Source organism: Artemia franciscana, chromosome 6 (assembly GCF_032884065.1).
Source record: "Artemia franciscana chromosome 6, ASM3288406v1, whole genome shotgun sequence".
In the NCBI taxonomy this organism is placed as follows: domain Eukaryota; kingdom Metazoa; phylum Arthropoda; class Branchiopoda; order Anostraca; family Artemiidae; genus Artemia; species Artemia franciscana.
In genome coordinates this window covers 38423697-38667489 of record NC_088868.1, presented here as the reverse complement: position 1 = coordinate 38667489, position 243793 = coordinate 38423697, and the positions used below count along the sequence as shown (strand labels likewise).

At 35.2% G+C, this 243793-nt stretch overlaps 4 protein-coding genes across 9 annotated transcripts; 1 reads left to right on the top strand and 3 right to left on the bottom strand.

The window, feature by feature from the left end:
* Positions 1–667: 667 nt before the first annotated feature.
* Positions 668–32548, top strand: LOC136028401 (uncharacterized). Its single transcript, XM_065706222.1, has 5 exons — positions 668–821; positions 7097–7241; positions 19622–19822; positions 21221–21340; positions 27758–32548. Exons 2-5 carry the CDS (start codon positions 7122–7124, stop codon positions 27830–27832), a joined length of 516 nt encoding a protein of 171 aa, XP_065562294.1. The 5' UTR covers positions 668–821; positions 7097–7121; the 3' UTR covers positions 27833–32548.
* A 4717-nt stretch (positions 32549–37265) lies between these two features.
* On the bottom strand, positions 37266–98803 carry LOC136028399 (Y+L amino acid transporter 2-like). 2 transcript variants are annotated; one of them, XM_065706217.1, is made up of 9 exons: positions 98651–98803; positions 83790–84108; positions 74845–74970; positions 71884–72025; positions 59120–59243; positions 53809–54009; positions 50421–50655; positions 42302–42394; positions 37266–37419 (listed from the first exon to the last, which is right to left on the bottom strand). In XM_065706217.1, exons 1-9 carry the CDS (start codon positions 98789–98791, stop codon positions 37337–37339), a joined length of 1464 nt encoding a protein of 487 aa, XP_065562289.1. In that variant the 5' UTR covers positions 98792–98803; the 3' UTR covers positions 37266–37336. The 2 variants fall into 2 exon arrangements, with proteins under 2 accessions (XP_065562289.1, XP_065562288.1); XM_065706216.1 differs by lacking the exon at positions 98651–98803 and adding an exon at positions 92660–92910.
* A 12883-nt stretch (positions 98804–111686) lies between these two features.
* LOC136028400 (zinc finger protein 271-like) lies at positions 111687–131087 on the bottom strand. Of its 3 annotated transcripts, none has more exons than XM_065706220.1 (3): positions 130805–130919; positions 118754–118833; positions 111687–113385 (listed from the first exon to the last, which is right to left on the bottom strand). In XM_065706220.1, exons 2-3 carry the CDS (start codon positions 118797–118799, stop codon positions 112091–112093), a joined length of 1341 nt encoding a protein of 446 aa, XP_065562292.1. In that variant the 5' UTR covers positions 118800–118833; positions 130805–130919; the 3' UTR covers positions 111687–112090. The 3 variants fall into 3 exon arrangements, with proteins under 3 accessions (XP_065562292.1, XP_065562293.1, XP_065562291.1); XM_065706221.1 differs by lacking the exon at positions 130805–130919 and adding an exon at positions 130122–130142; XM_065706219.1 differs by lacking the exon at positions 118754–118833 and having other exon boundaries at positions 130805–131087.
* A 19302-nt stretch (positions 131088–150389) lies between these two features.
* LOC136028397 (zinc finger protein 583-like) lies at positions 150390–202855 on the bottom strand. 3 transcript variants are annotated; one of them, XM_065706215.1, is made up of 6 exons: positions 202775–202853; positions 198228–198394; positions 190065–190226; positions 169495–169656; positions 166058–166593; positions 150390–150761 (listed from the first exon to the last, which is right to left on the bottom strand). In XM_065706215.1, the coding sequence occupies exons 2-6, from the start codon at positions 198379–198381 to the stop codon at positions 150522–150524; spliced, it is 1254 nt and encodes a 417-aa protein (XP_065562287.1). In that variant the 5' UTR covers positions 198382–198394; positions 202775–202853; the 3' UTR covers positions 150390–150521. The 3 variants fall into 3 exon arrangements, with proteins under 3 accessions (XP_065562287.1, XP_065562285.1, XP_065562286.1); XM_065706213.1 differs by lacking the exon at positions 150390–150761 and having other exon boundaries at positions 161862–166593; positions 202775–202855; XM_065706214.1 differs by lacking the exon at positions 150390–150761 and having other exon boundaries at positions 161862–166593; positions 202698–202791.
* Between the last annotated feature and the right edge of the window lie 40938 nt (positions 202856–243793).

Genomic DNA, 243793 nt, shown 5'->3' with positions numbered 1-243793 from the left:
GCCGGTATTTGTTAAATATTTGAAATATAGGGTTGGTTAGGTTAGGCTTTTAATACAATGCGTTCTGGGCGACCTGCTTTCCATAATCATCTGTTGTAGTCTTCATAATTTTGATACTGAAGTACTATATTTTCATCAGATGCTGGTATATTTTATTATAATTAACCTAAATTCAATTCTTGAATGTGGTCGGTAAATCACCCAAGGACCTTTTTACAACAGAAATGGGCAGAAAGTAGTAATGACCGTCAATATTCTAGGCACTCTACTAATTATTGGAAGTTCTACCTACTATTTGTTTTGATTGAATAAAAACAAACCAATGAATAATGATAATAATAAGTTCAATAAATAAAAACAGATTTTGCAATTAACACAAAAAACGCTAATTATTGCCAAAATTCTAGGTCATTTGTTCACTATTGAATATCCTAGCTGTTAGTTTTTCCTTGACAAAGTGAGAATATTTACAAATAATATTATAACAGAAAAAAGTTCACGTTTAAAACCTTTGCCAAATTTAATATCAACAGGTTTTTGGCAATACAATACAAACAAAATGTTAATTATTGTTCGTCACTATATCGCCTACACATAGCCAAAAACCAGTTTAAAAAAATTAGCCAGAGTTGCCAATGTCAAGGATTTTTTTCTTGTGCGCACAGGCGCACGTCCAATTCTCATATCTCATTGCAGTTGAATCGAAATCTGATGGTTTCCAAAATAAAGTTAGTTGTTTTTGTAGGCGTGGAGCGTGGCTGAATTTGGTGTATCATAAAATCATTTTTTATAACTAAAAAAGAAAAATACTGGTAGCACAAGTAAGTAAAACTTAAGTTTTGGTTAATTTATGATAATATGGATGCTAAAAATAAATGTGGATTTAAGGGTTGCGCAATAGGTGTTGTAGGTGTACTAGCAGGGTAAAAAAAAGTATGGAAAGTGGATAAAAAGAGGGGGGAAGTACCCCTGAGATGTTTTGAAAAAGTACCCTTTTTTATTTTCATTATAAATAATCGTTAAATAAATACAAGTAAACTCTTCCTTGCTTTGAAAAATATGTTTTTGTGTATCTTTGTTGTAAAAGCAATATAGGTAGAGATATGTATAGACTAGTCAAGTAGGCAAATTTCTAAGACTTAGAAATCAGAAGAGGGTTAAAATACGTCTAGTAGATTGGCAATATCTTCCCGGGGTATCTTTTTGGCCCTGTTTTCATTATTGAAAGTGTCATTTTCCTAACATAACCTCTTTCCAAAATAGCAAAAAGAAACGTGTCTACAATTTTGCCAAGCATAATCCTCACCCCTTTGGTGAATATTTGTGAATTTTTTGATAATAATATAATTGCTAAAAATTAATATGAATGAAAGGGTTGCACATTATTTGTCGTAGGTGTACCGTAGGGATAAAAAGTATAAATGATGGGTAGAAATGAGCTTCAATTGTGGAGGAATGAGAGATTACCGCTAGTCATCGATTAACCAGTACACACTCGAGAATTCGGATCTACAAGTATGGGGTTTAAACAACTGAGACGCTTGGGATATAGATTGGGTATAAATAATTTCGGCTGCATTTTTGCGTATTAAGGGAGTTGGGGTGGGGGGTTTAGTATAGAGGGGTTATATGCAAAATTTAAACTAAACTAAAATGTAGCTAACTAAACATTAGTTAAAACATAGCTGCAATGTAGTTTTCCAGTGAGCCGAAGCTAATTGTCTGCGTATACAGACAACAATAAACCTTTTATTGTCTGATTTTATAGATCCAAATTCTCGAGAGTGTACTGGCTAATATATAAGTAACCAATTGCCTATATATTGTTAAAAATGGCCTTTTGTATTTCCATTCAGGATGACATTAAAAAAAAAAACACGCAAATGCCACCCTCCCTATATCGGAAAATACGGGTATAAGTCTACACTAAGGCCTGATCAAATAGAAACACGATACAATTCAGAAATTAACTTAATCCTTTAATACTTGTTTACATCTTTCGGTAAATTTGAGACTGTTTGTATTACTGACCTACTGAAAAGGTGAACTTACCACTCGCCTTTTCCGAATATAATAATCACTTTACTCGGATATTCAATTTTAAGTCTATTAAGGACCCTCAAAGATGATACCTTTTTCTCTAATTTTAGATATATCTTATATACTGCTGTTTTATGACTTCAATTTAAATTGGTTTACCCTTAAATTGAATCAACTATGACGAAAAAGCGAACCAGAAAACATATAAAATATATTATTCTATCTGTCTTGGCTTTTTCTACAATTAGCCATGACTTGATGCCCACAACTATTCCATTTTAATTCTGTACTCCAGACAGTTGGTCTGAAAATTAGAATATTAATGAGGGTTTATTGACTCTTTACTCTAGAGATATTTATTCCGTCCTTAGCACCATTAAAAAATTGCGAAGAAAAAATTTTAATAATGATTGTTATACTATGATGGTATACTATTATATGATACTATACTACGATAAATACTATTAACTATGACGAAAAAGCGAAACAGAAAACAAAAAAAATAAAAAATATATAATTCGTACTATATATTCGCACATGAGGCAGAGGATGGTAGTGGAAAAGTATGGCTGAGCTACAGTGAAAATGTTTTTACTTTCATCAATATGCTTATAAAGAAGTAAGAATTGTTGTTTTTAGTCCTTTTATATAGGCCGAATAAGGGAAAAAGGTATCATCTTTGAGGGTAAGTAATGGGCTTAAAATTGAATTTCCGAGTAAAGTGATTATTATATTATCACATACGGCTGGTATGTTTACCCAATTCGTAGGTCAATAAATATAAACTGCCCTAATTTACCTATTTATCCTAAGAGTACTACACTTCATTTACTCCCCCTCCCTAATGTGCAAATAATGTCCCGAATTATATACATTTAATGCATTTCGCCATCGTTCCTTTTTTTTCAAACAGATTTAACGGTAAGGAAGCAACGTGAGCAAAATCAAGAAACAGAAAAATCCATGGAAAATATTTAATTTGTACTAGGTGTTTTTACATTAGAGGGAGGAGGGGGGGGGGAGTAAAGTGAAGCGCTTTGGTAATGTTATAAGTAATCATTTTTGATTTTTTTAAAATTTTCTATCAGAACACTCTAGTGTTTCCTTTTGCTTGGCTTAATTGCGGACTAATACCAAAATATATTTTTGTGTATCTTTATTCGAAAAAATTCCTTTCCCCCTCCCTCAAGTTTTATGGATTTGTGTCACTGTGAATAAAGGCAATTTTTGTCCTTTTGAGCGTTTTTAATTTATTTTGGTATTACTAATGAAGAAAAATACTGCTGGCGTAATTTAATAAAGTTTAATTTTTAGTTAATTCGCGGTAATGCTATGATTATTAAAAATTAATATGAATAAAGGGTTTCATAATATTTCTTGTAGTTGTACCGCTGGGCTGAAAAAAGAAAGGGGCGTCAATTGCGGGGGGTGGGTTGGTATTGCCTCCCACATATCAAGAAATACCCTTGCTGCATTTCCATTGAGGATAATAATAAAAAGAAAACACAAATACCCCCTCACTACTTTTAACAAAATCCGTGCCACTATCAATATAGGCTGTATTTTGGCTTTGTTTCACTTATAGTTCGTCTTGATAAAACTGAAGGAAAGAAAAGATACCCCCACCCAAGATTTTAGAAAAAAAACTTTCTTTCTATTATCATTAAAAAACACTAGATTTTGAAAAGAACATTTTTCCGTATCTCCATTTTAAAACTGAAAAAATTCCCCCTTCCCTCTCCCTTAGGTTTCTTATAGATTGTTGTGGCTGCGGATAGTGATTGGTTTTCGGGTTTGATAGCCTAATTGTTTATCGTAATATAAATATAGAACAAAACTGATATCACATCTGGTGAAACTTCATTTTTAGTTAACTTACAATAATATCATGTTTGCTAAAAATAAATAAAAATGTAGCGTTGACTATTGACAAAATGTAGGGTGGGGTAGTCGGTGGGACAATTGAAGGTTTTTCCGTATTATATGGTACACAATCGAGAATATGGATCGCAAAGATGAGGCAATAACCGGTTTTCACGGGCTTTATACGAAGTGAATCTAAGTGAGACAAATACAAATCTAGGGGAAGGTAATAGTGAATTGTCAGGGTAACGACCCCCGACTAATGTATTGATTTTGAAAAGGAGTATAAAATAAGGAATCTGATTGTGCTACTTTATTTTGTTTATATGCTTCCTTTTAGAGAGCTGTTGCTCTGCACCTTTATCGAAAACGCTTTTAAGAACGAGATAAGAAAGTGTTTGTGATGATTTTAAGGTAGTTTTCAGAATTTCAGTGTGGTAGGGGGCCAGGGGGGTCAGTAACGCCTCCCTTTATTTCAAAAAGTGCGACTGAATGTCCGAAACGTAGCCCTTTCCTTGATTTTAAGATTCCTGGATTTGATTGCTAAAGCTAATTTCATGTTTGGCACTGTTAAGGTGATTAATCTAATTAAGTTCATTTAAATTACTCAAGCTAGTTACAGCTGTATTCTGAGCATTGTGAATTATCCTGTAGTTTGAACTTCAAAATATTTTAGTTACTGTTCAAAAAATAAAAACAACAACAAAAAACGTGATAGTATCGGTGATTAGGATTAACGTATTTGATGACCATGATTCGTCCCCTCGAGTAAAGTACTGATACACCAAGCATATACATATATATGTTACTATGTTACATATATATGTTACATATATATGTTACTATGTTACATATATATGTTACATATATATGTTACTATGAATGTCTGAAATCTGGTTAATGTCGACATTCACCGGTGAATGTCCCTTTTCTCTTCTTAAATCCAATTAGCTTTACAAATCAGCTTTTTCAATCTAATGCAAGCTTTGAGGGGAAAAGTTAAAGTTAGGTTAGATAAGTTGGGTTAGGTTAAATTAGGTTATAAATCTCTGCAATGGGCTAGAAACCTAACCTGAGCTAGTCCAACCTAACCTAGACTGTGGCCATCAAACTTTGCATAAAACTGAAAAAGTTAACTGGCAACGATGACTGGTTTCTTGTTTTTATGAGAATGAGACGAAAGGAAATGAGATGGCCAGGCCACGTTCTGCGGAGGAAGGATGACAGATTGCCGATGGTCGTCCTTTTGGCCAACCGTCCAGGGCTAAACGGAAAGCAGGTCGTCCTCGGTTGGGGTAGAATGATGTCATAAAAAGATTTAAGGAAAACGGGAACTTCCTGGGAGGGTTTAAAGAGGGATGGTTTGAATATATTGGGATGGATGACGAGCTTGCGTAGCTGTATTGGTCTCAGGTGGCTTGGGTGCTGCGGTGAGTTGTTAGTAGTAGAAAAGAAGTTTTTTGGAGGGTCACAAGAATTCCCGTTGAGTAGAACAGAGGTTTTTAGTCTTCCTCCCTTAGAAAACTAATCTTGAACAAAATGATATAGGCAAGTTTTACAAAATAAAGAAATAATATGAGAATATTCTAAGAAACTAACTTTGTTGAAACCATTGTTCCCTCTCTCTGAAACAATTGAAGGCTTATCTGTCTTGAAAAACTTCCGCAATCGTCCTTGAGGAGGCCGTTTTTAGGAAGGATTGGTGAGAGAGCAAGGCCAATTGCTTATATAACTTTCGAATTTTGTGAAAATTGCGAAGTTTGTAGCTACATAGACTTAAAAAAAGTGTTTTAAGCAAGCATAATTTATAGCTAGAAGGTAAAGTATAAAACAATGGAAGTATAGTTAGTCCAAAAGAATATTTTAAGCGCTACTTAAAATGTCACAAATCAGTGGGCTACAATAAGACCAAAAACCTTTTCGACTCTTTTCTCAATTTTTTTTTCTGTTTTCTCAATGTTTTCCTTTCTGCGAACCAGTCACTAAACAAGCCTTAAACGTTACCCCACATATTAAGCAAAGTAAAGAATGTAACAGTTAGACACAAAATAGAATATTAAATTTTTGACAAACTACCGCTGATTTATGAGCTATGAGTGGGTACCTTCCTGGAGAATTTTTGTTATTTTGGTCATTCAGTGGTGTTGTCAAGGTTCTCAAACCGCAAAGGAAGCACCCATTAGGGCCGAAAGCCGAAAAATTTAAATTATTAGAAAGCCCAATCCAGCATGAAAAAATAATAATAAATAGTGGGGTGGCCAAGCTTGAAACATCATAAAGTTATTCAGTGTTTGAAGAAATGGAAAATAGATGCTTATATATTTTCTATATATAATATAATATAATTATATATTATATAATATAGATATATAATATATTATATAATATATATTATATAATATAATTATATATTCCTGGAGTTGGAGGCAAAAAATTAGTTACTCTTTGGTGTTTTTTATGAAGCGTCGAAAACAAGAAGCTTTAATCACGAACTACGGTATTTTTGATAAACAAAAATGTTTGAAGTTTGGAGGGCTTAAGGATATATATATATATATATATATATATATATATATATATATATATATATATATATATATATATATATATATATATATATATATATATATATATATATATATATATATATATATATATATATATATATATATATAAATATATATATAATATATATATATATATATATATATATATATATATATATATATATATATATATATATATATATATATATATATATATATATATATATATATATATATATATATTAGGTCGTCCTAGCCGAGTGGATTGGTGCGCGGGATTTAGGATCCTTTGTTCCAGAGAGCGAGGGTTTGAATCCTAGTTTACCCAATTATTTGGTTGGGGACGGGGGTAAGGGGCTTGACTCTGTAAGCTCAGCCAGAATCGACCCAACTCTAAATGGGTACCTGGAGTTATCTGGGGAAGGTAAACAGGAAGGGTGTGTGAAAGCACGGGATGGTTGGCCCCCAACTCCTCATTGCACTTGCTGGCTGAAGGGCCAAGAAACGGAGATCAGCACCGCCAGCAGGGACTGTAAAGTCCAATGCCGTATTATTTTTTTCTATATATATATATATATATATATATATATATATATATATATATATACTAGGAAAAGAACTGCCACTATTTTATTTTATTGTTATAGGAAAAGATTCAATAGATTTTCGAGGATGTCAGCGCATCAGGTGACCGTCACAAGAACCACAACTAGCGTTCACACTACATCAGCCATTCTTCTAAATATTGGATATTTTAAAACCATCCCTGGAATTCTTAAAGTCCTCCAGCTTGTAAGTAAAATCTAGAGCCTTTTTTCTAGACTAAAGTTATTTTTGTTAAATTTGGCTTCCCAAATCTCAAATTTTACAGTTCTGTTTGTGTAATTCTTCTGAATATCGTACATTTTTAATGTACTGACGTTTCAGAGCCCTTTCAGCCTTAAAATAAACATAGAGCTGGTTTTTTTTTTCATATTTTGATTTTTGGCGTTTTTCGGTTATTGCTGTTTTTGCTTTTGCTATTTTTGGCCTTCCCAATGCTTGAATTTAGACATTTTTCTTTTGTAATTCTCGTTAATATTGAAGTATTAAAAGCATACCTAAAATCATCAAACTGTACTAGCTTGAAAGCGAAACCTACAGTTTTTTTTTTATATTCTTGTGCATTGCAATTATTTTTTTTCCCAGCGTCCCAAAAACTTGAACTTTGGAATTTTGCTTTCTTAAGAGCTTATTGTAAAAATGATTATCATTTTTGTTGCATTTTTGTGCTTAATAGGAAAACATTACATTCATGAAATCAAAAACGACCGTTTTTAAATGGTCGAAAACGACCGTTTTTAAATAATGTTGGTATATCTGTCACCACATTTATGAAAAATTGTCTTCCCCTAAGAAAAATTCCTCTATGGAGAGACCCACCCACGCATCCTGCTTCCCGAGCCCCCCCCCCACACACAAAAAAATTTCCAATGAAAATGTATGTATACTTCCCAATAACGAATGCCATATGTAAACAATGGGCAAAGTTCCTAACTTACAGCCCTTGTGACAGTGGGTGACTGTGGGGGATTAAATCGTCCTCAAAAACATTAGATAATAGATTTTTTGACTATTCTGGACAAATTGGCTATCTCAAAATTTTGATCCGGAGACTTTGGGAAATATGAGCTTGGGAGGAGGTTTGCAGATAGGAGGGTGAAACCTCTACAACAGGGTTCTCTGATAGGCTGAATCTGATGATGTGATTTTCATTAAGATTCTATGACTTTTAGAGGATGTTTCTTCCTTTTTTCGAAAATCAGGCAAATTTCCTCAGGCTCGTAGCTTTTGATGGGTAAGACTAAAACTGATGAATCTTATGTATTTAAAATCAGCATAAGAATCCGATTCTTTTGATTTACCAATTGGTATCAAAGTTCTGTTTTTTAGAGTTTCGGTTACTATTGAGCCGGGTCGCTACTTGCTTACAGTTCGTTACCACCAACTGTTTAACTAAAAAAAATAAAAAAAAAATAAAATACGCATGAAAAAAAAACCTATCTTCCACCTCAAAAATCCCCCAAATCACATACTAAGCAATGGAGTAGCGTAACCATGAAACTAAAGTTACTGAAAAGAAAAAAAAGTTATAAAAAAACCCCCCCCTAGAAAACGTCCAAAACCATTCCAGAGGCACGGAATCCATGACATCCGAAACGAACGGAGGTAACTCCGAGTAAATTCTGGAAGCTTGTCCCACATCATAATACAAGCACTCGGGGGGTTACAGTCGAACAACAATGGGGAAGTATGAGGAACCTCTAAATTTTTGGAACTGTGGAATATTGTGAATATGATTTTTGAAAAAGGTGAATACCTAACGATGTAAGGAAAACTCTAATTAAACCCCTTCATAAAGAAAATGATAAGAATGAGTGTGGTAATGATAGAGGTGTTGGCCTGGTTTCTCTTGGAAACAAATTACTTAGTATGATGATACTTTTTAGACTTAGAGATGCTATAGATAAACTAAAAAGAGAAGAAAATTGTGGTTTTAGGATAGGTAGAAGATACGTCGACCAAATTTTCACCCTTAGATTAATAATTGAGAAGTGCCAGAGTCACCAAACACCTCTTCAGTTCTATAGATTATGAACAAGCGTTTGATTTAGCTGATAGAAGAGCTTTAGCGAAGGTCCTATCCTTGGATGATATACCAAATAAGCACATTAAAGTGATTAGTGCTACGTACGGGAACAGCAATGCTGCGGTTAAGGTAGAAAATGAGGTTACTAGCTGGTCAAACAGTTCGTGGCGACGAATTGTAGTAAGGAGTGACCCGGCTCAATAGTGAACGAAAGTATTAAAAAAAGGATTTTGACACTAATAGATACATCAAAATAATCGGATTTTTATGCTGATTTTAAATATATCAAATTTAGTCTTACCCATCAAAAAATACGAGCCTGAGAAAATTTGCCTTATTTTGGAAAACAGGGGGAAACACCCCTCAAAAGTCATGAAATCTTAACGAAAATTACACTATCGCATTCAGCGTATCAAAGAACCCCACTGTAGAAGTTTCAAACTCCTATCTACAAAAATGTGGAACTTTTTTTGTCAGAAGACCGATCACTGGTATGTGTTAATTTGTTGTTTTTTTCTTTTCCCAAGGGGTGATCGTACCGACCCACTGGTCCTAGAATGCCGTTAGAGGGCTCATACTAACGGAAATTAAAAGTTCTAGTACCCTTTTTAAGTGACCAAAGAAATTGGAGGGGAACTCATTTTTTCCCAAAGTCAACGGATCAAAATTTTGAGATAGCCATTTTGTTCAGCATAGTCGAAAAACATAAAAACTATGTCTTTGGGGACGACTTAGTCCCCCAAGGTGGGAGTGAAGTGGAAAGATCTTTCCTTGAAAGAATTTGTCATGGGGAAAGAGAAATTCCATAAAAGGGGCGCAGGATTTTCTAGCATTATTAAAAAAAAACAATGAGAAAATAAATAATAGAAAAAGGTTTTTCAACTGGAAGTAAGGAGCGGTATTAAAATCTGAAACGAACAGAAATTATTACGTATATAAGTGGGTTTGTCTCCTCCACAATACCTCGCTCTTTACGCTAAAGTATTTTTTAGTAATTTTAACTATTTATTCTGCGACCTTTGTGATTCAGGGGTCATCAAACAGTCCGTGGTAACGAATTGTAGTAAGGAGCGACCCGGGTCAATAGTAACCGAAACTATAAAAAACGGAATTATAATACTAATAGTTGCATCAAAGGAATCGCATTTTATGCTGATTTTAAATATATAAGTTTCATCAAGTATAGTCTTACCCATCAAAAGTTAGGAGCCTGAGAAAATTTGTCTTATTTTAGAAAATAGGGAGGTACACCCTGTAAAAGTCATTGAATCTTAACGAAAATCACACCATAAAATTCAATTTGTCAGAGAACCCTGCTATAGAAGTTTCAATCTCCTATCTACAAAAATGTGGAATTTAGCATTTTTTGCCAGAAGACAGATCACGGATGCGTGTTTATTTATTTATTTTTTCCAGGGGTGATCGTATCGACCCAGTGGTCCTACAATGTCGCGAGAGGGCTAATTCTAACGGAAATTAAAAGTTCTAGTTCTCTTTTTAAGTGACAAAAAATTAGAGGGCACCTAGGCCCCCTCCCAAGCTCATTTTTTCCCAAAGTCACCAGCTCAAAATTCTGAGATAGCCAGTTTGTTCAGCATAATCGAAAAACCTAATAATTATGTCTTTTGGAACGACTTGATCCCCCAAAGTCCCCGGGGGAGGGGCTGCAACTTACATACTTTGACCATTATTTACAAAAGTAAGGGTTAATGGGAAGTGTACAGACGTTTTCAGGGGGACTTCTTCGTGTTGAAGGGGGGATGTGGGTCGGGGGAGGACGTTATGTGGGAGGATCTTTCCATGCCGGAATTTATCACGAGGGAAAAGAATTTCCATGAAGGGGCTTTAGGATTTTCTAGCATTATTTAAAAGCAAAAACAATGAGAAAAAAAAAATCAGCTGGAAGTAAGGAGCAGCAGTAAAACCTAAAAAGAACATAAATTATTACGTAAATAAGGGGTTTCATCTCCTCCAAAATACTTCACTCTTTACCCTAAAGTATTTTTAGTAATTTCAACTATTTATTCTACAGCCTTTGTGATTCAGGAGTCATTCTTAAAGAATTGGGACACAATTCAAGATTTAGTGTAAAGAGCAAGGTATTGAAGAGGGTTATTTTGGTAGACTTTGTCCTAAGGAGCCCAGCAAAGGCATTGGGAAAACACGGAATCAAATGGGGAGCAAAAGTCACATAGACTGTGATGATACTGACGATTGAAGCATCCTAGTTGGAATTGTTAGCAAAATCAATGAACTTTTAGAGGTTTTGTGAATTCAGGGTGAAAGAATAGGTTTTAAAATTAATGTCAAGGAAACTAAGCCGTTAAGACTACGAATAAGTGATGGTAAAGAGGTGATGCTGGGCAACAAGGAGGACTATCAAGTACACAGCTTCACTTACCTAGGTAGTATTATTAGTAAGGACGGTTAGGGCAGTGAAGATGTTAAAGTAGAATAGCCAAGGCCCAGGGTGGGTTTTTACAGTTGAAAAGTTTGGAAGAATAGGAAGATAAGTTGAACATTTGGGAGCGAACTCATTCTAACGGAAATTAAAAGTTCTACTGCCCTTTTTAAATGACCAAATTAATTAGAGGGCACCTAGGCCCCCTCCCACGCCACATTTTCCCCAAAATCGTACGATCAAAATTCTTATATAGTTATTTTGTTCAGCATAGTTGAGAGGCCCAATAACTATGTCTTTGGAGATAACATGACCCCTCACAGCCACTGGGGAAAGTTTTTTAAGTTATAAATTTTCCCATTGTTTACGTATGGTATTTGTTATTGGGAAGTGTGCATACATTTTTTGGGGCGGGGACGGAAGGACGAATTTTCTGCTCAAGGGATTTTACCTGGGGAGAATTTTCCATGGAGAAAGAAGTTTCCAGGGGGTGAATTTTTCAGAGAAAATTTAATACTGGGGGAATTTGTCAAAATTCATAATCGACATTTCTTTAAATGTCTTGCTTTCACTTTACCAACTCAATTTTATGTGTGGGGGTATTAAGGGTAATTTTCCGACGTAAACTTTCACCAGGTTTAGACTGTCCAAACGATATTCATTGAACATTCTCCGTGGGGAGGGGGACTTTTCCTTGGAGATGGAGCCTGATTTCCTGGCGTTATTTAAAAAACGATGAGAGATTAAATAAAAAGACAAGTTTTTTCAACTAAATGTAAGAAGCAATATTAAAACTGGCTAAAAATCTGGCTAATGAGGAAAAGATGAGATGGCTAGGACACGCTCTGCGGATGATGAATGATAGATTGTCAAAGATTGTCCTTGTCCTTGTCAAAGATCGTCTAGCACCAGACAAAAAGCAGGTCGACCCGAATGGAGTGGCAATATGTGGCAAGAAACGATTTAAGGGAAAGGGTAACTTCTTAGGAGAGTGTAAAGAGGGAGGTCTTGAATAGGTTGGGGCGGAGGAGGAGCGTGCGTAGCTGTGTTGGTCTCAGGCGGCTTAGCGATGCAGTGAGTTATTAGTAAAAGTAGTAGGAATAGAGCAAACGGTATCAGACCACAATCAAGACCGGAGCGTAAATAATTCACGAAACTTACTCATACTTGATCAGTTGATTGCTTTACCCTAAAACCAAACAAAAAATCACAAAAAAAGGAATATAATTGAGAAAATGTAGAAGTTGACAACTCGCGGACTTTTTATAATTTTTACTAAACATAGATAAAAGAGAAATGGGACGACAACTTGCAGGATCATTCCGTGATCCACCTTTAAAACCAATTATGCAATGAACACACTTTAAAGCGAGTAGGAATCCACCATTTTCAAGAGAAATATTGATAAGTCTCGTCGGGTCAGGAACAAGGTCAAGAAGTTTGAACTTGAAGGCCCTTGTAGGTCCTTGTGGGTCCAAGGTAAGACAGACCTAAAATCAGGTAGAGAAGAAGAAGGACTTACAGCTGAATTGTATTTTTATCAATATCTGTAAAACAGGAAACAAAAACATTTTAAATGTTTTGCTTACCCTCTACAATTCACTCGTCAATCAAACATGTGAAGGGACAGAAGAAGGAAGAGAATGTGGTTTGATGACAAAATTGATTACTTTGCCATGCTTTTCTATGGTCGTTACTGCCCTCAGAGAATTTTTTCAGATGAAATGGGGATTTAGTCTTTCAGCAAAGTGAATCGTAAACTCTCCTATAAGCTTTGAAAAGCTGAAGTTGGAATTTATGCCAATATGGCTTAGAGAACCTTTAAGCCTTCTAAAGTTTATTTTAGCTCTTCCGGCTGTTAAGGAGTCTAAGAGTCATTAAAGGATTTGTTGGGGATGTTCTAGTTTATGCTAGATTTGACTGGGACGTGTCACTCTTCTTTAAGATAATCAACGAACCATGAACGAATTAAAACGTAGCTAAATCATATTCAGTTTCACAGAACTTCCGTGAATGCTTCGCCAACGCAGAGATTGGCCCCTTTATTAAAAAAAAAATTACTGGTATATTTTTCCTTTTTTTATTATATTATTCAGTGGTACACTGGGCATTTAACCAGGTGTTACCCTTAGCCTCTCACTCTTTACACTATCATTTGATCTTTTTGTGGGACGCATAAAAATTGATTTGCTAGAATGAATCGTCAGTATGTGCCCCCCCCCGTGTCCCCTTTTTCATCTACTTGCTGAAGATTTTGTGAGTGATTAGATAGGTGCTAAATATTGCCGGAAATTAGGGGTTTAAAACTTTAAAAGGCACATTTTAAATATAGGCTTATTTTGACTTCAACGGTCTTTTTTTTTCGGGTTGACACTTTTGCATAAATGTAAGTGAAAACTTAACGAATTTATTCTGTCCCACAACAGAAGCGGGACTTAACCCTGAATCGAGTATTGTCTAAAGGGCACTGGAGAATATTGAAGAAGTTGGGTATAAAAAAGTGCTTTTCCGAGTCTTTAAGCATCTCCACTTACATAAAAAAGAATTCACTACTACTACTAGTAACAACTTATTGCAGTAAGCCTCCTGAGGCCTACACAATTACGCACGCTCCACCTCTATTCCAATCTATTCAAAGCTGTTAACACTCCCTTCGTAAAAAAAATTACCTTCTTCTTAATAGTTGGCATTTATGTACGGAAAACTTTACATATAAAAGTGAGGCCTAAAATGAATAAACTAATTCAAATGACAATGATTGTTGGTAATTACGGAATCATATTACGTATCATAATTACGAAAATCATATATTTTAACCGTTCATTAAGGAGCGGAGTTGTCTAAAGAACTTTGGTGGTGAGCTGGGTTGTGACTCACCTGTGCTGGGTTGTGACTCGCCATGTGTTTTGTTTCGGGAATGCTGAAAAAGTGTTGAACTTAATTTGCAATGAAAGACGGTAATTTTCTTAAATTTTTACATGCAGTAACATATTGATCATTATTTTGAATATTTCATATTAACTGTTATTGTTGTAACATCAGCTCAGATTTTTGGGACATAACTGTACGTGGAGGAAGAGGGGAAGGATCCTACCAAGGGATCTTCAGTTTCACCAGTACAATTCCTAGTTTTACATCACAAATCAAGTCTGTGAGTGATAAGGGGCAGCCTAACCACACAGAAGGTGATAAATTTATGAGCGACGCCTATGAAATATAGAAGTCGTTTTCAAGACACCATCCCTCGTATTCTAGTAATCCCTCCCCCCAAGAATCCAGACGATTAGGTTTTCAAGGGAAATTTTGGCTCAGGCTATTTTGGCTTAGTAGTTATGTGCTATGCCAGTGACGGAGCTTTGTTTCCCGAAAACTTTGTTTTCTCTGTGAAAATAATAGCTCCTGCTGTCCATTCCCGAAAATTTAAAAATATTACTTATCTTTCCTTGGTATACTTGCCAAAAATAAGGGATAGATCTTGGCTAGTACAAGAACACACATTTGAAGGAGCACCCATTTGTAAAAGAATGCAGAAAATTTTAAAAAGTAAACTAAAAAACAAAAGTAAAAATAAAATGAATTAAGAACAAAAAAGTGAAGTACTAAAATGTCAAGTAATATTTCAGAAAGAATGAAATATATTGTTCCCTATAATAATTCCCCTTTTTTTTCCTTTAAAAATTTTCTGCTTCTTTCAAAGGGAAATCTATAATGCAGCAAAATAATAGTTAACACGCCCGTTGAGAATAATTGCTGAAACATTCCTAGCCTTTTCTATGGCTTTGTGAATTTATTGAACTTATTCTAACTTACTGAATATGAAAAAAGGGAAAAAAAATGCAATTGGACAACCAACATCTCTGAAATAACGGGTAACTTCCCTCTGGACCAACGCTTCTTAAAAGGAATCAACCGAAATCTAAAAAGTTTGGTTCCAAAAATATTCAAGCTTCTTCACCAACCTGTAAATCATACCTCCTCTTTAATAGTTGGTTCGTATCTATGGGAGACTTTACATACAAAAACGGGGCCTTTTACAAATGAACTTGTTCAAACCACAATAATTGTCCATAATAACCGTTCATTTTGCATAGACTATATATATATATATTTTGCGATAATTACGCTTCCGAAGGAACATCTAGATAAACTGCTTGAAATTTTTGCGCTCACTTAGCTCAGACTCATTGAGCTCACTTACCTCATTCAGACTCAATGCAATTTTGAGTAACAGTAATAACAATTTTTACTTATTAAAGTTTAACAAGAAAAGATAATTGCTTTAAACAACTATATAAGAAACATTTTTCTATGACTCACTGGGCTCTTTGAACTCACTTCGACTCCTTGCGACTTGGAGTAGGCCTAACTGAAAAACATCTTTTTGACCCACTGAACTTCATAATAAGATATTATTTTAAAAATCAACAGGAGAAACACCTTCATTTTTTTATGACTCACTGATCCCGTGCTGACTCGCTGAACTCATTCAGACTCCATACAATTATAAGTCATAGGAAACCAATGTTTTGAATCACTAAAACTTGGCAAAAAAGTTTTAAACATCTAACAAGAATCATTTCTGAATTTACCCACGGCTCACTGAAGTTATATTTAGAATTGATGCAATTCAGACCGACTTGTAGTTTTAATTTTGACTAATTGATTTTACGTAATAGAAGTACCGTAAATTATCTAAATAAAAATGTTTTGAAGTTTTTGATAGCCTGATGCGTGCCTGTTTATTCACTCATTCTGTTTATCAACTCAACACAAGTCAGACTCAGCGAAAATTATAGGCTAATTCTTAATCACTCAAAATAATGAATTATTTTGATAGTGTATTATCAAATAACGAAATTATTTGAGCGTCTGATGAAAAAGTTGGAAAATTTCTGTAGCTCGCCTGACTCCCTTTTGAATCACATAACACATTCAGTCTGAGTTTGCTTATGATCCACTGGAACCAGTAATTTTTTCTTACTGAACTTCAAAATAAGAAATTGTTCATAGCATATTATAAAATAATAAGTAAATCTCAATTTTTCGGCAACTCACTGTGCTCATTGAACGTGATTCAGACTCAATGCAAGGATGTGTTACTCAAAACTCAGACACGTAGAAAACTCAACACTAGTCATGACACGTAGAAAATAAATTGTGTTTAACATTAAAAAATCCCGAATTTTAAGAAATTGCAAAAAAATTTATAGATTTCATAAAGCTTATAATGCATTAATTTAATTGCGTATAATTTACCTTTTAATTTCCCGACTAATTCATGTCGTAATTTCATTTCTAAAAACTGCACCCTTTTATGTAATTAGTTCACATGTTGTGTTTCTTTTTCTGACTTTTAAGTACAATTTTTAAACAAAGCAGAAGACACTTCGTAAAAAATCAGGAATTTTTTTGATAGTAAACAAAAAGATATCTGATAATTTTGACAATCTTTATACAATCCTGTCGTCAGCAGATCTGTTTTCCAAAATTACTTCTTCAAAGAATAGTTGTCAAGAGTAGAACAGTATATTCTAAAATATGTTGTAAGAGTTAGTGGTTATATTAATAAGGTCTTAAATGATATTGGTTGTATAAAACTGAAATGAAAATATGCAAGTCAAATGTAAAGGTTTTAATTTAAGACAATGAAAAATTATACAGCAACAAAGCCCAATTATTTTGGCTCAATGTCCTGAAACCCTTATCAGCCGGAAATAGACGTGACCAAACTGATAAACACACAAAGATTAGAAACGCTGCAGACTACAACTAAAGGAGAAGTAACAAAAATAAATAAGGCTCACATCCGAAGAACTATAGCTAAAAATTCAAAACAAAATCTAGTATAGGTTAATATAGACTAACACTCAGGCTAACATAACTGCATACACTCTTCCTCAATTCCGATATATTCAAAGCAAAAGCTTTGTGCCTCACCTGAAGTAAAAATCAAATAAACGAAATGCAATATTATTTTTAAGCTAAAACCCCTATAGAATTCCATAAAAATAACGGGAATGTTTTGTAGTGGAAAAGAATTTCCGGAGGAATTTAGTCCCAAGATATAAGGAACTTGAGACTTTTCCAAGATGTCCAAGGATAAAAAATTATTTCAGGGATTAAGCCAGGCTAGAAGACGCTATGACTGGGGAATATCATGCACTACGCTCCATGTAAAATAGAAAATAAACAAGTTTTTTTCTACTGAAATCAAGGAGGAATATTCAAACTTAAAACGAACAGAAATTTTTCCGCGTATGAAGGGGTGCTGTCTTTTCCTCGGACCCTCGCTCGTAAGGCTAATATTTTTTTTAGCTATTTTAAAATTTTCTCATTCTAATTCTGTTTCCGCTGTTGTTTTTAAACTATTGAGACACAAATTTGAACTTTCACGTAAAGAGTGAGGGATTGAAGAGGAGTTAGTCCCCATTGTACACGGAGTAATCTCCTTTTATTTAATATCTGAGCGTTTTAAAATCATTCTCAGGCTTAACCAAGATGCAATGCGAGGTATTGGCCCTGTAAACCCCCCTTTTCATGCTGAGAAACTGTAAAGGTAAAGGTAAAGGATACGGCATTAGACATTACAGTCCCTACCGGCGGTGCTGATCTCCGTTTCTTGGCCCTTCAGCCAGGAAGTGCAATGGGGGGTTGGGGGCCAACCATCCTGCGCTTTCGCACACCCTTCCTGTTTACCTTCTACAGATTTCTCCAGGTACCCATTTAAAGCTGGGTCGACGGTACTGGACCTTCAAGGTCCAAACCGGCAGGGCTGATCTTCGTTTCGTGGTCCTACTGCCAGGAAGTGCAATGGGGATTGGAGGCCAGCCATTGGCCACTCGCACACCATTGACTGATTGCCTTCCCCAGATTTCTCCAGACACCCATTTAGAGCTGGGGCGACTCTGGCTGAGCTTATAGAGTCACAGCACTGGCCCCCGTTCCAAACCAAATAACCGGCCACGCAAAGAATCGAACCTATGCCCCTTGGGTAAAAGATTCCAAACCCACCGCGGCAACCACTTAACTAGGACGGCTCGTTCTGGCAGCCTCTCGTTGGTTAAGTTTTTCGGCCTATGAATTAAAATGTTGGATTGCAATTAAAATTTTGGACAAAATATTAATATTTAGTTCAGTCGTTAAAAGTATTTTATTATGGAATTCTCGGGCGAATTTTCAGGTTATTATTGTCTGGCCGACGAAGTGGGATATACCCCAGAAACTGGTATTGTGCATAAATTCCGATCTCTATAATGTGATTCTTCTATAATTAAATACATTGAAACTGGCATACCCTAAGAATAATGTAATTGATTGACTAAAAAAGTCCATCATAGAATTATTTCTAAAGAACTGTCAACAATGATTTAAAATGCGTGCTGCTGATTCCAATGAGGTAATAATAATAAAAAAAAATATTCCTGTAGTTTGAACCATCCTCGAAATGGCTCAAATCCTACCCAAAATCAAAATTGTTTATCTTTCCTCCTCAGCGAGCTGAAAACTATTTTATGATCAAACCTTACCTTAAACCTTAGTTCCTCCAGTGCCTCAGGAGGCACACAGGGTGTCGGTGAGAATCCTCCAATCTTCCCTCAAATGAGTCGCTGCGTATATGTCTTCCCACTAAGGAACGTGTTCTTTAGTCTTCCTAGGCTACGGGTGATTTTCGGTTGCCAGTGGAGGAGTATTTTTGGAATTCGGTGATCTTGCATGCGGAGGATATGTCCAAGATATTGCCATCTACGTTGTCGTACAACGGTTGCAATATCTGGCCTGTTTGGGTACGGATCTTGTCGTTGCTGACACGAGACCTAAGTAAGAAAAGTCGCCTAACTCGAATTGAAATTAAAGCGATAACACATTGTTTCTAATTTAGCTGGTTTTCGAAACTTATCATACCTTCTCGCTGTTACCATTGCCTTGATTGATATTTTTTTTTGGCAAAACAAGTTTTGGCCGAAAATTTTGGCAAAGGAAACATTGAAAAATTACTAGAGGCCTGCATTTATTATAAATATCAAAACGCTGGCCTGCGGCCTGTCCGTTACAGATGTCCGAAATAAAAAATAATAACTTCCAAGATTTTTTTTCAAACTCATGTCTCTAAGCCGCTTTTCATACTCAAATATTATATTTCAGGCAATATCCATCATTGTTGTTGGAATTCTGGGTAACTACATATGGACCACAGCCAGTTCAAGATATACTGCCTACCAAGTTTTTGTCACTGAATTATATCTCCTTCTCATTGCCACAACTGCCTTGATAGCGACTTTCTGTCTAACACTATCCTGTCTCGTATCCATAGCAACTGGGACAATAATTGCCAAGACTATTTTTGTGAGTATTCCATTTAGTCATTAGTTCCCTTCAATGTTTCCAGATGGATTGCATTTGCCTGATTCGACTGCTTTTGAATCGAATACGTATCGAATTTTTACATCATCTTTAAATCCCTAAAATGTTTCACGTTATGCGCATTTTTGCTATAAGAAAATTGTGATTTTTTTTTTCTTTTTTTATTTTAAGCCTGCATCATATTTATTAGAAAAGATTTTATTATGACAAAAAAAAACAAAAAAAAACAACATCAACATCAAACATCAAATACAAGGCTCTGGCTCGGGAATGCAGGAATGAGATTAAATTACGCATGTATTCCCTTAGTATCTGGTAATAATGGTTGCCTTTGGAGATTATTACTGTTGTGGCTGAATAGGTTGTGTCCTCATGGAGGATTTTGTGTTAATAGAGGCTGAGTTTGGCCAAAAGAAGAGAAGGCTGAGTTTGGCCAAAATGGTAATATTCCGTTAATAATAGACATAAAAATTTTGAAATTCCAATAAACATACCAGAGGAAAAAGAAGAATACAGACATTTAATTTTTAATTTAAAGTTGAATTACTTAATTTTAATTGATTAATTAATTTTATTATTCACTAATTTAATTTATTTATGCAATTGATGTTTTTAATTTATGAATTTATTATACTGATTAATTCTTAATTAATTATTTAATTGATTAATTTAAAATTAATTTTGAATTAGATTTTAAATATATAAGCTGTATATCTGGGATGAATTCAACTTTTCTTTCTTGCCAAAATGAAAGAGGAAATAGTTATGTCTAATTGTAAGTTTTTGATACAGTCCCTTGATTCAGATAATATTGTCTAATTATCAGGCATATACACAGAAGAGGTACTACTTTCAAGTTCATTTAATAATTTGTATTGATTTATACTCGCAGTTAGGGCCGCCAATAGAAAATTAGCAATAGCCCAAAATTCATTGGTGAAAAATGCCAAGCTTTGAATAAAAAAGTTTAAGATGTTGAATAACAATAATGTATGTTCGAAATATACTTTTAAGAATAATTTTTCGCTTGATTTCGAACTCAAGACTGAATTGTCGTGATCACGAGAAAATCCCCATTTATAGAAGTCCTACTCCCAGCGGATAAAAGGCTAAGACGAACACATATACAAGATTTTAATCTGGATTGCGTGGGCACGACTTCAAAAAAATCACTCAAATTGCCAAAATATATTGAAACCGCAGTTCGAGTTGCATTGAAACTGCAATGGAATTCGGGCTGCGTGGGTACGACTTCAAAAGCAACACTCAAAATTGGTAAATTGCATTGAAACACATAATAGGACCAAATATACTGTGTAGTGTTTCTTTAAGTTACAAGTCATTATGGTCCCACAGCTGACAGGGAATTTTAATTTCTAGGAGGTCATTTATCACTTCACCATCACCCTTTTATACACTGCTGGTGGGCTCGCCTACATAGTTCTTATTAACGATAACAAAGGGACAGTTTATAACAAAGACACGAAGATGGCAGCAGCTGTAAGTAAAATGATTTAGTTGTCTTTTTTAGTCTCAAAACCTATTTACCACGAATTTTCGTTAATTATTTGCTATTATTTATTTATTAGTAAGTGTTAGCTGATATTTATTTGTTAGTTATTTTTTCTTAAATATACGTTTATCATTTGTTATCTTAAAAAGAAATAACAAAAACAAATTAAAGCATTTTATATCCTAAGAAAAAGGACGTATCTGTCTCTTTTTTCCCTGCCTCTTGTAAAAATAAAACTTTTTCGGCTTTTTGACGTTCTTGGTGATGTTTTAGAAAAAAACTTTGGAAAGTACAACACAAATTTGCTTCTGATAAGGGCAGCCCCTAGCCCCCACCCTGTATACGGCAGAAGTGAGCCTATTTGTATATTTACACAAAATTTGTATTTGTAATACGTATTTGTATGGTGAACCTAGCACTAAAAGTTTTTTAGAAATAAACAGAAATCTAAATTTAAGTCTTAACAAACAATTTTTTGAACTAAGAAAATGAAGATGCGTTTAAATTAAATGCATGCCATTAATTAGTAGTAATCACGAAGTGCAATAAAACCTTTCCGTGTTCTTTTAATATAAAAAAAACAGTTAGTTTTTGCAGAATTAAATGTTTTAGCGTAATTAAACCTGTTGGACATGTAGCAACTGTTGCCCCTAAAGGTCATATCTGACAGCTTCTTCATATTTTTGAGTTAAGCGCCAAAAGGCGTTTCCTAACTTGTCCTCAAAGAGAGATTAGCTTGGCATCTAAGAGGGATGAATTTGTGATTGAACACGTGTTATCCTGATGATGCTTCTACTGAGGATAGCTATCAAATTGGCAATTATTTTAGAAGCGTTAACTCGATATACAAGACCTTTAGGATTAACACTGATGGTATGGTGAAAATGGTATCAAGCTCGTATCCTATTGTCACAATGACTGAAATCAAATCTCACTAGGAATAGCTCTGAGAATCCCAAAGAAAGTTCGAAGCCTCGAAAATCCGAAAGAATTTTTTCGAAGATTCGTCTGTTACATAAATGTTACAAGAAAGATTTGCTTTGTAAAAAAAATAGATAGGGAGAAAAGTAATAAGAGTATAATTATATATTGAGCAGAATAAACATTTTAATAACTTTAGTACATTATGCCTTACGCCGGTCAAAAAAATATATAAAATTATCTGAGCTGGAATAAAAATGTTAGTATATAAATTTGTATTATTTCAAATATCAAATAAATCGATGATTTATTTTCTAAATAACAGATGTGATTACTTTGAACTGATTTTCTCCCACCCAATCTTTTTTACTAGGAAATTTTGTATCATATCTGATGAGCCTAGTAACTTTCAAATGCTTCTCAGAACTTGCTCTGAATTTTGATTTCGGGCGGCCAAAACCAAACTCCTCAAAAGTCAAAATTGAATCTTGGTTAGAAATATTTTTCCTTCTGCTGAAACATAAGTTATTTTTGTTTGTGGGTGATAAGAAACCTCGGCAAAGTATTTAGATTTTATTATTACCGAAGAAAATACATTATTTTTTTTTAATTAGTTAAAAATTTGTTGCATTAAACCACGTTTTTCTTATGATTTTTGTTTCAATGTTTTGTTTCAATACCCGAAATATCCTGGTTGCAGCAGCAGCTGCAACCTAGTTAAGACTGAACCACAGCCTATAGTAACCAAGAGTTAAAAAACCTTCGAAAATGGTGTCATATCAAAATGAGAAGTATGCCATTCAGCATAGTCAAAAACTTTTTACAGGCAAATTACAATCCCCCACCTTGAACATCAAGGAAAATTACTTTTTTGCATGGGTAGCACTGCAAAATGGGTAGCACTGCTAAATGGGTAGCACGGATCTGTCTCCCGTTGTTGTTTCTCAGAGCTAGCGGGCTACCAGAACGTCATAGAGCAACATTTAATGGCTTATTCAAAAGCTACTTGCCATATGTACGTTTTATAAGTTCCGTCATCTGCAATTGCCATATGGCACTACAAATGGCACTTTTTGGGGCCACTTCTCAAGGGGTGGAACTAGCGGGCTACCAGAACGTCATAGAGCGATATTTAATGGCTTATTCAAAAGCTACTTGCCATATGTACGTGCTTTTTTATAAATTCCGTCATCTGCAATTGCCAAATGGCACTTTTTGGGCCACTACTCAAGGGGTGGAACTAGCGGGCTACCAGAACATCGTATACCATTTTTAATAGCTCTCATGTACGTTCTTTCTATAAATTCTACCCTCTGGATGTTCCAAATATCACTAGAAACGACACTTTTGGTGTCATGTCTGAAAGGAAAATAGTTATTTTACTTTAAAAAATAGTTACTTCAAGGACGCCAAGGAAATCGATGAACGATGAAAATCGTAGTAATTATTTCTTAATAACTATTTCTTAATTATTTCTAAAATTATTTCTTATATTATTTATAAAATAAATATTTATAAAATAATTATTTATAAAATAAAATTATTTCTTAGTGCGCAATTGATTATTAGAAGAGTGCATATTCTCTAGCCTGCTCTGCATGGCATTAAACTTATTTAAAACGTTAAACCATAACCAATGTTGGTTCCAATGTTGGGATAATAAGCAACCCTTATGATATCAGTAACTTTCAGTGTTATTAACATTATCTTAAAAGCTTATTATAGCTGGTTTGACCAGTTATAATACCGATATAGAGTAATATACAAATTTAAACTATAAGAAAAATGCGCTTATTACTCAAAATGCGTATTACTACGCGTATTAAAACCAGTAATTGAACGCGTAAGAAACATTAAAAACGCGTATTACTCAAAACAAAGAACGTGTAAATCATAATATAAACTCTGGAAATCCGGTTATTCTCTCTATACCACAAAGAATTTCAGTCTATAGCACAAATTCTAAAGCAAGCCTATAGTGCCAATACTTTCAACATGGTTTCACTGTAAAATTGTCTACAAAATTATCTTGAAATGTTCCTAAAATGCTTTATTCTAATAGCGTAAAAAGTTCCTTAAATCGTTTACTTTTACTGTATTAAAACTCCCATATTGTTTTGTGTTTTCAGTAAAGCGCTAGTTTTTTTTTATAATCTTACAAACATAGGGAAATATCACCAGTTGGTTTATCTGTTAAGTTTTATTTATATATGTTAGATAGACCGTGAAGTAACAATTTTTGTTCGTTTTAAATTCAAATTTCACTCTTTATTTCATTAAAAAAAACTTTTTTTTAAAATAGATTTGTAACAAACACTGAAGATTAAACAGAAAATTTCACAGACCAAACCTGGCAAAACATAAAGAAATAAGTTGATAAGTAATGGTGAATTTAACTTCTTTTTTTTTAACAGAAAATTTAGCATCATTCGCCATGCAGCCTAGTAACTTTGAGATGTGGCTGCTCAAGACTAGTTTCTGATTTTGATTTTAGGTGCCGAAAATCATACCAAAACAGAGTAAAAATTAAATCCAGTTTGAACTTTTTTTCTGCTGTTTCGTAGTTCGTTTCTTCTGGAGAATGACCCCTCCCCCAAAGTATTTGGTTATTGCGCTATTATTACCCCCAAGTTATTACGCTTCTTGCTTTTTCTTTTTTTCTTTTTCCTCTACCTGGACTGTATTTACGGATCAAACACGGCAAAATACACAAATAAGTGAAATAATAATTAAAATTCTTACTATGTTTCAGAAATTTGTATTCTTTATGCCATGAGCATATTCTTTACCGTATATGTCAATGATATCATCTACCTAAGACTGACTTCTGGGTATATTTCAAAAATCTTTTTCTTTTTCTGATGATCACATAATCTTGGCCTAGAATTCAATCCAAAATCTTGAGAAATTGTTGTTTTAGATTGCCCAGATGAATAATCGTCAAAGGTTTCATCCCTTTGTACCTTCGTGGTTAAGACCATTGATGATATATCGTGCTTAGACCTCTGTATCAGCACCTCTGCTCGCCACAGTCAGAGTCTTCTGTTCGCTCACATTTCTTAGCGTGTACTTACCTCCTATGCTTCAATTGTTTCCAAGAAACATTGTTTCAGCTGCCTTTACCCCACCAGTCTTTGCGACGCGCTACAATATATTTTTTATGTTATGCTTTTCTGGAAAATTAAGCGTCGGATGATTGCCACCAACTACGCCTTGGATTTCCGACCGAAAGTATCCAATCAAAGATGCCTACGCAACGTATATCATTGGTCAGCAAGCGAAATAATATTTTTTTTTTTTTGGAAGATTTCCACTAAAGCTGATAAGGCAAAAGTCCTTTCAATCTTCTTTCGTCTCCCATAATATTTGCTCCACATACCTCAATGGACACGCAACCAAAGATTGATTAAGAAATTAAGTATAAACAATCCAGAAATCACAGTTTTAAAACTAATTGAAAAACATAAAGGTAAAATTGTGAATCGTTCATCATTTAAAAATTGTATTCATTTATTTCTAAATATTCAAAATACTTTAGTTTTATTGTCTCGTGTTAGATTTTTATTAATTAATAATGTTGTTTTTTTGCTATTGTAAATGTTTTTTGTGTACATTATATTTTTTATGTTACGCCTTTCTGGAAAATTAAGCGTCGGATGACTGCCACCAACTATGCATTGGATTCCCGGCCGAAGGCATCGAATTAAAGATGCCTGTGCAACGTAGAACATTTAATGATCGGCGCAACCCATACCATTGGTCCGCATGCGCAATAATGTTGCTTTTTTCTAGAAAATTTCCAGTAAAACTGATAAAGCAAAAGTCCTTTCAATCTTCTTCCGTCTCCCATAATATCTGCTCCACACACCTCCATGGACACGCAACCCAAGATTGATTAACAAATTTAGTATAAACAATCCAGAAATAACAGTTTCAAAACTAGTTGAAAAACACAAGGGAAAAATTGTGGATCGTCCGTCATTTAAAATTTGCATTTGATTTATTTCTAAATATTCAAAATACTTTAGTTTTATTGTCTCGTGTTAGATTTTTATTAATTAATAATGTTGTTTTTTGCTATTGTAAATGTTTTTTGTGTACATTATATTTTTTTTGTTACGCCTTTCTGGAAAATTAAGCGTCGGATGACTGCCACCAACTATGCATTGGATTCCCGGCCGAAGGCATCGAATTAAAGATGCCTGTGCAACGTAGAACATTTAATGATCGGCGCAACCCATACCATTGGTCCGCATGCGCAATAATGTTGCTTTTTTCTAGAAGATTTCCAGTAAAACTGATAAAGCAAAAGTCCTTTCAATCTTCTTCCGTCTCCCATAATATCTGCTCCACACACCTCCATAGACACGCAACCCAAAATTGATTAACAAATTTAGTATAAACAATCCAGAAATAACAGTTTCAAAACTAGTTGAAGAACACAAGGGAAAAATTGTGGATCGTCCGTCATTTAAAATTTGCATTTGATTTATTTCTAAATATTGAAAATACTCTTGTTTTATTGTCTCGTGTTAGGCTTTCATTTGTTAATATTGTCGTTTTTTTTAAACTGTTTTTTTTTGCACTCCGTCCTTTCCTCTGTAAACTTTGTTTCCTTTTCATTGTTATTTATCAATTAATTTAGATAAATTAGATAATCTGCCACCAGAATCAGACAGGGAGTATTCTAGCAAAAGGTGCCGTGACTAAAAATTCTGTTCTTTAAACTGAATCAATATCTATTACTATAATTAACAGATCAATTTAATATGTGTTAATTAATTATCTAAGTAATATAATAATAACTCAATATTAACCTTAATTATATTTTAAATTTAACTTTAAATTTAAGTTCAACAAAATTAAAGTCTAATTAAGCTTAACATTAAATATTAATTTATATTTATTAAGTAGTAAAAATTGTGGATATTAATCTAAATAGGTTCGAGTTACTTGACGGAATTATTTTTCTCTTCTGAAATAGCATCTTCTAGTCCGTCTAGATTTTTCACCCAGCATTAATGAACCCGAATAGCTCAGTTAACTTGGTTGCAAAATTAGAGGTAGCGTTGTTTTCATAAATAAAGATATTTATATTTGTATAAATGTCGAAATAAATATTTGATATTTTTTTTGTTATTAGTTTCTTGTTAGTAGCACACCCTCCTAGCAACAATTTTGGTATCCTGCAATTTGTGCTCCGATGTACTCAAACTACTGATTACGTTTGTGATTGTTTTTTTTTTGTAATAAATTATTCCTGCTACTGCTAAAGGATAACTAGATTGGCTTGGGAAAAGAAGTCACAAAAATAAACCATTTGAGCTAAAGCACACTTCCTCAAACAGAAGTCACAAAATAGTCACAAAATTTACCACGTAACAAAAATAAACCTCACTTCTTCAAACAAAAGTATAGAGCACTGACCTTCCTTTTCTCTTTGCTTGTAACTTGCAACTTTACTAATATTGTAAATTTTTTAGGTTTTGGCACTTATCAATGGCCTACTCTATGCTTTAAGCACATTCTACGCCTGGAGGGCCTATAAGCGAGGTTAACCTCAAACAATGCCATCTAACAGAACAATTCTGCCATTTAAAGAATATCTAAGGAAGTCTAAACACTTACTTTCAAGTTTGAGATACTCTCTAAGAATAAATTATATTTTCTATTATCTTACTTTAGTGTGATTTGATACTATATTGTGAATTGTAGGAGTGATTTTCTTAGATCGCCTGCGCTAACTAGATATGATGACGGTGGAAATAGTCTAAATATCAAGTTTTTACGATCTTAGGGTCATATACTTCGTATAAGATCACCAAGATTATGATATTAGGGTCTATAAGAAGAACGAGAATATATTTGCTGTACATTTAAATATTTTTTATCTCAAAAGTGCTTAAACCGCTACCATGCAGTTACCTTTTTTTCTATATCTCATATTTTTTTGTCTATTCTATATTCTCTATTCTGTGTATTTTCCTTTTCTTATTATTTATTTTCTTTCTTCCTTTTCTTTACTATATCGTTGAAACTTTCTCATCTTTAAAGGGCACAAACGTAACCTTGACTTTCTTCAGTTATAAATTAACAATGTGGTTAAAAAAAATCCCCCCAAAATATGTGTTCTCAAACAAGTACAACTATATATATATATATATATATATATATATATATATATATATATATATATATATATATATATATATATATATATATATATATATATATATATATATATATATATATATATATATATATATATATTTTGTTAAAACTAGATTGTAAATTGTGGCATTGAAAATGAAATAGAAAATACAGGTGTTTTTAATAGTGTCTAGAGTCAACCAAATTCTGTAGCTAAGATCAGTTGAGGTGGCCCAAAAATCTTAGCTCGAAAGTTTCTAAAAAAAGATAATTGTCTTTAAATGTTGAACATCTAAAGTTAAATTGGAAAAAGAGGTAAAGAAAAATTAAGACATAGAGAAAGGTTTTAATAGATATGGGGACTTTAGATGGTACCTTGATATAGATTTAGAAGAGTTTGGTGAAAATACGAAATAATTCTTTAACATTTCAAGAGATGAGCGAGCACGTTAAGTTGTTTCTTTAAAATTGTTTTTCTTTATTGGCAAATCATATCGGAAAAATAGATAAAGTATAATCAAATTTTCAGATAATTTAATGAAACAGTAAATCCCATCAATAAATGATATTTTAAATATTAATTGAACTATGCTTCGATTAAAAATTTTGAATTTGCATAGAAATTTGTAATGTAGTGCCAGTAAATTGAAATACCAAACGCATTGCAAAATTGATTTCCTTTTGATTGGAAGTGAATCCCATTAGTAAATACTATTTAAATATAAATTGAACTATGATTTAATTGAAAATTTTGATTTATATAGAAATTTCAAATGTAGTAGCAGTAGATTGAAATACTAAACGCATTGCAAATAGATTTGTTTTGATTGGAAGTGAATCCCATCAATAAATGATATTTTAAATATAAATTGAACCATTCTTTGAGTAACACCTTTGATTTGCATAGAAATTCCAAATGTAGTACCAGTAGATTGAAATACCAAAGACAATTCAAAATAGATCTGTTTTGGGTTGGAAGTGAATATGTCTAATATGTGCTTTAATTATCTTTCAGGTTGTTTAAGTTTATAGTGACTTTGATATTTTGGAAAATTGTTGCTACTTTATTAGCGTAAAATAATACGAGATACTTCACAAAAACGTGTTATAATTAAATATTATGAATTAATAGGCTCCTGCTGTAAGCCTAACTGATTAGGAAATCTGAGGGATAATTTGACCAATAAAAATTTTCCCCCTTGTCCAAGTGGAGTCTTTCGAGGGGGATAACCTCCTAGAATTGTTGCCCTGTCTAGATTTTGATAGATACCCTATTTTTGGTATTTTCATTGAAAAATTTTTTTTTTGGCAATTCATTAAAAAACTTAAAAAAATATCCCCGTCCCCTAAATTTTGAATAAAACCTTTTCCTATCCTAATTTCGTGAATCATCAACATTACCTTTCCCTAGATTTTGAGAAATATCTTATTTAGCTATTTTCATTGAAAAAAAAAATAAATAAAAAATAAAATCACCAACTAGGTTTAAAAAATAAATCCCTGCTCCTAGGTTTAAAAAATAAACTCCCTCCACATTTTCTTGAACTGGTGCCCACGGTCGATTGTAAGTGATCATATGCATGGGCGTTCTCTCACGTAGGTTCAAAGTGTAAGTTGCATATTTTAATTGGCCTATTAGAGGCCATACACCTTATAAGCAACCTCAGCATATAGCATATATAACCTCATAAGCCTCATACAAGAATTGCAGAGATAGGATTTTGTCTAATTACCTCATCTAAAAGACACTGAAAACAGAATTTTCTCCCCTTTATTAGCCCCCTTATTTATCCATACCAATATCCATCCTATGAACGGGTATCTCTTTAATACTAAGACGAATAAGACACAAAATGATGTTCTACAAATTACTAACTGTATTCGCCTAACTCATGCTACTGCACTGAAATATGGTGTCCTTATTGCTAGACCAATTATGATAGGGCTGATGGTATATTTCGACCAATAATATTTGACACATGAAGGTCACTCAAAATATTGTTTCTTGTTGTGTATAGTATTTTAAGATTTTTTGTATAATTGGTGCATGCTTGATTTATATTCTTTTTTAAAGACTGAGCTTTTTTCTTTTGCTATTGTATATTTATGAGATTTTTAATTTGGTTAAGATATACTTACTGTCGTATAATGACCGTTTGTGGTAAATACCTAAGCAAGATGTGACAAACATTGAGTCAGGCAAGAACTGAACGTTTACGGAACGTATAGTTGCATACTATCATATAAATTTCGTCATATATTAATCCTTTAGGAGTAAAAAAAAACCCGAAGTGTGACAGAAAAGTAATTACACAATTTTTTAATGTAAAAACATCGATGTTATCTCCTTCGAACTAGGTCCCTTTGGGCAGCTACACACGAATGAAGATATCATTCCCACTATTCGTAGCAGCAATAGAAATCTTCAACCACTATTGTCTTCAGCATGTCTCTTACAGTTTTTTGGACGATTTCCAAAGTCCCGAAATGACTGCCAATCATTTTGGTCACTTCAAAAGGGAACTAGAATTTTAATTTCTGTTCGAATGACCACTCTCTCGATACTCTAAGATTAGTTTGATTACACTACCCCCGGGAAAAACAAACTAAAACAAATAAGCACAATCCGTGATCTTTCTTCTGGTAAAAAATACAAAATTCCACATTTGTGAAGAAGGGAGCTTGAACCCTTCAGGGCAGAGTTCTCTGATATGCTGAATCTGATGATGCAATTTTCATTCAAAATCCTCGACTTTTTGGTGTTATTTCCCCACTTTTTCAAAAATCAGGTAATTTTTATCAGGGTTGTAACTTTTGATGGTTAATACTAAACTTAATTAATCTTCTTGATTTGGAATCACAATAAGAAACCATTTCTTTTGATATATCTATTGATATAAAAATTCTGTTTTTTCTTAGAGTTCTGGTTACTATTGACCTATTCCGTAACGTACAACGGAAACAAAACTTCATTAATCCCAGTGTCACAAATCACATAGCTAACAGACGGAGTACAAACTCGAACTAAACTATGGAAGGGTACATGTGCTGTCTCACGAAAACAACACAGGGTTGACAGGTCGCTTGCATTATTCCGAATCTGATTACTTTTTTGTCACATCTCGTATAAGATGACTCTGATTATCATACAAATATTTATAAAATGCACATAAGCGATACTGAAACAACTTTTCTCTCCTTTGCGATGTGAATAATAAAATATTAACTACCCATTGAAGCACCCATCTATCTGAGGCCAACAAAGGGGTAAACATTTCGCATGAAGTTACGATTTCATTGAAACCCTTCCTTATAATACTACTGATTATTCGTTATAATCCTATTACCTAATAGACAAATTCCCATGCTTTAAAAGCCTTAAGCATAACTTTGTTTGACAAACAAATGTTTTTTAATAACAAAAAATATAATAAAAAACCAAATTTTAGGTTTTATATTTTCTGGAAAGAATTTGCATTGTGTAAGAACAACGTTTCAGCTACGGCAGCCAAATTGTGGTTATACTGCAGGATACGAAACCAGAGGCGCCATTTGGGGGGGGGAGGGGTCAGGGGTGGGCAAATGCCCACCCCAGATTTTCCAGGGGGGCCCAAGCTTCCACCACAAAGGGCCCTTTGCCGGCCATAAAAATCTACTATGTCCAACATAATCCATTCTGTCCAATTGATTTGAAATTACTGCACGCCTATTAACCAAAGAGCGTAATTACTTGACGACCCTTGGGGTAATTACCTATTTGCTATTAATTATTGTAAACTTTGAAAGTAGGTAAGATACATAATAAAAATCTCGAGTTCTGTCAAATGCCCATTTCCTAGATGATTACGCGACACGAAGTGAGTTGGGGGGGGGGGCAAGATGGAGTTTATGCCCACCCCAAGATTTCGTCCAAATGGCGCCTCTGTAGGAAACATCACATCTTTACTAGGTAGATGCCATCTTTGATTTTATGTCTTTGAAATTGTTCTGTGTGATTTGTGTTATTTAAAGTTCATTGTTTCGTGTTAACTTATTACTTTGCAAATTTGTGCCTTTATTCAAGCTTATGCTGATATGAGTCTCCTTTTCATTATCGTACAATCAATAAATAATTGTTTTTCTGACTTAGTCCAGTTTATTTAGCCAGTTATTGTGGTTAAGCTTTTGTGTGGAAAAGAGCTGAAGCTACTAGAGTGTATAAAATTTTTTTATTCTTTATTTACATTATTTTAGTCCTGATTATTACCATGCTAATTACTTTGAAGGGGCTTATTACACCTTCCCTTGAACGCATCAAGAGAAGGATTTTATGGCATTACCCCTAGTAGGAGACCATTTCATATGGCGACGGATCGCTGCGTGAAACTTGTTTCTAAGTATTCTTTTCGGCGTGTGCCCTGTTCAAAGCAGTCCTGTCGAGCTGTGCATTGGTGAATCGATCGCAAAGGCTTTTTTTTTATCTGGAACAAGTCTGGATGTCTTCTGGTGGTGAAAATTGATGTCTTCTGGATGTCTTCTTAGATCAAGGGAGATGCACGAGTTTGTAGAGCACCAGCATTGAACCTGTGTCAAAACAATCCTTGGATCAACCTCACTGTATTGTTGTATCGGATTAACGACGCTTCTTGACTACTAAGGTCCCTGCGTCGGCCCTGCAGTGCATTCCTGCAGCATGATTCGATCTCTGGGTCCCGTATTACCAAGCTAAGGTGAAACCCACTGCGCCACCACAGGACGGGATCAACTTCATTGGTTTGTCATCAGAGCTGCTTGAAATTGCTGCGCCAACTGCTCGGTTTTGGACACGATGAAGTAGAGCGATGGGGCTAGATGGAGCACCAGAAAAAAGAAGACATGTATATTCCATGACTGGTGTCATACATGACGTGAAAAGTGTCGAAACGAACCAGTCAGATGAAGAGGCTTCTGCATCTTAAGATGACTCCTAATTTCTGGGAGTGGGATAATATCACTTTGCTGAGTAATATAAAAGAATGTTTTAAAATATTTAAGACGTATATTTAATTTGCTTAACAACTCAATATATTAAAACATATTTTATAAGGAATATCATAACTCCAGGAAATTAGGGAATACGCCAGAACAAAACTTTTTTGTTGGGGGGGGGGGGGGGGTGGAGCAAGAGATATTTTTGTACGCCAGCCATTAGTATTTTTATTAGTATTAGCCATTAGTATTAGTCGGGAATGAAGCTTTGAATACATGGGGGCAGAGGAAGAGCGTCCGCAGCTGTATTGATATTAAGTCTTTTCAAAAATATCTACGAGGAAGAAAGCTCCCCTTTGCATTGATAGTTCCGACCATTGTAACTAATTTTCCTCTTTCCTGTGACTTCGATGGTCCCTTTATTGGCCTCCTATCGATGCTGCCTGATTGGCCCCTTTAGAGCTCACTATCTTAAGAGATTTCTGTTGAACATTGATAAGTCCTTCTGATCTATTTATATTCGTGATTAGCAGGGAAAAGATACTCTGAGTAGAGCTGTTACAGCTTCTCATAGAATGTGGCAACTGCATCACGGATGATATCAATGTTGCTATAAAGGCTAGCTCTTTCCAGAGTGCAATTTACAATAAATTACAAAAAAAGGAAATTGAAATAGATCAAGCTAAAAAGGGGTTATGTTATGCAAACATTTTTTCAAAATCGTGTAAAAACAGAAAAATGTATATCAGGGTTTTTGACTGTTATTATCCGAAAGCTTTCTGCTTCTCAAGGACGATTCCAAGGACATCCTATACTCGGCGAGATAGAATTGGTATTAACTACAGTTCATTTTCGAAATTTTTGTTTGGAAGACAAGGAGTTATTACAAATCACAAATTATTATCTTAAAAAGAAGGAAATTTTGAACAAAAGACTTCCAAGTGTGGGTAGAATAAGCTGTGTTGGCATAATGCAAACACAGCTACGCACGTTCCTCCTCCACTCCTATCCCTTCAAAACCGCACCCTTTACTCTCTCCCACGAGCAATATAATTTTTTTGGAATCGTAAGTTCTATTCTAGCAAAAATCAAGTAGAGAGCCAGGTAGTGATTTTAGTGATTACTATAATTTTGTGGTACAATCTCCTTGGCCCTGTTTTCCCCCAAAAAATTACCAATACTACTACTACTATAAACAACTGACTGCAACACTAGGTCACCTAAAGCCAACACATCGGTTCATGCTCCTTATCTACTCCAATCTATTTAAAGCATTATTCCCGATCCCCACCACTAACATCCAATTTCCTTTAAATCCTGCGTTATGACCTCTTCTCTCCATATTTGGGAACGACTTACTTTTCACTTGGCTGCCGATTGATAGGCTATAATGATGATAGGCTATAGAATAATAAAGAAATATAAATTATAATCTTTGGCAATCTTTCATCTTTATTCGAGAATCATGGCTTAGCCATCTTCAAATTTCCTTGTTTATAGCCCTAGAAAGCGGGATCAAATCACATTTTTCGTACAATTTATTGTTTGATACACGGTAACTAACTAAATAGAAGTTGAATTTAAATGTAATTAAACTATTTAATTAAAACTAGTTATTTAATTAATGTCTATTTATAAAAGGTAGGTTCAAACGTCACCTAAGGCCCGAGACACACTTTGCGATTTTCATCTAGCGTTTTCCTGCCATTGCTACTCTAGCGCGTATACACTGGGCGGTAAACATTTTGAAAAATAGGAAGATAAGTCTGCAAACCAAGATTAGAATACTGGAAGCTATAGTGATGAGAGTGGTCAAATATGGCTCTGAAGCATGGGCGCTCCAAAAAGCGGATGAAGATTTACTAGATGTTTTCCAGAGAACTTGCCTATGGATTGTTCTGGGTACCCTGCTGACTGAGTGTATTTCAAACAGTAGGTTGTACGAAAAATGTGGTTCAATCCCGCTTTCTAGGGCTATAATGAAAGAAAGGATGAGATTGCTAGGCCACGTTCTGCGGATGAAGAATGACAGACTGCCGAAGATTGTACTTTTCGGCTCACCGTCTAGGGCTAAACGGAAAGCAGGCTGTCCTCGCCTGATATAGGAGGATGTCATAAATAAATATTTAAAGGAAATGGGAACTTCCTGGGAGGGTGTAAAGAGGGAACCTTTGAATAGATTACGATGGAGGAGCGTGCGCAGCAGTGTTGGCCTCAGGCGGCTTGGTGCTGCAGAGAGTCATTAGTAGTAGTATTAGTTGCAAACATTCTACCGTTGTAACATCAGTTGATCTTAAAAATAGATCTTATAGATCATAAATAGATCTAAAACCATGTATCAAGAGTTTATTTCATTCATAGTACAATATATAACATGAATAGATAGCAACTTCTTGCATTAACGTCACTTCGTCGTTAATTGAAGAGGAAGCAAAGAAATATACTAATTTCGGTTCCTCCAATTAGTAACAGGAGAGAGTAAGTTGGAGCTTTATGTAGGCCTACTTTGTTTTCTGATTTAACAAACGGCGAAGAAAAGTATTTCAGGATATCAATCTCGGTATTTGACAAACTACACTACCTGCTGAAAAATCATACTCAATGAAAAATACTAAACTAGTTTCTTGATTGCCTTTTTGTATATCTATTGGGAATAATTGAAGAACCGACAAATTTACCCCCTCCCCTTACACATTGGAAAATAAATTGTGTACTCCTTCTCTGTGTTCGTATGAATTTAACAACACGTAGAGGCATGGGGGGTAGTTAAATTAAAAGCTATTCCGAAAACTAATAGGTACCATTTTTTTTAACGTAAATGAATTCAAATTGTTAAAATAATGTTTAGTTTAGGAAACATAAACAGGTTTAAAAATAATTTTTTATATTTATGATAAAAAGCCTTTGATTTTCTTAATCGAAGTCAGGGGCTAATTTGGGCCCACCAGATATATCAGATAAATCTAATGAACCGGAACCGGAAAGGTCAAGGAGATTTGCTTCCACTGTTGCATTGAAAAAAATAAGGTCAATAAATTATATGTAATTAGTTTATTGGGTATAAATTTTGTTGATTTTATTGATGTCTTTTAGTTTTACTGCTGATGATGGACACTGTATATGTGTCCGAAATATTCAGTTAAAATTCTACATTTGTTTCACTGTCGATTAAAGGCTTCATCCCTAGTTTGAACTGTTATATTTTCATAATTATCTATATTTTTTTTAAAACACCCTCTCCCTTTGCAAGAAAAGAAATTCATTTATGACTCCCAATTTAGTTTTTTATGGTGTACACTTTGAAAACACATTCTCTTCAGCAGTCGTTAGCGATAAAACACTAAATGTGTACATACCCATCAAGTTCCATAGGCCACCATCTCGGCATAGGCGTTAAAATAAAAGATAGTTTATTTTGCTGGTCGTCTATTGTAACGACAATGCACGGTTATATCGCTGCTTTTGACGTTTGTTTTACCAAACATTTTTTTTTTACCGTCCAACGTGTGCGTTGCAATGTTATTATATACACATTTAAGAAAAACTCGGAAAAAAAGCATGCTCTGTAAAACAAACGCTCGGTAATAAAAACCGCTGTATCTCTCGGGCCTAGCACTTTGAGTTAGCACAACTAAAATTGAGCTTGGGAAGATTTACCTTGTCCTTGATTTTGAGCTTTTGCATTAATTTTTTACATCTAGTTTAGTATAATTTAATTAAATATTTATTGTATTAGACATTAGGTATTCAGATAATTTAGGTGTTTAGATGATCAAATATTTAAATAAAATTAGATATTTGGACTATAAAATATAAAATTAATTATATTTTTACTTTGCTGTTATGACTAGATTGTTAGTTTCCCAATTCCAAACAAGAAGACTTCGCAATCAATATTGTATGAACTGTTTATATAAATCGTGATTACAAATAAATTAAGACTTGTTAGAATTTCAGCTCGTATATCAGCTTTGAGGAAGGAGTGGATCTTCTTTAGCTTGTACCGGCAATACTGCTAAACTGCATTGCGACCATTCAACAAACTTTCCTAAAAATAAAAATACAGTGAATATCCCCAAATAAAGGCAGTAAGATTATATTTAAAGTTTAGCTACATCAAAATTTATTTTTTACTTAGAAATTCTAAATTTTGACTTAAAAGGAGTTTACTATCAATTTATTATAATCTTAATTTTTCTTTAAAATAAAAGTTAGTTTGTTTTTGGGTTTTAAGGTTTAAGCTAGTAAAAGAGGACAAAGCAAAACTTAATGTTGATGATAGCGTCCGTTCTGGAACAGAATGGATAGATAATTGAGCGCTTATAAAGTGATCACTTGCACTTTATTTTACGAAACATATGAAACAAGTTGTATGCACGTGCTTAGTATTGTGGATGGGCTTTGAGCCCCCCTTGACATCTCGAGGATTTTACAATTTTCCCTAATACTTTTTTTATATTTCAGAGGCAATGTTATAGCGTTGTCTTATTAAGAGCCATATGCCATCAACGTATTCCCCCCATAACTTCATATAAGAAGGATGATTGTAGACATTTTGAAGGGGGGAGGGGTTCATTCCACTGGAAATACAAGTTTCTATTGCGCTTTTAATGGTGAAAATGGATCGTTAACCAGCAGCTATTTTCCAGGCGCTGATTGCTACTCGGCCCCCTCATCCCCCATAATCTCGAATCCAAATTTGAATATGTTTTTTTAATCGTCAAAGGGTTCAAATAGAATTGCACGAAGGAGGACTTGACGCACCCCAAAGCCCTGAGAAAATCAGGGTTGCCATTTTCTGACGCCTTAAAACAGTGCAAATGAACGCCAAAAAAGAGTAATTTTTGCTCAAAACGAGTGCAAGTAAAAAAAAACTTGCAAACTTCCCCTTTGAGGTTAAAAAAGTGCATTTTACACAAAAGTTTAAAAGTTATCAACTCTGTTACCTTCGATAAAATACACTTCTGACGAAGTTGCCGACTACCATGAAAACTGACACCCAAAAAGAGAGAAAGATAGATAAATAGATAGATAGATAGATAGATAGATAGAGGTTTATTTAAACAACAATCGTAGCTCAAATGGTTAACTTGATGTTGAAATACAAAACATTTTCTTATGCACTATTATATAATCACGTAAAAAAAAGAGACGAAAGAGTTCTGATAGCAATTTAACCGAGCACGCACAGGCACAAGTTTCACTCTGCCGCATCCCCTGTGAGGTAAAAAACAGCGCATTTCACACGAAAAGGGTACAAGTTGGTAACCCTGGGGACAATAGCAGGAAATGTGCTAATCACCCATTGCTTTGAGGATAGGCTTTATAGAGTGAAAAGGGATGATCTTAGGTGTCCGATAAGCTCAAAAATTGCAGAGATCATTCCCTGGGACAAAGAACGCTAATAACTTGCCAGGGAAACGATCTTAGGAGGCACACAAATTTGAAATTTTGTTTATCCCTGATCAGTTTGAAACTTGAAGTCCTAAGTCCTTGGCCAAAAAGAACCTAATGTATAAATAATTTGTTCAGGGCATGTCCTCACAAGAAGGGTGTGTATCAGCATAGGATGGCTGATATTCCTCTTCCTGTTGCAATTCCTGCCTAATGGGCCATGAAATGGAAATTTAGACCCGCTAGTTTTAGTTCCACCAAGAACGGACCCGACTTAGGGTCAGGAATTTTCGAAACGGATTAAAACTTAGACTGTAAGTCCTTGGGCTGAGATCACTCTAATATAACAACAATTTTACTTTTTGGGCGTGACCATAAAGATAATTTATTGGGCTTAGATTATTCTTCTCAATACAGAAGAAAAATTGAAGGGGTTCTCCCTTTAGGTTTGAAATTCCCCATTGCTAGAAAAATAACATGAAGTTTATGAAGTTCTTATATCAATTGCTAAACATTACAGAGACTTCAAAAAGCTTGCTAATGTTTATCAGTAAGTCTTATGTAAGTAAGTAAGTAATGTAATGTAAGTAATGTAAATGTAATGTAAGTAATGTAATGTAATGTAAGTAATGTACAGTAAGTAATGTAAGTAAGTAAGTAATTATGTAAGTAAGTTTCTTATTAAGCAAGTTTCTTGCTCTTCCTAGTCTCAAGAATTTCGTAATATGGTTTGACATATGTACCATTAAAAATGTCGCAAACTGCAATTTTTGCGATTTAATTCGATTTTAATGTGTTTGTTTGTGTGATTTTTTTTTGTGATTTAGACTTCCGTAATATGGTTTGGCATATGCACCATTAAAAATGTTGAAACTGCGATTTTTTGCGATTTAATCGTTTGCATAAGCCCAACGTTGTAAAATGACAAAATAATTGAGGAGGAACAAAATTACGAGACAATCATTTCAGTTGGCATTTGGATTTACAAAAAAAACTTTTGCTGAAATATTGCTGTTTTATCGAGGGGGGGGGGGGTAGTAAGCTTGCTAATCAAGTCACAGGCTTCAAGCTGTGAAAGTTAGATTTTGAGTTCTATGGTGAAAATAGCTGAAAAAGAAAGAGGCTTGAAAAGGGTTATTTACGCTTAGCACGATATATAGCTCCTCGTGAGAGCCTATTTCAGTCTGATGTTTAAATTAAAGTTAGATGTAGTTAATTCTGGATTTAGATTACATTTGTGCACAGCCAAGAGAACCTTAATAATGGTAACCAATTTTGAACAAAATAGCTCGTATGAATTCAGGCGTCAGAAACTATACTTATATCTTTCTCTGATAATCTACCACCAATAATCTCTCCAATAATCTACCACCAAGCTCAGTATATTGTGTGTATGGTCAGATGTTACTTGTTCTTGAAATATGATTTACATTAACTATGCTTAGACGCTAGAAAATTTTCCATGAGGAAAAAAAATGAAAAAGATCAAGCTAAGATAGTTTGAATTCGTTAACAACACTAAGCCTATTTCTGACTCCTAGCCCTAACATAGAATTCATACCTTTAACTGAGGTTAACATCAATTGGAATCAGAATAAGTCACATGTCTTTCATGAAATAATATAACACTATTATGCTAGTAAAATTGAATGGATTTTTTTGTTTGTTAATTTACTGGTACAGAAATGATTGTATTAAACGATTTTTGACCTGATCTGATCTTATTTAATTTAACCAAGTTAATACATAAAATTTTTAAATAAAAATATCGTTTCATTTTGTGAAAACCTCGAATCAGAAGAAAACATAATGTAGACATGCACAACTTAACTCAGTAGTTTCCTTTACTTCTTCTATTTGATCACCATATCAGAATTGAATAAGAAAGAACAACTGCCATTTATCATGTTTAAACTCCTTCCATTTTTTTTGTGTATCTTTTATGTGTATCTCCTCATTTTATGTTGTTTTAAGTGTATTACTCTATCCTTCATTAAGTAAAAAAGAAATAAATTTTTAGCTGCAAGTAACGAGCAAAATTAAAACTTAAAATGAAGAGAAACTACTACGTCTATGAGGAAGTTGTCCCCTCCTAAACAACTATCTTTTCACGCTAATTGTATAGGATTGTTAAAATATTCAATTTTAGTGTAGAGAGCGAGGTGTTGAGGAGGGGGACAACCGTCTCTCATATACGAAATAATGTTCGTTCGTTTTATGTCTCAATGTTGCTCCTTAGTTTCAGTTAAAAAATCTTCTTTTTTTAAATTTAATTTCGATCGTCTTAAAAGAATACAAAAAAATCTGGATCCATCTCCAAGGAAAAACCCCTCTTCCTCACTAAATATCCTCTAGACAATTCAAGCCATGTAAAAATTTATCCCAAAAAATTACCCTTAACATCTCCACGCGTAAAACTGAATCGGCAAAGAGAAAGCAAGACATAAAATAATTTCGTATAGAATTTTGGAAAATCCCCCAGGCGTAGAACTTCCCCTGAAAAGTGCAAGTCCTGGAAACCTCCCCACGATAAAGTTTTTTCCCAATGAAAAATCACCCCAGCAAAATATCTGCTCCAAACCCGAAAAATGTACGAACTAATACGTAAACAATGAAAAACTTTATAACTTAAAGACCTTTCCCAGGGGCTGTGGAGAGTCTGGTTATCTCCAAAGGCATAGTTACTGGGTCTTTTAACTATGCTGAACAAAATGGCTATCTCAAAATTTTGATCGGACGATTTTGGGAAAAAACGGGGCTTGGGAAGAAGCCTAGTTGCCCTCCAATATTTTTGGTCAGTTTAAAATGGCAGTGGAACTTTTAGTTTCTGTTCAAATGAGCCCTCTCTCAATATTCTAGGACCACTGGGTTGAGCATCCGTGATCTTTTTTTCTTCTAGAAAAAAGAAATTCCACATTTTTGCAGATAGGAGCTTGAAAACCTTAAGGTGGGTTCTCTGATACGCTGAATCTGAAGGTGTGATTTTCATCAAGATTCTTTGAATTTTAGAGGGTGTTTCTCACCCTTTTTCAGGAACCAGGCAAGTTTTCTCAGGCTCGTAGCCTTTGATGGTTGAAACTAAACTTTATGAAAATTATAGATTTCGAATCGGCACAAAGACCGATTCTTCAAATATATTTATTGGCATCAATACTCTGTTTTTTAGAGTTTGGGTTACTCTCTCTCTCTTTCTTTCTCTCTCTCTCTCTCTCTCTCTCTCTCTCTCTCTCTCTCTCTCTCTCTCTCTCTCTCTCCCCTGTTTAAGGCCCTCCAATCACCTAGACTGATAGCCCTGATTCTAGTTGATTTTCAAAGTTTAATATGTCCACTATTTGTGAAATGTTTGCTTAATGTACTTTGAGTTTGGACGGTTACGTTGCATAATTATCCTTTGATTTATGATCTTACTTATACTGATTTCTGTAAGCGTATTGTACGTAAATTCGTATAATAAAATGAAGGCAAGAGATGCTTTGAATTACACCAAAATATGAGAATCTAGCATTCCCTCTTAAAATTTCAGCAAAAAAACTTACTGCAAAAATTTGGCAACCTGCCACCTTGTACGGTTTTTCTTGTCACCAAGAAGTAGAAGGGCAATCCACTCAATGTCAGGAGAAGACTCATTCCTTAAAATAAATTAAATATTAGCTTGATTTATCAATTAAATCTTCAGAAGCGAATGTACAGTTAAATAGGCTATCGACAAGAAATGACAGATTTTCAACCCTAGATGTACCCGCCCAAGGAAATATTACTTTATCAATGTTGCCAGACAAAGATATTTCAATAATTACAACCTTGCTATGAGAATTATTTAAATACAAAATTTCAGACAATAAAGTCATAATTCAGTCATAATTTCACATCAATAAAGGTCAGAATCTTGCTAGTTTTAGCAATCTATTCTATTATTTCAAGGTAAAAATTGGCGCGATTCCGGGTTAACGCTGAAATCTGCCTCAAAAATTGTTCAGCAATATGGAATTTATTCTTTTTTCTATTTCTATGGCTTCAGCAAAACAGAGAAATACAGTAAAAAAAAAAAAAAAAAAAAAAAAAAAATGTTTACAATGCAACTCCGTTCTACTCTGCTATAATAAAGAGGCATAAAATAGAGAGAGGCGTGGAAAGATGGTTGATTTTGAATTAAAAACAACTTCATGGAAGTGATGAGAAACTTGAGAGCCTTGGCTTAGCCAAGCATTCGAACAAAGCCAAGAAAAATAATCTTTAAAAAAATATTTCTTTACATTTTCATAAAAAAATAATAAAATAACAGGAAAGCTTCTTTCCTAGGTTATATAAACTGTCTTTTCTGTATAATTTCTCCTACATTTTTGTGAATTGGCGCCATCGGGTCAAATCTCCTTTGCCGCCATATTACCCACATCCTTTGCAGCCAAAGAATACTAAAGAAATTATTAAGCGAAAAAATTACCAGCTTTGGTTCATTTACACGCTTTCTTTGCGCGGGGCTCATTTCCATCAGTCCCGCGCAAATGAGCGGGGCTCATTCCCATGGGACTCATTTTAGAGTTAATGCTTTCTTCAAGTACATTTTACAAAATTATGTTAATAGAATTAAACTGCCATATGACGCAGAAAAATTTTATTTCTTAGTATTAGTATTATACAGTATTTTTATATGCATCCCCCATCATCTTAAAAAATTGTTTCGTACGCTTTTTTGAGCAAAATCAAAGAGAATGGGATATATTGTCATAAACTGGAACTTTGGTGATTTAACGGGACACTATACAATATTTACAAAGTAACATTACTGAAGATAAACTATTATAAAAAAAAAAAAATCTGGATGGTTACTGGTCAGTGACTACGTAGGGGCTTAAGAGGCCGTCCTTATCTTTCCTCTGCAGAAGATGACTTAGGACTTAATTGCGGGATTTCCATCGGTCACATAAATTTAAACAGACAAACTCATAAATAAGGCAAAATTGGCCGCATATGAAGAGTTATATTCTGCTGTCATTCTTAGCGCTTAGTCATGTGGAAGGAGGAGTAAATTAAATTAAAAAATTAAATTAAAAAAACTAAAAAGCAAAAAATACTCCTAAAAATTTAGCACTGACAAGAAGGCATCCGCTTTACAGTGGACACTGAATAAATTTTAGATTTAATTTAAATAAAGCTTGCAGGCCTGCAGGTTAAGTGATTATATTTTCTTTCACCTACCACGTTTAGAAGTATCTTAAAAGGCAAGTACGCTGCAGTTCAGGATAGACTAAAAAAGGGACAAAATAGCTTGACACTATATTACATTGGTGATTACTTTTTTTCAGCACTAGTCAGTTTCCACCACAAAAGACTTTGGTATTTATGCCTTATAGCTACCACACTCAAGTTCTTGGTCTGAGTAAAACCGGTTTTTTTCTGTATCTACACATTTTATATACTAAGATGGTATTTTATTTAGCTTACTACTACTACTGCTACTACTAACAGCTCACCGCAGCCTCAAAACGTTTGAGGCCAACACAGCTACCCATGCTCCTCCCTCCATCCAAATCTATTCAAAGCCTACATCTTTACACCCTCCCAGAAAGTTTCCATTTTCTTTAGACCTTTCTTTATGACATCCTCACACCCCCAATGAGGACAACTTGCTTTCCGTTTAGCCTTAGGTTGGCCAAAAAGGACAATGTTCGGCAATCTGTCATCATTCATTTGCAGAAAGCGTCCTGGCCATCTCAACCTTTCTTAATTATAGCCCTAGAAAGCGGGATTCAACCACATTTTTCGCACAGCCTACTGTTTGGAATACGGCCAGTCAGCAGGGTACCGAGAACAATCCATAAACAATTTCTCTGAAAAACATCTAGTATATCTTAATCCACTTTTCGGAGCACCCATGCTTCAGAGCCATGTTTGACCACTGTCATCACTGTACCTTCCAACATTCTTATCTTGGTCTGCAGACTTATCTTCTTATTCTTCCAAACTGTTTTTTAACTGCGAAAGGACACCCAGAGCCTTTGCTGCTCTAGTTTTAACATCTTTACTGCTCCCATCGTCTTTACTAATAATACTACAACTGTAAGTGAAGCTGCCCACCTGATCGATCTCTTCGTTACCCAGCGTCATCTTTTCACATTCACTTATTCCTAGCTATAGTGACTTGGACTTCTTAACATTAATTCTACTATTCTACTACTTTTGCTACTATTCTACTAGGCTACTCTACTTTTAGCATCTTCACCGCTCCCACCGTCTTTACTAATAATACTACCAATGTAAGTGAAGCTACCCACCTGGTCACTCTTTTCATTACCCAACGTCACCTTTTCACATTCATTTATTCCTAGCCTTTGTGACTTACTCTTCTTAACATCAATTTTCAAGCCAATTCTAGAACCCTGAACTCGCAAAACTGCCTATAAGTCATTTCATTTTGCTCAAACTTTCATCTAGGATGCTTATATCACCAGTATAAATCGAAGACTTGCTCATAATCCATAAAACTGAGAACCAAAGGTGTTTGACAACTAAGGCACTTCTCAATTATCAACCTAAGAGTGAAAATTCGATCGACACATCTTCGAGCTTTTCTAAAACGAACTGCTCTTCTCTTAAAACTCCGTCTACAGCATTTCTCAGTCTAAGAAGTATCACATTACTAAGTAATTTGCTACCTACAGAGACCAGACTAAGGCCTCGATAGTTACGACACTCACTCTTATCTACTTTCTTATACAGTGGTTTAATTAAGGTTATCCTAAAATCGTTAGGTACTTCCCCTTTTTCAAAAATCAAATTCAAAATCTTCAGTAACTTATTTCTAACCTCAGAGCAAACATATTTAAGAAACTCATTTACCACACTATCAGCACCTAGAGCCTTATTATTTTTTAATTCCTTTAGTGCTGTCGCTAATTCTTCGTCACAAAACAAATCTCCCTTCACATCCAAGGTATCACAAACTTTTTCATTTTTCCTCTATACCTTTTCCTGTAACTGCATCTTGGTTTAGCACATTCTCAAAATGTTCCACCCATCTGTCTTTAACTCTTTCCTTATCACTAATGGTTATCTCGTTCTTATCTTTAACTCGGACAAGTCCAGATTAACAACTCGCTCTCAGTTTATTAACATGCCAGTACAAAATTTTACTATTGTGCCGTGTAGCTGCATCTTCCAGATCCTCGGCAATTTTATTCATGGCTTCCACTTCACACCTCCCTAGTTCATATTTAAACGCTTTCCCCAATTTCTTTACAGTCCTTTCGCTTCCATATGATCTATCATTCAGATACTTGTTCTACAAACCCTTTTTTCTCTCTATTAAACATAAGACTTTCTCACTGATATTCCTAGCTACAGTCTTGACTTTCTTCCCTATAATACCATCAGCAACTTCACAAATTGTTTTTCTAAAATTATTATTACCATCTTCCACATTGTCAAATTTTAAACTCTCAAGTTTAGTATTCAGCTATTCCTGGAAAGTTTCTATCAAATCCTCATCCTGGGGTCTACCGACATCAAAACTTCCCGGCAGGTAATTAAACTTCCAAAATTTTAGCTTTAATTTAACCCTAGACACTACTAGATAGTGATCTTTACTTTTAACATCAATAACAGCACTCCTACATACTCTAGTATCTTGTATTGATCCTATCAGTCTTCGGATTGCTATAACATAATCAATAAGGTTAGCTGTCATACCATCACGTGAATACCATGTCAACTTATGGGCCATTTTATGGAAAAACACCGTATTGGTTATTATTAGATTGTTACGCCTACGAAATTGCAAAAGTCTGTCGTCCTTACTGTTTTCTTTTCCTACACCACATTTGCCTAAGATAGGATACGATCTATCCTATTTCTACCGACCTGGGCGTTCGAATCTCCTAGTAAAACACCATATCTATACCTGGAACCCTGTCTATTTGCTTTTGTAACTGTAAGTAAAACTCATCTGAGTCACAAGTATCTCGGTCAGTCGATTCAACAGGGGCATATACTACTATAACTGATACCCTGAACTTTTTAGTCACAAAACGAGCAATTAGTATTCTATTATTAATACCTTCCCAGCCTAAACAAGACAGGAGCTTACTTATTCATCATGAGCCCAACTCCCTGTCTATGTACACCATCCTTCCCGCCTGAGTAAACAAATTCTATATCACCTAATTTCATGCTTAATGTCCCTGGGATGAGTTTTTGAAACTCCTAATAGGTCCAGTTCGAATCGTCTGAATTCGTCAGTCAAAATGTCAACAAGATAGTCGTTTTTAATGCGTAGTTCCAATCTTCAGGTTCTTTAGTTCATTGAAATAATTTTGGCCGCAGAAAAAGCAATTATCCCGGACACCAGTGCAGGACGGAGATCAGCATATCTTCTTAGTTCTACACGGAAGCGCTTAAGCCAGCTTAGAAGCGGAGAGCAAGAAGTTCCTGGGACCTGCAGCATCAATGGAGGCCTTGTGCAATCCTGGGCCCGTCATGGTCATAGTATGGTTTTCAGCACTTGGAGATGATCTTCTATCAACAAGAGCCGAAATCCTCCGACTCCTCCATACCTCCGATTCATTATATATTCATGTCACAAATAATATGCTACTATGGGGAGGCAACCCATACTAAAAAAAATTAGCTAGGAAATTAGCTCGAAAACGCCCGTCAAAACAGACCAAGATCAGAAGAATTATCCATTAATCAGAATCCCGTGCGAATGTTGTGTCGTTTACTAGGCTATAACTCCCTAGAGGGGTGCCACTCCTCAAGTGGGAATAGAGTTGACCGCAAGGTCCCAAGTCTTTCAGGTACCTCAAAAGGATCGTGACAGCCCATTGCACAGGCCGTTGTCCATAGATTTTGATCTTTCACCCTACCGCAGTTGTCCTCCTATAAAGGATCCTCCGAGGATTGTGTTCTGTTTCACCATGTAATTTAACCCATTACTAGGATAATGTTTGTAACTCATGGGACGTGCGGACACGCCGGTGGGTCATGTTGAGTGTACATTTGAGGGGTCTCTTCCTTCTCCACCTGTATTTATGGCTCCAGGTGAGGGCACCCCAATTTCTCTCATGGACCCCCACGAACAAGGTCCCCCCTTGGTCCGTGCCTCCAATGGAGTTACACTACATATCTATAGGATGTTCCCCTATCACCATCTGGGGACACACTGAGTGGCCGGGGGGAGGGACCTAAAGAGCAGTAGACTCATAAACCATTTTTTTAGGATTAGTTGTAAGAAAAAGATATTACTCACATAATTTTTGGAAGATTTTCTTAAATCACATTGTACTATTTTTGAATTCTTCTCAAATACAAATAAAATATATAACAAGCTTCATTCCAAAAACCTTTCAGATTTTCTAATACTTTCTAATACTTCAGACTTTAATATTTAAAATTTTCTAATACTTTAAACTTTTTAGGAGGAGTGAGTGATTTATTTATCAATGTTTGACAATTTGTGACGATCATAATATTTCATTTTCAAGGCAGTCGTAAAGAAAAAAACTACTTATAATATAATGTATCATATAATATAATACATTAATAACAAAACATTGTTGCTTATGCCACAATTAGTTTAGCCTAATGCAAAGCAATTTTTCAACCTTTTTAAAATGCTATCTTGTCTTTAAATATGTCACCTTAAAAATGGATACGATTTGACTTTATACACAGACCTAGAGTTTTAAATCAAAAATTAAAATCTTAACAATTATTAAACCAATTAAGCACTTATTGAGTGAAAAAATGACAAAAACGAGAATTCAAACAATAAATATTATATATTTTTTCTAAATGATATTTTTATAGTCCCATAAGAAAAAAAATCGCTCGCCTGATGACCCAAGCATTATAAAAGCAGCAGTTTATGGTCTGCCACTTTTTGTCGCCATCTACTCTTTCTCTAGTTATCAAGCTGGCAAGTGACTCATTTCAACATATTATAACCATCCAACAAAGTGGATCGACAAAGAGTAGCTACTCAGACTCTGCAAGGTTTGAAAGAGCTGAAACAACTTGTCATTCCATATTTACAATATTTAAAGTAGCGATCACATATAATTAAAATTTATTTCCACAAAGATTCTAGAGGGAGTTGGAATTTTAAGAAATTGTTAAGATTAGTATGCTCCTACAAAGCTCCGTAATTTTGCCTATATTACTGCGTAAAGACGTTTCATTGACTACGAAAATAGCGTCTAGAATACTACCGGAAGGTATTACAGATAAAAGTATTTAATATTAAATAGCTCAAAATATGCATACCTATAGTAACTGAGTTCCCCATTTTAGAATGCACTACTGATCTCGTGGCAGATCACTAAACTATTTTGCCAATACTACCGCACTAAAATATTTTAAATTACCTAAATAAAACTAAATATATTTTAAATATTTTTATTTAACTAAAATATTTTAAATATTTTAAATATAAATATTTTATATTTATAGCACTAAAATATTTTAAATATTTTAAAAATATTTAAATTTAAAATATTTTAAATATTTTAAATTTAAATAAATTAAAATATTAAGTAATTACCAAAAATAGTGTTTAGAGTATTATAAAAAAATATATATATATATAAACAAAAAGTATTCAGCATCTAATTACTCAGTGAAATATGTATATTACTAAGGGCCTCTTTCCGAAGTTTAAAAAGCCGTTAGTGATCCTTTAGCACATTAGGGAACTATTTTGCGAATCTTCCTACATAAATTCATTTTTAAATTATCGACAAACGTTCAATTGCTCAGAAAAAATGTGTACGAGCATATACTCAAATACTTAATAAAGTTATACCTATTAGAGTTCCAGCAGTGATAAAATAAGCATTTCCATATTTGAAATAAATATTACTAATACTGCTAACAACTCACTGATGCACAAAGCCAACTGAAGCCAAAACAGCTATGCACGCTTTTCCTCCATCCCAATATATTCAAAGCCTTCATTTTACACCCTCTCAAAAATTCCGATTTCCCAACATTTTTCTATACGACATAATGCAGCCCCAACTGGGAAAGACTTGCTTTCTGTTCGTCCCTAAACGGTTGGCCAACAAGGACAATCCTAAGTGATTTGTCATTTTTCATCTATAGAAAATGCCCTAGTCAGCACAATCTTTCAATCATTATAGCTCTAGAAAGTCGGATTGAACCATACTTTATGTAAGCCCAATAGTTGATGACACGGTCAATCAATCTAGATAACTTCGAAGACCACACTATCTTTCCATGAAGAAAATATAACAGTTCAAAATAGGGTTGAAACCTTTTGATTGACAGTGAAACAAATACAAAATTTTTAACTGGATATTTCGGGCACATTTACAGTGTCAATCATCAGCAGTAATACTGTTGAAGATTACTGGACATTGTATATGTGTCCGAAATATCCAGTTAAAAATTTTATATTTGTTTCACTGTCAATTAAAAGGTTTCATCCCTATTCTGAACTGTTATATTTTGGTCAATCCATCGGGTACCCAGAAGAGTCCGTAGGCAGTTTGTCTAGAAAACATCTAACAAATCTTTCTCCTTAAACTATAAAAAAAGCTTTAAAACCATTAAAAGTACATTTCCCATCTAAAAACCATGGCTTTACATCTCATATTCCAGATTTCAGGCGGGGGAAGTAATTAATTTTTTTTGTCTTACCTGTATTTAGTGGCTCTTCAACTGCAGGCAAAACAAGTAAGAATATACAGCAACAGAAGAATAATATTGGTAAGAAAATAGGCACTTTGATAGGCCGATGAATTTCAGGCTTTTTCCATCGAAGAAATAAGAGACTGGCAATGCTGGCGGCAACGGTGAGCCAAAGGGCAAAGCTTAAGTAGTTGATAAGAACAAAAACGTCACTGACTATTAACATTGCAATGGTTATGAGCGCCTGAAAACAGAATAAAACTGTGATGAAAATTTTTGTTTTCGTTTGTCTAAAACCAAAACCAGTTTAGTGCTAAAATGTCTTTGGAAACTCAGAAGGATTCACCAAAAACTATCTCACCTTAATTTTCTAATTTCTTGATAGACCTTTCCTAAATTTGTTTTTATTTTGTTTGGTTTGAGAAGCAACAAGAGTACCTATTTTTGATCACAAACTTCAATTGAATAATGTAATCTTAATTGACTTTTACTATTACTAACACCCCATTGCCTAACCAAGCCACCTGAGGGAAAAATACCTGTACATCCTCCTACTCCATCCCAATCTGCTATAAACTTGACTCTTTATTGCCTCTCATGAATTACAGAATTATTTCATTCTTTTCTTTCATTATTTCATTCTTTCTTTCTTCTTTTAGTTATTTATTCTTTTCTTATGGCCTCTTCTTTTTCTATTTGAGGACGTCTTGGGCATGAAAATCCAGCACATTGCTGTGGTTTTTAATAGGAGGGGTTTCAATTCTCATTCACCACAGCTCACAGCCACGGTTTGTTGTAGAAAATTCGTGAAAAGTTAATCCTATTGCCACTGTAAAGTTTCACGTATAGAGGGTCCCTTCCAAGGACAAGGATAGAGGAATGAGCTTATGGCCAGGGTCATTACTAGCCAAAATGTTTGAGTGGGGGGACGAGGAATATTACCGAATGACTGGTCATTTTTACCGATCATTTTATTTTATCAATTTTTAGCACAGTATTCGTTTTGAATACGATACGTCAAATCACTGCACGAGTCGGTAAACCGCTGCATTTCCCGACCGAGATTGAGATTACCTTAAATATCATGCCAGTATTTCCATGATTTTTATTTAATCAAATAGAAAACAGTGGCACCATCTGTAAAACTACAGCAGGAGTCAGTAAAATTGCTGCGTTTACCGACCAAATTCGAGATTTCTGTAGATTATGTCAGCACTTTTATTGCCTTTATTTAAACGAACAAAAAAACTTATGTGACGTGACGGCCCTGCTTATGGCTGCATAATAGATTTTACAATAATTTGTGCAAAAACAAGCTAATCTTTGCAAGCGAAATGTGAAAGCGCATTTTTGAAATAAGTACAAACAAGACTGAAATAAGTGCAAAATTCATGCACAAGTATCTGCAGAACTTGCCTTTACGAGAAATTTCTGCTTAAACGGTTCTTGAACAGCAAAGTTGAATGAAAGTTCAACAGAAAATAAAGACCCGTCCTTTGTTCTGAAGTGGTATGATTAAAAAATGGAAACTAATTTAAGCGGCGCTTAAATTAATTGAAAATTACTTTAAATACCTTAATTTTTACTTAATTATACTTAAATTTTACTTAATTAGTTTAAATTAGTAAATTAGTAATTAAAGTAAAGTTAAATTACTTCAATTACTAAAAATCTGTCCTGAAGTGTAGACCTTATCCAAAGGTTCAAAAGCTGTGCAGGAATCAAGGTCATATTTGGAATGCACAGAGGTAAAAAAAAAGAAGAAACTGATTAAGAGGTGCTAACCAATCGGAAGAAGCAACATTTCATTAATCTTTTGAATCGTAATTTGCCAACATATAGAGATTAATATCAGTGGAAAGAAACTAAGTCAGCTATATTTAGACACTCTCGTTCACACATATTTAAAGAGTATGAACAGGGAGTTTTAATGCTACTAGTCAATCCCCTTTCTTTCAGTCACATTTAGGCTTTGAAAAATCAACACATTTAAAGCGTGATTGAAAGCAAATTTATATAAAAGAGGAACATGACATATTAAAGATTAATAGAAAACAAATTTATATAAAGGGAAAAAGGACATTTATCTGATAATGAATTGGAAGACATGCTGTGTGCAATAGAACAACATCTTTACACCTAATGCGTGCCTTGACCCTGACTAAAACAAGGAGAGAAAGCTTATTTGAATATCAGTGGCGTAATTCGCTATGGGGAAGGGAGGGGGAAACTGCCCCTGCCAGAGCCCAGTTTGCCACTCAACCCTAGTTTCTCCCCCAGGCCCCAGTTTGCCCCACATACCCTAACACCTAGTTTGCCCCCCCCTCCAGCTGAAATTTAGTTTCTTTAAAAATCCTTTCAAAGCTAAGAGAAGCCTGTATAATTCAAGCATTTGTAAAAACGGGCTAGTTTTCTATAGTAAATTTTTGCCTTTATTGTATTATATGGGCTATGGTTCTTTCTTCAGTTTTCATTGTCGTTTTTGCTTGATTTGGGAAAATTGGATCCAACTTTGACCCCCCCCCCAGGATTTTGACACCATTATGCCACTGCTGGCATTTCTATTTGGATCAAAACTCTTACCCCTTCATCACCCATATTGCATGAAAAAAAGACCAAAAAGACCTTTGTCAAAATATGCTAAAAAAAAGTTCAAAAGGACCTTTGTCTAAATATACCAAAAAAAAGGTCCTATCATAATGAATCACAAAAGGGTATCCATATTTATACACCTTAAAAATGAATGTAAAATCTTAAAAAAAAACTAGCAGAAGTAACAGCAAAGACAAAAAAGAATTAAAATAACATTAAATTTAATGACATACAAATAATTTAAAAGGAAGTTTTTGGTGTTTTAACCTAAAAATGCTATTAAGCCATCTTAAAACCAGCCGTTTATGCTATAAGGATTTTACATATAAGTGGCCCCGTTTCAATATGGTTTTAGCCCCCAGTCCCTTGGTACTGACCCCAGACAGTTTTCAGTTGAAACCTGTTGCTAACCAAGCTTACTTCTACTAAAAGATATAACTCTTACGCGCGGCAAAAGAGATTTAAAAATTTTGATATTCTTTATCAAAACCGAGTTTGATATTTTAGCAAATTTCAATGGAATGAACCATTTATAGTTAAGTTTTAAAATTGGATATTTTTTAGCGAAAAATTCAGCACCCAAGTGGCACAAACAGTGAGTTAGAATACTGCTAATTTAGTTAGATGGGGTGAAGTGGTTTCATATTTGTTCAGGTTTCACATCGGATTTTGCGAAATCCGTAAGAATGTGGCATTGTCTCTAATCAGTGGATTATTTTTAGCTGACCAATCACTAACCGAGGTTATGTGGCTAACGTTACACAAAGGACATGGGAAGTAGCTAATAAAAGTTCAAAAGTCTTACATTTAACAGGAGTGCTGGTATTGGTGTTAGACGCTTCACGTGAATAAACCCAAATAAATTTGGTAAATGACCTTCTTTTGCACCAGCTTCCATTAAACGGGCAGACGTAAAAAGAGTTCCATTTACACCGCCGAAAGTCGAAAATGCAACAAATAGTGGAATGGTCCACTGCAAAGCCCCAAGTGTCTTTGACCCAAAGGTCTGAAAAAATCGAAAAAAAAATGTAACATCATTCCCAACATAGCTTTCTGACCTCGTAAAACTTCAAAATTACAATTATTATTAGTTAAAACCTATAATCCGATATGCCTAAAACTTTGCAAATATAACACCATAACAAAGGAAAACCCAAATAAGATAAAGTGACTCCTATTAGCTGACGCAGGAACTTGGCTGCAAATAAATTAATACGCAGCTTGAAAGTGAAATCAGGTTAATATACCTAAGTCCATTAAATAAAATGCCAGAGGATCCTGAGAGCTCTCAAAGTGAATAGAAAGGGGACAATGATATTAATATATTAGCTTGGGAAATAGGGACATCTACTAAACTCTGACAGAGGCAATCTTTGAAGGTGGACAATGTTTACAAACCGTCCCCCAAATTCTAATCTGTAGTTAAAATTGAAAGCAACATTTAAGAAGAATATTAAAATCTATTTTTAAAAACGGAGTAAAATATAGAGTACTAGAAATTTAAGATTCGTAGGTCAACATTTTTCTGAAGCAGGAGGGTCTCTTATAAAAACTTGAAGGCAGGTTTCAAATCCCCTTCCAGAATTTGGGTATATTTGTTTGAACAAAAACACCTCTAGCGAGGTATTTTCAGGCAGATCCTTTTACATGAATGTAAAACCGACTGGCCTCTTACCCCTTGACTCTCACAGACAGGGCTGCCAAATTTTTTTTTTAAGGAGTGTGTCATATTTTTTCCTAAAATGTGCTTTTTTCATTATCACAGATTCCATAATGTGTCACAAAATTTGTCATATTTTTCTGATACAAGTGGTATCATATTTAATTGTCAAATCTTTATTTAGTGTTTTGAATATATGATCTTTTCCAAATCAGTTCAAAAAGGAGTAAACCTAACCTTATCCTATTATCTTGGGATCATGACCTTTTTATGACGTCATGAAAGAAATAGAAACATTCGATTAAATTAATGTTACACACTATGAATTTGTGTCTGGCCGGCCAACGAGGCAAGTTTACATTTATAAAAGTTTTAGGGACAATCAACTCCGACAGTTAATTGGAAATAGACTTCTTGTATGACGTCGTAATCTTAATCGGCTCTATACATAATCGGCTTTACTGGCTAAGCTTTTTATTTACTCAATATGTAAGCCATTCAACCAGCTTCGATCTAGTATTTCTGTCATATTTGTTGGTGCCTTTCTAAGCCAGATGGATTATTCTGAAGGAAAGACCCTCCTGTGCTCCTAAAAGTGGGAGTTGCTGCTTATGCATACAGCTTCGGAAAACTACATGCTGTTTACTTTTTACTATTAAGTACGTACCAGTTGACTACATCAAATACTGAGTCAAGAAGCTAATGAAGTTCAGATATCCAGCGTGCATTTTGATTTGAAATTTCCGCCTATGGCTGTTTTCTTTGCGTGGTATAAATTTCAAATATGGTGATGGCATCTGTCCTGTATTCCACACTGTTTGCGTACTACCGCCATCGTTAGGTAGCGCTATTCCCTTCCATTAATTTGTAGCTTTTCTGGAGGTAGAAAATTAAAATTTTGCTTTTCTTTTATTACCATTTAAAAAAAAAAGACCTGGATGACAAAAATGTGTAATTTTTGTCGATTGCATCATTTTTAAATGAAAAATGTGTCATTTTCGTCGATTGTGTCATCATTTCGACTAAATGTGTCATTGTGTCAAGCAACATCAAATTGTGTCATTCAGACACAAAATGTGTCAATTTGGCAGCCCAGCTCACAGATGTCGACGAACAAATAGTAATTACTGGTCATGGCATTTTAGTTGGCAATTTTAGGTGCTTTGTAAGGAAATTTGAGTTGAAAAAAATGAAACTTTCATCGGGCAGCTTTTTTTTCTGTGCAACAGCAATATCGATTTAAAAAGCTGTAAAATTTCGTTCTAAGCATCAGTAACAGTCATAAAAGTGCCAGTTCTACATAAGGGAAATTAAAATTACTCAATGATGCAATTCAGAAAAAAAGTCTACTGCAGGTTTTTCTTTTCTTTTTCTTTGTATTAACCTAGAACTAAACATCAAGACAGATTCACGACACTACAGGGAACTCTACATATTTTATTACATTATAATGATATTGTATCATCAAACAATATGATTTAACACAATAAAGACATTCATAGATATGATGTTCAATGATATCATAAGTAACGCTTCCAAAATCAATTTGGGCACTATGTATTTTTCAAACAGTTCGTGGTAACGAACTGAAGTAAGGAGCGACCCGGCTCAATAGTAAACGAAACTCTAAAAACCGGAATTTCGATGCTAAAAGATATATCAAAAGAATCGGATTTTTATGCTGATTTTAAATATATAAGTTTCATCAAATTTAGTCTTTGTCATCAAAAGTTACGAGCCTGAGAAAATTTGCCTGATTTTGGAAAATAGGGGGTAACACCCCCTAAAATTCATAGGATCTTAACGAAAATCGCACCATCGCATTCAGCGTATCAGAGAACCCTATAGAAAAAAAAAATTCAAGGTCCAATCTACAAAAATGTGGAATTTCGTATTTTTTGCCAGAAGTCAAATCACGAGTGCGTGTTTATTTGTTTTATTTCCCAGGGGTCATCGTATATACCAAGTGGTCCTAGAGTGTTGCAAGAGGGCTCATTCTAACAGAAATAAAAAGTTCTAGTGCCCTTTTTAAGTGACCAAAAAAATTGGAGGGCACCTAGGCCCCCTCCCACCTTCATTTTTTCCGAAAGTCAACGGATCAAAATTTTGAGATAGCCATTTTGTTCTGCATAGTCGAAAACTATAATAACTATGTCTTTGGGGATGACTTACCCCCCACAGTCCCTGGGGGAGGGGCTGCAAGTTACAAACTTCGACCAATGTTTACATCCAGTAATAGTTACTGGGAAGTGTAACCGACGTTATCAGGGGAATTTTTTTGGTTTGGGTGTGGGGTTCAGGGGAGGTTCCTTGGAGGAATATTTCATGGGGGAAAAGAAATTCAATGAAAAGGGCGCAGGAATTTCTAGCATTACTATTAAAAAAAACAATGAAAATATAAACATGAAAGAGTTTTTTCAATTGAAAGTAAGGAGAAGCATTAAAACTTAAAACGAACAGAAATTATTACGCATATGAGGGTTCTAAAAATACTTTATCATAAAGAGCGAGGTTTAGGAGGAGATAAATACTTCGCTCTTTATGCTAAAAATTTTTTAAGTAATTTCAACTATTTATTCTACGGCCTTTCTGATTCAGGGGTCATTCTTAAAGAATTGGGACAAAACAAGATTTAGTGTGAAGAGCAAGGTATTAACGAGGGGACCAACCCTCTCATATGTATAATCAAAAATATAAGAATAGAAAAGTTTGTTACGTAAGTTAATTCTTAAGTTATGTATTTTTTTTACTAATAAAAACGTTCGTTAAAAAATTAAAAGATCTAGTTGCCTTTTTAAGTGACCGAAAAATTGGAGGGCAACTAGGCCTCCTTCCCCACCCCTTATTTCTCAAAATCGTCTGATCAAAACTAAGAGAAATCCATTTAGCCAAAAAAAAGAATTAATATGCAAATTTCATTTTAATAATTTATGTAGGCTACGGAGAGCCAAAATCAGACATGCATTAATTCAAAAACTTTCAGAAATTAAATAAAAAAAACAAATTTTTTGAAATGAAAGTAAGGAGCGACATTAAAACTTAAAACGAACAGAAATTACGCAAACTTTAGCGCTCCTTGCGCTAAAGTTTGATTCTTTCTCGCAGCTCTACTTTTTAAAACAATAAAAAACTTTAGCGTAAAGAGCGGGGTGTCGAGGAGGAAAGGCCCCTTTCATGTACAGAGTAATTTCTGTTCGTTTTAAGTTCTAATGTCGCTCCTTACTTTCATTTCAAAAAACTTGTTTTTTTATTTAATTTTTTCATTAAGGCACTTCGTATAGAAGGGATTGTCGTAGAAACTTTGAAAGAAGCTGATTCGATTGGAAATTAAACTTCTATTGCCTTTGTCAAGAGTAAAACTGATTGGAGGACAACCAGTTCCACTCCCAGGCCCATCAATTCTTCAAGCGCATCCAATCAGAATTTTAAGATAGCCATTTTTTTCAACACAGTTAAAAGGTACAGTAACTATGTCTCTGGCAATGTCAATCCCCCACACACCTCAAAGTTAGGGCTGTAATTTATTCAACTTTCCGACTGTTTACGTATAGTATTTGTTATTGAAAAAGATACGCATGTTTGGACTTTATTGTCCAAAAAGACGAGGGGCGAAGAGTCCTCTCTCGATATTCTAGGAAAACTGCATCGATACTAAAATCCCAGAAAAAAAACAACAAAAAAAAATAAAGACGCATCCATGATCGTTCTTCTGGCAAAAAAAAAAATGCAAAATGCCACGTTTTTGAGGATAAGAGCTTGAAATCTACTGTAGAGTTCTCTGATACGCTGAATTTAATAGTGTGATTTTCATCCAGATTATTTCACTTTTAGCGGGTGTTTCTCCTTCTTTTCGAAAATAAGGCATATTTTGTCAGACTCGTAACTTTTGATATATAACATTAAACATTAATACATTAAAAATAATTTGTTTAAGATCAGCCTAAAAATCTGATTCCTTTGATGTATCTATTGATATCAAAATTCCGTATTTCAGATTTTCGGTTACTATTGAGCCGGGTCACTCCTTACTTACAGTTCATTACCAAAAAAGTGTCTATTTCTTTTCATTTCATTTTTATTAGTGCTATAAGAAACAAATACAATAATAAAGAACAAAACTGAAAGAGTAAAAGATAAAAGAAACACAAAAACATCAGATATTGTAGATCCAAAAGCTGAGCTTGTAGCGGGCACATTCAATACAGCAACAACTTCAAATGCAGAAGAAAAGATAATTCATACAATAATTCATAAGAGTTATTACATATTTTTCTTAAGTCAATCATAAACACTGATGTAAAAGATTTACTTAGGGAATAATTAAAAAAAAAATATAAATAATGGAAATTATTATAGGTGACTTCAAGTTGTTATTGTGAAAATTAAAATGCGTATTGTTCCTGCTACGACAGCGCCCAAACCTTTTACACCCAAAAAAATTAAATGACCTAATTACCATTGCAACTGCAGTCGAGGCAATAATCTCATTACCAGGTACCACGACAAAGTAGGCTAAGTTCACAAGAAAGTATATCCCAGTTACAAGTGGCATGCCGATCCATATTGCCAGAGGTAGGTTCCTAAAAAAGAGAGAAAAAAAAAAAACAGTTTTCATGCTGATATTATTCCCAGGCAAGATTGCTGATATTATAAGGGCAAGAATTTTATTTTATGATGAATATACAAAAACAAACATTTTCTGAATCAGAGAACGAGGTCATTTTTTTTCTAGTAACGAGCAATTTGAAAAGTTCCATTTTCATGGAACTATGAAAATGGTGGAAATACTAAACATATGTTATTGCATATTCGTAAATATTAAAGAGATGGTTAGAAGCAACATATATATATATATATATATATATATATATATATATATATATATATATATATATATATATATATATATATATATATATATATATATATATATATATATATATATAAAACAGAAGTTAAAGATGACACGGCTTACATGTACTTGTGGCGGAAGTCAGGCGTTTCCACCTCGCCCTGCATCCGGGATTATTATTGACCTCTTTGGACCAGGTTTAAGGATCTGCTGCCAATTGCTCTGTGAACGGGAGCCAAATGGCCGACCATCTATGTCCAGATTTCTTAAAGCCACCCATGGGATCCACGTAAGAATTGATCAAGGTCCACCAGTTCTCCTTTTGCCCTCCTCCATGCCTCTCCCAAGAATCGTAGGGCTCAACTAGAAGGATTCGATTTCTAGGATTTTCTAGAACTTGTGACGAGTAATGGAGTCGAAGCCCACAGCGCAGTCGATGAATATTAAAGTTAGAGGTAAGTTATACCTTTGGAATTGTTGGATAATAAATCGGGTGCTGAAAATATTATCAATGCAGCCTCTGCCTAGTCTGAAGCCAGCTTGATTTTCGCAGGTACTTTTCTCCTGGGCACTTTTAAAACGATTCAAGAGAATTGTCCCGAATATTTTCACCGCGATATCTATAAGACTTATTCTTTGGTAATTTCTACATTCAGTCCTATCTCCTTACTAATAAAAGGGTAATATAATTGAAGTTCTTCAGCATTTGGGAAGGAATTAGTTTTCTATGGATCTTGAAGGATGCCATGGATCTGTTCAACTGTTACTTCGGGGCATTTCTTGTATAGTTCAGGGGAGAGACCATCTTCAACAGGGGATTTGTGATAATTGAGTGTTTTTATTGTATTGAGGATTTCGGCTCTTGTAGGAGCGCCCAAATCAACATCATAGGGTTTTTTCTGGACAAATGGGGGAGGATCGTCAGAGGGGGATGAATGAGAGGGATTTAGCAATGATTGGAAATTTTAGAAATGACTGGAAATTGAGGAAATTGAGATGACACGGGAGTTTTCAAGGGTTACAAGGTTAAGAGTTACAAGGTTAGAGGTAAAGATGACAAGGGATTAAGCAGGAATTTAAGTTTTTATTGGTAAGACTCCCATAGCAACATTTTCAGGGGGGGGGGGTATCAAAGTGTAAATTTACATTCATTTCTACATCTGCTTCTTTCACTATCATTTATTTAATTTTTTTCCGTGAAACATCTGCCTCGTATGTTTTAGTTGTTTCTGAAAAACTTCGTTCAAACTGTTTTACTTCGCCAGTCCTTACAGAGCTGTCGCAGTCCTTACAAAGCTGTCGCAGTCCTTACAAAGCTGTCGTAGTCCTTACAAAGCTGTCGCAGTCCTTACAAAGCTGTCACAGTCCTTACAAAGCTGTCGCACTCCTTACAAAGCAATTTATATTCTACTTGTCATGGATTTCTGGAACGACAAAGCAAATTGTAAGAATCCAGGTTTCTAGAAGGACTAAGAATAAAAAAGCAAAATCTATCCCCTGTTCTTCTTTTTGGACAATTATCTGCTCTAGGATTATTTGTTCTCTGAATATTGTAGATAAACCATTCTGATAAACTGCCAACACATAGTGTTTTCGATATACTTCATACTTGCCTGTGTGTAGATTTTACCTTCCATAATTTGTTAAAATGTCAAAATATTTGATTGATGAAAAACTGTTTAACCCTTTCCTTTTCCCACAAAACCTTTTATTTCAAGTCCCCTTCCCCCATACCACCCTTCTTTCTTTTTTCTTTTTCCTGAACAGTAACTGAAAGTTTCAACTTCATCCCAAAGCCCCTGCGTATAAGTTACAGACATTCTGTGTTGATGACCTTTCCAGATTATGGACTTATGAAATACCGTCATTATCAGCCAAGCGGAAAATCTTTAGCAAGTTTTGGACTAAAACCTATCTCTGGACGTCGGGTAAACTGCGTAATACATAGCTAATACCCAGGGGGCTATCGAGGTTATTTTGAACCCAGGGGACATATTAGACCTTTCAACTTTCATGGACAAAATGAAAATTTAGAAATTAGGATCCCAAAACGTGGGACTTACAAGAGGAGCAAACAAAGGAGGGGGAAGGATGCTAGTCGACCTCGCATCACTTCCAGCATTTCTAAAGCACATTAATTCCGCTATAAGCGATTTTTTTAGTATTTCACCGAATTTATTCCAAAAAATTATTCAACCAAATTTCTAAGAATTAGCCTTAACGAAAATTCTCAGTTTTTATTCCATGTAAAAAAAAAAAAAAATTAACGGCAAATTCGGGGAAACCCTAAAAATTTGGGTGAAATTGAACTAATGGATGCACCAATCCACCCAATGCTCACCTTGGAGTTATGTAAATATCTGCTGTCAAACTTAAAAACTTGCTGAAATATTATGATAAAAAAACAAAATGAAAGTTTACTAGCAGTTCTTGGAAGGTTGCCACTTTACTGTGGTCAGTCCTAGAATTTCCTTGCGATGCCTAGGACTTACCAATCTTCGGGTTTTTCAGTACTAATTGTTTTAAAAAAGGGGGAGACTTTCTATATATTATTCATCTTTAATTTTTCTCACTCTTATAATTATTTTAATTAGGTCAGTTACAGTCATTTTCACCATTTTACATTTTTCATAGTTAATCTTTCGTCTCTTTACGAGATTGCCATTTTTATATATTTGACCTTTATTTTTTCAATCTAGTGATTTACTCAGTCAAACATTCAGTCAATCTTGGGGAATATATTATTCTTGAGCTCCTAATGTGACAGAGTAAGTCTTAAAAAAATTGTTCGGATCATAAACTAATATTTCAGCAAGCTAATAACATAACATATATGCTTTAATCTTTTGCTATTGACCACAAAAATCTAATTAGCAGCCACATGTCTCTTAACGGAATGGATCATAAGAACAAAAAAAAAAAAAAAAATCAAATTTGTATAATTAAAAAAAAAAAAAAAATCAGACGCTGGTCATGCAGCAAATACAGATGCCTCAAACATGTAAATGAGTAATATCTGGTGTTTAAGGTGATAAAAAATAAGATGTTATTCTAATAAATATTTATCCAATTTATAGAAATTTTACTTAGTTAAATTACAATCATCTCGTTAATTAATTCGCTGGTTAATTCATCTATTATAACATTACCCGATAATACTATCAAGTGACTAATTCATTTGAATTATAAACACATTGCTTGTCTATGAGCTATTACAGAAGTCTTAATTTCACTTTTTAATTGATTCTATTTTTTCGTTTATTGTCACCCTGTTTGGCTAATCTTTCTGTGAAGATGTTTCGTTTGCTTGAGGTAATTCCGTATCTTTAAGTGTTTCTTGTTATTTAATTCTTTTGCATTTTCTTCTTTTAAAGCCAAGATTTATCAGATTTCTCCAATTAGGTCTGTTAATTTATTATAAGATACTAATTCAATTCACATTTTCTTCCAAAAAGTTGTGTTTCACTAATTTGTTTCTTTGAAATTTGATTTTTCTATTTCTTCAAAATCAGAATTTACTAGATTCTTAGGTCAGTTCCATTTTCTTTCAAATAACGCCAGTAAATAGTAACAGTGGCTAAAGCCTGTCACCATATATAAAAAAAAAAAAAATATTGCTGATTTTGATTCATTTCCATTTCAAAAATTACCTTTTTTTTGTTTTTCCTTTTAGATTTTCTACTTCTTTTTAAGTCAGAATATTCCATATTTCTCTGGTTAGGTATCTTAATTTTTGGTCAGATTCTTATTGAATTCACAGTTTCTTCTTCAAAGCTATCTTTTAAGCTTTTTATTATTTTAAATTTTGTTCTTCTTTTTCTTTTCAAGTCTGAATTTGACAAAATTTCGCTAGTTGGGTCTCTTATGGTCAGATTCTTATTTAATTTACAATTTCTTCCAAAAGTTATTTCTAAGCTATTTATTTCTTTTAAATTTTGTTCTTCTATTTCTTCTTAAGTCCGAACTTAACAGATTTATCAGATTACATCCCTCTTCTTTCTAATAACACCAATAGATGGTAATAGTAACTACAGCTTGTCACCTTATTAAAAAATAAAACTTTTATTCATGTTCGATTGAAAATTGGTTTTGATAAATACGTTATTACTTTTTAATGTATTTTTACTGCCACTTGCCGCGTAATTCGCGGTCATACCTTCATTATTATCAAACAGTTCATGGTAATGACCTGTAAGCAAGAAGCAATGCGGCTCAATAGTAACCGAAACCCTAAGAAACAAAGTCTTGATAACAATAGATATATACAAAGAATAGAACTTTGAAGCTTATTCAAAATATGTAAAATTCATTAAATTTAATTGTGCCCATCAAAAGTCAAAAGCCTTGGAAAATTTTTCCAATTTTTGAAAAATGGGGATACCACAAAACCTCAAGTGATCTCAATGAAAATCACACCATCAGATTCAGCATACCAGAGAACCCTAGTTTAGAGGTTTCAAGCACCTATGTACAAAAATTTGGAATTTTGCTTTTTTTTTTCCAGAAGATAGATCACGGATTAGTGTTTTATTTTTACACAAGGATTGTTATTTGTTTTATTTTTTCCCAGGCGGGATCGGATCAAGCCAGTAATCGTAGAAGATCGGGAGAGTACTCAATCGATCGGAAATCAAAAGTTCTAGTTCCCTTTTCAGTGACCAAAAATATTGGAAGACAGCTAGCCTCCTACCACGGTCATTTTTTCCCAGAAGTCACCCAATCAAAATTTTGAGATCCATTTTTCAGCATAGCTGAAAAATTAATGGAGGATAACTTACCCCCCCAGTCCTAGGGGGAAGGGCTGCAAGTTATGAACTTTGCCCATTGTTTAAATATAGTATCGGTTATTGGGAAGAACATAGACGTTTTCAGGGAGGATTTTTCTCGTGAAAAGGGGAGATTGCATGGGAGGATCTTTCCACGGAGGGATTTTTCATGAGGGAAGGGAATTTTCCATGTAGGGGGAGCCAGATTTCCCCGCATTATTTAGAAAAAACAATCAGAAATTAAATAAAGAAAAGTTTTTTCTCAAATGAAAGTAAGGAGCGACATTAAAACTTAAAACGAACAGAAATTATTACGTATATGAGGGGGTCCGCCCCATCCTCAATATATCGCTCTTTACGCTAAAGTTTTTCTTAGTACTTTTAAAAGAGATTTTGGTGATATTTAAACGGCCTTTGTGATTCAGGAGTCATTCTTAAAGAACTTCGGAAAAAATTTGAGCTTTAGCGTAAAGAGCGAGGTATTGAGGAGGGGTGATCCCCTTAATAGACATAGAAGGCTGGATCTATAGCAAAATATTGGTGGAAGCCAAATGTGACAAGGGCACCAATGAGTAAAATCTTGAGGAGCGGGGGGAGGGCATTGTGAAAAAGGTGGTAATAATTGACGAAATTGACAGATTTATTCAAAAAAGAGTAAAAAAGAAACAGGAAAAGAGGACACCAGAAAAATATTTGGGGGTCTCCCCCAGCCCCCTTGGATCCCCAGTGCATACGTAATAATTTCTGCTCGTTCTAAGTTTCATTGCTGCTCCATACATTCAGTTTAAAGACATTTTTTAATCTAATTTATTTATGAATTGAACTGTATGAATATGAATTGTTGGTAATTTAAACTATTTTTAAATTCTTATTTTTATCAAGCTCAGCTGTTTCCTTATGAATTATTTTCAGTTCGTGATATACCATCTTCTTTTATTGTCATTTTAATTTCCTTGCTCGTTGTTTTCAAGTTTTGCATCCCAGACAAGGGAACAAAAGAACAACAAGATTTTCTCCTTGTCCCTCACAAGCTTTGGTATTTTCAGAAAAGCTCTTGTCTATGCCTGTTGCAAGCTTTTTCTTTGATTAGCTTCGTCATGAATACACACGAATAGTCTTTTTACTCCAAGGAAGAGTTTCTTCTCCACAAGAAAAGAGAAAATGTTGTCGATATATTTATAGCACAGATATTATAGCATAGGATTATGTGATAACACATAAGCATGACAGGGGGGGGGGGGATGATATAGTATCAAGTTAACAAGTTTCAACAAGTTAATTACGTACTTATCGGTTACATAATAAAAACTCGGAGAGAGAGAAGAGAGAGAGAAAGATGCACTTATTAATAGAAATAAACAAAACAAGCAAATGGTCCGAAGCAAAGCTTGTTTGGGCTTACAACCCCAGTACATATACAAATGAAAACAATACGAAAAAGGAGAGGGCAATGAAAAAAAAAACGAAAATAAACAAGAGCTAAGAGCTCATATGGCACTTGTGACGAGGCGAGAAGAGCTAAGAGCCAAGAGATCATATGGTATGAGCTCTAACAAAATTCTATGAATTAATAGATTGATTTAAAAAGGAAAATAAGAGGCTTAACGCCGGTCAGGATTTAAAATAAGAGCTCTGAGTCACGATGTCCTTCTAAATGTCAAAATTCAGTAAGATCCGATCACCCACTCGTAAGTTATAAATACCTAATTTTTTCTAATTTTTCCTCTCCCTTTTGCCCCCCAGATGGTCGAATCTGGGAAAACGACTTTATCAAGTCAAATTGTGCAGCTCCCTGACAGACCTACCAATTTTCATCGCCCTAGCACGTCCAGAAGCACCGAACTCGCCAAATCAATTACCCCCCCCCCTCCCCCCAATTGAGCAGATCCGTTCCAATTATGTAAATCACGTATGCAAGACTTCTGCTTATTTTTCCAACCAAGTTTCATCCCAATCCCTCCAATCTAAGCGTTTTCCATCATTTTAGGTTTCCCCACCCCAAACTTCCCCCAATGTCACCAGATCCGGTCAGGATTTAAAATAAGAGCTTTGAGACACAATGTCCTTCTAAATATCTAATTTCATGGAGATCCAATCACCCGTTCGTAAGTTAAAATACCTCATTTTTTTCTAATTTTTCAGAATTAACCCCCCCAACTACCCCAAAGAGAGCGGATCCGTTCTGGCTATGTCGATCATGTATCTAGGACTCGTGTTTTTTTCCCCACCAGGTTTCATCCCGATCCCTCCACTCTAAGTGTTTTCCAAGTTCTATGTTTCCCCCTCCCAACACCTCCCCCCCAATGTCACCAGATCCGGTGGGGTTTAAAATAAGAGCTCTGAGCCACGATATCCTTCTAAATATCAAATTTCATTGAGATCCGATCACCCGTTGGTAAGTTAAAAATACCTCATTTTTTTAATTTTTCAGAAATACCCCTCCCAACTACCCCAAAGAGGGCGGATCCCTTCCGTTTATGTCAATTATCTATCAAGGACTTGTGTTTATTTTTCCCACCATGTTTCATCCCGATCCCTCCACTCTAAGTGTTTTCCAAGTTTTAGGTTTCCCCATCCCAACTCCCCGTCCCCGTCACCAGATCCGGTCGGGATTTAAAATAAGAGCTCTAAGACACGATATCCTTCTAAACATTAAATTTCATTGAGATCCGATCACCCGTTCGTAAGTTGAAAATACCTCATTTTTCTAATTTTTAAGAATTACCCCCCCAACTACCCCAAAGAGCGAATCAGTTCTGATTATATCAATCATGTATCTGGGACTTGTGATTATTTTTCCCATCAAGTTTCATCCCGATCCCTCCACTTTAAGCGTTTTCCAAGATTTTAGGTTTCCCCCCTCCAACTCCCCCCAATGTCATCAGATCTGGTCGGGATTCAAAATAAGAGCTCTGAGACACAATATCATTCCAAACATCAAATTTCATTAAGATCCAATCACATGCTCATAAGTTAAAAATACTTCATTTTTCTATTTTTTCCGAATTATTTCCCCCCCCCACTCCCTCCCAGATGGTCAAATCGGGAAAACAACTATTTCTAATTTAATCTGGTCCGGTCCCTGATACGCTTGCCAAATTTCATCGTCCTAGCTTACCTGAAAGTGCCTAAAGTAGCAAAACCGGGACTTTAGGTTTCCCCCTCCAAATCCTCCCAATGCCATCAGATCCGGTCGGGACTTAAAATAAGAGCTCTGAGACACAATATCATTCCAGACATCAAATTTTATTAAGATCCAATCACCCGCTCATAAGTTAAAAATACTTCATTTTTTCTATTTTTTGCGAATTAACCGGCCCCCCACTCCCCCCAGATGGTCAAATCGGGAAAACGATCGGGAAAAAGTTTCTAATTTAATCTGGTCCGGTCCCTGATACGCTTGCCAAATTTCATCGTCCTAGCTTACCTGGAAGTGCCTAAAGTAGCAAAACCGGGACCGACAGACAGACCGACAGACAGACAGACCGACAGAATTGGTGATTGCTATATGTCACTTGGTTAATACCAAGTGCCATAAAAAACAATAATCAATTACCCTGCATTTCTATCGATACGGGATTTCACTTCAACGAAGATAAAACAAAAAGAAACTAAAACCGCTTGACCAGTATCGCCTAAAACAAAACCAACATCTTGGCTCCACTCAACTATCAAAACCATAAATATTAAGGCAAAATAGCTTTAATTCCCGCCGAAATTCACGAAGATTATCCATGTTTCTTAAAGTCGAAGGTGAACAATCCCACATTAGGGGGGGGGGGGGTAAAGCATAGCATATGTTAAATACGTACTCTAAACTAACCTAACCAAACAAAAATACCAACTAAATACTTAAATAGAGCATAAATATAATTTATTTTCCAACCAAGCTAAAGATAATTTTGTGGTATAAAGAAATTGCTTGGTCAGTTTATTGTGTCATATTTGCAGCATTCGCGATTAATATTTTGTAGTGTTTATTGTATAACCGATAAGTAACGTTAATTTGTATTTTTTTTTTTATTCCACAAGCGCTTTTTGTCTCTATTCTGGGATTTTAAAATATTGTCCTAGAAAATATTTTCTGTAACAGAAATAATTTGTATTGGTTGAATGATCAATTTATGTGTCATCAAAAATAATATGAAGGTTTTAAGGTCTTTAAGGTCAAGATGCTAATACCAAACAAACGAAACAGTGGTTAGGTACAAGTACATGGTGATAATTAAGTGGTGACTCTTAACAATTAGACTATGGTTTTATATTAATTGCACTATTTATATAAATTCGTTTTTTATATTTATCACGTGAATTTTTGTTTTTATTGTATATGTCCATTATAAACTACCGTATTGTAGCCTATTTAAGTTCAAATAAATTAAAAAATAAGTTTTTTTAACTGAAAGTAAGAAGCGACATTAAAACTTAAAACGAACAAAAATTACTCCGTATATGAAAGGGGCTGTTCCCTCTTCAACGCCTCGCTCTTTGCGCTAAAGTTTGGCTCTTTCTCTCAACTCTACTTTTTAAAACAGTAAAAACTTTAGCGTAAAGAGCAGGGCGTTGAAGAGGGAACAGCCCCTTTCATATACGGGTTAATTTTTGTTTGTTTTAAGTTTTAATGTGGCTTCTTGCTTTCAGTTAAAAAAACTTGTTTTTTATTTAATTTCTGAACGTTTTTTTTTAGTTAATCCATGTTTTAATTTCGGCTCTCCACAGATGAATAATTAGTTAATTCGTTTTTTTTTAGTTAATCCATGTTTTAATTTCGGCTCTCCACAGATGAATAATTAAAGCGAAATTTGCATATTTATTTATTTGGCTAAATGGCTTTCCCATAGTTTTGATCGAATAGTTATGAGAAAAAAGGAGGGGAAGGAGGCCCACTTGCCCTCCAATTTTCTGGGTACTTAAAAAGGCAACTAGAACTTTTTAGTTTTTTCATAAACGTTTTCATTAGTAAAAGATATACGTAACTTATGAATTAGCTTGCGTAACAAACTTCTATATTCGTATGTTTTTATTACGTAGATGAGAGGGTTCGCCCACACATCAATACCTCGCTCTTTACGCTAAAGCTTAAATTTTGTCCACTGAATTACAAAGGCCGTAGAATAAATAGTTGAAATTACTAAAAATACTTTAGCGTAAAGAGTGAGGTATTAGGAGGATGTGAACCCCTTATATGCGTAATATTTTCTGTTCGTTTTAAGTTTTAATGCTACTCCTTACTTTCAGTTGAAAACACTTTTTCGTATTTATTTTTTCAATGTTTTTTTTTTTTTAAATAATGCTAGAAAATGCTGCGCCCCTTCATGGAAATCTTCTTCTTTAATGCTACTCCTTACTTTCAGTTTAAAAAACTTTTTCGTATTAATTTTTTCATTGTTTTTTTTTAAATAATGCTAGAAAATGCTGCGCCCCTTCATTGAAATCTTCTTCCCCCATGACAGATACCTCCATGGAAAGTTTCCCCCACATAACCCCTTTTTTCAACCCCGCCTCCCAACCAAAACATCCCCCTGAAAAGGTCTGTACACTTCCCAATAACCATTACTATATACAAACACTGGTCAGAGTTTGTAACTTGCAGCCCCTCCCACAGGGACTGCGGGGGAGTAAATCGTCCCCAAAGACATAGTTATAAGGTTTTTCGACTACACTGAATATTCCACTCAGAATTTTGATCCGACGACTTTTGTAAAAAAATGAGCGTGGGAGGGGGCCTAGGTGCCCTCCAATTTTGTTGGTCACTTAAAAAGGGCACTAGAACTTTTCATTTTCGTTCGAATAAGCCCTCTCGCAAAATTCTAGGACCACTGGGTCGATACGATCACCCCTGAAAAAAAAACAACAAACAAATAAACAGGCATCCGTGATTTGTCTTCTGGCAAAAAATACAAAATTCCACATTTTTGTGGATAGGAGCTTGGAACTTGTACAGTAGGGTTCTCTGATACGCTGAATCTGATGGCGTGATTCGTTAAGATTCTATGACTTTTAGGGGATATTTCCCCTATTTTCTAAAATAGGGCAAATTTTCTCAGGCTCGTAACTTTTTATGGGTAAGACTAAACTTGATGAAACTTATATATATATATATATATATATATATATATAAAATCACCATTAAAATGCGATTCTTTTGATGTAACTATTGGTATCAAAATTGCGTTTTTTAGAGTTTTGGTTACTATTGAGCCGGGTCGCTCCTTACTACAGTTCGTTCCCACAAACTGTTTGAACAGCAAATAATTAATGAAAATCAAGTTAGTTCATGGGGGGGGGACGAGTGGCGGATGGTTTGGGGCTTGTACAAATTATTAATAGATCAAAAGTCCAGTTTTTACGTATTTTGGCTTAATTCCTTCATTTTTTTCTGCTGAAGGAGGGAAAGGGTTGTAAATAAATTGTAGTTTGAACCATCCTCCAGTTTCCTGTAAATGCGAGCATGAGCATTTAGGTATACAGGTAGGCACTATCAAAATAGAGGGGAGGTAGTTACAAGACATTTGTCTGGTTGGAGATGGGGTCATTTCTGAAAATATATAGCTCAGTCATAAATCCGAAAAAAACTTAATTTTTGTCTTTATGTGTCAATCTCAAAATTTTATTGGGGCATTGTGACATTCCTTAAAGGACTTGTCAGCTTGTCACAGGCAAGTTCTTCAAATCAGAATTCTTTTAAAGACTACAAACTGCTCAAAATGATATATTCTTGATGTTTTTCAAAAAGTTATTACCCAGATAGAAAGAAAGATGCCCCTGAATGAGAGCTCCACACGATTTTGTAGCAGCCTTACATAGTCGTCGATCCTCCCCTCCACCTTGAAATGAAACTCTAAAGGTAGCTTGCACTTTAAAGATACTAATGAAATAGTGAGTGGAACGAATAGTCCTAGATCTGATTAGAAAATATAAAAAATATAAAGATTCCGATACTCACTTCAAAACTATCAAACGGGGATGTCTATCTTTAAAGCTCAGAATAAACTGATTTGTCAAAAATAATGAGTTTTAAAACTTTTCCTACTGATGTTCGAGGCTTTCAAACTTCATTGGTCTCTAATTTCAGTCAGCAGACGATTTATAAATCGGGCTGGTAGGGGATGTATAAAATTGAGTAGAGTTTTGATGTTTTAATTTTGCATTTTCAATCGAGGTATGTATACTAATACAACCTAGAAGCTATTGACCAATGGGAAGCGGTCGAAAAACGACTTACAAGCTCCACAAATCTATATGTTAAAAATATAAAAAATATTTAAATGGCAAATTGAGGAAAACGAGTTAAAAATTAAAGAAAGCTACCATATTTAAATGTATGAAATATTCCGTTTCGAATTCTAAGAATTTTATAGCTCATCTACAGCAGAATTTAAGAAATTCTAGCGATCAAAAGCGAATAAGGAAATACCAGTTAAGCTGAAACACGAAGTGAATCTTATAAGAAAACAAAATTCAACTTTAGGAATTTTTCATACCATCTACATAACACTTTAAGCAATTCCAGCTACCAAAGGCAATTAAGCCAAAGCTATTTCACCCAAAGCAAATGGAGCTAAAACATAAAAGGTAACAAGTATAAGATAAACACTTTACCTGTAGGGATTTTGCAGCTCATCCACAACAAAATTTAAGTAATTCCAGCCACCAAATGCGAATAAGCCAGAGTAGAATGACAAAGCCAAGCCAGATATGGAAAATGTGCCATCAAACGGTTTTTCTAGATACTGAGTATTTCCTAAAAAGGGATCAGAGTAATAAAACAGGACCTCTGATTTCAAAGGACATAAGTGGTATTCGACACTTCTACAATCACTAAAAAGGTCGCATATTAAACGAAAAATTTGCACCCCCCCCCAACATCTAATGCTAAATAAAATCTATCAACAGATCCTATCTGTTTTCTCAAGTTTTGCTTGGTTTTCAAGATATTTAAAGGTTTTTGTTTTTCTCAAAATTCTCACACCTCACTGGCACAGAGGGTTTGAAAACGTTACTTTTAAAACAAAAATTACTTCTACCATATCTTAGGTACCATCCCAGGATACCTTGGATACCACATCTTGGATACCATCCTAGACTACCTTGCATACCATATTTTGGATCACAGACGGTTTGAAAACGGTACTTTTGAAACAAAAATTGTTTCTACCATATCTTGGATACCATCCTAGGATAGTTTGGATACCATATCTAGGATCCCATCTTAGGATACCTTGGGTACCATATTTTGGATCACAGATGGTTTGAAAACGGTACTTTTCAAACAAAAATTGCTCCTACCATATCTTGGATGCCATCCTAGGATACATTGGATACCATATCTTGGATAGATTGGAAGTTATTCCTTAGCGGCTGCCCCTTCCCATCATCTGGTATACATCTTAAAGCGCCACTTGTACCTCACAATTATTTGTCACCACATATAGCATAATTCGTGCCAACTGCGGCACACTTCTGGCACACGTGTCATACGCCATCTGGGGTAGTAAATTTTTGGGTGGTCGGTTTTCACTGTCCTGTAACATTTACATTGTATAGCATCAAAAATTTTGAGATTCCGTACAATCTAAATAACACATGCCTATTTATCTATAAAAGACAACAGCCAATCCGTGTTTTTGAAATTTCCTTGGTTTTTCTCCCCTTTTTTGAAATCATTTTAAAATCGTGTCCAGTCAAAATAAAAATCATAACATAGGATGCATCGTGGCCAAAAACAAATCTTGACCAAATATTGAATGTCCCCCATCTCGAAAACCAAGGAAAACCAAATTTAGCATTGGCTGCACTAATTTCCTTTTTACTTAGGTTTGCGCTAGTGGGGTGCAGGAGGCAATAGAGGAAAGGACAAGGTGCTATTTGGGTGCTGATTTTACAGAGCCTAGATCACGATATCAAAGTTTTTTCTTTCTTTTTTTTTGGGGGGGGGGGGGGCTTTGAAAGCCCCCACTTTCAACTTGATATGTTCCAAAACGTTATTGAATAAAAACGAGTTCAAATGGATTAAATATTTTTAGAAAGTTATCAAGTTTTAAAAATATGCAGATGCGTGGTAGGGCATTCGTCACTTTTCCATTCAATAAACCACCGTGTTAGAGCTTAGCACCCCTAGTACAACCAGTATATGACTATGTAAGCGGTGAATAAAACGGATGGTTGTTGCACCTCTTTCTGGTCTCAGTGCCCTTTGCATAGACAGTCATGCAAATCAGTATTGCCAAAAAACGAAAAAGAAAATGAATTAAAACGTAAAAAAAAATTACCTCGACTGTTATCACAAATATTTCTAATTATAATCAGACAATTATAACTTTTATGGTTCAACTAACCACTAATACTACAACTAATAAGAATTCACTGCAGCACCAAGCAGCCTGAGGCCAATACAGCTACGCACGTTCCTCCTAAATCCAATTTTATTGAAAGCCTCCATCTTTGAACCCTCTCTAGAAGTTCCCATTTCCTTTAAATCTTTCCTTACGACATCCGCCAACCTCATTCGGGGACGACCTGCTTTTTGTTTGGCCCTAAACAGTTAACCGACAAGGACGATTTTGGGAAATCTGTCATACTTCATCCATAGAGCATGCCCAAGCCATCTCAACCTTTCTGACGCTATAGCTCAAGAAAGCATGAATGGCTTTCCTGCTCTCAGGCAGGAAAAGCTCAAGAAGGACCGTATCTCAAGCAAGAAATGCTTGAGATACGGTCCGTCAGTCGGGTATACAAAACAATTCGTAGGTAAAGGAATAAACATCGAATAATATCTGAATTTAAATGTATAAACAATATGTTTCAACTCAAAGTAAGAAGCAACACTTTAAGACGAACAGAAATTATTCCATATGTGAGGGGGACTGCCCCTTCCTCAACCCTCGCTCTATACAGTAAAGTTTGACTTTTTGTCAAAATCCTCTAAGAAAGACTGCTTAAACAAAAGGGCCATTGAATTTGAATGAGAAATATTTTAAAGAACTTTAAAGACCATTGCATAATCGATATATCGATTATTTTCCATGTTGTATTTATGCTTTCCTAAAATGCTCTAACGAACTTTACGACTCTTTCAGCCTTTCCAAATCTAACCGTCCCCTAAAAAAAGCATCACTGCGCATAACAGTTTTTTTTAATTTAATGTTCTTCAACGTAAGAAAATAGTACGGGCAACCTCAGAAAGTTTCTTAGAGGAGTACCGACTTTAAAACCAAATTCCAGAAAGCGGATGGAGGGGGGGTAAAGATTAAAGAAGCTAGTTTTGCCAAAGAAGTTTTAGTTTTGCCAAAGAAGTTTCATGTTTCTTACGAATGTCAATCGACTTTGGCCGTTTTTAATTTAAAAATGGTTCTGTTACCAGCGTTGCCAACGCGGTACAGTTTTACTGTTTTTGGTACAATTTAGAGCTCGTGGTGCCTATTAGTTTGGCCATAGAAGTTTCATTTTCTTTACGAATGTCACTCGAGTTTGGCCTTTCTGAATTTATTTGTTCCTCCTAGAAGTAGGTCTGACACATGGTAAAAAGTTTGGCATGTTTTTCTAGTTGAGTTGATAAGTTACCTTGAATTAACTTCCAAATTCCAATGATGATTATGATAACTAAAGCAAATACTTTGGCTACAGTGAATATATCTTGAACGCGCATGGCCCAGCGGACGCTTGCACAATTGATTGCTGTCAATAAACCTAAAAAAAGAAAATCAATTCTGTCATTAATTAGTAAAAAGTGATGATTATATTAATAAAGCAAATGATAATAAGTAAATAGTAAAATAATCAAAAAACAATTTATATCAGTAATTGCATATTTGGCAATTATAAACGACTAGGCTGTTTAAAATAGCATTTTTTAAGATTTATTTTTACACCAAGATTACCAGTGTTTTGCAAATATTTATTTCATGAATGAGGGAGGATGGCTTTTGAATGAAAAAAAAAAATCTTAATTGGCTGAAAACTACAAGAGACTATAAAAAATGTCGCAACAGTCCCTTAAGTAAGTCACCAAGCCTTTTTGGTGACTTGATATGACAAGAATGCTACTATTCTTGACTAAAAAAAAGAAATTAAAATCAAGCTTTTGAGCAGAATTCAGTTCGGGCTGTTTGTGTGATTTGGTAAATCGATGTGACTTCAGTGAATAGCCCACATATACGGTGTCTTATACCCGAAACCAAATAAAATAGAATCACATTTGTGGATAAAATGAAATATACACCTAAATATTGAATCAATAATGTATTCTGTGCTTAATTTGAAAGTTGAGTAATGTTTAACTCCCAAGTGCAACCTTTACGATTAGCCAATCAGAACCAAAAATTCAACATATCGTTTTTACATAAAAACAGAAGGAAACTTGAAACAGCGGTGTCTCTATTTATGTAATGAACCTAGTAAGATAAAATGCATGGTAATATTACCAGCGTTGCCAACGCGGAACAGTCTTACCGTTTTGGGTACAATTCAGAGGTCCTGGTGCAATGCAGTACAATGGGAAATTTGTTGGTGCAATACAAATTTTCCTGTACATTTGCGTTTTACTTGCTCCTTTCTTACTCGGAGACCTGTTAAAGTTTTAGTTTATCGAAAATTTTTATTCCTGTTATGGCAAATTTTCAGCCTCCTGACTAGATGGTGCAAATCAATCTCTCGCAGAACAATTTTAATCGGAAAACTGGTATAGTTTATTTCAAAGCATATGAAACGCCAAGTATTCTATGAGGGGGATTTGCTAGGAATAACATTTTCTAGTAAATTGTCCTCTAAAAATATAAACGCAGCATTACATAAACGTAACGGTGCTCGTCCGGAGTTAGTTTCCATGCATATTGGCACATGAAGAACAACATCCACGTGAGGACCTCGACGTCCACGAACCTCGATGAGGTTCGAGCCGCCCTATACGGCATGTTTAGTTTTAACGGAGGTGGTGAGTCCTCCTACTCAGCGGGACGTGGCTACTTACTGGTCACCAATTCCAAGAGCCATAATGCCAGACTTCAAGAAGCTACTAAACTCAGACCAAATTGACGACTAGATTGCTGCTGCTGACAATGCTCCACCTGCCCTAGATGGCACAGAATTTACAGCAGAAGAAATTAAAGCTGCAGTAAGAAAGCTGAAGAACATCAAAGCACTGGGAGTGTGTGGCCTAACATCAGAACTCCTTAAAAATGGCAATTCATCCATGAGCCTCTGGCTGCAAGGGCTGCTTAATGCTGTGTGTCACTCTGAAATGATTTCATCAGACTGGACGAAAGACCTATTTGTGCCAGTGTAAAAGATGAAAGGAAGTAAAGCAGAATGTAATAACTATTGTGACATGACTGCTCTCACCACCTGGCAAAATCTTCACCTTGCTGCTGTTCAAGCGGGCAACAAGGCACCTCCATCCTCTTCTTTGCCAACAGCAAGCTGGGTTCATGCCGGGTAGGTCCACTACTGAGCGAATCCATACAATTAGACAGCAGATAGAAAAAACTCTAGAATATAAAAGAAAGGCATATATGCCTTCGTCAATTTTCGATCCGCTTTCGACACTGTCGTCAGACAGTCACTGTGGCTGATCGTCCGATCTGCTGGTGTAACTAAGAAAATTGTCAATCTGTTTAAAGAACTATACAATAAGACCAAAAGCGCTGTCATTGCAAATGAACAGCTCTAATCACAGTTTCAAATTAGAAACGGTGTTCAGCAGCCCTGCGCTGTTGTTCCCGAGCTTTTCAAGTGTGTCATGGACCATGTTGTCAACAAAACACTGCTGACGCATCTGTTTGGCATTGATTTTTCTGGAAGAGTTCTGTCATACATTGACTTTGCTGACGATGTTGCATTGTTATGCGAAAATCTCACTGACTTCAAAACTGCTCTGGAAATGCTAGAATCGGCTGTAGAAAACTTGGTTTACAATTAAACTGGACCCAGATCAAAACATTGCCTGTAGATAAGACACCATGCTGCCCCCCTGACAGCTATACAAGTATATAGTCAATATATTGGGATAGTCAAGCAGTTAACCTGCCTTGGTTAAATTGGTTGAGTTATCAGCAAGGGTAAGGAAGACCAACACCGTTTTTTGCCGTCTTTTAAGAGCAATATTTCATAAGCCCCAGATCAGCCGTCTAAAAAAAGCTCTTACCTATTCTGCCTCGGTAGCAAGCGTTGTGTTGTATTCGTCGGAGACTTGGCCTTTGACTCGCAGATTATGAAGCTAGATGCTGTCAAGACAAAACACCTCCACAAAATCAAATAATTTAGGTGGCTCGATAGGGTACGAAATATGGACATCCTCTGGCCATTTAAATTACCACCTTTGTCGAAACAGATGAGTCCCACTCGTTGCATTAGTCATTTACTTTGCCTACCCCACGAAACACCTGTTCGACTTATAATCGACTTTGATCCAACTGCAAACGGCTGGAAACACCCAAGAGGTAGACCTCGAATGAGATGGGCGCATATAATCTGCGATCGACTCAAAGCATGGGGCATTGACCCCAGCGAAGTTCCTACCCTCACCCGAAACACGCCACCCTGGAGACGACTAATGGCATTGATATCTGGTTCCCTCTACGCTGGTGGCACTGCCAAGCATGAGCTTTAAGTCAAGTAATTCAAGTCATACTAAGGCTAAAGATAAGGCAGCAATGTCAGGTGCTGTCAGTAGATCAGCTACCCTAATCAGTTATGTGAAAGTGGGCTTTGGGCTTTCTTAAAAGAGCAGTAACTCTAAATTTTCCCATGATTCACAATCATACATCAAAGAAGGTTGCTTAATAAGATGATGTTATGGCAGTGAGCATTCAGAACACGATGAAAAATGATAACGTGGGTATTTAAGGCACACTTTAAAAAGGTATTAGAAGGACAGTTTTTTCTAAAACTTATCATTGGTGCTTTACCAAAAACTATGTGTGTCTTGAACAGTCTTAAAAAGTACAAATAAAATGAAACTGAACATTTGATAAATAATGCTATTAATTGTTGACAGATCATCAGTTCAAGATTTCATTTTCACTTTCAATGCTGCAATAACTGGAAACAAATATATGTAATATAATTCGTTTTCAGTTAAGCACCAATGACGTAGTAAGCTTTAGACTTTTACAGTTAGGGAAGGCTGCATTATCCAAACACTTGTTGTAGTGAAGCTATATTTGTCCTGAACAGTCTTGGAAAGAACCAATAAAATTAAATTTAATATTTGATATATAATGACTTTAATTGCTGAAAGCTCATCAATTCAAAATGTAATTTTAATGTAAATTTCAATTTTTATTTTCAATGTTGTAATAAGTTCAGAAAAAAATATTTGTAATATAATTCATTTTCAGTAAAGCGCCAATGACGCAGATGGCAAAATATTTTCGTTCGTTTTAAACTTGATTTACATATTAAACTTAAGCTTTACTCGTTTTAAGATTTATTCGATCATTTATAACAGTACCTATTGTATGTCTCTTTAGTATGATTGTTTACTTAATTTCTGTTTGTTTTGGGTTTCACTTATTCTTCATTTCTGGTTGTTTTGAGGTTGAGTTATTGTAGGTTTCAATTTCTTCTGATCTCAAGTTTACTTTGGCCTTTACTTTTCCTTTAAAAAGTTCTTTGTCGGAAAGTTTTTTAAATTAGTTTCTGTTCGTTTTTGACTGCCAAAGTTTTAAATTTGTTAAAATTCCCTATTTCAAAATAATTTTTTTATTCCAAAATAAATTCACAATCTTGGAAAAAACTAAAAACTAGCAAATTAAACTGAATATCTGATATATAATGATATTTATTGCTGAAAGCTCACCAGTTCAAGATTTTGTTTTACTAAGGGCCGGATTTAAAGCTTTAACGCTTCTCGGAGATAAAGCTTTAAAGCTTTAGCGGCAAAAACGCCAAGCGTTTTTGCCTCTCTTTTTTTTCAAGTTCTTGGGAAAAATCTCCAAAACTTCGGGAATAGCGAAAGCCACAGGGCCTAGTGGGCCTATTGGTAAATCGTGGTCAGGTTTCACTGCAATTTTCATTTCATTTTCAGTGATGTAATACAAACAAAAGAAAATATTTGTAATATGATTCTTTTTAGTAAATCGCCAAATACTCAGTAGGCCTTATACTTTTACCATTAGAGAAACGGGCAGTAACCATTAGAATGACACTTTTACCGTCAGAGAAACGGGCAGTAGCCACAATCTTGTTTGTATTGAAGACACCATTCATTTGAGGTACATAACCCCTACTCCCTGAAGACGACCGCGGTCTAAAAACCGATCCTTAGTCCAATTTTCATTTGTCTTTGAACTCTTTTCTCCCAATTATTATAATAAAAAAAATTGTAAACTAATTTTGCAGAACTTTGTGGCCACTTAAGTAAGAGAATGATAACTCTAGGTGAGAGAATTTGTAATTTAAGTAAGAGAATAATACTTTTACCATTTGGGAAACAGGCAGTAGCAAGAGTCTTATTTACAGTGAAGACAACATTTATTAGAGGTGTATAACCCATATTCTATCGGAAAAAATTGGTAAATAACTTTTGGAGAGTCTTTTTAATTATTTTTGTTTTTGTTTTTGGATTAGAAAGGTTTCGGGTTTTAAAAACTCCTAATTTAAAAATAAGATCATTTTCAACATTAAACCTTTATCAAAGTATCAAAACTAGTATCAAAGAAACAATATTGAAGTACCAAAGCATCCAAGTAAAGACAGCATCACAGTAAACAAATTTTCAAAGTAACAACAAGCAACTTCCATAACTTACAGCCCTTGCACCGTAAATCAAAGCCAGGTTGATTTACAGTGCCCTTGCACCGTAAATCAAAGCCACCAAGTCAATCACTGAATACAAGTATCAAAGTAAACGACGTATCAAATCAATAATAATTACGGTGCCCTTGCACCGTAAATCAAAGCCACCAAGTCAATCACTGAATACAAGTATCAAAGTAAACGACGTATCATATCAATAATAATTAAGTTTCGTAGCTCAGAGCCATTTCCCAGGAGTTGGGGGGGGGGGGTTAACCCCGGAAACATAGTTATTTAACCTTTGAACTTTTTGAACAAAATGGCTATCTCAAAATTTTTACCGGATGCCCTTTTGGAAAGTGGGGCGAGGGCTAGATGCCAATTTTATCACTTTGGACTCTTAAAAAGAGCTATAAGTTTCAATTTTGGATCGAATGAGCCCCCTCCAAAGTTAATAAGACCACTGCTCCCGCAAAAACCTTATATTCTAATAATGGGCAACTTACACAAGTTACATCCTTTGCCCTGGGGTCTAGGGAGGATTTTTCGACACCTAAGTTACAGTAATTTGAATTTTGGACTATTTTGAGCAAAATGTCTATCTCAAAATTTTCATCAGATGCATTTTGAGAAAAATGGCGTGGGAGGGGGGTTGATTCGTTCTAATTACCTTTGATGACTCAGTTTGATTGGACACATTTGGGTAAAAGAACGTTGGAGGGGGGCGGGTAGTCACCTTCGGATAACGTTTGAGTCTTTAAAGGTGAATTAGAACTTTTAATTTATAATCATTTAAATCCCTTCCAAAGTTTAAGCGACCGTCTCTTCCATAAGAATCTTATGTACCCCGCAGAATAAGTTACAATCCTTCCCCAGGCTCTGGAGGGGTGGGGGTATACGTCACCAACGAAGTTTTGATATCTGATCGTTAGACTAGTTCAAACAAACTAACTATCTCAAAATGTTCTTTGGATAGAATTTGGAAAAAGAGGGTGTGTGCCTTAGGGGGGGGGGGACCCTCCGTTAACTTTTGACTCACAAAAATGCAACTAGAACTTTCAATTTACAATCAAATTAGCCAACTTAAAAGTTTATACGACAAGCACTTGCGCTTCCGGCGCAGAAGTTACAAATACTTGTCCCCCGGTTCAGAGGGTTGGTGTCGACCACGGAGCTTTTTCATTTGATGTTTGAACTATTTTTATTTTAAAAATGGCTATCTCAAAATTTATATCGGACGGGTTTGGAGAAAAAAGACAGTGGAGGGGGCTAGTTGCCCTCCCATCTCTTTTGACTCTTAAAAAGTTAACTAGAACTTTCAATTTCCATTCAAAAGAGCCCTCTCTGAAATTGATACGAGTATCCCTTTCACAAGAACCATATATGCCCCCAGGGCACAAGTTACAACACCTGGCTCTGGGGCCTCGAGGGTTGTATTGACACTGGAGTTTTTATTGCCTGTGGTTTGAACTATTTTTTACAAAATGGCTATCTCTAAATTTCTATCGGATCAGTTTGAAGAAGAAAGACATGAGGGGGGGACTAGTTGCCCTTAGATATCTTATGACTCTTAAAAACAGAACTAAAACTTTTAATTTCCAATCAAATTAGCCCTCTCTGAAGTTTATACGAGCATTACTTCCACAATTACCATATATACCCCGGTGTATAACTCACAACACCTGCCTCCGGGCCTTGGGGGGGGGGGTTCGACGCTGGAGTTTGTCTTATCTGACCTTTGAATTATTTTTAACAAAATGGGTATCTCGAAATGTGCATCAGATGCATTTCGGGAAAAAAGGGGGAAATGTGCATCCAATGTTTTTTTACTCACAAAAAGTGAACTAAAATTTTGAATTTTTAATTTAATGAGCCCTTTCTAAAGCTTTAACGAGCATCCCTTCCATAAGAACCATATATGACCCTTGGGCTTAACGTACAACTCCTGTCCCCGGGCCCTGGTGGGGTTATCTTGACCGCGGAGTTTTCGTTATATGATCTTTGAACTATTTTAAGAAACAATGGCTATTTAAAAATTTTATAGGATGTATTTGGGGAAAAAAGACGTGGAGGAGGGGAAGGGACTAGTTGCCCTCTGATCTCTTTTGACTCTTAAGAAGTGAACTCAAAATTTCAATTTCCAATCAAATGGGCCCTCTCTGAAGTTTATACGAGCATCCCTTCCAGAACCATACATACCACCAGGAAATAACTTACAATGCATGCTCTGGGCCATGTGCGTTTGTGATGACACCAGAGTTTTTGTTATACGATCTTTGAACTATTTTTAACAAAATGCCTTCCTCAAAATTTTTATCGGATGAGTTTAAGGAAAAAAGGCCGTAGGGGTAATAATTGCCCTCTGATCACTTTTGACTCGTAAAAAGGTCACTAGAACTTCCTATTTCCAATCGAGTGAGCCCCCTCTGAAGTTTATACTATTGGCAACGCTATAGCGTTGCCTCTGATTTTTATCAACGGGTCAACAGATTTAAAGGCAACAGTTCCGATATCCCCGAGGAATACGTTTTGTCTCTGACCAGAAACAAACTTTTTTTCAGAAAACCCTTTTTTTTAATCTTGATTAATGTTCCCATGGAGACAACGCAGAGTTATATCTCAACTTCTTTTGACGAACAATTATTTGCTAGAAAAATAACAGTCGAAAAATTACAAAATACACTGTATTATAATATACTACAATCGATTTACCATATATTACTATATACGGTAATTTTAAAGCCTGAAACAAAAAAATGTTTAGATATTCTATAGGTTTATAATCCCCCTTACCCCTCTATTTTACCGAAACATAAATATTTCTAGAACTAAAGGAATTATTTTTCAGAAAAATCTACCACAGAAAGATTTTACAATTGTAGCTTTTGAGGGCTGCTAGTCTCCTAAAATATGTGGTTTTCTTGGATAAATACCATTTTCAGTGCTAATTATTGTGATTCTCTAGGACTCAATGATAATTTTCTTGGAAACTACTGATTTATTATTGCATTATAGTGCTCTTCTTTGAGATGAAGTAGAATTATACAAACATCCTTTTCGACAGCATGCATTACTCGAAAAACGAATCCTAATAGACGAGCCCCAAACTATGCGACTGTAATTTTCCAGGTTGGAAAGAATATTTTCCAAGGAATTCTTGATTTGTTATCACTTTAAGGTGTTCCCCCTCGAATAGCACTGGGATAATAATCCATTTCTTTAATTGAAGAAACCTAAAATAACATCCAGGAAACTAAGATACGAAATAAAAATATAGATCGAATCAGTCCATTGAATAGGGGAGCGGAATTTTCATTATTTCCCTGATACTAAAAACATTAATCCTAATTTGGGTGTATTTTGCTATTCTGGTGAGTAGCAGAAGGGGTGGCTTCATTTTATTATTAACGTCAGAAGGGATACCCTCGGTGAAGGGGTTTTTCTCCCAATAATTTGGAGGAAAAGTTAATATATATCCTATGCCCCTTGGCTATCTGGATATGGACCGCTCTTGCCCCTCTACCAATAAAAATGTTGGAGATTCGCCCCTGTTTGTAGTATAAAAAAATAGTGCTTTGTTTGTGGTTAAGAAACGGTTAGCTACTGTTCGTTTGTTTGTGGTTAGCTACTGGCTGATAAAATCCTCGTTTTTTCACCTATTTGTTTTTTCTCTTTTCATTTTTTATTCCCTTTCTTTGTTTTCATACGTCATGCACAGCCAGTATGGTCTCAGAACGTATTAAACTGAATATTAAAACCGTGATGATACTTACAAATACATGCTACAGCAAGAAGCTGCAGTGACAAATCAGGGGGAGCACATCCATCCATGAACGACTCTAATAAGTACAATGCAAAAGTGAGAGAAACGACTGCTTGTGATGCTGGACGAATGATCACCATATTCACCCATAGGCTGAGGTATGCTGGAATAGGACCAAAAGCCTCTAAAATATAAGCATAGTCACCACCAGATTTTGCCACAACTGTTCCCAGTTCGGCAAAGCAAAGAGCACCGGCTGTTGAAAAGAGACCTGATATTGCCCACACTATTAAGGCTACTCCCGGAGATCCAGCATGAATGAAGACTCCCTGAAATAAATGTTGGTTAATAAAATATAGAGGATGAGACGTTCTAATTTTATCACTATTATGCTACACAAATATCCTTTGGCATATTATATATACACCATAAGTAACGGTACGGTGCATAGATATTGTGTACACAAGGTGCAGCAGCAATGAGAAGGCGCCTGAAAATGCCAATATAATCAAGGGACTTCCTACGAATACGGCATAAATAGGTATTAGTTAGAACGAATACGGTATTAGTAGTGGTACTACCACTACCAATACTACCAGACAATGTAGCATCATCCTTACTGACATATCTATAAAGGTCTAATAGTATATTTGCTTGTTGTTCTTTCCAATGTTTGATCCGTTGTAAGACCTACTATTTTGTGTTGAATCCAGATGTAGGGCTATGCATACAACAGAAACGATCCCTAAGCCTTTTCCCCAGTTAGGACGGATTTCCCAGTATTCATTTACGATTGAAAGCTTTATATTTTTACAAAAAAGATAATCGTCAAGCTCTTTAAACATCAGAGGCAACGCTATAGCGCTAACTATAGTAAAGGCCATAAAGTTTCAAACTATCTTCGTTTTTTCCCATATTGTAAAAAAAAATTCTCATTACTTCATCTAGAAGGGATGGTCGTATAAACTTCAGAAGAGACTGAATTGACTGAAAATTGGAAGTTCTAGTGCCTTCTTCCCCCCAAATTCTTCAAATCAAATTTTCTAAAATTATCGTTAGTCCAAAGGTCAAATACTTATTTTTTGGGGGTTGACAAAATCCTCCACAGCTCTCAGGGCAAGGGTTATAAGTTATGAAAGTACTAGAGCATTAATAACTCCTGAATATACGCCCTTATTTGAGCCCTAAATATTGCCTATATTTGGAACACTGACCTACACACATAACCATACTACATGAGTATGGATATGTATACCAATCGGCATCTCTTTTTCAAATGCCTGTCTTGGCATGATTAACAAGAAGTCAGATGACAGTTATATTATTTGGGTTGGATGAGACCGGTTTACATTTTTATAGCCTAGAAGTGGGACACTGTTTAATCTTTTCCGAAGAACCAAGAAAGAATACAGTGTGTTGGTTGACAGAGCAAAGATGGAAAATGCTGACCGAGTATCTAAAGAAACGATCAGTAATCCAAATTACATGTAGAAGTGTTTTAAAAAATTGGGTCCAGAAAGTCAACCTGCCTCAAAAATTAGTGAGGAAGAGTGGGTTAAGCATTACAGTGGCGTCTTTAAATCTAAGAATTTAAAGCTGGAAAGTGACAGTGAAACTAGTTTGAAATGTAAATTACAGCCCCTTCTAAAAAAAATAAGCACATTTGTAATTGTTCCTGCAGATATAAAGTGTACTATCCGTCAGTTAAAGCGCCGGAAACCCTCTGGTTTCGATGGTATATCTACAGAACACCTCGAGCACGGGTCTGACTTACTCTACCAGCATCTTACCTTGTTATATCAGATGTGTATTGATTCTGCAACAGTGCTACAGTCTTTTCATACTGGTATAGTCATTAATATACTAAAAAAGGTAAAAAAAAGCAAAAGAGGGCTCCGGTTACCGCCCAATAACAGTTTCTACCAAATTGAGTAAAGTGTTTGAATGTCTTATACTTTCAGAAATAGTATCCAAGTGCTCGCTAGATTACCGTCAGTTTGGTTTCCGTCACATTTGGGTTGTGCTTTTGCTCACAGGGTTCTTAAAAGAGTTATGGTTAAAGCGGAAAGTACGGGCTTGCCCCTATTTATATGAAGCGTAGACATATCATCGGCTTTTGACTCAGCAATTCAAGCGCAAGCATTAACAAAGTTGTTGAAGTACGGAGTTAACACTTACGTTGTAGCAAGTCTTAAATGTTGGTATAATAATTATTTCATTAGAATTAAGTTAAATGGAGAAACTCTGTCACGACCAGTGAAAATTATAAGAGGTTTGAAACAAGGTTCAATACTTAGCCCTGTGCTGTTCAGTATATTTACTTCATCTATAGCTAAAGGTATTAATGGTGGCCTTATAATTGATTTGAGTGATCTTAGTCTATTGTGTCACACATGTGCACTTTCAAAATGTTTTGTACTCTATTTTGCCCAAAGCTCGATGAAAATATGCTTCTTTGAATAAAATGTGTCGTTCAAAATATTTTGTAGTCTGTTCTTCACAAAGCTCAATGAAGATAAACTTCTTTGAATCAAATGTATAATTTTGCACACATTTGCTTTGCACGAGGCTTGATGAAGATAGCCATCTTTGAATCCAAATGTGGGGTAGGCGAGGTTTGTGGAGATACGTCTTCTTGGATCAAATGTGTGGTTCAAAATGTTTTGTACGCGGTATTGCACAAAGTTGGATGAAGACGTTTTCTTTGAATCAAATGTATGATTTTGCACACATTTGCTTTGCACGAGGCTTGATGAAGATAGCCATCTTTGAATCCAAATGTGGGGTAGGCGAGGTTTGTGGAGATACGTCTTCTTGGATCAAATGTGTGGTTCAAAATGTTTTGTACGCGGTATTGCACAAAGTTGGATGAAGACGTTTTCTTTGAATCAAATGTTTGGTTCATAATGTTTTGTACTCTGTTTTCTACAAAGCTCGATCAGCATACGTTTCGTCGAATCAAATGTATGGTTCAAAATATTTTGTACTCTGTTCTGCAAAAAACTCGATGAAGATAAGTTTCTTTGAATCAAATGTCTGGTTTGAAATGTTTTGTACTCTGTTTTTCCCAAAACTCGGTGAAGATACGCTTCTTCGAATAAAATGTGAGGTTTCAAAAAAGATTTACTATGTTTAGCACCAAGCTCGATGAAGATATGTTTCATTGAATCAAATGTGAGAGGAGAAACAAACTGCCGCTCAGGCATATAGGTACAGAGAGAGCCAAAAACACCTACAAACACTCAAGAGTCAGACACACAAACACACAAAATACAGACCCGGGGACTAGCAAAAATTGGCTCATACACGCACGCACAGTGAAAAAGACAAGCAAATAGACAGTCAGAGACACAGAGAGAGAGAGAGAGAGAGAGAGAGAGAGAGAGAGGGAGATAAACACATACAAACACATAACGTCAGACCCAAAAACACACGAAGACATACGAACATCCACTCAGACACACAGGCACAGAGAATGGGAGAGAGAGAGAGAGAGGGAGAGGGAGAGAGAGAGAGAGAGGGAGAGAGAGAGAGAGAGAGAGAGAGGGAGAGAGAGAGAGAGAGAGAGAGAGAGAGAGGGGAGAGAGAGAGAGAGAGAGAGAGAGAGAGAGAGAGAGAGCCTGTTTTCTTGTCTCTCTAACTGTGCCTGTGTGTCTGAGCAGATGATTGACTGTCCCCGTGTCTGTCTTTCTGTGTCTGACTATGTGTTGGTAGATGTTTTTCTCTCTCTGTGTCTGTGTGTCTGAGCAGCGGTTTGCTTGTCTCTCTTTCACACATTTGATTCAATGAAACGTGTATTAATCGAGCTTTGTGCAAATTATAGTACAAAACTATTTTTGAATCACACATTTAATTCAAAGAAGCATATCTTCATCGAGCTCTGTGCAAAACAGAGAACAAAACATTTTGAACCACACATTTGATTCAAAGAAGCGTATCTTCACCGAGCTTTGCGAAAAACAGAGTAAAAAACATTTTGGATCACAAATTTGATTCAAAGAAATGTATCTTCATCGAACTTTCTGCAAAACAGAGGAAAAAATATTTTGAACCCTACATTTCATACAAAGAAATATATGTTAATCAAGCTTTGTGGAAAATAGAGTACAAAACATTTTGAACACAACATTTGATTTAAAGAAACATATCTTCTTCGAGCTTTGTATAAAACAAAGTAACGCAGATATTTCGCCTGTATCCAAACAAGGCGTCCTCAGCACAAGATAAAAAGAAAACTAAACTAAAAACAAATAAAACCACCACCAATAATAATAAATACAATTGTCGCTACTTATCCACGTAGGGATAAGTTACTTCAATGAGAACTTTATTTGTTTTTAGTTTAGTTTTCTTTTTATCTTGTGCTGAGGACGCCTTGTTTGGATACAGGCGAAACATCCGCGTTGTTTTAGTCTTTCCTCTCTACTGGCCGTCGTCTCGTTTGAGGTTTTTTTTTGTAGAGTTTTATCTCTCTTTGTTGTTTATTGTCATGTCTGGCCAGTTCGGCTTAAGAACTTTCAAAACAAAGTACAAAACATTTTGAACCAAAAATTTGATTCAAAGAAGCATACTTTCATTGAGCTTTGTGAAAAACTGTGTTAAAAAATTTTGAACCACGCATTTGATTCAAAGAAGCATATCTTCATCAAGCTTTGGGCAAAACAGAGTACAAAACATTTTGAAAGTGCACATCCAAATATAGTATCACCAGATGATTTTTTCGAGCCAATAGCAAAAGAAATTTACTTGTGATATTTTTGAATACAAAATGAAAGATGTACACATATGTTACTCGTGATTTTTTGTTTTAGAGAAACAACATTTGTAATGACAAAGTTTTATTTAGTATTTTTGTTTTTTTTATTTAGTTTCTATTTTATTATTTCAATGCTACTAAAATTCTATTCTCGGCACCTTTTAACATAATACATTAAAAATACCGCTTGATCCCTTAATGTAGATTCCCATAAAAATATAAACCAGTTTCATTCAGCACAAAAAAAAGAATTATCGATATATTTGACATTGGATTTACCTTGTCAATCATGCCGAGACAATATTTGAAAATGAGATGCTGACTAGATTATGTCAATGATGCATTTCTCTTGTAGTATGGTTATGTAAGTAGGTCAATGACCCAAAATTAGACCATCTTTGGAACCCAAATAAGGGTGTATATTCAGGAGATATTAATCCAATGCTACTTTGAAAGCAGTTCATTCTTAATATTTGTGATTTTTATCGAAGGGGTGGTTGTATAGACTTCGGATCAGGCGATTTCAATTTAAAAACGAAAGTTGTAGCTCCATTTTTAACAGTAAGAAGTAATCGGACAGCAACCAGTCAACACCCCCCCCCCATCACACCCATTTTTATCCAAGTGCTTCCAATCCAAATTTTTATATAGCTATTCTGTTCAAATAGTACAAATGTCAAATAACTAAGGTTCCGGTTTTAATACCCCCCCCACCAAAAAAAAACCTTTGGGGCAAGTGCTATAGGTTATACTAGTTGCTCATCGTTAACAAACAAAGTCTTTTTGGAAGGGGTGGTCTCAAAAACTTTGGAAGAGGATGATTCAATTGCAAATCAAAATTTTTGTGCCGTTTTTAAGAGTCAAAAGTGACAAGACGTTAACTAGTTCTCCCTCGCACCTTTTTTTGGCCAAATATATCCGATCAAACTTTTGAAATATCCATTTTGTTCAAAATAGTCCAAAATTCAAAAACTGAAACTTAGGGGTTGGAAAATCCCCCGTTGACCCTGCGGCAAGGGTTGTTCTTTATGCAAGTTGCCCGTGGTTAACATACAAGGTTTTTTGTGGAAGGGATGGTCGTATTAACTTTATAGGAAAATCCTATAACTTTGGCAATCAAAAACGAAAAAAAAAAAATCCAAAAAGCTTTTCAAAGAAAAGTAAAGGTCATATTAAACTTCGGATCAGCAGAAACAAAAATCCATGATAATTCAAACTGAAAACAACCAGAAATTACTATTAAAGAATAAATGAAACCCAAACGAACAGAAATTAAATAAACAATCATAGCACATAAACATACGACAGGTACTAACATTAATCAATGAATAAATCTTAAAACGAGCAAACTTAAAATTGAATTCATAAATCAAGCTTAAAACGAGAAAAAATTACTACAAACAAGAGTTTGGCTACTGTCCCCTTACCTAACTGTAAGAGTCTAAGGCCTACTAAGTAATACTACAAATATTTCTTTAGTAGCCTACTTATTGAAATGTTGAAGATAAAAATAAAAATTACAGTACAATATAATCTTAAACTGCTGAGCTTCCACCAATTAATATCGCAAATATTCAGTTTAATTTTACTAATTTTTTTCAAGGACTTTTCAAGAAACATAGTTTTCAGTACAACGCAAACGACGCAGTAGTTGAAGTGCAACTATCGTCTAGATATGTTTCAGAAAATTAGAACTGCCCTATCCATAAAATTTGCATATAATTTTCGAGATATTTTTACCTTACTCGTACTCTTTCCTCTAATTTAGTTCTCTTGAAGTATTTTCATTTAGCGAAAAAAAATGCAGCCTCTCTGACATAATCTACTTTATATGTGCGAAGTGAAGAACAGAGGATAAATAAGTACGCATAAGCAATAGGTAAAATCATAAACAGGAAAAATGCGCTGCTGCAATTTTTAGGCAAAGGATTACCAATGACAATCTGGATTTCTTTTATTGTGTTTTCAGTGAAGCATAGATTTTCTAACTTCTAGGGCTTACAAGGTGGAAAACATGACTCTTTATTTGACATCTGACAAAAAACCTTAATTTTGAGTTATCATTTTCTTTTTTTATTGGCTTTAATTTTTGTGAGTACAACTTTTGTTTCAAGAAAATTTTAGGCCATGCAAGAGTTTTTAACTAAATTTTGGAAAAGATTTCTAGATGCTTAAAGCCCTAGAAATTAGGACTGAGCAAAGGTAGGCTAGGAAGCTTGAAACACTTGTCTTGTGCCTCACTTGAACAGAAGATCTATAATGCAAGATTTCGTATTTGTAACACAGATATTGTAAAAAGTCAGTCCTCTTTGGAGGAGAGAGGTTTAGAATTTCGTTTTTCAAAAGGTATAGGTCTAGGTTAGGGTCTATTGAGAAGGAAACATGTAGAGGAGACAATTTACTTCCGAAGCAGGATCTAAAGCAAAATCTTGAGGGGGGGGGGTCCAATGTTTGACCAAATTGACTGGTGTATTTTAAAAAATAGTGAAAAATAGAAACAAAGGCAGAATGAGGCCACCAGAAAAATCGTGGGGATGGCATCCACCCACCTTCTTAGATCTGCTGATGCTTACTTCATAATATACAGAATAATTGTAACTAACACATTTTTAGGTAAACTCCACTAGACTGCATCCCAACTCCCCCCTCCTCTAAAGTTTAAACATATACCCCAAATCGTAGTATCTTTTTACGAATTGTGCCAATAAATGTCTTGTTTCGGGTACCTGTAAATTGAATAAACTGTGACCAAAGAAGAACTGGAAAAAAGAGTGACAGATCGTGAAGCGTATTGAAATTATATAGTTTAGTCGGTAAATATTTCACTGTACATATTATTGACTTACGAATAAAGTGAAGATGCGACTCGATGCGTATTTTATGATCTTCCAAAATATAATAATCACTTTTACCACTAATGAGTTTTACTCCTACCCCTATATATACCATTCAGGTTATATATTGACACATCAGGGGGTGGGAGTGAAATTTGATTTTGGTACAAATGAGAGGTAAATTTAAAATTTACCACCCCCCCCCCCTAATGTGCTACCCTGGATTAATATATATAAGGGTGGGGGTAGAATTCATTTGCACCAAAAATGATTATTATATTTGGAAAGAATATAAAAAAGGCATCGAGTGGAATAATATGAACAGCAAAATATTTACCATCAGAGCTACATATTTGTTGGTAAATTCTTCGCAGTTCATATAATTGACTTAGCAATAAAGTAAAAATACCACTCGACGCCTTTATTTACGCTCTATACCAATATAATAATCGCTTCTATTGCAAATTCAAATTTAAGCACTTTTTGAGCTCTTAAAAATGAATGAAGTTTCAATTAAAGTATGAGTTATTGGTCGTTTTCCGACAAAATAATACTACATTTTCTCAGTGAAAAAATTATCTATAATAAGGTTAATTTAGGTTAGATTAGGTCAAAAAGTGCTTAAATTTGAATTTACAATAGAAGTGATTATTATATTCGTAAAGAGCATAAAAAGAGGCATCGAATGGTAAGTTCGCTTTATTGGCAAGTCAATAATATAAACTTTGATATATTTACCAAATTTGTTTCTGATACAAATGAGAGGTAAATTTAAAATTTGCCTCGTCCTTAATATTCAAATATATAGGCTACCCTGAATTGGTATATATAAGGGTAGGTATAATATTTATTTGCACCAAAAATGATTATTTTATTTGGAAAGAGCCTGAAAAGGCATCAAGTGGTATGTTCACTTTAATAGTAAGTCAATAATATGAACAGCGAAATATTTGCCATTTGGGCTATATATTTGTCTATTAGGGGGGTAAAGTGTAGTGGAGTTGTGGTAAAAACGTATTAGCTGTAATACATATTATGAATTAAGAAATGACTTTTTAACATTTTTCCTTCTCAATAGCCCCTAATCAAAACCTATACCCTTTAAGACATTTACCCGGTGGATCACACAATGTCAGAATCCTTTCTTGGAAGCTTGTTTGCCTAACGTAGCAAAATTTCAAGATCATCAAAACTGCAAATCCATAATTTTACCCAAAATTTTGACGTGACCGGAATAATGTACAGGTGGCAACCATGCAACTGAAACCTGTTTCTAGCAAAACGTCATACCTTTGGAGAGACAAAAATACCAGAACCAATAATAGTTCCAACAATAATTCCAATTCCGTTAATAAGCGTAATCTGTCTTCTTGGATCAATTTCTACTTGTTCCTCTGTTTTTTCATGAATAGTGTTTCTAGGATTTCTCATCACTACAACGAAGCAAGAGAGAGACTGATATCACTGACAATGAGCATAAAAGCCATAAATGGGACGTAGCTCCCTGCGTAGCGCTGCCAAGATTAAGTCACGATGAACTTCTAAAACAAGTGCGGTGTTAATCACCAACAATTGTAAACTACTACATTGCTGTTTAACATGTTAATGACAATAATAATAATATACAATAATATATAATATAATAGAATACTTAAAGCGTAAAATTAATAAATTAATTAGATTAAAGTAAAATTAAAGCTTAAAATTAATATAATATAATACTTTAATATAATATAATAATAATCTATACAAAAATAAAATGGCGAAAAACAATAACTCCTTGCCAAGGTAAGCGCTTGAGGACTGCAACAGGGTTTTCCTGAAGGGGAGACATTCTATGCATCGTTTTCTAATGTTTTTATTAGGAAGGGGGGGGGGGGTCAAAGTAAATCATAAGAAATGGGTCTCTATCCCTTCCTCCTCATCTCCCTAGGTGGAACGATGGGAGAATGCATTTACTCTCCTGTACATCGGTACCCCTAAAATTATATGTAAATAAGACTAAAGGAACATGAAACAAACCAGAGGATTCAGGGGGGATCAAGGATCTAGATCGTTAGTGCCCAAGGCAACTACGTTCTGAAGCCGGGACTTGATTGTGCTGAAAGTGTGTCCCAAGTCAAGACCTATCTCGTCTTTACAGCAAATCAGGACTTTTTTCGTACTAGCACCAAGTCTGGTTTTAGCCAGTTTTTGCACTGAATGTCCTAAATTTTGCACCTTCGACTTGTTCGCACAGACCGTATTTACCCTTGTTTTTGGAAAAATCAGAGCTTAGCTCGTTTTGGCTCTGAATCAGGACTCATTTCATTTTTGCACCAAATTAGGAATGAGGTCATTCTGTGCCGAGTAGGGACTTAACTCACTTATGTACCATGTCACCTGAACTTGGAAATTTTTACTCCGATTTTTTCAGCGAACTTCTAATATAACTCTGGTGTTAATTACCACCATTTTTATTATACTACAATGTTGTTGTTTAATGTTTTAAATCAATTCTAGCAAAAAAAATGCCGAATAATAAAGGCTCAAACCATGGGTAGGGGGGTGAGGTGGTGGTGGTAAGTGAGTTTTCCCTGACGGGAAAGTATTTTATGCAACTTTTTTTTAATACTCTTGAGGAGTGGATAAAGATCTATCTTAAGGGTAGGCTTTCATCCCAACCACCTCCGTAGTATGCATCACCATGCAACCCTAGGCCAACACACCTATGTACGCTCCTCCTTCATCCCAATCTATTCATAGCCTCCCTATTTACACCCTCATAGGAAGTCAAGAGCCTAGATCGCTTGTGCCCTGAGTCATCTACGATCTGAAGTTGAGACGTGCCTATACTGAGAGTGAGTACCAAGTCAAGACTTATCTTGCCTTTACAGCGAAAAGGGCTTCCCTCGTGTTTACTCCAAGTCACGCTTTAGTCAGCTTTTGGACTGAGTCACCTAGATTGTGTATTTTCAATTTGTTTGTACTGAGTGTAGTTACCCCTGTGTTTGGACGAGCCAGGGCTTCGATTGCTTCTGTACCAATCCAAAATTTTACTCACTCTGTAGCAAGTAGGGGCTAATGTGTTTATGCACAGCGTTACCTCAATTCAGGAACTTTGACTCAGATTGTTTTCGCGCTAAGTCAGGACTTGATCCACGTTTGCAGCGAGTTATTTAAATAATACAGCCTAGGCTTAGCTCGTGTTTCCACCAGCTCAGGACTTGTCTCTTGAGCTCACCAAACCAGGGTTCGGTCACCTTTACACTCGTAACATGTATCCCAGTAATCTATCCCTTAGTTACTGGTACCTTAAGTTAAGTAAAACTGGTGATTCAACAGAAAAAAAAAATGCCGCAAAAATTTCAAGCTTCTATCCTGAAACTACTCCTAAGGGAAATCCTTGTTTTTTATTCGAGGGGAGAATTTTTTCAGGGGGACGGGAATTGACAAAGGGAAAAAATTGAAGAAGATATAAAAAATTTCTTTGTTTGCATTTTTCTTATGTTTTTATGAGCCAGGCAGAAATTGTGAGGGATGGAGTCAAATGTAGCGACTCCCCCCTCCGGGTAAGGCATTGCCTATTTCTACTTCTCATTTCGATCAGCATAGAAGTAAAACAGTCATTTTGGTTACAAAATCTTGAAACCCCTCGAAGTTATATTCAATTACGGCCTTTATTCCTTTATATCCAATTACGGCCTTCATTCCTTTATATCCAATTGCGGCCTTAATTCCTTTATATCCAATTACGGGCTTTATTCTTAACGAATAAGTTTAATTCGTGCTCAAAGACAAGGTAACCTTTCAAAAATTTGATGAACTCAGTCTTCTGATTTTATAATAGTTGTCCAGTGGCAAAATCTTGTCGTTTCTGATCACTTTTTAACACGTAACTTTTAAGACAGTTTCAAAAGATTTAAAGAAATTGCTCCCGAAGAAAAGATGCAAAGAAAGTGGCCAATCAGCTTTAAGACAAGTCTGAAACTGTTTAGAATACCATTCATGGAGGGTGGTCACCCTAAAAAAGATTTTTTAAATTCAGAAAAAATTTAGACAAAATTCAGATTAAGACAAAAGTTGGTATTTATTTCTCCCTAGCTAATAGCAAACAAATGCCAGAGCCATCCATAAGGGAGCACCGAGTTGGTTACACTAGGCACTGCAGCTATGGGGAAGGGGTGCAGTAACTGAGGAGGTGGGCGCCGAGGCTGGGGGATTGCCCCTTTGATCAAATTTTTCACCCTGATTCGTTTTTTTTATTATATTTGACTACGGAGACGGCACTGTAATTCATTTTTCCCTGGATACCATCAACACTCCGAACGGTTCTGTGAACTGCAATTTGTTTTTGGTCACTGAGAGCCATTTAACCTATTACCATTCAAAGAAAATGTTTCCATTGGCTGTCCGTGAAAAATACCAATTGCGATCAATTGAAGATTTTTCTTATTTAGCGTAGTATTTTTCACAGAAATATAATTTCAATGATCAATTCTAAAAAAAAATGTTAATGTCTATGAAAAAATACAATGAAAGTATACTTTCTTATGAGTTCAAAGCTCTATGGAGCATTACGACAGACAAATAGCCGAAATTATAAGCAAAATGTTATCTATAAATTGGAAAAAATTTAATCAACCTCAGTTTACAAAAATCTTAATGCATTTCAAAGAGGACAATATTCTTCTTGTATTATTTGTGTTACAAAACTTATATTTTTCTAGGAAATCTTAAAAGACAGGGAAAGCAAAACTTGTATTTAATGCACAAACTCGTATTACTTTCTGATAGAGAAAGATTTTTTAGCAAGATTTATTGTTGTATTGTATTGTATCGAAGATTGTATTGTATCGAAATATGATTGTATTGTAGATACAATAGATACAAGATTGTATTGTATCGAAATATTAGTTGTCATTCCTGAACCAGCTTCAAATGGTCATTATTCCTTACTTGATTTTTTGTCCTCGAAACATGTTTCTAAATTTTTGGTTACTATGGGCTAGTTTCGTTCTTTACGAGGCTACCCCTAAGGGGGAAACTATGATATTTAATAAACCAAAAAGGAGAAAAATGCTAATTAAAAACACAGTAATTTTGATGCAACTAAGAAGTGAAATTAGATCTCAAAGGCAACAATCATTCCTTCTCAGTTGCTGTGCACCACATATATATGTGAAACTAGGTTCAAGAACGGACTTGTGATATTTTCAATGAGTTCAGAGCTCTAATGTGAATAAAAAGTGCCAAAAGACACAAAAAAATTTTGGATTTCAAGGGGAGGACAATCCCACCTGGGACGTCCCTAATTAGATGGTCAGTACTACTATATATAGGTAGTTTCCTTTCAACGCTAGCAAATTAACAAATGCAAAGACTACGTCGTCCTTCGATGGTCAAGCTCAAGTGAATATCAGTATCCGCTGAAAACTATGCTCATACAAGAGGAAAATTTGTGAAAAGGAAAAGAATGCTGCTACAGTTATTCAATTGTTAAACTACTACTACTACTAACAACTCAATGTAACAACAAGCCTCAAGAGACCAATTCAGCTCTTTATATCCTCTCAGGAAGTTCCCATTTTCCTTAATTCTTTCCTTACAGCCTTCCAGCCCAAACAGAGACGACCAGCTTCTCGGTTAGCCCTAAAAGGACAATCTTCGATAATCTGTCACCCTTCATTTGCAGAAAGGGTAAATTTTTCGCAGTTCATGTAATTGACTTACCAATAAAGTGAATATACCACCCGATGCCTTTTTTATGTGCTTTACAAATATAATAATTGCTTCTACCGTAAATTCCAATGTAAGCACTTTTTGACCTAACCTAACCTTATTATAAATAATTTTTTCATTGAGAAAATGTAGTATTATTTTATAGAAAACGACCAAGAAAACGGCTCTGAGAAAACGTAATATTATTTTATTGGAGAACAACCAAAAGTTCATACTTTAATAGAAAATTCGTCATTTTTAAGAGCTCAAAAAGTGCTTAAATTTGAACTTGCAATAGAAGCGATTATTATATTCGTAAAAAACATAAAAAAAGGCTTCGACTGGTATGTTCACTTTATTGGCAAGTCAATTATATGAACTGCGAAAAATTTATCACAGAACGTGCCTTAGCCATCTTAACCTTTCTTTCATTAAAGCCCTAAAAACTGGGATTGAACCACACTTTTCGTACAGCCTTCTGTTTGAAATACAGTAAGTCAGTCGGGTACCCAACCCAATCCGTAGGCAATTCCTCTGGAAAATGTCTAGCAAACCCTTCTCTGTCTATCAAATCTCCTTAGCAAATCCAAATCTTAATCACCGAGTCAAAAATAGAATATTCTATAAATCGATAATAGCGCGTTTACACGGACGAGAATTCCCGTCGCGGACAAAGGAATTCTGGTCCACTTGAAAGGATTCCGTTCGTGAATCCGGGTAGAAAAAAAGTCTAGCGACCAGCAAGGATTCCTTTCACCGAGACCGTTTTTGACCAGATCTGCTTGATGTGTAGGCAAGAAGAACGAGAATATTTACAGTTTTGTTGATTTTGGCCGAAAAACAAATAACATGTCAGTAAAGAATCATCCCAAAATTACTGATTTAATCTGTTTGGTGCAGGACAAGCCTTGTATTTATGACACTGCTCACCAAGACTACAAGAAAACAAAGCTAAAAGACTTGCTTTGGGCTGAGATTTCAGAACAGCTGTTCACAACCTGGTTCATTCAGCTGTTCTGAAATCTCAGCCCAAAGCAAGTCTGGGTATCATCCTGCTGGCCTTGCCTGCAACAGGAGCTGTAGCCTGGCTATAGCAGTCCTGTAGCCTGCCTGCAGTGTAGGTGAGATGGTCAAATGACTGCAAAATCCTAACTTTACCTGAAAAGATGGTCTGACCCAGAATCTCCTCTTTCTTCTCTGTCTCTTTTTTTTTTCTTCGGTGCTTTTAAAAGCAGCAGCAATTAATAATGATGCCGTGGCTGCTATCATAATATTCCTGTTGGTTTCGTCCATGCTTACAAAATTTTCAAATTTTCTGCCAAAAGGACAAGAATCTTTTCCCACTGTGTGTAAACATAAATCCTGTCTCCGAGACAGGATTCCCGTCAAGTTTTCCTCTCCGTGTAAACGAACTATAATATTTGCAAAAACCCCCTCTATACTCTGCAGAAAAAGTAAAATCAAAACAAAATCTCGTTATGAATAAATATTAGTCGGAATAAATTCCGAGCGGCAACCATGCAACCGAAACCCGTTTCAAACTAAACATCTGTCAGCTCTATTAGGGAAAGTTTCGCATACCTTTGGAGAGACAAAAATACCAGAGCCAATGATAGATCCAACAATAATTCCAACTCCATTAATAAGCGTAATTTGTCTTCTTGAATCAACTTCCTCTTTCTCCTCTGTTTTTTTATTTAGTATATTTTTAAGATTTCTCATTGCTACTGCAAAAGCAAGAAAGACACTGATCGCTAAGAAGCCATAGATGAAACGGAGCTTCCTGCGTATTGCTACAAAGATTAAGTTACAACAAACTTCCAATATAACTATGGTGTTAATTACCAACATTTGAACATTTCTTCATTGTTGTTTAATACGAGGGGGTGACCACTTTCCGTCCACCTTATGTACATCTCAGATCACCAATTATGCCATAAGTTCCACCACGTTTTGAACAGTTTGCACCACATCTGGCACACTTGTGGCGCGCGGTATCTTTTGTTACTGATTTCTGAAATTTGGCATCCCCTCCGAAAAGCAGCTTAATGATCAATTCAAAGCAAGAATAAAAAAATTTAAAGGGGTCGTGTTATTAGATAAGACGACATGTCAGGATTCTTCCACATTAGGAGAATTTAGAGGCATTATTTTATAATTTTTTTGCAAGGTTCCTAAAAACTGACCTTAAGCCCCCTCCCCGTCTCACCTTTGTTTACTCTTGCAGATCCTAAGTTTTAATTAGGGGTCAATGGACAAACAACTAGAATGTTATATGAATACCATGAACTTTGACTATTTTTTGAAATCAGGACGGAGATCATTTTCACACTGAATTAGAAGTTAACTTGTTTGTCCGCCAGGTAATACGAATTCTGTAGCTTAGGTTTACCTCTTTCATGTACTGAACCCGAACATAACTCTATTTTACATCTAAAGAGGACAAAAACAAAAGGACAGAAGGTAATTTGCAAAGTCTGAATACTTTTGGATTTATTAATGTTAAGCAAGAGAAAAACTTTTAAAATTTATTTCGTTTCAGTAAAGCGAAAATTATATTCTGGTCTTCAAAAGGCATGGGGGGGCGTCGGACCCACTTTTCATTGTTTATGCTCGTTTTGAGTTTGATTCAGTTATTTGTTGTACTTTCTGTTGGTTTTGGATTTCATGTATTTATTGATGGTGATTTGTGGTAGTTTTACGCTTGGAAAATTATTTGACTATTTCTGCTCATTTTTGTTCAATGAAGCTCTTTACTTTATTTTCATAAACTTACTTTTTTAAAAGAGTGTGTTCAAAGTAATTTCAATTTGTTTTTTATTGAAATAAAATTTTTTATTGGAAAATATATATTTCAAATCTTTTCGGTTTTTTAAATAGTTTGTGGTAACGAACTTTAGGTAGGGACCAAAGCGGCAAAATAGAAAACAAAACTCTAAGAAAAAGGGTCTTGAAAACAACGGACACATAAAAGAAAAAAATTGAATTCTAATGCTTTTTCAAAATTTTTAAAATTCATAAAGTTTAGTGTTACCCATAAAAAGATACGAACCTTAAAAATTTGCAAAATTTGGAAAAAATCTAATATAAAGTGATCTTATTGAAAATTATACCATCGGATTCAGCTTACCAGAGAACCCTATAGAGGTTTTGATCTCTATACACAAAAATGTCAGCCTTTGTTTTTTTTTTTTTTTACCAGAAGTAAGTTCACGGATGCGTATTTGTTTTTCCCAGGGGTGATCGTATCAAACCAGTGATCCTAGAGCATCGAGAGAGGGTTAATTTGATAAGAAATCGAAAGTTCTAGTGCCCTTATTGAGTGACCGAAAACATTGGGGGGGGGCAACAACCCCATCCCAAGCCTCTATTTGCCCAAAGTTGTCTGATTAAAATTTTGCGATGGCCATTTTGTAACTATATCTTTGATGATGACTTAACCGCCCACGGCTCCTGGCGAAAGGACTGCAAGCTATGGATTTTGTCCATTGTTAAATGGGTACCTGGAGAAATCTGGGGAAGGTAAACAGGAAGAGTGTGCGAAAGCACAGGATGGTTCGCCCCCAGCTCCCCATTACACTTCCTGGCTGAGGGGCCAAGAAACGGAGATAAGCACCGCCTGTAGGGACTGTAAAGTCTAATGCCGTATTCTTTAATAATTCAAATTCTTCAAACAGAAATAATTCGATGGGCGGTGGATTTTCGTGGGGCAAGGGAATTTTTCATTGGGAGGGTCACATTTTCCAGCGTTATTTAAAAACGATCAGAGATTACAAAAAAAAAACATTTTTTCGGCTGAAAGTAAGGAGTAACATTAAAATTTAAAACGAACACAACTTATCAGGATATAAGGGGAGTCCTCCCCTCAGTAAATCAAAAATTTTTGGAGCAAAATATCAAACTTTAGAGTAAAGAATGAGGTATTGAGGAGATGTTAGTCCCCCTCATGCACGAAATAATTTCTGTTTGTTTTAAGGTTTATTTCTGCTCCCTACTTTCAGCTGAATAAAATACTTGTTTTCTTTAATTTATTTCTTTAAGAATGCATAGTCTGATTTACTATTTAAATGTTGAAGAAAATTATTCCGAAATCTTTAATTAAACACTCCCTTTTTGAAATCTGCACACAAAAATGCTATTGTTGAATTTAGTTATACACTTCCCCAAGTTTTTCTGAAAAATAGAACTTAACACTATACCCCTAAAATTGTATCTATGGTATCTTGACAACCTGGATGCATGGACACTATTTTTTGTTTGGTTCAAATGCAAAAGCAGAAATACTAACAGTAGTAGCCTACAAGTTTCAACTTAATATTGTCGGTCTCTCTTGAGATATTGTTGAAGCGTCGTATTTACAAACACCTTGCACACAGTGCCTTATGATTTAGGTTTAAAGCAGCATGAACTTTCCATAGAAGTTCCCACTTTATACCCTATTCTAGGCTATACCCTTTAAACTTGTTCTTCCTGATCTACAGTAAAATAACTGAAACAACTGGTTCAGTTACCAAGTGACCAAATGATTATAACTTGAAAAAGCGGATTGTTTTTATTTGCTGGCTTTAAAAGTATAAATTCCCTTAGAACTTAATATTTTCATTGTATTTACATTATATTTGGATCTGTGTCACCACAACACTAGCGGACATTTTTTTTTGGTGATACATATAATTTAAAAACGTCACATCATCCCAGTGACGTTTGTACAGAGGTGAGCGGAAGCGAGTAGGAAGAGTGGTATTAGTACCAGTGGCTATATGGCCTTAACTTGTTGGGAAAGGTAGATAGATTACCCGCACCTCCTAAAAGTTACGTCTAGAACTGTGAACTGCGTCCTTGAAAACTAACATCGAACAGATCAACAATAAGCAGATAACAGTAAGCCCGTGTTGAACTTTGTGGAAACCAAAAACACTACAGTCAGCACAGGTGTGAAGTTTTTCAATGAAGGTTTAATCCATTCTCCTCACTCGATAATGTATGATTTAGATCGTGATCTTGACGAACAGTGCGTCAATAATAGATGAACTCAAACAACCTACGATTTATTCATGTCCACAAGTATTTCGGATATCCATTATTACGGTATATATCTGCCCCTGTTAAGCTGCTCTTTAAGGATCCCATGTCTTGTAAGCACGCCTTAAAAAGCAGGAGGCTTGGGACTTCCCACGCCACTTGGTACAAAATGCGGCTATGATGCCTCTCCAGGATAACCTCTCCTGTGTCTTCGGCCAAAAATCATCAAGGGAGGTCCTTGAGACCACTGCGGCTTTTTCAAGGCATCGTCAAGTGTAGCCTTCTGTCGTCCGTACCGTTGAACTCCGATAGGTGTCCAACACCAAATATTTTGAGACTGGATATTGCTGCCCATTCTAACACCATGTCCCCAATATCGCCACCGACTTTATCAATGACGAGCGGATGTTAATGCTCCAATCTAACGAATGAATTCGTATTTTGTCTGTTCAGTTGTCTCCGAGAATTTTTCAAAGACAATCTTTGTCAAAACTTTAAATTCTTTATCTAGCTGTTTTGTCAGCGCTCAACTCGCAGAATCACACATTAGCACTGAGAGGAAATTACTATTGAACAGCCTCAATTTTAGCTCATGTTGCAAACGCATTAAAAAAAAAATTAAATAGCAGATTTCAGAGATCGAAAAGTATTTCTTTCAGTCACATCATGTTTAACTTCCACAATGAACTGTTAAGAGCATGATTGCAACACTGATTCCTGCATAAACATTTTCGCTTCCAAAACCACTTCAACGACTCGTATAAATTTAGAAGAAATGACACTACTAATACAAACAACTCACAGCAGCACCAAGCCCCCTGAGGCCAAAACAGCTACGCACGCTTCTCCTCCATCCCAATCTATTCAAAGCATCCCTATTTACACCCTCCCATGTAGTTCCCATTTTCTTTAAATCTTTCTTTATGACATCCTCCAATCCCAGACGAGGACAACCTTCTTTCTGTTAGTCCATTTATCCCTACTTATGCAAAACTATGTATACACTAGGCATATAAAAATTTAGATGAAGTAACTCTTCTTTCCTGATGTTCGACAGCTATTGCACCAAATACAGGGAAATTGTGTACACTTCAGTGGTTTTCCATATTTCATATGTCAGAGGTGTCATTAAAAATTCAGACAATCTTTCCAAATTTTATCATCATACTGAAATGTTGGATATCTGATCGAAAAAATTGCACAGAGTATGGCTTGATAAACTTTCAATTATTATGCTTGTTAATTGCTCCTTCAGTAATTTAATGATAATGGTATTCTTCAATATATAGATTAATAAGAAACAGAAATGAAGGGAACAAATCACTGCTTTGATAACCGCCCTCATATATTATGATGAAATTCAACTTTGTATCTGTTTTGCAGTTGTAAAAGTCCTGAGACTTTGGGTCTGCTACTTTCAATTTGCTAATACTTGGTGGAGAGTTCTTGTGACATGGAGGTAGGCGAAGTATATGCATTGCTAATCGTAAAAATATCCATCTTATTTTGAGCTGATTAGTTTTTATTTTTCAATATTCAAAAGGGAATCGAACAGAAAATGTGAAGTATTGCAGTGACATTTTAAAGACTAGCAAGAAACGCTTGGCTAGCATAGAGTTTACATAAGACAACAGAGGCACAAGCTGCTGAAATTTGACATTTAAGCTAATCAAGAAGCAGCTTACAGGCGCAGGGGAAAGAAAAATCTTTTTGGAAGGTTGAGATGTATGTGGCAATAAACTGGATGGATACATCTGTTTCAAATAGGTACACATGGAACTGATTTATCCACTTCTTGGATATTATGGATTTTTCAGAATTTAAGTATTGTCTATTTTTTGGGTGTTCAGCTTATAGATTTTCGAAAATTTCAGTATTCCGAAGTAGGTTCCGGCTTATATCAAAAACGTTAAAAGCATAATATACTAAAAATAGAATGATTGATGCTATAACTACGGGCAAAGATTTTTAGCGTCGATAGCAGTTATTGAAAATACCGGGTGGTCTGACTGCTCCTTGATGGACCCCTTTCTTAACTGGAACAAATCCAGTACGAGCCATGCTCTACAGAACAACCGACAACATCAAAATTGATTTCTATATGAAAGAGCAGGATATTGTCCAAAATATCTTCAAAGGATCACTTCATGAAAGGATTAGGACCGGAGAACTCCGATTCATCATACAAGTGCCACTCATCTTCAGGAACCTCGAAAAGAGATATAGCACAACAGAGGGTTTCTGAACGAAGTAAACACGTAAATAATATTCGATCTTGTCTTGCATAAGCAGAGTAATCATCGACAAGACTCTTAATAAAAAGAAAGAAGCTTGAAAAATTTTCTCTTTATAGAAACTCATAATACTATTGATGAGCCGAGAATTTTGACGCTCAGCATTATTTCCGCAAAGAAAGCCATAGATTACTTGACAACATGAAATAATAAAATTGGAGTTCCTCGCCTATCTAGGAATAATTCCTTTTCAATCTCGATGCAAAGAAACCGCTAGTTCTTATTAAAAATAAGGAGGATGGGAGGAAGGAAGGATGAGAGGATTTCCGCAAAGTTAACATTCAAATATGTCTGAATATCATTTCCAGGCAACTGAAGTAATCCCTGAAGATGATGACATACAAATTTTCATTTGAGCGTGATGGGCACGCTCAAATTGAAGATTTTGAAATACAGCACTTTCTTTTGAAAGTAGCACATTTTTGGCAGTTGTGGAAAGTACGTCAATTTTACTCAAGTGGCAACCTTGGTGGTTAAGCTGCAACATGCGGAAGCGACCGGCCAAGATCACCTCTCAAGGAAAAGTAATATCATAGACACCAGATGAGGCCTACCTGCCGTCCAAAGCAAAAAGAAGTATAGTGATTTTTCATACATATGTGAACATAGATATATGTATATAAATGCAACTGATTTTATCGACCATTAGAGGGAAAAACAGACGTCATTACTTTTTGGATCAGTATAAATACTAAAAGTTCTGCTTAAGCCTTGTAGTCTTGTTCCAGTGTTTTTTGTTTTTTTTTTGTATATATTTCACAAAAGTGTTTTATTCTTGTTTTCTGTGGTCCATTATAAGCAAAGTTTCTTGGGCCTAGTAACCGCTGTGCTTTTGTAATAGTTTTTCTTTTAGTATTAATTGATTGATTGAATGAAGTAAAACGATTGATTCACTATGTTAAATTTTGACATTTCCTATTTATTAGATTCCACAATTGTTTCTAGTTCAATTCATCTCAGCCCTTCTTCCTCCCAAAATATCTGGAAATAAACCTAGGAAATCAAAACCTTTCTGGTTTTGCAGTGTTTTTCTGTAATTATTTCTCATCAAGAGTGGGTTCTCAGTGACAATCAGTGCTTGTTTTAAAAGTCCCCAACAAAATCAGGAAATAAGCCCTAAAATAATTGGAATAATTGCTAAGGGCTATGCGGTGGGAGGAAGCTTAATTTTATTTAAACTTAAATTAACTTTAAAATTTCATTAACAAGCAACTGGAAAAAAAGATCTCGAGTGCATTCTTGTTCTTTATGAATGGATAAAGCGAAAATTAGTTTCAAAATATGCTCTATTGGAATCCTTTAGAAGAGACTAGCAAGTGACGGATGGAATTTTCAAGTCAATAGGGGACAGGACACTGCTGATTGGCGCCAAGAATGTTTTATTTCTTTAATCTGGGCGAACGTAAAAACATCGAAACTACAATGACTCCTTTCGTACCAATCTTAAAACTAAGTTTCGGCTATTTTTTTTTATACTTAGTGCCTACGTGGTCCAGGAGCTTGTTGGAACAAGTTTCTAGCCACTGACAAAAACCTTTTTGATATTCATTCAGGTCCCATTTAGGGATTTTGCTTAGGTCTTTTAAAGACATTTTGTCTTTGCTTAGGCATTATAAAATATTTTTTCTAAGATTGAGCATAGTGTTCATTATCATTTTCAGTGCTTAGTTTCTACATTTTTGTCCCCTAAAGTTTTACAAAGTTATGTTACTCCTATATCAACTGAAAGCATTGTAAATTGTATCCTTAAACTTAAGTCTAAATCCATCATCTTGATGAGATTAGCGCTCATCCAGCACTAGTCACTCAGCTCCAATTACTTTTTCAGTTCTGTTCATGTTTGTCAATGGTGCCTGATTCCTTCCTTTGCGGAACAGTAACTTCTATTCTTAAACGTGGAAGAGACCCTTGTGAGTGCAGTCCATATAGGCCCATCACTGTTGCTTCCAATATTAGTAAGATTTTTGAATTTGTTCTGCTCCCATTTATTACTGAACAAACTGCGAAAGACTCGAATCAATCTGGGTTTCAACATCGTATTGGGAGCCAACATGTGCATAAGGTTTTAGCTTCAATTCTTTGTGATGCCCAGTCTAAAGGTAATGAATTACATATTTGTATTTTGGATGTGTCTAAAATCTTTCGATAGAAAGATTTAAAATCCAGGCAAAAGTGTGGCACACTTTATCAGTTTGAATTGAACCCTTCTGCCATAGATGTACTTAAATTTTGGTGTAGTAATTTGTTTCTTCGTTTAAACTCTGCTACAGGAACTGCGGTAATATACCAGTTCAATCTGGAGTGCGACAGGGTGGAATGCTATCGCCTTCTCTGTTTAATGCTTGCATTCAAAATGTGTTATCAGGAATCAGGCCTGCGTATTTTAATAATATATCTGATGTGTCTTAAATTGCTTACGCAGACGACCTGCTAAACGTATTTCTATGATGTTCCAGGATGTTGGTCAGTTTTTGAATGTTGATAAATGCGAATATTTAGCTATCAGTCCCAAATCGTCAGCTCATAATTTGTCTTGCGGATCCTCAGTAATTCGGCATGTTGGGAGTTTACAGTGGTTAGGGATTAGTATCTGTTCTACATTTCCTTTTTTGCGACTTCGGGTTCTGAGAGACGTTAACAAGAGATGAAGATTGGATATGCGAAAATTGCACCTAACCGTGGAAAATATTCACGCCGAGCTTTAGCTACAATAAGTTCCACATATTGTGACCATTCTGTCTTGTTTTTAAGCGGAATATGTTCGTTATTGAATAAGAATGATTATATTGCTTATTTTAGATATTGCAAATTTTTACCGTACCTTCCCACTTCATATCGTAATACACGTATTACTAAGAAGTATGGTGCTACCGACATTATCCAATAGTTTGAGTTTGAGATTTAACAAAACATGCCTTTGTGCCTCTAGGCCCAAACCATAACATTAACCATGTGTTTTGTCTATGATTAAGGTTTATGTTATCTATGTTTAATGTCCTTCTAGTTTAAGGTTTATGTCCTTCTAGTTTAATGTATTCCACTTGTTTTGTATAAAAGAGCGTCAAAAATAAATTATCATTATTATTAATGTTAGGCAAACGGGCAGCAAACTAGAAGTTAACTAGTTAACTAGAAGTTAACTAGAAGTAAGGGATAGATTGGCAGTGCTGTTGCCATCCTTCTGCCTTAGTCAGGCCCCTAAGTCCAATTTATTTTATTGCAGCTAGAAGACTCATATCCAATATCCACAATGATCTTTTAGTGAATTAAATAAAAAAACAAGTTTTTTTTAGCTGAAAGTAAGGAGCAACATTAAAACTTAAAACGAACAGAAATTACTTCGTGTATGAAAGGGACTGCTTCCTCATCAACGCCCCGCTCTTTATGCTAAAGTTTGACTCTTTTTCTTAACTCTGCTTTTTAAAACAGTAAAAAACTTTAGCGTAAACAGCGGGGCGTTGATGAGCAAGCAGCCCCTTCTGTTCGTTTTAAGTTTTAATGTCGCTCCTTACTTTCAGCTAAAAAAACTTGTTTTTTATTTATTTAATTTCTGGACGTTTTTGAATTAATGCATGTTTTGATCTTGGCTCTCCGCACATAAATAATTAAAACAAAATTTGCATATTAATTAATTGCAATTAATCTGAAGATTTTTAGAAAAAAGAAGCGAAGGAGGAGGCCTAGTTGCCCTCCAAGTTTTTGATTTCTTAAAAAAGCAACTAGAACTTTTAATTTTTTACAAACGTTTTCATTTGGTAAAAAATATACGTAACTTACGAATTAACTTACGTAACGAACTTCTATATTCGTATGTTTTTATTGCGTATATGAGGGGGTTTAACCCTCGTCGATACCTCGCTCTTTACACTAAAGTTTAGATTGTGTCCCAATTCCTTAAGAATATCCTCTGAATCACAAAGGCCGTAGAATAAATAGTTGAAATTACTAAAAATACTTTAGCGGAAAGAGTGAGGTACAACGAGGAGGTAAACCCCTCATATGCGTAGTAATTTTTGTTTGTTTCAAGTTTTAATGCTGCTCCTTACTTTCAGTAGAAAAAACTTTTCATATTTATTTTTTCAAATAAAGCTAGAAAATCCTGCGCCCCCTTCATTGAAATTCTCTTTTACCAGAGAAGTCTCTCTAGAGAAATATCCTCCCACGTAGCCCCCCCCCCTCAACTCTCCCCCCTGAAAAAAAAAATACCCCTGAAAACGTCTGTACACTTCCCAGTAACCATTACTACATGTAAACACAGGTCAAAGTTTTCAACTTGCAGCCCCTCTCACGGGGACTGCGGGGGAGTAAGTCGTCCCTAAAGACATAGTTATTAGGTTTTTCGACTAATGTGAATAAAATGGCTATCTCAGAATTTTGATCTGGTGACTTTGGGGAAAAATGAGCGTGGGAGGGGCCCTCCAATTTTTTTGGTCACTTAAAAAGGGCACTAGAACTTTTAATTTCCGTTAGAATGGGCCCTCTCGCGGCATTCTAGGACCACTGAGTCGATACGATCACCCCTGGGAAAAAACAAACAAAACAAAAACACAAAAAAAAACAAGAAAACAAATAAACACGCATCCGTGATCTGTCTTCTGGCAAAAAATGCAAAATTCCACATTTTTGTAGATAGGAGCTTGAAACTTCTACAATAAGGTTCTCTGATACGCTGAATTTGATGGTGTGATTTTCGTTAAGATTGTATGACTTTTAACGAACTGTAGTAAGGAGCGACCCGGCTCAATAGTAACCAAAACTCTAAAAAATGGAATTTTGATACCAATACCTACATCAAAAGAATCGCATTTTAATGCTGATTTTAAATATATAAGTTTCATCAAGTTTAGTCTTACCCATCAAAAGTTACGAGCCTGAGAAAATTCGCGTTATTTTAGAAAATAGGGGGAAACGCCCCCTAGAAGTCATAGAATCTTAACGAAAATCACACCATCAGATTCAGCGTATCAGAGAACCCTACTGTAGAAGTTTCAAGCTCCTATCTACAAAAATGTGGAATTTTGTATTTTTTGCCAGAAGGCAGATCACGGATGCGTGTTTATTTGTTTTTTTTTTTTTCTTTTTCCCAGGGGTGATCGTATAGACCCAGTTGTCCTAGAATGTTGCAAGAGGGCTCATTCTAACGGAAATGAAAAGTTCTAGTGCCCTTTTTAAGTGACCAAAAAAATTGGAGGGCACCTAGGCCCCCTCCCACGCTAATTATTTTACCAAAGTCAACGGATCAAAATTCTGAGATAGCCATTTTATTCAGCGTAGTCGAAAAACCTTATAACTATGTCTTTAGGGACGACTTACTCCCCCACAGTCCCCGTGGGAGGGGCAACAAGTTACAAACTTTGACCAATGCTTACATATAGTAATGGTTATTGGGAAGTGTACAGGCGTTTTCAGGAGGATTTTTTTGGTTGGGGGAGGGGTTGAGAAGAAGGGGATATGCTGGGGGAACTTTCCATCGATAATTTATCATGGGGGATGAAAATCTCCATGAAGGGAGCGCAGGATTTACTAGCATTATTTAAAAACACAATGAAAAAATAAATATGAAAAAGTACTTTCACCTGGAAGTAAGGAACAGCATTAAAACTTAAAACAAACAGAAATTATTACCCATTTGAGGGGCTCACCTCCTCCTAATACCTCGCTCTTTACGTTAAAGTATTTTTAGTAATTTCAACTATTTATTCTACGGCTTTTGTGATTCTGGGGTCATTCTTAATGAATTGGGACAAAATTTAAGCTTTTATTGTAAAGAGCGAGGATCTGACAAGGGGGCGAACCCCCTCATATATGTAATAAAAATATGAGAATACAAAAGTTCTTTACGTAAGCTAATTTATTAGTTACGTAAATCTCTTACTAATAAAAATATTCGTAAAAAATTAAAAGTTCTAGTTGCCTTTTTAATTAACCAAAAAATCGGAGGGCAACTAGGCTTCCTCCCCCGCTCTTTTTTTCTCAAAATCATTCGATCAAAATTATGAGAAAGCCATTTAGCCAAAAAAAAAAAAAAAAATGCAAATTTCGTTTTAATTATTCCTCTGCGGAGAGCCAAAATCAAAACATGTATTGATTCAAAAACGTTCAGAAATTAAATAAAAAAAACAAGTTTTTTTAACTGAAAGTAAGGAGCGACATTAAAACTTAAAACGAACAGAAATTACTTCGTATATGAAAGAGGCTGCTTCCTCATCAACGCCCCGCTCTTTACGCTAAAGTTTTTTACTGTTTTAAAAAGAAGAATTGATAGACAGAGTCAAACTTTAGCGTAAAGAGCGGGGCGTTGATGAGGAAGCAGCCTCTTTCATATACGAAGTAATTTCTGTTCGTTTTAAGTTTTAATGTCGCTCCTTACTTTCAGTTAAAAAAACTTGTTTTTTTTATTTAATTCTCTCAGGGTCGTAACTTTTGATGGGTATAACTGATCTTGATGAAACTTGTATATTTAAAATCAGCATTAAAATACGATTCTTTTGATGTAACTATTGGTATCAAAATTCCATCTTTTAGAGTTTCGGTTACTATTGAGCCGGGTCGCTCCTTACTACAGTTCGTTACCACGAACAATTTGAAAGACTTTTATCAAATAATAACTATTTAATTAAATAAGACAATACTGAAACTTACAGTTAGAAAAAAAAGACGTAGGAAAAAAAATGGTTAAGTCCGATGGAGTAGGCCTAAAGCAAAAAAATCACTATATTTGCCAAATATGAATTTTGTTATTCAAGAAAAGGCATAAGTATTCATCATGAGATACATTTTTTACTATCCATGTAAAATTAGGCTTGTATTACTTTTTTGGCAATGCCAATAAAAGAAATGTTAAAGAAACTGAACTAACAAAAAACCCATAGAAAAGCTAAACCTAGTCAAATTTCAATTTGTTTCTATGACCGAGAATAATAATCACGAATCAATGAGTCGCAAGCTTTTATGATTGCAATCTACCAACACATTCTGTGGATGACAGATGGCCCAAGATTGTCCTTGTCGGTCAACCATCTAATGCCAAACAAAAAGAGGGCCGTTCCCGAATGGGCGGGGGGATGCCACAAGGAAAGATTTCGGAGACATAGAAACTTCTTGGGAGGATGCAAAAAGTGAGGGCTTTGATTAGATTGAGGAGAAGCATAGTCGTCTGTGTTGGCCTCAGGCATCTTTGCACTGTTGTGAATTCGATTTTTTTATATAACAGGTTGAAGTCAGTAAGAATGAATTATCAATAATTAAATAAAGAAAATGATATCATCAGAGAAAAGAGGCTTTACTCTAACTCGAAAAAGTTTCCAAAATAGACATATATTTTTGATACCATTTATCCTGACAAATCAAGTACTAGCAACCCAACAAAATTTCAACACGGATCAGTTATTTTTTCTTCTTTGTTTCCTCTTTCTTTGGGCCTTTACCTTTCATTCTCTTTTGCCAAAATTTCATAATGAGGACACCTTTTCGAGGGTTACTTTGTTGTCTTTTTTACTTTGTTGGTTAATTTTTGCATACTTCCAAATTCCCGATAATTACACTTTCACAACTACACACTTCTATTTCTGTTCACATTGCCCATTTAAGAGAAAATATTTTGTTACAAACAACACTAATAGATCACAGCCATCGCAGTTTTGCAAATGCATGGGTTATCAGGTGAAAAATTAAACTCGGTTTTTAGTAATAATTCTAATTCAATTTAAATGTGCAATCTTTGGTGCTTATTCAAAGAGCTTGATTGAGAAAAGCTCTTCTTACAGATATCACATTTATATGGTCTCTCACCTGTATGTACTCTTTGGTGCTTCTTCAAAGCACCTGATTCAGAAAACTTCTTCTGACAAATATCACATGTATATGGTCTCTCACCTGTATGTACTCTTTGGTGCTTCTTCAAAGTACCTGATGCAGAAAATCTCTTCTGACAGATATCACATGTATATGGTCTCTCACCTGTATGTACTCTTTGGTGCTTCTTCAAAGCACCTGATTCAGAAAACTTCTTCTGACAAATATCACATGTATATGGCCTCTCACCTGTATGTACTCTTTGGTGCTTCTTCAAAGTACCTGATGCAGAAAACTTCTTCTGACAAATATCACATGTATATGGTCTCTCACCTGTATGTACTCTTTGGTGCTTCTTCAAAGTACCTGATGCAGAAAATCTCTTCTGACAGATATCACATGTATGTACTCTTTGGTGCTTCTTCAAATAAACTGATTCAGAAAAGCTCTTCTGACAAACATCACAGTTAAACGGTTTCACGCCTGTATGCAGTATTTGATGTCTTTTGAAATTGCCCAGTTGGGAAAAACTCTTCTGGCATACATCACATGTATATGATCTTTCTCCTGTATGCAGTCTTTGATGTACATTGAGATTGCCCAGTAGAGAAAAGCTCTTCTTACATATACCACATTTATGTGTTTTTTTCTTTGTATGTAATCTTTTATCTCCTTTCAATTTTCTGTGCGTTTTCTTAAACAACCGACTACTCACACAAGTTTTCTGACTGTTTAAGCCTTTTCTTTCAATTGAATTTAATAAAAACCTTGTAGATGGATTCTGTGAATCAAACAGCGATACATTACCCAGTAAGTCTAGTTCGGACTCATTCGGTGAAAAGTGACCCTCTAAAAATAGATGTTGTCTCATATCACCAATAAACTGTCGCAGACAAACGGGACATTTTCTTGACTCTCCCATTTTGTGTTCCATAATGTGGGCGACAAAATCTCTGTAATCACGAATTACTGCTGGACAAATATCACACTCTATAGGTGAAAGCTCTTCACAGCCTGTGTCTCGGTGAAGATCAAGCATCAGATATGATTTTTCTGCTTTCCCACAGGAGTCACAACGCCAAATGCCTGCTGTTATTTCTTCTATAGTCTTCTCTTTCAGCTTACAAACTACAACTATCAGTTTTGGGCCTGAAATTTGCCATAAAGCCACGTCATCTGAACTGTGCATTGTAGAATTCATTATCCCTATAGTATAAATAAATCATTTTAATTCAATAAATTTTATAATGGTTAAATAGAAAAGGCCTTGTAGCAATTATAAAGGAAAACTGAGCGTTCTGCAAGCATGAAATGCATAGTTTTTTTTTTCATATTATATTTAAAAAGGTTTTAACAAATAATTTCCTTATGTCTATCTGGTTGTTTTTTTTTATAAGGATTTTACTAGGGTATACTAGTTGTTGGGTTAATATCGCCGGTCGCTTGACTTACGTTTAAATAGTCTATTTAATGTGCTCTACCATAGTCGGCCCCAATATTCAATGATTGAACTCCACCATAGCCGGTCCCAAGTCCAGTTGCGAAAGGAAGAGGGTTGGGCGATAGGGTTGATACCTGTCCCTGTAAAAAAGAAACCAGCAACTGAATCGTCGACATTATCCTCGGATATGACTACTACTCCCCTAACAACTTCAGCATGTCCCCGGACCTGATTTTTGACTAGAAAGCAACAACTGAATATCGGATTTTGGAATATGAGGACGATGAGCCAGATCTCAAAAACTGAACAGATACTGAAAGAAGTGATGCAGTACAATATAGTCGTAACAGTTATTAGTAAAACTAGATGGCTTGGTAGTGGGATGGAATCCCTACAAGATGGCTATATCCTCGCACACAGCAGACATGAAAGCAGACGCCAAGCAGGTGTACTGATGTCACCCACAGCTAGGCGAGCGATGCTAAAATAGACACCTGTAAACGAAAGAATTATTTACACACGATTCTGGTCAGCCCTTGGAAAACTTTCAATTGTTGCCTACTAAGCACCAACTAACGAAGCGGATGAAAAAGAAAAAGACAACTTTTATGAAACACTACAAACTGTTGTTGCAGAAATTCCTAGACACGATATCACATGTGTCGTAGGTGATCTAAATGCGAAAGTAGGATCTTGTCACAGTTACTATCCTGAAGCAATGGAACAACATGAAATGGGTGACATGAACATAAATAAATAGCGACGAAGACCACACTGCCTTTCCATCACAAACACCAAAAACAAGAAGAACAATAGGGAATTTCTCAAGACAGTGGGAAACCAATTCGAATGAATATTTTGGCCCTATGTCCCAAGGGCCATCCTCAGCAAAACAAAAATATATAAGAAGAAACAGCATACAACAGGATAAAATCAATAAAACTAAAATGAAATTTTTGTCAAAACAGTCCCAGCATCCTTACCTCAGCGAAGTTCAACCAGGATTGATAAGTAAATTGTGATAAAACGAGGCAATTCATTGAAATGAAAGATAATGATTTAAAAAGATGTTTTTAATACCAGCCTTGCTTTTATGGCTGCAGATCTCATAGGTCTATTTGTGACAGGTTCTGTATTTATATCTATTGATTTTTTATAATATTTCGTAAGGTCATTTTTAATTAAAGAAGCAATTAAAATCAGACTTAGAATTAATAATAATATTTCCTTAAATAGGGACTTCGGAGAATATTCACTGTATACCCAAATTTAATTCCTAACACTCCATTTATGATTCTCGATGCAATGATGATCCACCGTCTTCAGAAGAAATCATAGCCACCGTCAGAAAGCTAAAGAACGGAAGAATGCTGGGAGTAGATGGCATTACATCTGAGATGCTGAAAACTTTAGTTCGCGACTGCATGAAAGTTTAGGTTGAGCTACTAACTCAGATAGGGAGCGACCAGAAAGTGCCCAGTAACTGGACAAAAGGAACCATTATTAAGCTCTTCAAAAAAGGTGAAGCGCTTTTTGGCAACTGGAGTGGCATTAGCATAATGCCAATACCTAGTAAACTTATTTCAATTATTATGCTACAGCACCTACAACAGAAACTGGACCAGCATCTTCAAGATGGACAACACGGGTTCCGACCTAGAAGATCATCTGCAGACCTAATTTTTACATTGAAAATTCTGGTTAAAGACTCAAAGGAATGGAATAAAAATTGTATCTTCTTTTCATTGACATAGAAAAGCCCTTTGATTCACTTGACCAGGAAATCTTATGAAAAATCCTCAAATACTACGAAATACCCTCAAATGCTGTGGAACACCTTCCAAGACAGTAGAACTGATTATCACCCTGTACAAAGAAACAGAATGCTGTGTACGAACAGAAAACGGAGTTACAAGATACTTCAAAATAATGACTCATGTCAAACAAGGATGTGTAATATCAGCACTTTTATTATCACATTGTGTATTATCACCATAATAGTAATGGACTACGTACTCAGAGAGTCTACAGGCTATGGAGTAAACCTCAGCAGCAAGCAACTTCCAGCTCTTGACTTTGCAGATGATATAGAACTGCTAGAAGACACCAAAGATCGATTACAGCTGCTATTTGATGAAATCTAATAAAAAGCCCGAGAGGTCGGATTGCCAATTAACGTCAACAAATCGAAAAGTATGTCCACATCCGGCTCCCCCTAGCTCTTCAATGCTCCGATAAAACTGCTGAACAGGTCCAAGAATTTCAATGCTTAGGAAGCTTGATAGAGAATACTGGAGATGTAACATTTGAAATCAAGAGAAGGATTGGACAAGCACCAAGACTGGCACCAATATGGAGATGTAACAGGTACTCGCTTCGTTTAAAATTACGGTTATTCGACAGCATTGTGATGTCTATATTGATGTACACCACTGAATGTTGGAAACTCAACCAACAACTGGAAAAACATATCCATTCATTCAAAAACACTCTCCTTCGAAGGATCCTCAATATGAGTTGGCATCAGAAAATTACTAATAGGGAAATCCGACTGAAAACGAACCAGCCCATAGTGACCGAAGCTATCAAGAAATGGAGATGAACATATTTGGGTCAGGTTTTACGCATGCCCGAAGACAGACTGCCCTCAAGAGTGTATCAGTGGCAATCTGAAGGAAGACGAGGCCGACCAAAGCACACACTACGGAGGCAGTAAAATCGGTACCCGAAAGAGGCCAACATTTCCCTCACGATACAATGGGAAGATATCACTGCAGCGGCAGAGCTTCGTGACGAATGGAGAGACTTTGTCGATGCCCTAAGTGCCGCTGATGGCTCAGGAGAACCTAAGGTAAGGTAAGATAAATTATACAAAAAATAAGTAATTATCTCATTATGTAATAAAAAAATGTAATAATATAAATAAATAATAAATAAATAGTATCAACTTTTTGATGTAACGTTGAAACTTCGAATGAACAAAAAGTGGACCAGGGGGTACCTTATAACATAACAAGAAGATATAATAATATCAATAAGCAATAAATAAATAGCATTAACTTTTGATGTAAAGTTGAACCTTCAAATGAACAAAAAGTACACAAGGAGGTATATTCGACTGTTGCTCTTTGAATGCATCGGGAATAAGGGGGGGGGTTATTGTTGTAGTTTTACCAGAAAGTTAGAAACTTGATAAATATAAACTTTCCAAATTTAAAACAGCAAAAAATTTGTCTCTTGAACAAAGCTTGGAATAAAAAGTTCAACGAAAACCTACTAGGTAAACATGTCTCTGAATATATTTTCCAGATAAAAACCAATTAACCAAACGTTTAAACACTAGTGTTTTCTTTTGTCACCAATCAGTTTCTTTGAAAATATGTTTTCAAATTTTGGGTTACTTTGGGTCCTGGGTTTTTCTTTACTAGGGTGTTGCTACCGATATATATATATATATATATATATATATATATATATATATATATATATATATATATATATATATATATATATATATATATATATATATATATATATATATATATATATACACACATATATATATATATATATATATATATATATATATATAGCTTACATTGTTCAATAATAAAAAACGAACTATGGACATTTAGATTTTCAAAAAGGTAGCAATAAGTCAAGAACAGCTTATATCATTGAAAAACAACAACAAATGACGGTGGATTGTCAGTTTAATCTGCATGTCCTAATATTTTGGTAATATAATATACTAATTACGTTGGGTAACAAAAAGATTGATCAGGTGGGCAGTTTCACTTACCTAGGTAGTACTATTAGTAAAGACAGTGGGAGGAGTGAAGATGTTAAAAGTAAAATAGCCGAGGCTCACCGTGTTTTTTCAGAGTTAAAAAAAAGGTCTGGAAGAACAGAAGGACAAGTCTGCCAACACAGGTTAGAATATTGAAAGCTACAGCGATGAGAGTGGGAAATATAGCTCTGAAGCATGGGCGCGCTCCGAAAAGCGGATGAGGATTTGCAATATATTTTCCAGATAAATTGCTTATGGATTGTTCTGGGTACCCGGCTGACTGACCGTATTTCAAATAGTACGCTGTACGAAAATGTGGTTCAATCCCGCTTTCTAGGGATATAATGAAAGAAAAGTTGAGATGGCTTGGGCACGTTCTGCGGATGAAGGATGACAGATTGTCCTTTTCGGCCAACCGTCTAGGGCTAAACGGAAAGCAGGTCGTCCTCGTCTGGGGTGAGAGGATGTCAAAAAGAAATTTTTAAGGAAATAAAAACTTCCTGGGAGGGTGTAAAGAGAGAGGCTTTGAATAGACTGGGATGGAGGAGGAGCGTGCGTAACTGCTTTTACATCAAGCGGCTTGGTGCTGCGGTGAGTTTTTAGTAGTAGTAGTATACTACTATTTATTCCTATTTTTTATTTATTAAAATCAAGAAAGTGCAAATATTTAAAATGTATTACTTTTTGCAGTTAAGTACACATAAACTCCTGGTCTTGAGAGGCCATAGGGGTTGGCAGCACACCTCGTATTAATTTTTGCTTGTTTTAAGATTGACCCAGTTGTTTATTTTAATTCTTCGCTCGTTTTGGGGTTTCATTTATTTATTGACGGTAAGTTATGGAAGCTTTGCGCTCGGAGTATTATTTGACTTTATTTCTGCTCATTTTTGGTTTAATGGTGTTCTTTATTGTCTTTGAATTTTGGAGTTTTTTTTTCAAATAATCTTGTAAAAGGTGAAAATCTTCCAGCAAATACTACTCACCAGTTTAATTCTATTTTAAAGGTATTCATATATTTTACATTAGTCTTGTCTCAAATTTTATTTGTCATTTAAATTCAGCAGAATTTCAGATCTGACTCAAACCTGACTTTTGTCTTAATCATTAAAGTTCAATAGGGCTCGATTTTTCTTTATTAAAATCAAGAAAGATTAAGAAATCAAGAAATCAAGATTAAAATCACACCTTTAGTTTTGTATTGCCTTTATGTATTGTCCTTATTTTCTTATTTTTTCCTAAGGTACTCCTTGTAAGTATATACAAGAATAGTACAGAAAATCATTTCCAAAAGCAAAGCAGTTTCCTTTTTATCCTGCCACCAGAAATTTCATTGGATTACTTACCCTTTATAGTATCAGAATCCTTAGAAGAAGTGAGGAGTGCAGTCATATTTAGAATTTGAGGGAAGTCCACAATATAGTCTCTGAAAAGAGTTAATACACTAATGAAATACTAGGTACTCATGTTTTACTAAGAAGAGTCGAAGCACAAAGTTTTTAAAATACTCAAGCTATAATAACGCTATAAGGTTCCACTGCTTCAGAAGTCAAAGAATTAGAAATGAAATTCGTTTTACAATTGGAACAATAAACTGTATTTAAAATCTAACTTCACTTAGAGCCTCATGTGATTTAGTTGCTGATTAAGTAATAAGCAGCTTTTCCGGTTTTTTGTAATCCTTATTTAACTTTGAACGTTTGTTTTTGACAAACAGATTCTTAGTTCATAAAAAGTTGACTAAGAAACTCTTACTAAAAGTCTCGCTGGATTTACTTTACTATCTAACTAATAAGTAGATTTTGCCGATGTGTTTATAATTCTTAACTTACTTTAAACTTTTTTTTTACAAACGGATTCTCAGTTCACTAAAAGTGTGACTACAAAAGTATTATTAAGAATTCTTCGTTTTTAGATACCTACAAAGAATTTCTGGCAAGAAATTCAAACTCAACAGCTCATGCTTTTGACTTCAAGATGAGGATTCAACATTTTGGCTCGTAAAGCCCTTGGGTTATTTTGCAAGGGGCGCAAGATTCTTGTAAAATATGATGATTCCTTTCAGGATTCCGAGATAGAATGATGCAGTTGTTTTATCGAAGTCACTCACTCAAAGGCTGTATTTTTAAAGATGAGTTCCCTTTTTTTCTTTTAAAAGGAAACAAGAGTTTGCTGTAGTTTTACTGCTGATGACGACAATTATTGTATGTGGTCGAAATATCCGGATTTTTTTTGCGTTTTCACTGTATTATAAAACGACTTGCACTTGTTTGAATTTTTATTTGTTCATCATAGAAAGGCAGTGTAGTCTTGGAAAAAGTACCCTACATTGTACACATGGGGATGATTTGACCAATCAAGTATATGACTATAAATTCAACATTTCTTTTGCTATTGGAAGAAGAAGAAGAATGGGCCCCCTTCCTTACAGATTCACCTTACATTCTGGCAATGTTAATGAAGAAAAATTTGCAATTCAAAGACTTTTAATGAAACCTGTTAATGAACTCTTTCAGACAAATCTAGTGAATGAATCCGAAACTATTTGTGACACGAAAGTAATTATTTTGTTCTATATAAACACGTTTGTTTTAATTATAAATGCATTAGTTCTTCTGCTGATGATGACTGCTATTGTTTGTGGTCGAAATATCCAGATTTATTTCCACTGTCTAATAAAAGGACTTAACCCCATTCGAACTTTATTTGTTTGTTATAGAAGGTCAGTGTGGTCATGGAAAAAATACTATACTTCAGGTTGTTAAAATCAATCATTTTTAAAAAGAGCATAGGTGTAACCTATTGAAGAGTTAAAGAAAAAACATTAAATTTAAATAACTTCACCCTTTGATATATGTATAGAAAGCTACTATGCAATGCAGAATGACAAAATCGCTTCTACTTAGAAAGACTGTCGAAGTTTCTATTACTATCAAGCAACATTTCTGTCATTATTATCAGCAACCTATATCACCCTTTTTTAAGGAGTTCTTATAAGGGAGTAAACAAGAAGGAGGGGCATTAAGTCTCAAGTTAAGAGTCTTTGACGATTTAGAGTGTCAGATTATTCTTTTCATGCTTTCCAGCCATTTCATTCAAAAAATGGCAACAAATAGTATTGTTTTTGGGCAGTACATAATCAAGTCAAACTTATTAAAAGGAACTAGATATAAGATTTACTTTCAAAAAACCCTTAAAGAGCTCTCTACGGTGTTCTAGTGCCCCACTAACGGTAATAAAAACAAACTGTGGTACATTAAACAAACAGACAGGTATTACAGTACATCCGTCTGAAATTCCTCTGTGGGATTTAATCTTTCATTTACCACAATATAAGTTGAAATCATTTTAAAGTGTATAACAATGGAAACATCTTAATTTAAAAACATAATTTAAACTTAATTCAAAACATGCCTAAGAAAAATTACTAAGAAAAACTTTAGGAAAGAATTTAGCATTTGAAATTAGCCTACCTAAATTATAATATCCAAGTGTTTTGTCAAACATGTTTTTAGTAGCCACTGGCCTTCCCCTCCTGCTTTACATTAATATTTCATTTCTGCATTGATATGATAGAACAAAGTAATGGGTTTGGATGAGGTTTTCATGGTTGTCCACTGCCCAGCTTGGTAAGAATACTAGGTAAGTCCCCCATTAACAGCTTTAAGAGTCTCCAGTGGCATTAATTCACGAAAAAGAAAGGAGGCAACAATTTTCTTGATTTTTAAAGAACATATAAAAGTGTTTTAGGAATACACAGAAAATACATTCCATCAAATGTGTCTAATAACTTATGTCATTATTTTTTAAATAAAAGGGGGAGTTTTACGCTGCAAAAACCAACATTAATTGTTGCCAGGCAAAGTAAACATAATCATAGCTTTGCCTACATTTTTCTTTAATTTACCTTTAATGCTTAAGAGACTCAGTGTAAGTAATAGAGCCAAATAAAAGTTCTTCTAACGGCTAAAAGCATGCTCTAATTGGCATTGTGGCTACCATTAATTAATGGATAATTGCATTAAGGTTTCAAACAAAGATTTCTGGGTATCAGAGGAAGCACAATAGCACTGCTCAAGTAAAGAACGATGTTGGCACAATGTAACTTTTTTTTGGTTTGTTTTACACCAGGGTGTTTCTTATAGGAGTTGTCCAAGAAACTTCAAAAATAGCTCATTCGATTGGAAATTGAAAGGGCTAGTGCCCTTTTTAATAGTCAAGAGTGATTAGAGGGCAACTATACCCCCTTTCCCCGTGGCTATCATTTCCTCTAACACATCCAATTAAACTTTTGTTAAGCGTATTTCAAAGTTCCAGAAGTTACATCTTGAGGATTACCCCCCCCCCAAGCCCTCAATACATGGGTTTTACGTTATGCCCTGGGGCTATATATAGTTTTTACAAAAAGAACGGTTGCATAAGCTTCAAATGGGGGTCATCGGAATTTTTAATGCCCTTTTTAGGAAAACAGTGATCAGAGGGCAGCAACCTCCCCCCCCCCTACAAACAAGCATTGTCCCAAATTTTGGTTTAGAAATCTTATTCAAAATGGTCCAACGATCATATAACAAGGCCTTTGGGTTTAAAATAAACCCCAAGAGCCAGGAGGCAACTGTTGTAACTGTTGTAAGGCCTTGTTATATGATCGTTGGACTATTTTGAATAAGATTTCTAAACCAAAATTTGGAACAATGCTTGTTTGTAGGGGGGAGGGGAGGGTGCTGCCCTCTGATCACTGTTTTCCTAAAAAGGGCACTAAAAATTCTGATTACCAATCCGATGACCCCATTCGAAGTTTATGCAGCCGTTCTTTTTGTAAAAACTATATATGGCCCCAGGGCATAACGTAAAACCCATGTATTGAGGGCTTGGGGGGGGGAATCCTCAAGATGTAACTTCTGGAACTTTGAAATACGCTTAACAAAATGGTCAAAATTTTAATTGGATGTGTTAGAGGAAATGATAGCCGCGGGGAAGGGGGTATAGTTGCCCTCTAATCACTCTTGACTATTAAAAAGGGCACTAGTCCTTTCAATTTCAAATCGAATGAGCTATTTTTGAAGTTTCTTGGACAACTCCTATAAGAAACGCCCTGGTGTAAAACAAACCAAAAAAAAGTTACATTGTGCCAACATCGTTCTTTACTTGAGCAGTGTTATTGTGCTTCCTCTGATACCCAGAAATCTTTGTTTGAAACCTTAATGCAATTATCCATTAATTAATGGTAGCCACAATGCCAATTAGAGCATGCTTTTAGCCGTTAGAAGAACTTTTATTTGGCTCTGTCACTTACACTGAGTCTCTTAAGCATTAAAGGTAAATTAAAGAAAAATGTAGGCAAAGCTATGATTATGTTTACTTTGCCTGGCAACAATTAATGTTGGTTTTTGCAGCGTAAAACTCCCCCTTTTATTTAAAAAATAATGACATAAGTTATTAGACACATTTGATGGAATGTATTTTCTGTGTATTCCTAAAACACTTTTATATGTTCTTTAAAAATAAAGAAAATTGTTGCCTCTTTTCTTTTTCATGAATTAATGCCACTGGAGACTCTTAAAGCTGTTAATGGGGGACTTACCTAGTATTCTTACCAAGCTGGGCAGTGGACAACCATGAAAACCTCATCCAAACCCATTACTTTGCTCTATCATCTCAATGCACAAATGAAATATTAATGTAAAGCAGGAGGGGAAGGCCAGTGGCTACTAAAAACATGCTTGACAAAACACTTGGATATTATAATTTAGGTAGGCTAATTTCAAATGCTAAATTCTTTCCTAAAGTTTTTCTTAGGCATGTTTTGCCCCTTCCCCCCTGTCACGCCACCAGGGATGTTTTCCCTCTAGATCCAGCTCTGCTATAGAATATATAAAACCAAAAAAATTGAGACATTGAAATTCTTACTTTAGAATATACAACATATTTTAATTAGATTTTTATTATCTGGATTAATGAGTTAGATTAACACCAAATTAATTAAATTAAGATGTTTCCATTGTTATACACTTTTAAAATGATTTCAACTTATATTGTTGTAAATGAAAGATTCAATCCCATAGAGGAATTTCAGACGGATGTACTGTAATACCTGTCTGTTTGTTTAATGTACCACAGTTTGTTTTTATTACCGTTAGTGGGGCACTAGAACATCGTAGAGAGCTCTTTAAGGGTTTTTTGAAAGTAATTCTTATATCTAGTTCCTTTTAATAAGTTTGACTTGATTATGTACTGCCCAAAAACAATACTATTTGTTGCCATTTTTTGAATGAAATGGCTGGAAAGCATGAAAAGAATAATCTGACACTCTAAATCGTCAAAGACTCTTAACTTGAGACTTAATGCCCCTCCTTTTTTACTCCCTCAAAAGAACTCCTTAAAAAAGGGTGATATAGTTAGCTGATAATAATGACAGAAATGTTGCTTGATAGTAATAGAAACTTCGACAGTCTTTCTAAGTAGAAGCGATTTTGTCATTCTGCATTGCATAGTAGCTTTCTATACATATATCAAAGGGTGAAGTTATTTAAATTTAATGTTTTTTCTTTAACTCTTCAATAGGTTACACCTATGCTCTTTTTAAAAATGATTGATTTTAACAACCTGAAGTAGGGTATTTTTTCCATGACCACACTGACCTTCCAATAGCCATCAAAAGAATCGCATTTTAATGCTGATTTTAAATATATAAGTTTCATCAAGTTTAATTTTACCCATCAAAAAATACGAGCCTAAGAAAATTTGCGTTTTTTTTAAAGAAAATATGGTGAAACACCCCCTAAAAGTCATAGAATCTTAACAAAAATCACACCATCAGATTCAGCGTATCAGAGAACCGTACTGTAGAAGTTTCAAGCTCCTATCTACAAAAATGTGGAATTTTACATTTTTTGCCAGAAGGCAGATCACGGATGCGTATTTATTTGTTTGTTTATTTCCCCAGGGGTGATCGTATCGACCCAGTTGTCCTAGAATGTTGCGAGAGAGCTCATTCTAACGGATGTGAAAAGTTCTAGTGCCCTTTTTAAGTGACCAAAAAATTCGAGGGCACCTAGGCCCCCTCCCACGCTAATTATTTTCCCAAAGTCAACGGATCAAAATTCTGAGATAGCCATTTTATTCAGCGTAGTCGAAAAACCTTATAACTATGTCTTTGGGGACGACTTACTCCACCAGAATCCCCGTGGGAGGGGCAACAAGTTACAAACTTTGACCAGTGCTTACATATAGTAATGGTTATTGGGAAATGTACAGGCATTTTCAGGAGGATTTTTTTGGTTGGGGGATGGATTGAGAAGACGGGGATATGCTGGGGGAACTTTCCATCGAGAATTTGTCATGGGGGAAGAAAATTTCCATGAAGGGAGCGCAGGATTTACTAGCATTATCTAAAAAAAAATTAAAAAATAAATTTTCAGCTGGAGTTTTTTCAGCGGGAAGTAAGGAGCAGCATTAAAACTTAAAACAAACAGATATTATTCCCCATATAAGGGGCTCACCTCCTCCTAATACCTCGCTCTTTACGCTAAAGTATTTTTAGTAATTTCAACTATTATTCTATAGCTTTTGTGATTCAGGGGTCATTCTTAATGAATTGGGACAAAATTTAAGCTTTAGTGTAAAGAGCGATGTACTGACGAGGGGGCGAACCCCCTCATATATGTAATAAAAACATGAGAATACAAAAGTTCTTTACGTAAGCTAATTTATAAGTTACGTAAATCTTTTACAAATAAAAAGATTCGTGAAAAATTAAGTTTTAGTTGCCTTTTTAATTACCCAAAAAATCGGAGGGCAACTAGACTTCCTCCCCGCTCTTTTTTTCTCAAAATCATTCGATCAAAACTATGAGAAAGCCATTTAGCCAAAAAAAAATATACAAATTTCGTTTTAATTATTCCTCTGCGGAGAAAAAAAGTTTTTTTTAACTGAAAGTAAGGAGCGACATTAAAACTTAAAACGAACAGAAATTACTTCGTATGTGAAAGGGGCTGCTTCCTCATCAACGCCCCGCTCTTTACGCTAAAGTTTTTTACTATTTTAAAAAGAAGAATTGAGAAGAAGAGTCAAGTTTTTTACTATTTTAAAAAGAAGAAGAGTCAAACTTCAGCGCAAAGAGCGGGGCGTTGATGAGGAAGCAGCCCCTTTCACATACGAAGTAATTTCTGTTCGTTTTAAGTTTTAATGTCGCCCCTTACTTTCAGTTAAAAAAAACTTGTTTTTTTTTTATTTAGTTTCATTAAGATCTGGTCACCCTTTTGTAAGTTACAAATAGCCTACCTCATTTTTCCAAATTACCCTCCTCCCCAACTCCACCAAAGAGAGCAGATCCGGTTCGCTTATCATTCATGTATCTTAGACAGGTTTTTATTCTTTCCATCCAGTTTAATACTGATTTCTCTGCTTTAAGTATTTTCTAAGATTTCTGGTCCCCCCCCCCCCCAACTGCCCCCCCCCCCAATGACGCTGGATCGGGTTGAGACTTAAAACAAGAGATCTGAGTTACGAGGTCCTTCTAAATATGAAGTTTCATGAAGATCCAATCACTCCTTTGTAAGTTAAATATATGTAATTTTTTCTAATTTTTCAGAATTAATTCCCCCCCCCCCCGATAGAGCGGATCCCGATAGAGACACGATATCCTTCCAAATATTAAATTTCATTAAGATCTAGTCAACTGTTTGTAAGTTAAAAATACTTAATTTTTTCTATTTTTTCCGGATTAACAGGCCCCCCACTCCCCCCAGATGGTCAAATTGGGAAAACGACTATTTCTAATTTAATCTGGTCCGGTCCCTGATATGCCTGCCAAATTTCATGAAGATCCGATCACTCCTTCGTAAGTTAAATATACGTCATTTTTTCTAATTTTTCAGAATTAACCCCGCCCCCCGATAGAGCGGATCCGTTCCAATTATGTAAATCACGTATCTAAGACTTCTGCATATTTTTTCCACCAAGTTTCATCCTGATCCCTCCAATCTAAGCGTTTTCCATGATTTTAGGTCCCCCCCAAACTCCCCCTGATATCACCAGCTCTGGTCGGAATTTAAAATATGAGCTTTGAGACACAATATCCTTCTAAATATCAAATTTCATTGAGATCTGATCACCCACTCATAAGTTAAAAATACCTCATTTTTTCAGAATTAACTTCCCCCCCCCCAACTACCTCAAAGAGAGCGGATCTGTTCCAGTTATGTCAATCATGTATCTAGGACTTGTGCTTATTTTTCTCCCCAAGTTTCATCCTGATCCCTCCACTCTAAGTGTTTTCCAAGATTTTAGGTTTCCCCCTCCCACCCCCCCCCCAAATGTCACCAGATCCGGTCGGGATTTAAAATAACAACTCTGAGACACGATATCCTTCAAATATCAAATTTAACTATTTCTAATTTAATCTGATCCAGTCCCTGATATGCCTGCCAAATTTCATTGTCCTAGCTTACCTAGAAGTGTCTAAAGTAGCAAAACTAGGAGCAACAGACAGACTGACAGAATTTGTGATTGCTATATGTCACTTGGTTAATACCAAGTGCCATAAAAAGGCATTCAGACATATCATGACGGTAATCAGTTGGCAAATAAACATTATAGTTAAACATATCAACTTTTAACAGTAAGAAAGACATCACAGGATTCTACAAGCAGCAAACATAAAGTGGAATTCATGTTAGTCATAAGACCGCCTGATGGTCTACCACCAGCCCTATTTTGCATTGCAGGAGATGCATACCAAGTGAATTTATATCTGGTATCCAAAAGACTAAAGCTTAACTGACTTAAAAGATGCATTTATAAGCAAATCACATCAGATTTTGAAACAGCCTCACAAGATCTGAAGACTTTTGAATGAGCTCACTGTTAATGTTTAGAGTTAAGCTAACTGTTGGCACTTTGACCATATGTGTTAAGCTGAATATAGACTGGACAAATTGGACATTTCACAATATAACAGATGTGGTCAGCAGCCTTGCATGACACATAGAGCATAATATATATGCATGTGTTTGAATGGCTAGATACATTATTAGTAGAACCATATCAATCATAAATAGCACCTGATTGCCAATTCACTGCTAGGTGACCTACCTTGTGACACTTGAAGTGTAGAAAACAAAGAAAGAGAGATTCCTGAACAGTCAAATATTCATAAAAAAAATGTGCACTGATTCTTTTAGGAAAAAATCAAGGTTACTATGTGTCTTAACCTGCACTTTAAAGGTGCAGGAATTACCAAACTGGCTTATTTTTATATTCTTGGGGATTATTTGCTGAAGGTCAGAAAAGTCTAAGGACTGGGGGACTTTCTAAACAATGGCTGCAAAGACTGGTTCTTTCATAGAAGCACTTATAGATGACTGAGCAGCTTGCACACTCAACTATTTTATTGGCTGCTGATTTGGAGTGCTAAATGCTTTTCCAGTCATTATTTGATTGCTTAAGATACATAAGATCACTAGAAGCTTCTTTGCATAAGCTGCCAGTAAACTGCCTGTGGTCATGATGATCCCTGATTTCTTGTGGACAATTATTTAACACTAAAGAATATGATGGGTTTATGCTTTACAAATTTGTAGGTAGCAGAGGCCTTTGTTACCAACTTTTTCAGTGGTTGAAAAGTTCACTTTTAACAGTCATGATGTCAATAAATCCATCTAGCTTTTGAGGAATCTCATTTAATTTTGCTGCTTGTGTAACAGAAACAGCATTGTCAATGATTGGGGGTTCACAGGGATAAAAAAAATAACAAAGCACAGTATGTTTTCCTTCTCTTTGGTGGCTGCTGTGAGGAGCTTACACAGGTAAATAATATTTTGTCATCTTTGACACAACTGATGACTCAGCCTTGCATATTAAGTTCAGAATAAAGAAGTTTCTTTGCTAATAAGATTGCACTATGTGGAAAAAAAACTCACAGCCAAGGTTCCAATGCATTCTATTTTAACACCCTTGGATAGCAGTTGCCTAAACAAATTCTGTACAGTATTCAAAACAAGTTTTTCAATTATACTTGTCTTTCAGAGATCAAACATAATCTAAGAAACATGAAAATCTAAAGATGAAAAATACATCACAAAACTGAAGGGAAAGTGATATCAGAAGGTAATTAGATATTAATGGAAAGCAATAGGGTAATTTAAGAACCTCAAATACCAATAAGCAGGGAAAGCATAGGCTTCTGCTATCCATTATCTGCAGTATAAGGGAGACACCACTCCTGGCAGGTATGACAACATTTGCAACAGAAAAACCTCCTCTTGCCTGCTCTCTTATTAGTAGAATTGGCAAAAATAAATAACTGGTTTAACTAATTAAAAAATATTGGCATATGATTATCACTCAATTCTTGAAATGCTAATTAATAATTTTATTCAGGTCAGGAACAATAATCATTTGCCAAAGACTGCAAAATCTGGCTAGCTTCACAGGGATAAAATTTCACTTAAAAAGCTTACTGGTTTGATAATGTTGATGAAATATCCAATTTAAGACAGGGGAGTTCATTTTGAACTCTGAATCAATATATTGTGTTTGTGTTGTGTATTGAAGAGATTGTACAATTAATTCTACTAATGCTATTATGTCTGAAGTACAGTTTTAGGATACTAGCAAGGAAGTTTTAAGGTATTTCACTAAATAAATTATTGGAAATATCCAAGTAATCTACTTGTTAGCTGGAAGTAAAACAATTTTTTCAATGAAAAACACAGTATTTCAAAAACATAGACATTTCCCAGCCAATTCAGTGCTTTTGTTATGTGATGGCCTAGTTTATTGTTCTGAAAACACACCATTACATACAAACATCTTGTAAAAGTTTTACATTAGAATTGGAAATATTTTATTGTTACAGAGCATATTAGTATTGACCAACTTATTTATAAACTAATGATATGTTATTAACCCCTTTTTAAATTTTTACAACTGTTGTTAACTTTATCTGTGGTTAAAAAATTAAGATGCCTTTGGGGCTCCTTAAAGGGCTTAAGTGATAACTTTCATCTGACTAAATTGTGTTTTAAACTACAAATTTAGTAGAGTATGAAGAAGGGGTGGGGGTGGGTTGAAAATGAATTGATACAGATCAGAAGAAAACATATAAAAAGAGAATTGAGTAGCTCAGTGCTGATTTTGCCTATATGTTTGCTAAGGGATCTTAAAACTGATAAACCAACATATTAACTGATGAAAATTTATTTAAAAAGATAAAAATGGGCTCAAATAGTAACAAATAATTCATTGATACTGTTGCATATTGTAGAATAAATATGATGCCTTTCTATTTTTGGTTAGTTAATTATATGGGATATGCTTAAGCATATATGAGAAAAAAGAGTGTTACTGTGATAAATGTTGGAAAACCAAACTAAACAATAAACCATTTTGAAATTTAGAAAGCACTTACCAACCTCTCTAAATATTCTAGCCTGTCTCCTTCTGAAGAGATACTATTCTAGGCCATAACCCTATTTACCTGTAATATTTTGGGTGTAAGACTAGGGGCATTCCAGTGCAAAAGGAAACATGTCAAGAGTACAATTCTTACTTCATAATATGCAGAGTAATCATAGTAAACATATTTTACAGGGAGAGAACATCTTCACTTCTTTTTCAAGTTTTTCTATCACATTTTAACTTTTTGCCTCTATTCTCTAAGTCTTGAAAACTGTTTAAAAAAAAAACACTTCAGTGTCATCTAACTAACCTTACCTAACCTAAATTATCAGCAGCCTATTTGTCTATTAATGTTTTTGCTACATGGCATTGAGGGTATCTATCTACAAATATAGTGTATTACATCATATATGTAATACACATCACAATAGTGTAATATATAGTGTTATAGAGTAACACATCACAACTTTTTGAGCTCTAAGAAATTATACATTTACTCAAATATAGATTAACCTATTTGAAAACAGCAATTGTAGACAAATTCATGTTTATTTTCAGAATTAAAACAAAATGCACAACAGTGAAAGAAGTGAAGATAAAGCTTCTCCTTCAGCAAAGTATGTTAACCAGGATTTATTACATATTATGAAGTAAAAGTTGTTTTCTTCTTATGTTTCCTTATGTACTGGACTGCTCCTTGACATACACCAAAAAATTTACTTGCATTAGCCTAGGAGGTTCACTTTATTTCTTGGCCAAGAATAGAAAAGATCTAGTATATTCTATATTTTCTGAAAGCTCATTACTGACAGTTTTTCTATTAAAATCACCACCATTGCAACAGATTGGCCTATGCCCTAAACTAGGCCTACCATGTCAACATTTCCTATTTTTAAGCAGGAATCCATTTACAGAAAACTATGAGAGCACGGGCTTCTAGGCTACCCAAAAATAATGTTATTAGCTACATTACAAATAAGCAAGAAGTCACATCATACCTGCAAAGTTATTCTGGATAGGAAGCTGTTGAGCTTTGTTGCTGTTGTTAGATAGTTTTAGTACAACTTCTTCTTCATAAATCTGCGAATTCTGTAGATCCACGGGGAGATCCATTCACCTCCATGGAAGTCCAGGAAAACATTGATTGCCTACTGAATTATTCTGGCTATATTCAAAAAGAAATTATCTGCCAAAGAATCCAAAGTCCTCCAAAAATATCTACCAATTGATTACAATCAGCTGGCTGCTATTAATAATGTCGTCTTCTTAGGATCGTTTTCGTCAACCTATAAATTGTGGCTTCCAAATCATGTGAAAGAGAGCAATTAATAAGAGCATCAAATGATACAGGATTTTCAATCGATGACAGTAATTTCTCAATCTCCTCCAAACTTGGCCCATTCAGTTGCATTCCAAAAAAATATGCTGTGCATTTTCCAAAATCTGATAGCTATGTCTGCATAGGCGGGTGTAATGGATTCCTCATTTAAAAAGACCAGCTTTAAGTAATGTAGTTCCGGCTTTTAGCTCATAATAGAACATATTAAAGACCTCAGTCTTGAAAAGAGGATGCACAAAACGCTGGTAAGCAATTTTTGTTCGCGCTCTACCGACCTTTCTAAAATTTAACTTCCTTACATTTTTTGAGGAAGGGATATCTGCAGCCTTATTTTTACGAAATTATCTGAAGTTTCATTATATTTGGTTTTTTTATGGCTAGTAATATGAAGAAAATGCAGAAGAATATTCAGTTGAAAACAGATAACTGAAAAAGTTGAAAAGCATCTGCATTCGACTTTTTTTTTAGAAATGTGCGACAGAAAACTGAGAGACAGTACTTAAGAGTGTACTCAAATAGTAAGGACTACTACATGTCTCCCAGTTTTCCATTCTAAAGGCAGTTATAAATCTATCCAAAAAATACTGACACAAATGCAAACGTGGTATATAAACGTTATTGTTTTTTAGTTCAAAACAGCTTTATGGTTTTGTTTTGGACAAGTTGTTAGACTTTTTCTTCGAACTAGAATAATCGGTTGCATAATCTGACAAATCTAGTAAGAAGGAAAATCCAGTGAAAGCGTAAGATTTAGTTCTGAGTCCAAAGGAATTGTTGAATAGACTTGTAAATTGTACTGTTTTATATTTTATCGTAATACTTGATAGTATCTGAACATCCTCAATCGCGTCGCTTCTATAATCGTTGCTGACGCTTATAACAGAAAATTTAGAGAACTTAAAGAGAACAGCTATCATCAGTAGAAAGGCCTTAGTAACTTTTGGTGGTATTAGTAACTTCCCTTAGTTTGTATTAACATTGAAACCTACTCAATTTATCAGAGTCCTTTGCAGCCATACTTACAGTGTACGATGTTTTTTTGTTAACTTAATTTATTTTTTCCCTATTTTACTTAAGAAATACAAGAGGAACATTTTACATTTTTTTTTTATTTAAATAGTTTGCCCACATTTCTTTTGTTTCAGAATAGAACTATGGCACATTGTATTATAATAGATTTGTTGCATTGAATTTTGGTTTTCTAATCCCAATATCTTGTATCCTTCATCTTGTCTGGAAGGTAATTTTTGCCACGGGTTTAAATATTTCACAATTCAAACTTGTTCCACATGGAGATAGCCAGATTTAAGGTTTCTCCCCCCTCCTCTTAGTTTCCTATTTCTAACTCTTAAGATGAAGCTAAGCGCAAGGTGGTGACCAGGGTTACAGTTTTATTTTGTTTTTAAAAAGTGCAAATCAGAAAAATCTTCTCAATATGACACTCAAAGAGTCACCCTTCTTACTCCTAGCTTTGATTTTTCAGATCGGTGTTCTTAATTTATTTTATTCATAAGAGACTGTCCCACAGAAAAGTGGTATTTGCAGCCAATTTGCGATGCAAAACAACAATTCTAGCAAAAAGAAGGCCGAAAAGCTACCGCTTGAAAATTCTGAGATAGCCAATTGATTTAGAATCACCAATAAATTATTCATTTATTGAGCCTTGAGTTTCAGAGGGAGTAATGCCGTACGGTAGCGCATTCATTTCTAAAAGGGGCAGGTAATCCCACAAAATAATGGTTAACATCGACATGCTTATGTCGATGTCGATGTTGATGAACATCTAACATGCTTATGCGCTCTGATGTGAAACGGGTTGGAAATCATTTAATCGAGCCAAGACATTTTGATATGTAGTAAAGAAAAATACATTAAAAAGGTCTTGGAATGTCTCAAGACGTCTTTAGAAAACGTCTTGAATAAAAATGTCCTAAAAAACTTCCCTGCTTGACTAGTGGACTCTAACAAGCCCTATTTACGTCACACCTCAAACCCTATTCTGTAACATTCAAAGAAATCATAAACATTCTCTATTATGTAACATTCACCCGGCTCAATAGTAACCAAAACTCTAAAAAATAGAATTTTGATATCAATAGCTACATCAAAAGAATCGCATTTTAATGCTGAATTTAAATATATAAGTTTAATCATGTTTAGTCTTACCTGTCAAAAGTTACGAGCCTGAGAAAATTTGCCTTATTTTTGAAAATAGGGAGAAACAACCCCTAAAAGTCATATAATCTTAACAAAAATCACACCATCAGATTCAGCGTATTGGAGAAGCCTGTTGTAGAAGTTTCAAGCTCCTATCTACAAAAATGTAGAATTTTGTATATTTTGCCAGATGGCAGATCACGGATGTGTGTTTATTTGTTTTTTTTTTCCACGGGTGATCGTGTCGACCAAGTGGTCCTAGAATTTTACGAGAGGACTCATTCTAAAGGAAATGAAAAGTTCTAGTGCCCTTTTTAAGTGACCAAAAAAATTGGAGGGTACCTAGGCCCCCTCCCACGCTAATTATTTTCCCAAAGTCACAAAATCAAAATTCTGAGATAGCCATTTTATCGTAGTCAGAAAACCTTATAACTATGTCTTTGGGGACGACTTACTCCCCACAGTCCCCGTGGGAGGGGCCACAAGGTATTTTTTTCCCCAGCGTTCACAGTCTTGATTAAAAGTTTTACATGTTAAGGCATTATTTTCATTTTATTTTAGCTTTTAGATTTAGGATAAGGGGCATAAATCACTATTAAATAGCTCGTGGTAACGAACTGTGGTAAGGAGCAACCCAGCTCAATTGTAACAGAGACTAAGAAAATAAAATTTTGAAACCAATAGTTATATCAAAAGGATTGCATTTTAATGCTTATTTTAAAGATATAAGTTTCATTAACTTTAATCCTACCCATGAGAATTTACAAGCCTGAGAAAATTTGTCTTATTTTAGAAAATAGTGGGAAAACCCTCCTAAAAGTCATACAATCATAACAAAAATCACGTGATCAGATTCAGCGTGTCTGAAAAACCTTATGTATAAGTTTTAAGCTCATGTCTACAAAAATGTGGAATTATCTTTTTTTTTTGTTTTTGTTTTTTCCTAGGGGTGACCGTATCGGCTCAGTAGTCCTAGAATGTCACAAGAGGGCTCATTTTAACGGATACTAAGAGTTCTAGTGTCCTTTTTAAGCGATCAAAAAGTTGGGGGATATCTACGTCCCCTCCCATGCTGGAATCCCCCCTAAAATCACCGGATCAAAATTCAATGATGCCCATTTTATTCACCATAGTCAAAAATCCTAACAAGTATGTCTTCGGGGACGACTTGCTCCCCCACAGTCCCCGTGGGAGAGGCTTCAAGCTACACACATTGACCAGTGTCTACATATAGTAATAGTTATTGGGAAGCGTACAGACATTTTCGGGGGGATTCCTTTGCTGGGAGGGGGGAGAAGTTGAGAGGGGAAGGTTACGTGGGATGATCTTTCCATGAGGAATTTGTCATGGGGGAAGAGAATTTCAATGAAGGGGATGCAGGATTTTCAAGCATTATTGAAAAAAATAATGATAAAATAAATATGAAATTTTTTTTTTCAGCTGAAAGTAAGAAGCAGCATTAAAACTTAAAACAAACATAAATTAATACGCATATGAGGGGTTCACCTCCTCGTAATACCTCACTCTTTACGTTAAGATATTCTTAGTAATTTCAACTATTAATTCCACGGTCTTTTTGATTCAGGGGTCATTCTTATGAAATTGGGATAAAATTTAAGCTTTAGTGCAAAGAGCGAGGTATTGACGAGGGGCTGAACCCCATCATATACGTAATAAAAACATACGAATATAAAAATTCATTACGTAGGTTAATTTGTAAGTTACGTATAGTTTTTACTAATGAAACCGTTCTTAAACAAGAGCTAAGAGCTCATATGGCACTTGTTACGAGGCCAGAAGAGACAAAAGTCAAGAGCTCATGTGGTATGAGCTCTAACAAAATTATAAGAATCAATAGATTGATTTAAAAGGAATATCAGAGGCTTAATGCCGGTTGGGATTTAAAATAAGAGCTCTAAGTCACGATTTCCTTCTAAATATCAAAATTTACTAAGATCGGATCACCAACTCGTAAGTTATAAATACCTCATTTTTTCTAATTTTCCTCTCCCTTAAGCCCCCCAGATGGTCGAATAAGGGAAAACGGCTTTATCAAGTCAATTTGTACAGCTCCCTGACACGCCTACCAATTTTCATCATCCTAGCACGTCCAGAAGCACCAAACTTGCCAAAGCACTGAACCCCACCCCGTAACTCCCCCAAAGAGAGCACATCCAGTACAGTTACGTCAATCATGTATTTACGACATTTGCTTATCCTACCAACAGAGTTTCATCCCGATTCCTCCACTCTAAGCGTTTTCCAAGATTTTAGGTCCCCCCCTTCATCTTCCCCCGCTGTCACCGGATCTGATCGGGATTTGAAATAAGAGCTCTGAGACGCAATATCCTTCCAATCATCAAATTTCATTAAGATCTGATCACCCGTTCGTAAGTTAAAAATCCTTCATTTTTTCTATTTTTCCGAAATAACCGGCCCCCACTCCCCACAGATGGTCAAATCGGGAAAATGATTCCTAATACGCCTGCCAAATTTCATCGTCCTAGCTTACCTGGAAGTACCTAAAGTAGCAAAACCGGGACAAACAGACCGACAGACAGAATTTGCGATCGCTATATGTCACTTTATTAATACCAAGTGCCATGCAAATAAAAATTTCTAGTTGGCTTTTGAAGTAATCAAACATTGGAGGGCCTCATATCTCGCTTCTTTTTTTAAGAATATTCGATTAAAACTATGAGAAAGCTATTTAGCCCAAAAAAAATTGATATGCAAATTTTGTTTTAATTTTGTATGTGCGGAGAGCCAAAATCAAACCATGCATTAATTCAAAAACGTTCAGAAATTAAATAAAAACAACAGGTTTTTTTTTAACTGAAAGTAAGGAGTGACATTAAAACTTAAAACGAATAGAACTTACTCCGTATATGAAAAGAGCTTTTCCTCCTCAACGCCCCGCTCTTTACGCTCAAGTTTTTTACTGTTTTAAAAAGTAAAGTTAACAACATTTTTTATCCCTGCGCCTTTTAAAGGTGACTTAGTAAAGGGCGAAAGGACTTGTGTATATTTTTTTCCAGGTGGCTCATATTGAAAAAGTGAACATAAAAGCAAAAAAGGAAGCTAATTTGACAAAAAGCTGAGAGTTTTAACGCTTTCTTAATTGTTAATAATGTTTGGATTCAAAGAAAACTCAATTTTTCACAATAATTCCGCGTTTTTGGTATCCACTTACTATTACCACATGCACTACAATACCGCTGCCTAAGGAAAGAGCGATGTGGGGAAACTGTACTATTATTATTTTTCTGTACTTATCGGTTATATAATAGACATTGGTGGGTGAAGTAACCCCCAATGGGGTTAGGGAGGGTAAAGTAAAACATATATCTAATACAGCAATGGTTAGTTTATGCATTTATTATATGCTATCCTTCCCCCCCCCCTAATGTGCAAATATATAGCCCATATTTGTTATTAAATATTCATCATATTTTGTTTCATTTCATTAGCGTTAATCAAACTCCACTTCCCCAGTGTCTATTTTATAACCGATAAGAACTTATAAAACGAAATATAAGACAATTATAAGAAAAGTATAAGAACTTTTTTTTTTATTTTTTTTTTTTAGACCAAGACCTGTGTAAGTATTTGTCATAGAAACTTTAAAAGGGACTCATTCTATTGCATATTGAAAGCTCTAAGACCCTTTTTAATAGTCGAAGAAGATCGGAGGGAAACTCCCCACCCACCACGACCATCATTTCCCCAAAAGCATCCAATCAAAATTTTTAAGTTGTCATTTTGTTCACCTTGGTTGAAAAATCCAGAAATTATGTGTATAAGCAGGACAACCCCCCTCTTCCCGGAGAGCTCTCAAGACAAAAGATATAAATTATACTCCGAGGGCTTATAAGGTTTGTAGGGGAAGAAAAATCATATAAACTTCGGAGGGGGCTTGTTGAATTGGCAATCAGAAGTTCTAGTGCCTTTTTTATGAGTCAAAGAGCCCGTGGGACTGATTCCTTCATCCCATTAGGTATTTATCCTAATGGACACGATAGAAATTTTTAGACTACAATTTTTTCAAAAAGAGTCCAAGAATTACATAACAAGGCCTTATGGTGTTGACACCACATCCCGGTGTGGGGTGCAAAGGTTATGAGTTTTGCCCTTGGGGCATGCACGGTTTTCGTGGAATGGAGCTCGAGTGGACTTCAGAGGAGGCTCATTTTATTGGAAGTGTATATTTCTAGTCCCCTTCCAAGAGTCAAAAGTTATGGAAGCAACTAACCGTCTTTCACCTTCCTAACATCTATTTCCCCAAAAGAATTTCATCGAACCTGTGAGATAGCTATTTTGTTACCAATAATCCAAAGAGCGAATAGCAATATCTTCAGGGTAGACGCAACCCCTCAGTACAACGGCTGTAAGTTGAGTAATTTTTTCAGTGTTTACACATAGTATAATTACAAAAAACCTTTCTCCGCAAAATAAGCTTTTCAAAAAAAGTAAAGAACTCCATTAAACCAAAAATGAGAAAATATAGAATCAAATAATCTACCAAGCATAAAACTACCACGAATCAGCGTCGAAAATAAAAGAAACCCAAAACGAACAGAAATTACAATGAAAAACTGAGTCAAACTCAAAAAGAGAAAAATTAAAATGAGTAGGGCTCAAAGCTTCCAGTGCATTCCAAAGGTCAGAACATATTTGCGATTTACTGTAATAAATGAATTCAAAATATCAGTTTAAGATGCATATGCTGATATTATTAGTGAGGCCTCAATTCTTTTAGGCAGACCCATAGCTGCTACTCTTTTCTTTCACAATGATTTAAGATGACGAAGAAGTTTAATGGCCATTCCCCTCAGGACAAAACGCAGGTACTTGCTACCTAATAAGGGATGTTTTCTAAGAAAAACAGCTGTTTATTAAATAATAAAGATTGTTTTCTAAGAGGTACAGGTGTCTGTTTCGTTATAGGGTTTGTTTACTTATGAAAATGCATGCAGGTGCTTGTTGCATAATAGCGATTGTTTACTTATATTGAGCGACGAAGCAATCTTGAGTGACATGATGGATTTATTGGGGGTTATCTAATCTTGCATGACTTTTTAGAGGTAAGGGCCTCGTAGGGAATCCGCACTTGTAACTGAACACAGCACACACATGGGTGTTACGTAATGACGGTGCCCACGTGGGTGTCACCTAACGACAGCACAGACATGGGATGTTTCGTAATTTCAGCGTACAAATGGGTGTTCCGCACTGACGATACACACATTGGTGCTACTAAATAGTTTTCTTTCAGGAAATTTTTTCTATCAAGGTGTTTTTTCTTCAGGATTTCATTTACTTTCAAGGCATTTTTTTTCAGGGAACTTTTGAAATCTAAAGATTTTTGGTCGCATTAGGATTCAAAAGAGATTTCCTTGCAATGGAATTGCGTACTAGACAGCTGGACTATGAAAGCCTTCCTAATATTATTAAAAGGGAAATACTTTCGGTGCTATAACCTATTCCAAGGCACGGACAATTTTCTGTTTCGCTTTCTAGAATGATTTAATGGATTTCTTGTTTTCCTTTGTCTGCAATAATTGACACGCAGGGGAGAAAATTAATTACTAGAAATGGGTTACTTATTTGATATGTACCTGTTTGTTAAGTAATGCTTTTGAGGGTATCATCGGATTATATTAGGGCTTTTTTATAGCCATTATTTTAGTAATAGTCTTTTACTCTTGTGGAACCTGAATTTGCTATCAGAAATGAAGTAAAAGTGAGAGTATTATTATGGCTAGAATATTTTACTCGTTCATACGTTATCACAAGTCTTCGTTTTCCTCTTCAATAATCATGAGTATTCTGTTTTTGAATGAATTTATGTTTTATTTTTCCGTTTTTGATGATAAGCGTTCTGTTTAAAATAAAGCCCTTTTGTGCTATGTCAGCCAAATGGGTTTGTTTAAAAACGTTGCCACTTCGTCTTGGTTTTATGCATAACAGTTATTTACAGAAATTTGAACGCATGGATTTCTGATGGGATTGTTTCGTTAATTAGTATTAAAATAAAAAGTAAAAAAAATATTTATCAGTTAAAACAGAGGGTCTGTTTCAAGATTATCGTTTATTTAGAAATAAATTGAATTCTATTATAAGGTTTACTAAACGGAAATATTAATAAGATAAATTAGACCAATATAAATGTGACAGAGAAAGAAATGGCACTTTATCAATATAAAGAATCGACCATACCAATATTCAAGTATCAGTGTTGATTGTCCTGAAGTTAATGGGGGGAATATTTGAGACCATAAAATAATTATAAGTAATTTTTTCTTTTTTTTTCAATACTGAAGGATCTAAGCTGAAATTTAGTGTGCAGTCGATTCCAGATCCCCCTGATCCTGATGATTTTGTCCCTTCTGGGAAATTTTTTTCGTTTCACAAAATTACTCATCAGGATGTGAAGAAAACTATTTTGAAATTAAATTAGTTCTACTATTGATAGGAAGGGGATGGGAGTGGGGTGGGCAGTGTGAGAAAAGCTGTAATGTTATTTGGAAAGAGAAAAAATAAGGAATCTCATGGTATTAAGAGTAATTTCATTTATATGTTTTCTTAAGATTTAGTCAATAACAGCAAACTTACCAAATAGGTTTGAGTATCATGGGGGCTGTTGTATCAGGTTGTCCCCATTTGTGCTTCCTATTTAAATCCATCTCTTTCCATCCTGTTGTTCAAACAATATTGCCTGAAATACTGTAACAATTTCATATAGGTGTTAAGTTTATATCTTATTGCTCAAATTAGGGTTGTACTGGTGTATCACCATTCTGGTCCCTGATTTTTGGTGAGTCTGAGAGCGTTCTATATAACACATTATCTAATTATTTTAGGGAGGCATTGGTGTTGCCTGCTCTAGGTGATTACTGTCCTTTTTTAAGCTCTGAAATCATCTAAAGGAATGGCGTTCCTATGACTTTTGATTTTGTCATATTTATCTGCTCAGTCTGGATGCATTACGCAGTCAATTGTGCTTAATATTTCACTTGAATCATGCAGCTAGCCAATGAAAAGGAAAGTTAGGTTTTGAGCTAGCATTTTAGTAATTATTTAAAAAACCAAATTAGGGACAGATTCAAAGTCTTAGAAGAGATCCTAGATTTAGTGGTGAAAACATCACTGATACATAACAAGAGCTCATATGCCAATTGTGATGAGGTTGGATAAGTCAAGAGATCATATGGCACAAGTGACGAGGTCAAAGCCTAAAGTTAGACTCGGTACTAGAGTTATCGATTTTGCTATTCATTGTGTATTGACAATTATTACAAAGATAAACTTGCTAATATCAGTTTCATCCCAATCTCTCCAATCTAAGTGTTTTCAAATATTTTTGATTACCCCCTCCAAATCCCTCCAATGTCACCGGATCCGGTTGGAAGTAAAAAAAGCTCCGAGACACGAGGTCCTTGTAAATATCAAATTCATTAAGATTCTATAACCCGTTCGTAACTTAAAAATACCTCATTTTTTCTAATTTTTCCAAATTAACCGTCCTTTCACTCCCCCCCCCCAGATAGTCGAATGGGGGAAGCAACTATTTCTAATTTAATATAATCTGGCCCCTGATACGCCTACCAACTTTCAGCGATCGCTACATTGATCCCATATCTAGTTTCGGATCTTCTTCATGTAAAAATTGGGGATGGTCCGGGAATCGAACCTGAGACCTCTCGCAACGTAAGCGAGAATTATACCCATAGACCAGCAAGATTAAGAAGAACAATCATTTGTTTTATCAGCAAAAAAAATTCTTCTCAATTATATTGTTCGCTCACTCCCCCTCAGATCGTCGAATCGGGGAAGAAACTATTTCCAATTTTATCTGGTCTGGTCCCTGATACGCCTGCCAACTTTCATTGTCCTAGCTTATCTGGAAGTGTCTGAATCAGCAAAACCAGGACCGACAGACAGCCAGGGAGACCGACGGACAGAAATTGCGATTGCTATATGTCACTTGGTAAATACCAAGTGCCATAAAAACCGGTATATATTTTTTTATGGTTATAACTAATGTAGTGAATCTGCTCATAATAGGTAAGATTGGGGCTTAATACAGCTAAATTCCTTCATTGATATGACCTGCTCTCTTTTAGCCTAGGCTTAAATAGTACAGTCTCTAACTGACAGTTTATAAAGAGGCAAAATTGTATGGTTCCAGATGAGCTGCAATTTTGTTAATTAAAAAGTAAAGTGACCTGTAATTTTGTCTACACTAATGTTTTTTAAGGATGTTGAAATAAAAGAAGGGGATTTTTCAATAATTAGATGGAAAATTGAGGACTGTTTTTTAGTAGTTTATCTGAAGTAACCGTTTGCTGTTTATTTATTAGGATAGACAATTATTTTTTTTTGGGGGGGGGGGGTAGGCCTCAAGATATCAAAGAATTGCACTACTATTTAGTATTTCTGGTTTTCATAGTATGCTTATTTTCAGACCCTTTCTCATGGACTTGTGACTTTTTTTTATTGTCTCATTATTTTTTTATTGTCTCATTTTATGTGACTTTTATGTATTAGGCTATTTTGGAGAATTCCTCAAAGTGATTCCTGTTTTTCTTTTATTTTGGAATTTGAAGGAAAATGGCAGCTGAAAATGTCAGTTTTCGTTACCCAAATTCAGTTTTATCATCACAATTTGAAGATGCTTGTATGACCTCCCCCCCCCCCCCAGTATTTCAACTCAGTTGAAGGTAGATCCTGATTTTAATGAAACTAACATAATCAATGGCAATAATGAAGGTATATTAATTTGTTTTGAAACTAGTGTTGTACAAGATAAAATTGGGCATTATATGGATCAATGTAAAATTGGCATTTTACCCATTTCATGTATTTTACATATTTTGCTGCATTTTATTGGTACATTTGATGACGACTTACAGTTTTCACTGCACCGAGTATGGGATAAAAAGAGTTTTGTAAATGATACACACAGTAGGATCAAAGAAAGCAAAAGGACTAACTGACTAACTTTATTGTAACACATTTTTGATTGAGTTGTAAGTTTTTAATTAGTTCTGCTAAGGTGGTAATTATTTTTTACGATGTTAATATCCAGCACCAATGACATTTCTGTTGTGATCTGGAGCTTGGTAGGTTGGAAATGGAAGTTATCAATTGTCAAGTACATGCATATAAGCATTTCTGAATTTTAATTAGAGTCATGCAATATATACAGTAAATGCTGGTGAATATAGTAACGAAATTGATACAGAATTCATATCTTTAGCGTAAGTTTTCCGTTATATGTATAGAAAGTCTTAGGAGAAGGCAAAGTTTCTCTTAATGAATTGAATGTTAAGCATAAATCGGTGTCTGACATATTCTTACCCGTGACCCCCCCCCTCACTCTGTAAAGTTCTCCTCAGACAATTTTCAATGAAAAATTCCACATGTAAAGTTGAACAGCCAAAGGGAAAGTAAAACTTACCTTTTCCTTTGTAAAGAAAGTAAATGAAAATAATGAAAAAAGGGATTGTGGATTATTTTAACTATATTCCAAACTGAGTTTGAATATCCTATGCAATCTATTTTTATTTTTTGTTGCTTATAACTCTTTTTTTTTGAAATTAGTAACCAGACTTAAGTTATCGTACCAAGGCACAAAACTGCTTGGTGTAAAAATAATTTTTGGGGGGAATTTTTATTTCATTTCTTCAGCAAAACCTTTTGCATAAATGCAAATATTTTTTTTGTACAGGCCTATTGGCTCAAACCCAACGTTTAACATCCTTTTTTTTGCAAATATTGAGAATACATAGTTTTTTTTTTGGCAAGAGTTGCATTTTCAGTTTAATTGTTGTTTTATTTGCACTAAATATTTTTCAAAAATATCAAAAGCTGTAAGATTCGGAACGCAAGCGCTCATATCCAGCTGCTTAATATGGCCGCTAAAGCCCAACCACCCCCTTGTAGCCTAACCATTCACTATTGACAAGCGGTTCTCTTGTGAATGATGTGGATTTCAATACTTAGAGCTAGGGTTGTGGGGATATACTGCTGATTTACCGTCAATCATTCAATGTATTGAGAGAAAAAAAGAGAAAAAATTACAAAGCTTTAGACCCTCCTCAAAGGCACGTTGGCCGTGAGAGTGGGAGACCAAACATTACATTAAACAATAGCTCTAAAATCAACAGTAGGAAAAGAAAAAACATACCATGCCAATAAAAATAAATGGATTTAAAAAATTGAAAAGGAAAGATAGAGGACAAAAAGAGAAGAGGGAGGAGAACTAATCCCTGGGTATAGGAGGGGGCCAGTTAGCTCTTTTTTACATTGTTCATAAGAAGGGTATAACTGTTATTTCAATAGGTAGGGAATTCCAAGGAGGCACAACACAAAACTGGATTAAACTCTGATCTTATGACTTTAGTTTTATGAATGAAAATATCTATGTTAGTTCTGAGAGAAATTAAATAAAAAAAAACAAGTTTTTTAAATGAAAGCAAGGAGCGACATTAAAACTTAAAACGAACAGAAATTATTCCGTATATGAAAGGGGCTTTTCCTTCTCAACGCCCCACTCTTTACGCTAAAGTTTGACTCTTTCTCTTAACTCTACATTTTAAAACAGTAAAAAAACTTTAGCGTAAAGAGCGGGGCGTTGAGAAGGAAAAGCCCCTTTCATATACGGAGTAATTTCTGTTCGTTTTAAGCTTTAATGTCGCTCCTTACTTTCATTTAAAAAACTTGTTTTTTTTATTTAATTTCTGAACGTTTTTGAATCAATGCATGTTTTGATTATGGCTCTCCGCAGAGGAATAATTAAAACTAAATTTGTATATATTTTTTTTTGGCTAAATGGCTTTCTCATAAATTTGATCGAATGATTTTGAGAAAAAAAGAGCGGGGAGGAAGCCTAGTTGCCCTCTGATTTTCGGTTAATTAAAAAGGCAACTAGAACTTTAAATTTTTTACGAATGTTTTTATAAGCAAAAGATATACGTAACTTATAAATTAGCTTACGTAAAAACTTTTGTATGCTTATATTTTTATTACATATATGAGGGGGTTCGCCCCCTCGTCAGTACCTTGCTCTTTACACCAAAGCTTAAATTTTGTCCCAATTCATTTAGAATGACCCCTGAATCACAAAAGCCGCAGAATAAATAGTTGACATTACTAAAAATACTTTAGCATAAAAACCGAAGTATTAGGAGGAGGTGAGCCCCTCATATGGGCAATAATTTCTGTTTGTTTTAAGTTTTAATGCTGCTGCTTACTTCCAGATGAAAAAAAACTTTTTCATTGTTTTTTTTTAAGTAATGTAAGTAAATCCTGCGCTCCCTTCATGGAAAATTTCTTCTCCCATGACAAATTCCTCGATGGAAAGTTCCCCCAGCATATCCCCCTCTTCTCAACCCCTGCCTCCATTCAAAAAATCCTCCTGAAAACGCCTGTACACTTCCCAATAACCATTACTATATGTAAGCACTGGTCAAAGTTTTGAACTTGTAACCCCTCCCACGGGGACTGTGGGGGAGTAAGTCGTCCCAAAAGACATAGTTACAAGGTTTTTCGACTATGTTGAATAAAATGCCTATCTCAGAATTTTGATCCGTTGACTTTGGGAAAATAATTAGCGTGGGAGGGGGCCTAGGTGCCCTCCAATTTTTTTGGTCACTTAAAAAGGGCACTAGAACTTTTCATTTCCATTAGAATGAACCCTCTCGCAACATTCTAGGACAACTGGGTCGATACGATCACCCCTGGGAAAAAAAAACAAACAGAAAAAAAAACAAACAAATAAACACGCATCCGTGATCTGCCCTCTGGCAAAAAATATAAAATTCCACATTTTTGTAGATAGGAGCTTGAAACTTCTACAGTAGTGTTCTCTGATACGCTGAATCTGATGGTGTGATTTTCGTTATTTTTTAGACTTTTTGGTTACTATTGAGCCGGGTCGCTCCTTACTGCAGTTCGTTACCACGAACTGTTTGAAAGAAACACAAGTTTCGTTTCGTATTTCAGGATTTAAAAGATATAATTGTTTGAAGAATTTAGGGAGTAGCCCATGAAAATACTTGACAATGAAACAAGAGGAAAGAAAGATATATTTGGATTGACTATTTAATACATTAATGCTGAGCTATTCTGTCACCTCAGCTACTAATTTAATTGCTCTATAATATGTTTTGAAAACTGGGAAGGTACAAGAAGTGAATGTCGATTACCATACTGTTGGATAGTAGTAAATATAAGGCTGAATGAGACAGTGAAAGAGGAACTTTATTACTGAACCATTTTTCTGTAGACCTTAAGTTTGACAAGAGCACAGCTATGTTTAAAAGAAAGATTTTCATCCAATAAAATACTCAGGAATCGAACATGTCTGTCAGGGGGACGAGTTCCTTCACCGTGAGTTGTAGAAATAGTTTGAAACAAAGGACACGAAGCAGCTGATATGGATAAAAGAAGACTGAGTTTAGAAAGATTTAGGGCAAGTCGAGTAGCATTAAGCCAAGCTAAGTTCTTTCTAGGACAGAATATATTTTGATGATAAGGGAAGATTCCTTAAATTCTGAACACCCTAGAGTACAATTATCCGCAAATTGCGATCGCACTGGGTGAGCTGCCTCACCAGGTGGGACACAGTTTTGATCACAAATACTACAGCAACTTGGTTTAGTTTGTTCCGATGCAGCAATGAAAAAATATTGATGGATATAAGAAATAAAAGAGGTTATGGGATAGACCCTTGTGGGATATCAAAATCAACACTGTGGTGATCTTGAAGCTTGGGGACAATATGCACAGACCTTTCAGACAAATAAGTTACAAACCGATGATAATTGTTTCCTCGTATCCCTATGTGTTTCATTTTGGACACGTGACCACATACTAATGTGATGTGCTGTAAAACGCTTTTTGACATCAAGGAAAATCGCAACTGGAATTTTACCCTCATCAAGTGCCTACCTTTAAGCCATTATTTTGTAAAATTCTTTTAAGTTTTTCACTCAAACCTGGAACATATGGTAGAGAACAAAAAATATTTTTCTTTTCTGTTGTTTCCAGAATATCGTTAGAAAATTCTTGAAATTTTTTCCTTCTTTTCGAAAAAGTCTGGTCAATTAACCAACCAGGATAATGGTTACTTATTAAAATCTCTTTTAACAACAATAATTCCTGTCAATGAATTTTGGAGAGCAAATTCTAAAAATGCGGTCAGTTAATGATATGATTAAACTAATTTTTACTTGGCTTGCATGATCGGAGAAAAAACGACAAAAATCTGTTATTGTTGGTAGGTTTTCTGTAAATCTTAAAATCCAGACTATTTTTATTTTTTTAAAGAAGAACATCCAGAAAAGGAAGTTTATTATCCTCTTCTAATTTTACTGTAAATTTTAAATCACCTCCCCAAAAATTAAGATGTTCTAAAAAACTTTTTAATTCCTCCACTCCATAATTCCATACTGAAATTATGTCATCCATATATCTCCCCCAAAATTTATGTTTTAAAAAGTATGAATCTAACGCTATTGTTTCAATATTTTCTACAAAACAATTTGCTAATAAAGGACTTAAAGGGGCCCCCATGGGTAAACCATTTACTTGTTCGAAAAAACTCCCTCTGAATTGAAAAAAGTAAGAGAACATGTTGCACAACCTAACTAAATTCATAATTACATCGACTTCCAAAACTGTTTCACCACTAATTAAGTCCAAATTTCTTAGTATCTTTCTTTCAAGAAGAATTTCTGCGGCTTTTAAATCGATGCTCGTATACATTGACACATTGTCGAAACTTGAAATTATAGAATTTGAATAAATCTTCGCTTCTTTTAGTTTTTTTACAAGTTCTGACGAATTCTTAATGTAAAAGGAATTATTGTTGTTAAAAGAGATTTTAATCTACCATATGTTCCAGGTTTGAGTTGAAAACTCAAAAGAATTTTACAAAATAATGGCTTAAAGATAGCTTTAAGAGGTAGTAATACTTTGGCCAGTTTTTTAAATTCTGAAAAGAATCGGACTTCCGTAGAGCAACAAAGTGGGGTTTATAAAATCCCATGTACTTGTGGAAGCTCTTCTGTGGGACGTACTAACCAGAATTTAAAATTGAGATTGCTACAACATCATAATTCTATTTCATCGTCTTTAAAGCAAAATACCAAACCTGAAGATTTCACGTCGGCCCTCTCGGAACATATCTATAATTTTCCAAATCATTTTGTTTTGTTTGAAAATGTTTCTTTGATTTCTAGGGACCAAGGTTTAAAAAAAAATTTTCAGGGAAACAATCGAAATTATAAAAAAATTATTCAAGAATAATTCCATAAACAGAGATACAGGCAAACTTAGATTAAATTCAATTTTTGATAATTTACTGAGGTCAAATAAAGTAAATATTACCTCACCTCAGAGCTATGACCTCTGTCCACGTAATATGTCAGATAAATCTAATGAACCGGAACCGAAAAGGTCAAGGAGATTTGCTTCCACTGTTGCTTTGAAAAAAATAAGAGCAATAAACTATATGTAATTAGTTTATTAAGTATAAATTTTGTTTATTTTTATTCATGTCTTTTAGTTTTACTGCTGATGATGAACACTGAATATATGTTTGAAATATCCAGTTAAACAATTTTTATATTCACTGTCAATTAAAAGGTTTCATCCCCATTTTGAACTGTTTTACTTTCGTCATGGAAAGGCAGGGCGGTCTTCGAAGTTATTTATATTTTAGGTGATGGTAACTGTGATCCAAACATAGCAAATGAAAGGGGTACAATTTTATCATCTTGTCTTCTAGTTTTTCTGTTTTACCGAAGTCCCAGGATTTTACTTATATTCATTGGAGTAGTAGTACAATTAATATTGATCACGTTTTTTCTTCTAACCCAAGTGATCCTTTGCCTGTGGTTATTGTAATTGAAGACTTTCCCGTTAGTGACCACATGCCACTTCAGTTCCTTTTACCCCTTTTGCCTTCTCGTCCTTCCCTAGTTCGTTTTTCTGGGAATAAGCTTACTAAATTTTTTAATCGGGTTGATTGGAATCCAAATTTTAAACCACTTCACCAAGAAAGAGTTGGGACTTAAATTGATAAAGTTTTTATTCCTGATAGTTTGGATTCAATGGACAGTAATCCCTCTTTGACTATTAATTGTCTTTATTTTGAATTAATCCATCGCTTAAAGTATGGTGCTGCAGCAGTTTTTCCTACTAATAGGATAAGATTGGGCGCACAGAAACCTTTTTGGAGCCTCTATCCTTTTTAGTACATTCTAATAAGGTGGCAAAACAAGTGTATTGGGAATGGCGGGCGCTAGGTAAGCCTAGAGACTCGCATCCAGCTTTTTTGCTACTGAAAAAGAGAAAGGCCAAATTCCAAGCGGAGCTCCGTCGTCATAATAACCTGATCATAGAAGAAGCTTCTTCAAACATTGATAACGACAAGGACAAGAATCTCCTTTGGAATGTTTTCCGGGGCAATAGGCGGACTAACATGCCTGATACTAATTCCACACCATCGCTAAAAGAGTGGGAAAATTATTTTTCTAAGTTGTCGACTTCACACGATTCTAACAGTGTTGTGTTGCAATTAGATGAAAGGTTGAAGAATTTTTCAACTGATTACAGGATTTCCGAGGATATATTACGTAGAGCAATCAAAACCTTAAAGGTGCAGTCGGCTAAGGATCATGATGACGTATTTGCTAATCACCTCAAATTTGCTCCTTCTTCTTTTCTTTTTACTCTACTGGCATTTTTCAACCTTTTACTTATTGCTGGTTTAGTACCATCGCCATTCTATATTGGCATAGAGTTGTGTTTGAAGGATCTTCTTGAAATTCTTGGCGCTGGTTCTAATCAAGTTGGTTTCAAGAGAGGTTTGGGATGTGACCACGCCCATGCATCTTTCAGCAAAGTTATGGAAGAAGCGAGAATCTCTGGTCAACCGCTATACGCCCTCTTGATTGATATCATAGGGGCCTTTGATATCATTTCTCATACATTTACACTGCTCACTTTAATCCATGCTAGATTGCCCCTAGCTGTCATTCGAGTCCTTCGCTCTTGGTATTCTGGATTAAAGATCCGTATTTGTCCGAGTTCCTCTTCATCTCAGTCCAAATTAACTCAAGTGGGTAGAGGAATTAGACAAGGAGGAATTATTTCTCCTTATATATTCAATTCATGTTTAGCTACTGCCCTTAATTCTCTTTCCTGCTCTTTTGTTTCATTATCTCGAAATCTGTCTTACATTGCATATGGTGATGACATTATCCTTCTAAGCCGGTCCAAGTCTAGTCTTGTTTCTAGTTTTAATATTTTAATTAATTGTTTAAAAGGTTTTGGCCTTTCTATCAGTTTTGAAAAATGTCAATTTTTTGTTGTAAATTGTTCAGAGGATAATGTCAGGGCAACTCTCGATTGCGGCAATCGTGTTATTTTTCAGTCGTCGCCAATAGTCACTTATTTGGGATTACCTTATTCTGCTTCAAAAAGAGATTTTAAACTAGTCCTGGTTCAGCATGTTCAGATGAAACTACGCAAGACATTTGGTCTTTTAAGTCGTTTTCGGGGTCTTTACCGTCGTGACGTCCATGGTAGTATGTATATCGCTATTGCTCTGCCTCACGTATTGTTCCCGTCCCTCCTCTTTCGTAATTTCAGAACTTCTGATCTTTCGCCTATTAAAGTTTCTTATTTAAAATTTTGTAAATTTATACTTGGTTTTCCCCTTTCTTTTATTAACATTGAGATTGTTTTAAAGCTCAAAGTGAAGGATCCTGTTGTCTGTATAAAGAAAAAATATAAAACATTTGAAGATATGGCAAAAATTAACCTTTTAGGCCACAATTTATTTCCGTTTTTAGTAACAGTTCTGGGTCTTGATGATTCATAGGCTAAACTATTTAGCAAGTGTTTTTGTATCTTTTTTTCTCTTTTTAAGTGTTTGATCAGTATTTGATAGGTTTTGATTGTAAGTGTTATAATTTGTCTTTTCTTTATATTATATTGTAGCGTACTCCTCATTTTTGAGGGAAATAAAGAAAATAAATAAATAAGAAATAAGAATTATCTTTCAATTCAGCTTTGTATAATCAGAGAAAATGCAATAACATATATAACCACGCATAATATTTATCTTATTACATCACAAAATTAGAATTAAGAAGCAAAGTTCAACAAATTAAAGTTTGATACTTGTGCTTCATATACTCTGGCTAAAGACTATGCCAGATTTCTTTAAGATGGGTTTTCCAAGTTGAACAATTCTCACATTTTCCCGAACATGTTTGCTGCTTAAAGGTCAACTCACACATGGTTATCGAGAATTTTGTACAAGATTGCGTGGTTTCTTCTTCAGCCAATTCCTTCAACTGGTCCATAAAAGCTTCGATACTTTTAACTCCCCATCTTGGTGACTGACCTTTTTTTCTTGTTTTTGCCACTCGGCTCTTATACTAAAAAGAGGACAAAAAAATCAATCCTCGCGGACACATGTACTACTACAGTAGCATTCATTCAGTGAACATCTCTGCGTACTTGGAGAGTTACCTATGTGAAAAACCAGTTTCTGGCTATATTTAATTATCGTATTTGAACTGGATTGCTGCTTATTACAATGTTATAACACATTGTTATTATTAAGTTGCAATAACTCATTGTTATTTATGGACTATTTTGTGGTTTACTGGATAGCAGCTTTGGATATAAGAGTACGGCAGAAATTTCTAGAAGGTCTGAAATTTGATACTTGACTTCTTATTTTTCTTAAGTTAAGTTAGCCAGTTCTGAAGTTTAAAATGAGCAAGTTCAAGAAAGGGGAATTGGCGTTGGCAAAATTCAGAAATTACCCACTTTGGCCAGAAAGAATTGTAGACGTTAATGCCCAATTAGAAAAAGTACCAAAATTTCTAGTTTTTTGTTATGGATCCTACAATCTTCAGACAGTTTTAGAAGTAAATTTAGTTCTCTATGTGGAAAAGTCTAAAGAAGCATCACAGAAAACAGAAAAAAGCGTTAACAAGGCATTTCAAGAACTGGAGATTTTCCCGGAAATCTACTTATAGTATAAAAAAAAACTCACTCCCTCCGCTATAACTGGCTTAAATTCTGAAATATCATCGGTAGCTGTTGTTGTTGAAAAGTTAGTTTCTACGGAACAAGAGTTAGCATAGACAAAGCAAAATATGCTCAAAGACATCGAGAAATTGGTCACTGAAAAGGTAGCACAAAAAAATAGCATCAACCCAGGTACCGCGGAACAGATAATATCCCAAGTTTATGATGGATTTTCAGTAGAATACAATGGAAAATTTGATAAGATTGGCAAAGTACTTAACGAGTTAAGAGCTCAAATAGAGCCGCTTGAAAATCGTATTGAAAAAATAGAAGACAGCCTTGATGAATATCAACAAGAAGCTCAGCTTGATTCCCTTGTATTTGTAGGGGTCAAACAGGCCCCTGGTGTTGACCCTAAAGTAACGATGCACTATATTATAAGGGGCAAGATGGACTTGAGTGCTCTTATGAGTGATCAAATTCTTTCTATTCAACATTTTCGTTTACCCAACCCTACAGCTCTCTTAGTGGAGATAAAGGTTTTCCCCCTGAAAATGTCTTAACTAAAATTATATATATATAACCAACAAAACCTATTTGAATATTTTGGCCCTAATTCTGAGGGCTGTTTTCAGCAAATAAAATAATAAACAATAAAACACTTACAATAAAAGCTCTCGGCTAAAAATCCACTTTTTTTTAAATAGCCTTGGCATCATTACTTCTTAAACAAAAGTTCAGCCACGACTGTGTGATAAAAGCTAACATTTTACAAGCTAAAAAGGTTCATTCATTGAACTAACTGTATTTATTAAAAATTGGAATACTGAACTAGTACTGAACTAGTTTTCAAGGTTACAACATATAAACTAACCGGATTATCTTTATACATTGTTCATGATCTGAAATACCTACTGCTTTGAATTAAATGTGCTGTTACGAAGTAACTTGCAATTACTGAAATAAGTTTTGCAAATTGGGACTGAAATTTTTTGGAGGATTACTTATCGTGGAATTGGCAAATTGTACGCCCTCTTTGGGAAAGTGCACAGCTCAGTGATACGCAGGAAAGTCTTTTAGGCCGACTTTACACAGGTTGGATTGGAATACACTTGGATGCAATAGGGAGGCTCGGCTCTCACTTAAAGGTGAGTCTTTTTGCTCTGTTTATCGACTTCTAAAAATGAGATACTGTTAATTATGCAGCGTTTCAAGCAGTTTGATGTTGCGCTAGCTAAATTCAAGAACTACCCCCTATGGCCCGTTAAAATTATGCAAATAAGAAAGGATTCGCACGGAAAGCCCACTTATCTGGTCTTTTGTTACGGTAGTCACGATAAATTTGGGTTAATAGATGCAAATCTTCAAGAATACAACCTAAAACGAAAGATTCATCCACGCCTGCTGTCAAAAAAGCAATTGTGGAGCTTGATAATACCACTGAAATTTATGAAATTCTTTCTAAGACTTTTTTAACCCTGAAAGCAAACGATAAATTAGGGTCTAACTCAGTCAAACAGTTCGTGGTAACGAACCGTAGTAAGGAGCGACCCGGCTCAATAGTAACCGAAACTCTAAGAAGCGGAATTTTGATACCAATAGTTACATCAAAAGAATTGCATTTTTATGCTGATTTTAAATATGTAAGTTTCATCAAGATCAGTTATACCCATCAAAAGTTACGAGCCTGAGAAAATTTGCCTCGTTTTAGAAAATAGGGGGAAACACCCTCTAAAAGTAATACAATTTTTAACGAAAATCAAACCAACAGATTCAGCGTATCAGAGAACCTTATTGTAGAAGTTTCAAGCTCCTATATACAAAAATGTGGAATTTCGCATTTTTCGCCAGAAGACAGATCGCGGAAGCGTGTTTTTTTTATCTTTTTTTTCCCAGGGGTGATCGTATCGACTCAGTGGTCCTTTTATTCCGTGAGAGGGCCCGTGAGAGAAGTTTAAAAATGATTCCTTATAGTTTAAGAATGATTCCTGAAACAAAATGTTTAAAAACAATTATATGAAAAAAAAAACTTTAGCTTAAAGAACAAAGTCTTAAGGAGGAGGCAACCCCTTTAATAAAACTATTGTTTCTAATGCAACTACTTGTAACGCTAAAGGTATTAACATGAAAAGGGGGTCAAGAAAGGGGGTATAAGAGTCAGCGATAGGTCTAGATATTGATGTTCTCATGCATTTGATTAAATTATTTAACAACTATTCCATGCACTTCCAGTTTCAAGATTAATATTACAAACAGGTAAGGGGCTTTCCTATTGGAGCACCTCTATCAGGCCTACTCGCAAATATTTTCGTCGAGAATCCTGAAAATTGGGCCCTGGATTCGCATTTTCTTAATCATGTGTTTTGGGGACGTTTCATAGACGACGTAATTTCAGTTTGGAATTATGGCGAAAGTGAGCTTAAAGGTTTTCTAGAACATTTAAATACTTACGATAGAAACCTGCAATTCACTCTAGAGACCGAAACAGATGGAAACATACATTTTTTAGATGTATTGATAATACGTAGTGTGAATAAAATCTAATAATAGAATAAAATCTAAGAATAATAGAATAATAGTATATAATCTATATAGAATAATAGATAAAATCTAATAAAATCTCTAATAATAGATACCTTCACTTCAAATCTAACCATCATCCACTGGTTAAAAGAGGTGTGGCAATATCTCTTGTGGATAGAGTACTTAATATCTGTTCAGAGCCGTATATTAAAAAAGAATTAAACTTTATTACAGACATACTTTTTGACAACGGGTACCCAATTTCTCTCATAAATACTGTTATTGCTCAAAGATTAAAGATGCATTCTTCTAAAGCCTTAAATCCCACACCAGTAAACGATTCGAATAAACCCACAAGCACGATTTACCTACCTTATATTCAGAAAATTACTTCAAAACTGAAAAAAATTTGTTTAAAGAACAATTTACGTGTTGTATTTACAAGTAATTTAAGTATAATGAATCTTCTCAATTCTTTTTAGGGATAAAACCCCAGTTACTGGTCTAAGAAGGGTGTATCAAATACCATGTAGTTGTGGAGATTATTAAATTGTCGAACCCACCAAGATTTAGGTACAAGATTACAGCAACACAAAGAAAGTATTGAGAAAGCATTAAAATCTAAAGATAACTCCATATCTTTCGATTCAGCTTTAAGAAATCATATTTTTGAAAATCCAAACCATTATGTTCTATTTGACGAAACAATTCTAATTAGCAATGACCTAGGAATCAAACAAACTGTCCGCGAGGTAATCGAAATCAAATGAAACTTAAATAATAATACATCTCTAAATAGAGACTTGGGTGACTACACGCTCAACCCTATGTGCAATAAACGAATTATAGAAAATAATCTAATTCAAAATGAAAAAAATAGGAACGAATAAAAACAAGCCCAATCAAAAGAACTACAAGATTAGCTGCAGAGAAGGCAAATATCAAACAGTTCGTGGTAACGAACTGTAGTAAGGAGCGACCCGGCTCAATAGAAACCAAAACTCTAAAAAATATAATAATATCTAAAGATACCAATAGCTACATCAAAAGAATCGCATTTTAATGCTGATTTTAAATATATAAGTTTCATCAAGTTTAGTACTACGCATCAAAAGTTACGAGCCTGAGAAAATGTGTGCTATTTTAGAAAATAGGGGGAAACACCCCCTAAAAGTCATAGAATCTTAACGAAAATTACACCATCAGATTCAGCGAATCAGAGAACCCTACTGTAAAAGTTTCAAGCTCCTATCTACAAAAATGTGGAATTTTGTATTTTTTGCCAGAAGGCAGATCACGGATGCGTGTTTATTTGTTTTTTTTTTCCCAGGGGTGATCGTATCGACCCAGTTGTCCTAGAATGTTGCGAGAGGGTTCATTCTAACGGAAATGAAAAGTTCTAGTGCCCTTTTTAAGTGACCAAAAAAATTGGAGGGCACCTAGGCCCCCTCCCAAGCTAATTATTTTCCCAAAGTCAACGGATCAAAATTCTGAGATAGCCATTTTATTCAGCGTAGTCGACAAACCTTATAACTATGTCTTTGGGGACGACTTACTCCTCCACAGTCACCGTGGGAGGGGCTACAAGTTACAAACTTTGACCAGTGCTTACATATAGTAATGGCTATTGGGAAATGTACAGGTGTTTTCAGGAGGATTTTTTGGTTGGGGGAGGGTTTGAAAAGAGGGGGATATACTGGGGGAACTTTCCATCGAGGAATTTATCATGGGGGAAGAAAATTTCCATGAAGGGAGCGCATGATTTACCAGCATTATTTGAAAAAAAAACAACGAAAAAATAAATATGAAGTTTTTTTCAGCTGGAAGTAAGGATCAGCATTAAAACTTAAATCGAACAGAAATTAATACCCATATGAGGGTCTCACCTCCTCCTAATACCTTGCTCTTTACGCTAAAGTATTTTTAGTAATGTCAACTATTTATTCTACGGCTTTTGTGATTCAGGGCTCATTCTTAATGAATTGGGCCAAAATTTAAGATTTAGTGTAAAGAGAGAGGTACTGACGAGGGGGCGAACCCTCTCATATGTGTAATAAAAACATAAGAATAAAAAATTTTTTACGTAAGCTAGTTTATAAGTTACGTATATCTTTTACTAATAAAAAGATTCGTAAAAAATTAAAAGTTCTAGTTGCCTTTTTTATTAACCAAAAAATTGGAGGGCAACTAGGCTTCCTCCCCCGCTCTTTTTTTTATCAAAATCATTCGATCAAAATTATGAGAAAGCCATTTAGCAAAAAAAAAAAAAAATATGCAAATTTCGTTTTAATTATTTCTCTGCGGAGACCCAAAATCAAAACATGCATTGATTCAAAGACGTTCAGAAATTAAATAAAAAAAAACAACAAGTTTTTTCAGCTGAAAGTAAGGAGCGACATTAAAACTTAAAACGAACAGAAATTACTTCGTATATGAAAGGGGCTGCTTCCTCATCAACGCCCCGCTCTTTACGCTAAAGTTTTTTACTGTTTTAAAAAGAAGAGTTGAGAGAAAGCGTCAAACTTTGGCGTAAAGAGCGGGGCGTTGATGAGGAAGCAGCCCCTTTCATATACGAAGTAATTTCTATTCGTTTTAAGTTTTAATGTCGCTCCTTACTTTCAGTTGAAAAAAACTTGTTTTTTTTTATTTAATCGCAATAAGAAATTATTCCAATTTTTAATAAATACAGTTAGTGAAATGAATGAACCATTTTAGCTTGTAAAATGTTAGCTTTTATCACACAGTTTTGGCTGAACTTTTCGTTAAGAAGTAACGCTGCCAAGGTTATTTTAAAGAATGGATTTTTAACCGAAAGCTTTTATTGTAAGTGTGTTATTATTTATTATTTTCTTTGCTGAAGACGGCCCTTAGATATAGGGCCGAAATATTCAAATAGGTTTTGTTCGTTCACTGCTCTGGGAAAAAAGTCCTCATTATTCTCTCTTCTGTATTTGTACCAAAAGGCAATTTGTGCACACCACCACTAATGCTACTATTAGAGCTACTTCTGCTGCAACTACTTGCACGGCTAAGAACCTTTAAATGACAATTTTCGGAAGTGCTGAGAGGGGAATTTTAACTAAATTAGGTGAATTTGAACTTTGAACATAGAGATTATTCAAATTGCATATCGACAATGTCGTAGTAACGGCTAATTCTATTAATTTGAAACTCTCAGGGCTTGATGATGGATAGTTTCAGCTGATCAAAAGGTAATATGTTAATGCTACTGCTGCTGCTAGTACTAGTGATATTATTGTTGATACTACTACTAGTCCTACAATTAGTAAAACCAATCCTACTACTATGACTATTATTACAACTATACCCAAGGACATAAAGGGGAAATATTCAGGAAAATTTTAGGGGGAAAGTTGAACTGAATTAAAACACGCCTGGCATATGCCGGCTGTTACAAAGGTGTATCAGCAATATCCTAGGAATTATTTGGTATGCGAAGATGAAACTTACAGGGCTTGTTGTCTGAAATTCTGAACTAGCCAAATGGCAAAATTTAAAATAATTTCAATTTTTAACTGCTTACAAATTTCAAATGTTTTCAATTTCTTAACTTTAAAAAATCTAAATTATTGAGACTCTAAAGAATAAATATTAGTATATGTATATCGAACTGTAGATCCACATTCAGTCGTTTACTTCTTTTTTATTTAAGTGGAAATTATGTTCTGGTCTTCGAAAGGCAGGGTGGGCATCAAAACTAATCATGTCAATTTGGCTTGTTTTTTTGTCGGTCACTTATTTTAATTTCTGTTCGTTTTGGATTTTAGTTATTAATTGATGGTGGTTTGTTTTAATTTTACGCTTTGAAAATTATTAAACTTATTTCTGGGCATTTTTAGTTTAGTGTAGTTTTTCATTTTTCTGTGAAAATGCTTATTTTGTGGATCTTTTAATAATTAAAAAAGTAAGAACAGTTTACCCAATTTACGAAAATTATCGGCCTTTGATGCCCAGCCGAAGACAGAAAATCATGAGATTGCTACTGTCACTATGCAGACCAGCACGCGAAAAAGTAATTAAGGTTTAAATGGCTCTTTAATTTTTAATCACTTAACTCAATAAGTATCTATTATGCTTTCCCTTATTGTTATTATGGTTAGCGTTGTGCTCATGTTTCACGAACATCCGTCATTTTTGGAATAATTTCGCCATGCCTGGCACAGTTCCAACAATCTTGGTACAATTCCATTACGATTGGAACACTTCCATCATGCTTGGCATGTGCAACCTGGTGTATATGATTTCTCAGAGCAGACAGCCCCTAAATGTCCTACTTTTTTTTATCTTTTCTACTTTTTTTTAGCGGTGTCGGAGGGGAGATAAAAATGCTGAAAAACCAGGTTGATTAAACTAAACTTGTAGATATACTAGGAATTTTTTTTAGTATTATGTTTCCGTATGTTCGTTCTTTTCCAGAATAAACAAACATTGGGGTAAGAACTTTATAATTTTCAACCACCCTCCATATCTTTTGTTTTTCTCCCAAGTATTACTGGGTTAGGAGTTAATAAATCCAGGAGTAAAAGTCTAATCATAGGATAGAGGCATATATTTCCATTGTCAGCACTCTCATAAACCGGGTTTCCTATTGCGGCAATCTAAACGGTGGATTTACCAAGAATCGTAGGATCTGTTTTCATATGTGATTTGCCTTTAAACGAACACTAGATCTCTCAGTTTTTAACCATTTTTTTTTTACACTGAACACCATGGCAAAAAATAATAAATATAAACCGCTAAAACGTTTACTAAGCCTCCCCTAAATACAGTGATTCCCATAAATGGGAGGGTATAGGTCCAATGTAATGTTAAAATAAGAGCGAAGCTATGTTGTTTCCTCAATTATTTTCAATAAAAATACCAAAAAAAGGTACTTTAATGGAGCTATTAAATACCGCTATTTATAATCCGGGGGGAGAAAAAATATAAATGGCCGCCCCCTCCCCAAAAAAAAATCACATACTCATACTGGTGAAACCAGTATAAAAACACCCTTCGTCTGAGAAAATAAATAGCATTCGAGAATACAAAAAATACTATTTGAACCCTCACTAGTATTTCCCTTAAAAGTTCATTGACATCCACTAACTAATTTCCTTGGTTGCCCCACCTTGCCCCAACGCAACGGTTGGGTCTTATTCCTTTCAAAGATGCAAATTTCAAATTGCAACTAAAAAATTTTACTGTGATGAATTCGAAACTGAGTTCAATTCACTAATGAAAGAACATGGTTGCAAAAGTGTACCCCCTTTTCCAATAAATGGAGCAAATTTTTGTTAGGTTAGCTAATTTTGTCTGCCCATTGGCTTAGGTTCTCTCGTTCAAAATATGTTCCTGGTAACCCATGCCTCCCCAATCAGGTAACTTCCCTGACAACACTCAATAACTCTTTCCCGCCTATTGTGCCCGTAAGTACATGATTGTGATCCTTCATGTTTCTTAGAGCCTGGTTTTGACCAATTCATGGGGTAAACTCTCACCACACTTCTAGACAAAAAATTTCTCACTTACAAGCATGTAGGTCACTAGTATAATAGCACATTAAAGATTGGGGAGATTACAAGAACTGTATTATTTCTAAGAAATAAAAGAGCATTTAGAAGAGTTGCAAGAGGTTCTAGATAAAATGTATTTGACACCTAAATAAGCATCGAAAGTGAGTATTGGAAGACTTACTTCTTTTCAAGCACTCTTAAAAAGACAGATTTCATTGGTTTGAATGTGCTCAAGCCTCTTCCAAAACACTGTAATATGCACAAATACGGCGTTAAACACTAAAACAAAAATCTAACTGCTCTCAGGGGCCTCTTGGAAATCGTATTTCCATTCTCAAAAAGCAATAATACAAGAAAAATTTCTATGAGGTCACTAGTAAATGATTGTATGACTGGCACTTTCTTGTCATTTTCAACCGAGTAATTGGATCTCTATATATTATAAAGGATATTTCTCGGAGACTATTAATTTGAGGATTTTAGAGGCAAGTTACTGAGCTTTTGCTTAGTCAGGTTTTCAAACAGTTCGTGGTAACGAACTGTAGTAAGGAGCGACCCGGCTCAACAGAAAACGAAACTCTAAAAACAGAATTTTGATGCTAAAAGATACATAAAAAAAATAGAATGTTCATGCTGATTCTAAATATATAAGTTTCATCAAATTTAATCTTTTTCATCAAAAGTTACGAGCCTGAGAAAATTTGCCTTATTTTGGAAAAGAGGGGGAGACTATTAATTTGAGGATTTTAGAGGCAAGTTACTGAGCTTTTGCTTAGTCAGGTTTTCAAACAGTTCGTGGTAACGAACTGTAGTAAGGAGCGACTCGGCTCAATAGAAAACGAAACTCTAAAAACGGAATTTTGATGCTAAAAGATACATAAAAAAAATAGAATGTTCATGCTGATTCTAAATATATAAGTTTCATCAAATTTAATCTTTTTCATCAAAAGTTACGAGCCTGAGAAAATTTGCCTTATTTTGGAAAAGAGGTGGAGACTATTAATTTGAGGATTTTAGAGGCAAGTTACTGAGCTTTTGCTTAGTCAGGTTTTCAAACAGTTCGTGGTAACGAACTGTAGTAAGGAGCGACCCGGCTCAACAGAAAACGAAACTCTAAAAACGGAATTTTGATGCTAAAAGATACATAAAAATTTTTAGTGTAAAGATTTAGTGTAAAGAGCAAGGTATTAACGAGGGTACAAACCCTCTCGTATACATAATAAAAAATATAAGAATATAAAAGTTTGTTACGTAAGTTAATTTTTAAGTTACGTATATTTTTTACTAATAAAAACGTTCGTTAAAAATTAAAAGTTCTAGTTGCCTTTTTAAGTAACCGAAAAATTGGAGGGCAATAGGCCTCCTTCCCCACCCCTTTTTTCTTAAAATCGTTTGATCAAAACTATGAGAAAGCCATTTAGACAAAAAAAGAATTAATTTACAAATTTCATTTTAATAATTTATGTGCGGAGAGCCAAAATCAAACATGAATTAATTGAAAAACGTTGAGAAATTAAATAAAAAAAACTAGTTTTTTTTAACTGAAAGCAAGGAGCAACATTAAAACTTAAAACGAACAGAAATTACTCCGTATATGAAATGGGTTGTCCCCTCCGCAATCCCTCGCTCTTTACGCTAAAGTTTGACGCTTTGCCACAATTCTACTTTTTAAAACAATTAAAAGCTTTAGCGTAAAGAGCGAGGGATTGCAGAGGGGACAACCCATTTCATATACGGATTAATTTCTGTTCGTTTTAAGTTTTAATGTCGCTCCTTACTTTCAGTTAAAAAAACTAGTTTTTCTTTATTTATTAAGTAAAGAGGTATAGCTACTAGGTCTATACTAAATGCTCTTTTGTAGAGTTGCTACTTTGTTTGATCTCAACCCCAACGTCATTGATCAAATCAAGAACTTTAAATAATTCCAAATGAGATATCTAATAATTCTTTGACCATCTTGAAATTTATTCTAATGGCCGAAATAATGAATTTGGTTGCATCCCTTCATTCAACCTAAATATGCCTCAGCTTTTCTTATTCCCTTTCTAGTTTATATTATTTCATACTTTCCGCAGAGCACGGAGCAATTCCGACGAATTTAGAAGTGTTGGTCCATTATAGCCGGACATGACGAAATTCATTAGTTTTTATCTATTAACACTTTGCAGGATTGGGAGTCAAAAGGAATAGAAACATGCTTGAAAATTACACCACAGATGTCTTACAGTCAGGTGCAAACCTGAAAAAAAAAATTAGGGATGCTTTGAGGTCCAGAACCGAGGTCCATTATTCTTCGATGTTGTCTTCTTTATTTAGTCTAGAAGATTGACCGTAATATATTACTGGGTTCTGACAGCCATATTTCTTTTATCATTCAGATATAAGTGAGACATCTTCAGATATGTTACTGACAGTCAGATATCTTCTTCTAAATGGTGGTTTTTGACTTGGAGAAAATATCACTCTCCTCTCTACCAGCACTGCCATCAATCAAAGCCCTCATGAATCGTGTCGGGAAGTTTACAGTAAGTTCACAGTTTTCTTTAATCATTCAGATATAAGTGAGACATCTTCATATATGTTACTGACAGTCAGATATTTTCTTTTAAATGATAGTTTTTGTGTTGGAGACGATACAATACTCCTCTCTGCCATCATTTAAAACCCTCATGAATCGTGTCATGAAGTTAAATGAAAGTTAGTCTTTCTTTTATCATTCAGGTATAAGTGAGATATTTCAGATATGTCACTGACAGTCAGATATCTTCTTCTAAATGGGTGTTTTCGAGTTGGGGACAATACCAATTTCTCCTCTGCCAACACTGCCATCAGTCAACGCCCTTATGAGTCGTGTCGGGAAGTTTCCAGTTTTTCCTGTGGTTGCTCTCATTGATTTATACCTTTTTTTTAAAATATGTTCGCATATGTGAATGAGGTTCATTCCTATGGCAATAGTTTTCACTTGCCTTATTGCTGATTACTTTTCGTTGGTTCTTATATTTGTTATTCTTAATGAAGTTAAAATCAGAGTGATTGTGATGAAAGGAATTTCAAAAAGCTCTGACCCAGTTTTACTAGCCCCAATGGCATCAAGAACATGTTTTTACAGTTTGACATGTCTTGTTAGAGTATCGTAGTCTCAGACTTCATTATAAACAGAGGTGATCACTTCCAAATCATGGAAATGAAGTGCCTTCCAACTGCCAAGTCTCAGCTGCATGGATGAGATCTAACATTGGCTTAATAGACGCAAATCCTTATGTTCATGCTGATCGTCCTGTGAATTCATGCTGGAATTCACCTGGATGGTGAATGCTGGATGGACATCATGAATTCATGATGTGAATTCATGCGATCACAGACTGATCATGCTGATCGTGGTTCCACAAATGGTAGAGCTGTCGAGCTTTGTTGCTTCTGCTCTTAGCTTAAAATCACAGCCACAACTAGAGTCTTTTAGCAATCAAATGTAAGTAAAACAATCAACTTTCTCCAGCACTTATAAGTAAGGTACAAGCGGATACTCCAACTGTATATTAGGTCAATGACTTTAATTTTGGCCGTGTTGATCTTCTTACCCAGTAGAACAGAGAAATATTCTATTTTACTTAGAATTACTTAGGCATTTTGCGGATCAGCAGCAACAGCGTTAATGTCATCCACGTAGTCTAGATCTGCCAAATTCTATAGGGACACTGTGAAAACTCGAATGTTCCTACTAGAAATCTTCACTAAGAACATTTAAAATCAATTGGGAATGTTCATAGTAATCCTCCTGCACTTGAATGAATTTAGTCAATAGTCGTTTCAAGTTCAGATAGAATTCTTCTTTTACAGCTTGAGATTTCAATTTCTCCACGTCGGACTTCCTTTGTAGGGGGGTGCTCCTTCTTTGGGACATGAGTACATTCGCAACAACAAGCGAATGATCATTTCCTAGATGTTGATCCTGTGCAGGCATCTCTATAAAGTCGAAAAACAAAGAGAGGAATACCAACATAGACGGATCAATATATAATCAATTTGACCATTCGTGGAACCATCATTTGAGTACCAAGTTATCCTTTTTGAGGTGCTGTAATATGGTGTTGGCAATGGTAAGGATGATCTCTAGTGAACTTAAAATAGTCTGATTGAATGGGAGGACAACGGACTAACAATACAGAATTAAATTTGGATCTTATTGGCAGATCCGGGAATTCCAATCATCCGCTAAAATGACGAAGTTTCGTTTTGAGCATTTTAACACTGTAATATGAAGGTTAGTACAGAAATAATCTTTATTAGTACCCACTCTTGTTGGTATATAGCCAGCACCGCAGACTTTTACCGTAATATGGCAGCAGGTTAGTCTATATCATCATTCACTCTTGCTGGTATACACACATTACCGCAGACATACACCATAATATGGCAGCAGGTTAGTCTATATTATCATTCACTCTTGCTAGTATACACACATTACCGCAGACATACACCGTAATATGGCAGCAAGTTAGTCTATATTATCATTCACTCTTGCTGGTAGACACACATTACCGCAGACATACACCGTAATATGGCAGCAGGTTAGTCTATATTATCATTCACTCTTGCTGGTATACACAAATTACCGCAGACATACACCGTAATATACAGGGTAGTGTAGAAATAATCTTTATTAGGGTAAGACGTAAATGATAAGAAATATATATATAAATATATAGAAATATAATAAGAAATAATCTTATCTTGTTTATATGCAGACAGCAGTAATGGACGTTTTTTGAACGGCAACATGAGAACACTCATTCAATGAACTATTAACAACGAAAATAATGTTTAGACTAAGTGTAAAAAAAAATGAAATTCTTCGACTTAAAATGGAAGTTAAGACTAATGAAATTAATGAGACTAACTAATAACGACGATTATTAAATAATACTTGAACTAAGCACAAAGAAAAAATAAAATTCCTCGACATAAAATGGAATTTAACGCAGAAAGCGAAACTTTAATGATTAAACCCTATAAGAAAACACAGCCAAAAAACACAAATCCTGGCTATTTCAGGATTTTATTGCAATGAAATTACACGAAAAAAGGAACTTAAAAAGACTATTAGTGAATCTAATGCTAAACTCGAATAATGCTCCGAAAACATGTTTGTCACGAATGAGGGCCAGTCGGCTTCCTAAGTTTAGTTCATTGTTTACTTCCTTAATAATAAATGGTGAATTAAGAGTAGGTTTATCTGAAAATTTAAATATGAGACGGCTCCTCCTCATCATCTTCAAATCTCTTTTTTTCACCTATTAAAATAATATCTGAAAAACTACGCCATTTCTAAGTGTCTATAAGAGAATTTTTCTCACAAATGTCATACTCTTAGTGCTTTTCCCGAAGTGTAATCTTTAATATAATTTCAAGCTCAGAAAATTTGTTCTCACAATTTTACATAATGGCAATTCATGGAAATTCTCTTCCCCCATGGTAAATTCTCCATGGAAAGACCCTCACACATAACCCCCTCCCCTTGACCCACCCAAACCAAAAATCCCCCTGAAAACGTCTGTACAGTTCCCAATAGCCATTACTATGTATATACAATGGTCAAAGTTAGTAACTTGCAGCGCCTCCCCCGGGGACTGAAGGGGAATAAGTCGTCCCCAATGACATAGTTATTAGATTTTTCGACTATGTTTGAACAAATTGGTTATCTTAAAATTTTGATCCGGTGACTTGGGGAAAAAATTAGCGTGGGAGAGGGCCTAGGTGCCCTCCAATTTTTTTAGTCACTTTAAAAGGGCACTAGATCTCGTAACTTTTGATGGGTAAGACTAAATTTGATGAAACTTATATAATTGAAATCAGCATAAGAATCCGATTCTTTTGATGTATCTATTAGTATCAAAATTCGTTTTTTAGAGTTGCAATTCCTATTGAGCCGTGTTGCTCCTTACTACAACTCGTTACCACGAACTGTTTGATATCAAAATACCCTTCTGCGAAAATTTCGTCTCACAAATCTTACGCTCATAGGGTTTTTCACCCAAGTAAATTTTTTCATGCAATTTCAAACTACCAGTATGGGGATTTTTTTTTTCGCAATCTTAACATTTATAGGGTTTTGCCCCCGAGTGAATTCTCTGATCCAATTTCAAACTGCCCATTCGGGAGATTTTTTTCACATAAATCTTACACTCGTAGAGTTTTTAACCGGAGTGAAATTCCTTCATGCAATTTCAATTCGTGCGCTTGGGATATTTTTTTCTCACAAATTTTGCACTCGTAGGGTTTTCACAAGAGTGAATTCTTCGATGCTTTTTTAATTTGTGCATTTGAGAGAATTTTTCCTTACAAATTTTACACTCAAAGGGCTTTTCCCCAGAGTGAATTCTTCCATGATACTTCAAATTACTCGTCTGGGAGAATTTTTTCCCACAAATTTTGCACTCGTAGGGTTTTTCCCCCGTGTGAATTCTTTCATGCAATTTCAAACTAGCTGCCTGAGAAAATTTTTTCTCACAAATCTTACATTCATAGGGTTTTTCACCCGAGTGAATTCTTTCATGTAATTTCAAGCTACCCATCTGAGAAAATTTTTTCTCACAAATCTTACACTCATAGGGCTTTTCCCCTGAGTGAATTTTTTCATGAGATTTCAAATTACTCGCCTGGGAGAATTTTTTCTCACAAATTTTACATTCATGGGGTTTTTCCCCCGAGTGAATGCGTTGATGCGTTTTAAAACTGTGCAATATGGAAAATTTTTTCTCACAAACCCTACACTCATAGGGTTTTTCACCTGAATGAATTCTTTCATGCAATTTCAAACTACCCGTCTGGGAAAATTTTTTCTCACAAATCTTACACTCATAGGGTTTTTCACCCGAATGAATTCTTTCATGCAATTTCAATTTCTGCGTATGGGAGAATTTTTTCTCACAAATCTCACACTCGTAAGGTTTTTCCCCTGGGTGAATTCTTTGATGCAATTTCAATTTGTGCATTTTGGCAAATTTTTTCTCACAAATATGACACTCATATTGTTCTCCCCCAGAAAGGTTTTCTTTTTTATGAGTGTCTTCCAAATCACTGTTGCTTTCCAAAGTGGGTTGATAGACTAAACGCTTTTTTAATTGATAATCCATGCTGCATGATCTAAATTCAGGAAATCCATACTTGTAATCCAAAATTGAAATTTTGTCATCTAGAATAGAGACACATTTAAACTTCAAAAGTATAAAAACAAGGCAAAAAGGACTTCCAAAAAGTGAAAGTAAACACAAAAAAAGAAGAAAAAATGAGACTTGAATATTCTGTAAACTTAATTAGATAAACAATGCTGAATTGTTTAAAACAAGCCACTATTTGAAAGAAGCATAAACATTTTTTAAAATACTTTATTCTAAAATTTACTCCTATTGACTTTACTGTACGAGGAATGTCATTTCAAATTGAAAAGTGACGATGATCTAAAATTGATGCTTGGAAACAACAAATAATCGCAAAAACAGAGTCATAAAACAAAGCTTTAAAATTGGAATAGTCGACTAGAAGTGGATCTGAATCATAGCCACAAGAAGGGGCTATGAATATAAAAGTTACAAAGCATCAATCTAAGAGTGGTCTCCTTGTTGAAAAAAAAATTATGGAGAAAAAATATGTAAAAAAAAAAATATTGATGAAGCAAATCCTGCATTTGCAGGATTTGCAATTATTATAATGGCAATTAATATAATAGCAATATAAGCAATTAATATAATAATATTATAATTATTATAAATGGATTTATTTAAAATATTTATCAATATGTGTACTGAAATTAACACCTATATACCCCATACATAAATTAACTATACACCCATAAGTAAAAGAACCCATAATCACGATTATTCAGAGCAAACTTATTTTATGGATGTTTGAAACTAAATTTTTCAAAACAAATGATTAAAAAAAAAACATAATTCAGATGTCATTATAACTTTTTCTTTTACTGTTTATATTTTGGGTAAAAGTATTTTTCAAACATTCAAATGGTGCCTTCAAGGCAATAATAAAATCTCTTTCAGTTTTCAACAAGTTACTTGTTATATATTAAGAATTGACAGAGCTTATTATTGGGGAGGGGGGGGAGAAGTGGCAAAATTTTAGAAATCATTTTCTATTTTTTTTTATGATAAAGAAACCACATAAAGGTTGATCCACCATGGGATTTATGTAGCAAAACAAATTAAAAAGTTTGAAACCAACACTGTCTTTAGCTTAGCCAACAGCTGTATGATATGAAAAAGTATATTCATTTAACTTATTTTTCAAGTATATTTATTAGGACATTTATCCCTTGAATCATGTCCAAAAGACCTTACCAAAGCTGTGAACTCTAGCAACAGTTAAAGCCATTTCTCAAAGCATTGAAGTCCCCGAAAACTCATCAGATTATTGTAGCTGCAACAGAAAAACTTCTGAAAACATAGGTCACAAGCGATAAACAATAATCATTTTTCTTCAATACGAATTGAGTATGCACACGAGCAAGTAACAAAGACTAAAATCAGGTGAAAGGAAAATCAGTCAAACTCACAGAATATCCAGCATTATGGATACACTGAGTTGCAACTAAGCCTGATATTAGTAATTTAACTGATGAATTTACAAATGCATCAGATGTTATAAATTAAAACAGTGAAAACTGCGAAAAAATCCAAAATAGAAAATTCTTTCTGACCAACCGAAGAATATATATATAGATTCCAAATTCGAAGGTTACCACTCTATCTCTCACAAATTTGAGTTTTTTTAAGGTTAAGTTTTTAGTACGAATTTTATGTCTTGATTCCAAATTTGAAGGTTACCTCTCTATCTCTTACAGATTTGAGGTTTTTTTAGGTTAAATATTTAGTACGAATATTTATGTCTAGATTCCAAATTTGAAGGTTGACACTCGATCTCTAACAAATTCGAGTTTTTTTAGATTAAATTTTTAGTACGAATTTTTATGTCTTGATTCCAAATTCGAAGGTTACCACTCTATCTCTTACAAATTTGTGTTTTTTGGTTAAATATTTAGTACGAATTTTTATGTCTTGATTCCAAATTCGAAGGTTACCATTCTATCTCTCACAAATTTGAGTTTTTTAGGTTAAATTTTTAGTTCGAATTTTTTGAAGTTTTGACTGAGTAAATACAATCAAACGTGATCAAATATGAATATTAAACTAATGAACAAGAAACTAAATATTTGATATCAAGAGAATTGTTTGGGACTCAATGCTCTGAGGTGGAGTGAAGTTGAGGGAGAGGTAGGGTTTGCAAGCATGGGTCAAACTTGGTTCATGGCAAAACAGTTGGAGTCGAGCCTGTGGTAGCCTTTAGAACTGGGTCCAGATAAAATCCAGTATAACTGAAACCTTCAATTATGAAAAAGTACGAATGAGGAAAAGAAGGGGAAGTTCAAAGACGAAAAAAGAAAAAAAAAGAGATTTTTATCTCTTTGAGAAAAGAGAAAAAAAAGTTGGCAACACAAAAAAATTCTGTTAAAGAGCTTCCCTAAAATTCAAAGGTTATCACTCTATCTCTCACAAATTTGAGAATTTTTTTAGGTTAAATTTTTAGTACGAGTTTTTTGAAGTGTTGATTGAGTAAATACAAGTTCCCGATTTACTCGAGCAGGTAAATAATCAAAGACGAGCTCTGGATTCCCACCTCCCCACTCTGGTGCAAGAATCTCTTTTTTCTTAGTATATTTGACAGTGCTGGTGAATTTGCAGCAAGTAAACCATTCTAATTATTTTGCATCAAAAAGCAGTAAAATTTGTAAATAAACTCGGAAACTTTGCGCGAGAGGCCCCTTCACCCATTTCCTGGAAATATTCTCAACTTGCATATTAACTTCACTTTATTTGTTTTATTTTACTAATGTTAATCCTAACATTAATGTCAAAAATCTAAAAAAAGGGACTATAAGAAAACTAATTTTTGTTTTTGTAATTTTTTTTTTCATTTAGTGAAATTTTTTTTAATGAAAATAAACTAAGGTAACAAATGGAGGAACAAGATAAACAATCACACAAGAAATAAAAAGATGAACCGTATTACTATCAAATATTACCTTTATTTTGGACATCAGAGACACTAGTCCCAGGAAATTCAAGCTCGGGCTTCAATCCTGTCAAAATGGCCGATGAATTAAATTCTTGTTTAACTGGCAACTCAGAATATTTAAAATTGTTGAATCCATCATAATTCGTTGGCGTTTCACCTTCTTCTAATTCTGAAAAAAAAAACCGTAGTAAATAAAAAGGATATTGTTATACCATTAGCCGCTCCTGGTATATTGCAGATATGTAGCATTTTGATAGCTTCTATTCACATAGTACCTTTCGATTTATAATAGTTCAGCACCCTTTAAGTGCTACCTGAAACTTTCAACTTAGGATCCTTAGTTTGATGTAGTGTAAAAGCACCATTTTGACAACCTGGATGCACATCTGCTCTGCTCTATGTCTGCTCACTTTTCTGCTCTATGTCAACATCTCCCTCTTTATTCTCTTAACGTTTCAAATTCACAACCTAAGCTGTTCCTGAGAGGTTCAAGAAACGCCAATTTAACAACCTGGACACATACTTTTTTTAGATTAAATTTTTTTTTTTTATTTCAATTTAATACCCATAGCAGCTAGAGGTTCATTTTTTTTTGGCTATTTCAACACCCCCCTTAAATTCACTGAAAATTTCAACTTAAAACCTTCAACAATTCTTGAGGTATAGCTGATACATGTTTTGACAGAAAGGTTGCACTGAGCGTATTTTAATTTAATTAATCTAAAAAAGTTTTCAATAAAAAAGATTTTTCGAAGAAAGTAAACAACTCCATTAAAACAAAAATGAGTAAAAACTGAATCAAATAATCTACCATGTGTAAAACTACCATAAATCAGCATCAATAAATAAATAAAATCTAAAAAGAAACAGAAAACAAACAGTTCGTGGTAACAAACTGCAAATAAGGAGCGAACCGTCACAATAATAAACGAAACTCTAAAAAATAAAATTTTGACACCAATAGATGCATCAAAAGGGTCGAATTTTTATGCAGATTTCAAATATATAAACTCCCTTAAGTCATATAATTTTAATCAAAATTACACCATCGGATTAAACGAATCAAAGAACACTACTGTAGAAGTTTCAAGCTCCTATCGGCAAAAACGCAAAAGTTTGTGTTTTTTGCCATCGCGAATATTGTGAGAGGGCTCATTCGGACAGAAATTAAAAGCTCTAGTGCTTTTTTAAGAGATAAAAAAATTGGAGGGCAACTACGCGAGGCCACGCACATTTTTTCCTAAAGTCGCCCGACCAAAACTTAGAGAGTCATTTGTTCAGCAAAGAGGATGACACAAACACCCACATTCCCCGCGAGAAGGGTTGAAAGTTATGAACTTTGCACATAGTTTACATAGAGTAATGGTTATTGGGAAGTATGAACTTTTCGGAGGGATTTTTCTGGTGGGGGGGGGGGTTACGCGGCAGAGCCTTTCCATGGCACGGTGACCGAGACAAAAACACAAACAAAGACACGAGTCAGACACAAACACACAAAGACTCAGACAAAGAGAGACAAACAGATACACAGGAACGGGGAGAGAGGAGAGACAAAAAAAAAGTACAAACACATTGAGTCAGACACACAAGCAGTGGCGCAAATTCAAGAAAAAGGTAGGAGTGGGGGTAAGGAATTTTTTCGACATATTTTTAAATGAAGATGCTAGAAAAAACAAACATACTTAAGACAATGGATAGCGGCGATGTCGCTGCTTGGCAAAATCGTGTACTAATTTATCCGAGTCTAGTTTCTTAACCTACTCTTTTTCAACGGCCATTGTCATGAGATCCACTGAGTCTGTCCTTTCACATCGTCGATCGCAGATAGTCCTTCGCACGCCATAATACTGAGAGGAAACGCTCATTGCTGGCAGTAGTCATAGGCAAAGTAGCAACTAGCTTCCTCACTTTTAACACACTAGAATAGACAACTGGGAGGTCGGATAAGATTTCAATAGCTCAAAGAAGATCCGTTTTGAAATATCACCTTTTGACAGATACAGCTTTGCAAGAGAAAGCTAGGATTCTATGGTATGGTCACCGACATCGAGAATCCCTTGATAATGACACATAACCCTTTCAACTTTTGAAAGTTCGAGAAAATCAGAACTTGAGGGGCCAATGGCAGATAAAGTGTCGAATATTTTGTATAAAACTTTGTCATCTCGCTCGTGAAACGGTCCGTTACCTCAAAATACGCAAGTTTATCGAAGTCTGATTGAACTGGCTGACTGGTATTGCGTTGACTGGTTGCTGAATTTGAAAGAAAGTCTTTGAGACGAATTAAAGTGACTTGACTTCTGGTGCTTTGAGTGCCGGTCTTAGAGTGTAGATATTTCGATTCCTAGATATCGTATAAAGCCAAGAATTCGAGTGTGTTTTTACTTAAGCTGTTCCATTCGTGATCATTTATCAGCTTATGGAGTGTTTCATGTGTTCCAGAAATCAGTGCGAGTACCTAATAAATCAACAAACTCTCAGATTGAAGTTGCTCTGATAAACAATTTACAATGACTCATACTTTTTCCAATATGTGCAGCTGAGACAAAAGGGGCAGAGTTGATTTTGTTTCGTAGTCCATTTGCTTTAAACGCTGCCTCGCCGTTGAAACTATCAGACTGCACCAAGTACAGCAACAATACAATCAAACCTCGCCTTTACCTTCAAAATAGAGCGGAATGCGTAAAACCAGCGAGTCTGGACGGTCCTCTAAAGCACCAAGACTTTTTGCCCACTAACACGCTGGGATTCCCCAAATAGCTCATGTCGGGTATTGCTGCATGATATAAATGCGCAAAGTCTTTGCACCAGATAGAAAAATTCCGAAAATTCACATTTATTTTTTAAGCAGTCAGTCAAACCCAAGTTTAATCTGTGGGCGTGACAGTGTACATAAACTGCGTGAGGCACCTTCTCCCTAAACTTTTCTTGAACTCCGTTAAATTCCCCACTCATAACGGATGTGCCGTTATATCATTGGGCAATACACAACATCAAATCTACAACTAGCCTTTTTATAGTTTCACAAACTGAGGTGGACAAGCTCTCGGTGTCTAATTTCTGCATGTGATAGCAGCCGATCGGTCGTCCCACTACTTTTCCATTTGATATGTACCTGAGTGGGACCACTAATTGTTCTTTTCTAGGAACTTCTTTTGTTTTGTCAATAAGAATAGAAAAGTAATTCGCTGATTTCACTTCTGAAATACTGTGTTGACGCAAGACGTTTCCTATAGTGTAACTGCGTCATTTTGGTACTGATTACTGCAATAGAGACCACATCGGCGCTGTAACTTGGCCTTCAGCTTATCGTCACCTTTAGATGTTTCCTCAATCAATTCAACCAAATTACCCTGGTTTGCAGATGTTTCTGATTCGTCATGACCCCTAAAAGCAAGACCTTGGCGACCCAGAAAGCAATAGCGCAAAAAATATCTTTCACATGGTCTCTATTTTCCCGAACCTCTTGAGATCCTGACTGAATCAAGACATTCGCTATAGATCTTGAATCAGTGCTAATTGTCTTAAATTTCGTCCATGCTGACATACAATACCTATGTCTTTCAGAGCCATTCTGTTACTTTAATAGAGCAGAACTGTCTTTCCACTTGCAAAATCCTGACTCAATGAAAGCTCTTTTTCCAGTAGTTTCTCCAGTCCCTAGGGTCCCCATAGAAAAATGGCGGCAAGCGCAAAACAAAACAAAGAATTCAAACTTTTTGAGTATGGAATCCATTTATAAGTCTTATAATAATGTGCACCGAATTTCCTTCCGTTCGAAGTGGAAGTCTGATATCTCAAGAATAGGTTGATCTGGTTTGTCATGACGCGGCGTAGAGATATCTGAGAAAGGTTCTTGACTTCTATAGCTACTAAAACCCGCAAGTTGTTCAGGGATGCAGACCGAACTTTAATGTTGACCTGAGACATTTATTGTTTCACTTGTGTCCGAAAGACAGTAATGTTTTTTTCACGGCAAAAAAATTCAAAGTTTGTTGTCACTTTTTACTCATAGTTTGATTACGAATTCTTCACAAGAACAATAAAGAAACACTGATCGGCTGAAGGATAGTTTTGAATGAATCCTACTCAGAAATCACATTTCCGGTAGAGGATTGGGTAATAAAATAGCGTAGACGTGCTCTTAGAGATTTCAAAACAAGATTGTCTTCAAATGGTAGAATTAGGTTGGTACAAGAGTGGGACAGACGACAGTTCAAGACAATGTCATCAAAAAGTAACAAACACCCAGTCACACACAAAGGCATGGTGAGGGAGAGACAAAAACACACATAAACACACAGAGTCAGGCACAAAAACACACAAAGACAGGTAAAAACACAATCAGACACACAGGCACACTAAGAGAGACACAAACAAACACAAAAGTTGCCCTCCAACCTTTTTGGTCACTTAAAAAGGGCACTAGAACTTTGGGTTTCCATTAGAGTGAGTCCTTTTCCAATATTCTAGAACTATTGGTTCGAAGTGATCACCTCTGGATAAAGCAAACAGATAAACACTCATCCTTGACCTTTCTTCTGGCAAATACTACAAAATTCACTATTTTTGTATATGAAAACGTAAAATTTCTACGCTAGGATTCTCGGATGCGTGGAATTTGAAGCTGTGATTTTCATTAAGATTCCTTACCTTGTAAGGGGTGTTATTCCCCTTTTTCAAAAATCAAGGATATTTTCTCAGGCTCGTAGCTTTTGATGAGTTAAACTAAATTAATAAATTTTATATATTCGGAATCAGCATAATAAGCCAAATCTTTTGGTTCTGTTAACATCAAAATTCTGCGTTTTAGAGTTTTAGTTACTATTGAGTCATGTCACTCCTTACTTAGAGTTCCTTACCATGAACTGTTTAATAGCCATTGCTATGACATTGCCGATATGTCCTTTTGATAACCCATACACTTATATACTTTTTGAATTTTCCATCTCAATGCTCTTACCCTTACAAGCAATTGCACTAGACGTGGCGATTGAAGCAATAGTGATAGCAGTAGTTAACTAGTGTATGTAGTAGTGGTAGCAGTATTAGTACCAGCTTGCACATATTGCCATTTGGTCAATTGATCTTCCCCCTTCAGGATTCTCTGAGAGTTCCAACTTAAGACCCAAATTGATTCTTAAAATACATTCTTTTGGCCTTCTAAGTGCACATAGTATCTTTTCTTACTTCTTTCTTACCACTTACTTTTATAGTATCTTACCTGAATTGCCATCAATACACTCTCAAATTTTATTTTTACAGGTTTAGCCTTACTAGTAGTAGTACCAGAGTAGTTGCAGTGCTGGTGGTTTATTAGTAGTAGTAGCAGCAGAATTAATAGTGATAGTAGAATATACATCTCAATTTTTGGTCAAAACATTAATTTCATGATGCCCCAGAAGTTTCACCTTGACACGGTAAGCTGTTCCAAAAATACTGCTATGTGTTCTTCCGACTCCCTTTTGATCTTAGTACTCTAAGGCTTAAAAGTTTTTGCAATTGATGTAGTAGTTGGATTAGTTTATTAGCAAAAGTAGTAAAAGTAGCAGTGGTAGCAGTGTTAGTAGTAGCATGCATATATCAGCTTTTTGTCAATTGATCAACCCCTTAATCTCTGTAATCTCTGAAAATTACAGCTTAATACCCAAATCCATTCTTGAGATACACCCTTTTGACAATCTACATGCAAAAAGTACGTTTTGATTTAGTTCAAATTCCCCCTCAATATTCTGTCAAATTTTCTCCTTCATAAGCGTAGCCTTAATTGTACTTGTATCATAGTAGCAGTAATAGTGCATTATTATTAGTAGTAGTAATAGTACTGGCACCAATATTAATAGCAGTAGTAGCAGGTATATTTCACCTTTTGTTCAACCAAACATCCCACTCAAGATGCCCCTGAAGTTACAACAAAGTACAGTAAGTCGTTTCAAAAATATTTCTGATGACCCCATATTAGCAATAATAATAATAATAATAATTTATTTATCACCCACTTTACAAAAACAGAGGTTAAGTGGAGTAAAATACAAAAGAAAAACAGCAAAAGTAATACAAGAAACAAATTTAATCACATACAGAAAAAAAGACGGATAAGGCGATGAAAACATCCTAGCCTATAAATCGCTTTAATAGCTAGATTGGCAGATAATTTTTCGAGAACGAGGTAGATATAAAAGAAATTTGCAGTACCGGTAATAATTTATACGAATACGTTTTAGATCGCCAGTCAACAGAAGTGGCCTAATACCAGAACAGAAGAGTACAGAATGATCGCAAAAATTTGAGTAAAGCCGAGTTAGCGCTCTTCTCCTGTAGTGTCCACGATTTGCTACAATCTTAGAGTAACCGAGCCTCAGCTTATCACTAATATCTTTGACAGCACGAGACCGGAGAGCATTCATAGAATCACAAACTGTTATACCAAGCCAACGAAACCATTTAACACGAGGAATGCTAAAACCACCGCAGTGTAGTGAATCTGAACAATTATTACCGTTGAAAACAAGAAACTCGTACTTGTCAATATTTAGGTACAGGCCGATATCGCGGAAAGCAGAAGTAACTGACTTCACTGAACGGGCAAGACCAGACTCAGTTTGACTAATCAGAAGAAGGTCATCCGCAAAAGCCAGATATGAGATATTAGATGGTCCTAGTAGTCACGTAGTCGATATTTTTGATAGTACATTTTCAATACAAGCATTAAAAATATACGGCGAAAGAACTACCCCTTGTCTTACACCGCAACGAACAGGGATATGACCAAAATAAGAATTATCTAATGACTTAAGGCGAAGGTAAGAATGGAAGTACCAAAAACGAAGCACGTGAATTACCGACGGATTTACTCCTCTCTGGCATAATGCTGTCCATGCTTGAGTATAACAAACACTGCCAAATGCTTTAGACAAGTCTAGGGCTGCGAAATGAAGTACATAACGAGTGCGATGGACATCTTTTAATAAAGAAGTCAAAGCAAGGTGAGCATGCTGACAGCCTAGCCCAGATCTAAAACCAAATTGATTATCGTCATTTAGAGCAAGCTTAGTGATATTAAATAAAAAAAACTAGTTTTTTTAACTGAAAGTAAGGAGCGACATTAAAACTTAAAACGAACAGAAATTACTCCGTATATGAAATGGGTTGTCCCCTCCGCAGTCCCTCGCTCTTTACGCTAAAGTTTGACTCTTTGCCACAATTCCACTTTTTAAAACAATTAAAAACTTTAGCGTAAAGAGCGTGGGACTGCGGAGGGGACAACCCATTTCATATACGGAGTAATTTCTGTTCGTTTTAAGTTTTAATGTCGCTCCTTACTTTCAGTTAAAAATACTAGTTTTTTTTATTTAATTTCTGAACGTTTTTGAATTAATGCATGTTTGATTTTGGCTGATTGAAATGAAATGTTTGATTGAAATGAAATTAGTATATTAATTTTTTTTGGCTAAATGGCTTTCTCTTAGTTTTGATCAGACGATTTTGAGAAATAAGGGGTGGGGAAGGAGGCCTAGCTGCCCTCCAATTTTTCGGTTACTTAAAAAGGCTACTAGAACTTTTAATATTCAACGAACGTTTTTATTAGTAAAAAATATACGTAACTTAAGAATTAACTTACGTAACAAACTTTTATATTCTTATATTTTTATTATGTGTACGAGGGGGTTTGTACCCTCGTTAATACCTCGCTCTTTACACTAAATCGTAAGTTTTGTCCCAATTCTTTAAGAATGACCCCTGAATCAAAAAGGCCGTAGAATAAATAGTTGAAATCACTAAAAATATTTTAGCATAAAGAGCGAGGTATTTATCTTCTCCTAAATACCTCGCTCTTTATGCTAAAGTATTTTTAGAACCCCTCATATGCGTAATAATCTCTGTTCGTTTTAAATTTCAATGCTATTCCTTACTTTCATTTGAAAAAACGTTTTCATGTTTATTTTTTTATAGTAATGCTAGAAAATCCTGCGCCCTTTTCATTGAATTTTTCTTCCCCCATGACATATTCCTCAAAGGAAAGATCCTCCCACAAAGCCCTCTCCCATCAACCCCACCCCCCAAACCAAAAAATCCCCATGAAAACGTCTGTACACTTCCCAATAACCATTACTATATGTAAACACTGGTCAAAGTTTGTAACTTGCAGCCCATCCCTCAGGGATTGTGGGGGAGTAAGTCATTCCCAAAGATATAGTTATTATGGTTTTCGACTATGCTAAACAAAATGACTATCTTAAAATGTTAATCTGTTGACTTTTGGAAAAAAATGAGCATGGGAGGGGGCCTATTTGCCCTCAAATTTTTTTGGTCACTTAAAAAGGGCACTAGAACTTTTCATTTCCGTTAGAATGAGCCCTCTCGCGACATTCTAGGACCACTTGGTCGATAAGATGACCCATGGAAAAAAAAAACAAAAAAAAAACAACAAACAAACAAATAAACACACACACGTGATTTGTCTTCTGGCAAAAAATACAAAATTCCACATTTTTTAGATAGGAGCTTGAAATTTTTGCTATAGAGTTCTCTGATATACCGAATGCGATAGTGTTATTTTCGTTAAGATTCTATGACTTTTAGGGGATGTTTCCCCCTTTTTTCCAAAATAGGGCAAATTTTCTCAGGCTCGTAACTTTTGATGACAAAGACTAAATTAATTGAAACTTATATATTTAGAATCAGCGTAAAAATTCGATTCTTTTGATGTATCTTTTAGCATCAAAATTCCGTTTTTTAGAGTTTCGTTTACTATTGAGCCAGGTCGCCCCTTACTACAGTTCCTTACCACGAACTGTTTGAAAAGAAAATAATTCGGTATTTCGGGGCTTTTGACATTATTACTCCTTTGCGGAAGTTAGGCTCAAAATTGAAAAAGGATTATATTTTTTCTCTGGGCCCCTTCCACCTCTTAGTTCGTTTATTTTCCCGTTAGTTTTCACCTGTTTTCGCTTTATAGTTGTGTTATCTCTTAGCAGTTCTTTCGTTAGTTGAGTTATGGTTGTGGTATATATGTTTTATCGCTCGTATAGTTGTGTTATTTTCAAATTATACTCCATAATAGAGAGGCTCCGAACACCCAGCATTGTATATTAAGCTCTTAATTTGACGTTTTTTTCTAACGTGACCAGATTCGTCCTGCGCCCTTTTCATTGAATTTTTTTCCCCCATGGCATATTTCTCCAAGGAAAGATCCTCCCAAATAGCCCCCTCCCTCAACCCTACCCCCAAAACCAAAAAAATCCCCCTGAAAACGTCTGTACACTTCCCAATAACCATTATTATATGTAAACACCGGTTGAAGTTTGTAACTTGCAACCCCTCCCCCAGGGACTGTGGGGGAGTAAGTCATCCCCAAAAACATAGTTATTATAATTTTCGACTATGCTAAACAAAATGGCTATCTCAAAATTTTGATCCGTTGACTTTGGGAAAAAAATGAGCGTGGGAGGGGGCCTAGATGCCCTCCAATTTTTTTGGTCACTTAAAAAGGGCTCTAGAACTTTTCATTTCCGTTAGAATGAGCCCTCTTGCGACATTCTAGGACCACTTGGTCGATACGATGACCCCTGGGGAAAAAAAACAAAAAAAAAACAAACAAATAAACACGCACCCGTGATTTGTCTTCTGGCAAAAAATGCAAAATTCTACATTTTTGTAGATAGGAGCTTGAAACTTCTACAGTAGGGTTCTCTGATACGCTGAATCTGATGGTGTCATTTTCGTTAAGATCCTACGACTTTTAGGGGATGTTTTCCCCTATTTTCCTAAATAAGGCAAATTTTCTCAGGCTCGTAACTTTTGATGGCTAAGACTAAACTTGATGAAACTTATATATTTTAAAATCAGCATTAAAATGCGATTCTTTTGATGTAGCTATTGATATCAAAAATCAATTTTTTAGAGTTTTGGTTACTATTGAGCCGGATCACTCCTTACTACAGTTCGTTACCACGAACTGTTTGATAAGGTAGTAGGAGGTGTTCAAAAAGCCTCCTAAGAGTACAAGCTACCGTTATTGGCCTATAAGAACTACAAGAAACCGGATCTTTTCCTTTTTTAGAAGTGACGTAACGCTACCGCATAAAAACGAGTCGGGCACACACGAACTACTAAAACACATTTGAAAAAACAGTTGGAGATGAGATACCAGTTCAAAAGAATTCGGAACAAGATTCAAAACACTAATCCCATCAATATCCAAAGATTTTGATTTTAAACCCTTAATACCTTTAACAATAGCCCACTTTTCAACTGGAATCACATGTCTCTGATATAAACGTGACGACAAATTTTTTTCGAGCAAACGTGAGAAACGCTTATGCACTGCATAATTAACTTTCGAAAATATTTTTGAATAATGTTCGATCCAAGATGGACGAGGTATAATATCACTAGAACTTGTATCCGGAAACCTGGCAGAATTTATCACTTTTCGCCACTCACTATTACTTTTCGGAAAAGTTTCACCGGAGTAACGAACGGCACGAAGATGGCGTTTATATTAGAGTTTCGTCTTTTGTTTTAGATCAAACAGAGTACCCGAGAAGCTCGACCACAGGCAGACCAGATTCTTAACCAGAATTTGGCCTTATTCTTGACTTTTTTCAGCCAAGGATCACACTTCCAAATTGGTTTTTGGGTATTCCACCTGACACGGATCAGTGGGACGGCCACATCTTCAGCTTGCTTTATACATAAGATAATGTCACGATAATAGCGATTCAAATCAGCACGAGCATTGTCAATAATAGGGTACACATTTGTGCAAAGAAGATGGATGGGGACACGTACGGTGGACAGTAGAGCTCCAAGTGTAGCAAGGTAAAGAGGCATGTTCGCACTAGACCAATCACGTTTTTCAAACCACTTATGCGACAGTGATGGTTGGTTCGAGTATACGTCAGAAGTAACCGTAATATCAAAATACAGAGGTAAATGATCATAATCTCTCTCATCTTCATCAACATGAACTGCTGAAGTTTGTAATGAATGATAGCAGATACCGTGGTCCAAATTTGAGACAGAACCACTACAGTGGATATATGTAAAACTGAGGTCTTTCGCTAGGACCTTAAATACTGAGGGTAGACACTGAAAAAGCGCTTCCTTTCGTGTCGAGGAAACGGTGATGTCACAGTTTAAGTCGCCTATAAGCACCCACTTGTATCCGAGACGCTCAATACTAGATATGAGAGTCTTTAATTTGTTGCAGGCATTAGCATAACTGGAGAAGGAACAAACAGATCTTCTATCATGGGGCAAATAGGCGTTGATTAGGATCACGTCTGCAAGCCGGATTGCAAGATAGTGTTCAGAGGATTGGTAGCAGCTAGGAGACAAATATCTAGGCAATGATCGCTTAATTATACAGGCAAGACCGGCAGAAGGCCTGCCTCGGGTACGGCGGGCATTCGTGGTGAAAACAGCATGTTGAGAACTTCGCCTTAGAAAGTTTACACTGCAACTTAGGAGCAGGTGTTCTTGTAAGAGAACAACATCATGATTAGCTAGTTTCTCATCAAGGTTTAACACTTTATCCTTTGTCCCATTGATGTTGAAAGAGCACACTGAGACTTTATACTCATTCATGATTGCAAGCGAGAAGGTCGTGGAACTTTGGAATTTGCAAGAGCCTTTAGTTTGGAGCAACGAAAACTGTAAGCAACATGATCTCCACTACAATTTGCACAATTTGGGGTGTTACTGCAAGGTGAGTCACTAGAGTTCATATGGGGACCAGAGCACCGAGAGCATTTGTGGTTTTGATCGGGACATTTTGCGGCAAGGTGGTCAGGTGATTGACATTTCCTGCAGCACCTAGGAATTCGACGATATTCATACACTCGGAATAGTTCATAGCCTATCTTCAGTCCAGATTTAAGGGCCGAGGAAAGAGAGATTTCGTCTTCGAACGTAATTTTCACACAATTTGAGCTCCCAATTCTCATAGCGTCTCGAACACCCCTGCAAGCTTTAAGAGGCGCAAAATCAGGATCTTGTGCAATGCCTTTCATTATGCCGAAAAACTTTTTCTCCACTATTTTTGCTTTACAATCACGAAAAACCGAGCGTGCAGATTTGCAAAAGTCAGCAGCGGCCACGCTATCGATTTTCACAATCAATTTATCACCCGAGGCGCGCACAGTATCAATGCACTCGTGACCAGAAATACAGTCAATTCTTTTCTTCCGTTTAGATACTTTATCAAGATCACGCGGTACATTCGTGATAATAAGAGTGGCTTTGCTTATATCACTACCAATAGCACTGCTTGGGAGGCTGGGGAAATTCAGATCGTAAGTTGACATTTTCTCATTAACTTGCGAAAGAGTCTGTTGAATTTCGCTAAGCTTAGAAGCTATCCTGGAGTAAGCAACTGCTGGAATACAGGGAACTTCGGCTGGGGAACGGATAACAAAGACAGGCATGTCCTCAGAAGCACTCTGATTTTGAAGAAGTTCTAACATGTCTTTCAAATGATTCAGAGCTGCGTTTGAACCCGTGCGCCTTGGATAGGGCTCGGTCAATTTCGGCAGCGAATCCCATAGGATTTTCTTCGATTTGGCAATATCACTTGACTCGAAAAATTCAACAGCAAATTTTAAGATCACTGTAGCTTCGACACCTTTTTCATTATTATACTGCAGAAAGTTCAGAACCGGGGCATAAACAAAGCAGTCCGTATCCATATCAGAGTCCATTTTCATGCAAAAAGTCTGTTAATCCAATTCCGAGTCAAAAACATAACCATGGGGGCAAAACACGTCTTAACTGCACGAAAGCTGAATGGTAGTTGGCTAAATTTCAGAAGCTCGAAATGCCAATAAGCGAGGGAAGCATAGGCTCTTGCTATCTATTCCCCGCAATTTAAGGGAGACACACTCCCGGCAGGTACGACGACGCTTGCTACAGAAAACCTCCCCTCTTCTGCTCGCTTATTAGTAAAAATTTCCAAAAATAATTAATGAGTCTATTTGATTTGATAATTATGACCATGGGATTATCTCTCACTTACTGAAATGCTGGATAATAATTTCACTCAAGGTCACGAACTTTAATCCTTTGCCAGGTATTGCGAAATCTAACTAGCTTCGCAGGGATTAAAATTCACTGAAAAAGCTTACTGGTTTGAAATTTATAATATCCAATTCTAGATAGATGTTTTCACTTTGAAGTACGAAACGAATCTGTATGCACGTGGTATGTTTTGATTTAGTTAAGCTTTCGACTCAACGATTCCTCAGAGGTATATTTCAATATCCTCAGCATTCATTGTACTCATTACAGAAGTAGTAGTTCTAGTGATAGTAGTGGTAATAGTAGTAGTAATTGTGGTAACGATAGAAGTAGAGGTAGTTGTAGTAGCGTGCAAATATTACCCTTTTTGTCAATTGATCATCTCCCTTATAGTTTCCTGAAAGTTCCAAATTAACGGTCATTCCTGAGTTACACCCTTTTGACAACCCATACACTCACGACATTTTTTGATTTAGTTCAATACTCCCCTTAACATTCCCTGAAATATTCATCTTAATTTCCTTCGCATTTTGGAGAAGTAGTTGTCAAATATGCATACATCTTTTCTTAATAACTTACACTATATGTGAACAATGGACAAATTGCCTAGCCAAAAACCCATACCGTGAGACCTCAGGGAGGGTGAGGGGGGTTTGACTTCACCAAACGCATAGTTACTGACATATTAACAATGCTGAAGAAATTAGATGTCTCAAAACTTTGTTTGGATTTCTTTTTTGGGAAATGACAGATGTGCGGGGGGGGGGCCTCTCAAATCACTTTTGACTTTTAAAAAGGGAACTATTACTTCATATTTCAAATCAAATGAGCTCCATTTATACGATCACCACACAGGGCTCAGGTCACAGGGCTACGACCACCACACAGGCCATAGGGCTCAGGGGGGTTGTGTAGTGCCTGGACACTATATAACAGTGCCTGGAGGCACTGTTATATATTCTTTGGACTATTTTGAACTAAATGACTATCTTACAATTACAATCATGTGGCTTTGGCGAAAAGAGGGGTAGTTGGAGGGAAGGGGCAATTCAGGGGGGCAATTTCAATCAGATGACTTTGGTGAAAAGAGGGGTAGTTGGAAGGAACAATCATTTCCCCAAAGACATCCAGTCCGATTTTTGAGATAGCCATTTTGTTGAGCGTGGTTAAAAGGTCCAGTAATTATGTCTGTGAATATTACAACCCTCCTACAGCCCACAAGGCAAGGTTCTTGCTCGCTTTTGATTCTTAAAAGGGAACCAAAACTTCCTATTTTCAACCAAATGAGCCTACTGTAAAGTTTATGCAACCATCCCTTTTATAAAAACTTTGAATACCCCCAGGGCTTAATTTACAACCGTTGCCTCCATGGTCTTGGGGTTTTTCTTAACACCAAAAACCTTGTTATAGAGTCTTCAGGCTAAGTTTAATAAAATGACACTCAAAATTACTTTTGGATGCGTTTCGGTTAAATACAACGTGTGTGGAGGGGGGAGGTAGCTACCCTTTGATCACTTTGTATCTTAAAAAAGGCACTAGAATTTTCGATTACCATTTTAATGAGCCCCCTCCAAAGTTTACAAGATCAAAGTTTCAATAAAAACCTTATATGTTCTAAGGACATAACTTACAAACCTTACCCCGAGGGCAGTAAGGGGGGGGGGGGGTTAATCTTCAAAGATACGATTAGATAGCTTTACCCCACCCCCCTCTTCAAGCACTCCTTCACTTCAATTCGTTTCAATTTGATTCCAGAAGCCTTTCGAGAGACATTGTGTAATCTAAAAATTGGTCATACTTACCATCTTTGATTTACTCGAGTCATCTCCAAGACCACACTCTTGGGAAGCACATCCTCTCTCACACACACACATCTAACAAAATGCAACCAATCTTTTATATTCTTCTTTATGTGATATTCAGAACCAGGTGTATATACCTTTTCCGTTATAAATTCAATCCATAAATAATGACACATTGCAAAAATTGTATTCCTTGTCCTAGGGGCTGTGGGGTTCCCAATTCTAGTAGGGGAACTAAAATTTCCATTTTGTTTTTTGAAAGACTGATGATAGGAATAAAGATCAGCTGAACATGTTTGGAAACATTCCCTGGAATAGTAAAGCAATCTGGTATACCAGTATCGTATTACCATCGTCCCAACTCAAGATATTAGAATTCGTATAATTGACAAGAAAATCATTTGTCAATAGTGAATGGCTAGGTTTCAAGCTTAATGCTTGTGCAGCAGCTGTAATCTTAAGCAGCTGACACTTCCACTGCTTTTCTATTACTTCAAACTAATCAAAACACATAATGTACATCAATCTTACCAAAAGAATGCATCAGCAATATATGAGGATTAGCTTAAATATTTCAAGCTTAATGCTTGTGCAGCAGCTTGTATCTTAAGCAGCTGACAATTCCACTGCTTTTCTATTACTTCAAACTAATCAAAACACATAATGTACATCAATCTTACCAAAAGAATGCATCAGCAATATATGAGGATTAGCTTAAATATTTCAAGCTTAATGCTTGTGCAGCAGCTGTCATCTTAAGCAGCTGACACTTCCACTGCTTTTCTATTACTTCAAACTAATCAAAACACATAATTTACATCAATCTTACCAAAAGAATGCATCAGCAATATATGAGGATTAGCTTAAATATTTCAAGCTTAATGCTTGTGCAGCAGCTGTCATCTTAAGCAGCTGACACTTCCACTGCTTTTCTATTACTTCAAACTAATCAAAACATATAATGTACATCAATCTTACCAAAAAAATGCATCAGCAATATATGAGGATTAGCTTAAATATTTCAAGCTTAATGCTTGTGCAGCAGCTGTCATCTTAAGCAGCTGCACCTTATAGTTTTCGATATTTAAAATTCACGTAAATGAAACTCGCATTAAGTTGGTAACTACTGCTACTACTACTACTAATAATATCTCACTGCAGCACCAAGCCGCCTGAGGCCAACACAGCTACGCACACTCCTCCTCCAACCTAATCTATTTAAAGCCTCCCTCTTTACACCCTCCTAGGAAGTTCCCATTTCCTTTAAATCTTTATTTATGACATCCTCCCAACCCAGACAAGGACGACCTGCTTTCCGTGTAGCCCCAGACGGTTGGCCAAAAAGGACAATCTTCGGTAATCTGTCATCCTTCATCCGTAGAACGTGGCCTAATCAGGTGAAATTGGTTAAAAGCAGGTATTCCCTGTGAACACATAGCCAGCAAAATACAGATGACAAAGTAAAGAGCGAAGAGGACTCTGTGCATTTAAGTCTTTTTTTATTAAAAGGCCCTATGTCCATGATTCTAAGACCAACGATACTGACACTTCCACTGCTTTTCTATTACTTCAAACTAATCAAAACACATAATGTACATCAATCTTACCAAAAGAATGCATCAGCAATATATGAGGATTAGCTTAAATAATAAGTTTAAACTTTCAGAAAAGCTGTGGGGGGTGTCGAACTAACAAAAAGAACCTTTTACATGATACCACTAAATGATACTGATACTTAAAATAAACACTGCGAAAATGAAAATAAAAAACTAAATAATATTTTGTAGCGAAAAATGCTTAATATAAAACAAAGCAATGTCATTTAGATTGAAATATTCCTCTAAAATAAAACTCAGTTAGTGCAGCTTGTTAGCAGTCTCCAGCAGGTTTTCCAGTGTTTTTACTAGAGCTTTTGCTAAAAAAATTCATTTTGTTTCCTTCAGCATGAAAATCTGATTCTTTTGATGTATATTTTAGCATCAAAATTCCGTTTTTTAGAGTTTCGTTTACTATTGAGCCGGGTCAATCCTTACTACAGTTCGTTCCCACGAACTGTTTGATATTACACTAAGTTCAATCTCGTTTTCATAATGCGGATGTCTTATCTGATCAAAAAGTTCGTGGTAACGAACTGTAGTAAGGAGCGACCCGGCTCAATAGTAAACGAAACTCTAAAAAACGGAATTTTGATGCTAAGAAATACATCAGAAGAATCGAATTTTTATGCTGATGCTAAATATATAAGTTTCATCAAATTTAGTCTTTCTCATCAAAAGTTACAAGCCTGAGAAAATTTGCCTTATTTTGGAAAATAGGGGGAAACACCCCCTAAAAGTCATAAAATCTTAACGAAAATCTCACCATCGCATTTGGCGTATCAGAGAACCCTGGAGCAAAAATTTCAAGCTCCTATCTACAAAAATGTGGAATTTCCTATTTTTTGCCAGAAGACAAATCACGGATGCGTGTTTTTTTTCCAGGGGTCATCGTATTGACCAAGTGGTCCTAGAATGTTGCAAGAGGGCTCATTCTAACGGAAATGAAAAGTTCTAGTGCCCTTTTTAAGTGACCAAAAAAATTGGAGGGCACCTAGGCCCCCTCCCACCCTCATTTTTTCCCAAAGTCAACGGATCAAAATTTTGAGATAGCCATTTTGTTCCGCGTACTCGAAAACCATGATAACTATGTCTTTGGGAATGACTTACTCCCCCAAAATCCCTGGGGGTGGGGCTGCAAGTTACAAACTTTGACCAGTGTTTACATATAGTAATGGTTATTGGGGAGTGTACAGATGTTTCAGGGGGATTTTTTTGGTTTGAGGGGAAAGGGCTATGTGGACGGATCTTTCCTTGGAGGAATATGTCATGGGGAAGAAAAATTCAATGAAAAGGGTACAGGATTTTCTAGCATTACTATAGAAAACAATGAAAAAATAAACATGAAAAGTTTTTTCAATTGAAAGTAAGGAGTAGCATTGAAACTTAAAACGAACAGAGATTATTACGCACATGAGGGGTTCTAAAAATACTTTAGCATAAAGAGCGAGGTATTTAGGAGGAGATAAATACCTCGCTCTTTATGCTTAAGTATTTTTAGTAATTTCAACTATTTATTCTACTGCCTTTCCGATTCAGGGATCATTCTTAAAGAATTGGGACAAAACTTACGATTTAGTGTAAAGAGCGAGGTATTAACGAAGGTACAAACCTCCTCTTATACGTAATAAAAATATAAGAATATAAAAGTTTGTTACGTAAGTTAATTCTTAAGTTACGTATATTTTTTACTAATAAAAACGTTAGTTAAAAATTAAAAGTTCTAGTTGCCTTTTTAAGTAACCAAAAAATGGGAGGGCAACTAGGCCTCCTTCTCCACCCCTTATTTCTCAAAATCGTCTGATGAAAACTAAGAGAAAGCCATTTAGCCAAAAAAAGAATTAATATACAAATTTCATTTTAATAATTTATGTGCGGAGAGCCAAAATCAAACATACATTAATTCAAAACGTTCAAAAATTAAATATACAAAAAACAGTTTTTTTTTACTGTAAGTAAGGAGCGACATTAAAACTTAAAACGAACAGAAATTACTCCGTATATGAAATGGGCTGTCCCCTCCGCAATCCCTCGCTCTTTACGCTAAGTTTGACCCTTTGCCACAATTCCACTTTTTTAAACAATTAAATAAAAAAAACAAGTTTTTTTAATTGAAAGTAAGGAGCAACATTAAAACTTAAAACGAACAGAAATTACTCCGTATATGAAAGGGGCTTTTCTTCCTCAACGCCTCCCAATGTACGCTAAAGTTTGACTCTTTCTCTTAGCTCTACTTTTTAAAAAAGGAAAAAACTTTAGCGTAAAGAGCGGGCGTTGAGGAAGAAAAGCCCCTTTCATATATGGAGTAATTTCTGTTCGTTTTAAGTTTTAATGTCGCTCCTTACTTTCATTTAAAAAAACTTTTTTTAATTTAATTTCTGGACGTTTTTTAATTCATGCATGTTTTGATCTTGGCTCTCCACACATAAATAATTAAAACGAAATTTGCATGTTAATTTTCTTTTTGGCTAAATGGCTTTCTCATAGTTTTAATCGGAAAATTTTGAGAAAAAAGGAGAGAGGGAGGAAGCCTAGCTGCCCTCTAATTTTTTGATTACTTAAAAAGGCAATTAGAACTTTTAATTGTTTTACGAACATTTTCATTAGTAAAAAATATACGTAATTTACGAATTAACTTACGCAACGAACTTCTATATTCGTATATTTTTATTGCGTATATGAGGGAGTTCACCCATCGTCAATGCCTCGCTCTTTACACTAAAGCTTAAATTCTGTCCCAATTCCTTAAGAACGACCCTTGAATCACAAAGGCCGTAGAATAAATAGTTGAAATTACTAAAAATACTTTCGCGTAAAGATCGAGGTATTACGAGGAGGTATACTCCTCATATTCGCAATAACTTCTCCTCGTTTTAAGTTTTAATGCTGCTCCTCACTTTCGGTAGAAAAAACTTCTCATATTTAATTTTTCCTTGTTTTTTTAAATAATGCAAAAAAATCCTGCGCCCCCTTCATTGAAAGTCTCTTCCCCCATGAGAAGTTTTTCCATGGAAAGATCCTCCTGCGTGACCCCCCTACCTCAACTATCCCTCCCAAACCAAAAAAAAATCCCCTGAAAACGTCCATACACTTCCCAGTAACCATTACTATATGTAAACACAGGTCAAAGTTTGTAACTTGCAACCCTTCCTAGGGAGACTGCGGGGTAGTAAGTCGTCCCAAAAGACATAGTTATTAGTTTTTTTTTTACTATGGTGAATAAAATGGCTATCTCAGAATTGATCCGGTGACTTTTGGGAAAAATGAGCGTGGGAGCCTAGGTGCCCTCCAATTTTTTTGGTCACTTGAAAAGGGCACTAGAACTTTTAATTTCCGTTACAATGAGTCCTCCCGCGACATTCTAGGACGACTGGGTCGATACGATCACCCCTGGAAAAAAAACAAATAAACACGCATCCGTGATTTGTCTTCTGGCAAAAAATGCGAAATTCCACATTTTTGTAGATAGAGGCTTGAAACTTCCACAATAAGGCTCTCTGATACGCTGAATCTGATGGTGCGATTATCGTTAAGATTGCATGACTTTTACGGGGTGTTTCCCCTATTTTCTTAGATGAGGCAAATTTTCTCAGGCTTGTAACTTTTGATAGGTCAGACTAATCTTGATGAAAGTTATATATTTGAAATCAGCAATAAAATGCAATTTTTTATGTAGCTATTGGTATCAAAATTCCATTTTTTAGAGTTTTGGTTACTATTGAGCCGGGTCGCTCCTTACTACAATTCGTTACCACGAACTGTTTGATTAAAAGCTTTAGCGTAAAGAGGGAGGGATTGCGGAGGGGACAACCCATTTCGTATACGGAGTAATTTCTGTTCGTTTTAAGTTTTAATGTCGCTCCTTACTTTCAGTTAAAAAAACTAGTTTTTTTTTATTTAATTAAATGAGAAGGGAACAGGGGAGTTGAAGAGCGAGATGCCCACTGTTTCCTTCTAAGCTGTATACTAACTTCACTTTCTTTATTTTTTCAATTAATGTTAATTCTAATCGAAATTCCGAGAAAAGGTAACGATAAAAAAAACCTACTTTTACTTCTATATTTTTTTCTTTTTTTAATGAAGAATGAACAGAGGTAAACAAATCAGGAAAAAAACACAAAAAAATAGAAAATGTAAATAAAACAACTCTCAAATAGTACCTTTATTATGGCCAAGAGATATACTAGTCTCAGGAAAGTCAAGGTCAATCTTCAATTGTGTCAAAATGGCTGCAGAATTCAGTTCCTGTTTAACTGGCAAATCAGAGAATTTTAATTGGTTCAGTTCTTCATCGTTCGCTGTCGTTTTCCCTTCTTCTAATTCTAAAGAAAAATGGTAGAAAGTAGAAAGAATATTCTTATATAATCGGCTGTTCTCGCATAGTTCCGATACAGCATTATGATAAATTCTATTCACATAGTACCTTTTGTTATATCATATTTCAGTATCCCCTTCAGCGCTACCTGAAAGTTTCAATACCCTTTGCGGCCCTTGACATATAATAGATGCACCATTTTGAAAACCTGGATGCATACAGTATCCTCTGATCTAGTTCAAAATCTCCCTCATCATTCCCTTAATGTTTGAAATTAGTACCCTTAGCTGAACCTGAGAGATTGCAGATACACCAATTTGACGAACTGGACAAACATGTTTTTTTTTATATTTTATTTAGTTCACCATTCCTTAGAAGTTTCAACTTAAAAAAACCCTTAGCGGCTACGGTTTATTTTTTATTTGGCTTGTTCAATAGCCCTTTTAAAATTTACTGAAAGTTTCAACGTGATATCCTTAGCTATTCTTGAGCTATAGCTCAAACACATTTTGACAAGATCACATTGAGCATCATTTAACTTAATTCTACACGCTCTCAAAATTCCAGGAATCTTTCTACCCTAAACTGTTTCTTACATAGCGCAGACATGCCGTTTTAAAAAGCCGGATTCTTATTTGTTTCAAGATCATTCTAAACAATTTTCGGAAGTTTAAGTTGATACTCCAAGCTGTTCTTGAGAAGTTGCAGATAAGCAATTTCAAACACTTGGCAGCATACACTGCCTTCACTGCTTTCTTGCTACTTCATCGTGCACAAATTATACGGCGCATAGGACACAATAGAACAAAAATACTATTTCTGTCTGGACAAGCAACATAATTGTGTATTCCCTACAGGAGATAAACGCGGAATCTTGATATCCCCTTGTTCCACCCTCCTTTTGTCCAAAAGGGGCAAAAATGTCATTAGCTATCCGCCAAGTCGTCTCCAATAAGCAAAATCTCCAAGTCAAGATTTGAAGTTAGATCACCCACCCCCCTTAGCGTAGCCTTTCTAGCTTTTCCTCAAAGTTTCAACTCGATCCCTCAAGCCATCCCAGGGATTATGTGACAAATCTATACAATATTTACACAAACGACATCTTTTGATTGTCTCGGGTTCATTTTCAGCCTCATCTCACATGCTGTTCTTCAAAGGTCAAATACTAAAGTAAAAACTTAAAAGTTAGCTCGGCCCCTCTCCCTTAACAAGACTCCGTACACGATTGGTCTCATATATCGTCTTTGATTGACTCAAGTGCTTCCCAAGAGTATGTTTTTGGGAGAGCACTCAGAATCTCAGTCTAGCCACTAATCCACAAAAGCTTCAACGAAAAACAGCAAATTAGGAACAAGCTTTTGGCTCATGCCCCTCTACCCCAACACACATATCAAACAAAATACACTACTTTCTCAGAAAAAACAATCTATAAGATTCTTTACGTAAATAATTGTAAATTTTACAAGTTACAATCCTTGTCTTGAGGGAGGGGGCTTAGGCTCCTCAACCCCACACACATATCCAAGAAAATACACTACTTTATAACAAAAAACGATCTCTGAGATTGTTTATATAAAATAACTGTAAATTATACAAGTTACAATCCTTATACCAGGGGGGGGGGCTACAATTTCCATTTCTATTTTTGGAAGACTGCAGATAGATTTTAGAATTAATTTAAAATTAATTCTATCCGTTTTAAGTTTTAATGTCGCTTCTTACTTTCAGTTTTAAAAAAAAATGCTTTTTTATTTAATTTCTGAACGTTTTTCAACTAATTTAGATTCGAAATTAGATGATTGTATATTGTACAAGAAAAATTAAAACAAATTTGCATATTAATTTTGGCAGATTTATTCTGTATATGAAGAGTCCCCCCCCTCAATACCTTGCTCTTTACGCTAAAGCTGTTAGCACTTTTAAAAAGCTTCCTATTCTAATTAAATGGCCCCTACGTTTCAGTAGCCTTTTATTTGTAAATTGGGACAAACAGTCAAGCTTTAGTGTAAAGAGGAAGGTATTGAGGAGGGGGAAACCCATCATATAAGGAATAGTTTCTGTTCGGTTTTCGAACAATGCTGGTAAATCTAGCTCACCGCCTATGAAATATACCCCTCCCTCTCACAGAAAACTCCTCCATGGAAATTTCATCCAGCCTATGGTGCCCTCCTCCCCCAGACAAATTCCTTCCAGACAGTTTCATCCTCAATGAGAATCCCCCCATCCCCGTTAAATTACTTCCGGACGATTCAGCCTGAAACATTCTTCTTAGCATTCTTTCATTTGAATAGAACTTTACTCTAATCGATTTCTCGATAATTCCAGAAATGCCCCTTCCATGGAAATTATTTCCCAAAAATCAAAACACACGGAAAATAGCCCCCGGATATTTCCCCCGGAACATCTTCACATGAAAAATTTGGCAAAGAGAATGTAACACAATTAAAAAGAATTTCATATAGTAATTCTGTTAAGTGTAACATTTCCCCTGGAAATTCCCCCCCCCAATATATTTTCCTTCCCAAGGAAGATTCTACCTATAGAAATCCACCCAAAGGACAACCCCCCTCCAAAAAATGTGTATATACTTTCCAATAACAAATACTATGCAGTAAGTAAATGGGCAAATTTCATAACTTACAAGCGTCTTCCCACGGACTATGGGGGGAGGAGGGTCATTTTACACTTAGAAACATAGTTATTTGATCTATTAACGGTATTGAACAAAATAGTTATCTCAAAATTTTGATCAGATAACTTTAGGAGGAAAATGGGCGTATGAGGGGGCACAGTTCCCCTTCAATCTTTTTGGTCACTTAAAAAGGACACTAGAGCTTTTAATTTCCGTCCAGATGCACTCTCTCTCGATCTCCTAGTATAATTATTTCAATATGATCACCCCTGAAAAAAAAACAACAACAAATAACACGCATCCGTGATCAATCTTCTGGCAAAAATAGCAAAACTCTACATTTTTGCAGATAGGAGCTTGATACTACTACAGTAAGGACAATATTATGAAACGATTTTCATTGAGATTCCTTGAATTTTAGGGGTGTTTTCTCCTATTTGAAAAACCACGCAAATTTTCTCATGCTCGTAACTTTTGATGGACAGCACTAAACTCCATGAATCTAATATATTTGGAATTAGCATTATAAGCAGATTCTTTCGATGTATCTATTATTATTAAAGTTCCGTTTTTAGAGTTTCGGTTACTATTGAGCCGAATCGCTCATAAATTGCAGGTTTTGTCTATTTATTTAATTTCTTATCTTTTTTCAAATAGTATCGGTAAATCTGGCACACCCTCAATGACCCCCCCTGCCCCCACTGAAAAACTTCTTCTTGGAAATTTCATCCAACGTAAAGTGCCACCCCCTCCTGTTAAAATCCCTCCAGGCAGTTCCATCTTCACGGAAAATCACCCGTTCCGTAAAATGTCTTGCAGACAATTCAGCCTAAAGAAATTCTTCTTAACATACTTTCATTTCAAAAAAGACATGTCAATCACTCTGGAAATGTCCCTTTCCGAGAAAATTTTTTCATGAAAAAAAAAACACACGGAACATATTCCCCGCATAATTCCCGCGGAACATATCCACGTGCAAAATCAAGTTAGAAAAGAGAATGTAAAATAATTAAAAAGAATTTCTTACTGGAATTCTGTCAAATCACCCCAATGAGAGATTTCCCCTGGAAAGCTTTCTCCCCAAAGATCCCTCCTACGGAAATCCACCCTAAGCAAATAATTCCCCCATTAAAAGATGTCTGTATGCTTCCCAATAATAAATACTATACGTAAACAATGGGCGAACTTCATAGCTTACAGAACTCTTCCCACGGACTAGGAGGGGCGAATTTATCTATAAAAAAAATTATTTGATCTTTCAACTATACTAAACAAAATGGCTATCTCAAAATTCTGACCAGATAAATTTGGGGAAAAAGAGGCGTGGGAGGGGGTCTAGGTGCCCTCCAATCTCCTTGTTTACTCAAAAAGGGGACTGGAACTTTTAGCTTCCGTCCGAATGCACCCTCTCCTGATCTTGTAGGACCATTATTTCGATACAATCACCCCTGGGGAAAATAAACAAACAAACACGCATTTGTGACATGTCTTCTGGCGAAAATAGCAAAATTCCACTTTTTTTTACATATGAGCTTGAAACTTGTATGTAGGTACAAGTTCTGGTACGCTGAATCAGACGGTGTCATTTTCTTTTAGATTCCTTGAATTTTGGGTGGTGTTTCCCCTATTTAAAATAAGACGAATTTTCTGAGACGCGTAACTTTTGATGTGTAGCGATGAACTTCTGATTCTCTTGATGTATCTATTTATATCGAAATTCCGTTTTTTGGAGTTTAAGAAACTATATTGATCCGAGTCGCTCCTTTTTACAGTCAGTTACCACCAACTGTTTGATGGTTGCAGTGAAAACTAAAAGTCTTCATAAAATGTGCCCGTAAAATACAGAAAAATACGTCAAACACATAAAACGGGTAAAATACCAATTTTACACGGATCCATGAAATACCAAAACTTCCACCATTAGCAACTTTCTAGTGCTGTAACTGGTAAAATTGGTCATAGTAAAACTGGATATTTTACCGTAATTTTACGAACCCCCGTAAAACTAGTATTTTAAGTCAGAGGCGCCATTGGGGGGGGGGGTCAGGGGTGGGCAAAAGCCCACCCCAGATTTTCCAAGGGGCCCAAGCTTCCACCACAGAGGGCCCTTTGCTGGCCACAATAATCCATTCTGTCCAGTTGATTTGAAATTACTGCACGCCTATTAACCAAAGAGCGTACTTGACGACCCTTGGGGTAATTACGCTTTTTGCTATTAATCATTATAAACTTTGAAAGTAGGTAAGATATATAATAAAATTCTCGAGTTCTGTCAAATGCCCATTTCCTAGATGATTACGCGACACGAAGTGAGTCGGGGGGGGGAAGATGGAGTTCATGCCCACCCCAAGATTTAGTCCAAATGGCGCCTCTGTTTTAAGTATTTTAGCGGTATCTTGCATATATTAGTGACAAATTTTACGAGGGTTTGGAATTTTCACAGTATAAAAGCGCGAAGAGGCTGACAGTAACAGGTTTGGATATTTTGTTCTGCGTATAGCTGTATTACCTGGTTTACAAGGCCGTCTATCTGGAGGCCGTACATCATATTATAAGGCCGTACATCACTCTCTTGTTATCAGAATGATAAAGTCTGTTATAGTGCAAGTAACTATAATTTCTAAATGGCAAAACATTAGCTGAAATAAAATTATATTAGTTCTGTGAAATGTTAGACAGAAAGGGCTACAAGCAGGGACGAAATTATGACAAACAAGAACAAAAATTATAAAATAAAAAGCCGAGAACAAGAAAAACGGGAGTATTATCAGCCAGTGGAAAGAAAAGAAGCAAAAATGACAGAAGCAGATATTTCGTCAAGGATTACCGCCCAGCCTTCTTCAGTGCTCAAAATAAAAGAAGAAAAGTAACCTTTTGAGGTAACTCTTAACAGAGCAGAAAAAAGCTCAAATCAAAGAAGCCAAATCAGAATAAATCAGACTATTAATCAATTAGATTGGGCAAGAAATGTCTGCTTAGTGATTGACTGAGCTTGTCTACTGACCTAATTTTTATTAAAAGTGTGGTTAGATGATCTTAATTTAAGCTGAAGAAAAAGTTATTGTAAATTGGGTTTACAGGAATATCTCCGCAATCTCTATTTAAAGCAATGTCTCTGTTTATGTATTTTTAATTTCATTTTTAACGCATTTTTTTTTTTAAATTTACATTCCCTTCCAAAAGACTGTGGGAAGCCATTTGCTCCAGATATATTTAAGTTGCCTCATCAAAAAGAACTGAATGATCTGGATTTTCAACAATATATAAAGTCTACTCAGAATCAATATCCTCTGTTTTGTTTTAAATCTTACACCCCAAAAAATTTGTGTTATCATGCCGCCGTTCCACTGGGATCCAGCATTTACCCCCCCCCCCCCCCGGAAAATTCAGTATCTTCATTAGAAAGGAAATTGAAATTTCTTCTCCCCTGTTTAAGTGAGATACAATTGTACAGCATTACCTTTTATAAAGACCCATAATGGTTTAAAGTATTAAAGTTTGTTCATTTATTTTTCCCAGAGGCACATTATGTGGAAGGGGTGGTCGAAGACTTCGGATGGGCCCTAACAAATGGAAAACAAAAGTTCAACACCCCGTTTTCTAAGATTTAGCCAAGTTTTCAAGCAATTGCTACCGAATGAATTGTTACTAACTATAGTGTATTTAAGAAAAAAAAATTCGAAAAGACAAGGTTTTCAAAAAGTAAAGAGCTCCCCTAAGCCAAGAATGGACAGATATTTAATCAAACAATCTTCCAAGCGTAAAACTACCACAAATCAATATCAATAAATAGATGAAGTTAAAACGAGTTTTATATTTTTCTTCAGTTTCTTTGAGGCTTAGAAGATTACTTCGGCTGTAGGTCAATCAGAACTAATGTCAAGCAAGAACAGTGGTTTTACTGGGATTCTAAGTTCTTCAGGTGGTGGTGAACAGCTTTTTTTTATGTGTAGTGCCCATGCTTCCTTGACAGCTTTTGGGTCTCCCACTGGATTTCAAGAATCGCCTTTTGGTGGTCCTTCAGGGTTGGAATCATTGCCAAAAATGTATTCTTTAACCTTATACAAGGAGTAGCTATCTATTTTTTAACAGTTTCTTCGACTTCAGAAACTTTCCAGTCCAGGTATTGAAGTTTATCGAATCTAGCGCTTTTCTTCACCGCTTTATCAATGATTTTGTATGGTTGGCTCCTGTAGACTGCTTGGGGGTCCTTCTTTAATTCTTTTCACTGGTTGATCAGTGCAAGTTTTGTTGGAGAACCATTCATCCTTAGAACTTTTTCTAAGTCCAAGCGTTGAACATACTACCAAATTGTGACCAATTCGAAATTAACATGAGTAGGGCTGATAAGCCCAATGTCTTCTCAAGACAAGAACATCATTTGCGCTTTACTGAAAAAAAAAACAACAAACAAAGAAAAAAACAACAAATGACCGTGGATTGTCAGTTTAATTAACCTAAACTGACATTTGTTTCCTTAAGGTTTTGATAATTTGTATTTATGAAAATAAGAAAGGTGAAAACATTTCAAACGTACTTTGTTTTCAGCAAAGCGCAAATTGTGTTTTAGTAATAAGAAGGCATTGGTGTTATCAGCCATACTGATGTTGATTTTTTGCTCGTTTTGAGTTTGACTCAGCTATTTATTGCAATTTCTGTTTGTTTTGAGTTTCATTTACTTATTGAAAGACATATAGGTAGTTTTACGCTTGAAAGATTATTTGACTTAATTTCTGCTCATTCTTGGCTTAATGGAGCTGTTTACTTTTCTTCAAAAAACTTGTCTTGTGGAATTTTTTTTTTATATCAACTTCTGTTCGTTTTTTATTGACATATTCTTTTTCATGGAAAAAATAATATTGCATATATTTTCAGTTTCTTTTTCCATACGAATCCATAGTATGGGTTGCTTTTTGTAGAAAAACTTTTTCAACAATTTTTAATCCTGACACAAACAGTATAATTCTTAATCAGGAACTACAAGAACTAATATAATTTTAATCAGGCAAAAATCAGGCACTGTCCAAGTACTGGGCCATTATTCTAGGCCCAAAAATAACCATAGGGATAAACTAGACTGTTCATTAAATTGATGAAACCTTATATGAGGGGGCATTACCTTTTTCACAGCCAAGAAAATTGAAATCACTAAAAAATTTCATTGAAACCAGGAAGTGATGCTTAAAAAGAAATGCTCAACTGCTTTTGCATCTACAGGACAACTCTAAAACACTAATTCCACCCATGTTTCTTACAAAGTATTATATTATACCTTATTTGACCAATTTTACTTGCCAAGCTTTTATTTTACAGTAACTTTAAAACACTAGGCTAGTGTTAACAAGACTAGGCTAGTTTTAACACAAATAAACATACCTTCATTATTGCCATTGACTATGTTAGTTTCATTAAAATCAGGATCTACCTTCACCTGTGTAGAAATACAGGAGGGAAAGACCATAGAAACATCTTCAAATTTTGGTGACAAAGCTGAAGTTGGCTCAAATGAACTAACATTTTCAGTTGCCATTTTCCTTCAAATTCTAAAATCAAAGAAAAAAAATATCATTTTGAGAAATTCTCTAAAATAGCCCAATGCATAATCAGACAACAAAAGAAGACACCATTCAAGGAGACAGGGCCTAAAGATGTGGATGTTATGAACACACACAATACTAAATAATACTATAATTCTCTGTTATCCTAAGTCCTGCACCAGAAGGAAATCCTATCTATTAAAAAAAAAAAAAAAAAAAAAAAATAAAAAAAAAAAAAAAAAAAAAAAAAAAAAAAAAAATTGCGTAGACAAAATTATAAGTCACTTTACTTCTCTATTTATAGATATAACAATGAATCATAGGATTACAGGACCATCCGAAAGCATAAAAAAATATTCAAAAAAAATAAAAATAAACCCTATGTAGATGCATCAGAGTGTAGCTTAACCAACAAAACTTGGACTTGGTTCAAGTAATTTTGATAAATTTAAGAGGTGAAAACACGTCAATACTACGATAGTAACAATAGACTCAAATAAAAAATAAAATATTTTATGAGTTTTATACTTTAGGGAGTGCCTTAATTACCAAAACTTGAAGCTTGTAACCATACTTTTTTGCATTTTTCTTAATTGTCAATTGAAGACCATACTATTCAAGCGTGAGCTAAAATACAGTGGTCAAACTTAGCAAGGATTTTATCATTTTAAGTTATCATATAATAATAATCATAGTTATTATGGTCATATTCATACATTACTTCAGATCATAAAAATAAGTGGCTTTTTATGCATCAGAGATGTTTTATCAATAAATCTAACATCTTATCTAGAACTTTGCATCTTCATCTGATTGTATGGTATGTTACCAAGCCTAGCTCAAAACCTAACTTTCCTTATCTTTGGCTAGCTATGTGAGTTAAGTGAAATATTAAGGACAAGTGATGGAGTAATGCATTCACAGTGAGCAGATAAATATTACAAAATCAAATACCCTACAAATACCATCCCTCAAGGTAATTTCAGAGATTAATAAAGGACAGTAATGACCTGCACCCAGCAATACCACTCCTCCCCTAAAATAATTAAACAATATAATGAAAAAAGAAATCATCAATGCAACAGCACAAACACATAAAAAAAGACAGAAGGAGAAAAGGAAGACTGTTTTCCTACATTAGTAATTAATATAGATTAGTACTCAAATGAAGCCTTACAACTACATAGGTCAAACAGCATAGCCATACACAATCAACCATAAAGAATAATCCATGGACAGGCAGTCATGTTGTAAGTAAGTATAAGTCGTCATAAGTTACATAGAAGGCTCACTGCACTCATCAAAAATCAGGGACAAGAATGGTGATGTCAGTACACCCCTGGTTTGAGCAAGAGGGCATAAACTTAACACCTACATGAAACTGTTATAGTCTTTCAGGCTATATTGTTTATACAACAGGAAGCAAAGAGATGGGTCAAAATGGAAACAAATGTCAAATAAGAACATTATTTGAAATGAACTAATAATGTAGATAGTAATGGAAGGAAAAACAATAATCTAACTAATAGGAACAAGCTGCATCTACAAATTCTTAATTTCACAATTTTAGTAGACTGTTCATTCTCATAATTACCATAACAACAAACCACAAGTCTGAGGCTATAAAGAGTGAGTGGATTACAAGAGGTATCTTAGATCAGTAAGGTTTGTGGGATGGGTTTCTATGCAAAAAAGAGTGAATAGTGTAAAGTGATTAATTCTGAAAGTTTGAAAATGATTATTCTTAGAGTGGTACCAAAACAACATCTATCTGGTGAAAGCATTATTCTTTTATTTATTTTGGTTGTTAAGTATTCCATGCATGCTATGTATTCTTTTCTTATTGCACCTTTTTTCTCTATCTGTATTTCACAATGGCATGCAATTCTCAGTAAGTGTTCAACTGTATATAGTGGTATAAAGAATTTAAAATCTGATTTATAGATGGGATACCCAAAGTTAACCTTTTGCAAAGTTGCCTGACATTTGTTTTTCACTTAAAATTACTTTTTCAGATGTGTATATACACAGGATAGGTTTTTTAGGATAGATAGCTGAGATAAAGTGTAACATATGGACCAGCAACCCCCCTCCCCCCTTTCAGAACTCAAAACCAAATCTCTCATTCGTTCACTTTAGAAGGTTTTAAAATAAGAATCTCTTATACATATAAAGATTTTAAAGTGTAAATTCATTATTCCATAGGATTTGTGCTTTTGGCACAAGTTTTATAGCAAACCAAAAATGATACTTTTTACCTTTGGTACAAATCTTACTGCAAGCAAAAAAATGATACTTTTTAGACAACCAAAATTAGATTCAAACTTTTGAATAAAGCCAATTAGAAACCAGATTTCTATTTCTGGTCTGGTCAATAAACTGGAGGTGAAAACCCTCGTTGTAATAAATCTTTGCAAGGAAGTTAGGCCATATGTTGTATAATCAAAAGAAGAGTTGTATCGCAACATTTCTGAGGTCAGTCAACCCAGTGCTTAATTTAGAAATCCGGGTTGATTCAGGATATATAAGGTGAACCAAAAGTTAGGAGTGTAATTCAGTTTTTTTGTAGTCACTCTTTGATGCACATTATACTGCTATCTTTCATTGGAGTCATTTTACCTGAAGTTGTATATGAAGTAAGAAAATAAAATTATTGTCAATAATTGTGTTTGTCTTTGAGTCAAGGTACCAGGTACAGTTCCTATTGTCTACTGGATCATTCCCAAGGGAATCTGCCCAACTTGGGAGACCTGAATGTCATGATAATGATTTTGTCTCCATAGTTATAGGGACTTGTTAATAGAACCCTCTCAATCTATGTCCCTTAACTATAAAGCTCCCATACCACAATCCAACTTAACTTTATAAGAAACCACTTAACTTTATAAGAACCCCCTCCCCCCCCCATAACAAAGGGTAAAATTCTAGTTAATTGACTTCTTGCTATCTTGGAAAGGGTTTATGTTAGGAAAATGAAACTTTCAGGGATGAGTCTACAGGCTGAAGTATGTTCCGGGAAGGTATTTTGAATTACCCACCTCCACTCCTTCTCTCTCTAGAGGGCCCTGAAATTTGCCTACATGAGAGGTCTATACCTATTGAAATTTTGACAAAACAACATTTTACCTTAATTTTCAGTTACTGGTTGCTTTCTCTCTGCCTTTAGTTCTGAAAAATGCAATTCTTGTTATTTGAGTAGAATTTTGAGCCATATCAATGTTTTTTTTTTCAAAATTTAAGAAATGTATTTGCATATCTTAAAAACCTTATAAAATGGAATTGAGCTAAATTTTGAAGCTGAAAACAATTTTGTTTTACTTCAATTAAGCAGAAGATCTATTTTGCAAGGTTTCACTTTTATAACACACATATTTTTAAAGGTCATCAAAGGTCAAAGCCCTCTAGAGGGAGAAGGAGCGGGGGTAGTTGCTTCAAAATACCTTCCTGGGACATACTTTAGTCTGTAGATTCATCCCTGAAAGTTTCATTTTCCTAACCTGGACCCTTTCCAAGATAGCAAGAAGTCAATTAACTAGAATTTTACCAAGATAAAAGCAAATAACAAACAAGCTAAAGTTCCTATTTTAGTGGAACTTAAATGTCAGATCATCAATTTGATTAGCCTATGTTTCTTAATAAAAAATCTAGCCTATAAAACAAAATAAAAATGTGTCTAACAGTAATGATAAGATAGATATGTCTACAACTTCAGGAGTCTGTGAAGCAGCAGTATTTCACAGAAATGAAGGGGGTTGGTAATTATATTTCAAAATCTAGGTGACAATTTTTTTTTGTTTCTAATCATAATACATGAAAATCAGGTAGGGTTTACTGGAAATGGAAAAAAGACTAACTTCAAAAATTCTAGGTGGCTCTATTACTTCCTATCCGGAAAGGCAACCTTAAGCCTAACCCACAAAACTGACCAGTTCACCTTTATGGAGCTAAATCAATGTGTCTTCCAAAAAGAACAAAGAGTACTGATCTACAAAATAGACTATTTTCACTATACAAAAGATACCTATGAAGAGGGTATACACACTTCTTGGACTTGTATAGAAGTAAAGGTTATAATTATTTGTTGTTGGTTTAATTGCATGGAGCTTCCAGAATTTCTTCTCTATACTCCAGGATCCTTTTCCTGTTTATTCTTCAACCTAGAAAAACCAAAAACAAAAAATTCTAGATGAGTTTTACATTGACCCATCTTCACAATCATGCTTTGTCATACTGATTAAACTAGGCCTACTACACTCAAACTGACAATTAATCTAATACCCTTTCAAAAACCATATACTATCAACGTTACCAATTTTAAATTCAAAATTTATAATAGTCAAAAATTCAGTCAAGGTCTTCTGCTTCTTATAAACTTTACAAACTTACAGTTTACAAACTTTACAAACTCGTTGTAAACTTTACAAACTTAATGCTATTTTTTTCTTCATTGCCGCCAGAGGCAAGGTTGCCAGACATTCGATAGAAAACTGGCCTACATCGGCGTAATCAAACAGTTCGTGGTAACGAACTGTAGTAAGGAGCGACCCGGCTCAATAGTAACCAAAACTCTAAAAAATTGAATTTTGATATCAATAGCTCCATCAAAAGAATCGCATTTTAATGCTGATTTTAAATATATAAGTTTAATCAAGTTTAATCTTACCCATCAAAAGTTACGAGCCTGAGAAAATTTGCCTTATTTAAGAAAATAGGGAGAAACACCCCCTAAAAGTCGTAGGATCTTAACGAAAATGACACCATCAGATTCAGCGTATCAGAGAACCCTACTATAGAAGTTTCAAGCTCCTATCTACAAAAATGTGGAATTTTGTATTTTTTGCCAGAAGACAAATCACGGGTGCGTGTTTATTTGTTTGTTTTTTTTTTTGTTTTTTTTTTTTCTTTCCCCCAGGGGTCATCGTATCGACCAAGTGGTCCTAGAATGTCGCAAGAGGGCTCATTCTAACGGAAATGAAAATTTCTAGTGCCCTTTTTAAGTGACCAAAAAAATTGGAGGGCATCTAGGCCCCCTCCCACGCTCATTTTTTTCCCAAAGTCAACGGATCAAAATTTTGAGATAGCCATTTTGTTCAGCATAGTCGAAAACCATAATAACTATGTCTTTGGGGATGACTTACTCCCCCACAATCCCTGGGGGAGGGGCTGCAAGTTACAAACTTTGACCAGTGTTTACATATAGTAATGGTTATTGGGAAGTGTACAGACGTTTTCAGGGGGATTTTATTTTGTTTGGGGGTGGGGCTGAGGAGAGGGGGCTATGTTGGAGGATCTTTCCTTGGAGGAATCTGTCATGAGGGAAGAAAAATTCAATGAAAAGGGCGCAGGGTTCTCTAGCACTACTATAAGAAAACAATGAAAAATAAACATGAAAACGTTTTTTCAAATGAAAGGAAGAAGTAGCATTGAAACCTAAAACGAACAGAGATAATTACGCATATGAGGGGTTCTAAAAATACTTTAGTATAAAGAGCGAGGTATTTAGGAGGAGATAAATACCTTGCTCTTTATGCTAAAGTATTTTTAGTAATTTCAACTATTTATTCTACGGCCTTTCTGATTCAGGGGTCATTCTTAAAGAATTGGGACAAAACTTACGATTTAGTGTAAAGAGCGAGGTATTAACGAGGGTAAAAACCCCCTCGTATACATATTAAAAATATAAGGTTATGAAAGTTTGTTATGTAAGTTAATTCTTAAGCTACGTGTATTTCTTACTAATAAAAACGTTCATTAAAAATTAAAAGTTCTAGTTGCCATTTTAAGTGACCGAAAAATTGGAGGGCAACTAGGCCTCCTTCTCCACCCCTTGTTTCTCAAAATCGTCTGATCAAAACTAAGAGAAAGCCATTTAGCCAAAAAAAGAATTAATATACAAGTTTCATTTTAATAATTTATGTGCGGAGAGCCAAAACCAAACATGCATTAATTCAAAAACGTTCAGAAATTAAATAAAAAAAACTAATTTTTTTAGCTGAAAGTAAGGAGCGACATTAAAACTTAAAACGAACAGAAATTACTCCGTATATGAAATGGGTTGTCCCCTCCGCAATCCCTCGCTCTTTACGCTGAAGTTTGACTCTTTGCCACAATTCTACTTTTTAAAACAATTAAAAGCTTTAGCGTAAAGAGCGAGGGATTGCGGAGGGGACAACCCATTTCATATACGGAGTAATTTCTGTTCGTTTTAAGTTTTAATGTCGCTCCTTACTTTCAGCTAAAAAAATTAGTTTTTTTTATTTAATCTTTGCTCAAGAGTTGCTCAAACTAGCCCCAAAATAGCGAACGCCATTATAACCCATGTGATAAAGCAGTTATGGGTAAAATAAGAAAAAAATATAATTGGTACATCAGATAATCTAAAGTTAAGTATAGTTTAAAAGCAAAATAGAACTATTTGAATGGAAAAAACAACAAGCCTCTCTACGGTCACTGTCGTTAAATTGATTAGTGTTTAACTGAAAGCAAACATTATATAAAGCCAGAAGGAATGTGCCCCATAGGCATGTTTACTTGACCATTCGCTATCTCAAATTTGGTGTTACAAAATGGCTATTTCTAAATTTTGATTGTACAATTTTAAGATTAATAAAGATGGTTCCCCTTGATTCTTTTTTGTCACTTAAAAAGAACAGCTTTGTCTGGGCACTCAGGAAGTGGAAGGCTCCCTCGAGAGTACATAAAACTTTGAAAGAACTCTTTACTGCGTCTTCATATTGTCTGATTCAGAAAAGCTCTTCGAACAAACATCGGATTTAAGCAGTTCCACACCTGTATTGAGTTCTTGATGTGTTCTGAAATTGCTCAGATCGGCAAAGCTTTTTTTCATATATCACACTTACATAGCTGCTCATCTGTATGCACTCTTTAGTATTTTTTTAGAGTGCCCGATTCAGGAACACTTTGCAGACAGACATTACATTTACACAGCGTCACATCTGTTTTTACTAGTTGATGCTGCTTCGAAGTGTTTGATTAAGAAAAGCTCTTCTTATAGATATCATACGTATAGGGTGTCTCACCTATATGCAAATTTGGTGTATCTTCAAATAGCCTGATACTGAAAAGCTTGTCTGACAAACAACGCATTTATACGGTTCACACCAGAATGAAATTTTTGATGTGTCTTGAAATTGCACAGATTGTTCAAGCCCTTTCTATAGATATCACATGTATATGGTCGAAAATAGTGATGAAGACCACACTACCTTTCTATAACAAACAAACACACACTAAAGTCAATAGGGAAATTATTTTTAAGACAGTAGAAATCCGTTTAGGGGATTTTTTGGCCCTATGTCACCACAACATGAGAAAGAAAATATATATGCATACATATAAACTTACATTAAAATGTGAGAATTAGAACTAATAACATTAAAAAAAAAACTTTTTAAGAACAACCCTTGCATCCTTACTTCAACAAAGTTTAAACATGACTGTTAAATAGAATGTAGTGAGATGACAAATTCATTCAAACAAAACAGAACAAAATGATATAATGCAAGTTTTCAAAGCTAACCTTGCGTTTCTGGCAGCCTGCCTCAAAGGTCTTTTTGTAACTGATTTAATACTATTATAAATTGGTTTAGTAAAATATTTTGTTTGCTCATTTTAATTAAGTTTGAGTATAAAGAATTTTGTGAGTACTCCCCCAAATCCCTATTTAATGAAATTTAAATATTTTTTTTGAGACTAATTTCGATTGGATCCTGAATCTCCTATTTTATCCCGAAATCCTTATTAATGAGTGAAGATTTTTCAACAAGTATCGCGTGGGAGGGATTATTAAATAAATGCCAACCTAAGGCAGAATAAAAGGAGTTATTAGAACTATTTTAAATTACTGCCTTGTCTGTGTCTTTTTTATGCTGGTGTAGCCATTTTTCTAGATTATGATGAGTCCTGTCAACATAGTAATATCCACATTCAAAAAGCATTTGACAGACCCCTCTTTGGCGAGTACCTGGGGTTTCATCTTTACCGGAATTCAAGAAATTTATCATTTTAAACGTAGTAGTAAAAACTAAATTCAGATTATTTTCTTATGCAAATATTTTTAATTTTGTTTTTAATTTTTGGGATAGACGCAAAAAAATAATATTTGAGGGCTTATCAGTAGTCTCACATTGCGAAATATCGAAATATCTTGCGAAATATGGTGCGTTGGTGCGACACTACAAGGTAATCACATTTCGTACCTGGGGTTTCATCTTTACCAGAATTCAAGATATTTATCATTTTAAAAGTAGTAGTAAAAACTACATTCAGATTATTTTCTTATGCAAATATTTTTAATTTTGTTTTTAATTGTTTGAAATAGACGCAAAAAAATAATATTTGAGGGCTTATCAGTAGCCTCACATTGCGAAATATCGAAATATCTTGCGAAATATGGTGCGTTGGTGCGTTGGTGCGACACTACAAGGTAATCGCATTTCGTACCTGGGGTTTCATCTTTACCAGAATTCAAGATATTTATCATTTTAAAAGTAGTAGTAAAAACTACATTCAGATTATTTTCTTATGCAAATATTTTTAATTTTGTTTTTAATTTTTGGGATAGACGCAAAAAAATAATATTTGAGGGCTTATCAGTACCCTCACATTGCAAAATATCTTTGATTTTAAGGATATCTTTTTAGTCTGTCATTAAGTATTTTATTCACATAAGGAATGGGGTAACCATTACCAAAAAGAATATCTCTGATAAGATTTATTTCTGCATTTATATAGAAATTAAATAAAAAAAAACTAGTTTTTTTAACTGAAAGTAAGGAGCGACATTAAAACTTAAAACGAACAGAAATTACTCCGTATGTGAAATGGGTTGTCCCCTCCACAATCCCTCGCTCTTTACGCTAAAGCTTTTAATTGTTTTAAAAAGCAGAATGATGGCAAAGAGTAAAACTTAAGCGTAAAGAGCGAGGGATTGCGGAGGGGATAACCCATTTCATATACGGAGTAATTTCTGTTCGTTTTTTAAGTTTTAATGTCGCTCCTTACTTTCAGTTAAAAAACTATTTTTTTTAATTCAATTTCTGAACGTTTTTGAATTAATGCATGTTTAATTTTGGCTCTCCACATATAAATTATTAAAAGGAAATTTGCATATTAATTCCTTTTTTGGCTAAATGGCTTTCTCTTAGTTTTGATCAGACGATTTTGAGAAATAAGGGGTGGGAAAGGAGGCCTAGTTGCCCTGCAAATTTTTGGTTACATAAAAAGGCAACTATAAATTTTAATTTTTAACGAATGTTTTTATTAGTAAAAAGTATACGTAACTTAAGAATTAAAAACTTTTAAGAATTAATTTTTTTAAGAATTAAAACTTTTATATTCTTAAATTTTTGTGATGTATATGAGGGGGTTTGTACCCTCGTTAATACCTCAATCTTTACACTAAATCGTAAGTTTTGTCGCAATTCTTTAAGAATGACCCCTGAATCAGAAAGGCTGAAGAATAAATAGTTAAAATTACTAAAAAAACTATAGCATATAGAGCGAGGTATTTATCTCATCCTAAATACCTCGCTCTTTATGCTAAAGTATTTTTAGCACCCCTCATATGCGTAATAATCTCTGTTCGTTTAAAGTTTCAATGCTACTCCTTACTTTCAATCGAAAAAAACTTTTCCATGTTTATTTTTCTTATTGTTTTTTATAGTAATTTTAGAAAATCCTGCGCCCTTTTCATCGAATTTCTGTTCCCCCATGACATATTTCTCCAAGGAAAGATCCTCCCACATAGCCCCCTACCCTCGACCCCAGCTCCAAAACCAAAAAATCCCCTGAAAACGTCTCTGCACTTCCCAATAACCATTATTATATGTAAACACTGGTCGAAGTTTGTAACTTGCAGCCCCTCCCCCAGGGACTGTGGGGGAGTAGGTCATTCCCAAAGACAGTGTTATTATGGTTTTCGACAATGCGGAACAAAATGGCTATCTCAAAATTTTGAACCGTTGACTTTGGAGAAAAAATTAGCGTGGGAGGGGGCCTAGGTGCCCTCCAAATTTTTTGGTCACTTAAAAAGGGCACTAGAACTTTTCATTTCCGTTAGAATGAGCCCTCTTGTGACATTCTAGGACTACTTGGTCGATACGATGACCTCTGGAAAAAAACAAAACCAAACAAACAAATAAACACGCACCCGTGATTTGTCTTCTGGCAAAAAATACGAAATTTCACATTTTTGTAGATAGGAGCTTGAAATTTTTGCTCTAGGGTTCTCTGATATTCTGAATGCGATGATGTGATTTTCGTTAAGATTCTATGACTTTTAGGGGGTGTTTCCCCCTATTTTCCAAAATAAGGCAAATTTTCTCAGGCTCTTAACTTTTGATGACAATGATTAAATTTGATGAAACTTATGTATTTAAAATCAGCATGAAAATTCCATTTTTTTGATGTATATGTTAGCATCAAAATTCCGTTTATAGAGTTTCGTTTACTATTGAGCCGGGTCGCTCCTTACTACAGTTCGTTACCACGAACTGTTTGATAGGAGCAAATATTTAGAGCACGATCAATGAGTGAAGTTACAACTGCTCTTTTAACTTATGGGGGTGGTTGGAATTAAAATAAAACTATCTATTGTTTTGCGTTGGCTTTCGATGGATAGTAGAATCCAGTTTATCAGTATTACGAATAATTAACACATTTAAAAACGATAGTTTATTTTCAATTTCAACTTCTAGGGTAAACTAAAAATCTCGGTCATAAGTGTTAAGATGATCTAAGAAGTCCCGCAGTTCGCCTTCCCATAATTCCAAAGTAAACTTACGCCATCCATACAGTTACCCCAATAGACATGTCTTAAAAATAAGAATTTAATGCCCAATTTTCCATGTGCTCGACATATGTATTTGACAATAGCCTGGATAAAGGTGTCCCAACAGGTAACTCATTTTTTTTACCGATAAAAAGAATCACGAAACTGAAAATACATAGAAAACCTATTACAAAATTCAACTAGAGTCATTAAAACTTCACAATTAATTCCTGTCGCTGAAACCTCGATAAAGTGGTAATTTTTTTCTATTTTTAAGCAATTATTAAAATACAAGTTGTTAGGGTTAACCTATGCTTATAAATAGTTTTACTCATTCCATCATTGGATTTTTACTCATTTTGCCAGTGATTTATGATTATTTTTCTTCCTGCTCCAGAAATCTGGGAAATTATGTTATCGAGTGCTCTATGATCGTATATATTTTGATTGCTTATTTTTTGTTAATTTCTTGCACGTATTCGTTTTTTTGAAATTCTTCCTTGTGAGTGTACCAAAATTAATAAAAATTTGAATATCTTATTTGTTAAAAATGGAATTATTTGCTGTTCCTAATGTCTTTTGCCGTATAAGTTGCATGAGTTTTCACCTAACTAATTTAAAGAATCAAATTTCAGTTTTGGTGTCCTTGGTACTTATGGTGTAATTTTCAAACGAAGGGTGAAATTCCAAGGCTCGGGTGATAAACTTTTCGTTTGGATTGACACTACTGCACCAAAAAATTTTTGTGATACTACTTATAGCATGCTAAATATTTGTGACGCCAGACTTAAATAGTACAAATTCTTTGCAATTGTGAAAGGCGTAGATGAGGCTTGTGCAGCGGAGCTGTTTATGGGTTGCGATGGTGTTGTTGATGCAAGTGGGATTGGCAACTCGAGCTCAGTGAAATTGTCTTTTCAGGACACTATTGCGCTCTCCATTGCTCGTCAGTTGGGTTTAAAAAAGGGATATGAAATATTGTGAGTTTTCAAATATATATTGCCCCTTCATTACTGTCACAAGCGTCAATCATCACGTCATCACCTAGCAACAAAATGCGGCCAAGCTATAAAATGTCCTAGATGTGCTGGTTCCTATGTGTCTACAAAAGACACTCCCTGACCAAGCATCTCGAAGTGTGCTAACTGTGTGAATGCTTATTTTGATTTCAGTCTTAAGTGTCGTGTCATTCAAGATATTCTCAAAAAGAGTCAACAGGCAAAGAAATGACTGCTAATATAGAATTAACCTTATGTTCATTCACCATCAATGTCACAAAGGACAAAGGTCATTCAATTAGGCCAAAATTAAACGATTTCGATGTCTTGTGTCTCCAAGAGCATCTTTTACCGCAAGTTAGGATCAATTCGCTCCGAGATGTGACGATCACATTGTTTAAACAATAAACGTTTGTTAAACCAGAGGGAGACCCTTGAGTGTGACTTACTTGCCTAATTATACGATCTTTGCCCCTAACTCCTGTATTTTACTACTCTGCTGATAATTTTTCGGCTATTAGAACTAGTAATCTTGAATTAGTGAATGTTTACCCTCCTCATCACCAGAATTCACTGTCTTCTCTGATGATATTTGCAACAGCGAGCTCCTTCATCAGCAGTCTGATTAAAAATATTGAAAGTCATGGTTAAGAATGGATTCCAATTGGCGACTTCAACTGTGATTTATCCAATAAGTCAAGCCGCGCTGAACTTATTTTAGAGTCTTTACCTTCTGGTTTCCGTATTGTCCCAAAGGATGCTAGACACATGTACATTCATAACAGTGGAACTCACTCACCATTGTAAATGCTTTGCTACAGAGTCATCCTCGAATGTACATTTGGACATGATAGAGCGTGATTACAACCATCTCCCGATATTCTTAAGCGTCTCTATTTCTTTTCCACAATCCTGGTTGCCCGTAACCGGTAGCAAGCTTGATAAGGAATGATGTTAAAAACATATTTGAGGAAAATTGGCCTTCCATCATACATTTCTACCCTTACTGTTCTTGTTTCAAATATTCAAATTCTGTTCCTTCGTAGCTTGATTGTCTGCGGTCATCCTAATGTAGGCCATGCTTATGATATTAAAAAGAGGACGAAAGAAGAATTCTAGCGGTATCTGCGTAGTGTAGTAAAATAATGACTTTGAATTTCCCAAAACTGCTTCTCAATGGGGACAAATGATTAATTTCTCTAAGCTGAAACCCTCTGCTTCTAGTGATGTTATTCCTGTGGCTTGTTCGATTAAGCACTATTATAGTATTTTTCCTGTCATTAACTATGCTGAGCGCTCTCGTTCTTCGTGTCTCCCTGGTGATTTAGTTCCCTTGAAGCTAGAGTAGAACCATATAATCCTGGTCTCCTTCGAACAAGTGCTTAAAATTATAAAACACCTTAAATGAAAATTTCCTGATCATGATCGTATTGCTGTCTGCCATCATCGAACGGTGTCACGAGATTTAGTGTTCCACTTGCAGCTGCTTTTCCAAATGTACTTTGCACTCTTTCTAGTGCATGACTCCAATTCTAATCGATACACTAGCCTCGGTGCTAAAGCGTGGAAAGAATCCTTTAATTTTTGATTCATGTAGAATCATAACAGTGGCCTGTAATATTAGAAAAGCTTTTGCGTATGTTTTGTTACCTTTTGTAATAGAAATTATAGATTAAAACCAATATCAGTTTAGATTCAGGCGGCTTATTGGTTGCCAGCATGCCAATCGTGTTTTAACAGGTCTTTTCAAAAGCTGAAGCCAGTAGCTCTGAGATCCAATTTTGTGCCCTAGACCTGTCTAAAGCTTTTGACAGTGCTTTTCAGGCTTAAGTTATGATTTTCCTTGTCATTTCTGGAGTCAACGTTTCTATCGTTCGGGTTCTTCAGTTTCGGTATAGTAATTCCCATGTTCTGTCAAAGTTTCATTCTAATTTTTATGGGAATATTCCAATCCGTTTGGGAGTGCGTCAAGTTGGTGTTCTTTCACCGTATATTTTCACTATTTGTATCCACAGTATGCTAGCCCTCTCTTTTTATGATTTGGTGAATGTCTTTTATAATGCATATACGGATGATGTACTTCTTTTAAGTTGTTGAAGATATAGCCTCTCGAATTCCGTGTCATCTATTTCAAAACATATCCAAAGTGTTAGTCTGTCATTGAGGAGAAGCATAAGGAAAGAAGAATAATATAGATAAGTATCAATGCTTAGTCTTTAATGCAAAGTGTATGTCCTTTTTTCTTCCATGTACTAACTTCTCTGTCTGTTGAGTCTCTGAGTTATGGTGGTTAAGCATTCATACATATTCGAATCTTTTAACTTTTAGGACCAATATTGTACATGATGTTAAAGAAAAACTTAAAGTAGGCTGTGGTAAAATAGTGGCTAATCATGGTCATTATTCTCGAAAAGCGCTTGTATTGCTATATAGTAGCTTTTGTGATCATTCAATACTTTTCCTGTCTGGTATATCACCTATCCTGAATAATAAGGACATGGCTGAATGGCGTGAGTTTTTACTTACTTAAGTTTTTTATTACTGTTATAAGTTTTTGCCTGATTTACATAGGAATTAAATAAAAATTTTGTCAGGAGTGACATTTAAATTTAAAACGAACAGAAATTACTCCGTATATGAAATGGGTTGTCCCTCCGCAACGCGTCGCTCTTTACGCTAAAGTTTGACTCTGTCACAACTACACTTTTTAAAAGAATAAAAAAACTTTAGGGCAAAGAGCGAGGCGTTGTGGAGGGACAACCCATTTCCTTTACGGAGTAATTTCTGTTCATTTTCAATTTTAATGTCACTCCTTACTTGCTGTTAAAAAATTGCAAGCAAGTTTTATTTTATATTTAGTTTCTTAACTCTTTTGAATTAATACATGTTTTGATTTTGGCTCAATGCACATGAATAATTAAAACGAAATTTGCATGTTAATTTGTTTTTGCTAAATGGCTTTCTTATGGTTTTGATCGGATGATTTTGATTAAAAAAAAAGAAATGGGGGAGGGGGCCTAGTTGCCCTCCAATTTTTGGCTATATAAAAATGCAACTATATTTTTTTATTTTTTTACTAACGCTTTGGTTAGTAATAAACATCCGTACCTTACGAATTAACTTACGTAACGAACTCCTATATTTGTGGAGTTTTATTACGCACGTGAGGGGGTTTGCTCTCTTGTCAATACCTCGCTCTTTACACTAAAGCTTGAATTTTATCCCAAATCTAAGAGAATGACTCCTAAATCACATAGGCCATGGAATAAATAGTTGAAATTATTAAAAATACATTAGCTTAAAGAGCAAAGTATTGTGGAGAAGACGAACCCCCTTACAAACGTAATATTTTATGTTCGTTTTAAGCATTAATGCTTCTCATTACTTCCAGGAGAAAAAAAAATAATAATTTAGTTTCTCATTTTTTTTAAATAATGCTAGAAAATCCTGAGCCCCCTTCACAGAAATTCTCGTCCCTCATGATTAATTCCTCCATAGAAAGATCCTCCCATGTAACCCCCTCCCACCCCAATGCGAAAAAGTCCCCCTGAAAACGTCTGTACACTATAGTAAAGACCATTACTATATGCAAACAATGGTCAAAGTTTGTAACTTGCAACCCCTCTACCGGGACTGTGGGGGATCATGTCGTCCTCAAAGACATACTTATTAGGTTTTCGACTAAGCTGAATAGAATGGCTCTCTCAAAATTCGGTCTGGTGACTTTGGAGAAACAATGTGCGTTGAAGGGGGCCTAGGCGCCCTCCAATTTTTTGGTCACTTAAAAAGGGCACTAAAGCTTTTAATTCCCGTTAGAATGAGCTCTCTCGCATCATTCTAGGACGAAAGGATCGATACAATCACCCCTGTGAAAAAAACAAAAAACAAAACAAATTAACACGCATCCGTAATTTGGCTTCTGGCAAAAAATACAAAATTCCATATTTTTGTAGATAGGAGCTTCAAACTTCTACAGTAGGGTTCTCTGATACGTTGAATCTGATGGTGTGATTTTCGTTGAGATTCTATGACTTTTGGGGGGTGTTTTTCCTTATTTTCTAAAATATTGCAAATACTCTCAGGGTCATAAATTTTGATGGGTAAGTCTAAACTTAATGGAAGTTATATATTTGAAATCAGCATTAAAATTTGATTCTTTTGATGTAACTATTGGTATCAAAATTCTTTTTTTAGAGCTTCGTTTGCTATTGAGCCGGGTCGCTCCTTACTACAGTTCGTTACCACAAACTGTTTGACAAGAAAATAATTTGGCATTTCAGGGCTTAAGGCATTATTACTTTTTTGCAAAAGTTAGGCTCAAAATCGGAAAAGGATTAGTTTTTTCCCTGGGCCCTTTCCACCCTTCACATTGTTTATTTTTTCGGTAGTTTTCACCTATTTTGTTTTATAGTTGTTTAGTTCTTAGAGGTTCATTCATGTTTTATCTCTCGTATAGTTGTGTTATTCTTCTTTCATAATCTTTTATTTACTCCACTAGTCTTGTATTTAAGAATGCTAAACATGAATTATTATTTTTATTTGATATAGTCAGTCATCTCGGTTGATATAATGGTTTTGTTATTATGTTGATATTATGACAGGTAAAAACCCAAAGCTTAAAAAAAAAATTGCGCAATAATGATGAAGCTGGAGTAGCAGAGTGATTTTTCTTCATATTTTTCAGGTTTTCAACCCGTGACCGTTGAATCGTCTAGTTGTATCATGATTTACCAGACTAAGTAAGTGATCCACAAGCTTCAGGTTTGAAGATTCTGTGAATCATGGAAAGGAAAAGAAATTATATTATTCTGCTACCAATAGGTGCTATAGGTCTCTTTGCTGTAATTCAGTGGAACACACAGAAAAAGATCAAAAACGACATTGCTCCCGTTGATAATGTTGGAAGGTATGATTGTTATGTTTTTATTGTAAACCGAAACTTTGAAAATCTTTTTGGAATCTAGTATCGGTAGGAAAATTGAATAAAGGCCTAGATTAGAGGCCTAGATTAGAGGTTATTAAGAAGGGAACACATTGAGAAAACAATTCTTGCTTTATAATTTACAGAATAAGTATAGCTAACAGATTTGGATGTAGCCCTCTATACTTTATCCCTAACCCCCTTGTTTTTAAATTTATAGCCAAAATTATAAATTTCCAATTGATTGTATAACATGTCATTGTTGTTTTTCCGGTTCTTGTTGTGCGAAAAAAGATTCAATTTTTGGGTAAACGCGTTGAATAATAAATTGGAAATATATAAATCCCGCTATATAAGCTATATGTGCGTTGGGGAGAAAGAGGAGGAATAGTGCAGCAAAACTGAAATGAATTTTTTTTAGCCACAATTATTTTGTATATTATGAAGTAAGAATTGTTTTCATGACAAGTCTCCTTCTCAATAGTCCCTAATCTAGACCTTAATCCGTATTTACCTTGTATGTTAATAGATGCTCATCAGTGACACCAGAAGGTAGAGGCAGACTAATGACAGGGGAACCATATGTTTCTGACTCTGTAACCTAATATTATAATTATCATTCTTACCTTTGAAACTACTAACTACTACCACTGCTCAGAACTCACCACAGCACCAAACTGTTTGGTATGAACACAGATACGCAAGCTCCTCCTCCGTCCTACTCTATTCAAAGCCTCCCTTGTTACATCCTCTCAGGTATTTTACCCCCCCCCCCAAAAAAAAAAAATGTCTGGATTGTAAAAGCACAACGTAAAAGATTAAAAATAAATTTTTATTTAGATTTTTGTATCCCCCACCCGGAAAAACATGTTTGTAAAGGAAGTCACATTTCCCTTTTCTTATGACATCCTCCTACCCCAACCGTGGACGACTTGTCTTCTGCTTAACCCTAGACAGTTGGCCAGAAAGGACAGTCTTTGGTAATTTTTCGTCTTTATTCGCAGAACCTGCCCTAGCCATCTCAACCTTTTACTATAGCCCCAAAAAGCAGGATCAAACCACACTTTTCGTACAACCTGCTGTTTGAAATAATGGGTCAGTCAGTCAGCTATCCATAACAGTCCTTTGGCAATTTCTCTGGAAAACCCCTTGCAAATCTTCATCCGTTTTTCGGAACGCCCATGCTTCAGAACCATATTGTCATATTGAAACTGTGAAAGAATATCCTGAGCCTTGACTATTCTATTTTGTAAATAGTAACTGGGCGCAGAATGGGTTAATTATTGTTATTTAACAATCCGGATTACAATACACTAAAATATCAACACCTACACTTTCTAGCCTTTATTTCTAGGCTTGTGAAGCCTATTCAAGGTTGATATTCGAGCCGTCTTGGTGGAGTGTAACCACTTTCCAAATTACCCACGATAAGAGAAGAAAATTGTACTTGATTTGGTTGCAACCACGAATTTTTAGAAAGAAATATCGATTGTTCTGAAAAAAACACCATAGTGTAATAAAAGTAGGGTCATTCGATTTTCCTATTGACATATTTTTTCAAATTTAAAGCTGGTCATTCAAACGAAACTCCTCCACCTATAACGGTGCGCCACGTAGCCCTAAATAATGTATCTCTTTGTTGTTTTCCATCCCTTGATGGGTAACAATTTGGGTATTTTTAATGCTGCCAACAGATCTGATTGCAAAGTAATTAAGATCCCCTGGATAAATATCAGGGTCAATACTCTATCATTCCCCATTGTATATGGCCGTAAGTCTTCAATGTTTCAGTTATCCCTAGAGCCATTTTATTTGGAAGGGGATGTCGTAAAGATTTTGGAAGGGACTGACTCGTTTGGAAATACTTTTTTTTTCTTTTTTCTTAAGAGCCAAATATGATCGGTGGGTAACCAGCCCACCTTCCTAACTCTTTCTAGCAGCAATTTTCTAAATACTTCCAATTAGCATTTTGAGATCAACATTTAGTTCAAAATAGTATAAATGTAAATTAACTTTCCTTCCCTGATGCCCTGGGGGAAGGGCCTTTTGTTTTGCTAGTTTTCTATTGATGCAGAAAAGGTTTATCATAGGCGTCGTCATGGCACTGATTAAATAAACGGTGATGTGGGCACAACGTATTATTTATTATTTTTTGCCAAGGCATTTATTGAAGTAGTTTTCGTAGAAACTTTAGTAGGAGGTGATTCAGTAGAAAATAGAAGGTTCTAAAGCCCTTTTTGAGAGTCAAAAGTGATTGGCAGGCAACCAACTACCACCTACTAAGCCCATTAACCCCCTGCACCATAAATACAAATTTTGAGATATCTATTTTGTTAAAAATTGCTGAAAATTTCAGAAAATATGCCTTTTTAGGCGTCAAACCCTCCCCCCCGGAAGCTCTCGAGGCATAGAGTGTGAGTTATTCAGTTCACCCATTTAACATATAGTATTTATTATTGGAAAAGAGGCCTTGTTCGACTTTTATTCTTTAAAAAGATCAAGGGCATTCAGCTTTCAGAGAATGTTGACTGGAGAACTGAACTATATCAAAACACGCTATGTTCATACAGGTAAGCAAATTGGCGTGATTCATGAATTGTGTAAGGTGTTAAGTAGGAACTTTCAGGGAATAATGAGTGGAATCATCATGGAAACAAAAAGGCAAAATTTGAGTGTTACTACTGCAACTGCTACTTCTACTGCTACTAATGCTACTTCTACTGCTACTACCAATACTACTATTCTATAAATAATAAAAATTATTCTGAACATGAAAAGTACTGCCGCGTACTCAATCTTTGGCTTTTGTCACCTTTGTTTATTGTCAAAACTCCTTAAGATAGGTTTCCCAGCCCGGTAAAATGAAAAAAAGGAAGTTAAATTTCACCGTTAAGAGTATTGGGTCAAGGAACAGTCAGCCCTTTTTATACATGGAATAATTTGGGTTCGTTTCAATTACTTATGCTACTCCTTAATGTCGACCGAAGATGCTAGTTTTTGTTTTAATCTCAGCTCTAAATCAATTTTTATTATATAACAGCATAAATTGAATCAATGTTTGAATTATCAGTATTCTAGTAAATGTATACAATACAGCCAAAAATAGCCCATTAACAGTTTTTTTCTCATTACTTTTAGGAATTGTATTCCAGTTCATTCATCGTTAACGCAGACCTGTGAGCCAAGACGAAAATTGGGGTTTCTGAAAATGCACAGATGCGCTGGCACCACCCTTCAAAATATTTTCCTGAGGTTAGTTTTAATTCTGCAGATAAATTGGATCGGTAAAACTATTCTGCTTTGATCACACAATAAGCTAAAGCTTTTTGAAGGAAAGTAAAACAGTGAAATTTAAAACAAAAATCATTCCACGTTATCCACACACATACGAAAAAAGAAAGGAAATAATCCAACAAAACACAATAACTTTATGTGAACTTCTGATTTATGAAATTAGGGGAAGTAGAATTTATTTCTTCATGTAGGGAGGTTGTCGATAATATAGGCCATGAGTAGGCTTATGATGAATGATGAAGTTTCTAAGTCTTGCTTAGGCTGGAAGGTATTAATAACAGAATTCTAGCCACACATTTTATCAAAAAAGTAATAAGTATCATTCAAAGGGCTATACCCCGTGTGGAACCAGCAGCTAGAGAAAGTACAGTAGTAACTCAAATGAATTTTCCGCGTAATTACAAGAAACTTTAATTCAACTGTTTTATTAAGGAATTGTAATGTACAGGGTGGTATGTCAAGGGGTAGGTGGTATTCTAGCCTTTGTACATTCAGCATAGGAAAAGAATATATTAACAAGTATAGAGCATTGCAATTTTGTATCTAGTTATAACATTTTGTTTGTCACAAAATGGCTGATAAGCTGGTATAGTAAACAAAAGATAGTAAGATGGCCAACCCTATTGATTATGTTATTGTAAAACAAGGACTGGCAGGGCCGACACTAGTCACAATGATTTTACGTTGGATGGGAAGATCACTATCTGATATTGTTTAGAGCTACTCTAAAGCTTAACTCTTAGAGTGAGGGAAATTGAGAGAAGCCTTCTAGGGCCGGTAGAATGTGAGACAGGTAAGTTTGAAATTTTACAAGGTAAAACAAGAGCTAAGAGCTCATATGGCACTTGTGACGAGGCGAGAAGAGCTAAGAGCTAAGAGATCATATGGAATGAGCTCTAACAAAATTCTATGAATCAATAGATTGATTTAAAAAGGAAAATAAGGGTCTTAATGCCGGTCAGGATTTAAAATAAGAGCTCTGAGTCACGATGTCCTTCTAAATATCCAAATTCATTAAGATCCGATCACCCACTCGTAAGTTATAAATACTTAATTTATTCTAATTTTTCCTCTTCCTTTAGCCCACCAGATGGTCTAATCTGGGAAAACGACTTAATCAAGTCAAATTGTGCAGCTCCCTGACACGCCTACCAATTTTCATCGTCCTAGCACGTCCAAAAGCACCAAACTCGCCAAATCACTGAATCCCTCCCACCAACTCCTCCAAAGAGAGCAAATCCAGTACGATCCTGTCAATCACGTATCAAGGACATATGCTTATTCTATCCACCAAGCTTCATCCCAATTTCTCCACTCCAAGTGTTTTTACAAGATTTCCCCCTCCAACTCCCCCCAATGTCAAAAGATCTGGTCGGGATTTGAAATAAGAGCTCTGAGACATGGATTCCTTCTAAAAATCAATTTTCCTGAAGATCCGATCATTTATTCGTAAGATAAAAATACCCCAATTTTCACGTTTTCCAAGAATTCCGGTTTCCCCCTTCAACTCCCCCCAATGTCACAGGATCTGGTCGGAATTTAAAATTGGAACTTTAAAGCACAAGATCCTTCTAAATATCAGATTTCCTTAAGATCTGGATCACCCTTTCGTAAGTTACAAATACCTCAATTTTCAAAATTACCCCCCCCCCCCAATTCCACCAAAGAGAGCAGATCCAGTCCGGTTATATCAGTCACGTATGTTAGACAGGTTTCTATTCTTCCCATCCAGTTTCATCCGGATCTCACCGCTTTTAGTATTTTCTAAGATTTCCGGTCCCTCCAACTACCCCCCAATCACGCTTGATCCGGTTGAGATTTAAAATAAGAGATCTGAGTTAAAAGGTCCTTCTAAATATAAAGTTTCATGAAGATCCGATCACTCAGTTCGCATTCAGCAGTCAATGGATAAACTTGTCTGACTGCTTTTGCCCGGATACAACGGTTGCTATGCCATGTTGTAGACATATGTGAATAATAGCGTGATAATTGCTTAAATTAATTGTTACAATATAATCTTGGATATAAAGGAGTGAGTTCTACGTTCGAGCTAGTTCCTGAGGAATCCTGATGTGGTGTTAGCCGTGCCCTTTTAACGGTTTATGCAAATTGCACGCTGTAAACTAGCGTGGGTAAAAAATAAGTTTTTGTAAAGGTAGGTGACATATTATTTTGATAAAGTCAGGATGGGAAAGAAAGCCAGACCCAAACGCAACCGGACAGAAGCTGAGCTATCGAATCCGGTTATGAATTCTACTAGTAATTTGGATACGAGTGTTAATGCGGACTGCCAGAAAACGAATGCAGAGAATATCATTAAAATTTTGGAAATGGTCCAATCTATAAATGTGAACATGGAAACCCTAAAGCAGAGTGTATTTGAAATTCAGAACGATTTGGGTACAGTTAAAAGTCGTGTTATGGTGCTTGAAAATAAAAGTAATGCAACGGACAATGAAATTGCAACAGTGAAGTCGGAATTTCTAACTCTACAAAGTATTGTAAAAGCCCAGTCACAGCTGATTAAGAAATGCAATGAGGAAATGAATGTGGTTGTGTCCCAGTCTCTTGTTGATGAAAATCGGGACAAGTTGCATAATTTGTTGTTTTGGGGCCTTAATGATGTACCCTTGAATGAGGCTGCATCTCGGGTTTCTGAGGTGATTGTAGCTGGTTTGTCACACCCACTTGACAAGTTGCCACCATTCACTGTGGTTCACTGTTCCAAGAATTTTGTTAAAATTAGGGTGGATAGTGTCCAGGCACGTTTTTTGATTCTAAGTAATGCGAAAAAATTAAAAGGGAAAGAGTTCGGTGTTTAAAGTCTGTTTTTATTAGTGATGATGTCTCACCGCGTGTGCGGGTTTTGCGGAAAGAATTACTTGGGTTACGTAAGCGTTTGGCGGATAAAGGTATGGAATGCTGGGTACCTCCTACCCTACCACCCAGCATCTCTGTTAAAAAGGACAACCGTGTTATTAAAGTGCCTTGGTACAATGCTAAGAGTTTGTTGGATTCTTAATTTTTTTTTTTATTTTTCTTTTTTGCAGTTGTTAGAATTAGTGAGTGTTTTTTTGTTATTGAAAAGAATAATTAAAAAAAATAATAACAAAATTTAATAAAAATATAAAACTTACTATTTTGTCGCAATAATTATGGTTGTGTGATTGTAGGAATTAGTAGCCGTTGTATTTGGTAACTTGTACATGGATTCGTTACGGGTTAACGAAATACGGCCTGTTTCTTTTTGTGTTTGTTTTTTTCTAAGATGGAAAGTGTCATTCTTTTGTTGTTTCTTATATTCTATTTTGTTCTTGTTTAGTTCTTTTTCTTTTCTTTTTTGTTTTGTTGTGGAGATGAGGCCAAATTACTTTGTTGTAAAACTGTATAAATATGGTTGATGATGATTGTGGCACCCCGGGCAACAGCCGTCTTAAAATTTTGGAAGCTTCATTTGTGGATTTTGGTAGTATGTTTACGGAGCAGCTCCACCGGAATTATGATATTGGGATTGCTGGTCAATATGTTTCTTGTAATTCAAAGTACTTATTTAAGGATGGTTTGAGGTCCGTGAATGGTGGTGGTGATTCTGAAGATCTCAGAGTTTTCCATCTTAACTGCCAGGGTTTGAACTCATCTTTTAATTTTATAAGCGAGATATGTGAACTTTCCATTTTTCAGGTTATTGGTCTCACAGAAACATGGCTAAATGATCATAACTATGCTCTCTTCGATATTCCAGGGTATACATTTTATCATAGGAATCGTCAATATCGTCAACATGGAGGTATTGGAGCTTATATACGGAGCGATATCGAGGTTTTGGTAAGAAGTGATCTAGTGCTGTTTCACGAGATGTTATTTGAGCCACTTATCCTTCAGCTCAGGCTTAAGCCAAAAGATGTTTATGTTGTTGTACTATATAGACCACCATCTGGGTCTATACCGGCCTTTTTTGATATTTTGGAGGAACAGTTGGATAAACTACCTACTGGTTCGCACCCATTCTTCATGCTTGGGGACTTTAATATTGACCTTAATGGTATGAATTCGAATACTCCTATAGATTTCCTACAGCTTTGCATGTCATATAGTTTATTTCCCACTATCAATATTTGTACGCGTGTTACCACTTTAACGGCAAAGCTAATTGATAATATTCTTTCTAATTCTAAATTTTAAGATCCAGGGGTTATTGTTACTGATGTTTCTGACCATTTTGGGATTTCGGCAAGTTTTAAAGTTTGTTTTCCGAGGCTGCAAGGTTCTAGACTGAAAATGAGTATGTTACCTGTGCTCAACCAGGGTAACTTAGAAAAGTTTAAACAAGAGATTTCTAATGTTGATTGGAATAATAAAGTTGAAAATCTAGATGATGTAAATATAAGTTTTTAAAGATTTTATGATACATTGATCTCTATTTTGAGTAAAACTTGTGCAGTGAATCGGACAAGGTCAAGGAAAAAGATGCCCAAAAAGCCGTGGGTGTCACATAGTCTTCTGCGGTGCATAAATAAGAAAGACCAGTTATATAGGGATTCAATAAGGAATGATAATGATCCAGTTTGCACAAGAATTTATAAAAATTATAGAAATGCTCATAATAAACTTTTGAGAAACGCGAAGAAAAAATATTTTGAGTGTAAATTTAAAGATGCTAGTGGTAACCCAGCTAAAACTTGGAAAATCATTAAAAGTGTTATATCTTCAACATATCCGGTTCTGCCAGACGAAGTTACTACAAGTGATGGGTTAAAGTCGAATGAGCCTGCTGTAATCTGTAATGCCCTTTCGGAACATTTTGCAACTGTTGGGGCTCGATTTTCTCGTGCTACAGTAGCTTCTGATAATGATCCTCCGCTTGAGACTTTTATGGGTACTTCTGTCGATGTATCAATGTATCTGAGACCTGTCACTCATGATGAAGTTCATAAAATTATCTTTGAGATGAAAAGTTCTTCGGCTGGCAGTGATTCCATTAACCTTCTTGTTTTAAAAGCCGTGTTTCCAAGCATTTCACATATATTAACGTCCCTTATTAATGCTTGCTTTAAGCAAGGGAAGTTCCCCAATTGTCTTAAAATTGCAAGAATAACTCCTGTGTTTAAGGGTGGTATTAAGAATGATCTGGGGAATTATAGACCAATTTCATTATTACCTGTTGTTTCACGGGTTTTAGAAAAATGTATTAATATTAGAATTTATGAGCATTTGGAGCGTCATAAACTTCTACATACCAATCAATTTGGTTTCAGGAAGGGCAGAACAACAGAAATGGCGATTTCATTTATTACTACTATAATTAATGATGCTCTTGATAAAATGCTTAGGGTAGCTGGTGTTTTTTTGGACTTAATTAAGGCGTTCGACACTGTTGACCATCGAATATTATTAACAAAATATGAATTTTATGGATTAAGGGGTGCTACATTGAGTTTGCTGTGGAGTTATCTTCAAAATAGACAGCAGTATGTCAATTTACATGGATTTTTGTCTAGCAAAAATGTTGTTAATTGGGGGGTTCCCCAAGGATCCGTACTGGGTCCGACTCTGTTTTTAATTTTTATTAATGATCTACCGCATGTTGTGAAAGCTCTGCCCATAATTGACGACTTTGTTGACAATGGTACGAGTAAGACCCAGCTTACTATGCCCTTATTTGCTGATGATACAACCTTGGTGTGTGTTGCCCCTACAGAAGAACTGCTCATGTCAACGATAAATGCAGCAATGAGCAGGATATGTACATGGCTTAAAATAAACCACCTTGACCTGAATATAGATAAGTCAAATTTTGTTATTTTCTCTCGATCTCCGAATTTTTACCCTTGGTTTACGGAAATAATTTCGGAGCTGGGAATTATTAAACGAACAAGATTCACCAAATACCTCGGAATCAATGTTGATGAAACCCTAGCATTTAAAGATCATGTGAAGTCAGTTTCGAAAATATTGTCACGTAACTTAGGTATGATGCGCAAATTAAAACATATTTTCCCCCCAAATGTTCTACGATTGTTATATTTTTCCCTGATTCACCCGTAAATTTTGTATTGCTCGTCGATTTGGCTTGGTACTTTCCCTTCGATAGTTCATCCAATCCGTGTGATCCAGAATAATGCTGTCCGAGTTTTTTGTGGTGTTGGGAATCAGGAGTCTTTGAGGTCTATGTATAGTGATTTAAATATAATGCCTGCAGCTGGATTACGTGATTTTTATACGTTGATTTTTATATATAGGTATTACAGAGGTAGCCTTCCCGATTGTTTTACAGGAATATTTTGTGAGAGGTCTGATGTTCACCACCACAATACTCGGATACGAGGTAATACTGAGGTTCCTCGATTAGTTTCAAGTAGGTCTTCTTTTTCACTTATTTACAGAGCTTGGAATAAACTGAGTATAGATATCAAGGAAATAGGTAGCCTTGACCAGTTTAAGTCTGATTTACATGTGGAGTTGCTCGGTAGGTATGCTTTTGAAACTGATTAACTAATATAAATTTTACATAGCTTATTCATTTGTAATATTTATGTATTTTTTTTTGTTTTTTTGCTGTTGTCTTGGGGTCACGCAAGGGAGTGTATTGTTTATATTTTTTTGTTTTTTGTTGATCTCGGTATATGGTCTCATTCTCCATAACTTCTTATTCTCCATATTGTCTCTTTTTTTTTCTTTGAATTTAGCACAGCCTCGCAAGCTTCGCTTATGTTGTGCTATTGATTAAGAAATGTTTTTTCTAATAAAATTGTTCTACTACTACTACTCCTTCGTAAGTTAAAAATACGTTGAAAAAAAAGTTGAAAATAACTCATTTTTCTAATTTTTCAGAAATAACCCCCCCCCCCCAACTACTCCAAAGAGAGCATCCGTTCCGTTTATGTCAATCATGTATCTAGGACTTGTGTTTGTTTTTCCCATCAAGTTTTATCCCGATCCCTCCACTCTAATTGTTTTCCAAGTTTTAGGTTTCCCCCTCCCAACTCCCCCCCAATGTCACCACATCCAGTCGGGATTTAAAATAAGAGCTCTAAGACACATATCCTTCTAACCATCAAATTTTATTGAGATCTTATCACCTCTTCGTAAGTTAAAAATACCTATTTTCTTCTAATTTTTCAGAACTAACCCCCCCCCCCCAGCTACCCCAAAGAGAACAGATTCGTTCTGATTATGTCAATCATGTATTTGGGACTTTTGCTTATTTTTTCAATCAAGTTTCATCGTGATTCCTCCACTGTAAGTGTTTTCCAAGATTTTAGGTTTCCCCCCTCCAACTCCCCCCAATGATATCAGATCTTGTCGGGATTTAAAATAAGAGCTCTGAGGCACAATATCATTCCAAATATCAAATTTCATTAAGATCCCATCACCTGCTCATAAGTTAAAAATATTTCATTTTTTCTATTTTTTCCGAATTAACCGGCCCCCCAGATGGTCAAATCGGGAAAACGACTATTTTTAATTTAATCTAGTCTGGTCCCTGATACGCTTGCCAAATTTCATCGTCCTACCTTACCTGGAAGTGCCTAAAGTAGCAAAACCGGGACCGACGGACAAACCGACAGAATTTGCGATTGCTATATGTCACTTGGTTAATACCAAGTGCCATAAAAACCGAATAATTTTGGGAGAATATTTTTTAAATTAGGGGAGGATGTCTTCGGGAGGATAGTCTGGGATGTCTTAGGGAGGATAGACCGCTGCTAGGTGAAAAACACTAAGCTTAGAAGAGAAGAGAAGAAGTTGGTACAGAAAGATTTTAAAGGTAAAGGAAGTAAAACAAAGTATATGAGGTTGGTCGAAAATGTAAGCCATAAGGAGGTCAAAAATGGAGGCTGTGAATAAGTTTTCTGAAGATCTAGAAATTTAGGAAGACGGTATAGTAGTAAAACAGGGTAGTAGTAGGTTTAGAAATTGAAAAGCAGTAGTAGTCTGGGTTTGTTACAGTTAAAAATTGAAATGAGGCTTCAATTATCGACAAAGAAAGCGGTTAAGAGAGACTAAGACTGTAGGATTGTAAGAAATAATGGAGGATTTTTTTTGCAACTTCACGGTGAAAGAAGATTTTGTTTTTCTGAAGAAGAGCTAGAGGCAGTATTAAAATAATTATAAATATTAAGACCCTAGGTGCTGATACAATAGTGAATGAGTTTTGAAATATAATGATTGCAAAGCCAGATATAAATTTATCAAGGTTATGAAGAATATTTCGAAAAAGGGAGAGTACCTAGGGATTTTAGAAACAACCTAAATTAAATTTTTATCAGAAAGTGTAGTCAGTGTAATAGTCGGTGTAGTTAGTATAAGAGCATTATCCTGTATTCTATAAAAAGTAAATTACTTAGCGTGGTGATAGTTATTAGACAAGGAGATGGTGTTGATAAGGCTTTAAGAAAAACAATTAATGTGGTTTTTGAAAGAGGAGAGGATGACATTTCTCAACTATGAATCTAAATTCATACTTGAAAACTGTATGAACCCTATAATCCTCAGTCTAATAGATTATGAACAGGGATTTGAATCAGCCTATTGAAGAGCCTTAATGAAGGCTTTATTGATTTATGGTATATTACATAAGTAAATTAAAATGATTAAAGCTATGTACACAGAGACTGATGGTATATTTAATAATAATAATAATAATAATTTATTTCTTACGCACAACAACACTATAAAAGTATTAAAATGTGGAGTACAAACAATTAAATACACACAAAAAAGCAAAACATATAAAAAATGAAAAGTAATGACAATATAAATTTTTTACGTTAATACAAAAAATTAAATAAACGCACAAAAATAATGAACTATTAAATAAAAATAAATATTATATACACACAAAAATGAAATTCAAAAAACACAAAGAGAAAAACAAATACACACACAAAGTCAACGAAAAAAACGGATAAGACGATGGTGAGGGGATAGGCGCACAGAAGCTATACTTGAGAGTTGTCTGTGAAGAATCTCCAACTTTAAAGTTATGTCAGGAACTGAGAATTTTTTTAACAAGAGTCCGGTTAAGTAGGTCTATTTAAAGTAGGAAGTTAGGTTAAAAGGTGGTTTGGGTTGGTATCAGGAGTTAAGTCCTATCTTTGAGTTTTAAGTTTTGTCCTATCTTTGATACTATAGATATTTTGGATGGACTTTTTCCAAGAATGCGGCAAAGGGCTGTGAATAAGCTTGGAATCTAATGGTTATGCAAAAATATCGCTATATTTTAAAAATTCTAGATGATTTGATTGCCCTGGATAAAGATGTATACAAAATGAATAACAATTTTCTTAAGTTTCAAGCGTTCAGAATCCAAGAATAGGTTTTTTTTCTCTTTTTCTCTCCAAGGTAAAATATTATTGCAAAAAAGATAGGTCTTATTCTATCTCTTCTTCACAATTTTGAAATATGAGACACGCCTCCTAGTATGTGTTGCTTTAATTTTAATTTTTTAGAAAGTTTTTAGAAGATTAAGCTGCCAAAAGATATATCTGTTTTGTTTTTTATTTTTGCAGTTTTATGTCGTGTCTTTGAACGCAAGGGGGATTTATATGTAAATTGACGTTCTTGCCTTAATTTTTTTTTTAAATGTTTGTTCTCTTCAATCTTATACTTTTGCTATTCTTCTTATCCATTTTTATTTCTGTATAATTAGGTAAAGTTTAAAATAATTGATAAACATATTTTATGATCCACTGCTACTACTACTAACAACTTACAGCAGCACCAAGCCGTCTGAGGCCAACACAGGTGCGTATACTACTTCTCCATCCCAATCTATCTAAAGTTTTTTCTTTTTAGATCTTCTCAGGAAGCTCTAATTTCCCTTAAGCTTTTCCTACGAAATCGTACTACCCTAACAAAAGATAACTCGCTTTCAGTTTTGCCCGAGACGTTTGGCCGAAAATACAATCTTCGGCAATGTGTCATTTTTCATCCGCAGAGTCAGCCTATCTCAACCTTTCTCAACCCCAGCCATCTCAACCCCAACCATCTCAACCTTTCTCTCATTATAGCTCTTAAAGGCGGGATAAGACTTTACTTTTGTGCAGTCTACTATTTGAAATATTTTCAGTCGGCCAGGGACCTAAGACAATCCGTTGCTATTTCTGCAGAAAAAAATCTAGCAAATCCTCCTCTGTTTTTCGAAGCGCCCATGCTTCAGTGCATATTTGACCTCACTGAATCTTCCACTATCCTAATCCTGGTTCACGGATTTATCTTTCTATTTAACTGTGAGAAAACACCCTCAGCTTTGGCTATTTGACTTTTAATTTCTTTACTGCACCCAACTAATGATTTTACTAATTAACCGAAGATAACCAATTGATCGATCTTTTCGTTACCCAAAGTCACCTTTCCAAATTCACTTATTTCTAGCTTTAGCGACTTGTTTTCTAAATATAAATTTCTAAGCATGTTCTAGCCCCTCTTAACTCGAAAAATTGCCCCCCCCTTAACTCGCAAAACCTCTTGAAGCTCGTTCATTTTCTTCACAATTTCATTTAGGTTAAATTTAATTAGCTAATTAAATTAATTAGCCTAAATTTAAGTCCATCATAATTTGTCTTCCCTGTTTGATTCCTTGTTTTCCCATTGTCTTCCCTGTGCTCTTTAAAACAATGTCTATCAATACGACCCATGTAAGCAGTGATAAAACATAGCCATACTTAGCTCCTGATTTAATACAAAACCACCTACTAACCTCATTTCTTACATAAGCAGCAGCGGTGATATTCTCGTATATATTACTACTATTTAGTTTAATGTATTTGTCTTGTAAGCCATACAAGGATAGCAGTTTTACTGAGGCTCTTCCGTCTCTTCTCTTTCATCAATCGAAAGCTTGCTCATAATTTATAAAAATGAAGAGTAATGTGTTTGATGACTCAGGGAATTATTTGAAGACTCAATTCTCAATTCTTATTTTAAGAGTAAAAATTTTGTCAATACATCCTATACCTTTCCTAAAACTGCACTGTTCTTCTCTTAAAACATTGTCTACAACATCTCCGAGTCTACAGAGAACCATCAAAGTTAGTAATTTTTGAACTACAAAAAGCAACCTTACGCCTATAATTACCACTATCACTCGTATCACCTTTTTATTATGCAAGGCTTTATTTAGGGTTTTTGTTTAAATCGCTAGGTGCTTCCCATTTTTCAAAAACCCTATTCATGATCTTCAGTACATTATTTTTAACCTCATTGCCACATTGTTTAAAAAAACACATCATGTAGACACTATCAGCACCCGGAGACTTATTATTTTTTAAATCATTTTAGTATTGTCGCTAATTCTTCCTCAAAAAATAAATCTTTCTTCATATCAAAGACATAATTTTCATTTTCCTCTATATCTTTTCCTGTAACTCTATCCCGGTTTACCATTATCTCAAAATGATCTATCCTCTTTGATTGACTGTTTCCTTATCACCAATCGTAACCCCGCTCCTATCTTTAATTAAATAAAAAAAAACGAGTTTTTTTAGCTGAAAGTAAGGAGCGACATTAAAACTTAAAACGAACAGAAATTCATTCGTATATGAAAGGGGCTGCCTCCTCATCAACGCCCCGCTCTTTACGCTAAAGTTTGACTCTTTCCCTTAACTCTGCTTTTTAAAACAGTAAAAACTATTGATGGCTAAGGCCATTTTTTAGAGTTTTTTTACTATTGACCCGGGTCGCTCCTTACTACAGTTCGTTACTGCGAACTTTTCGACTAGGACAAGCCCGATTGACTACTCCCTCTCAATTTAATAAGATACCCATACAATATTTTACTATTATAACATCTAGCTGGACCTTCCAGTGTCTCAGCAATTTTGTCCATGGCTATCCACTTCACATATCCTTTGCTCATATTTTATTTCTTTCTTCACTTTCCTTTCATTTCTCTTTTATATGATAAGTATGATAAATCGCTCTTATAATTTTTGTATAAGTCCCTTCTTCTCTCTAAAGGATGTAGTTACGATATTTTTATTTGGGGGAGGCCAGAGAGGGTCCACATCTAGGAAATTAAAGCGAATTGAATATCTTTAAGAGAAAAGGTGTGACGAAAAATTTGTGAAAAAGACAAGCCTAAATGTGTTTTCAAGATGTATGAAAAGATATTTCGGGAAATTATTTTATAATGAATGCTGAACACCCAAAGAAAAAAGAGTTAAGGTGGCATGTGCCTGCCCCAAGTCTTCAATAGCACACTTTTATCCAAGTGGGAGTGAATAAAAGTAAATATTTTACAAATACGCTGCTTGATTAAATGTACCTTATGATGAATAACCTTACTCAAATTCAAGTTCAAGTTCCATTGATTTTCATAAGATAACAATAACAAAAACAATCACACAGTTCTTGGTAACGAACTGTAGTAAGGAGCGACCCGGCTCAATTGTAAACAAAACTCTAAAAACGGTAATTTAATACTAAAAGATACATCAAAAGAATCGGATTTTCATGCTGATTTTAATAATATTAGTTTCATCAAATTTAGTCTTTGTCATCAAAAGTTACGAGCCCGAGAAAATGTGCCTTATTTTGGGAAATAGGGGGATATACCCCCTAAAAGTCATAGAATCTTAACGAAAATCCCACCATCACATTCAGCGTATCAGAGAACCCTCTTGAATAAAATTCAAGCTCCTATCTACAAAACATCTGGAATTTCGTATTTTTTTTTTACCAGAAGACGGATCACGGGTGCGTGTTTATTTTTTTTTTCCAGGAATCATTGTATCAACCAAGCGGTCTTAGAATATCGCAAGAGGGCTCATTCTAAAGCAAATGAAAAGTTCTAATGACCTTTTTAACAGACCAAAATAATTGGAGGGCACCTAGGCCCCCTCCCACGCTAATTTTTTACCCAAAGTCAACGGATCAAAATTTTGAGATATTAATTTTGTTCAGCATAGTCAAAAACCATAATAACTATGTCTTTGGGGATGACTTACTTCCCCACAGTCCCTGGGGGAGGGGCTGCAAATTACAAACTTTGTAACAAATCCTTGTTTACATACAGTAATGGTTACTCGGAAGTGTACAGACATTTTCAGGGGATTTTTTTCTGTTTTTTTGGAGGGGGGTTGAGGGGAGGGGGCTATGTGAGGGGATCTTTCCTTGAAGGAATATGCCATGGGGGAAGAGAAATTTAATAAAAAGGGCGCAGGATTTTCTTGCATTACTATAAAAAAAATTAAAAAATGAACATGAAAAAGTTTTTTTTTCCATTGAAAGTAAGGAGCATCAAAAATTAAAACGAAAATAGATTATTACGTATATGAGGGGTTCTTCTCCTCCTAAATACCTCCCTCTTTATGCTAAAGTATCTTTAATAATTTTAACTATTTATTCTACGGCCTTTCTGATTCAGGGGTCATTCTTAAAGAATTGGGACAAAACTTAAGCTTTAGTGTAAAGAGCGAGGTATTAATGAGGAGACAAACCCTTTCATATACATAATAAAAATATAAGACTATTGAAGTTTGTTACGTAAGTTAAATCTTAAGTTAGGTATATTTTTTCCTAATAAAAGCGTTCGATAAAAATTAAAAGTTCTACTTGCTTTTTTAAGTAACCGAAAAATTGGAAGGCAACTAGGCCTCTTTCCCCACCCCTTTTTTCTCAAATTCGTCTGATCAAAACTAAGAGAAAGCCATTTAGCCAAAAAAGAACTAATATGCGATTTTCTTTATAATAATTTATGTGTAGAGAGCCAAAATCAAGCATGCGTTAATTCAAAAGCGTTCAGAAATTAAATAAAAAAAAACATTTTTTTAACGGAAAGCAAGGAGTGACATTAAAGCTTAAAACGAACAGAAATTACTCTGTGTATGAAAGGGGTTGTTCCTTTCTCAACGCCCTGCTCTTTACGCTAAATTTTTTTACTGTTTAATAAAGTAGAATTGAGAGAAAGAGCCAAACTTTAGCGTATAGAGCGGGACATTGAGAAGGGAACAGCCCCTTTCATACACGGAGCAATTTCATACAACTATTGAGAAGGGTACTAGCCCTTTCAATTTCCAATAGAATGAGCTCTCATTGAAGACAACAAATGCCCATCTCAACATTTATATCAGATGCATTCTGAGAAAAATGAGGTGGAGGGGGGGGGTATATAGCCTCCGATATGAAATTTAAAACGGGCACTAGAACTCCTGACTAACAATCGAAACGATTCTCTTCTGAAGTTTATATTATACTAGTCTGTATATATACCTTTTGTTTCCCCAGGGTATAACTTACAAGCCTTACCTTGAGGGCTGCAAGAGGAGTAGTCATCCTCAAAGAAATAATTTCCGGCCATTAGCCCTTTTCGAAGTTTCTACGACAACAAACGGCCATTTCAGAATTTCATCAGCTACATTTTGGAAAAATACGAGGTGTGGGTGGCTATCCACCCTCTGATCACTCTGGATCTTTAGGATGGCATTATGTCACAGAACAGTGTACTTTAAGTTTAGTTATTTCCTTTTTTTAATTAAACCCGATTGAACCTTGAACCTTAGTATCTAATTTCCTGTCAAATTAGCCCATTCCGAAGTTTTTACAACCACCTTTTCTATGCATACTTTGTATGTCCCCAGGGCATAGCTTATATACCTTGCCCTAAGTGCTGGGGGAAAAGTATTCATCCTCAAATACATAATTTCCAGACCTTTTAACGACACTGAACCAAACAGCTCTCTCAAAAATTTGATTGGATTAGGTTTGAGAAATCGTAGGCGTCAGAGGGGGGCTAGTTGCCCTCCAATCCCTTTTGACTATTAAAAGGGGCACCAGTCACTTCAATTTTTAACCAAATAAAACTATCTAGAAGTTTCAACGACCACAAATGGCCCTCTAAAATTTGTATAAGATGTATTTCCGTAAAATACAAGGTGGAGGGGGGGGGGTTCACTCTCTGATCACTCTGAATCTTCAGGAAATCTCTAAAACTTTTGACTACCAATCTAATGAGACCCCTCCGAAACCTGTACGATCACTCTTTCTAAATAAACCTCAAATGCCCCAGAGCATAAGCTACAACCATTGCCCTGACGGCTATTAACAGGGGGGGGGGGTCTGATCCTCAAAGAACTAATTTTCCGATCTTTCACTATGTTAAACAAAATGGCAATCTCAAAATTCTGATTGAAAATGTATAGGGAAAATTTGGCGTGGGAGGGATGTAAGTAGCCCTCCAATCACTTTTAATTATGAAAAAAGGCACAAACTCTTTCAATTTCCAGTCGAAATAGCCGTTGTAGAAGTTCTTACGACAACTTACTTGATAAGAAGTGCCCAGGTCTAAATAAAAAAACTAAACAAAATAAAAAATAGACACAAACGTGTTTGGAATTGCCAAGTTTTTGCTCTTTGAGCAATTTAATGTTTTTTCATACAGCGTCTTTTCAAAGATATTTGGTTGTTGAAACTAGTCCGATTTCTAACAACAATATGTTATACGTTTCAAACTTTTGGTTTTTCATTTTTAAGATATTGGAAATTTTGGAATTACTTGTCAAAATAGAGAATCATGATTTTTAATAAGTGCAAATTTTCGTTTTTAAATTCTTCCTACTGATATTATATAGCTGGTTACATTCAAAAACGTTTTAAAAAACAGTTTTCTTTTTTAAGTTTTTTGAATTGTTGCAATCCCTTGTTAAAATATATACAAATATTTTACAATTGCCAGTTTTTTGCTCTTTACACAATTTAGTACCTTATCATACAACAGTCTTTTCAAAAATATTTTATTATTGACATTTCTCCGATGTCTAACAACGAAATGTATTAAGCTTGACTCTTTTAATTTTCTTTTTTGAGATTTTTGATTTTTTGCATTCCTTGTCAAAATATCAAATCATCATTTGTAATAATTACAAATTTACATTTTTAAGCCTTCCTACTTACATTAGCCTATACAACTGGTTGCGTCCAAACCTGTAAGCTTAATCACATAGCAAGTGGATTTTATCTGACAAAAAACAAACTAATTTTAAAATTTTCAGGCATTTTTCCAGTTTGAATTAAAAAATTAAAATCATTGCTCAGGAACCTTAAATATCTTTGGCAGTTAACATAATAACTTTGGCGATTCTATACTGAACTTAAGCTTTTAATTGTTTTAAAATTGTGGCAAAGAGTCGAACTTTAGCGTAAAGAGTGAGGGATTGAGGAGGGGACAACCCATTTCATATACGGAGTAATTTCTGTTTGTTTTAAGTTTTAATGTCGCTCCTTACTTTTAGTTAAAAAAAACAATTTTTTTATATTTAATTTCTGAACGTTTTTGATTTAATGCATTTTCGATTTTGGTTCTTCGCACATAAGTTATTAAAATGAAATTTGCATATGAATTCTTTTTTTTTTAGCTAAATGGCTTTCTCTTAGTTTTGATCAGACGATTTGGGAAATAAAGGGCAGGGAAGGAGGCCTAGTTGCCCTCCAAGTTTTCGGTTACTTAAAAAGGCAACTAGAACTTGTAATTTTTAACGAACGGTTTTATTAGTAAAAAATGTACGTAGCTTGAGAATTAACTTACGTAACAAACTTTCATATTCTTATATTTTTATTATGTATATGAGGGGGTTTTCGCCCTTGTTAATACCTCGTTCTTTACACTAAATCTTAAGTTTTGTCCCAATTCTTTAAGAATGACCCCTGACTCAGAAAGGCCGTAGAACAGATAGCTGAAATTACTAAAAATACTTTAGCATAAAGAGCGAGGTATTTATCTTCTCCTAAATACCTCGCTCTTTATGCTAAAGTATTTTTAGAACCTCTCATATGCGTAATAACCTCTGTTCGTTTTTTAAGTTTTAATGCTACTCCTTACTTTCAATTGAAAAAACTTTTTCATGTTTGTTTTTTCATTGTTTTTTTAGTAGTGCTAGAAAATCCTGCGCCCTTTTCACTGAATTTCTCTTCCCCCATGACATATTCATCTAAGGAAAGAGCAGATTTGATAGAGCAGACTATAGGAAACTATTTGATAGAGCAGATTGAGGTTAATATCCCTAAATTCATTGTAATGTTAATTTTCCTTTGCTATGAAAAGAGATCCAGCTCTCTGACCCGACATGTTAGTAAAATACATTTTTGCACAATGGATTTTTGAAAAATGGTCTAAAATTTAGCAGGTTTTTTTCCTGATCTTATTGCCCGGAGATAAAAAAAATCTAAAGTGAAATTTATTGTTTTTTTTTTAAATAGGGTTTGGAGCGTAGAAATTGGAAAATTTGAAAAATCAGAAGGACATTCAATAAGAAAACTTTTAAAATTAATTGGCTGGATTGAAAATTTTATGTTTTTAGAATTTATTCGTCCACGATAGTAGTATCACTACAAGACTTTTAAACAGATCCCGAGCCACTACTTCTTTCTTCCTCTAATGATTCAAGCTGAACGACGACCCCCTCAAGCCACAGGTACATGTTACGTCATAGAAAATGCTTTCTAAGAGATGCTGGTCTCTGTTGCGTAACTGTAGTTGAAGGTGACGGAATCTTGTGTTACTTTACTCCAGTATAACCCTAAGGATCAATTCCAACAGGTCTCTTAGGCATCCAATTTCATCAGGCCCCTAACCTAACCACTGGGGACCCCAGTATCTAATTTCACTAGGGGCAATAGCATCCAATTCATTTGGGGCCCTTAACATCCAGTTTCACTCTAGTATCTAATTATATTGGGGGACTTGTATTCAATTTAATCGGGCCACTAATCTAGCTATCAGAGACCCTAGTATTTAATTTCACTGGGGCCCTTGAATCCCATTCTATCGGGGCCCCCGGCATCCAATTTAACTGGGGGTTTCTATCATCTATTTCCATTGTGGGCCAAGCATTTAATTTCATCAGGCCCCTAACCTAACTACAAGCATCCTGGTTTCCAATTTCACTGGGGACCCTAGTAACCGATTCCGTTGGGGACCTAGCATCAAATATCATTGGGTCCCTAACTAACCGTGGGAGCCCCTAGAATCCAATTTCACTGGGGCCCTAACATCCAATTCCACCGAGCCCCTAAGCTAACCTAACCACTGAGATTATAGCATCCAATCTAACCGGGGGATTCTAGAATCCAATTCCATCAGGGTACTACCATGCAATTTAACTGGAGGTCCCTAGCATCTAATTCCACAGGGAGCCTAGCATCCAATTTCATCAGGTCCCTAGCCTAACTACCAGGGATCCTGGCATCCAATTTCACTGGGGGGCCTAGCATTCAGTTTCATTGGAGCCATATCATCCAAGTGCACTGGGGATCCCAAGCATTCAATTGCCATCTGGGCGTATCATCCAACATCATCGAGCCCCTAACCTAACCATAGAAGCCCCTACCCTTCAATTTTACAGGGAGGCATAACATCCAAGTCACACGGAGAGCCCTAACATCTAATTTCACTGGACCCACAACCCAACCTATTCACCAGAACCTTACTATGCAAATTAACCGGGGGTTCTACCATTTTCTTCCGTCGGGGCCCTAGCATTCAGTTTAACCGGGGATCCAACCATCGAATTTCATCGGGGCCCAGGCATCGAATTTTATAGGAGCTTCTAACCTAACCTCCAGGGGCCCCCGACATACAATTCCACTGGAAGAATCTAGCATCCAAATTTCAACCGCACTCCTAAGCCAATCACCTGTGGGGTGGGGTGGCTAGTGAGAAATTCTACCCACAAGGCTATTATTAGCAATATGATTCAAGCATTTTGGAGGGTCCTTCATAAGAAATTCTAGATATGTTTTCCTACGGAATTCTATAAACTTGTTCAAAACACAGGAAAATACATCTTCCTAGAGAATATTAGAGGTTTTTTCTTAGAGAACAATTTAAATTTGCTCAAAATATAAGAGCAGAAGATTACTGACTTAATTTTATATGTTGTTCATTTTTCTTGGTATTATTTTCTCTTAATACCCAGTCCGTTACAGTCAATGGCTGACCGAATAGCGAGCAATTACAACCGTGACATTATATAGATGACCTACCCCCTAGCGAGCAACTCCAGTGGCCCCCTAACATCCAATTTCATTGGGAGGGGGCCAGAAACCCACCCCCATTGGATCCTAACGAGCAATTCTAGCGGGACCCCTAATACCCAATTTCACCTGGGTCTTATTGACTAATTACACTGAGGGATCGCAAATTTTAGCGCCGGCGCATATCTAGAAAGACTTGCTTCTCTTTGTGAGGCAGCCAGAAAAGGTTTTAGAAAAAGATACTTATCCTATCCAGAATTGAATCTACTGAAAGGGTAAAAAGTACTTGTAAAATTTGTTAAAATTTAAAAATTTTTGAGCAGGCTATGCGATGATGATCAGATAGTTGATGATCTAACATGACATTTACTGTATCGGTTTGCAAATCCCTCGATGCTGCAGCATGAATGAAGGTGGAAGTTTGTAAGGAACTTTAACATATGTAAAATCACAAGTTTAAGCCAAATAATCAAGAAATTACTCAATATATCCGTAATTAGTGTTGTACGTGGTGAAACTTGGAAATTTGGCGAAGTTCATCTTAAGAGCCTCCAAAACTTAGAAACTCACTATTTGACGCTTAAAGCAGACACCTCTCCAAACCTACACAAAGAATCACCAACCCTTCTCCATACTCCCACACCACCGACTCCATATCCTTCTCCATACCACCGACTTTCTCATTCAGCTCCTTCAGTGCCGAAGCTCTGTTATATAAAACTCTACGCGATTGTTTCAAGCTTGAACCGTATCATCTACTTGGATGAAGCGTCAAAACTAATGTGTGCGTTAATCGTTATTTTGTAGGTCTACCTGTACCCTTAGAAACCAGTACACTGTGCGGCGTTACAGCCTCTGAAACAGGAGGCTCAAGACACGCATAGTTTCTTCGATAATTATGAATCAATTGACTATCTCAGAATTTTCACACAATAGCTTCTTGGCCTTCTTTTGGGTAGAATTGTTGTTTTGCACCACGAAATGACAAAAACACCACTTTGCCGTAAGACACTCTTTCTAGCGAAAATAAATGTCTTTGTTAACCCACGATTTTTAGGACTACCTGCACGTCTAGAAATCAATCTGCTACCGAACAGCATTGCTGCCTCTGAAACAGGAGGCTCAATATACATGAGCAATCTGTAAATCGAAATGAATTGGCCATCTTAGAGTTCCAACACAACAGCTTTTTTACCTTCTTTTGGCTAGAATTCTATTGCACCAGGAAACACTTGAAAAAACCACTTTGCTGTGGGATAGTCTTTTTGGCTAAAATTAATGTCTATGTTAACCGTTGTGTTTTAGAAATAACGGTTAACAAATCTTTAGAAATCAATTTACCACCGTACGGCATTATGCCTCTGAAATAGGAGGCTCAATGAGGGCATATTTTTTCGGTCATTTCAAATCAATTGACAATCTCAGAATTTTCACACACTAGCATTTTGGCATTCTTTTGGCTAGAATCGTTGTTTCGCATCTCAAAATGCTTGAAAACACAGCTTTACTGTGAGACAGTCTTTTCGGCCAAAATAAATGTCTTTGTTAACCTTTTTTTGTAGAATCATCTGCAACTTTAGAAACGATTGCTTAACTATAAAGTAATACTACCATTCTAGCACCCTTTGACACTTTTAGACATTTTTACATATTTTTTGTTAATAAATTGATATCCAATTCCGCTTCCCCAACTTCTAACCCCAGTTACAACGGCTCAACCTTCGATTGTGCTTGTTTCCACCTCGATAAAATCAATTGTAATTCCCAATATTCCCCCTTCAATTCCAACTCCGAATCTGGCTCCCATTGCATCGGTTCCAGATTTCCCACTTCCGCCCTCAAATTCTACAATTACTATACTGTAAATTTTGCTCCAAGTTTCATCGATTAAAAAATTTTGTATGCGGCTGCCTCCGTGTTAATACATGCCTGGTAAATGATACCACTCTGGCACACATTATCAAGCCTAAGGGGTTTTCAACCTTTTTTCCCACAAAGATAATTTTATAAACTAAAAGTTACCATTATTTTTTATTTGAACAACGGACACTTGCCATTTCATTACCAGATAGCAATGTTCAAAGACAATTCCCGACCAGAGACACTCAGTGGCTGACACGTGGCACTCTCTGCTAGGCATTATCACATTTATATGATTTATTCATTCAACTTTCTTTCAAAATATTAGTTTACACTAGAATCGATCCTTTAAACTTAATGAACGACCCTCAGTAACGTCTCTTCTGATGACTTCTGGCAATTGAGGCCAGCGTGACAAAATATATCAACCTATGACATTCTTCGGTGCATTTCCTAAGAGATCACAAATTCTTATTAAAAATTTAAAATACTTCTAACAGAAATAACAATTCTTACAAAACATAAATACAAACTCAAACACCACAAATTCTTCCTACAAAATTCTTCTTAAAAAAATAATTCTTAATAAAAAATAATTTTTCTTACAAAACAAAAAACCCTTTTTACAAAATAAAAAACTTCTTATGAAACAAAAAAATAATTCTTAAAAAACAAAAATACATACAAAAATCAGATATGCTATTTATAAAATACGTTTCTCTTCGTGAAAATTGTACATTGATTTTTCTCCTCTTAAGACTGATTTTGTTCTTGGAATTTGTTGCGTGTTGGTTTTTGTTCATGGAAGTTGTTACGTGTTGATTTATGTTCCTGAAACTTATTGCGTGCTGATTTTTTTTGTTCATAAAACATTTTAATTTTTCTCACCGTACAACTCGTATATTGATTTTTTTCTTAGTGAAACCAATTTTTCTGGAGCTTGTTGTGTGCTGATTTTTGTTCGTGGAACTTACTGTGTGCTGATTTTTGTTCGTGAAACTTGTTGCATGTTGGTTTTTTCTTCGTGAAACTTTTACATTAATTTCTTGTCATTGTGAGATGAATTTTATACATAGAACTCGTTGCGTATTGATTTTGTTGTTCGTGGAACTTGTCACGTGCTGATTTTTGTTCCTGAAGCTTGTTGCATATTGATTTTTTCTCTTCGTAAAACTTGTATGTTAACTTTTTTCCGCGTTAAACTGATTTTGTTCATAAAACCCGCTGATTTTTTGTCCGTAGAACTTGCTTCGTCCTGATTTTTGTTCTTGAAACTTGGTGTGCGCTTATTTTTCTGTTCATGAAACTTGTACATTGATTTTTCTCCCACGACACTGATTTGTTCTTAGAACTCATTGCGTGCTGATTTTTATTTGTTTCTGGCACTTGCTGTGGGGTGGTGTTTGCTCGTGACACTTGTTGCATGTTGATTTTCATTTTTGTAAAACTGATGTTGGTCAGGGAACTTGTTGCGCGTTGATTATCGTTCTTGAAACCTGTTGCATTTGGATTTTTCTTCGTAACACATGTTGTGTGTTTTTTTTCTCTTCGTGAAACTTGTTCTTTGATTCTTCACCTCATGGAACTGTTTCTGTTCATGAACTTTGTTGCGTGTTGATTTTATCCATGGAGCTTGTTTCGTGCTGAAATTTTTCTCGAGAATTCTTGTATTTAATTTTTTTTTCTTTGTGAAACTTGTGCGTTGATTTTTCTCCTTGTGAAACTAATTTCTTTCCATGGATATCGTTTCATGCTGATTTTTGCTCATGAAACTTGTTACATGATAATTTTTCTCTTTATGAAACTTTTACGTTGATTTTTCTCTTCATGAAACTGATTTTGTTCATGGAACTTGTTGCCTGCTGAATTTTGTTCGTGAAACTTGTTACATTTTGTTTTTTTCTCGTCGTGAAACTAGTAGAGCTTGACGGGATCATCTAACCTAACTAAATCTATTCTACCATGTCGATGTTAAATATAGGTTCCACCTTGGCTGGTACAGCACACAAAACCTAACCTACTACAAGTTCCATGAGAAAAACGTGTTTCACGAGGAAAAAACTGAATTTAAAAGTTTCACGAGGAGAAAAACCAATAAGTAACAAGCGTCACGAATCAAAATCAACACCAAACAAGTTCCACGAACAAAAATCCAGATACAACATGTTCTATGAACAAAATCGGTTTCAGAAGGAGAAAAATCAATGGGAAAGATTCACGAAGAGAAAAATCAACATACAACAAGTTCCGCCAACAAAAATAATACGAAGCAAGCTCCACGAATAAAAATCAGCACGCGACAGGTATCATGAACAAAATCAGTTTAACGAGAAAAAATCGTTTCAAAACTTGTATGGAAAGAAAAATCAACATGCAAGTTTCACCAACAAATATCAGCATGCAGCAAGTCCCACTAGCAAAATCAGTTTCACGAGGAGAAAAATCAATGTACAATACTCACGAAGATAATTATATTTTGTAAGAAGAGTCTCTGACACTCCTTATGCATTTTTTTTTATCTTTTTTTTTGTGTTTTAAGAAGGAATTATGTTTTCAACTCAGAACTTGTGATTTCTTAGAATGTATTTTTTGCTTTCTAAGAAGTGTTTTTATCTTATAATAAGAATTTATGATATTCTAAGATATATTTACTGTTTTATAAGAATTATTTTTCTTTTGTAAGAAGTATTTTGTTTTTCGTATAAAGAATGTCTGATCTTCTAGGATGGGTTTTTTTTGTAAGAATGATTTTTTTTTAAATAAGTATTTTTTATTTTGTAGTAAGGAATTTGTGATTTCTAAGGATATGCCCTGGAGCATGTGATTGGGCTGAAACATAGTATCACGCTGCCACGATTGACAGGAGTAATCACAAGAGACGTTATTGTTTTTTTATCAATTTTAAATGATTGATTCTAGTTTAAACGAATATTTTTCCAGGAAAATGCCCAAAAATACCGTAAATGCGATAGTGCCAGCTGGAGGGTGCTGTTTGTCCAACATTGATTAAAAAGAAGTTCAGAATGGCGATTGATCATTGCTATTTTGCAATGAAATAACAAGTTTCCGCTGTCCAAATAAAAAATAATGGTCATATTTAGCTTATAAAGTTATTTTAGCTGGAAAAAGGGTTAAAAACCCCTTAAACCTGATAGTATGCACCAGAGGGCTGTCATTTGTCAGCCCTATATTACCACGGAGGTAGCTAAATATAAGATCTTGGAAACAATGGCACTTGGAGTGGAATTGATGGGATCAGAATTGTGGAATCAGAGGGTAAATGTGGGAAATCTGGAAATGACGCAACAAGAGCTAAATATGGAGAAAGGTTTGGAGGGGGAATAGCAGAAACAAGAATTGGTTCAATAGGGTTAAAACCCAGCAGAATCGAAGGTAGAACCACTGTAGCCAGGGTCAAAAGTGGAATGAGAGTCTGAAAATGTATTAGAAAAGACGAGGGATACCAGAGGGGTAATTATGCTTTACGGTAATGCTTTCCTTTCTAAAGGCTCAGGTAGTCCTAAAAAATAAAGGGTTAACGTAGATCTTTGTTTTGGCCAAAAAGGCTGTCCCACAACAAAGCAGCGCCTTTAAACATTTTGTGGTACAAGACAACAATTCTAGTCAAAAAAAGCCAAAGCCCTACTGTGTGAAAATTCTACGATAGCCATTTGATTTAGCATTACCAAAATAACGCGTATTGTGCCTCCTGTTTCAGAGGCATTAATGAAATACAGTGGCGCATTGATTTATAAAGTTGCCAGTAGTCGGACAAAATAAAAGTTAACAAAAAAATTTATTGTAGCCAAAAAAAATGTCAAACAGTTCGTGGTAACGAACTGTAGTAAGGAGCGACCCGGTTCAATAGTAACCGAAACTCTAAAAAATAGAATTTCGATACCAATAGTTACATCAAAAGGATCGCATTTTTATGTTGATTTTAAATATATAAGTTTCATCAAGATCAGTTACACCCATCAAAAGTTACGAACCTGAGAAAATTTGCTTCATTTCAGAAAATAGGGGGAAACACCCCCTAAAAGTCATACAATCTTAACGAAATCACACCATCCGATTCAGTGGATCAGAGAACCTTATTGTAGGAGTTTCAAGCTCCTATCTACAAATATGTGGAATTTCTTATTTTTTGCCAGAAGACATCACGGATGTGTGTTTATTTGGTTTTTTTTTTGTTTTTTTTCTCAGGGGAGATCGTATCGACTGAGTGGTCCTAGAATGTCGCAAGAGGGCTCATTCTCACTCATCTCTTTAAAAATTAAAATTCTAGTGCCCTTTTTAAGTGACCAAAAATATTGGAGGGCACCTAGGCCCCCTCCCACACTCATTTTTCCCAAAAGTCACTGGATCCAAATTCTGAGATAGCCATTTTATTCATCATAGTCGAAAAACCTAATAACCATGTCTTTAGGGACGACTTACTCACCCGCAGTCCCGTGGGAGGGGCTGCAAGTTACAAACTTTGACCTGTGTTTTGTTAACATATAGTAATGGTTACTTGGATGTGTACAAACGTCTTCAGGGGGATTTTTTTGTTTAGGGGGAGATTT

Coding starts and splice junctions, on each gene's coding strand:
- LOC136028400 (XM_065706219.1), bottom strand. CDS start 130,919: ATGGATCTCCCCGTGGATCTACAGAATTCGCAGATTTATGAAGAAGAA. Junction 113,386..130,804: donor TATCCAGAATAACTTTGCAG/GTATGATGTGAC, acceptor TTTATACTATAG/GGATAATGAATTCTACAATG.
- LOC136028397 (XM_065706213.1), bottom strand. CDS start 198,381: ATGGCAACTGAAAATGTTAGTTCATTTGAGCCAACTTCAGCTTTGTCA. Junction 190,227..198,227: donor AGTCAATGGCAATAATGAAG/GTATGTTTATTT, acceptor ATTTTTCTTTAG/AATTAGAAGAAGGGAAAACG. Junction 166,594..169,494: donor CTCTGATGTCCAAAATAAAG/GTAATATTTGAT, acceptor TCTCTATTCTAG/ATGACAAAATTTCAATTTTG.
- LOC136028401 (XM_065706222.1), top strand. CDS start 7,122: ATGTCAGCGCATCAGGTGACCGTCACAAGAACCACAACTAGCGTTCAC. Junction 7,242..19,621: donor TTCTTAAAGTCCTCCAGCTT/GTAAGTAAAATC, acceptor ATTATATTTCAG/GCAATATCCATCATTGTTGT. Junction 21,341..27,757: donor ACACGAAGATGGCAGCAGCT/GTAAGTAAAATG, acceptor TAAATTTTTTAG/GTTTTGGCACTTATCAATGG.
- LOC136028399 (XM_065706217.1), bottom strand. CDS start 98,791: ATGAGAAATCTTAAAAATATACTAAATAAAAAAACAGAGGAGAAAGAG. Junction 74,971..83,789: donor TCTTGCTGTAGCATGTATTT/GTAAGTATCATC, acceptor TTCTTTTTTTAG/GTTTATTGACAGCAATCAAT. Junction 50,656..53,808: donor TACCAGCACTCCTGTTAAAT/GTAAGACTTTTG, acceptor TTCTGTTTTCAG/GCGCTCATAACCATTGCAAT.